Source organism: Schistocerca cancellata, chromosome 6 (assembly GCF_023864275.1).
Source record: "Schistocerca cancellata isolate TAMUIC-IGC-003103 chromosome 6, iqSchCanc2.1, whole genome shotgun sequence".
Classification (NCBI taxonomy): domain Eukaryota; kingdom Metazoa; phylum Arthropoda; class Insecta; order Orthoptera; family Acrididae; genus Schistocerca; species Schistocerca cancellata.
The window spans coordinates 226729233-227010595 of NC_064631.1; the positions used below are offsets into that span (position 1 = coordinate 226729233).

The 281363-nt window shown below is 40.5% G+C and overlaps 2 protein-coding genes across 3 annotated transcripts; one reads left to right on the forward strand and one right to left on the reverse strand.

The window, feature by feature from the left end:
- Positions 1-21761: 21761 nt before the first annotated feature.
- On the reverse strand, positions 21762-93873 carry LOC126088123 (cytoplasmic tRNA 2-thiolation protein 2-A). Its single transcript, XM_049906228.1, has 9 exons — positions 93604-93873; positions 72345-72419; positions 72065-72264; positions 59391-59640; positions 59130-59265; positions 49962-50093; positions 37033-37191; positions 24608-24916; positions 21762-24379 (listed from the first exon to the last, which is right to left on the reverse strand). The coding sequence occupies exons 1-9, from the start codon at positions 93666-93668 to the stop codon at positions 24281-24283; spliced, it is 1425 nt and encodes a 474-aa protein (XP_049762185.1). The 5' UTR covers positions 93669-93873; the 3' UTR covers positions 21762-24280.
- A 275-nt stretch (positions 93874-94148) lies between these two features.
- On the forward strand, positions 94149-243120 carry LOC126088122 (bromodomain-containing protein 7). 2 transcript variants are annotated; one of them, XM_049906226.1, is made up of 11 exons: positions 94149-94336; positions 127199-127506; positions 134141-134321; positions 135231-135490; positions 159278-159603; positions 187768-187882; positions 195222-195405; positions 211447-211582; positions 228444-228730; positions 229710-229886; positions 240608-243120. In XM_049906226.1, the coding sequence occupies exons 1-11, from the start codon at positions 94282-94284 to the stop codon at positions 241066-241068; spliced, it is 2490 nt and encodes an 829-aa protein (XP_049762183.1). In that variant the 5' UTR covers positions 94149-94281; the 3' UTR covers positions 241069-243120. The 2 variants fall into 2 exon arrangements, with proteins under 2 accessions (XP_049762183.1, XP_049762184.1); XM_049906227.1 differs by lacking the exon at positions 94149-94336 and adding an exon at positions 122248-122467.
- Positions 243121-281363: the final 38243 nt, after the last annotated feature.

Sequence of the window (281363 nt, forward strand, 5' to 3'; positions counted from 1 at the left end):
CACAAGCAGACATATTTAAATATGTCTGCTTGTGTCTGTATATGTGTGGATGGATATGTGTGTGTGTGCGAGTGTATACCCGTCCTTTTTTCCCCCTAAGGTAAGTCTTTCCGCTCCCGGGACTGGAATGACTCCTTACCCTCTCCCTTAAAACCCACATCCTTTCGTCTTTCCCTCTCCTTCCCTCTTTCCTGATGAGGCAACAGTTTGTTGCGAAAGCTTGAATTTTGTGTGTATGTTTGTGTTCGTTTGTGTGTCTGTCGACCTGCCAGCACTTTCATTTGGTAAGTCACATCATCCTTGTTTTTAGGTGTATATATATATATATATAAAGGGGGAACTGTGCAACAATGTCCAAGGTCTGGGTAACCAAGTTGAGTTGTGGGTCGTAATGGTCCACGGTACAACAAAAATGCATGACCAGTACTTCTGCTGGAGAGAAATGGAATCCATGGGAAAGTGTCCAAGTGGAGGCTCTTAAGATGGCAGCTCAGAGTTGATGTTCAGCCAAGGCTACTGAGTGGATGCTGTACCAGATGCAAAAGTCGTTGGCATATAGCATGGGGCTGACTAGCAATCCACCAGAGGTCATTAGCTAATTGATGGTAATGAGTAAGTGTGTGACACTCAGTGCAGAACCCTGTGAAGTGCTGTCCTCTTGGACCCGTGGAGAGCTAAGTGAAGTACCAACTGCAACCCAGAACAAAAAGGGATAAAAATCGACAAATAAGAATCTGTAGGGAGATTCAAAAGCTCTATAACGTAGTGTAAATAAAATGTGATGACACCAAGCAGTGCTGTTTTCCTTATGTAAGTCAAAGAAGACTGGTGATAGTATTTTAAAAAGGCCTGTTGGATTCTTGTTTCCAACCTAAAAGGTTGTAGATTGTGGATCAGCCACCCTAGTAACATCAGTGGGAGGGAAAAGGCCATAAGATTTGAGAATTCAGGATAATCTGCAGGCTACCATCCTTTCAACCAGTTTGCAAAGCATATTGGCGAGGCTAATTGGTCAGCAGCTATTGAGACACACTGGGTTTTTGCCTGATGATTTAATGATGGCCCAGCAATACCACCGTGTCACTAAAAAGGAAAGACACCTTAAAGCCAAATATGGTTGAACACCCATCAATTATGAACTGAATCAGGGCCTGAAGCCATATCGTGAGATGAGGCAAGAGCCTGAAGTAGTTCCCTGTTAGTAAATGCTTCATTCTATAGTTTGGCTTGGTGGGGGCTGCAAAATAAGAGGATGTCTTCAACTTGTCATTTCTGCTTTAGAAAGGTAGTATAAGAAGAGGACACTGATGCTGTTTGAAAGTGGGCAGAAAAGTACAAAGCTTGGCCCAAAAGTGGGAGGAAGAAGCATGTGTTCAAAAGGAGGAGGCATAGAACTCCAAGCATTCCTTCTTAGTGCATTTAATTAGATAGCGAACCTTAGCTCAAAGTCACATACAAGTGAGGAGGGTCACCTGTGGAGGATAATGCTTGAGACATTACATCATACAACTGGTAGTTGGCTCTTCGAAGCACCCACCATGGAAGTTGGTCCATCTGGTGGTGGCAAGGAAGTGGTGGTCTCTTTCACAGGGATCATCATGTAATAACTAATGTAGCAAGGCCATGAGACTGGGGGAAGAGACTGTTAGGTCAACAGCTGAAAAGGTGCCGTAGGCGACACTGCATGGGGTAGAAGTACCATAACTGAGGAAATAAGGATCATGCTTGATAAGGAGCTGGTTAGTCAGACAGCCCCTACCAGATGAAGAGGTACTCCCTCACAGGGAATGATGCTTACTGAAATCCCCAAGCTGGAGAAAAGGGTCAAAGTTGTTGAATTAATGTGATCAACCCAGCACAAGTAAGTGGCCTGCCTGGTGGTAAATAAATGTTACAAATTGTGACTGCTAAGTTTGTTTTCAGTTGCACCACTATTGCTTCCAACATGGTACAAAGGGAAATCCACTCATGTATGACATATGTGTGAACCAGTGTATAGACCCCTCCAAATGTACTCTTGGGTCGAGAATAGTTTCAACAAAATGCACAACAACCACAGAGTGTTGGAGAATGGTCATCAGTAAAGCATGTTCCTTGTACAGCAAAGCAAATTGCAGTAGTTCTGTAATTCCAGCAGGTGACAGTAACGTACATTACTTTTCCACTGAATAATCACATTACGTGTGACCGTTTAGGTGTGAAGAGGCCAAGAGAAACAGTTACACTCCAACATCACTGCCTGGGGGTGGATAGTGGTAGTCCAGGTGGGAGTAGGAAGTGAACATGTTGGAGAAGTTTTTGAGGTGGCATTGTGCATACTGCTCTAGTTCCTGGAAGGCAAAAGTTTCAGTGTGTAAGATGGGTTCCAGAAATTTGAAATTGAACAACAGCAGACTTTTACAGATGGGGAGGAGGTATTGCAAGGAGGTTTGGGCCTGATTGACATGGTTTTGCCGAACTATGTTGATGAGAGTTAAGGACTGGCACAGTCCAAACAGATGAAGGTCATTGTGAAAGGAGGGGTTGCAGCTGGAGAAGGATAATTTGACAGTAAGGCCATTTGGGGGGTTCCATGAGCCAAGCAACAATGCAGGAACAGTATGTGGGACTGGATTTTGGCTAAGGATAAGGAATTTTTTCTTTATTGATGCAGATGAAAGATGGAAAGCGTCTATGGTGGAGGATAAAAACGTGTAAAAATATTTAAATAATGTAGAAATATGCACAAAAGAATGCACAAAAATACACCAAAATATTTGGGAAAATCACAAAAATAGCGGAATGCATGAAGTAAGGGGAAACAAGATGAAACCTGAGGGAGAACTCCAATAGGGAAAGGTGACGACAAACTGCAATAGACGTGGGTGGATACATATAAAGAAGAGGGACAGGAGATGTATCTAAATCAGGTGAAATTAGTATGTGTGGATTGTGATAAGAGAGGAGATAGAGTGAGTGCTGTAGAGGGGTTGGTAGGATGAGGTAAAAGCTCATGTGTCACATGAAGGTACGGAAAGTAACACGCGAGAGTGATGCAAGAAGAGTGATCATTTTGAAAGTCTAGGATTAATGATATCAGCAGGAGTAATGTGGGACATGGGATGCTGCACCAACGATCAGTGCAGTCTTGTAATCATGCGTTGTGTGTGGACAAGACGGTTGTTGCAGTGTAGCTTAGAAGTATACGCGTGCATTGTAGTTGGAAGGTGATAGAACACATTAAAGAAGAGAAAGAAAAGAATGAGCATTGAGTATAGTAGTGTTAGAACACAGGAAAACAGTACTGGGTTATGGGAAGGAAGAAAAGCCATAAGGTAAAATCAAACAATGGAAAATCCAGGATGGAATAAAGACAATACTATGAAAAGGATAGATTACTACTCGCCATATAACACACATTCATGCAAATGCAGCTCACACACACATGGCCACTGTCTGTGGCTACTGAAACCACATGTGAGCAACTGCACATGATGGGAGAAGCAATCTGGATGGCATGGGTAAGGGTAAGGGTAAGGGTAAGGAGGCGGCTGGGGCAAGAGGAGAAGGGAGAGCAGGGTATGAGTGGGGGACAGTAAAGTGCTGCTTCTGGAAGCATACAGGGATGAAGTGGAGGGAGTTTAGGGCAGCTAGGTGCAATTAAGAGGTAAGATGGAGAGAAGAGGGAGGGAGGGGGGTTGGAAAAGGAGAGAAATAAAAAGACTGCAAGTGTCCTTGTGGAATAGAAGGCTGTGTAATGTTGGAGGGACAACAGGGAAGGGGATAGGTGAGTGAAGGATAATTACTAACAAAGATTTGAGACCAGGAGGGTTATAGGAGCATAGGATATGTTGCAGGGAGACCCCGTCTGCACAATTCAGAAAAGCTGGTGTTGGTAGAAAGAATCCAGATGGCACAGGCTGTGAAGCATTCATTAAAATAAAGAATGTTTGTGTTGGGAAGTGTACTCAGTAACTAGGTGGTCCAGTTGTTTCTTGGCCATAGTTTGTCAGTGGCCACTCATGCCAACAGACAGCTTATTGATTATCGTGGCCATGTAGAACAAAGCACAGTGGTTGCAACATAGCTTGTAGATCACTTGACTGGTTTCCAAGGTAGCCCTGCCTTTGATGAGGTACATGGCACTTGAGACTGGATTGGAGTAGGTGGTGGTGGTAGGATGATGGGACAGGTCTTGCATTTAGGACTATTACGGGGATATGAGGCAAGAGGCAAAAAGCAGGGGCAGTATAAGGATGGCAGAGGATTATGTAAGTTTGGTGGGCAGCAGAATACCACTGTAGGAGGGGTGAGGCGGATAGTGGATAGGACATTCCTCATTTCAGGGCACAATGAGAGGCACTCGAAACCCTGGCAGAGAATGTGATCCAGTTGCTCCATTCCTGGGTGGTACTGTGTCACAAGTGGAATGTTTCTCTGTGGCTGGACAGTGGGTTTCAGAAGGTGGTGGGTGACTGGAGAGATAAGGCTTGGGAGATCTGTTTCTGTACAAGGTTGTGAGGATAGTTACTGTCTGTGAAGACCCTTGGTATATTTTGAGAGGGCTCGTCACTTCATATGTGACAGCCACTGGTGAATAGACTGCATGGAAGGGGCTTCTTGGTATGGAATGGGTGGCAGCTGTCAAAGAGGAGGTTTGACATAAGCAGAAGTACTAATAAAGCAATCTTTTGAGTGGAGTCAGCATTGAGGAAGGTAGCTTATTGGGTTGAGGAGGACCAGATGAAATGAATGGGACACATGATGTTGAAGTTCTGGAGAAATGTGGACAGGGTGTCCTCACCTTCAGTCCAGATCACGAAGATGTCGTCAGTGAATCTGAACCAAGTGAGGGATTTGGGCGGTTAAGAAGTTTTGCTCTAGATGATCCACAAATAGGTTGGCATAAGATGGTGCCATGTGGGTGCCCATTGCCGTACTCCAGATTTGATTGTAGGTGATGTCTTCAGAGGAGAAGTAATTGTGGGAGAGGATGTAGTTTGTTATGTTGACCAGGAAGGAGGTTCTAGGTTTGGAATCTGTCTGCCATTGGGAAACATAGTGTTCAATAGCAGCTAGGCCATGGGCATTATGAATGTTAGTGTAAAGGGACATGGCATTAACAGTGATAAGCAGGGCACCTTGTGGTAAGGGAACTGGAACTGCAGAGAGTCAGTTATGGAAATGGATGGTTTCTTTTATAAATATTGCACAGAAACAGATCTCCTATGCCATATCTCTCCAGTCGCCCACTGAGTCTCACTGTCCAACCACAGAGAAGCATTCCCCTCGTGACTTATTACCCCACCCAAGACAGGTGCAACTGAATCAGCCACAAGCATCACGTATCCCATCAAAGGCACGGCTACCTGTGAAACCAGTCATGTGATCCATAAGCTAAACTGCAACAACTCTGCTTCATTCTATGGGAGCATTAAAACCAACAAGCTGTCTGTCAGCATAAATGGCCACTGATAAACTGTGGCCAAGAAACAGCTGGCTAGTCTAGTTGCCGAGGATGCTGCCCAACACAATGTTCTTCATTTTAATGATTGCTTCACAGCCTGTGCCTTCAGAATCCTACTTACCAACACCAGCTTTTCTGAACTGTGTAGGTGGGTAGTCTCCTGGCTATATATCCCACATTCCTGTAACCCTTCTGGCCTCAGCCTTCATTAGTTGTTGTCTTTCATCCACCTATTCCTTTCCTTGTTCCCACCCCAACACTACACAGCCTTCTATTCCACAAGTACACCCACAGTATTTTTAATTCTCTGCCTTTCCAACCCCCCTCCCCACCCTTCGTCTAACCTCACGAATGCCCCTAGCTGCCCTACTCTCGCTCCATTTCATCCCTGTATGCTCCCACGAGCAGCACTTCACTGTCCCCCAACGTACCCTGCTCCTCCCTGCCCCAGCCTCTCCCTTACCATTACCCCCACAACCCACAATGCTTGTCCCATCATGCGCAGTTGCTCACAGCTTGCCCTCTGCAAATGGTTCAAATGGCTCTGAGCACTATGGGACTTAACTGCTGAGGTCATCAGTCCCCTAGAACTTAGAACTACTTAAACCTAACTAACCTAAGGACATCACACACATCCTTGCCCGAGGCAGGATTCAAACCTGCAACCGTAGCGGCCGTGCGGGTCCAGACTGTAGCACCTAGAACTGCTCGGCCACTCCGGCCGGCTGCCCTCTGCAGCCAGAGGCAGGGGCCAAGTGTATATGAGCTCCATTTGCATGAATTCGTGGGTGTGTGTTGTCCGTTTCACAAGGCCTTCTGGTCAACAGCTTACATATTTAGTAGTCTTTTTATTGTTCCTGTCTTCAACTCAACATCTCTGTTATATGGTGGGTAGCAATCTATTCTTTTCATAATATTGCAATTATTCCACACTGGATTTTTCCTTTGTTTGAACATTTGTATAAGATTATTTAACAATTGTGAATGGATATCAGATGACCATTTACCACTTTTGCACACTTTCTTGTATATTGGTACAGAAAAGAATCTTTTACAAAGTCCGTATGGAAGGGGCTTTTTGCTATGGAATGGGTGGTAGCTGTCAACGTGGAGGTATTGCTGGTGGTTGGTAGGTCTGGTATGAATGGATGCACTAATGTAGACATCTTTGAGCTGGAGGTCAACATTGAGGAAGGTGGACTGCTGGATTGAGGGGGACCAAGTGAAGCAAATGGAGGAGAACGTGTTGAGGTTCTGGAGGAATGTGGATAAAGTGACCTAACCCTCAGTCCAGATCACAGCAATGTCATCAATGGATTTCAACCAGGTGAGTGGTTTGAGTTTTTAGTGGTTAGGAGGGATCATGAATGAATTTCAACCAGGTGAGTGGTTTGAGATTTTGAGTGGTTAGGAGGGATTCCTCTAGGCGGCCTATGAATAGGTTGGCATAGCATGGCGTTGTTCGAGTGCCCATTGCCATGCCCCACATTTGTTTCTAGGTGATGCCTTCAAAGGAGACTGCATGGTATGGCTCACATGTAGCACAGTAAATATTATAATTGAATATATAAAAAACCTACTCTGAAAGTTTGCACATTATTTTTTCAAACATTGGTTGTTTCTGTTGAAGTAAATATTGTGATCCAAACTCCCAACAGTGTCACCGCTGTCTACATGCAAGCACAAACAATAATCCAACAATATGATAAAAATAATCATGTAGGTAATGTCTAGATACGGCCAGCCCTGTTTTTTGAAAGATGCCATCTTGCAGCTTGCTGGCACTACCAAGGTCAACATAATGTACAGGGCTATTACAAACGATTGAAGCGATTTCATAAATTCACTGTAGCTCCATTCATTGACATATGGTCACGACACACTACAGATACGTAGAAAAACTCATAAAGTTTTGTTCGGCTGAAGCCGCACTTTAGGTTTCAGCCGCCAGAGCACTCGAGAGCGCAGTGAGACAAAATCGCGACAGGAGCCGAGAAAGCGTATGTCGTGCTTGAAATGCACTCACATCAGTCAGTCATAACAGTGCAACGACACTTCAGGACGAAGTTCAACAAAGTTCCACCAACTGCTAACTCCATTCGGCGATGGTATGTGCAGTTTAAAGCTTCTGGATGCCTCTGTAAGGGGAAATCAACGGGTCGGCCCGCAGTGAGCGAAGAAACGGTTGAACACGTGCGGGCAAGTTTCACGCGTAGCCCGCGGAAGTCGACGAATAAAGCAAGCAGGGAGCTAAACGTACCACAGCCGACGGTTTGGAAAATCTTACGGAAAAGGCTAAAGCAGAAGCCTTACCGTTTACAATTGCTACAAGTCCTGACACCCGATGACAAAGTCAAACGCTTTGAATTTTCGGCGCAGTTGCAACAGCTCATGGAAGAGGATGCGTTCAGTGCGAAACTTGTTTTCAGTGATGAAGCAACATTTTTTCTTAATGGTGAAGTGAACAGACACAATGTGCGAATCTGGGCGGTAGAGAATCCTCACGCATTCGTGCAGCAAATTCGCAATTCACCAAAAGTTAACGTGTTTTGTGCAATCTCACGGTTTAAAGTTTACGGCCCCTTTTTCTTCTGCGAAAAAAACGTTACAGGACATGAGTGTCTGGAGATGCTGGAAAATTGGCTCATGCCACAACTGGAGACCGACAGCGCCGACTTCATCTTTCAACAGGATGGTGCTCCACCGCACTTCCATCATGATGTTCAGCATTTCTTAAACAGGAGATTGGAAAACCGATGGATCGGTCGTGGTGGAGATCATGATCAGCAATTCATGTCATGGCCTCCACGCTCTCCTGACTTAACCCCATGCGATTTCTTTCTGTGGGGTTATGTGAAAGATTCAGTGTTTAAACCTCCTCTACCAAGAAACGTGCCAGAACTGCGAGCTCGCATCAACGATGCTTCGGAACTCATTGATGGGGACATGCTGCGCCGAGTGTGGGAAGAACTTGATTATCGGCTTAATGTCCGCCAAATCACTAAAGGGGCACATATCGAACATTTGTGAATGCCTAAAAAAACTTTTTGAGTTTTTGTATGTGTGTGCAAAGCATTGTGAAAATATCTCAAATAATAAAGTTATTGTAGAGCTGTGGAATCGCTTCAATCATTTGTAATAACCCTGTACTTGGTGTAAGGGGATAACATGTGTAGGCACTACCGATGCTGAATGTCACTAACTTGTGCACTACTGCCACAGAACAAGAAACTATAGACATTTCTAACTAAAGCATGCATCTGCAAAACAGAATGAATGCTGTCAAGTAGAAGAATTTATAACACTGCTTATGGTAGCTCCATCTTAGAATTACTTTTCCTCTGTTAATCACGTTGTGTATGCACGAGCAGTGTTTAGCAATGGGACTTTATCTGGCAAAGACACTTGCTAACATTTTCCTACATAATTTTGAAAACAAAAATTTTTCAATACTCATACTCAACAGAATCATAACACACACTATTATTACAATGTGGATGACACATGGATCCTGTTCAAGGGATAAAAGAGATGGAGTAGATTAACTATTTTACATTTGAACAGTAGCCATAAAAAATCTCACTTATACAACTGAATATGAACAGAATAAGAAAATGAGTTTTGGTGACACTAAGGGAAATTTGACATACCAATAATAAAAGTGCCTGGATGGAGAAACGCATAGAATAAGGTAAAGCAATGACTCAAAAATGTAACAGACTACAATGTTCACTCTAGCTGTTAAGCACTAGCTCTTTTTCTAGCAAAAGGAGATGGTGTATACTTTTGCTAGAAAAAGAGCCAGTGTGAATCATGTTTTCTGTTATGTGTTTCTGTGTTGCACGCGTCAATTCACTATAGATACTTGACATATTTTACATGAGAAATTGTGTAGAATACACGATGACGATAAAATATAATGTGGCCTTATCAAAGATATGTAACAATAAAGAAAAAAACATATTTCGTCATTTCATCATATTGGAGTCCTGTACCTGATAAGACGAAATACCATATTCAAAAGCCTCACATCCATCAGGCATCATGTCACAAAATATTCTCATAACACAAATTTGCCACCCTCTTGAACAATGATCTAATTTTTCCCCAAATTCAGTGGCTACAAGCCCGAATTTTGTTAACTGTGACAAGACGATTAGAAGTTCTGGAATGAGATCTAGGGAAATTGTGCTTTTTTTCACCCACAGCAGGGATGTAAAGCAGATCTGCCAATATGTATGTCAGTTTTACATACTGCAAACAATAATACACTATTAATATTCTAGACGAATTTGAAGTATTTGCATAACTGAGGTTTCCTGGCAGGATGCTTAATGGAAAAACAGAATTATGCAATAGACAATATATTGTAAACTTTGATAGTCTCTGTGAAAACAGCTAGTACACACTTTGGATTTTTTCACTCATTTTCTCAGATTCCACATTTACCTACAATGTACACACGTCACAATGTTTCTTTTTTCGGTACTGAGCCATGGAAAAAATTGCTGTTTTGAAGAGCGCGTCGCAGCACGCAGTGTAAAGCAGTCGCCCTCCGTTTCTAGCAGTGGCGCCGCTGTGGCAATCGTAGCTTTGGTGTCTCCCTCTGGTGGGAAAGGGGAAAAGTTGCCTGTTCACGTGCATTTAAGGGACACTATGAGCTCGGCAGTCGGTCAGTCTGAGTCGGTCAGTCTTTCAGTCTCGGCAAGTCTGGTCAGTTGGTCAGCCGGGTCAGTGTGGGGCAGTCAGTGTCTGTCTGTCGTCCGGAGTGCTAGTATGTGTTAGGCCGCCAGTCTGCTCGAGTTTGTTCAGGCAATGTCATTGGCAGTTGGATCGATCAGTTGGTCGGTTGCACACTGGGACACAAGAAGACTTGTCTGTCTTGAGCGTCGGTGCATGTGAGGTCGCCAAGTCAGTCCAGTGGACCGCGCCGTATAGCAAGGGGTAGTGGCTTCGCGGCCAACACGAGAGCAACAGGAGTCAACCTACAACATCGGTCTGGCCAGCATGAGCTGCGACGCTGTGAGATTGCGTCGGTTGAAGCGGCAGGCAGCGGACGGTTTGGGAGAACATTTTGGGCATGCTGTGCCAGGTCTTCGCCAGACATCGCAGTTTATTAAAAGTTAAGTGACTCGTGATATGTTGTTTCATTTACTTGTTAAATTCTACTTGTGTTCTTGGTCAGTCTCTCATCCCCACTACCCCTCGCCGTATAGCGAGGGGTAGTGGCTTCGCGGCCAACACGAGAACAACAGGAGTCAACCTACGACATCGGTCTGGCTGGTGTGAGCTGCGACGCTGTGAGATTACGTCGGTTGAAGCGGCGGGCAGCGGACGGTTTGGGAGAACGTTTTGGGCATGCTGTGCCAGGTCTTCGCCAGACATCGCAGTTTATTAAAAGTTAAGTGACTCGTGATGTGTTGTTTCATTTACTTGTTAAATTCTACTTGTGTTCTTGGTCAGTCTATTGTTTAATTGTGGACTTTGTTGCACATAAGGTATATTTTTGTGCAAGGTGTATACTCTCCGGGACAACTGGGAAAAACCTGGGAATTTTTTCATCTGGAAGAAAACTGAGAAAAACCCAGGAATTTTTCGTTGTTGTATTATTTTTCAGTTAAATTTTCTTAGTTTTGATTGGTAAGAACTGATATTCTAACTAAGTATTTTACTTTAGCCCGTTACTGCAATATAATACTGCAGCAATAAAACATAAACGAGGGAAAAAATAAATAAAACTCAAGTTGCAAAGGAAATGCGCCATTCACCGCAACGAAATGCAGTGCACACACAATCATCTGCCAGCAGCAAAATGTGTCAAAGGCTTTAGGACAAAGACTGTGCAATACTACATAACAACAAACTGCTTTCGATGGGCAGGACGTCACAACAGTTAACATTACGTTCGTTTGAGCAGTTGGCAGCGGGCTTTTGCGCATGCACAGTCGAGCCGCATATGAGCAGTACCATCTCCCGCTTCTGGCTACTTGAAGTGTGGCTGTTAGCTGCATCCAAGGTAACTAGACACAAGCTGATCAGCAGTAGCAACAAGCAGCCAGATGCTACTCGGAAACATTTTTCTGGCGCACACAAGCTACCAGATTTGCGCATGCGCAGAGCAGTCTGAGTTGTGGGATGAGGGATAGTCTCCAAGTGAACCGTGTTTACATTTGTTTAGTGATTTTGCTGTTTCCTCCTAGTTTACAAATCTCAAGGACAAAACGGATTTCTGTGGCTGGAAGCTGTAAAGTGAATTAAAATATTCACATAATTATGGAAGACTAAAGTATGTTATTACTTTGTTTTCTGATTTTATTTTATTTCTCGGTTTTTGGCAGTTGGTTATTAATTGCCTTGCAGAGCAATCAAGTTATTTTTGTCAATTTAAAAAAAAAAAAAAAAAAGGCTTTAATTAATCATTTCTGCAGAGGCAGTCAATTTATTTGGAACACTACTGGCTAGTGTCAACTGTTTGCGGAATTTCAAGTGTATGTTGTTATCTTTTGGGACATTTAGCCGTATCGTAGGTGCAACCACAACGGCGGGGTATCTGTTGAGAGTCCAGACAAGCGTGTGGTTCCTGAAGAAGGGCAGCAGCTTTTTCAGTAGTTGCAGGGGCAACAGTCTGGATAATTGACTGATCTGGCCATGTAACACTAACATAACGGCCTTGCTGTGCTGATACTGCGAACGGCTGAAAGCAAGGGTAAACTACAGCCGTAATGTTTCCCGAGGGCATGCAGCTTTACTGTATGATTAAATGATGATGGCGTCCTCTTGGGTAAAATATTCCAGAAGTAAAATAGTCCCCCGATCTCCGGGTGGGGACTACTCAGGAGGATGTTGTTATCAGGAGAAAGAAAACTGGCATTCTACGGATCGGAGCGTGGAATGTCAGATCCCTTAATCGGGCAGGTAGGTTAGAAAATTTAAAAAGGGAAATGGATAGGTTAAAGTTAGATATAGTGGGAATTAGCGAAGTTCGGTGGCAGGAGGAACAAGACATTTGGTCAGGTGAATACAGGATTATAAACAAAAAATCAAATATGGGTACTGCAGGAGTAGGTTTAATAATGAATAAAAAAATAGGAGTGCGGGTAAGCTACTACCAACAGCATAGTGAACGCATTATTGTGGCCAAGATAGACACGAATCCCATGCCTACTACAGTAGTACAAGTTTATATGCCAACTAGTTCTGCAGATGACAAAGAAATTGAAGAAATGTATGATGAGATAAAAGAAATTACTCAGATGGTGAAGGGAGATGAAAATTTAATAGTCATGGGTGACTGGAATTCGATAGTAGGAAAAGGGAGAGAAGGTCAATATGGATTGGAGGCAAGAAGTAAAAGAGGAAGCTGCCTGGTAGAATTTTGCACAGAGCATAACTTAATCATAGCTAACACTTAGTTCAAGAATCATAAAAGAAGGTTGTATACATGGAAGAAGCCTGGAGATACTGACAAGTTTCAGATAGATTATATAATGGTAAGACAGAGATTTAGGAACCAGGTTTTAAATTGTAAGACATTTCCAGGGGCAGATGTGGACTCTGACCACAATCTATTGGTTATGAACTGTAGATTAAAACTGAAGAAACAGCAGAAAGGTGGAAATTTAAGGAGATGGGATCTGGATAAACTGAAAGAACCAGAGGTTGTACAGAGTTTCAGGGACAGCATAAGGGAACAATTGACAGGAATGGGGGAAAGAAATACAGTAGAAGAAGAATGGGTAGCTTTGAGGGACGAAGTAGTGAAGGCAGCAGAGGATCAAGTAGGTAAAAAGACAAGGGCTAGTAGAAATCCTTGGGTAACAGAAGAAATATTGAATTTAATTGATGAAAGGAGAAAATATAAAAATGCAGTAAATGAAGCAGGCAAAAAGGAATACAAACGTCTCAAAAATGAGATCGACAGGAAGTGCAAAATGGCTAAGCAGGCATGGCTAGAGGACAAATGTAAGGATGTAGAGGCTTATCTGACTAGGGGTAAGATAGATATTGCCTACAGGAAAATTAAAGAGACCTTTGGAGAAAAGAGAACAACCTGCATGAATATCAAGAGCTCAGATGTAAACCCAGTTCTAAGCAAAGAAGGGAAAGCAGAAAGGTGGAAGGAGTGTATAGAGGGTCTATAAAGGGCGATGTACTTGAGAGCAATATTATGGAAATGGAAGAGGATGTAGATGAAGATGAAATGGGAGATATGATACTGCGTGAAGAGTTTGACAGAGCACTGAAAGACCTAACTTGAAACAAGGCCCCGGTAGTAGACAACATTCCATTAGAACTACTGACAGCCTTGGGAGAGCCAGTCCTGACAAAACTCTACCATCTGGTGAGAAAAATATATGAGACAGGCGAAATACCCTCAGACGTCAAGAAGAATATAGTAATTCCAATCCCAAAGAAAGCAGGTGTTGACAGATGTGAAAATTACCAAACTATCCGTTTAACACGTCACGGCTGCAAAATACTAAACAGATGAATGGAAAAACTGGTAGAAGCCGACCTCGGTTTGGATTCTGTAGAAATGTTGGAAGACGTGAGGCAATACTGACCCTATGGCTTATCTTACAAGCTAGATTAAGAAAAGGCAAACCTACGTTTCTAGCATTTGTAGACTTAAAGAAATCTTTTGACAATGTTGACTGTAATACTCTCTTTCAAATTCTGAAGGTGGCAGGGGTTAAATACAGGGAGCGAAAGGCTATTTACAATTTGTACCGAAACCAGATGGCAGTTATAAGAGTCGAGGGGCATGAAAGGGAAGTAGTGGTTGGGAAGGGAGTGAGACAGGGTTGTAGCCTCTCCCCGATGTTTGTTATTCAATCTGTATATTGAGCAAGCAGTAAAGGAAACAAAAGAAAAATTCGGCGTAGGTATTAAAATCCATGGAGAAGAAATAAAAACTTTGAGGTTTGCCGATGACATTGTAATTCTGTCAGAGACAGCAAAGGACTTGGAAGAACAGTTGAACGGGATGGACAGTGTCTTGAAAGGAGGATATAAGATGAACATCAACAAAAGCAAAACGAGGATAATGGAATATAGTCGAGTTAACCTGGGTGATGCTGAGAGAATTAGATTAGGAAATGAGACTCTTAAAGTAGTAAAGGAGTTTTGCTATTTGGGGAGCAAAATAACTGATGATGGTCGAAGTAGAGAGGATATAAAATGTAGACTGGCAATGGCAAGGAAAGCGTTTCTGAAGAAGAGAAATTTGTTAACATCGAGTATAGATTTAAGTGTCAGGAAGTCGTTTCTGAAAGTATTTGTATGGAGTGTAGCCATGTATGGAAGTGAAATATGGACGATAAATAGTTTGGACAAGAAGAGAATAGAAGCTTTCGAAATGTGGTGCTACAGGAGAATGCTGAAAATTAGATGGGTAGATCATATAACATATGAGGCGGTATTGAACAGAATTGGGGAGAAGAGGAGTTTGTGGCACAACTGGACTAGAAGAAGGGATTGGTGGTAGGACATGTTCTGAGGCATCAAGGGATCACCAGTTTAGTATTGGAGGGCAGCATGGAGGGTAAAAATCTGGGAGATGAAGCAGCTTGCACAAGATAGAGTAGCATGGAGAGCTGCATCAAACCAGTATCAGGACTGAAGAGCACAACAACAACAACAATAATGCAGTACTGGTATTCCAAGAAAATTTGCATTCCGAAAACCACACTGAAAAGTTTAATATTAGCTTGGGGCCTACTTCTTTGAGAATATGGGCATACCAATGTGCTCTTTAGGTCGAATTATGCATTTTAGTTTGGTTTACAAAATTCCGATGGTCTCTGAGTATCCTGTGATGTCCTGCCATTCCTCTATGTCAGCATGCTGGATATCATTCTGAAGAGTTTGCTAATCAGGGACTAAAGCTGCAACGTCTGACTCGTCAGATTCTAGGAGTTCTTGCTCCTGGTTTAGGCTAGGCAACTTTCTTCCATGATTTTTATGGTGGTTTTATTAAGTTCTTCCCAGGCTTCAGCAACTGTTTGAATTGCATCTTTCATGTTGAGGCTTTTAAAAGGATCACAATCCTCTTCTGTGTTCTCTAAATGTTTCCTCCTGTAACGTTGTTGTAACCACTCAGTAACGCGCTGGTCAATTGGTTGGAATATTGGAGTCACTTGGGGTTCCAGTGGGGAGTTGGGAGGGTGGGGCGAATTAAATTGCATGTGGTGACAGGTTTTTTGATTTCAAATATTTTTTAACAACAGATGCATCAAAAAACCATTCTTTAAACAAATTACCATTCATCTACGCAATTTTTTGAGCTATGTAATGGACAGGAAGTGCTGATGTGTTTATATTTTTGCAAGTTCCTCATTTCTTAGATTTGCCGATTACAAAATATGCCAATTTATAGTCACCAGTTGCATTGCTGCGTGTTGCAATGGTCAGCTTGCTAGTTTGGTGCCTATGACTGTTTCATTCTTTGAGATAATGTGGTTTTTGAGAGAACATTTTACAGTTTAGCCCAGTCTCATCAATGTTGTAAAATTATTCCGCTAACAGATTATTTTCTGTCACTTTTTTTCCAATTTTTTAACGAACTCCCTACTTGCATCATCAGCAGCAAAAAGTTTTTCACTTGAAATAGCAACTTGCCTAGTGCTGTGACTATTCTCCACTGGTGAAGGCAACCTTCACTTCCTTGGAATCTGTCTTCTTCTCTCTTCCCCCCACCCCCCTCCTCAGTTTTTAATGCAACTAAATAGCTTCCTCTTTTACCATAGTGCCTGAACAGGGGGCCCTTATGTCTTTTCTGAAAAAGCAAAGCCACATAATGTCTGGTTTTCTTCAATGCTTTTCTTGTTTATAAAGCATTTTTACCATCTACAGTTAACAAAAGGCTTCAGGAACCTTTTTGGTTCTTTTCGTAGTCTTTAATGGTTGTCACTCCAACATCCGTTTCAGAGCCTAAATTAGTAACTGCCTCACCTCTCTCAAGTCTTCACAGAACACTTAGTTTCTGTTTGACTGTGGACAAAACTTATTTCCTTTACCAATTTGTAGCAATTTTTAGTCTTTCAGAATCCCTTATGCTCCTTAATCACAACTTACACTTTAATCTTGAAGCTAAAGAGGAATACAGTAATAAACTTAAAAAGGCATAAATATAGCAGAAGATTAAAGAGTACTGTAGTCTTGTCAACTGAGCATACATGAGCAGCTCGACACAGATGGACACCAGTCGTGACAAGTGTAAAATCGATTGATAATGCTGACATGCTATTTGGTGCATAGTACAGACAGATGGTTGGACACATGGCAGGATAATATTAGGGGTCAGTTAATCAAAATTCAGATAATCGAGGTTCTATTTTAGTAAGTACACATGTATAGCCATGTTCGTATAGGCTGTCATGAAATTCCCCAACCATAGTGCTCACTTATGTTGTTCTCCTTACATCAAGTACATTACGTTAACCTTGGTAGTACCAGTATGTTGGGCTGTTGCTCTTGTACAACAAGTTTGGCTGTTTCTAGACATTACTGCACGATTAGTTTCCTCGTGGTGTTCGATCACTCATGCTTGCAAACAGGCAGCAGTGACACTGTGGATGATTCATGTCATGGTATTTACTTTGCTACAAGTCAGCCATTACATGCAGTCTCATCACTTTGTAAGAGATTGCTTTCTGTACCAACATGCAAGAAGATGTTCCAAAGAGGTAAAAGGTTGTCCGATATTCAGACGCAATTGGTAAGTAAAGTTATATAAATGTTTCAAACAATGGAAAATTCATGATGGAATCTAACAATATAATGAAAAGGATAATTGCTGCTCTCACCATGTAACAGAGATGCTGAGATGCAGAAAGGCACAACAAAAAGGCTGTGAGAACATTAGCTTTCAGCCAACAAGATCTCTGTCAAGAATAGACCATACACACACACACACACACACACACACACACACATGACCACAGTCTCTGGCAGCTGGAGCCAGACTGCATGTAGCAGTGCACCATGGGAGAGGCAACTGGGTGGGGGCAAGGAAGGAGGCTGGGGCAGGGAGAGCAAGGGATAGCAGGGTAAGGGTGAGATATGGTAAAGTGCTGCTGGGACCGTGCAGGAGCGAGATGGAGAGTAGGGCAATTAGGTGCAGTCGGGAGGTTACACGGAGGGACGGGGTTAGCGGAAAAGGAAAGAAGTAAAAAGACTGGGAGTGATGGTGGAATAGAGGGCTGTGTAGTGCTGGAATGGAAATAGGGAAGGGAGTAGATGGGTAAGGACAATGACTGATGAAAGGTGATGCCAGAAGGGTTATGGAATCGTAGGCTATATTGCAGGGGGAGTCTATACCTTTGCAGTTCAGAGGAGCTGGCATTGGTGGGAAGGATCCAGAGGGCATAGGCGGTGAAGCAGTCATTGAAATTAGGAATGTCGTGTTGGGCGGCATGCTCAGCGACAGGGTGGTCTGCTTGTTTCTTGGCCATTCATGTGGACAGACAGCTTGTCAGTTGTTATGCCCACAAAGAATGCAGCACAGTGGTTGCAGCTTAGCTCGTAGATCACAGGTAGCCCTGCCTTTGATGGGATAGGGATGTTTGTGACTGGGCTGGAGTAGGTGGTAGTGGGAGAATGTATGAGACTAGTCTTGCATCTAAGTCTATTACAGGGATGCGAACCATGAGGCAAGGGGTTGGCAGCAGGGGTTGTATAGTGATGGACGAGGATATTGTGCAGGTTCGGTGGGTGGTGGAATACCACTGTTGGAAGGAATGGAAGGATAGTGGGTGGGCATTACTCATTCAGGATATGGCAAGAGGTAGTCGAAACCCTGGCAGAGAATGTAATTCAGTTGCTCCAGTCATGGGTGGTACTGAGGGGAATTCTCCCCTGTGACCGGACAGTGGGATTTTGGTAGGTGATGCGGGACTGGAAAGATAAGGCACATGAGATCTGTTGAGATCTGTTTTTGTACAAGGTTGGGAGGGTAATTATGATCTGTAAAGGCCTCAGTGAGACCCTCAGTACATTTCGAGAGCCACTCATCACTACAGAGCCAATGGCTACAGGTGGCTAAGCTGTGTGGAAGAGACTTCTTGTGTGGCAGCTGTCAAAGTGGAGATTTTGCTGGTGGTCGGTAGGTTTGATATGGACAGAGGTACTGACATAGACATCTTTGAGATAGAGGTCAACATCGAGGAAGGTGGCTTGATGGGTTGAGTAGGATCAGGTGAAGCAAATTGGGGAGACGGTGTTGAGGTTCTGGAGGAATGTGGGTAAGGTGTCCTCACCATCAATCCAGATTATGAAGATGTCATCAATGAATCTGAACCAGATGAGGAGTTTGGGATTCTGGGTGTTTAGGAAGGATTCCTCAGGATGGCAAAGATTGGCACAGGATGGTGCCATATGGGTGCCCACAGCCATACCCCGGATTTGTTTGCAGGTAATGCCTTCAAAGGATAAGTAATTGTGGGTGAGTAAATAGTTGGTCATGGTCAGTAGGAAGGAGGTGGGTGGTTTGGAACCTGCTGAGCATTGGGAAAGGTAGTGTTCAACAGTGGTAAGGCCAAGGGCATTAGGGATGTTAGTGTAAAGGGACATGGCATCTATAGTGACAAGAGCAGGGCACTGTATGGTAAAGGGACAGGAACTGTGGAGAGTCAGTGCAGGAAATGGCTGGTATCTTTTATACAGGAGGATAGGTTCCAGGTAGTTGAAGGTGGTGGTCTACGAGAGAAGAGATTCTCTCTGTGGGGCCACAGTAACCAGCTGCAATGGAATGTCCTGGGTGCTTGGGTTTATGGACTTTAGGAAGCATGTAGAAGGTTGTAGTGCGGGGTGTGGTAGGGGTAAGGAGAGAAGAGTTAAGTTTAACACTGTTAACTTTACCTATAATGTCTCTCACATGCTCCTCATACTTAAGAAAAAGGTTCATATTATATTTCAAGATTTAGGGCCCTCGCTGGTTTTAATTTGTTTGTGGGTTTAATTTATCCTTGTCTTACTTACCTGTCGTGGGGTTTCCCAACAGGCTGCAACAAGACATTATAAAGATGGTGCATTTTAAGACCCTTCAAATATATATGCTGTAATGTGTACTGGGAATTGACAAAGTTTCCACTCTTTTGATTTATTATTAATGTTATGAGATGTCTGTCTCTTATTAAAAAGGACAACTGATGCCCAAAACTGGTCCAGCATAAAAGTTCCAATAAATAACAGAAAACACATGCCAGCAATTTCTATCGACATTTAAGTGTGAAAAATGACTTTTGTAGCCGTACGAAATCCAAGCTCGAAAAAATGAACAAGATTATATGGTATACATTGAGCATTAATTCATAAGGCAGAGACCTAAACTATAACAATAGTGAAAGAACATGCTATTACCATATTGTTCAAGTAAATGTTTGGCCAATTTCCTGCTTATATCTCAGATATAAAGCACAAGCTACTACACCACAGTGCTATTTTAAAATACCCATGGAGATTCATAACACATACATAAAAAAGAAACACGTCAATCAGTTACCAGAAGTTTCCAACAAATCTTACAAGTTTTCAACATAACTGGCCTATGTGATACAATCATCAATGCAGTATTCCTAATCTTGCCACACACACTCTGAAATGTCATGTTGGTGAATATTAACTGCATTTACAATACTTCCTTGCAGTTAATACACATTTTGTGGTATTTCTTGATGCAATCTTGACAGAGAGAGAGAGAGAGGGGGGGGGGGAAGGGGGGGAGACAGAGAGAGGGGGGAGAGGGAGAGGGAGGGGGAGAGGGAGAGGGAGAGAGAGAGAGAGAGAGAGAGAGAGAGAGAGAGAGAGAGAGAGAAGAAGAAGAAGAAGGAGGTGTTAGTAGAACAAAAAGCAGTGATGAAGATCATGACAGTCAGGGTGGGAAACATGTCCTATCCAACATCTCGCAGCACATCCTTCATTCCCATAATCCTCCTGCAGTTGAAGTACTGTGTATTCATCTGGCAAAATGTAATTGTAATTGTACAGTGTGTGTGTGTGTGTGTGTGTGTGTGTGTGTGTGTGTGTGTGTGTGTGTATTCCTTCTAGCTTGTAAAAGCTTTCCAGTTTTCTGTGTCATTTATTAGCCTGTCGATGACCCAGGGCGTCATTTACGTTCTGCCAGAACTTCCAATAATCATACTTAACTAATTTTGTACTATGGTGAGCATTACAGGAATCCAAATACAAAGGTGGCAGCTAACCGTCATGTCATAAATGAAACTGTCACATTATTCCAGTAATTGTTGGATCCATTCCAGGTGCATGTTTCTTGCACAGCACAAGAATGAAATTTCGTTGATTCTCTTGTACTACTTATGAATTGTTTTGATTCTACATATTTATGCATGGTATTGGGCACACATTTAACAAATTCAAATACAGACAATGCACACTGTCTTCTCCCATATCCACCATCATCTGAGATGACTGGCTCATTGTGCTGCAGTCTGTAACTATGCCACTGCAACAATTACAATCAAAACTTGGATAACTTCACTTCCACTTGTGCATATTTTTTCCTGTTCTCTCTCACCCCCCCCCCCCCCCTTTTTTTCACAGCCTCTGATACCTGGAGGTATTTATGACCCCATACAGAAATTTAAAAAAAATGATTACATGAATCAAGTCAAATGAGGTTACAAATCCCTCCTCATCTAACTATGAGGAGCTGTTATGAAAATTGATACAAATCCCAAATACATAATGAGTAAACACACTTCAAATAATTAATGTGACCACCCTCAGTCCACTATGAGACAGCCACAATTTTTGGAGCTTAGTCCTAAATTTTTCAAAGGTAATTCTGGACACCTATTTGTCCTGAGTTTAATTATTACGAAATGCTTTATACTGAGTTAGATATTAATTTCATCTCTGTTGACATATTTTATTATTAGTTGGTGAAACTGTTTGAGAAAGAGGTTCTACTCTTACCAGAATACCCATTTGCATTGCAATAGCCAATCTTCTTTGTTTTGGTGTCACCAATACTGTGTATGTTGGTTACAATGCACAAAGCTGGTTTCCACTACTGTGACATCTGTGCGCGCAAAATTATATCAGATTTGTATTATGTGCTACTTAGTGTTACACTGTATTACACTGGTTAAGTTTAGTTGTTTTTCTTTACAATAGCAATACTTCCTGGCAAGAATGACCTCACTGAAGTGCAAGTGTTCTTTCAATGAACAATTTCAAAAAGAATCTCCATTCATCAAGGAAATTATTTCTTAGGACTCAAAAGGAAAAAATCATATGTAACATTTGCCCTTCTAGAGGGTGTCCAGGAAGTAGGGACGGATATTAAACGCTGTACAACATACAAAATTTATTGAAAATGTAATTTTTTTTACAAACACATTAAGTAACTACTCTCATTTATGTATGAAAAATTATATTCTCAATATGACCACCAAGGCTGTGCGGCAATGAGCAATGCATTCATTGTTGAAGTTCTCAATGACACATTAACAAGCATCTGATGAGATGCCATTAATAACTCTTCTAATTTCATCCTTCAATTGGTGTATTGTTAGCAGTTTGTTCACGTCCACTATTGATTTCATAAAAACCCACAAAAAAAAGTAACAAGGCGTAATATCACATGATCTGTCAGGCCATTCCTGGTTGCAAAGGGATAGTTCTTTGAGGAAACTTTTTATTAAGCAGAGCAATTGTTTCACAGGATGTGTGACATGTCACACCATATTATTGAAATCAAAATTCTTCATTTTCATCAATAAGAGAGAAAAACCAATCACAAAGCAAGTTTCGGTAATGGTCACTATTCACAGTGATGGCAACTCCCTCATCATTAAAAAGTACGGGCCGATCACTGCTCCTGTCCAGAACCTACAGCACACAGTCATGCATTGTGGATGCATCTCATCTTCCACAGTCACTTGCAGATTTTTGATTCCCCAAATTCTGCACTTCTACTTATTGACGTTACCACTGAGATGGAAGTGTGCCTCATCTGAGAAAATTATTTTTTTTGTGAAGTTCTCATTCTCTGCTTGTTGAGCCAAGGCCCTTGAGCAAATTGATGTTTCTTTCCGTGATCTGCAAGCTTCAACTCTTGTGTAAGTCAAATATTGTAAGCATGCATTTTCAGATCATTTGAAAGGATTTCATACAGTAAACTTGGTGATAAATTCAATTGTTGAGTTCGTCAGCAAACAGATTTCCTGGGGCTTAAGGTCATGTTATCACACACAACAGCAATGTCTTCTTGTGTTCGAACAAAATGCAGTCATCCTGTTTTCTTAACATTTGAAACAGACCCCATGGTCTCAAACTTCCGGATCAACTTCCAAGTTGTTGATTCGGTTACAGCAGCATTACATCCAAGTGTCACAAGCAATTCACAAACAGCTGCCATGGAACTTTCATTGTTTTTGTAATAACGTTTTTTCACTTAGATACGTTGGTCAGTTATCATCTGCTCCATGACGAAAATAAACATCAGGCAACAATGGTCACCACACAAAGGCTATCAGGCTACTAATTAGAAGGATGGCAGATAACAAACATGAAAAAAACCATGGCTACCTCATATGACGAAATGGCGCAAAATTCAAATTCGTCCCTGCTTCCCAGGCACCCATTAGTTTCTCAATAAGTCACAGTGAACATCGTTATATACGACTCCACTTACAAAATGACAAACATAAAACAAAATCTTTGCAGCAGTGTCTACTGCAACTTTAAATTAAGAAAAAATGGTCTAGGATAAAAAGTTGTTGGACTGTGTGCAGATAATGTTAATTGCAATTTTTGAGGTGCTGTAAAAGAAGCTCAGAACAATGTTTTTTATCATACTACAAGTGCAACTCGGTCATGGACTGATATGGGTTGGGTGTGCTGCTACTTTATTGCATAGTACTGTTCAAGCAGCTACTGATATTTTGCCAGTAGGTGTATAGATGGTATTTTCCAAAATATTTCTGTATTAAAAAACATACACTTTGAGAGATGAAACTCTGAAGGACTTGAGTAGCTATGTGGAAACAGATTTTGCAATAAATTTGGGTTATGCCCAAAAAAAGGTGGTTAGCCCTACTTCCTGCTATTGAGTCAGTCATTAAAATGTTTAATCATCATAATCATACTTCCAATTTGAAAAGAAATGCCCACTGTTCATTTGAAGCTTTCAGAGCCTCTTTTCTGAAGGATGGTTATACTTTGTTCACAGCCAGGCTTCACCGATTCATGAAGCAGTGAAAATTGTTGAAGTATAGACAGTCACTCTACTAAAGTGGTTAATTATGTTAGTAAGTCTGTTTCTAGCAGAGGTAAAAAGATTTCATAGTGCAGTAATATTTTTCTACTTAACTGCTCTAGCCTACTTAAAAAACGTGGACTGAAGAACGTTTCCAGAACTTGGAATCCTACAGTTGGTTACGGTAAATCAAATACATTTATGGGATCATTTGAAAGAACTTCTCTAGTGATCAAAACTGTCCCACGTGTTCAGTTTGCAGAAATTGAAATATATGATGAGTATGCCTTTGTCAAACAGTTCGTAACTGATGAGCAAATCAGTGAATGGACTGCTAATAACACTTTGCCAACTCAAAAATGTGCCTCGCTCTCAAATTTACTCAAGTTACTGGAGCTTCTCTTCTGCCTTCCTAGCACTAAAGGTATTTTCCCATGTGAATAGTATATAGCTCAGTTAGCAAACACAGCATGCTATAGAAACTATGAAAGCAATGATAGAATCCATCATCACCACTAACTGTATACAGCACAAGTGACAAATGACTTTGTGCCTTGGTTTTATTCACAGAAGTATAACAGAGATGAATAAAAGCTATATAAAACTCTGTGTCATAATAAAAAATCTGCAATTTCCTTTCTCATATTTCTGAAACTAAGCTGATTTCGGATCTTAGTTTGGACTTCTTGTGGTAGAACCTCTACAGAGCCCTGTAAAAATAAAAAATAAAATAAAAGGGAGGGATAAGATTATTAGGCACTCACTTTACAGAAATACTGCATACCAGTACTTCAACTGAAAAAATAATTAAATTGCAGTAGAAATAACTTGAACATAAGAAAAAAGAAAAGAAAGATGTAACAGAGAGGAAAATGCTACTACAAGACATAAAATATGCACACAGATATGTAAAGAGAATATGCCAAAGTAATACTTACTAGTTCTTTCAAAATAATTCGACAGCTATAGCAAAAGCATTTTTCAGCATCAGAAATACATATTTTCATGTCAGGACTACACTTTTGCTGACAATCACAACCATCTGTGAACGAACTGCAGTCCACTTTATCGGCACTTTCTAACTGACATTCTTCTTTTATTTCACTTGGGAAATTGTTTTTCACTGAATAAGAGTCACTCATAATGCTGTCAGCACTGAATCCTGAAGGTCCTAGATGGGAAGCTAGACGTGAAAATTCAGTAGCTTGAAGAGAAGATGATTTCATATTTCTGTCATCTAGTGGTGCCTGGAAAAAAAAAAAAATAATTTTTTCTGTTAATCAGAAGTTAGTAACATAACACAATGCATACGACCCACCCATGCTTAAATATGAAGCTGTGTTCACACTGGCCACGCAATGCCAAGCACAAATGTGGCACACAGCTGCGCATAACAGCACAGAAATGCACAGACTGAAGCAGTGTTCGTATATGCACAGCAATGTTCCAGTGTGTGCACAGGTGTACGTTCTATGTTGTTGAAGTGGTTGAAGTGGTGGTGGTGGTCTAGTTTGACAAAAAATTGGAGACAAATCAAAAGTGTTGCTTTCAGAGTTGTTCACCATAAGGGGAAAGGGGGGGGGGGACTTAGAGAACATCATTGATGGGTGACACCAGAATCAAAAAGTCGAAAGCTATGTTGGGAAATTAAGCTTTTACGTGATTTTTGTATCAGAAGTGATCAGTAGGATGCCAATTATAAGATTTGGTGATGACAGGCTATCCTAAGTGAAAGCAGAGAACACTTACAGGACATACTGAAAGAAATGAATCAGTCCTTGAAAATGGAGTTGTAGCTCCAAATCACATTGTGCAAAAATTAGTAAAAAAAATTAGTGTATCTTAAAACAGTATATTATTAATTAATACATCTCTAACATAGAAGTTACAGTCTTGGACAGCCCGCAGAATTTACACACTTCCTGTTGGTACACTCCAGCTCAGTAGCGAGAAACTCTGTGCAAACAGAGTGTGCATAAACAAACATTCATTTGATGTATCGGCACTGCACAGAACTTGTTCACTGTTGTGCAGTGTGGCACAGTTTGCCATCAAGGCTGGATGCACCATGCTGCACCAAAAGCATTTTCTTCATTGAACTCGGTGCTTCGGTGCTGTGCATCTGACATGCATGCAGCTTGAGGATCAAACAGTGTGCCCACCAACTCACCAACTGCAGTTACAAAGTGAAACATAGTTCACCTGTATAATCTAGTGTGAAATGATCCAAAAATAACTTATACAACATGTTGGGCCTTCATCATTTGCTGCAATTTTCAGAAGTCTTGAGCAAGTTTTTCTCAGAAAGTACCCATCAGTTCACTGAGAACAGGCCGTAGCAAGTTTTAAAGGCATAATTAAAGGGTTTCAATTAAGACGCCTCCCATCATTCGTGCAGCATTGTGCTTCAAATGAGAGTCTGATACATCAGTAAGAGCCTGATACAAGTCAGTCAGTTGTAAGGCTCTTTCCAAATGACTCTCCACTGAGGAAGTGAAGTTTTCCAAGATAATTGTGTAAAAAGATGATGGTCATATGGCCATGCTCCTCTTTTTCTGAACAAAAAGGGGGGAGGGGGGGACCAGGGGGCATTGCTGAGATATTAGTAGCAGAGTGTCTGTGCCTCTGCTTCCACCACCACCTCAAGAATCAATCATTCAACCATTCCTCATAATATATCCAATTGCTTCTATATATAATTTCTGTTCCAAAAACTTGTGTGGGCATTGTCTTTAATGGTCATCCTCCTCTAACAGTACTTTCTTTTTTTTCTTCTTCTTTTTATAGAAATGACCGATAGCTTGTATACTATCGATTCTTGTGATATGTGGTTTATTCATCTCATTACATACAATTTTCAAATCTTTTAATTTGATGTACAGGAGACATGTCAAGGTTTACTAAAGAAACTTTTTTCACTTTTTTAAGAGAAAGACAAAACTTTACATTATATTTTTCATTTCTAAGTTACAGCTACACATGTACATAAAGTAATACATGTAATACAATCCCTGTGTTCAGACTGTGAAGCTGTCCTCATTGAATTCATTGACAGAATAATAACACTTTTCCACCAGAAGAGTAAAGAGCAATCTTTTCACTGAACCAAGCTCCATTTTAAATATATTACTGCCTTTTATTTTATTGAAAATTTTTAACCCCATATACTCTGGCTTGATTTTTATATAGGAACACCACCATCTCATACATGTAAAGTGAGGGGATATATAGTATTTTTAAATTTTTTAACAATGGTCGACAGGATTCCCTTTTTTTTTTTTTTTTTTTGCAACACACATTTCTAATTACTTTCTTTTGTAATACTAGGAGCCTGACATTTGCTGTATTTCCCCAGAAGATTATGCCATAACAAATAACTGACTCAAAGTAGTAGTGATAAACTATCTTTCTGGTATCCAGGTATGTGGCACCTGACAAAATACACATTGAAAATGCCAAGTTGTTCAGTTTATTTGCTAAGTAATCTATGTGTACCTTCCAATTTAAATTTTGTCAAGATTTAGGACTAAGAACTTCACGTGGTTTGATTCTGTGATATCCTGATCATTGCAAGTTATCTTTATTTCAGTCGTTTCAACTGATTTAGCTTCAAATTGCATCATTTTGGTTTTAGTTACATTTAGTTTTAGTCCATTTTGATAGAACTAAGATTCAAGTTTTTCTAAAGTATTTTTGGCTTTTTCTGGAATATTTACAGATACCTCATTTTCAATTAGAACTGATGTATCATCAGCCAATAATACTGAATGAACATCAATAGCAAGTGGTAGGTCATTTACGTAAGAAAGAAACAGATATGGACCCAATATCAAACCTTGTGGGGGGGCTCTGTGGGGGAACTATTTTCCAGTCTGAGGAATAATTGGTTCCATTTGAAGTTAAAATTACTCTTTGTTTCCTACCTGACAGGTAAGAGCTAAACCATTTTAAAGCAGTGTCCCTGACTCCATACATCTGTAATTTGTGGAGGAGTAATGCATGGTTCACTGAATCGAAAGCTTTAGTTAGATCACAGAATATTCCTGTGACCTTTCTACCTTTATCTAATGGGGAGCATATTTTTTGGATAAACTCATTTATATCATTCACAGTGCTTTTACCCTGTTGGAATCCGAACTGGTTTTTAAAAAATACATCATTTACAGTAAGAAATTTACTAATTTGTTTTGCTGCAATCTTTTCAAGCACTTTAGAGAAGACCGGCAAGAGAGAGATAGGGTGGTAATTCCCCAAATCTTCTGTCGATCCTTCCTTGAATAGAGGTTTGATCACAGCATATTTCAATACATTTGGAAAGCATCCCTGTTCAAAAGATTGATTTATAATAGTTGACAGTGGTTGAGAAATAATATCGTACACATACTTGATTACAGATGTTGTTATTTCATCCCACCCACATGAGGTTTTGCTTTTTAGAGACTATATTTCCTTTTCCATATCCCTTTGGGTGATTTTTTCAAATTGTTTAAAAGATGTGTTCTAGCTGTTTTCCAAATTTGTGATGCCCTGACAGAATGTCATCTCCACATCGGATCTTATGACATCTGAACAGGGTTTACTATAATTTCATTTTCATTGCTAATTTTCAAAATCTCAGGAATTTTTACTTTGGCTCCTAATTCCGACCAAACAATTGACCACACTGCTTTTGTTTTATTTCTGTGTTCTCATATGAATTTATTATTTGCCATTTTTTTAGCTGCCACTACAACTTTCCTAAATACAGCTTTATACTGTTTGACATAAGTAACAACATCCGAATTTCTGTTTGATTTTAACTCATTGTGGAGCTCTCTCTTTCTGGCACTAGAAATTTTTATTCCTGTTGTAATCCATTTGAGTTTACCATTTACCTTCTTTTGCTTATATCTACAAGGAAATGATTCATTAAATACCTCTACGAAACAATTTAAGAATTTGTCATAGTTTATCGAGCTTGAACTATTGTGGTCTACAGGCCAGCTTATTGTACTTAATTTACTGTGGAATAAATCCATTTTACTTTTACTGAGATCCCTTTTTATATACACTTCTGGAGGCTTTAGGTTATTTGCTTTTGGGAGCTCAATAAACAGAGCTGAGTTATCTGAAATACCCCAATCTAAGCAGTATTTGCGCTTATTTCCACCGTCAAATTTGTAGTTAGTAATAATATTGTCAATGCAGGTCACTGATCTGCTGTTTTCCCCAGTGCCTTCAGAAAAATTTAGCTTGAAACCAGATTTCTGAATTAAGTCACAAAATTTTGTGGAATCATTGCTTTCAACTAAGACATTTAAGTTGAAGTCTGCTGCTATAACAATTTTTTTCTTACTTTCTTTATGGAGTTTTTCTAGGAGGCATTCGAATTTGGCTAAAAACACTTTTGTTACAGCACATCCAGTAATTCTGTAGATTGCTATAACCAGTGTGTTCAGATCACTTAGGTCTACAGAGAAACTTTCAAACACGCTCTCTTCATTTAAATAATTAAAATTATCTCTTACTGTATAACTTACAGAAGAATTGACAAGAATGCAGGAGCCTCCACGAGATTTGCTTATTCTACAAAAGCTAGCAGCTACCTTAAAATTATTAATACTATTTGATACTTTTATGCTATCTTCTGTTAACCAGTGTTCGTTTAGGCAGATTATTTTAAAATTTATGGATTCTGAAAGCAGAATTTTTAGTTTGTCGATTTTTGAGTATTTACGATTTGGTAGTTCTGCCCCTCAGCCATTTATATTCCAGTACATCAACAGATCATTTTGGCTTTTAGTTATTTCACGTACATCCTTTGTTTGGTACCTAAACATTTTATTTTCAGTTGAGTTTTTTCTTTGTCACCCCTGTCAGAATGAGTTAGTTTCCCTTGCTTCTTAGGATTTTACACCCGTCTATGAGTGTTTCACTAAGGTTCACAGGGCCTAATCTATTCAAGTGCAGGCCATCTTTTCCCATACACTTATAGTTTAAGAACTTGTTTGGGTCAATAATACTGCACTGAGTCTGTTGCACTGTTCCTTAATGCTGGTATTTATCCTGTTGATGTAAGAATCACTTACCGATCTTCGGTGAATAATTCCACTAATTACCAGCCTGGATGTTGGGTATACAGTTTTCGCCGATCTAATCAGATTCTGTGTTTCATTCATGATTTCTTCCTCACTGTTACTGTGGATGGAGTTTGTGCCCACGTGGAATAAGACACCTCTGTAATCGTCGGTACTTAAAGTTTTGTTACCAGTTTCGCCCAGGCTTCTTTTCATAGACAATACATTCTTAAAATGTTCGTTGAGTTGATGCAATCGAATTCCAGATCAAAAATTGTATAGGTGAACATAATATCAGCTGTCTAACTGAATGAATTTCATATGATTTTGTATGTGATGTGTTATGCTTCGGACTAAAATGTATAAAGAGAAATTAATTTGTTACAATCGATATGCACCAATGGTTAAAATTACTCTTCTTTTAAAAACATCTGAAATCACGAAAATATCTGGCATATTTAAAATTCATATTATTAATTGTCCAATCTAACACTAATTATTAAATTTATGTCTGGACTAATATATAAAATAATGATATAATTTAGCGAAGATTCTTCTTGTGTCAAGAAAGTTTGTAAACTCTTTTGCTTTGTAAAATCTTTGGAATATGGTGAGTACCGCAGAATATTAGGTAGTGGTGGGCATGCCTCTGACAGAATCAGACACGTTTTTGATTGTGTCACCAATAATGTACTCTTTGGTGTGATAGAAACGAAAACTGTAAAGTGGGTGTGACTTAGAAGAATGGGATGAAATAAAAAGATATTCATAGCAACAGGCAAATCTTCGTCAGTTATTTAGTCATCAAGAACCCACAATGTAATTACAGACTCAAGAATGTATCCCTTGACACAACAACAACAAGAAGAGAAAATCAAGATAAGTAAAACGTTCTTCTTTTGTAAATCTTACAACTCTAAGCTTTCTAAACTTTTCGCACAGACACAGAACTTTAATAGTGATATTTGGGAAGCTAAGATTAGAATACGATACAACAAGTACTTGTCAAAGGTAAAGGGGTACAATGGTAAATGTATAAAAAAGTTACAGTTTCTCTCCCTCTTTCTCTGTTCACTCATATCTATGGCATAAGTATTTACTGACAAATTTCTGTATATTTTCTGTCTTGTATACTTATTAATTCAATGTTATGTTCTGTTGTCACTAAAATATTTCAACAGCAGGTCACACAGCCATGAAATATAAGGCAGAAGTGTTACAGACAACTAAAAATTTCACAACACTGTTATAATGTTTGTGATAAATACCCATGGTGGACATCTGTTAATTTTTGTTCCACTTCTCACTGGCTACATTTTCCCTATAGTTCAGGGCACTTACCATACTTATATAACAGTAATAAAGAATTCTGAGTTGCTGAAGGAATTTTTACAATACTGAGAAACAAAAGAAATGAACATGTAATTCTCGGCTGTTGTGTTAATTGTTCTTAATACTAAAATAATAATAACTGGAATATTTGTGGCAGTAACAATGTTTTCCCAGACATGGGAACAAAAGAATGGTACAGCACTTTGACACTGAAAGCTGTGCCACTTATTTGCTTTTTTTATTTACAAATACGGCGTCATTATAATCTTATCTGTAAAAGTAAGCTAAGGCAACAATCTTGGTGGGCGAAGTAAGCTATCTAGTAAGATACACTGATGAGCCAAAACATTATGACCACCTGTTTAATAGTATGTTGATCCATCCCTGGACTAAAATACAGCAGCGATTGTGCACAGCATGGATTTAACAAGCCCTTTGCAGGTTTCCAGAGGTATATAGCACCAGACTCCTACACACAGTTCACACAATTCCTGTAAATTACAGGCTCGGGGTTTGTGGGCACGAAGCTGGCACTCGATAGTATCCCATATGTCCTCCATGGGATTCAGAACAAGTGAACTTGGTAGCCAAGACATCAATGTGAGTTCACTATCATACTCCTCAAATCACAGGGGGAGTCATTCAGTTAGAAGGAGCCATCATCACTGCAGAAGATGTTAAGTATGAAGAGATGTAGATGGTCCATAATGATGATAATGACATTCACAACTGTCATGGTGTCTTTGACTACCATTACAAGTACCACAGAAGCCCAAGTGAATGTCCCCCATGGGATAACAAAATGCTCCCCATCGGTCTGTGTCCGTGGTGCAGTCTCAAGCACCCATACATGACAGTTTATCCAGGCATGGCTATCAACCTGGTTTAACATTAAACATGACAAGATGACACATTTATATTAATCCATGGTCTGCTCTCAATGACCCCATGCCTACTGCAGTTGAATGTTGTTGGGCCAACATATGAACACGTAGGGTTCATATATTGTCCAGTCGTATGTTCAGCAACGTGCACCGAGTACTGTGCTCCGAAGTATCTCTGCCTGCAGTAGCAATGTACTCTGTCGTCAGATCTGCCACAGATTACCACCTATCCTTTTTACAGAATGGACAAGCCATGAACCTCCATGTTCTCCAATGTGATGTAGATGTCCAACACCTTATCATCTACTCATGGTTTCACTGTTCTTCCGCCACTTTCAATAAGTGTTCATGAATTTAGCATGCAAACAGCTCACCACTTATTTATTTCCGAGCTGCTCTTCCCTAGGTACTGGGCCACAGCAATCTGTACCTCGTCAATGTGTGGATTTCCCACTCATCCTTGGTTCACTTCACATGCCCTCAACACCAACAGATGGCATTCAATCTCGCAGTGGGCAGTGGTTATAATGTTTTGGCTCATAAGTGTAGAATCTAAGAGAAGTGGTCAGAAAAGGCAGCACTGTGCCTGTAAGCTGACGGACCATAGGAGGTTGTGGTGGATCGTAAACAGGTACGTTCAGAGCAGTGCAGCTACCAGCAACCTTGCAGCTAGCATGGGCAGTTGCAAGAAGGGTGTGAAAATTCACAAAGGCTGTAACATAGAAATCAGAAAGCACTATAAAATACACATCATCATCAGCCAAACTAGAATAGCCAAGGAGCAAGTCAAAAGCAAGGCAGTGAGAAGTATTCAGGTTGGTGGTGAGATACTGAATGGCGTGTGATGTATAGTTTCATACTATACAGTGACTGTCAGGCTGCTGTGCTCATGTACTTAATGGCATTACTCGGAGACATCATGTGATGACTTGTCCTGGTGCAAGTGTAATTTACTGAGCAAGGAAATATCTGCATTGCACAATATTAAAGGAAGCTGGTTTCTGCAAGAAAATGCTATGGCTGCCATGCACAAACTTAAGTTTTTACTCTGTTTACCAGTGTAGCGCAGTATGTAGAGATTTGTGTCACTTTTTGTTTTTCTTAACTTAGTTTAGATTAGTTATTAGCCCTACAATGTTTCTATTTACATATTCGAAGTTCTTTAATTAGTGAATTATATTCTGATTAAAAAAACTTTGTCACTGATGTTTCAGTGAGTCTACTGGAAGAGGCCAGCTGCTATCCAATTGTAGTTCTTTCTTGAGCAACACGTGCTAGCTGTGTAGCCTGTTTTGTAAGTGATTGCAGTGCCATGTGTACTGTGCCTGGCTGCATGTGACTTTGTCAAGGATGGGGAAGGAAATCAGCTATTCCTTTTCAAAGGAACCGTACCGGCATATGCCTGGAGCGATTTACGGAAATCACAGAAAACACAAATTAGCATGGCTAGACATGGGTTTGAACCATCGTCCTCCCAAATGTGAGTGCAGTGTGCTAACCCCATGTGACCTGTTTGAGAGGAGACTGTGGACTACATGCATTCAGACAGGCAAGTGTTGTGTTATGTTTGCAGGCAACATATTAATTGCTTTTAAAATTTTGTTAGTATTATTATTTTCATTCCTGTATTTTAAGACATGTACTACATAATAATGGGATTTGTGATAAGGTGTATACTATAATTTGTTTGCTCTTAATACATTTAGTAAAAATATAAATACTGCCCTGGATGCTTTCCTATCTCCAAACTCTGCACGCATTGTGTCACCCAATTTAACAGGTCCACTGTGTAAGAGTGGGACATTTTGTTCATGCTATTCTGATATATCTGGATAAGGAGAGTTGGGGGCACATATTATTGTTATTTAGTATTGTTATAAAACATACATAATGCAGAAATTGCTTGTACTGTTACTGATGACACCTATGCATAGTCATTATTTATTGTGGTCAAAGGAGGCTTGCAAATATGAAAATTTCATGTCTGCTAGAGTAGTGTAACTAAATCACTGGCATAAACATATAGTCGGAAGACAGCTTGGACAATTTAACAGAGCAATATACAAGAAAACACACTACTTGACAAAAAAACACAGTGAAGCACCCACAAGACATGGTTTGATGTCAAGGTGACTTTGTATATATACCCACCATTGACGGATTTGTAAATGTTTAAAGTTCTCTGTGACACATAATGGCCACCAGATTGCATTAGTGCTGTTACCATGCCTGTTAGGGTATATAAGGGACAGGAACAGCGACAGATGTAGAGTGATCACAGTGAAAGACACTGAGATGCAACAGACACATGTGACACAGTGCTATCAGCACCAGATAGAGTTTGGAAGAGACCTCATTGTGGTTCACCATTTGGCCAGCTGGTTGAATCAAACAATATCCAAATTTGTGAGGCATTTGGATGTGACAGTGGCCCAATGTTTTACATGGAAATGTGACAGCAGGTACGCTTGTCGTCAAGGTTCTAGTTGGTCAAGTCTGCCAACACAAGAGAGCACCATCATATTGTGCACCCAGCACATTATAACCCCTTCACATTTGTGCCTGGCATCCAGGGACAAGTAGTGGACTCACTGCAACATTACGTGCCATCCTGCAGCGTTGGTCGGAGATTTGCAGCAGCCACACTAGGGAATTACTGTCCCCTGCTCAGGCCGCTGTTAGCAACACAAGATAAAAGTCTATGTTTAGATTGGTGCCATGGCTGGGAAGCACAGACTGCTGATGAATGGCATCACAATGTGTTCAGTGTGAATCACAGTTCTCCATTACCCCAGATAATCATCATCGGCAAGGACGGCAGCAATGTGGATAGGGATTCCATTCTTCCAATGTTTCTGAGATGCACATTAGTGTCGCTGCTGGTGCCATGGTGTGGGGAGCCATTGGGTATTGCGAGTGTGGTTTGAAAAGTTCTTGGAATCACCATGAGAGGTCAGCACTAGTGCAATGAGTTGTTCACATGATATTCATGGGACTGTTGCCTATAAACATGAGTCACATCAGTACTCTTGGAAGTGAGGTGTGGCGGTGACGTGGCTCTGCTGTTGTTCCGCATAGTGATTTACGAAGATGGAGAGAGAGAGAGAGAGAGAAAAGAATCGAGATTCGAGAAGTGATTAAATACTTCATAAAGGAAGGTATGAAAGAAAAAGGACATTCATGTTGATTTCCAGAATACACAGGGGGACTCTGCTCCTTCATATTCAACTGTTGCAAAGCGGACAAATGAATTTAAATTTGGCCGGGAGAGCTTAGATGATGATCTGCACAGTGGTCGGCCAAGATGTCACTACTCCAGAAATCATTGCAAAAGTGCACAAAATGGTCATGGATGATCGCCGATTGAAAGTGCATGAAATTGTTCATGCTTGCCAGATGTCATCAGAAAGAGTATATCATATTTGAACTGAAGAATTAGAAATGAAAAAATCATCTGCAAGATGGGTGCCGCGACTCTTGACGCTGGATCGAAAACTTGCCATCACCACAGCAAAATTACACAAACTAAGGTATGAATTGTTGCCACACCCACCTTATCCACCTGATATGACTCTGTCAGACTTCCATCTCTTCCCAAAACTGAAAATTTTAGTTGGTGGACGAAGAGTCATTTCAAACAAAGAATTGATAGCTGGAGCTGACAACTATTTTGCAGACCTAGAGGAAACTCATTTTTGAGATGGGATCAAGGCACTGGTGCATTGTTGGACCAAGTGCATTAATCTACAAGGAGACTACATTGAAAAATAAAAAAAGTTTCAGTGATATAAGTACTTTTTTTCTATTCCGGTCCGAGAACTTTTCAAACCACCCTTGTACTTCAGGTCATAGCTTGTAGTAATTGATGGAACTCCGATAAAAAAATGGCATGCAATGTACTTTCTGTGTCCTCACGTGTTACCTCTCACATGACAGTATCTTGGTACCAGTTCTCAACAGGACAAGGCTCATCCATGCACAGTACATACCTCCATGAACTGACTGCATGATGCTGAGGTACTCTCATGCACAGTATGATGCCCAGATTTGTTCCCATTAGAACACGTGTAGACCAGCTCGGTTAACTCCACCTCAGTACCAGTGTATCAAGGACCAGTTACAACAGTTGTGAAGCCAGATTGCCTCAGGAGGTGGCTTTATGACATCCCAGTGCATGCAAGGCCAGAGGGGATGCAATGTCATACTGATAAGTGGGCTCATACTGCCAAGTTCTTTGTAAATTTGATTTGATTTTGTTATCACTAAAGTAATAGCCCATACCCTTCCAAGCGATGAAGTTCCATTTCATTTCCTCCTCCCCTTCTACCGTCTTCACTTTTTTGCCTGGCAGTGTATTTTTTTCAGAGGGGACGATTAATGACTCCCTGCACATTTATCACAGGTAATTTGCAAAACTGAAAAGTTTAGCACTGTGTTCAGTGTTTGCTGACAATAGAAAAAAAAGAAACTACTATGAGAGCTTTAGGAATTGCTCCGGAAGCATCTAACCAAGGTCCACTGAGTCATATCATTAGTATAACATCATGGCCAATGAATTTCCCATAGCTGAATCCTACTGAAAATCAACAGAATTTACTTGAAACCCATATTACAAATGGCCAGCATCTGCCATGACTGTTACTGTGCAGCAAATTGAACCTTTTGAGGATGGAGAATTTGTCACTCAGAAACTCACTGATAATCTCGTTAAATCTGTGCTACATAGCTACACTGGACTCTTTGCACCTTGGAGTTACTTCCCACCATACAGCTGTCTGATGTTTTTAGGAGCTTTGTCAATTGTGCTATAATTGTCCTCTAATTACTTGAGTCGCAAACTACTGCTCCTGTAAATGACACTATAGCTGAAAGTACACCTTCCTATGTGCACAATGTGAAGGCTCTCTCATCCTCCAATTGTTTTACCAGTATGTTCTAGCATTGTGTGAATTTATTTCTTCTGATTCATCCATAGTAAACACATACTTCAAATAATTCCTCCTCTTGTAAAGACGCACATTCAGTGTTTCAGTGCCTAATAACAACACACTTTAAGTAAATTCAAACTCTCAGAAAATATAATTTCTATACCTCACAGAGGGAACACGTCTCATTTGAAAGCTTGATGTCCCTTGGCATACTAAGCTTTTCTCCAGTACGAAACACTACAGATGCAGTAGATGGATAGTCCTGCTGAAGCTCCATTACAAATTTTTCAGTTAGCTTCTGAATGCTCTGGTTGGAGCTAACCTAAAACAGTATATATAAAAATCATCTGTAAGACAACTGAGAAACCCAAGTGAAACAAATGCAAACACATATTTCTGCTGTCTTTAAATAAACAATATATAGTGAAATAACACTACATACATCAGAAAAGTATGATTTTGAAAAAACTGCAATCCCAGCACAAAGTTAAATTTGGATAGCTTTCAGGGTGACAGAGTAATAATTGAAACAATGGGAAGATCGTGAAAAATAAACAGTGTGAAGCACCATACTGATTACAGTTCTTTATTTTATGATAGTCCTGTAAAATACGTGAATACCAAGTAAATAGAATACTGAATGCTTAGCAGCTTTCAAATGTAGCACAAATGCTTGGTAGCTACAATCAAATACTGCTGATCTTGCTGACAACAAGTATTGTCTGAACAACAAAATGTGACTGAATTTTGAAAAACATGGGAAGCTGAGTAAGGACAATTTTCTTCCCAATTTCAGTTGATGTAAGCTGGCCAGTCTAAAAAAAAGCAATTTATTCTACTCTGATACACACAACAAGGCAGCTTCACATACCAGATAATTCACCGAGAGATATTTTGCCAATAAGTTCTCAACAAAGTTTTCTGTACTCACAGTTTTCCTCACATGGGAAAGTCCTCCCATTGCACCTCACTCAGATTTGTGCTAAGATGGCCCAGTGGATAGCCTGAAAAAACTGGACACAGATCAAGCATAAAAACAGGAAGAAGGTGGACTGAACTGCGAAGAAAGAAAGAAAATAAACAAATAAATAATAAAAAAAGCGAAGTAGAAACAGTGAATGGTCCAATCACACAAAGTGCAATAAAGACCAGCCTGCAACAACAACAGTGTCGTGAGTTAGTGATCATGGTGTTGGACTGCCAAGCAGGTGAGCTGAGTTCAAAACTCCCTAGTGCGATTCCTTCCTTCCTTTTTTTCACAGCATTATGAACTGTCCATCTGGTCATTGAAAGGTTTGTGCTCTTTCTGTAGCCTTGGCAGTTGTCATTCTATACACTGGTTATAGAATATGAGTCACATGGTAAGAATACATTACCATCGCAAGTAAATGTGATGAATAGTCTGGTACCGCGTGCTGTGGAATTTGAATCCCTGCCAGACATCACGGATGTCGAAGACCCCTAGAGGTCTCTGCACCATGTGACGGCGCGCACCTTCAGGCCCGCATTTAGTGTGAGGGCGCCACAGTGAAACACGTGGTTCCAGCAGCCAATAGTGTCACCCCTATAGAGTATTTAAGCACCTGCCTCTCGCTCAGCCAGCAAGTCTAATCGTTGCGTGAGTCTTGACATCTCGCCTTGACAACAGACAGCGTGTCTACCGTTCTTTGTTTTTATTACTAGTGGATGTCTTGGATTCATTCGGTTGTCTCTGTCACTCTGTTGCTTCTTGCGTGTTGTCGTTGTACTGTCTCTCTCCATCGTCCGTCGTCGTTTTGTGTCTGTCCTTTCCGTTTGTTTGTTTGTTCGCGGGCCACTCTCCGTTTGGTCCCGCCATGTTTTCTCGGTCACCCTGTGACTGTTCCGGTCGTGGTTACAACAGGTTACAACATCTTTGGCGACGAGGTAAACGGCAGTAGTTGCTTACATGGAGGCAAAGTTGGTCTGTCTTCTGGAGCAACAGCAGCTCCAGTTAGACATCTTACAGCTCCAGTTAGACATCTTACAACAGTCGCTGCAGTTGCTAACGGACAAAGTTGATGCTCGGGACGCGTTACCACAACAGCTTCCGAGTCCTCGTATATCCGGTACTTTCCCACATCCACCATCATTTCCACCGTTTAATGAGGCTAAAGAGGACTGGGAAACCTATTTACATCAGCTGAAACAACATTTCACGGCGTTTCAAGTCACGGACAACTCCTTACAGCGGTCCTTGTTTTTGTCTTGGGCTTCCCCAGACATGTTCTTTCTTCTCCGCAAGTTCGCACCACTGTCTGATCCTGTGGCTCTCTCTTTCCAGGAGATATGCCTTTTGCTGATAAACTATTATCCCCAACGCCACCATGTGGTTGCCTCTCAGCTAGAGTTCCACCAGTACCATAAACAGCCTGATCAGTCGTATCATTCCTGGGTCATGGACTTGCAGGGTCTCATCCGTCAAAGCGATTTTATGTGCACCAATCAGCAGCGCAAGGCTTCGTATGTGGACTCCCTGATCTGGGATGTGGTGGTTCAGCTGGCTCCCGATCCTGAGGTCTGGACTGCGGCATTGAAACTCGACAATCCCTGCTTGGAAGAGATTCGCCGCATTGCGCACTCCTTTGAAATTGCTCAAGTGGCTAACGAGCGTCTTATGGCGCGACCGCAGGTGGCGGCGATTGGGGTGTCATGGGGAGTCCGCCCTCGCGACGTCGACGTGGCCCGACCGACAGAGGCAGGCGCTGTCAGGACTCCTCGTTGTCTGACGTCTCTATGGCATCAGCGCCTCCGGTCACCCCTCGCCGCCGGTCGCTTTGCCCACTTCCATCTTGCCCAGTGCTTTACTGCGCATTCACGGGCTGATTGTCCCCACTGCTGGAAAACGTGAACGCTGTGTAACAAGGAGTGCCACATCCGATCAGTTTGTCGTAGTCACTCAACTCGCTCCAGTCCTGCCCCTCCAGGGCCTCAAGATACAGTCCATGCTCTGCAATTGGTTGTCCCACAGGATGACCCGTCAGCGTGGAAGCTTTTCCTCCCGCTCTGCCTTTTCACTGAGGATGTCAGTTTTCAGGTCAACACTGGGGTCACCATCTCCCGGATTAATATGGCGACATATATCCGGCTGGACTCTCCTGAGTTGTGACCTCCCTCTCGCTGTTTGGTCGCCTACGGAGACGGTACCATTCCCCTTTGTGGGCAGTTCGTCACCCAGGTGACGTACAAGCGTGTTCCCTGGTTCCTTACCCTCTTTGTTGTCGACCATCTGTCAGCTTCAAATATTTTTGGCCTGGATGCGTTTCAACTGTTTGGCTTTTCAATTTCCGACGAAGTTAGGGTCGTTTCTGCGGCTGTTCCTTTTCAGGACTTGGACGATCTATGCTCCGCTTTTGCGTCATTTGCAAAGTATCTCGGATGTGCTTCAGGTTTGCAGGCGCACATCACCCTTCGGCCGGATGCAGAGCCTCGCTTTTTCCGGGGCCGGCGTCTTTCGATGGCCTTATAGCTGGCAGTCAAGTAGGAACTTGATCGGCTCCAGGCTGCTGGCGTTCTGGAGCCTGTAACTTACAGTGCCTGGGCAACGCCATTGGTGGTCATATGGAAACCCAATGGGTCCCTTCGGCTGTGTGGGGACTTTGGTGCTACAGTCAATGCTCAGTCCCTTGTTGACACTTACCCCATCCCCCGACAGGAAGACCTTCTCACCAAGCTTGCCGGCGGAGAGTATTTTTCAAAGAACGACCTGGCTGGGGCATACCACCAGTTGCCCTTGGATGTCGAATCTCAGAACATCATGGTTATCAACATGCCTTTCGGATTGTATAAGAACAAGTGCCTTCCCTTTGGTGTCTATTCAGTGCAGGTCGTTTTCCAGCGATTCCTGGAGCAGCTTACACAGCCTATCCCCGCCTGTGTGAATTATCTGGATGACATCTTGGTCACCGGGTGTTCCCTCCAGGAACATATGCAAAACCTCAGCGCCTTATTTCACGCTCTGCTATACGCCACTGGCTTAGCAAAGACGGCATTCGCCCTTCGGGTCATAATGTCGCGGCCATTGAGGCCCTTCCTCGTCCCAAGGACTTATCTGAGCTCCAGGTGTTTTTGGGCAAGGTTACTTATTACTTAAAGTTCTTGCCCCAGGCTGCCTCTGTTGCTAAACCCCTCAATCACTTGTGCCGCAAAGGGGTACCTATTGATTGGACTCCTGCCTGTAACCAGGCTTTTCTCCATTTAAAGGCGATGCTGAAGCCCGCCCCTTGCCTTACTTCCCTTCTTTCCAGACCACTCCAGGGTTGTGGCGGCTGATGCGTAGGCATGTGGCATTGGGGCCGTCCTCGCACACCAGGATGCCGATGGCTCCGAACAGCCGATTGCTTATGCCTCTAAGACATTGACCCCAGCACAACGGAACTACTCCCAGATTGAAAAGGAGGTCCTGGCTATCATGTTCGCCGTCAAAAAATTTCACACCTATCTCTTTGGGGGAAAGTTCACCCTCCTGATGAACCATAAACCCTTAATTACACTTTTTGGACCCCACTCTCACCTTCGGGAGCGGACGGCTCAACGTCTCCAAAGCTGGGCATTGTTTTCACATAATTACGCTTACACTATCCGGTATAAGCCCACTGCCCACCATGATAATGCAGATGCTTTGTCACGTCACCCAGCAGGCCCTGATCCTGCCTTTGACCAACAGAAGGTCCTCTGCTTTCACATCGATTCCGCCTGCTGGGATGCGCTGGACGGTCTGCCTCTTATGGCTGCTCACATTGCTGAGACCACTCCCCGTGACCCTGTCTTGCAGCAGGTTCTCCACTACGTAGTCCCCGGATGGCCCTCCTATGTTATTCGTCGGATGCAGTCCGATTTCAGCCCCTGTCACCACCTGTCCCACAGGCTCCCCGTGGTCGATGATGTCCTTCTGTTGGTCACGGAGTCGGATGCCCATCGGGTGGTCATCACTCCGGCATTGCGGCTTCAGATACTCAGTTTGTTACACTGCGGGCACTGGGGTATGTCCCATATGAAAGTTTCGGCTCACTGGCGCGTGTATTGGCCCGGCATCGACAGCGATATTGAGCATCTGGTCCGTGGGTGCAATGTCTGTGCGCGTCACCAAGCAAGCTGCCCCTTCGTCGTTTGCAACCTGGCCTGTGCCTCGCCGGCCCTGGGATCGCATCCATATTGATTTTGCAGGCCCGTTTTTGGGGTCCATGTGGTTACTCATCATTGATACCTACTCCAAATACCCATATGTTGTCCGCTTGGCATCCACCACCAGGGAGGCTACACTCACGGCCCTGGCTCAGGTTCTCACCATTGAGGGCCTGCCACACACGTTGGTCTCCGATAATGGACACCAATTCATGGCGTCCTCCTTCCACGACTTCTGTCAGGACATATCCGTAGCCCCCCTTTGTCCAATGGCGCCGCGGAAGGGCTTGTCCACACATTTAAACACCAGTTGACAAAGGCGGTCGACACATCTCCAACCACATCAGCCCTCACCCTGTTTCTGAGCACCTATCACACTATGCCAATTGACGAACGCAGTCCGGCAGAGCTCCTTCATGGGCGACAGCCGCGTGGTGGTGGTGGTGGTGGTGGTGGTGGTGGTGGTGGTGGTGGTGGTTAGTGTTTAACGTCCCGTCGACAACGAGGTCATTAGAGACAGAGCGCAAGCTCGGGTTAGGGAAGGATTGGGAAGGAAATCAGCCGTGCCCTTTCAAAGAAACCATCCTGGCATTTGCCTGAAACGATTTAGGGAAATCACGGAAAACCTAAATCAGGATTTTGTTTTTGGTTTTAGGGCGCAAAACTTCTATGGTCATTAGCGCCCAGCCCGTGACTTAAGACAGTAAAAAACCGAAATTGAAAACCAGCAGCAATGGGAACAAAGTCATAAAATTAGAGAAACTAAAAATAGAAGGAATGCTTAAAAATCCACTACAGAAAGGGGGTGGTTGTCCCCAAAAAAAGCTTCAAATGACTGACGTCATTTCACTGTCACTAATAAACTGGAGAACGCGGTCGGCTGAGCGTGTGTCATCTGCTAAAATCGACGATAGATCAGGCGATAGCTGTAGATGGGAGCGCAACGGATTAAAATAGGGGCATTCAATTAAAAGGTGTCTTACCGTCCACAGCTGAAAGCAGTGGGGACAGAGTGGGGGAGGATCGCCGCTTAAAAGATGTCGATGGCTAAAAAGACAGTGCCCTATCCGGAGTCTAGCTAAAATTACCTCCTCCCGACGACGTGTTCGGGAGGAAGAGGTCCAAGTGCAAGGAAGGGCTTTCACTTCCCGCAATTTATTACGGGAAAGTGTTGACCAATGCGCATGCCATAAATGAGCAACTTTGCGACATAAACCGCTCCGTAGATCGGTGAAGGGAAGCGACTGAATAGCTGGCCGAGGAAGAGAGACTGCAGCCTTGGCCGCTATATCGGCCGCCTCATTCCCACAGATACCAGCGTGTCCCGGGAGCCAGAGGAACGCCACCGAGACGCCCCCCCAGGTGGAGCAAGCGCAGACAGTCCTGAATCCGGTGGACCAGAGGGTGCACAGGGTAAAGAGCTTGGAGACTGAGGAGAGAGCTGAGAGAATCTGAGCAGATAACGTACTGTATCCGCTGATGGCGGCGGATGTAGTGGACAGCCTGGAGAACAGCGTAAAGCTCCGCAGTATAAACCGAACACTGGTCAGGAAGCCGAAAGCGATTTGGGGTGTCGCCAACAATATAGGCACTCCCTACACCTAACGATGTTTTCGAGCCGTCGGTGTAAATAAATGTGGCGTCCGTCATTTGTGCACATAGAGCAGCAAATGCCCGACGATAAACAAGTGAAGGGGTACCATCCTTGGGAAATTGACAAAGGTCACGGAGCAGGCAGATCCGGGGACGGAGCCAAGGTGGTGCTGTACCCCAAGTTGTCAAGAAGGTTTTAGGAAAGCGGAAGGAAAGAGAATGGAGCAGTTGACGGAAGCGGACTCCCGGGGGTAGTAGGGAGGAGGAGCGGCCTGCATACCCTACATCAAAGGAGGCGTCGAAAAAAAGGTCATGGGCTGGATTAGCAGGCATGGAAGACAGATGGCTAGTATAACGACTCAGGAGGACTGCTCGCCGATTGGACAGCAGAGGTTCAGCAGTCTCAGCATAAAGGCTTTCCACAGGGCTAGTGTAAAAAGCTCCAGACACTAAACGTAATCCACGGTGGTGGATAGAGTCGAGACGCCGAAGAATAGACGGCCGAGCAGAGGAGTAGACTATGCTTCCATAATCCAATTTTGAGCGCACTAAGGCGCAATAGAGGCGGAGAAGGACCACTCGGTCCGCTCCCCAGGAGGTACCATTCAGGACACGGAGGGTGTTAAGCGATCGCAGACAGCGAGCCGAAAGATAGGAAACTTGGGAGGACCAGCACAGTTTTCCGTCAAACATAAGACCCAAGAATTTAGCGACGTCTGAAAACGGAAGGTTGATAGGACCTAGATGTAAGGAGGGCGGAAGAAACTCCTTACGTCGCCAAAAATTGACACAAACGGTCTTACTGGGTGAGAAACGGAAGCCAGTTTCGATGCTCCACGAGTGGAGGCGATCGAGACATCCTTGAAGACGTTGTTCAAGAAGGCTGGTCCGTTGAGAGCTGTAGTAGATCGCAAAATCGTCCACAAAGAGGGAGCCCGAGACATCAGGAAGGAGACAATCCATAATTGGATTTATGGCGATGGCAAACAGTACAACACTCAGCACGGATCCCTGGGGTACCCCGTTTTCTTGGGAGAGAGTACGGGAGAGAGTAGTGTTCACCCGCACCCTAAAAGTGCGCTCTGCCATAAATTCGCGAAGAAAAAGGGGCAGCCGGCCTCGAAAGCCCCAAGAGAACAGTGTGCGGAGGATGCCTGTCCTCCAACAGGTATCGTATGCTCTCTCCAGATCGAAAAATATTGCTACCGTTTGGCGTTTCCGGAGAAAATTGTTCATGGTATAAGTGGAGAGAGCAACAAGATGGTCAACTGCAGAACGATGCTTCCGAAATCCGCATTGGGCTGGTGTTAAAAGACTGCGGGATTCCAGCCACCAAGCTAAACGGTAATTCACCATACGCTCCAAAACCTTACAGACACTACTCGTGAGAGAAATGGGGCGATAGCTAGAGGGGAGATGTTTGTCATTTCCAGGTTTCGGAACAGGAACGACAACAGCTTCCCGCCACCGTCTGGGAAAGGTACTGTCAGTCCAAATTCGATTATAAAGGCGAAGGAGGTAACGCAGACTATGGGTTGATAAATGCAGCAACATTTGGACATGGATACCATCCGGTCCTGGGGCGGAGGAGCGGGAAGAAGAGAGGGCATGTTGGAGTTCCCGCATGGAGAAAACAGTATTGTAGCTTTCGTGATTTTGAGAGGAGAAAGCAAGATGTCGCACTTCCGCTGCACGTTTCTTCGGGAGAAATGCTGGCGAGTAATTTGAAGAGCTCGAAATCTCAGCAAAGTGCTGACCCAACGAGTTAGAAATTGCGACGGGGTCCACTAAGGTATCATGCGCGACAGTGAGCCCAGAGACCGGGGAGAAACTAGGCGCGCCTGAGAACCGTCGAAGCCGACTCCAAACTTCCGAGGAGGGAGTGAAGGTGTTAAATGAGCTAATAAAGAATTTCCAGCTTGCCTTCTTGCTATCGCGGATGACGCGACGGCATCGCGCACGGAGCTGCTTATAGCGGATACAGTTGGCCAAAGTAGGATGGTGACGGAAAATGCGAAGAGCACGTCGCCGCTCACGTATTGCGTCACGGCATGCCTCGTTCCACCAAGGAACTGGGGGGCGCCGGGGCAATTCGGAGGTGCGTGGTATTGAATGTTCCGCAGCTGTAAGAATAACGTCGGTAATATGTGTGACCTCATCGTCGACGCTGGGAAAGCGATGGTCATCGAATGTCGCTAGAGACGAAAAAAGTGTCCAATCGGCTTGGGCAAATTTCCAGCGTCGCAAGCGCATATATGGCAGTGGAGGCTGCAGTCTAAGGACACATGGAAAGTGGTCACTCGAGTGTGTATCATCAAGGGCGAACCATTTGAAGCGCCGAGCTAGCGGAACAGTACCGACCGCAAGGTCCAAATGAGATAAATTTGTCGTGGAGGCAGACAAAAATGTGGGGACCCCAGTGTTGAGGCAAACTAGATCCGCTTGGTGGAAGACGTCTAGCAATAGAGAGCCACGTGGACAAGGATGTGGAGATCCCCAAAGCGGGTGGTGGGCATTGAAGTCCCCAACCAGCAAATAGGGGGGTGGAAGCTGACCAAGAAGATGAAGGAGATCAGCTAGTGCCATTGATGTGGACGATGGAATGTATACAGTACAAAGAGAGAACGTGTATCCGGAAAGGGAAAGACGGACGGCGACAGCTTGGAAGGAACTGTTTAAGGGGATTGGGTGATAATGGAGAGTATCATGGAGAAGAATCATGAGTCCTCCATGGGCTGGAGTGCCTTCAACAGAGGGGAGGTCATATCGGACGGACTGAAAATGAGGGAGAACAAAGCGGTCATAGGGACGCAGCTTTGTTTCCTGAAGACAGAAGATGACCGGCGAGTAGGATCGTAAGAGGACCGACAATTCATCCCGATTGGCTCGAATGCCGCGGATATTCCAGTGGATAATGGACATAGGGTGAACAGAAAATGGAGGAATGTGACCAAGGGTGCTGTCAACTCAACGACTGCTCAGAGCTTGCGACCGACAGCATGGAATGGCATTCAGCCGAAGGCAGAAGATCCTGATCCATAGGTTGGTCAGGAGCAGCCCCTGCCACCAGCGATCGCCGGTTGACCGGCCACCAGCAGTGTGCCTCGGCGACACAGAAGACGGCCGAGGGCGATTTCCGCCAGGTGGTGCTGTAGATGGGACACGCCTTGGCGGAGAAGGAGAGGAACTGGGTTTCTTTGTAGCCTTCTTGGAAGTATGATGTTTAGATGAAGGAGGAACCGATGGTTGTGAAGTTGCGGTACGTACAAACTCTTCACGAGTATGCTCTTTTTTCGAAGACTTGGCGTCTGGCTTTTGGGCTCGAGATTTAGCAGAACCCGACGAAGGGTGAGCCATAGAGTGGGCAGGCGAAAGTGGTGAGGTTGAACGAGCGATCTTTGCGCTGGCCGATCTGACGACCGTGGCACTAAAGGTGAGGTCACAAGTCTGCGTGGCCGCCTCCTTTGTTGGCCGAGGAGAAGCAAGGACAGTGCTGTATTTTCCTGTCTGAGGCACGGTGGGCTTGCGACTGGCGAATAATTTTCGAGCAGCAAAGGTTGACACCTTTTCCTTCACTCTTATTTCCTGGATGAGCTTTTCGTCCTTAAAAACGGGGCAATCTCAAGAAAAAGCAGCGTGGTCACCCATACAGTTGATGCAGCGAGGGGATGGAGGTGGACAAGCACCCTCATGGGCATCCTTGCCACACGTAACACATTTGGCCGGATTGGAACAGGACTGGCTGGTGTGATTGAACCGCTGACACCGATAGCAACGCGTAGGGTTTGGGACATAAGGGCGAACGGAAATTATCTCATAGCCTGCTTTGATTTTCGATGGGAGTTGAACTTTGTCAAATGTCAAGAAGACAGTGCGGGTTGGAATGATGTTCGTGTCAACCCTTTTCGTAACTCTATGAACAGCCGTTACGCCCTGGTCAGACAGGTAGTGCTGAATTTCTTTGTCAGACAAACCATCGAGGGAGCGTGTATAAACGACTCCACGTGAGGAATTTAAGGTACTGTGCGGTTCCACCCGGACAGGGAAGGTGTGGAGCAGAGAAGTACGCAGCAATTTTTGTGCCTGGAGGGCACTGTGTGTTTCTAACAACAGGGTGCCATTCCGTAATCTGGAACAAGACTTTACAGGACCTGCAATTGCGTCGACACCTTTCTGAATAATGAAAGGGTTGACCGTGGAGAAGTCGTGACCTTCATCAGACCGAGAAACAACAAGGAACTGTGGCAACGATGGAAGAATCGTCTGTGGCTGAGACTCAGTATACTTACGTTTGTGAGCAGACATAGTGGAAGGTGAGGAAACCATTGCGGAAGAATCCCCCATGATTACCGGCGTCTCCGATGGCGCGCTCCTCCCTTGTGGGGGCCCTCTCTGAGGGCACTCCCGCCTTAGGTGATTGTTCACACCTCAGGTCACACCTCCCGACAAACGGACGGAGGGACCAATCGGCACTTTCGGAAGGTATCAGCTCGGGTAATCACCCCTCCCTGGGCCTGGCCGTTACCAGGGGGTACGTACGTGTCCTACCTGTCTACCCGGGGCGGGTAATTACGCGTTACCCCGTCACCGGCTACGCACAAAAGGCATGGGTCGGCCTTCAGACACGCACAGGGAGGAAGAAAGAGAAAGGGAAAGGAAAGAAGAGAAGTCTCAAATGCCGCAGCGGAGAAAAGGGAAAGAGAAGAGGTAAGGAAAAGAGAAGGACAAAGGAAGGAAGAAGACATAAAAGCAAGGAAGGCGAAGAATGCAGTACATTTATGAGCGTCCGTCTCCGGACGTAGGCACAAACCATACTCCCAGATGGGGAGAAAGGGAAGTAAAGAGCCAGAGGTGAGGAGAGGAGGGGCGAAGATAGGGATGGGGGAGGATGCGGAAAGGGAAGGTATGGAGCCCGGAAAGGAAGGAAGGCCACATTAGCTCGGGGTCCCGTGCTCGCTACGCACGTATCCACAAAAGAGTTGTGGACCCCCTGGGGGGGCCTAAATCAGGATGGCTGGAGACGGGATTGAACCGTCGTCCTCCCAAATGCGAGTCCAGTGTGCTAACCACTGCGCCACCTCGTGCGGTCGACAGCCGCGGACCCTGCTCCATTTGCTGACACCATCGCCCTCCCGCCCCCACTCCTGGCCCTCACAGCGGTATGCTCCTGGCACAGCCGTGTGGGCCCGCGAGTATGGGCGCAAGGCAGGTTGGACACCCGCCATGGTCGCTGCGGCCCATGGGCGGCGTGTGCGTCGGTGCAGACCTTGAAAGGGTTGGAGCGCTGCCATCATAATCAGCTCTGCTCGCGTGCCCCCCCCAGGACTCGGGCCGCCGCCTTTTCCCCTACCTCCTTCGGGTGCGGATGTGGTCCTTGAGTCACCGTCCCTGCCCCTGGTTGCCATCTCCCTGCGGGCCTGCTGCCGGCCCTCTCTGCCCCCCCCCCCCCCCCTGCCCACAGGTAGATCGGCGGCTGTAACCGCTTAACCACACCACAATTCCATTTCTCTTCGCGAATACTCTATATTGCACTTCTTCTCTTGACCCCTTCATTGTTACCTCCCCCCCCCCCCTCCCTCACCTTCTTACTGTTTCCATGCTTGATGTGTGTTCTGTTTCTGAAGGGCTGTCCACTGGGCCCTCTTACCACTAAATCTGATGGGGGTGCGAGGGGAGTTTCCCCTGTTAGTAAGTAGAACTGTACACAAGATACATACACATCCAACATACATGTCCAAGTTCTGTATAAAATTTTTCACCAATTGTACTGTGCTGTTCACTTTCTGTGATGTCTCTTAAGATAAATACTCACATTAACCACTGCTCATTTTCATACATGATTCTGCATTTGCACACCAAACGGCTGAGCTGTGTATTGCCCCAATAGTAAGTATTCAACATTGCAAAAACCACTATTGTACTTATTTAGACATTTATTATTCATGAACTGATGTATGTGAGATCTGTACTTTCTGAACACTAGAACAGAGAATAACTCTGATAAGCAAACATTCTGATGCTACTTAATTTTAAAAATTCCATATTTTCCGTGGCACTGAAAATTAAAGATTATCAACGACACAGAGAAGCTTGTATATTATACAACATGTCTATACTAACATGAGACAAGTTAGTTAATCAAATTTCATATTAAGATGGGACCCAAACAGATCACAAAAAATCAAAAATCATTCCAAATGGCACTTGGAGCAGCAATAACAGCAACTGGAAACAATATTCATTTGACATGTGAACTGAAGCTGAAACAGGAATGAAAACAAATAAAAGTGTATCACTGTCTTCATTCCGTAACTGTTCCTCCAGTCCCCCCCCCCCCCCCCCAATTTCAGTTCTTACCTTTGTAACAATTGATGGTATATGAACTCCACTGACTTTGTTGAAAACATTGTAAAAGATAATTTCCTTCTTCATGAAATCACGCATGGGGCGAAGTATTAACAGATTGTTATCAGTATCATCGCAAAATCCCTAGATACAAAAAAAACAAAATTGTAAAAGAAATGTAAAAAATTTTCTCCTACACTAGCATTTTAAGACATAAATTTATTAAAATAATATAATTAAAATTAATTATTTGAAAATGAGTAATGGTATAGGATGAAACCATATTCAAAAGACGATAAGATGATTTAATGGCCACCCAGAAAATTTGCTACATCTAACAGCACTGGTGTGTGTGTGTGTGTGTGTGTGTGTGTGTGTGTGTGTGTGTGTGGGCACACGCGCGCGCTTGCCTTGTGCAGGTAACTGCCTCAAGAAAATGTGGGGATGCTCATTAAAATAACAACTTCTGAGGATGCAGACAGTAGTGACGCAATGATCCATGATGCAATTACGTACAATATGCCAGACAGTAGGATTCATGAACAAATTCTCAAACATTCTAAACCTACTTTGTAAAAAGTATTGCATATTATTGAACATCAGCACTCGTGTGATAGTGCCATGGAAAACTTTGATGAAGCTCCCATTTGCAGTCTAATACAAAGTGACCGCGTGCAAGCAGGCCACAATGCCACAGTGAGAGTAAACAAGTGTTAATGCACGTATCTGCTGTGAAATCATGTCCTCGCTGCTATTCCATGCATAAAAGACAAAACTATACTTCGCAGAACGTGACTTGCTTTGCCAAGCCAAGTCATGTACAGTCTATATGCTTGCAGCAGAAAACCAACTCCATCCACATTTGCTCTCGTAAGTGCAGAGCACCTTCTCACTCAGTGAATGTAGTTTTTTCTGAACCAGCAATCAGTACTAGTAATAACCAAACTCAAGATGCGCCTTCACTCTGCCCAAGTGCTGTGCAACGACAATCAATCAAACTGTTTGTGACCTTCATCACTGCCAGACGCTTTGTGCGACTTCAGTTAGACACTGGCATTTCCACTACATTGCTTAATCATGCCACTTATGAACAGTTAGGCTCACAATAGTTGACAAAATCTTGCATGCAACTTACTGCATATAATGGGCAGGACATTCCAGAGCTTCATACATGTAGTCTGCCTGTCACATTCCTGCCTCACACCAGAACAGTGACCTGTACAATTTTGCATTCGCATGACAAAATATTTTTGGGTTCCATTTTTTTGGTCTTTGTATTCAGGACAATGTTCTTTCTGTTTCTACTTGCAACCCAAAAGACAGTGTAACTTGATTGACTGAAGAGTTTCCTGATTTATATTCTGAAGGAATTGGCAGAACAAATAATTTTGTGCCACATGTTACAATGAAGGACAATGGCGCAACCTGTCCCTCAGGGCACTTAGAGATAAAGTTGCAAGTGAACTTAAAGACTGACGAGTAAATGACGTTATTGCTCCTATCCAGACTGGTCAATGGGCTTCTCCCTTAGTAATCTTACTAAAGCCTTCTGGAAGGCTTTGTCTTTGTATTGACTATAAATCCTCTGTGAATCCACAAACAATAATTGATACTATCCATTGCCTCACCCTGAGGAATTAAGGGACAGGCTTGGTTCAGGCAGCTATTTTTCAAAAACTGACTTATGCAATGCATATTTGCAAATTCTGCTACATGAGGAGTCTCAGAAAGTGTTTGTGGTCAACACACATTTACTACTGTTCAAATTTTTGCACTTACTCTTTGGCAGCACTTTCGCACCTGCCATAATCCAATGCTACTTAGAACAGCTTACTGCAAACGTTCCACTCTGTTCAGATTACTTGGATGATGTTGTGGTGTCAGGACATACACCGGAGGAATGTATCGGTAACCTCTGTGCGCTTTTTCAAGTGCTACAAGTTGCAGGTTTGAAGTATCGCCTGGACAAATGTACCTTTTTTCAGTCTGAACTTAGGCCATGTTCTTAATATCAATGGTGTTCATCCACTTGAAAAAACACCTGCTGGTCCACTTGAAAAAACACCTGCTGGCTATCCAGGACCTCCCTGCCCCACAGAATGTGATGGAATTGCAGTCAGTTTGTGACTCCGTTACATACCTTGCTCTGGAAGAATGTGCGTTTTGCTTGGACCAAAGACTGTCAGTATGCTTTCCAGAAACTTAAAAATGCTTTGTTGAGTGAAAGATGCCTTGCTCATTTTGATCCCGCTTAAGCCTGTGGCTTTGACAGTGGATGCTTCTTCATACACAATGTGATCAAAAGTATCCGGACACCTGGCTGAAAATGACTTACAAGTTTGCGGCGCCCTCCATCGGTAATGCTGGAATTCAATATGGTGCTGGCCCACCCTTACCCTTGATGACAGCTTCCACTCTTGCAGGCATAAGTTCAGTCAGGTGCTGAAAGGTTTCTTGGGGAATGGCAGCCCATTCTTCAAGAAGTGCTGCACTGAGGAGAGGTATCGATGTCGGTCACTGAGGCCTGGCATGAAGTCGGCATTCCAAAACATCCCAAAGGTGTTCTATAGGATTCAGGTTAGGCCTCTGTGCAGGCCAATCCATTACAGGGACATTATCGTGTGTAAACACTCCACCACAGGCCGTGCATTATGAACAAGTGCTCGATTGTGTTGAAAGATGCAATCACCATCCTCGAATTGCTCTTCAAGAGTGGGAAGCAAGAAGGTGCTTAAAATATCAATGTAGGCCTTTGCTGAGATAGTGCCATGCAAAACAAGGGGTGCAAGCCCCCTCCATGAAAAACAAGACCACATCATAACACTACAGTCTCCAAATTTTAGTGCTGGCACTTCACACATTGGCAGATGACATTCACTGGGCATTCGCCATACCAACACCCTGCCATGGGATCACTACACTGTGTACTGTGATTTGTCACTCCACACATAAGTTTTCTCACCTCCCGCCTAACTATCATAGTACTTGCAGTGGATCATGATGCAGTCTGGAATTCCTGTGTGATGGTCTGGATAGATGTCTGCCTATTACATATTGCAACCCTCTTCAACTGTCAGCGGTCTCTGTCAGTCAACAGATGAGATTGGCCTGTACGCTTTTGTGCTGTATGTGTCCCTTAACGTTTCCACTTCACTATCACATCGGAAACAGTGGACCTAGGGATTTTTAGGAGTATGGAACTCCCATGTACAGACTATGACAGAAGTGATAGCCAATCACCTGACCACATTCAAAATCCGTGAGTTCCGCGGAGCACCCCATTCTGCTCTTCCATGATGTCTAATGACTACTGAGGTCGCTGATATGGAGTACCTGCCAGTAGATGGCAGCACAATGCACCTAATATGAAAAACATATGTTTAGGGGAGTGTCCGGATACTTTTGATCACATAGTGTAAGGAATTAAAGGTGTGCTCTTGCACAGATTTGGTTCACAGGACAGGCCAATTGTTATTATCTATGGTGTGACAAAGTTTCACCATATCTGTTTGGTCCGAAGTTTTACCTAATGATGGACCATAAGCCACTTCAATATTTGTATCATCCATCCTACCATGTTCCGCTACACATGGCTCAGATACTGCAATGTTGGCCTTTGTAACTGTCACAGTATCAGTAGAAAATATCGTACCAGCCCATGTCGAAGCATGCAAATCTTGATGTCCTTTCTTGCCTTACTGTTGGTCCTGGATCTGAATTCGATGCTACTGCTGCTCTCATTGTCAGATCGATGTGCAGGACACTGAACTTCAAGGATTTCTCCTCTGTGCTATAGGAAAATAGCACAGGTCGCAGAAGCAGACCCTGATTTGAACCTTTGTTGCACTACATCCATAATGCTTGGGCCTTGTTTAGTGAAAAACATTCAGAATTTTTCTATGTGTTGATATTTTGCTCCCGGCACAGCCTCTCTGTCCAGCACAGTGTGATTTTATTGCAACACAACTATGAACAATAGCATGAACTTATTTCTAAAGTGTTGCAAAAATGTTGTGATTGCTCCACCAAGGGCAGTAGGGAATTGTACGCACCAAACAATTGCTGTACCTCTTCCTTGCAACCTACCGTTCCCAACCCCAGGACAGTCTGTCACCAGCGGAGCTTCTACATAGTCAGTGCCACCACACACTGCTCCAGATGCTGCACCCACCAAAGTGCACGGCACCTCACATGCTCTGCAAGTATTGCTTTGTGCCTAATGACTCTATTCATTTCAGGGTTTTTTTATCGCGCCAGGCTCTGGAGGAGAGGAACGAATCTTCAAAATTTGGGTGCTTGCACATACTTAATTTAAGGTCCTGCTGTGTTGCTGCATCACCATCAGAACCAGATTTGCACTTGTTGAGTACAAGATTCTTCTGCATATTTTCTTTTACTAGATTTGCATCTTACTGGGATCTTGCAGCAGGTACAGCTGCCCCCAGGTGCCCCTTTGGCACCGCCTGCAGAACCAATGGAACTGCACCCATCTCCTGCAGAACCAATGGAATTGCACACATCACCTTAGCCACTGCAGCATCTCAACTCCCCAGCACTCATCCCGGCACCTGCCATAGTCAACATTGCCATCACCGCCCTTTTTGTTTTTTGTCAGACTGGCTCTGGAATACGGTGGGCATCTTTCCGGGGGTTTTCCAACCGACATTCCCCTCGGAGCACAGGACGGAAGTCAGTGCGTGGCTGGGGGCTTGGCTTCAGTCCCTGCTGCGACTCCCACCTCCTCACGCCACCCTGCTTCCTGACTCCCCCCCCCCCCCTCCCAATTGTTATAAGATGGCTCCCTATAAGACAACGGTGTGCCATTTTGGACGGGGGGGGGGGGGGGGCTGTCGGCAGTCCTAAGGCATCAACTGCACACGGACCGGTGCAGCACTGCAAAATGGCACCAAGAAGGTGCTACCACGTGAGCCAATGGAAAGAGTGGGCAGCACCGCACCTTGGGGAAGACAATGTTCAGGACCCTCTGTCTATGCTGACTTAACCAGCTGCCCATCGCTGGTTGTGCCCCAGTTCAGTTGAACACTTTGAGAGCCTCAGTAATGAGTGTTAGGAAGATGATACTTAGCTTGGGTTCTGCGAGCAGTAATAGTAATTGCTTGTAGGAGGCACAAGCAGCAGTTCAAGTTAAGTTATATTTATTTTCTTTTTAGAAATAAAGTATTGTAATCATTTGAAAGTTTAATGTACAGATCATTTTGGATTCCTGTTACAGGCCATTGCAATTTCTCTCTTTCCTTGTTTGAGCAATGCTGACTCTCACCATAGTCAATACAACAAAGACAAATATGCATTAAAAAAGAACAACTGTATGTATTATTTGAAACTGGCAGCATTAATTAGGAAAATATAATAGAGCTGATAAAATCAAGAGAAAGAGGGATAGTTGTTTCTGATAATAAAAGAAATATGTTAGAAATTATTGTATTCGAGTAAAATAAAAATAAAAAATAGATGCTTTAGTGTAGGAAGTCCAGGAAGAATAAGGAATAACATGAAAGAAAAGCTTGACTTAAAATGAAAGAAAAGAATACATGTGTCAAAACTGACATAAAACTCAATAAATACCACATAAATACAACCTAGTAAGTAGCATCAGCTGACTCATACAAAATTACAAAAGGTGTCAGAAACATTAGTCTCACTGACAAAAGAAATGACAAGTTTGAAGGCAAAGGTCCTATTGCTTGCACTGAGCTGAGACACAAGGAGAGACTGCACAACAGAATGAGATGTAAATCAATTATGTAAAAAATTATTTTACTTGAAATACAGTCAATACTACAATTTTTAACCTAATTAATCAAGTCATGCACAGGCATTTGCTTCATCACTTATGTCATTTATTACAAGCAGCATCTATTCTCCAGGTGGCAATTACACATGATGTGCTTCCAGCAACTGCTGCAGTAGTATACAAACCCAATAATAATAAGTATCTAGTAGGTGACAACACCGTGGATGGTGGATACATGGAAAACAGATCAGATCAGATATAAACAAAATACATCATTTAAGTCTAAAATTATTCAGTTATAATATCAAATAAAATCAGGAATATAATTGGTAGACAGAACAAATGGCAAGTTGAATTTTGGGAGAAAAGCGTGGGGGTGGGAGAAAACATACAGTTCAGGTAAATATGGAAAGCAACAGAGTGCGGTAAAAATGTAAATAGTAGATGAGACAAACAGAAGGTGTAAAACATAAATGGGATAAATAAGTAACATATGATGAATAATAAGACAATGGCAATAATGATGCAAGGAATGACTATGGCTGCAGTGAAAAAAACAGGAAACAGAATGAAGGATACTAAAAGAAGTGCAAAACAAATAAACACTAGTGGCGTTCAGTTGCAATCTGGAGAAACTGTGATGAACTGAACGAGAAAAATCAAGAAGGCATACAAAACGCACAGACATAGGTTTGCTAAAATACACAACACAGCAGTACGGGTGCCATCAGCATGTCTTTAAACTGTCCATTTCTATAAGTAAGTTTTATCTGAGGAACTGGTAGTTAATGGCATGGAAAGTGGAGGAAGAAGAGGTAAGGAAATAACATGTTGTTGGTGGTACACAATTAAAAGCATCCATAGCGAATGTGAACCCAGGAAAAATCATTCCCTAAGGTAAGTTACAAGACGCTTACACAAAGAAGGCAAAGATAGGAGGAATACACAGTAGTGTACAAAAAGAATAGCAGAATTAAAAAGAACCACTAACAAGGAAAACTCTCAATTGCAATCCCCCTCAGATTTAGTGGTAAGAGGGCCCAGTGGACAGACTGTCAAAAACTGAACATTGATTAGGCATGAAAATAGGAAGAAGGTGTACTGGACTATGAAAAAAAGGGGAAAATAGAAACAGTGAACGGTCCAAGCAAAATAAGTGCAAAACAGAGCAGCCTTGAATATAAATGGCATTGTGGTTAAGCGGTTATGGTGTTGGACTGCTGTGTAGGTGAGCCATGTTCAAACCTCTCTCGGGCCAATATTTTCTCTCTCTCTCTCTTTTCTTTTCTTTTTGTTTTTCAAATTTGTAGCTGTGTTTTGGTGTAATGTCTGTCTGCAACAGCAAGATGCAAGGTAGGGACCTTTAATGCCAGATGATTCTACTACTCTATCAGGCAGCTGAAAGCAAGTAACTTTTGAATGGGAACCACAAACGTTTGATGACAAGGCAACAAGTCAGACGAATCCTCCACCAGAAAACACGTCTGGTGTTTCATACATGGAATTAGTGACAGTATGTGTGTCATATGATAGGAATCTCTTATAAATGCACCTAATTTGTACAACTGGTAAGCAAGTGAGACATGCCACCTTACCAGATATAGGTGTTTGTATGAATGTGAATGATGAAAACATAATAGTTTGTCACATAAGCTGCAATAAATAAAGGCAACAATTTCTGTGTGTTCTGTCAAAACATATGTTTTTAACATTTTGAAGTTGTGCTCCATTTTGAAAGTATTGAATCTTGAGTTCTTTTGTTGTAACATAGTTCCCACACATTTGTTTGTTGTTTTCATTTCTGTGAGACGTGTATGTGGCATCTCGCCTGCTCTCACTATTCATAACATTTTCTTGTGACAGTAACGTATTCTCACCAGGTGACTCACATTCTGTAACCAGTGTGAAACTGCCATACAGAAAGAGAACAAACATTTCAATGATCAGACAGACAGTTCACAATGTTGTGTTTTTTTTTTTTTTTTTTTTTTGTGGTTTTAGGGCGCAGAACTTCTATGGTCATTAGCGCCCAGACAATGTTGTGTGTGTGATATATTTCCCACAATATTGTGAACTGTCCATTCGGTCACTGAAATGTTTGTTCTCTTTCTGTAGTCTTGGCAGTTGCCATATTATACACTGGTTATAGAATGTGAGTCATGTGGTATACATGGCATGAGGGAGTTTTGCACAGAGCTTGCCCATTTGGGAGTCCAACACCATGACCACTTACCCATGATGCCACTGCTCGTTCGGGCTGCTATTTATTACACTTCTTGTTCTTCGACCATTCACTGTTTCTATTTTGCTTTTATTTTTTTGTTTTACAGTTCAGTACATCTTCTCCCTGTTTTCATGCCTGATTGGTGTTCAGTTTTTGACGGGCAATCCACTGGGCCCTATTACCACTAAATCTGAGGGGGCTGCATTGGGGAATTTCCCATATAAGATACATGGAAGCTGATCTGGTGCAAGTATTCTAGGAATATGTAGCGGTGTTTTCATTAAAACTGTGGATTTATGCTGAAAGTAAGAGGCCATGTACCCTCGTTCAGTAAACATTGCCCCATTTTCCTTGTGAAGAGAAATGCTGAAGAGTGAAAATATATAGCAAAGAAGTAATGAGAAGTTTGCAGCATTCATGTAGCTGCTTCAAGAGCCCATTGCATACAGGCAATAAAAAAAGGCAGATGACTACAAATCAAATGATTGACACTCTAGCAACAGAGAAAGAGAATCATATTATTCCAACAAGATCAGCCAGAAAATATGTAAAACTTGTTCCATAAGTTTTTATAAAATGAACAACTTAACCTGCTGTAATTTCACAGTTACTGACCAGTATGTTTTACATAGGAAACATTAGTGCATTATTCCATGATGTTTGATGTTATCAGCTTAAGCATAGTCATTTGATTTTAACGGGTGTATTTTGGCATTCACGTAGCTGGTACAACATGTATTATAACACAAATGACTAAAATAGGTAACAAGCTACACAGATGATATTCTACGGAAGAACAGACAAAATATTGCACACATGTAAAATATGAGCATACAGTTAAAAAAAGGTGGAGGGGAAGATTACAAGGACACAGATGTTATTTCTCTGAGTGGCATGACTGTTGTGTAATTTGAAGGAAAGGCACCACCATAATTGTGAATATAAATATTATTTTCAAATGAAATAACACACACAATGATATTTTCACTCTGCAGTAGAGGGTAAGGTATAATGAAAGTTTCTGACAGATAAAAACTCTGTTGTGGCAGACCAGACCTTAAACAGTTAACTTTTCTCTTTGTGTGCAACCTTAGATATACCCAGAGAGAGAGACAGAGAGAGAGAGAGAGAGAGAGAGAGAGAGAATGGAATTTCATTTATCATTATTCAAAATCCATAATTAGTAGAATTGAGCACTTACAACATCAAGAGGTAAATGAACACCTCTCCCCAACGACACATTGGTCAATAAAGTTGTGGCTAATCCTGTTGCAGTATCTGCAACGAATATTTTTGAGCAGTTCAAAGACTTTGCTGCTCTACGGAGTATCTTAAATCTGAAATAAAACATCAACATCCCATGATAACTATCAATTACAAACAAAGATATGCGTAATATTTGCAACATTTTAAAGGTGTAAGCATATAATAAGGTACATCTAATACAGCATTGCACAATTACCTTAAAATTTTCAAAAGCTCTTCTTTTGAAGTTAAACTTTTTACTTGATTGAACAACTTATGGAGTCTTTCTTCATTCTCAACAGAAAGTGACATTTCTGTACCAAGTTTACAGCAATTCAGTTCTTGAGTATTAAAAAATGCTTCCAAAGAAGTCATATATGTAGGTAACCTATATGTGTCCAAACTTCTGTTGATAGCATCAGATATATTTTTTCGTTCATCCCGTGATAGACCTAATATGCAGCCCTCTGTATGAACATTGAAACACAATTGTCTACATAATGTTCAAAACAATGTAAACTTTTTCACAACTTATTATTAGTCATAAAATTGTTTCTGTTTGTACACTAATATACTAAAAACCAAAACTATGTAATTCTTCCAGTAACACAGAGAGAATATCCATCTACTATAACATCATGTAGCAGGATTCCTTACACTATGATGCTGAAATCTCCCCTGCTTATCTTTTGCAACAGATAAATGTGATGTGTGCTTTAAATTAATATCGTGTTAAAAGCAAGTGATAATTGGAGTAGCTGTCTGCAGATACGGGGGTGCTATTTTTTATTTTATTTTATTTATTTATTTTATCCCAACCTCTGATAGATGAAATTGAAACCACAGTGAACAATCCTTGTAGCTCTGCACAGATGTGTTATATGCATTTACACATTGACTAAGAATCAGTTTCCTAAAAGTGTAGAACAGTGAACAGAGAGATGTAAGTATAATCTGTCTATATCTGCTTCTGCATTAGTACTATTAGCAGCTCATATATCTATTCCACTTAATGTTAATGCACTTTGTGGAAAAGCAACACCCTCCAGGCACATATGTGCACGGTGTCACTAATGATTCATATGGCAAACTGCAGAAAGATCAGTATAACTTTGTGAAACACCCTACAGTTGCTTTTTGCGATGTAATGGTGATAGAGAGAATGAGGACTTACAAGCTCACTCTTCATTTTGCAGATCTATGAAGGAGAGAAGAGCATGAACACAATCCAGTGACCTACCTTTGCTCACATATGTACCTTCTACCTCATCCTCCACAACCACAACCACAACCATCACCATCACCACCACCACAACCACAACTCCTCCACTCTCTTACACTGCAAGAACACAATTTATCCCTTAATGCAGCTCTACTGCACTTAGATGTGTTACACATATGTAGTATTTGTTCTTAAACCACTTCATTTAACAATAAACATTAATCTTATATCATTAAATGCTATTTTTAATTATCTGTGATTTTTCCACCCCTTGCAATATGAAAACTGTTAGTCCTACAGAAAAAATTAATAGGATTGTTTTAATAGAAAATGTAATGTAGTTTGATTTTGTACTGGGAAACATTTTCACTAGAAACCACTGTTTTCGAGTTATTAAAGAAGAACATAAAAAAGTTAACTTTAAATGTCCCTCCCCCTCCCTCGGCCACATACTCACTCCCCACCGGTTAAGATTTTTAGCATACTATTCATGGAATTGTTCCTACTGCTGTACAAAAACTTGTGACTTCATGATTTTTTCCCCCTATTTGACCTTTTTTTGTATTTGCTGACTGGGCTATCTAGGACAGGATAGTATAGAATGAAAGTTGCAAAGTATGTTAGTGATCCTGTCTGCAGGTCAGTCTAATGACAGAGATTTCTATGTGAAAAGCAGGCAAAATGGAGTTCTTTGGTTCACTTTCCACATGCTGGTTGGCGTCACTTCAATTTATTACACATTCAAATGTATAAGAGCTTCACAGATGGTGCCTCATCCAGTGTGGGCCCACTGACACCTACTTAAACTACAAGTTATTTTTATATGTTTGAAACTGCATAATATGATATGGGGTTAATCTGTTTACTGTGGGTCAGTTGTAATCCTTTTGCTATTACTCTCCAGTAACTGTCTAGTGTAGATGTGTTGGGGCTCTTTGTGAGTATACTCGTGTCTTCAGCAATATCACAGGTTTTTTTTTTTTTTTAACAGTCCTCCAACATCCCTCGTAAATCATATACATACATCAATAACAGGAGTGTGTCCAGTGCAAAACTTCGCAGAACGTCATACTTAATGTTTCCCTATTGAAAATCTAGTTTTATTCCTGTGATATAATTGGTTTTTGTGATACTATGTTTTCTATTGTTAAGATATGACTCCATGCATACACAGATAATGTGTTTAATGCCATAATATTTTAATTTTCTTTGTAAAATTTTATGAAATTTGGAAATTTTTGGTAAATTCCTATGGGACCAAACTGCTAAGGTCATCAGTCCCTAAGCTTACACACTACTTAATCTAACTTGAACTAACTTACACTAACGACAACACATACACCCTTGCCCGAGGGAGGACTCAAACCTCCAATGGGGGAGGCGCACGGACCGTGGCAAGATGCCTCAGACTGCGCGGCAAAATTTTGTAAACTATACAATTAGAGGCCTTGGCAAATCACAGAAAATGTCAGCACAATAATTTTCCTTGTTTACATCTACCAGAACTGAACTCATTTCATTATATACTGCTTTCTCCACGTAGAACCTTTATAGAAGCAAGCCAAACTAAATTACTGTTCATATTTTCAGAAATATTGGTTCATTATCCATCTGTAAGTTACACTCTCAAACATTTTTGAGGACATGGAAGAGTGAGAGATGGACTAATGATTAGAGATCACTTGCTTACCTCCACTTTCATAAATATGTGTTACTATTACATATCTCAGTCTTTCAGCAAATACATGTCCTCTTCCATTTCCATAATGTTGCCCTCAAGTACCCTCTTTATACTCCTTCCACCTTTCTGCTTTCCCTTCTTTGCTCAGAACTGATTTTCCATCCGAGCTCTAGATATTCATACAAGAGATTCTCTTTTCTCCAAAGGTCTCTTTAATTTTCCTGTAAGCAGTATCTATCTTACCCCTAGTGATATATGCCAATACGTCCTTACATTTGTCCTCTAGCCATCCCTGCTTCGCCATTTTGCATTTCCTGTTGATCTCATTTTTGAGATGTTTGTATTCCTTTTTGCCTGCTTCATTTACTGCATTTTTATATTTTCTCCTTTCATCAATTAAATTCAATATCTCTTCTGTTACCCAAGGATTTCTTCTAGGACTTGTCTTTTTACCTACTTGATCCTCTGCTGCCTTAAATGTTTCATCTCTCAAAGCTACCCATTCTTCTTCTACTGTATTTCTTTCCCCTGTTCCTGTCAGTTGTTCCCTGATGCTCTCTCTGAAACACTCTACAACCTCCGGTTCCTTCAGTTTATCCAAGTCCCATCTCCTTAAATTCCTACCTTTTTGCAGTTTCTTCAGTTTTAATTTACAGTTCACAACCAATAAATTGTGGTCAGAGTCCACATCTGCACCTGGAAATGTCTTACAATTTAAAATATGGTTCCTAAATCTCTGTCTTACCATTGTATAATCTATCTGAAACCTTCCAGTGTCTCCAGGACTCTTCCCTGTATACAACCTTTTTTCATGATTCGTAAACCACGTGTTAGCTATGATTAAGTTATGCTCTGTGCAAAATTCTACCAGGTGGCGTCCTCTTTCATCCTTACCCCCACTCCATATTCACCTACTACTTTTCCTTCTCTCTCTTTTCCTACTATCGAGTTCCAGTCCCCCATGACTATTAAATTTTCGTCCCCCTTCACTATCTGAATAATTTCTTTAATCTCAACATACATTTCTTCAATCTCTTCGTCACCTGTGGAGCTAGTTGTCATATAAACTTGTACTACTGTGGTAGGCATGGGCTTCGTGTCTATCTTGGCTACAATAATGCGTTCACTATGCTGTTCGTAATAGCTGACCCAAGCTCCAATTTTTTTATTCATGATTAAACCTACTCCTGCATTACCCCTATTTGATTTTGTATTTATAACCCTGTATTCACCTGACTGGAAGTCTTGTTCCTCCTGCCACTGAATTTCACCAATTCCCAATATATCTAATGTAAAACTATCCATTTCCCTTTTCAAATTTTCTAACCTACCAGCCCCGATTAAGGGCTCTGACATTCCACGCTCTCACCCATAGAATGCCAGTTTTCTTTCTCCTGATAACGACATCCACCTGAGTAGTCCCCATCGGGAGATATGAATGGGGGACTATTTTACCTCCAGAATACTTTACCCATGAGGACGCCATCATCATACCATACCATACCATACAGTAAAACTGCATGCCCTCTGGAAAAACTACGACTGTAGTTTCCTCTTGCTTTCAGCCATTCACAGTACCAGCACAGCAAGGCCGTTTTCGTTAATGTTACCAGGCCAGATCAATCAATAATGCAGACTGTTGCCCCTGTAACTACTGAAAAGGCTGCTGCCCCTCTTCAGGAACCATATGTTTGTCTGGCCTCTCAACAGACATCCCTCCATTGTGGTTGCACCTACGGTATGGCTATCTATATTGCTCGGGCACAGAAGCCTCCCTACCAACGGCAAGGTCCATGATTCAAGGAGGGGCGGGGGGGTTAACCCATCCCTACACCAAAGGAAAACTGGATTCAAAGTGTTGTTTAACACAGAAATTCATTTTTATATGTCCATGTTGTTACAATTCTGAACAAAGTGCCAGCAACTGGACAGAATTTTCAGCATCATTACATACTTGAGATTCTCAGAGCAATTTCAGCTGAAGATATAACTACAAATAGCTTTTTGATATCAGTGTAGTTAAAAATTGACACATTATGGGCATTTCTTTGAACTGTGGTTTGGACATGCCCGAATTATAGAAAAATGTATAGTTTGTACAGGTACAAAGCGCCAGCAGTAGTAAAACAGCCTTCATATGTAAAACACTAACCATATGTATTATTTCTTAGTCTCTATCCTTTTTTTTTCAACACATACTAATTGTAGGTTCTTTAACAGGCAGATGCTGCATACAGATTTTGTGCTAAAATTTACTATTTGTGGAAAACTTTAACATAAAAGAGTCTTCTAACTTTCAGAGGAAAAGTGCATCATGGATGCACAGCTTCATACCTATATTTTATGAAGCTAACTTATTAATCATGTGTAAGAGACACTTTTTATATTATCTCATTACAAATACCGTTTTACTATTTTTAAAGCACTTATTAACTGGATAATTTGTGTACAGCATTGTCACAGGTAATAACCGTGAACACAGCGGAAGCCCATTAACTCTGCCTGTTGTATAAGTTGACTTTTCTAAATGAATATCCTTTCTGAAACAATGAGCATATTTGTCACTGTCACCTATTGCTACTGCAGCCTATCATGCATACATAAAGTAAGAAGTTGCAGTTAGAGGTTCTTGTGGCTTTAGTGATATACAACCAATAAGTGAACACTATGTCCTAACCTACACACTTCGCATTTATTTACTTCTTTATATATTCATATTTCTCATAAAACTTCCATTCAAATAAGTGTAAATGTAGATATTACAGACAAAAGTTAGAAATTACAAGCAATAATGCATGGAAATGTATATACAAGAAGGTATCATAAATTAATGATTACTATTTCATGTTGTTCGGTTCATTTTTAAAGTTTTTCTTTTCATTCTCACAACTGCCCTCAACCCAACGACTACACTTATTTCGAATACTACCATTATTTAAAACTATAAAAGTATGAAAGTTCCACACAAGTCCCCTAGGGGTTGGGTTGTTTGGGGAAGGAGACCAGACAGCGAGGTCATCGATCTCATCGGATTAGGGAAGGAAGTCGGGCGTGCCCTTTCAAAGGAACCATCCCGGCATTTGCCTGGAGTGATTTACGGAAATCACGGAAAACCTAAATCAGGACGGCCGGACGCGGGATTGAACCGCCGTCCTCCCAAATGCGAGTCCAGTGTCTAACAAAAGTCCCCAAGCACACGATAATTTCAGAGATGTGTAAATTCTCAGCACTGTAAATGGTTCAAAACACTTAGATTTATATCTTGAAGATATCACTTGAAAGAACTTTATCTACATTCACATGAAACAGGTATTACTCATGCTTGGGTTTGTTATCAACTCACACACACGTAGATATTGGTTGGTGAGAGGGGCGCTCCTTTGAAGTCAACTCTTGGGGGGTTCTGGGAGAGGCAGGGATGTGTGAGGATGTGGCAAAGGAACTCTGTTTGCAAACTACGTTTGGGAGGGGTGTCTGTCTGTGAAGGTACTCGTGAGAATCTGCAGCGTACTGAACAAGAGACTTCTTGTCATTCCCGATATGCTGTCTCTGGGTGGCAGGCTGTACGGGAGGGAGTTTTTGATGTGGAAAGGATGTCAGCCATTGATATGCTGATATTGTTAGTGATTGTGGATTTGATATTGACAGAGGCATGGCTGGAGCCATCTAAGAGGTGAAGGTCAACATTCAGGAAGGTGGCAGGTTGGGTTGAGGAGGACCAGGTGAAGCAGACAGGAGAGAAGGTGTTGAAGTTGTGCAGGAATGAGGATAGGATGTTCATCTTGTGGGTAATCCACGAGGAAATCCTTGTTTTACAATTGCATCTAGAACAACGACCCTTCGAGATGATGAGAGAAGAAGATTGGAACTTCTGCAATAATACTGAAAAACAGTTTCATTTGTTTATTTTGACTTTTAGCTTGACCAAGAATTAAGTTCAGTTGGTGTGCATAACAATGCACATAATATGTGAAATGATACTGTTCTCTTACATTTGTTCAGACCCCTGCACGTTGGCTGTACGTGTTGTAAGCACTATCATAACTTAGTAAAGTTACTTTTTCTTTCTGTTCTTGGACATTAGTTGGGATTTTTTAATACAAGCTGCTGAGGAGGAAGCATGATTACCAGATGGATTTAAAAATGTTAAAAATCTTTCAAAAAGCTCTCCAGTAGGTAACAGATACAAAATAATACAACTAACTGAAATTTAGAAAATACACCAGAAGTTTCACCTGCTGTCACAGATGATTTTAGAAATTCTAATGGAATGTTATCTGTCCCTTCTGCCTTATTTGATCTTAAGACTCCCATAGCTCTGTTAAATTCTGACTAACAGTGGATCCCCTATCTCTTCCTCTATTCCCCATCATGTGATCAGACAAGTCCCCCCCTCCTGCAAAGACCTTCAGTGTACTCTTTCCATCTATCTACTCTCTCCTCTGCATTTCAAAATGGAATCCCAACTGCACTCTTAATGTTACTACCCTTGTTTTTGATTTCACTACATGTTGTTTTGACTTTCCTGTACACTGAGTCAGCCCTTCCGGTAATCATTTCTTTTTCAATTTCTTCACGTTTTTCTCGCAGCCAATTTACCTTAGCTTCCCCATACCTCCAGTTTATTTCATTCATAATATTTCCATATTCCTGATTTTCCCTGATTATTTTTGTACTTCTTTTTTTTTCACTGATCAACTGCAGTATTTCTTCCATTACACATGGTTTCTTCATAGTTACCTTCTTTGAACCTATGTTTTTCTTTCCAACTTCTGTGACTCGCCATTTTAGAGACGTCCACTCCTCTTCAACTGAAATGCCTACTGGGCTTCTTATTATCACAGTATCTAGAACCTCAGAGAACTTTCAGCATATCTCTTCATTCCTTAATACTTTCGTATCCCACTTCTTTCTGCGCTGATTCTTCCTGATTAGTCACTTAAACTTCAGCCCACGCTTCACCATTGGCTCATAGTAAATGAAAATAAAACAAAATATGTGGTAACATCACACTCTGAGACCAGAAGAACCCTTTAAGAGACAAATATAAATGGGAAAAGTTTCAAAGAAGTGTCCTCTTTTAGTTGCTTGGCAGCATTAATATCAGATGATAACACAATTGGAAAGACTGTAAGGGAAAGTATACAACTAGGGAACACAGCTTACTTTGCACATTTACAACTCTTCAGAAACAGCCTCGTTACAAGAACAACAAAACTTCTGAAACATAACTCCCTAGTTTACCCTGTTGTCACATATGGGTCAGAGGTAAGGACACTGACAGATGATAACACCTTAAGAATCTTTGATTTTAGAGTAATACATAAAATTTATGGCCCAAGGATGGAGGAAGAAGTCTAGAGGATATGCTACAACACCGAGCTACAAGCATTAATGCAAGGAAGGTATATTGTAAAATTTGTCCAATCACAACCAATACAATGACTTGGACATATGAAGAGAATGGTGTAGGAAAGAATAAAACGAAACTGGTAAAAGATATGATCCATGTTGCTAGATGGAAAGGGAGACCGAGAAGAAAGTCGATTGATGATGTGATAGAAGAGCTAACCCGCATGGGAGTCTGGGAATGGAAAAGAGTTGCAAAATACCAAGAAGCATGGAGGAAAATAGTTGAAGAAGCCAAGGTTCACCAAGGGCTGTAGTGCTACAGAAGAAGAAGAAGAAGAAGAAGAAGAAGAAGAAGAAGAAATGACTGCTTTGGAATGTCAGGAACAACAACGTCAATCAATGCACACACATTGTAAGTTTGGCAAAGGTAATGTGCTGTTTCCTCAACAATGAATATTGAGATGGTGTTCAAAATGGCTGTCACCACATTCAATACAGCCATACCTATTCGGGCGCACTTTACCAAGCACATCACACATCCAACGAACCTCATCAGACACGGCACGTCACCCAATGACAAGTGTTTCATCATCAGGAACTGATGTCATTTCTACAAGGCTTCTGATATGCTTCAACAGAAATACAAAATGAAGGGGTGTCAAATCAGGGAGGTGAGGAGGCCACACAATTGGATGTCCTCTTCTGGGCCAACACATGGATATGGGACATTGAGTATGTCACTTACTTGCGAAGAAAAGTGTGCTATATCTAACTACATACATATAAGATGATGCATGTGATGTAGTAAAGCCTCTAATCGTTTCGGAAGCACCTGTTCAATGAAGATCTCATATCTCACTCAATTCCCACGTCTGATTATGTATGTTAAGTAATAAAGCCTTGGAAGAACTTGTTCAATGAAGACCTTGAATTTGATTCCATTTAAACACAATTACAGTTCATTTGGTCCATGATTAACTGACTCGGACAGTGAGATGGAGTTATCACAACTGTCTGAAATCAATTCATACTTGCTGCCTGCCCTGCCAATGGCACTGCGAGTTGCAAGTGGGTGCCACAAGACAAATGCTGGAAAGAAGACTTGTCCTTGAAGTGATCACCGTGTCACATGGCGGGATCCTGTGGCCGACTTGCCTGATATTATTGGGTGCTCTGCTAGGAATGCCAGCTGTTGTTGCTGCTCCATATGATCCACAAATTATGCTGGCTACCATGTGATGACAATTATTGCCTCAGATGCATGCTACTCTTGGACTGTGTGACTTCTTGTTCACTGTATGGGTATCCAGGGAACGCGCAATAAAGAGTGTTAGTTAGTTAAGTGTAAACTCAACAGTCTAATCACATGACTGTTGTTAATACTGGCTCAAGACATTAACGGTATGACAACAAATGGAATGATCTTGAGTGACAGGCAGTTAATGTATACATAAACAGCAGATTATCTTAGCTGAACTCATGGTACATATGCATTGATTGTCCTTGTTGTTTCTGATATGCAAAAGCTTTCACTAGCTAATGATTACTTCCAAAACAATAAGTTCCTGTTCTAAAGTTGTATTTCAACATCACTATCAGTCCTTCAATCTGTGCGTAACCTTTTGAATCACCCAGCATACGACCATCAAAGTGATGAGATACATTACAGAACAATTAGAACCTACTCTCTTCACTGTTTTAGTACATAATTAAGAAACAAATTTGTTGCTGGTGATTAAAATTCTTCTGGGTATAATGTCACATCATTGCTAAAAACTAACATTAATAAACTAAAACTGACGTTTCGGCCGAATTGCAACGGCCTTCCTCAGGGGCACAACTGGTTTTGCATGGGGATAGGTGCTGATATTTATTACAGACTATCGATGTCTGACGTCACTGTTGTAAAACTTTTAATTGGCCCTCTAATATGATTGGCCAGTCATGACGTAGGGGAAGATGGAAGGAAAGAGGCTATTTGTGGATGTCCATGACGTCAACCATTGGTAGCTGTCCGCCAATCAGCGTTTGGCTTCTGGTCGGCAAGTTTTCCTCCTGGTGTGTGCGGAAGTGGACTGACAGTTGCTCTACAGCTGTTTGTGCAGATACGTTTGTGTCCCGTGTAGCTTCTGCCCCGCGAGCGCTCGCAGCTCGTTGGACTGGGATGGCCGGCAGCCAGGACGCCGGGAGTTTGTAGCCATCTTCTCTGATGATGTTGTCAGGCTACTTAATAATTTTGATCGCCTCCCATATTTTGCATTCTCGCATCCATGATTCTCCACGATTCTTTCTCCAGTACTCGGGCTTCCTGGAACCTGATAGGTTGTCCACTATCGCCAATTTATTATGTTTTGTAATCATACATAGCGTTCGTGTTCTGCTACTTGTAAGCTGACAAGTTTCCCTCTTTCTCCTATGTAGGCAGCTCCGCACTCACACTGTAGTTCGTAAACAACTGCAGTGTTAAGATTGTTGACTACATCCTTGGTGGAACCTATCATTTCGTGGATCATGTGACTGCTTCGAAAAATCGGTTTGAAACCTCGGCGGCGGAGGACGTCGCCTAGCCGTTAACTGACGCCTTTTACATATGGTAAGTGTACCAGTGGAAGCTTCTCTTCTTTGCCTTCTTCTCATGTTCTGCTCCCTTTGGTTTTAACTACCTTACTTATGATGTTGTCATCATAACCGTTGGCACTAAACGTGTGTTGTAACTCCTTTAATTCTGCTTTGATGTTATTTTCATTGCTTACCCGGTAGGCTCAGGCAGTTAACGTATGCAGAACAGAATACTTTTGAGCTGGGTGGTGGTGGCTCTCCGCATGCAGGTACCGATTAGTGTGCGTTGGTTTCTGGTACATTTTGGGTCCCAGTTTACCTTTGGCCGCTCTGTATACTTCCACATCCAGAAATGGCAAGGTACCATTGTTTTCAGTCTCATGTGTGAACTTTATATTTTTGTGCAGGCTACTTAAGTGCTGGAGGAAGTTTCCCAATTCTGCTTCACCATGAGGCCAGATAACGAATGTGTTGTCCACATATCGTAGCCAACAACTGGAACGTAATGGAGCAGAAGCTAGGGCTGTTTGCTCAAAGGCTTCCATGAGTATGTCCGCAGCTACAGGGGAGAGGGGGGAACCCATTGCCACTCCATCTAACAGTTCGTAATATTTTCCCCACCAGGTGAAGTACATAGATGACAGGCATAAGCGCACCAAATCGCAGATATCTGGTGGGATCTGATCCTGTAGAATGCGCATAGTCTCCTCAATAGGTACATTAGTGAAGGGAGACTTGATGTCAAAACTGACCGTAATGTCTGATGGCTTTATTCGCTGTTCCCTAATCAGTTGTATGAAGTGGGAAGAGTCTTGTGTGTCACAAGACGGCATAACTTAGGTGCCAGATCTTTCGCAACATAATACATAGGTAAATCTATTCCGTTCTCTATGGGCCTCAGCGGATAACCCTCCTTATGGAGCTTAGGTACTCTGTAAATTCTAGGAGGAACAGGCACCTTGGTGATTAGTCTCTTGGCTGTGTAAGGATCAATTCTCAAGTCCTTTACGAGGGCCTTCGTATTTCTGCCTATCCTTGCTGTCGGGTCACTCCTTAGTACTCTGTAAATGAGATTGCGTAGCAGTTCGTCAATCTTCTTTTCATATTCAGAAATGTCCATCAGAACCGTAGCGTTTCCTTTTGTCCGCATGTAGGACCACAATATCCTTATATCCTTGTTATTTCTGAGCTGCTTTATGGCCTGTCTTTCTTCATGTGTGATATTGGCTCTGGGTGGTTTTGCTGTTTGTAAAATTCTTACAGTTTCCTGTCTTATCTTTTCTGCTTCGACACCTGGTACTTGGTGGAGAATCTTTGTGAGCGTAACTGCGAAATTTAACCCTGTGGACAGAACTGACGTCGCTGCCTCATTGATGGTCTGTGATGAGATGTTAACCACAGTACGAGCTGTATCCAGACTTAGCTGTGAGTGGTGTTCGTTTCCCGTTAGCTCCTCAAATTTCTTTTTCTGTCGACTGCTGACCAAATCCTCCTCCATGCAGGCCTGGTTGTGGGTTATTCAGTCGATGTTATCTGAGTCCTTTGCTGATAACGCAGTGGACAGCCATAAATTCATGCTGTACATCCATGAATAGCCTCTTTCCTTCCATCTTCCCTTATGTCATGACTAGCCAATCATATTAGAGGGCCAATTAAAAATTTTACAACAGTGACATCAGACATCGATAGTCTGTAATAAATAGAAGCGCCTATCCCCATGAAAAACCAATTGTGCCCCTGAGGAAGGCCGTTGCAATTCGGCCGTAACATCGGTTTTAGTTTATTTTTGTTAGTTTTTATCAATGATGCGGTATAATACGCAGAAGAATTTTAATCATTATGACACCGGCCACGGAAGCCTATGTTCTTATAAATTTGTTGCTGCGTTATATTATCTACATTCTGTTTATTGTATACTACTTTAGAATTAACTTGTTCATATCAATGTACAAAATGACTAAAGAATGAACACATGTTATTGATATTATTATTACTTGTGAATAATATTTATCTTCTACACAAATGTCCAGTATGTGCCTCCATAAAATGAACTACTGTTAACAACATGCCTACTTACCATCGACATACAAAATAATGGGATTAAAACAGAGTCGTTTGTGATTTCCTTCATTTAAGCCAACTGACACCAAATGAACAAGTGCAGCTGAAGCTTCACTGCCAGAAAAAGCTATCATTACATTATCACCTGCTCTAATGATCTTTGATTTCCCAAGAGTTGCTCTGAATTTATGAGTTGCTGCTTGCACAAAACAGAGTCTGAAACAGAACAAGACAAATAATTTGTACAATGCATCAAAAACTAATAAATTCAAAGAAACTATAGGTTAGATAAATACCTGCAATAGGGATGTTTCTTTCGAAGAACTACCTCTGCACGATTTTCATTACATTTTCTACAGATGTTACTGACACTGTAAATGGGATAAAGGATTATAAGCAAGCAAAATTTTTAATCAATGAAATAATCACAAACATCAATTGATCTATTTGTACATAAATTTTTCCTGCATATCTTCCTGCCATCAAAATTATGTTAAAATTCATGCAGCTTTTCACTATTACAATACAATTGCACAGAACTTGAGAGTAACATTCTCTTAAATGGAATCATTAGTATGCAGATGCACTGTAATAAATAGATTTGAGATAGGCATGCACAGAATCTCAGTTTTGAGGGGCATCTTGATGCGCAGTTCCTCTTTGAACTATGGACGTACAGTAAAAAGTTTTTGGTTTTGCCTGGATCAGTAGTCTTCTGCATAGCCATACGAATATGTCATACTGCATCTATGTTACAGTATATTAAGCAAGATTTGAATAACAAAAACAGTTGGTACCCAGGCGAGTTGAGCTATTGCAAAAGATTTTAATTGGGCTGAAATTAATGCTAATCTAATAGCACCATTTGTACGCATACCTTTCAGATTTTACATGCAATAAACATGTTTTTCTGGGAGGTTTATGATGCGGGCCATATCTATACTTTGGACTTATATACTTTGGATTTGTATAGATTGGTTCAAATTTTGCACAATGGTACATAAATGGACCGTATCAAAATGTTTTTTTTTTTTTTCATCCAATAATTTTTTTGTGTGTTGAGATACAATAGTTTAAAGTCATGCTAAACGTACCACGTAAAATTAATTCTTAAGTAAATTTAACGTGCAGAAACACTTTAAAGTGATTCAAATAAATAAAAGATTCACTCTTAACATAAAATTGAAAACTCACTTCAAAAATCAGGCTTCAGTTGGATTTAACATGCAAAAGACAGGTTTGCTGTGAGTTTTTTTAAGCACTCCATTTCTATGTTTCAAACTTGTGTGAATCAGTTCAAATTTTGTAAGATGGTAGATAAATAGTTATAATTAATGGTCACCCTGTTGTTTTGTGAAAGCTTTATTCATTGTCATGATATAAGCAAAGTGGTTCAAAAGGCAATAAAAATACCTATACCAGATTAGTTGTCACCCTAGTCAACTAAAACGTACAACAGTTGCCAAGCTATGGCAGTCTAATATCAAAATTATGGTAGAGTGAATGTTGGGAATCAGAATGAAAAAAAGCTCCTATCATAGAACTCAAACAGACAAATATGTCATGGGCACAGTTACGGATGTAAAACAAGGAAACTAGCTTTTTGACTTAGCTATAAGCTTCAAATATATTTAAATGAAAATATCTTGACATATTCATTCTTTTTTACAAGTTAACCCTGCTTGGTTGGTAGGCTGCTTGGTTGGTAGGGTGATTAAGGGGACCAAACTATGAGGTCATCAGTCCATTTTTCCTTCAGACAGACAGATCACAGATAGCCTACTGCGCAAAACCCAGGGTAGAAAACCCCAAGGTCTATGAAAGGTCAACAAAGGCGAGGTAAGTAACCCTTCTTCCCCAGCTCAGTGAGCTCTCTTAGATACAAGGTACATCTGCATCTTATAATTTATAGGCTAAAATCTCTGAGCTTGTGCTCAAAATCCAGAACATTCGTCAGATATAGTCTATAGAGTCGAAATACATTGGTTACCCAGTACGACAAAAATTCAAAATGATTCAATCTGCTACGAAAGTGCTTGTGACAATATCCTGGCATATGCATGGTGTGTTATTGGTGGAATTTGCTGAAAACGGGACCTCTCTGAGTGCTGCAACCTACATTAAAACTGTGGTTAAGTTGAGTCACACCCTTCGTGACAAACACCATAACATTAATGTTCTTTATGACAATGCTTGCCCCCATGTTGCTGCTCTAGTTCATGAGAAAATCCATTATGGGAGAAATGTATTGAGAATGTTGGTGACTATGTAGAAAAGTAGGTAAAAGCTGTAAGTTCATTTGTGGTTTTTTTTCTGTTACCTTCTTAACCTTTTGATAGTAAGATTATTGTATGTTACTTTCCAGTCTTCCCTTGTACAATTCAGCTGCCTCTTCTGCATATCTCACTTAGAAATCATGAAAACGATACAAGAGGGATTAGCGGACATATTGAGGGGTACAACAGTCATTTTGCTCTCGCCCCACACACAAATGTAATAGCAGATTATGACTAATATTAGCATGTGTACTGTACAGTGGATTGGGTGGCATATATACACATACATTATATGAACATGCCAAATCCAAAAGATATTGAGAGAGGGGCTGGGGGACTTGCTTTAGGAATAACACCTTTTTATGTGCATTAAGAGAAAGACTCATCTTGTGCCTGTTAATATTTTGTTTCATAAGTATGTGTACAGGAGAAAGACAACGATCTGACAATCTTACTGTTAAGAGTAACATTGGCTACCAACCAACTATAGCCTTCTGCCCTCAACTAGTCCTCGAGTGACGGTACAGATCCATCTGTCCCTAAACCAAGATTTTGAGGAGTGAACTATCACATTTGAATGAAATAATTCAACATCACATTTGAATGAAATAATTTTATAAGGATTTCTGTTTCTGTTTCCACATGCTGAATTGTACAGGGGAAGACTCTACCCTTAATAGATCACCATCTTCACTACACATACAGGCTTCTAGTTCTAACAAACAACATGGTACAAGCCAAAGACCCTCAATGAATCATGCTCACCACTAGACCAATACACCAATAGACAAATAGGTAGATAGTAGATACACTTTTTTCTGTGGATCCACAGTGAAGACATCTTCAAGGATGTCGAAAAAAGGAAGATCCTTACAAATGGGATTTGCGTAATGTACAATGCCACACTGCAAAGAATATATTTATGTTTTGTGTTGTTCACTAGACCTATTGTTGTGTCCTTTATAAGGGACAGTCACTCATTTAGGGGCACCATAGGAAATAAAATATGCAGATGGTAGGAGATGGAGATTAGTATCTGTCAACTCTCTCCATTTGCACAAAATCACTCAGTACTGGGCAAAGTGAATGGCTATGCCTTCATCTTAAATGGTCATTATTTTGTGTTTTACTGTATATGGTGCATTTGTTGGTCATCAACAGACTTCAGAGCTCTCCCACATTCTCCAATATTGAGATAATGCTATCGACCAATCAGAACATCTGAAACAAGATAATGTCACGGACAGAGGAAGAAGGTTTAACAGCCAGCAATAATAACCCAGAAAGTGCAAAGAATGGTAACGGACCTTAAACAGTTTAGTTATGGAGATCTAAAGGGAATGGGGAGCAGCTATGTGCAAAAACTAAGAAGAAAAACAAAATTCAGAAAGCATTATATACCGAAGAGTGTGAGAAACAACAACGAATTTACAGGAACACCAAACAGAAATACAAATAACTACACCTTAACAATAATGTATGTGGAACACTATAAACTACTGATAGAAAATATAATCACACGTGTCCACTATGGCAAGAGGAGATAGTGACATGATAAGAACTTGTAAGAATTCAATAGAACTATTAATGGGGGCCATGGTTCTAGACAACAACTGTAAAGATGACACAGAATAACAAAAACAGCCAATAGGAAAGATAAAGTTGCTCTACAATAATGTATATGTACTAATTCATTTTCCTGAAGAAGTCCATTCTAATGTTGAAGAAGACTAAGGGCCTTATGGAATAAACTCCACAATTCTGCAGGCTATACATCAAATGCATTCTTCAAGAAAAAATACCAAATGTTTGAGAGGCAGGGGAAAATGGACAAATACTCAATTGTATTTGATACAAATACTCAAAAGCAGTGCAGGCATATCGGTCAATATGTCTCATAAATGGAATGGAAAACAATCAGGAAAAATGTTTCTGTTGCCAATTATAAACACACACAGAAGTCTTGCAGGTGTAAACCCTAACCAGTATGGGTTTAAGAGCTGTAAATCAATGGAGGATGCCACAAAAAGCAAGTGATGTGAGTAGCATTGCTAGATGGGAAGCTGTCAAATAGCAGAAATTTTTCAGTAAAAGAAGTGGAGAAAAGCTAAAAAACTAAAAAACACCAGATATCTGGGGCTGCTGTTAGCCAAGAGATAATACTTGTCCTCCCACACTCAAAATGAACTATGCAAAAATGGACATCACATAATGAACAATGGGAACTGTACAAGGAACAAAGGAAAACATGAAACAGTTTGTAACAATTAAACAGGAAATAAAAGTGTGGATCCTACAGTAATGGTCATATTTCCAGGATATGCAACAGCAGAAAGACATGTTTACAGTTTATTCTGAAATGTAAAGGGGAGGCTTAGTTTAAGATACATGAAATCGTCAGAGGGAATGATGTACTACTTGACACAGAACATATCTCAGCTATCTGTAAAGGATGCAGCAATCCATGTGAGTATAGTTGTAAAGGAGCACCAGGTCATGTGACATGGAAGTGCAAGAGGCAGTCAGCAGTGACAGATGATAAAAGGAAATTCTTCTAGGATAAAACAGTGTTTATAACACTTCGAGAAGAAAGGCTGCTGCACATCGGCAAAATCTCATGAAAGTGTTGTTATAGTTGATGCTATTGGTAGGTGGGGATACACTACACATGGCCTGCACCTAAATAGGAAGAGAAAAGATAATTTAGCTTCTCTATTAGCAGGTGCTGTAAAGGGGGGCACAGTCAAACAAGGGATGACCCTGTGGTTAATGGGACCAGGTAGACATTTCTTTAGGTTAAAGCCAAAGTCCAGACAGATAACAACCAAAAAAAAGCAGAATAAAAGAAGCTTCATGTATAGTCAATAGGGATACAGCTAATGGTAGTATCAATTTACTTCATCAAAATATCAGGGGTATAATTAATGAAGTAGATGAGCTGTCAGTGTGTTTCAATGACCACAAAAATAAGAATGAGATTGATATCCTTTGTCTGTCTGAACACCATGAAACTGCGGGGATGGAAAGTGTCAGTATAAATGGGTATAATTTAGTGTCTTACATTTGCAAATCTAGCGTGGATAGAGAAGGAGCTGCCATTTACACAAAAGAAGGGTATAAATATAAAACTGTACAAATAAGCAAGTTTTGTGTCAATCAGCACTTTGAAGTTTGTGGATGTGAACTACAGCTAGATAATGTAGTGTTGATATTATCAACAGTGTACGGGTCCCCATTAGGATATTGGGAGCTATTCATAAAAAGGTTTGCTCCATATTATGCTGTCTACCAGACAAAAAGAAGAAATTATTAATCTGTGGTGATTTCAATGTAAATTTTCTAAGCAACTGTGATGCTCAGAGTATTAACAGTATTTTCGTTGTGCCTGTCTGCAACTCAATGTGTCCTTTACAATGAGTGACACTGTAGGGAAAGTGAACTAGAAGTGTTATTAATGACATATAACTTAGAATCAGTGATCAATTTCCCCACATGAATAGCTCAAGACAGTAGCACTATAATAGATAATGTATTTGTACAGGTTCCCTTTGATAAATGGATTATCAGACCATGACATACAATTGATTAACTTACAAAATTTAACTTCAGAGGAAGTTTAAGAAATGTTAATTGGGGAGATGTATAGAATGAGCCAAATGTTAATGATAAATGCAACAATTCTTGATAAATTTATATCTCTTTTTGAACGATGTTGCCCAAAAAAATTACTAAATGTAACACCAAACAGTTTAGAAAGAAACCTTGGACTGCTAAGGTATTAAAGTGTCTACAGAAAGAAAAAGAAATAATCCTAAACACCTCACCTGGTTCAGATTCACTGATGACATCTTTGCGATTTGGACTGAGGGTGAGGACACCCTATCCACATTCCTCCACAACCTCAACAACTTCCCCATTTGCTTCACCTGGTCCTACTCAATCCAAGAAGCCACCTTCCTAGATGTTGACCTTCACCTTAAAGATGGCTAAATCAGTACCTCTGCCCATATCAAACCTAAAAACCACCAGCAATACCACCACTTTGACAGCTGCAACCTGTTCCATACTAAGAAGTCCCTTCCATACAGCCTACCCAACAGTTGTTGTCACATGTGCAGTGACGGGCAGTCCCTCTTGAAATATACCGAGGGTCTCACTGAAGCCTTCACAAACTGTAATTATCCTTCCAACCTTGTGCAGAAATAAATTTCCCATGCTTTATCTTTCCAGTCTCCCACCACCTCACGAAGTCCCACTGTTCGGCCACAGAGCATTCCTCTCGTAACTCGGTACCACACAGCACTGGAACAACTGAATTACATTCTCTGCCAGGGTTTCGACTGCCTCTCATCAAGCCCTGAAATGAGAAATGACCTGCCTACTGTCCTTCCCCCTCCTCCCACAGTGGTATTCCACCGTACACCAAACCTACACAATATACTCGTACATCACTGCCAACCCCTGCTCCCAACCCCTTACCTCATGACTCATACCCATGTAACAGACCTAGATGCAAGACCTGTCCTCTACATCCTCCCACCACCACACCTACTCTAGTCCAGTCACAAACATCACCTATCCCATCAAAGGCAGGACTACCTGTGAAACCAGTCATGTGATATACAAGCTAAGCTGCAACCACTGTGCTGCATTCTATGTGGGCAGGACAACTAACACGCTGTCTGTCCGCATGAATGGACACCGACAAATTGTGGCCAAGAAACAAGTGGACCACCCTGTTGCTGAGGACGCTGCCAAACATGACATCCTTCATTTCAGCGACTGCTTCACAGCCTGTGCCATATGGATCCTTCCCACCAATATCAGCTTTTCTCAAATGCAAAGGTGGGAACTTTCCCTGCAATACATCCAACGTTCCCATAACCCTCCTAGCCATAACCTTCGTTGTCCACCCCCACCCAGCCCCCTATCTGTTCCCATTCCAGCACTACACAGTCCTCATTCCTCCATCGCACCTAATCTTTTTACTTCTCTCCTTTTCTGCTACCCCCCCCCCCCCTTCCCCACCTTTCTGTCGCCCTCTGTCTAACCTCCCAACTGCACATAGCTGCCCTACCCTCTTTCCACCTCGTCCTTGCGCACTCCCCAACAGCATGTCACTGTCCGCCACACCTACCCTATTGTGCCTTCCCCTCCCCAACCCAGCCTCCTCCTTACCCCCATACAGTCCCCATTCCCATCAAGCACTGGTGCTGCTGTTCGCAAAGTGGCCTCAGCTGCCTGAGACTGCAGTTGTGTGTGTGAGCTGCATTTGCGTGAGTGTGTATGTGTGTTTCTGTCATCTAATTTTGAGAAATGCCTTACTGGCCGGAAACTATATTTGTGACAGACTTTTTGTTGTGCCTATCTGTGACAGCATCTCTGCTACATGGTGAGTAGCAACTTTTCTTTTCATAATATTTTTACATTCCATCCTAGATTTTCCATAGTTCGAAACCAAAAGAAAACTGTATGAGACAGCAAGAATTAGTAAAGACTCAGAAGTAATTTTACACTACAAAAATTATTGTAATATATTGAGAAAAGTTGTCAGAAAATCAAAAATATCTATGTTAGAGTTGAAATTAACAATTCGCGCAATCAAATCAAATCAATACAGAATGTTGTTAGAAGGGAGACAGGAAAAGTTGCCACTGGGGTACGTAGTATTACTATTAAAGAGAATGAGAGCATCTTACCAACAGTACATAATCAGCTAATGTATTTAACAACCATTTCTTAAGTGTAGGTGTAAAAACCCCCCATGAACCATGGACCTTGCCGTTGGTGGGGAGGCTTGCGTGCCTCAGCGATACAGATAGCCATACCGTAGGTACAACCACAACGGAGGGGTATCTGTTGAGAGGCCAGACAAATGTGTGGTTCCTGAAGAGGGGCAGCAGCCTTTTCAGTAGTTGCAAGGGCAACAGTCTGGATGATTGACTGATCTGGCCTTGTAACAATAACCAAAACGGCCTTACTGTGCTGGTACTGCGAACGGCTGAAAGCAAGGGGAAACTACGGCCGTAATTTTTCCCGGGGGCATGCAGCTTTACTGTATGATTAAATGATGATGGCATCCTCTTGGGTAAAATATTCCGGAGGTAAAATAGTCCCCCATTCGGATCTCCGGGCGGGGACTACTCAAGAGGATGTCGTTATCAGGAGAAAGAAAACTGGCGTTCTACGGATCGGAGCGTGGAATGTCAGATCCCTTAATCAGGCAGGTAGGTTAGAAAATTTAAAAAGGGAAATGGATAGGTTAAAGTTAGATATAGTGGGAATTAGTGAAGTTCGGTGGCAGGAGGAACAAGACTTCTGGTCAGGTGACTACAGGGTTATAAACACAAAATCAAATAGGGGTAATGCAGGAGTAGGTTTAATAATGAATAGGAAAATAGGAATGCGGGTAAGCTACTACAAACAGCATAGTGAACGCATTATTGTGGCCAAGATAGATACGAAGCCCACACCTACTACAGTAGTACAAGTTTATATGCCAACTAGCTCTGCAGATGACGAAGAAATTGAAGAAATGTATGATGAAATAAAAGAAATTATTCAGATAGTGAAGGGAGACGAAAATTTAATAGTCATGGGTGACTGGAATTCGAGTGTAGTAAAACGGAGAGAAGGAAACGTTGTAGGTGAATATGGATTGGGGCTAAGAAATGAAAGAGGAAGCCGCCTGGTAGAATTTTGCACAGAGCACAACTTAATCATAGCTAACACTTGGTTTAAGAATCATGATAGAAGGTTGTATACATGGAAGAAGCCTGGAGATACTGACAAGTTTCAGATAGATTATATAATGGTAAGACAGAGATTTAGGAACCAGGTTTTAAATTGTAAGACATTTGCAGGGGCAGATGTGGACTCTGACCACAATCTATTGGTTATGACCTGTAGATTAAAACTGAAGAAACTGCAAAAAGGTGGGAATTTAAGGAGATGGGACCTGGATAAACTGAAAGAACCAGAGGTTGTACAGAGTTTCAGGGAGAGCATAAGGGAACAATTGACAGGAATGGGGGAAAGAAATACAGTAGAAGAAGAATGGGTAGCTTTGAGGGACGAAGTAGTGAAGGCAGCAGAGGATCAAGTAGATAAAAAGACGAGGGCTAGTAGAAATCCTTGGGTAACAGAAGAAATATTGAATTTAATTGATGAAAGGAGAAAATATAAAAATGCAGTAAATGAAGCAGGCAAAAAGGAATACAAACGTCTCAAAAATGAGATTGATAGGAAGTGCAAAATGGCTAAGCAGGGATGGCTAGAGGACAAATGTAAGGATGTAGAGGCTTATCTGACTAGGGGTAAGATAGATACTGCCCACAGGAAAATTAAAGAGACCTTTGGAGATAAGAGAACCACTTGTATGAACATCAAGAGCTCAGATGGAAACCCAGTTCTAAGCAAAGAAGGGAAAGCAGAAAGGTGGAAGGAGTATATAGAAGGTCTATACAAGGGCGATGTACCTGAGGACAATATTATGGAAATGGAAGAGGATGTAGATAAGGATGAAATGGGAGATACGATACTGCGTGAAGAGTTTGACAGAGCACTGAAAGACCTGAGTCGAAACAAGGCCCCCGGAGTAGACAACATTCCATTGGAACTACTGACGGCCTTGGGAGAGCCAGTCCTGACAAAACTCTACCATCTGGTGAGCAAGGTGTATGAAACGGGCGAAATACCCTCAGACTTCAAGAAGAATATAATAATTCCAATCCCAAAGAAAGCAGGTGTTGACAGATGTGAAAATTACCGAACAATCAGTTTAATAAGCCACAGTTGCAAAATACTAACACGAATTCTTTACAGACGAATGGAAAAACTAGTAGAAGCCGACCTCGGGGAAGATCAGTTTGGATTCCGTAGAAATACTGGAACACGTGAGGCAATACTGACCTTACGACTTATCTTAGAAGAAAGATTAAGGAAAGGTAAACCTACATTTCTAGCATTTGTAGACTTAGAGAAAGCTTTTGACAACGTTGACTGGAATACTCTCTTTCAAATTCTAAAGGTGGCAGGGGTAAAATACAGGGAGCGAAAGGCTATCTACAATTTGTACAGAAAGCAGATGGAAGTTATAAGAGTCGAGGGACATGAAAGGGAGGCAGTGGTTGGGAAGGGAGTAAGACAGGGTTGTAGCCTCTCCCCGATGTTATTCAATCTGTATATTGAGCAAGCAGTAAAGGAAACAAAAGAAAAATTCGGCGTAGGTATTAAAATCCATGGAGAAGAAATAAAAACTTTGAGGTTCGCCGATGACATTGTAATTCTGTCAGAGACAGCAAAGGACTTGGAAGAGCAGTTGAACGGAATGGATGGTGTCTTGAAGGGAGGATATAAGATGAACATCAACAAAAGCAAAACGAGGATAATGGAATGTAGTCAAATTAAGTCGGGTGATGTTGAGGGTATTAGATTAGGAAATGAGACACTTAAAGTAGTAAAGGAGTTTTGCTATTTGGGGAGCAAAATAACTGATGATGGTCGAAGTAGAGAGGATATAAAATGTAGACTGGCAATGGCAAGGAAAGCATTTCTGAAGAAGAGAAATTTGTTAACATCGAGTATAGATTTAAGTGTCAGGTAGTCATTTCTGAAAGTATTTGTATGGAGTGTAGCCATGTATGGAAGTGAGACATGGACGATAACTAGTTTGGACAAGAAGAGAATAGAAGCTTTCGAAATGTGGTGCTACAGAAGAATGCTGAAGATTAGATGGGTAGATCACATAACTAATGAGGAAGTATTGAATAGGATTGGGGAGAAGAGAAGTTTGTGGCACAACTTGACCAGAAGAAGGGATCGGTTGGTAGGACATGTTCTGAGGCATGAAGGGATCACCAATTTAGTATTGGAGGGCAGCGTGGAGGGTAAAAATCGTAGGGGGAGACCAAGAGATGAATATACTAAGCAGATTCAGAAGGATGTAGGTTGCAGTAGGTACTGGGAGATGAAGAAGCTTGCACAGGATAGAGTAGCATGGAGAGCTGCATCAAACCAGTCTCGGGACTGAAGACCACAACAACAACAACAACAACAACAACAGGTGTAAAAATTTGATGAGAATAGTTCAAAAGAAAAAGCCAAGCAGTATGTGGAAGACTCAGCTTTGAGAGGTCTTAGATTTATTTTCATTAGTTTACTCACGCTGAGTATGAAGTGGCAATCTGTATTTGCTTTCTTAGGAGAAGAAAAACTTCTTAGCCAAGATCGCAATAAAACACTGGTTTCGGTAAACTAAGTTACCAAAATCAGATCTTCGTACAAGTTATTATAAACATCTCATGCCAGATGCACTACCCCATGCAGTCTGAGGCACCTTGCCAAGGTTCGAGTCCTCCCTCAGGCATGGGTGTAAGTTGGCGTAAGTTGGTTTAAGTTAGATTAAGCCTAGGGACGGATGACCTTAGCAGTTTGGTCCCATAGGAACTAACTCAAGGTATTTTCCCACGCAGTTTAAAATATGTCAGTGTTAAGCCTCTCTACAAAATAGGAGACAGCACAGATGTCAATAATTACTAGCCAGTATTCTCGCTTACACCATTTTCAAAAATTGTTGAGAAAGTTATGTACTCGAGTAGTTAGCCATCTCAACAGTAATGGGATACTTAGTAAATCACAGTTCGGATTTCAAAAATGCTTTTCCACTGAGACAGCAATATACAATTTCACTGCCCACATAATAGAGTCTTTAAATAGGAAAATGTCACCAATAGGAATTTTCTGAGACTAATCCAAAGCACTTAATTGTGTGAACTATGACTTTATGTTACAGAAATTACAATATATGGTAGAAATGGAACAGCATATGAGCAGTTTAAGCCATATTTACAGAACAGGAAGCAAAAAGTTTCTTTATACGGTTTAAGTAATTTAAGGAAATTGGCTACTTCATCTAACTGGGATGAAATTACTTTATGTGTTCCACAGGGTTTGATCATGGATCCCCTTCTGTTCTTGATATATGTGAATGACCTCCCTTCTTATCTGAAACAAGAAGCTATACTGACAGCCTCATAACAAAGTTACTAAGTAATAACATTTGTTCTCAACAATATGGACCAGTTTAAAAACAACAGTGACATTCTTGATTATAATACCAGAAGAAAGAAATGCTTACACTATCCTCTACTTAACCTATCTTCGGCACAGAAGGGGGTAAAATATGCTGCTCTAAAACTTCCCAATACATTTCCAGATGAAATAAAATGTCCAACAGACAGCAGTAATAGTTCCAAAAATAAATTGAAATCATATCTCCTTGACAACTCCTTCTATATCACAGATGAATTCTTGAGGGGTGTAAGGCTAGTTCGCGTCCCTAGTAGAATACTACACGTGCACCCTGAAAAGCATCTAATTATAGATGTGAACAAAAAGAACTAGCACTAACTGGCAGCCAGACAATCATATTGATCTCCTGGCTATTTAATAGCACATCCTAATCACAATGGCACAGAGGAAACCCATCGGTCATTCTCATGGCCTGCTGACAAAAAATTGGACCTTGCCTCAGGATTTACCAGCTAAATATAGAAGGAATAAGCAGAGCAAAGAGAGATGTCCTGCAAAAGGTTATAAACGATAATGACATTGACATTGCTGCCATTCAGAAAACACACACAGAAAAAGAGGAACAACTAAGAAAAAGAGGTAAAAATATAAGACTACGACTTAGTTGGTGCCATATATCACCATGCTTACGGTGTGGCAACTTAAGTGAGATCTAATATCGAAAATGTTCAATTGCATTCAACATCTACCAACAACAACATATATGAAGTGGTTATTCAAATCGGAGGGTACACCATAAGTAACACATACAAACCTCCTGCAGTCTCATGCCCTCCACAAGTCCTACCACTACTGCAACATCCATCTGTCTATGAAGGCGACTACAACAGTCATCACACCCAATGGAAATACAAAGAGAATGATGACAATGGTGAGGCAGTTGCAAACTGGGCAGATGAAAACAACACGTACCTTGTACTTGACATAAAGCATAGAGATTCCTTCTATTCAGCAGCATGGAGATGAGGATATAACTTGGATTCATGACCACAGACAAGGGAAACATACGGCTGAGAATCTCTCTTAATATTCTACCAGACTTCCCATAAAACGAAAACCCAAAGGAATCTGAAAAGAGAATTAAAGGGCAGGGTGAAGAAACAAAACTTAAAGGCTTGCCAATGACAATGTATTGTGTCAGAGATGGCAAAGGACTGGGAAGAGTGGTTGAATGGAAAAGAGGTTATACAATGGATATCAAGAACAGTGAAACAAAGGTAAAGCAGTGATTCAAATTAAATCGATGGTGATGGAATTTGATTAGGAAATGAGACACTAAAACTAGTTTGAGTTATGTCATTTGGATAGCAAAATAACTGACAATGGTCAATTCAGGGAGCTTATAAAATGCAGACTGGCAAAAGTAAGAAAAGTGTATCTGTTAAAACTGAATATACATTTAAGCATTAAGAAGGCTTTTCCGAAGGCAATTGTACGAAGCATAAATTTGTATGTATGTAATATTCAGTTCAGAGGAGAAGAGAATAGACACTTTTACAATATGGCATTATAGATGCAAAAGCAAGAAAAGTGTATCTGTTAAAACTGAATATACATTTAAGCATTAAGAAGGCTTTTCCGAAGGCAATTGTACGGAGCATAAATTTGTATGTAAGTAATATTCAGTTCAGAGGAGAAGAGAATAGACACTTTTACAATATGGCATTATAGATGAATGCATTGAGTAACTAATGAGGAGGTACTGCACAGAAATGAGAAGAAATGTGCTTTATGCTACAACTTGACAGGACATGACATTGCCTGAGGCATTAAGGAATAGCTGGAATAGTTAATTTGATGATGGAAGTTCTAACCAGTCTTTGGAATGAAGACTACAACAACTGCTAATGATTAATATACCCCAATCCTTTCGCACCTGCCTCCCCTTGACATGGGATACTGCAGGCTTCCCAACACATCAAACCAACAACCAGTATTTTATACCAATACAGTTGTCGAAGGACACTCTCTCTCTCACTCTCTCTCTCTCTCTCTCTCTCTTCTTGTCGAGTTAATAGTAATTTATAAACTCTCACACAGCAAGTCATTTACACACCTTTCTCTGAAAAATTTTAATGCCCTAATAAACAGTGAAGACGACATTTTGTGGTGAGAAACCATAATAACCATAATCACCATCATTCAGTTTGCTATTATAATCTTTATATTGTTGTTGTTGTTGTGGTCTTCAGCCCTGAGACTGGTTTGATGCAGCTCTCCATGCTACTCTATCCTGTGCAAGCTTCTTCATCTCCCAGTACCTACTGCAACCTACATCCTTCTGAATCTGCTTAGTGTATTCATCTCTTGGTCTCCCTCTACGATTTTTACCCTCCATGCTGCCCTCCAATGCTAAAATTGTGATCCCTCGATGCCTCAGAACATGTCCTACCAACCGATCCCTTCTTCTAGTCAAGTTGTGCCACAAACTTCTCTTCTCCCCAATCCTATTCAATACCTCCTCATTAGTTATGTGATCTACCCACCTTATCTTCAGCATTCTTCTGTAGCACCACATTTCGAAAGCTTCTATTCTCTTCTTGTCCAAACTAGTTATCGTCCATGTCTCACTTCCATACATGGCTATACTCCATACAAATACTTTCAGAAACGACTTCCTGACACCTAAATCTATATTCGATGTTAACAAATTTCTCTTCTTGAGAAACGCTTTCCTTGCCATTGCCAGTCTACATTTTATATCCTCTCTACTTCGACCATCATCGGTTATTTTACTCCCTAAATAGCAAAACTCCTTTACTACTTTAAGTGTCTCATTTCCTAATCTAATTCCCTCAGCATCACCTGACTTAATTTGACTACATTCCATTATCCTCGTTTTGCTTTCGTTGATGTTCATCTTATATCCTCCTTTCAAGACACTGTCCATTCCGTTCAACTGCTCTTCCAAGTCCTTTGCTGTCTCTGACAGAATTACAATGTCATCGGCGAACCTCAAAGTTTTTACTTCTTCTCCATGAATTTTAATACCTACTCCGAATTTTTCTTTTGTTTCCTTTACTGCTTGCTCAATATACAGATTGAATAACATCGGGGAGAGGCTACAACCCTGTCTCACTCCTTTCCCAACCACTGCTTCCCTTTCATGCCCCTCGACTCTTATAACTGCCATCTGGTTTCTGTACAAATTGTAAATAGCCTTTCGCTCCCTGTATTTTACCCCTGCCACCTTCAGAATTTGAAAGAGAGTATTCCAGTCAACATTGTCAAAAGCTTTCTCTAAGTCTACAAATGCTAGAAACGTAGGTTTGCCTTTTCTTAATCTTTCTTCTAAGATAAGTCGTAAGGTCAGTATTGCCTCACGTGTTCCAACATTTCTACGGAATCCAAACTGATCTTCCCCAAGGTCGGCTTCTACCAGTTTTTCCATTCGTCTGTAAAGAATTCGCGTTAGTATTTTGCAGCTGTGACTTATTAAACTGATTGTTCGGTACTTTTCACATCTGTCAACACCTGCTTTCTTTGGGATTGGAATTATTATATTCTTCTTGAAGTCTGAGGGTATTTCGCCTGTCTCATACATCGTGCTCACCAGATGTTAGAGTTTTGTCATGACGGGCTCTCCCGAGGCCATCAGTAGTTCTAATGGGATGTTGTCTACTCCCGGGGCCTTGTTTTGACTCAGGTCTTTCAGTGCTCTGTCAAACTCTTCACGCAGTATCTTATCTCCCATTTCATCTTCATCTACATCCTCTTCCATTTCCATAATATTGTCCTCAAGTACATCGCCCTTGTATAAACCCTCTATATACTCCTTCCACCTTTCTGCTTTCCCTTCTTTGCTTAGAACTGGGTTGCCATCTGAGCTCTTGATATTCATACAAGTGGTTCTCTTCTCTCCAAAGGTCTCTTTAATTTTCCTGTAGGCAGTATCTATCTTACCCCTAGTGAGACAAGCCTCTACATCCTTACATTTGTCCTCTAGCCATCCCTGCTTAGCCATTTTGCACTTCCTGTCGATTTCATTTTTGAGACGTTTGTATTCCTTTTTGCCTGCTTCATTTACTGCATTTTTATATTTTCTCCTTTCATCAATTAAATTCAATATTTCTTCTGTTACCCAAGGATTTCTACTAGCCCTCGTCTTTTTATCTACTTGATCCTCTGCTGCCTTCACTACTTCATCCCTCAGAGTTACCCATTCTTCTTCTACTGTATTTCTTTCCCCCATTCTTGTCAATTGTTCCCTAATGCTCTCCCTGAAACTCTCTACAACCTCTGGTTCTTTCAGTTTATCCAGGTCCCATCTCCTTAAATTCCCACCTTTTTGCAGTTTCTTCAGTTTCAATCTGCAGTTCATAACCAATAGATTGTGGTCAGAATCTACATCTGCCCCAGGAAATGTCTTACAATTTAAAACCTGGTTCCTAAATCTCTGTCTTACCATTATATAATCTATCTGAAACCTGTCAGTATCTCCAGGCTTCTTCCATGTATACAGCCTCCTTTCATGATTCTTGAACCAAGTGTTAGCTATGATTAAGTTATGCTCTGTGCAAAATTCTACAAGGCGGCTTCCTCTTTCATTCCTTCCCCCCAATCCATATTCACCTACTATGTTTCCTTCTCTCCCTTTTCCTACTGACGAATTCCAGTCACCCATGACTATTAAATTTTCATCTCCCTTCACTACCTGAATAATTTCTTTTATCTCGTCATACATTTCTTCTATTTCTTCATCATCTGCAGAGCTAGTTGGCATATAAATTTGTACTACTGTAGTAGGCATGGGCTTTGTGTCTATCTTGGCAACAATAATGCGTTCACTATGCTGTTTGTAGTAGCTTACCCGCACTCCTATTTTTTTATTCATTATTAAACCTACTCCTGCATTACCCCTATTTGATTTTTGTGTTTATAACCCTGTATTCACCTGACCAAAAGTCTTGTTCCTCCTGCCACCGAACTTCACTAATTCCCACTATATCTAACTTTAACCTATCCACTCCCTTTTTAAATTTTCTAACCTACCTGCCCGATTAAGGGATCTGACATTCCACGCTCCGATCCGTAGAACGCCAGTTTTCTTTCTCCTGATAACGACGTCCTCCTGAGTAGTCCCCGCCCGGAGATCCGAATGGGGGACTATTTTACCTCCGGAATATTTTACCCAAGAGGACGCCATCATCATTTAATCATACAGTAGAGCTGCATGTCCTCGGGAAAAATTACGGCTGTAGTTTCCCCTTGCTTTCAGCCGTTCGCAGTACCAGCACAGCAAGGCCGTTTTGGTTAATGTTACAAGGCCAGATCAGTCAATCATCCAGACTGTTGCCCCTGCAACTACTGAAAAGGCTGCTGCCCCTCTTCAGGAACCACATGTTTGTCTGGCCTCTCAACAGATACCCCTCCGTTGTGGTTGCACCTACGGTACGGCCATCTGTATCGCTGAGGCACGCAAGCCTCCCCACCAACGGCAAGGTCCATGGTTCATGGGGGGAGGAATCTTTATATATTTCATACTAAATTCTCTATCCATTGGCAGGCTAGAGACAATTTGTCACACCTGTAACAGTTTACAGCCTACTGCCATCTAACAGTCACAGAGTAGAATGAAGAAGGATGAGTGGAAAGAACTGGTCATGTCCTTTCCAGATGGAATTACTACTCTGTGGTTGTACAAGAATTCCAACTTAACAACTTCAGAGTAAAAGTCCAATGTGCTGCCTTTGCTCGGTTTTCTAAAATTAAAAGAATGAGATTGAATATTGAGCAGATTGCTTTTCACCAGCACTGGAGGACATAACACTGAAAGCAGAGAGCATCTCACCGGCTAAAGGAAACCTCACAAGCAGTGCAGGACAGCTCACCAGCAGGGGTGAAGGAACCTTCAAGGCAGTGGAAGACATTGCTGGAGCTCAGAGAACAGCAGTAGTAGGAGACCCTTTGCTGGCAGCTGTATAGTCAGCCTCACGAGTAAAATGCAGCCAAAAGGAAGAGCTGCAAGGGACAGAAAACCCATACCACTTAAGGACTTTTGGTATCTCACCTCTAAACAGCATCTGCTATGACACGGCAAAGTGTGAGTACATCTGTCACCAGTCTCTATTCCAGAGGTTTTCATATTTTAAGCTATGATATCCAGAGTCTGAGAAATGGATCTTTTGAACCTGAAGTTGCTGTTAAGGATAACAATACTGACTGTATGTGTATCATGGAGCACTGCTGCTGGGATTTAGAATTGCATTTTGTTAATATTAAACATTACAAGTTTGCTAGACAGTTTTGTAGGAAGAATGTCAAAGTGGTGGGGTTCATATTTTCCTATGTTTCTAATGTTGAGTATAAAAGGAGAAGTGAGGCAGCAGCTTTGAGTATCAAGAAACATTCTGAAGCTCCTGTTCAACTGCATGGGGACCTGGGTAACATGATAATTACAGCAGTTTACAGAGCACATAGTGGTGACATAGACACGTTCACTAATTGGAGTCTCCACTGGACATTATGTTTACTGAAAAAGCCACTATAATAACCTGTGCAGACTTCAATATAGACTTTATGCATGGATCTGCATCTATGAAGCTGTTTCTTAGTGTGCTGCATAGCTTTAACATGTTTCCTCTTACAAATAGCCCCACAAAAATAACAAATAGAACAGAAAACACTATAGACAATATGCTTTCAAATATTGGTACCACATAGATAGACACAAATTATTAATACTGATTTACCTAAGGCTATCTGATCATAATGCCCTCATCCTTACAATGCCAGCTTTATCTGTAAATGAGAGGAATGCATTTTTTTCTTACAAAAGAAATTTTTCTGCAGAAAATTGTGGTAGTTTTGTTGGTACTCTCAATACTGAATCCTGGTCAGAAATGCTTTCACAGTCAAGTGCTAACAATGCTTATGTCCAATTCTGAAATGTATTTTCCTGCAAAATTGATAGCTAAATCACACTGGATCACTAAATACAGTTCCTGGAATACATCAGATTTTAAGATTGCCAGATTTCTTGTTGTACTTTAAAAATGTTCAGTTCTCAAATGAAAAAATCCACAGATCACTAATTTATAAAATATGCATAGACTTATAGGAAAATATGTCAACAAGTAATTGCCAAGGCAGGAGAGATACATGAAACACAGGAAATTACTCTAATAAATGCTGATGATACAATATTGACAAAAAGACCTGCCTAATTACATAAATGAGTACTTTATAGATGCTTCCCTCAACACTTAGCTTAAATCACAAATATGAATAAACTTTGGTTTTTCACAGCTTGAGGTTAGTTCCAACTAATAGGCACACATTAGTAAATGTGAGAAAAGCCTCAAATGCAAGATGCTAGTATAGATGATGTTCCAGTATGACACATAATCCACATTACTTCACAAATTCTAAAGCCATCGGCTCACATTATTAATTTATCATTCACTGAGGATGAGTTCCCCGAAAGATCAAATGTATTGACAGCGATACATCTATTCAATTGTGGAAATAGGCATAAAGTTGAAAATTAGGCCTTTACAAATGTCTGCTTGTGTCTGTGTATATGCGGATGGATATGTGTGTGTGTGCGAGTGTATACCTGTCCTTTTTTCCCCCTAAGGTAAGTCTTTCCGCTCCCGGGATTGGAATGACTCCTTACCCTCTCCCTTGAAACCCAAATCCTTTTGTCTTTCCCTCTCCTTCCCTCTTTCCTGACGGGGCAACCGTTGGTTGCGAAAGCTAGAATTTTGTGTGTATGTTTGTGTGTCTATCGACCTGCCAGCGCTTTTGATTGGTAAGTCACATCATCTTATATATATATATATATATATATATATATATATATATATATATATATATATATATATATATATATATATATTTATTCCACGTGGGAAAAATATGATGATATATCCTCTTAACAGTTGTTTTACAAGAATAAAAGTTTCATCAAGTTTGCAGAAATTAGAGAATTTCCTACCTCATAACAGGGGCCAGGTCTACTTTCGGTAACACCCGTAACACTACTTTTTTTATTAATAACCAGAAGAACAATAAAACAATTCCAGTATCAACATTTCTAACATGAAATATAATGTAAGCCTTAAAAGTTTTCAACATTAAATTCAATAAATATTTTTCCTTACATTATTTTTCCTGATTTTAAGGTGTGTACATGTAACACCCATAACTATGTAATTCCCCATCGGCTGATAGACCATATTCTGAGACATCAAGGGATCACCAGTTTAGTGTGTGTGTGTGTGTGTGTGTGTGTGTGTGTGTGTGTGTACACATGCGAACCACCTAGGTGCCATTCTTTATAATGCACTGCCAACATCTATGAGAAGGACATGGAAACGGTTTTTAGATCAGGGTTAAAATCATTTGCTGTTGAATAAGTTAGCTAATAAGATTATTAGACCCTCATTCATTGTTGGGTTCTTTTGATTCTGTTAACTGATGCACCACTGCTGCTGTGTTTGTCTTTGCAAAGAACGTTTCTGCTGTTGGTTTTCTGATTCAAATGCAGTGTGATAAACCTCTGCTGAGAAGGGATCTGGTGCTAGCATAATTGTGATGGTTAAAGTATCGGCAGGTTTTCTGGGTGTTTATGCTTTATGCTTTTTGGCAATGTTACATAATATGCTAGTGTGTTTTATTTTTTGATTGGTATTTTAAATCAAAGTTTCATGTTTCACCTACATCAATAACTGACTTAATGTGCCTTTTGTACTTTTCTGCAATGTTATGTAATTTGTGCATGAGTTTTCACTATTCAGTAGTGTTTTTACTTTCAGAATTTATTTTTCATTTATTTACTTATTGTGCATATCGTGCGCACAGTGTAAGCGATATATTTTGTGACTGCCCTATCAATCACGTACCGACTCCTCGCCCGGCTATCCTGGCTATCCTGGCTTGGATTTTCCTTCGTTTCCCCTTTGTCGCTAAGACGAATGATGGGATGACTACTTTGAATAGCTCATTTCCTGCGCTATTCTCATCTAATCATATTTTTGTTAATATTTTAGATGTATATATTATTTCTGTTGTTTCTGAGATGTCCGATATTATCGTAGCAAATGATTTGTGGACGAATGAATGAATAAAATAAATAAATAATCTAACAAGTCTTCCGCTCTCAATCTTAATACAAGAAGCTTGAGACATTTTTCTTGATGTCACTAACTGGATTGCAATTCATCATAAACACTACAGTACGTACGGTGATTTGGTCTTCGGCTGCATGTAAGAATTCTCTCCCACATCTTCATCACCCACAGTGCACATTGTCAAACAAAACACCTTCGAGGTACACTTAACACGCGGTCAAAAGTAAATGTTAATACACTTGACAACACGTATACAAACAACATTAACTTTTTATTTGCACCACGCAAATCTACACATTCAACATGTAAACACAACATATATCATAACCTAGCTGCCTCGGATAATCACCGATGAAGATGTTGCACTTTGATCGGTAATTGCAGCTATTCTGAAAGATATCTCAGTTATTCTCACAGTGTCACCAACAACATGATGGCAAAAAGCGGATTGTTTCAAGTGAAAAAGAAAGTCTATTGAAGCAATAACACTGCAAGGCTGCTTCTTGACATATTTTTGTTTACTAGACCGAGCTATGTCTTTTGTAACTGCATTTAAAGGTAAGTGTGATATCTAATTTACGATATATGTTGTTGAAACACACGTTAAGCGCTGCTAATGATGTGTTACCAACGACGCTCAAACATTTAGTCAATTTATTATCTTTGTATGCATGTGTTTGTGAATTTGCGAGCGTTGGTCAGGTTTTTGTGATAATGGTTCGCTAATTTTGTAAAACTACATACTTCTGCCATAATTATTTTGTTGGCTGTCGACGGTGGCGTTATTTATTATGGGTTCGAAGAAACACAAGAAACATAAATCGGAAAAACGGGAGCGTTATGAAGGTAATAGAGTGTACACAAACAAGCCCGCGTATTTTGTTGCTGTCAGATGTTGCATTCTGTGGATTGTTTTCTGTTAGACTACTGGTGCACTATCTTGCCTTTGAGTATTTTGCATGCGTAGTATTGACATTGTTTTCGTACGTAGCCGATAGTGTGGTATTGATTAAATCCAAAACTGATTGAAGTGGTATGACCCTACCAATGCTGAGACTGTAGACGAATGGCTTCGAACGTCAAATCTCCATGACATTTTAGTTCAAGCTACGATTATAACCAGGCTGATTTTTAGAACAGCAGATTTAATTTTCTTAGTGCTAATAAATGTGGGCAACTTATTGAAGGTCATCGGCAGCAAAACTATGGACTGTGTGGTTTTTAATGAAATCAGAGTAAACATGATTGTATTGCATTTTCGACAGGAGTGAGGATAACGAGACTAGTAAAGCAGTGCGTTGTCACGTTGACGGTATTGATGTGCAAGGGAAAGTGGGTGCATCTTGATACCATCGTTTCATATGTAAAGGTGCTATCTGTTGGTGTAGCAGCTAAGTGTTGCCGCAGATAAATGCTTGGAAAACTGCCTTTAACGTAATATCCCGATATTAAGTGTTTTGTTGCTCTAGAGCGATATAATTATTCTGCGTATTGTAATTTGTAATGCGCACTACTGTTATTGTTGTAATCGTGAACTGAAGATAGTAACTTAATGGCCAAAAAAGGTATGTAACCAACAGCAGTATGACATAATGTGCATATTTTACTAGGAAAATGATTGTGTATTAGTAAATATTTAAAAACAGCAGTGTTTCACTTTTGCATGGCGGGAAACTTTTTGTGTGCGTTTATTCAGCCCCTCGCCTCTTGATTCTAATGTAACAGCATTAGCTATACTGCGCGTGTATTGCAATATTTACAAATAATCAAGGACACTGCAAAATCCTACAGCAGAATATTAGCGACAGAAATATCCTTGATAGCCTACTCGCTTTTGAACGGAACTGTAGTCAGGTAACAATGAACCTACAAAGAGTCTTTGATCCTGAACTGTATATAGTCATTTAATAAATAGAATAAAAGGCCAACTTATTTTTAATCCATCAGTCTTTGTACTCTACACTTAATATAACTTGCATAAAATAACTTTGTGTTTGACATGTTACTTAATCTTTTTTTTTCTGAGGGAGGGGGTGGGGGCATTGTAGCCAGAGATACTTGTGAGATCTTACACACAATAGGCCTATGTTTCATATCCAGTTTTGACAAAACACTGGAAGGAAATTGTTAATGGTGTGTAAAGAACCAAGTATTATTAGTTCATATTCATACAGGCCCACTTGGTGCAGAGTGCTTGATTATTACAAAATGCACCTGTGTTTTGAATACACATCTGTAATTGAACGGCACATTTCCCTTGTATGTTTAACCAAACATATAGTAACCCATAATAGTTCCGTATCGTACTGTACCAGTTGTTCTTCAAGTGATTTATGGTCTGTGATGAGCAGTACCAGCTGTCCTACAAGAGTAGATAAGTTTTTATAAATTTTCTGCAGGTATCCTGTCAATTTGTTACTCATCCGTAACAGTGTTATGTTTCTCTTTTTTAGACATTTTTATTACAAATATGTTAATAAGAATTAGATTGTCCTAGACAAATTCAGGCCTGATCTTGTGTCCAAGACTGTGGATGTTACCTTCCCAAATCCACACATACTCCACAGGCCACCATATGGTATGTGGCAGAGGGTACACTGTACCACACTAGCTATTTCCTTTCCTGTTTCACTTGCAAATAGAGCAAGGGAAAAACAGTTGGCTATATGCCTGTGTACAAGCTCTAATCTGTCTAATTTCATCTTATGTGGCCCTTATGTGAAATGTATAATGGCGCCAGTAGAATCATTCTGCACTCAGCCGCAAATGCTGGTTCTCTAAATTTTCTCAGAAGTGTTGCTCAAAAAGAACTTCGCCTTCCCTCATGCGATTTCCATTGGAGGTCCTGAAGCCTCTCCTTAATGCTTGTATGTTAGTCGAACTTACCGGTAGCAAATGTAGCAGATTTCCTCTGCATTGCTTCATTGTCTTCTTTTAAGCTGACCTAGCGTGGATCCCAAACACTCAAACGGTACTTGACAATGGGCCACGTTGGTGTCCTGTAAGCAGTCTCCTTTCCAAGTGAACCACACTTCCCTAAAATTCTCCCAATATACTAAGTCGACCATTCATCTTCACTACTACAATCCTTATGGCCTCAGTGCATTTCATATTGCTTCACAACTTTATGCCTAGATATTTAATTGGCTTGACTGTGTCAAGCACACATTACTAATGCTGTAACCAAATGTTAAGAGTTCATTTTTCCTACTTTCCCACATTAAGTTAAATTTTGCTATATTTAGAGCTAGTTGCCATTCATCACACTAACTAGAAATTTTGTATGCTTCCTCTTGTATCCTACAGTTACTCAATGGTGACACTTTCCCATCCACCACAGCATCACCAGCAAACAGCTGCAGACTGCTGCTTAGCCCGTCTGTCAGATCATTTACATATATAGAAAATAACAGCAGTCCTATCTCGCTTCCCAGGGGTGTGACAATAGCCTTGTCTCTGATGAACACTTGCCATCGAGGTCAACATATTCAAGCCACTCACATATCTGGGAAACTTTCCATATGCTTATATCTTCATTATCATTTGGCAGTTTGGCACTGCCTGTTGCCCATTGTCCATTGTTCCCAGGATATCATGAGCGGAGGGCAAGCTGAGTTTCGCACAAGTCACACTTTCTAAAAACTGCACTGATTTGTGGACGGAAGCTTTTCACTGTCAAGCAAATTTGTTGTATTTGAACTGCGAATATGTAATTTTATAGGTCCATTCTTGTAACCTTCTTTATATACAAGAGTCACCTACCCTTTTTTCCGACTGCTTGGGACATTGCTTTGGGTGAGATATTTGCTATAAATGCAAGCCAAGTTAGGGGCCAGTGCTGCAGATTACACTTTATAAAACTGAATTGTGATTCTTTCAGGACCTGCCAACTTATTTGCTTTCAACTATTTCAGTTGTTTCTCCAACCACAGATACTTCTTACTATATCCTCCTTACAGGAGTCGGTAGGATGGTGAAATGACTGTATGTTTGTGCGATTCTCTTGCATGAACAATTTCTTATGTGCAAAATTTTTAGCTTTGGCTTTCCCTATTCCGTCTTCTACTGTCACACAAGACTGGTTACGAGTGACTGGATGGGAGTCTTAGACCCATTTGCAATTTCACCTAGGACCAGAATTTTCTTGGTAAAATCTGTTGGTAAGTTATGACGATGGTAATTGTAAGTTTCATGCATTGATCTATTTACAGACGCACGAATTTCTATTAACTTTTGCCTGTTGGCATTTCACACCCATTTTTGAACCGAGAGTGCAACAACTTTTGCTTCCTCTGCATTTTTCTAATTTCATTGTTAAGTGACTCATAGGCATGTATTTTTACTGCATATTGTGCCCCACCTCCATTTTTCTTCTCACCTCATATTGTGGTTTCCTTGCGAGATCCAACTGCTGATATTACGTAAATCCTACTTCATGTGCACCATTGTTGTATTTGTCCAAACCATAATAACTCAACACAAAGTTAGTTACTTATTTATTTTTTGCTGTTAAACTGTGGTGATTTCATTTCAAATCATACAGGTCATGGCAACACATGTTCATGAATTTCTCTGGGGGGGGGGGGGAGAATAAATAAATATATATATATATAATAGAGGGAAACATTCCACATGGGAAAAATATATTTAAAAAGAAAGATGATGAGACTTACCAAACAAAAGCGCTGGCAGGTCGATAGACACACAAACATACACACAAAATTCTAGCTTTCGCAACCAACGGTTGCCTCGTCAGGAAAGAGGGAAGGAGAAGAAAAGACAAAAGGATATGGGTTTTAAGGGAGAGGGTAAGGAGTCATTCCAATCCCGGGAGCGGAAAGACTTACCTTAGGGGGAAAAAAGGACAGGTATACACTCACACACACACACACACACACACACACACACACATATCCATCCACACATACACTATATATATATATATATATATATATATATATATTTTTTTTTTTTTTGAGACTTACCAAACAAAAGCGCTGGCAGGTCGATAGACACACAAACAAACACAAACATACACACAAAATCTAGCTTTCGCAACCAATGGTTGCCTCGTCAGGAAAGAGGGAAGGAGAGGGAAAGACAAAAGGATTTGGGTTTTAAGGGAGAGGGTAAGGAGTCATTCCAATCCCGGGAGCGGAAAGACTTACCTTAGGGGGAAAAAAGGACAGGTATACACTCGCACACGCATATATTTTTCCCACGTGGAATGTTTCCCTCTATTATATATATATATATATATATACCTAAAAAGAAAGATGATGAGACTTACCAAGCAAAAGCGCTGGCAGGTTGATAGACACACAAACAAACACAAACATACACACAAAATTCAAGCTTTCGCAACAAACGGTTGCTTCGTCAGGAAAGAGGGAAGTGTCTGTGTATATGCGGACGGATATGTGTGTGTGTGCGAGTGTATACCTGTCCTTTTTTCCCCCTAAGGTAAGTCTTTCCGCTCCCGGGATTGGAATGACTCCTTACCCTCTCCCTTAAAACCCACATCCTTTCGTCTTTCCCTCTCCTTCCCTCTTTCCTGACGAAGCAACCGTTTGTTGCGAAAGCTTGAATTTTGTGTGTATGTTTGTGTTTGTTTGTGTGTCTATCGACCTGCCAGCGCTTTTGTTTGGTAAGTCTCATCATCTAGCTTAATTTTGTAAAGGGTACGGCCCTTTAAAAAATGTGTATTTTGTAAATAACTCTTTGAAACAGCAGAGGGGGATATATATATATATATATATATATATATATATATATATATATATATATATATATTTAAAAACAAAGATGATGTGACTTACCAAATGAAAGTGCTGGCAGGTCGACAGACACACAAACAAACACAAACATACACACAAAATCCAAGCTTTCGCAACCAACGGTTGCCTCGTCAGGAAAGAGGGAAGGAGAAGGAAAGACAAAAGGATATGGGTTTTAAGGGAGAGGGTAAGGAGTCATTCCAATCCCGGGAGCGGAAAGACTTACCTTAGGGGGAAAAAAGGACAGGTATACACTCGCACACACACACATATCCATCCACACATACACATACACAAGCAGACACTTGTAAAGGCAAAGAGTTTGGCAGAGACTGCCAAACTCTTTGCCTTTACAAGTGTCTGCTTGTGTCTGTGTATGTGTGGATGGATATGTGTGTGTGTGCGAGTGTATACCTGTCCTTTTTTCCCCCTAAGGTAAGTCTTTCCGCTCCCGGGATTGGAATGACTCCTTACCCTCTCCCTTAAAACCCATATCCTTTTGTCTTTCCTTCTCCTTCCCTCTTTCCTGACGAGGCAACCGTTGGTTGCGAAAGCTTGGATTTTGTGTGTATGTTTGTGTTTGTTTGTGTGTCTGTCGACCTGCCAGCACTTTCATTTGGTAAGTCACATCATCTTTGTTTTTAAATATATTTTTCCTTCGTGGAATGTTTCCTTCTATTATAATATATATATATATATATATATATATATATATATATATATATATATATATATATACCCGCACACATATGGGCTTCCTTTAACTTACATGTTTAAAATGAGGATACAAAATTTAAGTTAATTTTGTCGCTTTTTTAATTTTTTTCGTTATTTGGAAAGTCACGGAATGCCATCTTTTCTGTCATACTACCAGATACTACTGATGTAATTATAAACATTATCTTATCAGCTCCAGCTATCTGTATTATGTAAATATTTATTACTAAAACTGTAAGTTGCATTTTGATGAGATTTTAAAAATTATTTACTCAAAAACCCCCATCCAAAAACTTTAGAGAATTATACAAAATATTGTTTGGTTAATATGTTAGTAGTCAATGCAAACATAATGGGCACTATTTTTCTGTGTAAAGTGTTAAAAAATTTTCAAATTCTGCGTATTTCCCATCACTGAATTTCTATTGTAAAATATACTTGTTGGCAACACTGTTTCCAGCACTCTGCTGTTTATAATAAACGAGTGAGAACTTGCACATAAAACATTCTGCATTGAGTTGTGTGTTTGGTTTGAACTTTTTGTTAGATACAATGTCAGTGAGGAAATACAATACTGAATGAAGTGTGTGAACTATGAAGAAAAACACAAGAAACTGGTGCTTAAGAAAAATGAAAAACACTTCACAGTTGTTAGAAATCTGTCAGCGTAATGCAGAAATATCTTGTCCTCAATTAACGATATTAGCATCACATCCTTTGTGCAGGAATTGTTACTCTCACTACAAAAAGAAATTTAGTGACACTCTACCTGAATGATCCTCATCAGCTGAATGTGAAACTGATGAAGACAGTGCAGATGTTTATATTCCTGATGCATTGAATGTTAGCATTTCTGCTATAGCCCCTCCTTTAATCCCCTTAAATGCCCAGAAAAGGTAAGAAACACAAGAATACAGTGTGTAAAAAGAAAAGTGGAAGAAATTGAAATTTACACAAGCAACATCTTCAAAGCTTTGTGAAGTGTATAATATAGAAGCGCTTGGTGCAGAACCTGAAGATAGTGATAAGTGCACGAAGTTTGATGTGTGGCTTCAAGACCTAAATACTGCTATCTCAGCAGCCAGCTATACTGAGAAGGTACAGTAAAATAAAGAATGAGAAAGGTATTTGGGCACACCCTGTTGCTTACTGTAGGCATCTGTTTCAAGATGATACACTTATTATTGCTCTGTAATATTACCTAAGTGATGACAAAGCTTGCAGCAAGCAAAGTCCTAACAAGTCTAATGTTATCTCTGTTAGTGAAAATGGTGAAAAAGGTAAAATGGTACATGAAAAGATCAATAAGAGAAGCATATCTCCCAATGAAAAAGGAGAACCCGAATTTAAAAATTGGTCTCACAAAATTCTACTCCATTGACCAAAATGGGTAAAATGAACTTGTTTGTTTCACCATAAGCAGTGTCACAGGAAAGAAGGAAACAGAGCTGGACCTGAGTCTTTCTTGTATATATTGAGAGCTGCAAGATAAATGTTGGTTGCGGGAGTGTGCAATGTGCCTTGGTGCTGTTGAAGCATTACTCCTACAGGATACTGACAGTGACATACCCTATGCATTTTGGGAGGAAGGAGAGTTGGTGAACAAGACAGTAGAGCCAGACAAGTTTTTTGACAGAGGTTAAGCATTGGATCGTGAAAGGAGTAGCTCATATCATATCTGGAGGATTGAGAGACAGGCCATAGCATAAGTAAAATCAGCCACATCCCAGAATACTGACACATTAGTTCCTCATTTTAACTTTGCTGGGAACTGGTCAGTTGCTTCACAGAACAAAATTCAAAGTTACCACTCGCATGCATCACAGATATCAATATTCACTTGCGTTGCTCACTTTCTTAGAACATCACACTATTTTGTTGTTGTCAGTGATTATCTCGTTCATGACAGTGGGCTTGCATGCTATGCTGTCAGCATGATAATTGATGACCGCATCTAGAGACCATGCATTTCCTAAACATGTGTGTGACTGATAGTGCAGCACCTCATTTTAAACACCACTTTCAACTGTATGAGCTTGGTCAACATTGCAGCACAGGGTATTTTCAGTAACAGGTCAAGGAAAAAGTGCATGTGACGGGGTTGGAGGTCTCTGTAAATATCTTGTAACAAGATTTAATATCCAGCATTAAGCTGTTGATGCTATAAGAGATGCTACTGGATTTTTACGCCAACATTAATAACAAACATGAAACTCTTAATTCTAAATAAAAGTGTGTTAAGGGAATTCTGTTTAAAAAAGAGACAAGAGTGGTTTGCTATGAAGCCTGTGCTAGGCATTCAATCAAGTCTCTACTGGGTTGCATCCTGGAGTGGCACATACATTTGCAAGAATGGTTCTCCATGAAACTTGGTACTGTGTGTGAAATGCAGAGGCTGCAGTATACATTAGAAGACTTTGTAGTGAGCCACTTCATTTCTTCTATGCATAACGATCAGTGGTGGGTGCAAGATATAACCGTCTCCTTTCTGGCACCTCATGGTCCTGCTAATGCTTTCAAATGGCCGTAATCAAAAGATCAGTGTGCAGTTCCCATTTCCCAAGTACTGTTCTTGTTGGATCATCCTTGTTTATGTTCAAAAGTAAGCTCAGCTATACAAGTTAAATGAGAAACAGATGGGAAAAAACTCTTTTTAACTGTGCAGTGTTGATTGTTATGTTGTAGATAGTTTTAATTCATGGAAAGTCATGAAAAAGTAAAATCATGACAGAAGACAATAATAATTTGTGAATAATATCTTAAAAAGAAAAATAGGTATAAATATTTTATAAATCTCGTTTTTGTTGTAAAATTATGAATTGTTTTCCATTCACTTATAATCGTGTAGAGTAGTTATTTTGATTCAGAAATACCAGTGTTGCATGTCATTTAATTAAAATTGGGAATCAATTTCATTATTCAAGTGTCCATGATTTTTTGGCCTTGACAGTAGAGTTAGATCAACCTAAAAAAATTCCTCACATTTTGTGCAGACAAGTATTGCCCACTCTGATTGTACATTTCCGAAGAACAATATCAGTCTGGTTAGCTGGGTGGTAATGTGTTTGCCTACAACACAGTAGGCCCAGGTTCAATTCCCGGCTGGGATGGAGATTTTCTCCGCCCATGGACTGGGTGTTGTGTTGCCCTCATAATCCTTTCATCATCATCATCATCATCATCATCATCAACAGCAACCAACGCACAAGTTGTCCAGTGTGGCATCCCCTGAAATAAGATTTGCAACCCCACAGCAGGAATTCCTGCAAGGAGCCTCCTGGCCAACAATGCCACAATAAACAACTAATGTATCATGAAACTTGTAGAACATTTAGGATGAGGGTTTTGGAGAAAAATAATTACTGAATAACCAAAAAGTTTTAGATTCTTTCTCTTTACATACGAATTTTTTCACAGTTTAAAAATGTCATAGCTGACACTTAACAGTCCTTCCACTTTATTATATAAAATGTAATAGTCAGCAAAGCAGTTGCACATAATTTTTTTAAAAACCACTTTAACCAGGTTGTGATAGTTCTAAGACTGCCCTCATCAGAATGGTAAAAGTTACATGAAATCACATAACAACTTCAAAATTTCAGCAACAATGCTCGTCAAATGACAAGTCCATATTCCACGAGTCAGGAATAAAAATCATAATAAAAAAAGACAGACAGTTATTACAGAATGATAAAACCATGGTTGCAAGTGGGGGCACAAGTTAACTGCTGTAGCTGGCTGAGACTGGCACGTACACAGTGTAAGAGGCATCAGACTATAGCAGTTAACTTGTGTTGCCACTTGCAACCATGGTTTTATCGTTTTGTGATAACTGTCATTTTTATCACCATTTTTATTATCATTTTTATTCTTGACTCATGGCACACAAACATGTCATTTATGCTGAAATTTTAAAGTTATGTGATTTCATGTAACTTTTACCATTCTGATGAAAACAGTCTTGGAACTATTGAAATCTGGTTAATGTGTTTTTTAAAAAAAATATGTGTGCAACCGGTTGGCTGGCTATTACATTTCATATAATTGCATATATGGTTTCTGAACTCACAGCCACAAAATGTTTAAAAACTTCCTCTTTATCTGTTCTCAAGACAGTTAACGTCCTGTGACTATTCATATTTTCAAAACATAATTTTGAATTTTACAAATTTTTATAGTTTATTTTTCCAAAAAAGGGAAAAATAGAAAAAGAAAAAACCCAGAAGTGTGTGTGTGTGTGTGTGTGTGTGTGTGTGTGTGTGTTAATCATGTCTCATACTACTGGGAACAAAAATTTATTGAAAATAAATTGAAATCTCTATCACTCACTTGATGTTTCTTTATTACAATTTTTTGATTTTCTCTTTTGTTATGGCGTTTTCACAAGTACTCTCATTTAGAGATGTCTGTAGTTTTTTAAGAAATCATCACAAAATCAAAATATTGTAGTTTTGGAGAGGTTTCATGTGGAACTTTAACATACATTTTTTTCAGTAAACTTTAAAATAGTGATGTGGCACATTCACTCTTGACCTGTATGCAGAAATACTGTTTACATTTGTAATCAGTTATCAATTGAGATGGATTATTGGTTATCACGAAGGAGCAAGGTTCAAATCACCATCTAGTGATCCAGATTTAGGTCTTCCATGCTTTCACTAAGTAGTTCAAGGCAAATTCCAAAATGATTCAAAAGTATATGTCACACTCCCTTCCCTATTCTCACCCTTTCTAAGTCTGTTGACCATCTTTAAGGACTATGTTGGTGATGGAACATTGAACCTAATCTTTTTCCTCCTGTTTGTATTTAATTATAGAGAGCAAACAATGGAACAATGTTTATGTAGTATTGTCCTCTACCACTGTTCCTTGTTTCATTTGTGCAGAGCACCAGTGGCACACTATTGATAATAAGTTGGGGAAAGTGTTTACATTACTTCTAAGAAAAACTTTAAACATACAAGACTTAAATGTCAACCAGGCCAATTCATCAGTAGCCTCCAATCTTTTAGTAGTGAATTGAGTTACTTCTGGCTGCTCAAATGTGGCTGCCAGAGTTAGTGGGTGACAGTGCTTTCTTCCTGCAATACAATTCTAGAAAGAAACATTAGGTTTTGTGTATGCTTTTCTTTTCCCATAGGTTCTAATTGACGAAATTAAAGGTTGCAGCTCCACCAGCTTAACTTGACCCATGAAATCATCAAGATGAAGTACACCTCTGTTTCAGACTTTTACAATGTGGCAACCATTTTGTCACTTACTACACATGTGAACAAACAGATATAATATTAAAATTTATTTAATTGCTGTAATAATGTAATACTAACAGGACAACTGTGGAAATTTGTGGTTTTTGGGTGGGGACAAACTTAAATTTACTACTATGATCCTAATAATGAAAACATAACCAAAACAAATATTAACCCAAAGATCAAGCAAACTAAATCCTCAACAGTCAACAAAACAACAATAAGGGGGAAAAACTGAAAAAAAACTGGTATTCAAATTCCACTTGACCTATCCAGCTCAAATGAAGTCCATTGGACCACAAATCTACTCATAGCTTCATAACCTGATACTGGAAATTTCATGTAACCAATATAGCACAAACGAAGTCCACAATACCATGGACCCACACATAGATCCAAAACCCAGTGATGAAAATGTCATGAGGCCACATAGCTCAAACGAAATCCATGATACCACAACTTAACAAGTCCCATTTCTTACACATTATTTGACCCATATAGCTAGAATGAAGTAAACACTAGCACAAAACCAAAACTGTTATACAGTGTGCAATGGATGTATGTTCAGATACTTTTATATGTGGTACCATAATATTTACACACATCATTACGTTAGTTGTTTTTTTCCTCTGCTTCAAACAGTATTCTCACAAATTTTACAACCTGATGTTTTTGGCATGAACATAACTGCACCACTAAGTGGGCTATGCCGGTCACTATAGACTAACCAGTTTACAACCGCACTTCAGCAACTGACCTACTGTTCAGGGGGAAATGATCATTAATAGCTTGCTCTTGTCAGATGTACTTGGAGGTAACACCCAACCTAAAAACATACAACTTGTAATCCCTACAATTATTAGTCTGCATATGCCATAAATACTGATGAAATTTAGTTCAATATGCCGTTCTCAGTCACCAGGAGAAATATCTGTACTTATACCTGTCACACCCTGCATAACTAATATCGAAAACTTTACCTGACCAATGTTGGTGAATCACATTCCAAAATACCTGCTAATCACAATACAACATAATTATCAACAACTAACAACACAAGCCAAAAATTAATAAAAAATTGCATTAACATCAATTTTGATTTACAAGAACCATACAATTATGCGTAAAAACTCTCATAGCTCACATACTTAAAAAAAATAGCAAAAATCATATGTCATCAGCACAGTCTCTCAAATGTCTGCCATGGGCTTCTCAAACCAAGACCACCCTGTGCTTAGAATGCCATATTTTGTCCTGCTGGCAAAACACACATTGTCTAAGATGCAGTAACTTTGGTCACTCTCATATGTTCTCTACAAATGTAACATTTAAAATATTCGAAAATTAAACAGAATAACTGTATGAATTTAGTTGCGGTCAACCTGTCGTCACTCATTGCGGCATGCAGAGACCTACTCGTGAACTTTGTTGTCATCCATAACCAACAAAAAAATTAAAATTTACAAATGTAAACAACACCACATTCACAATTTCAAATGTGAAAACCAATCTTAGTATCCATTTCTGCCAAAACCAAAATAATGTGCTAACAGACTGCCATTAACTCTTTCAGTATTATTCTTACAAACAGCACTCAGGAAGTTCAATGACTCACTACTAACATTAGACACAAACAATTTAAAAACATAAAAATCCGACTCTAGAGAGTGCCATCATATACTGCAATATGCCATCCACAAACACTATCAATTTCAAATACACAGCACCACCATGATGTCACACAACACTGTTACCTTTTGAGTCAAAGCAGATGGGTGTTACCAAAACTTCAGTTGACCCATTCTAATCGTACAAGCTCATGGGAAAGCCTTTGCTGAATTATGAACTGTATGATAAAACCAAAATTCCTCCCTCTTCTTTGTTCAATTGCACCATCACCTTGTCTATGTGACTACCTTTTCAACCTTACGTTGAACTGCAACCTTCTTTCTCTTTTACTCGTGTAATTTGTATTTTATCTTTTTTCACTGGAACAGTTTGAAAATAGCAGAATTATGAGCCATCATTTCAGTTTTCACAGAAGATAACAGCTGCTCATATCTCATAATTTCGAAGAAAATGAAATGGGACTTTTACTGCAGGCAGGTGAAATTGTCCATGGTCCTTCAGTGACAACACACATTGAGACCTGTGGAAGCTTGGATGAAATGTCCTAGAAAATAATTACACCACCTCCTTCATGCGAAGCACTACTAGGAACGATCTGCGATCATTGTCAGTTTGGCCAAAACTGAAAGATTATCATGGTATGTCCATTGGCTTTGCTGGTTGACAACAAAATACTACAATATATTCCAACCTAAGCCAGAGCCCGGTCTGTAACACATAATCTGGGTGACACCACAACAACAATAAATAAAATGTTGTCACCACTGGTCAAAACAGTATTACAGTGTTCAATACACTACCCTCATTTCAATAAATTATTGTGTCTCTGAATGCTGGTAGCTAATCCCCACACTTTTCTCCTCACTTGAAGGTTTTTTGACGTGCTGGTAACATTTTGTTATCTCTTATTCAGAATACCAAAGCTACCTTTGCTGTGTCGTCATTATGATTGGAAGCACATGTAATATAACAACTTATTAACACATGTTCATATATTTTGCAGAAATATCAGTGAACTGCAGAATAATTTTGAGGGGTTTGGCATTGACAGATGTAACCTTGATTGAGAACTCAATGTAAATGAGGTCTTACATTGAAATTGACACATGACATTACAAAGTACCCACATTGGCAGTAGGGAAGTGGTATTTTACTGCAGTTGCTTGAAAAGCAACAGCGTGCAGCATTAGTATTATGCTCATCTAATAAGTGTTTGATTGTGTTGGGATATTGAAATGTACAATTCAGAGTAATTGATTTCTCACACTCTTAACTGTGCCCTGCATAGTTTTCTGGGTACGTCTTCAAGTTGTGTTGCACACAGGTTTCAGTAATTGTTTATTTTACTCCAACTATTTCACAAAAATATTCTTACTTTATAATGACAATATTGCAACAGAAAAGTTATATATAGTTACAATAAATGGAAGCATAGAATAGTAGTGATGCCTCTTACACGTTACTATTCCTTTTGTTATTATTATTAGTGACTATTTTGTATAACTGAGCAAAGACTTCAAGTTAAAAATCAGATTTTAAGACCTTTCAAACGTTTGTTGATAGTTAATTTCTTTGTTTGTACATTGGTTTCCATAAATCAAGGAAAAATCACAAAAATGATGTCAACGAAAAAGCTTCATGATGAAACTTGGCTAAAGTGTAACAAACTTAAAACTTCATAAGTAAAGAAGACAATTTGTGTTTTGAAATCCATATAAAATGAACAGAGTGAAGGTTTCAATTGGGTACCGCACCATTGGGTGTCAACACAGAATATGATTATCATGAATATCAATGTAACATATCCAATTTAACACTCAACACCATTCTTCTTACAAAACTGCTCTCCGTCCAGCATAGGTTTGGAGGTGAATATTTTAGTCAACAAAATCCCATACAAATGCATCTCATAGAGGTCCTGTCTGTATATTCAATCCAGAACAACTTGGCTGAAAAATATGCTGAAAGCTCATGGATTCCCCTCCGTCCCCACCTCCAGTTAAAGATATATGTCTTTGGATTAAGCAGTGTTTGATCCATCATTATCTCTTTTAGAATGAAACCATAATCTTATTGCATCAAGATGAGAACATCCATTAGCAATAAGGCTGCCATTTCTAAAAGCCTGTGCAAGTACAGTTCTATGTGGAAAGACATGGAAACCCAACAAATTCAGCTATAAAGATGCGTTAATTTTCTCTTCACAGATATCTGGTTCTGAAAGCGAACTTCAACTCCTTGTCACAAAACAAAGATGATGTGACTTACCAAATGAAAGTGCTGGCAGGTCGACAGACACACAAGCGAACACAAACATACACACAAAATTCAAGCTTTCGCAACAAACTGTTGCCTCATCAGGAAAGAGGGAAGGAGAGGGAAAGATGAAAGGATGTGAGTTTTAACGGAGAGGGTAAGGAGTCATTCCAGTCCCGGGAGCGGAACGACTTACCTCAGGGGGAAAAAAGGACGGGTATACACTCGCGCACACACACACACATATCCATCCACACATATACAGACACAAGCAGACATATTTAAAGACAAAGAGTTTGGGCAGAGATGTCAGTCGAGGCAGAAGTGCAGAGGCAAAGATGTTGTTGAATGACAGGTGAGGTATGAGTGGCGGCAACTTTAAATTAGCGGAGATTGAGGCCTGGTGGATAATGGGAAGAGAGGATATATTGAAGAGCAAGTTCCCATCTCCGGAGTTCGGATAGGTTGGTGTTAGTGGGAAGTATCCAGATAACCCGGACGGTGTAACACTGCGCCAAGATGTGCTGGCCGTGCACCAAGGCATGTTTACCCACAGGGTGATCCTCATTACCAACAAACACTGTCTGCCTGTGTCCATTCATGCGAATGGACAGTTTGTTGCTGGTCATTCCCACAAAGAATGCATCACAGTGTAGGCAGGTCAGTTGGTAGATCACGTGGGTGCTTTCACACGTGGCTCTGCCTTTGATTGTGTACACCTTCCGGGTTACAGGACTGGAGTAGGTGGTGGTGGGAGGGTGCATGGGACAGGTTTTACACCGGGGGCGGTTACAAGCGTAGGAGCCAGAGGGTAGGGAAGGTGGTTTGGGGATTTCATAGGGATGAACTAAGAGGTTACGACCTGGAACTTCCCACCAACACCAACCTATCCGAACTCCGGAAATGGGAACTTGCTCTTCAATATATCCTCTCTTCCCGTTATCCACCAGGCCTCAATCTCCGCTAATTTAAAGTTGCTGCCACTCATACCTCACCTGTCATTCAACAACATCTTTGCCTCTGCACTTCTGCCTCGACAGACATCTCTGCCCAAACTCTTTGTCTTTAAATATGTCTGCTTGTGTCTGTATATGTGTGAATGGATATGTGTGTGTGTGTGTGTGTGTGTGCGAGTGTATACCCGTCCCTTTTTCCCCATAAGGTAAGTGCGAAAGCTTGAATTTTGTGTGTATGTTTGTGTTTGTTTGTGTGTCTGTTGACCTGCCAGCACTTTCATTTGGTAAGTCACATCACCTTTGTTTTTAGGTATATTTTTCCTTTGTGGAATGTTTCCTTCTATTATTCTCTCTCTCTCTCTCTCTCTCTCTCTCTATATATATATATATATATATATATATAATAGAGGGAAACATTCCACGTGGGAAAAATATATTTAAAAAGAAAGATGATGAGACTTACCACACAAAAGCGCTGGCAGGTCGATAGACACACAAACAAACACAAACATACACACAAACAACCGTTGGTTGCGAAAGCTAGATTTTTGTGTGTATGTTTGTGTTTGTTTGTGTGTCTATCGACCTGCCAGCGCTTTTGTGTGGTAAGTCTCATCATCTTTCTTTTTAAATATATATATATATATATATATATATATATATATATATATATATATATATATAATAGAGGGAAACATTCCACGTGGGAAAAATATATCTAAAAAGAAAGATGATGAGACTTACCAAACAAAAGCGCTGGCAGGTCGATAGACACACAAACATACACACAAAATTCTAGCTTTCGCAACCAACGGTTGCCTCACCAGGAAAAAGGGAAGGAGAGGGAAAGACGAAAGGATTTGGGTTTTAAGGGAGAGGGTAAGGAGTCATTCCAATCCCGGGAGCAGAAAGACTTAACTTATGGGGAAAAAAGGGCAGGTATACACTCGCGCACACACACACATATCCATCCGCATATACACAGACACAAGCAGACATTTGTAAAGGCAAAGAGTTTGGTGTTAGTGGGAAGTATCCAGATAATCCGGACGGTGTAACACTGTGCCAAGATGTGCTGGCCGTGCACCAAGGCATGTTTAGCCACAGGGTGATCCTCATTACCAACAAACACTGTCTGCCTGTGTCCATTCATGCGAATGGACAGTTTGTTGCTGGTCATTCCCACATAGAACGCTTCACAGTGTAGGCAGGTCAGTTGGTAAATCACGTGGGTGCTTTCACACGTGGCTCTGCCCATGATCGTGTACACCTTCCGGGTTACAGGACTGGAATAGGTGGTGGTGGGAGGGTGCATGGGACAGGTTTTACAGCGGGGGCGGTTACAGGGGTAGGGAAGGTAGTTTGGGGATTTCATAGGGATGAAATAAGAGGTTACGAAGGTTAGGTGGACGGCGGAAAGACACTCTTGGTGGAGTGGGGAGGTGTGGGAAGGTGTACACGATCAGGGGCAGAGCCACGTGTGAAAGCACCCACGTGATTTACCAACTGACCTGCCTACACTGTGAAGCGTTCTATGTGGGAATGACCAGCAACAAACTGTCCATTCGCATAAATGGACACAGGCAGACAGTGTTTGTTGGTAATGAGGATCACCCTGTGGCTAAACATGCCTTGGTGCACGGCCAGCACATCTTGGCACAGTGTTACACCGTCAGGGTTATCTGGATACTTCCCACTAACACCAACCTGTCAGAACTCCGGAGATGGGAACTTGCCCTTCAGCATATCCTCTCTTCTCACTATCCGCCAGGCCTCAATCTCCGCTAATTTCTAATTTCAATTTGCCGCCGCTCATACCTCACCTGTCTTTCAACATCATCTTTGCCTCTGTACTTCCGCCCCGACTGACATCTCTGCCCAAACTCTTTGCCTTTTCAAATGTCTGCTTGTGTCTGTGTATATGCGGATGGATATGTGTGTGTGTGTGCGCGAGTGTATACCTGTCCTTTTTTCCCCATAAGGTAAGTCTTTCCGCTCCCGGGATTGGAATGACTCCTTACCCTCTCCCTTAAAACCCATATCCTTTTGTCTTTCCCTCTCCTTCCCTCTTTCCTGACGAGGCAACCGTTGGTTGCGAAAGCTAAAATTTTGTGTGTATGTTTGTGTTTGTTTGTGTGTCTATCGACCTGCCAGCGCTTTTGTTTGGTGAGTCTCATCATCTTTCTTTTTTTATATATATATATATATATATATATATATATATATATATATATATATATATATATATATATATATATATAAAAGAAACATTCCACGTAGGAAAAATATACCTAAAAACAAAGATGATGTGACTTACTTTGTTTTTAGGTATATTTTTCCTACGTGGAATGTTTCCTTCTATTATAACCATATCATTAATTTGAACCCAACAATTACGTTTGTTATTGTCGCCTTTGCATTTCGAAATCTTTCCTGTCCTCTTATTTCTCTTTTTTCTCTTTATTTTGTCTTTCTGTTTTTATCAGTAGTCTCACTTTGTATTCACCTTCCCCTTTTACCGTAATCTACTATACAATTTTATCCCGCCTATATATGCTCAATAATACGTAATCCACTTCCAAACCATAACCAAAAATTGTGTTCGTTTGTGTGTCTGTTGACCTGCCAGCACTTTCATTTGGTAAGTCACATCATCTTTGTTTTTAGGCATATATATATATATATATATATATATATATATATATATATATATATATATATATATATATAAAATAGAAAGAAACATTCCACATGGGAAAAATATATTAAAAACCAAGATTCCATGACTTACCAAACAGGAAAGCGCTGGTAGATAGGCACAATAAAAAACCCACACACAAAATTTCGAGCTTTCGCAACCCCCGGTTGCTTCGTCAGGAAAGAGGGAAGGAGAGGGAAAGATTAAAGGATGTGGGTTTTAAGGGAGAGGGTAAGGAGTCATTCCAATCCCGGGAGCGGAAAGACTTACCTTAGGGGGAAAAAAGGACAGGTATACACTCGCACACACACACATATCCATCCACACATGCTAAGGTAAGTCTTTCCGCTCCCGGGATTGGAATGACTCCTTACCCTCTCCCTTAAAACTCACATCCTTTCATCTTTCCCTCTCCTTCCCTCTTTCCTGACGAAGCAACCGGGGGTTGCGAAATCTCGAAATTTTGTGTGTGTTTTTTATTGTGCCTATCTACCAGCGCTTTCCTGTTTGGTAAGTCATGGAATCTTGGTTTTTAATATATATATATATATATATATATATATATATATATAAAGAAAGATGATGAGACTTACCAAACAAAAGCGCTGGCAGGTCGATAGACACACAAACATACGCACAAAATCTAGCTTTCGCAACCAACGGTTGCCTCGTCAGGAAAGAGGGAAGGAGAAGGAAAGACAAAAGGATATGGGTTTTAAGGGAGAGGGTAAGGAGTCATTCCAATCCCGGGAGCGGAAAGACTTACCTTAGGGGGAAAAAAGGACAGGTATACACTCGCACACACACACATATCCATCCCCCCCCAGGGGGTCCACAACTCTTTTGTGGATACGTGCGTAGCGAGCACGGGACCCCGAGCTAATGTGGCCTTCCTTCCTTTCCGGGCTGCATACCTTCCCATTCCGCATCCTTCCCCATCCCTCCCTTCCGCCCCTCCTCCCCTCACCTCTGGCTCTTTCCTTCTCTTTCTCCCCATCTGGGAGTATGGTTTGTGCCTACGTCCGGAGACGGACGCCCGTAAATGTACTGCATTTCTTGCCTTCCTTGCTTTTATGTCTTCTTCCTTCCTTTGTCTTTCTCTGTCTTCTTCCTTCCTTTGTCCTTCTCTTTTCCTTACCTCTTCTCTTTCTCTTTTCTCCGCTGCGGCGTTTGAGACCTCTCTTCCTTCCTTTCCCTTTCTCTTTCTTCCTCCCTGTGCGTGTCTGAAGGCCGACCCACGCCTTCGTGCGTAGCCGGTGACGGGGTAACGCGTAATTCCCCGCCCCGGGTAGACAGGTAGGACACGTACGTACCCCCTGGTAACGGCCAGGCCCAGGGAGGGGTGATTACCCGAGCTGATACCTTCCGAAAATGCCGATTGGTCCCTCCGTCCGTTTGTCGGGAGGTGTGACCTGAGGTGTGAACAATCACCTAAGGCGGGAGTGCCCTCAGTGAGGGCCCCCACAAGGGAGGAGCGCGCCATCGGAGACGCCGGTAATCATGGGGGATTCTTCCGCAATGGTTTCCTCACCTTCCACTAAGTCTAGTCACAAACGTAAGCATACTGAGTCTCAGCCACAGACGATTCTTCCATCGTTGCCACAGTTCCTTGTTGTTTCTCGGTCTGATGAAGGTCACGACTTCTCCACGGTCAACCCTTTCATTATTCAGAAAGGAGTCGACGCAATAGCAGGTCCCGTAAAGTCTTGTTCCAGATTACGGAATGGCACCCTGTTGTTAGAAACACACAGTGCCCTCCAGTCACAAAAATTGCTGCGTACTTCTCTGCTCCACACCTTCCCTGTCCGGGTGGAACCGCACCGTACCTTGAATTCCTCGCGTGGAGTCGTTTATACACGCTCCCTCGATGGATTGTCTGACGAAGAAATTCAGCACTATCTGTCTGACCAGGGCGTAACGGCAGTTCATAGAGTAATGAAACGGGTTGACACGAACATCATTCCAACCCGCACTGTCTTCTTGACATTTGACACAGTTCAACTCCCATCGAAAATCAAAGCAGGCTATGAGATAATTTCCGTTCGCCCTTACGTCCCAAACCCTACGCGTTGCTATCGATGTCAGCGGTTCAATCACACCAGCCAGTCCTGTTCCAATCCAGCCAAATGTGTTACGTGTGGCACGGATGCCCATGAGGGTGCTTGTCCACCTCCATCCCCTCGCTGCATCAACTGTATGGGTGACCACGCTGCTTCCTCACGAGATTGCCCCGTTTTTAAGGATGAGAAGCTCATCCAGGAAATAAGGGTGAAGGAAAAGGTGTCGACCTTTGCTGCTCGAAAATTATTCGCCAGTCGCAAGCCCACCGTGCCTCAGACAGGAAAATACAGCACTGTCCTTGCTTCTCCTCGGCCAACAAAGGAGGCGGCCACGCAGACTTGCGACCTCACCTTTAGTACCACGGTCGTCAGATCGGCCAGCGCAAAGATCGCTCGTTCAACCTCACCACTTTCGCCTGCCCACTCTATGGCTCACCCTTCGTCGGGTTCTGCTACATCTCGAGCCCAAAAGTCGGACGCCAAGTCTTCGAAAAAAGAGCATACTCGTGAAGAGTTTTTACGGACCGTAGCTTCACAACCATCGGTTCCTCCTTCATCTAAACAACATTCTTCCAAGAAGGCTACAAAGAAACCCAGTTCCTCTCCTCCGCCAAGGCGTGCCCCCTCTACAGCACCACCTGGCGGAAATCGCCCTCGGCCATCTTCTGTGTCGCCGAGGCGCACTGCTGGTGGCCGGTCAACCGGCGATCGCTGGTGGCAGGGACTGCTCCTGACCAACTTATGGATCAGGATCTTCTGCCTTCGGCTGAATGCCATTCCATGCTGTCGGTTGCTAGCTCCGAGCAGTCTTTGAGTTGACAGCAACTTTGGTCACATTCCTCCATTCTCTTTTCACCCCATGTCCATTATCCACTGGAATATCCGCGGCATTCGAGCCAATCGGGATGAATTGTCGGTCCTCTTACGCTCCTACTCGCCGGTCATCTTCTGTCTTCAGGAAACAAAGCTGCGTCCCCATGACCGCTTTGTTCTCCCTCATTTTCAGTCTGTCCGATATGATCTCCCCTCTGTTGAAGGCTCTCCAGCCCATGGAGGACTCATGATTCTTCTCCGTGATACTCTCCATTATCACCCAATCCCCTTAAACACTTCCTTCCAAGCTGTCGCCGTCCGTCTTTCACTTTCCGGATACACGTTCTCTCTTTGTACTGTATACATTACATCGTCCACACCAATGGCACGAGCTGATCTCCTTCATCTTCTTGGTCAGCTTCCACCCCCCTATTTGCTGGTTGGGGACTTCAATGCCCACCACCCGCTTTGGGGATCTCCACACCCTTGTCCACGTGGCTCCGTATTGCTAGACGTCTTCCACCAAGCGGATCTAGTTTGCCTCAACACTGGGGTCCCCACATTTTTGTCTGCCTCCACGACAACCTTATCTCATTTGGACCTTGCGGTCGGTACTGTTCCGCTAGCTCGACGCTTCGAATGGTTCGCCCTTGATGATACACACTCGAGTGACCACTTTCCATGTGTCCTCAGACTGCAGCCTCAACTGCCATATATGCGCCCGCGACGCTGGAAGTATGCCCAAGCCGATTGGACACTTTTTTCGTCTCTCGCGACATTCGATGACCGTCGCTTTCCCAGCGTCGACGATGAGGTCACACATATTACCGACGTTATCCTTACAGCCGCGGAACGTTCAATACCACGCACCTCCGAATTGCCCCGGCGCCCCCCAGTTCCTTGGTGGAACGAGGCATGCCGTGACGCAATACGTGAGCGGCGACGTGCTCTTCGCATTTTCCGTCACCATCCTACTTTGGCCAACTGTATCCGCTATAAGCAGCTCCGTGCGCGATGCCGTCGCGTCATCCGCGATAGCAAGAAGGCAAGCTGGAAATTCTTTATTAGCTCATTTAACACCTTCACTCCCTCCTCGGAAGTTTGGAGTCGGCTTCGACGGTTCTCAGGCGCGCCTAGTTTCTCCCCGGTTTCTGGGCTCACTGTCGCGCATGATACCATAGTGGACCCCGTCGCAATTTCTAACTCGTTGGGTCAGCACTTTGCTGAGATTTCGAGCTCTTCAAATTACCCGCCAGCGTTTCTCCCGAAGAAACGTGCAGCGGAAGTGCGACCTCTTGCTTTCTCCTCCCAAAATCACGAAAGCTACAATACTGTTTTCTCCATGCGGGAACTCCAACATGCCCTCTCTTCTTCCCGCTCCTCCGCCCCAGGACCGGATGGTATCCATGTCCAAATGTTGCTGCATTTATCCACCCATAGTCTGCGTTACCTCCTTCGCCTTTATAATCGAATTTGGACCGGCAGCACCTTTCCCAGACGGTGGCGGGAAGCTATTGTCGTTCCCGTTCCGAAACCTGGAAAGGACAAACATCTCCCCTCTAGCTATCGCCCCATTTCTCTCACGAGTAGTGTCTGTAAGGTTTTGGAGCGTATGGTGAATTACCGTTTAGCTTGGTGGCTGGAATCCCGCAGTCTTTTAACACCAGCCCAATGCGGATTTCGGAAGCATCGTTCTGCAGTTGACCATCATGTCGCTCTCTCCACTTATATCATGAACAATTTTCTCCGGCAACGCCAAACGGTAGCAATATTTTTTGATCTGGAGAGAGCATACGATACCTGTTGGAGGACAGGCATCCTCCGCACACTGTTCTCTTGGGGCTTTCGAGGCCGGCTGCCCCTTTTTCTTCGCGAATTTATGGCAGAGCGCACTTTTCGGGTGCGGGTGAACACTACTCTCTCCCGTACTTTCTCCCAAGAAAACGGGGTACCCCAGGGATCCGTGCTGAGTGTTGTACTGTTTGCCATCGCCATAAATCCAATTATGGATTGTCTCCCTCCTGATGTCTCGGGCTCCCTCTTTGTGGACGATTTTGCGATCTACTACAGCTCTCAACGGACCAGCCTTCTTGAACGACGTCTTCAAGGATGTCTCGATCGCCTCCACTCGTGGAGCATCGAAACTGGCTTCCGTTTTTCACCCAGTAAGACCGTTTGTGTCAATTTTTGGCGACGTACGGAGTTTCTTCCGCCCTCCTTACATCTAGGTCCTGTCAACCTTCCGTTTTCAGACGTCGCTAAATTCTTGGGTCTTATGTTTGACAGAAAACTATGCTGGTCCTCCCACGTTTCCTATCTTTCGGCTCGCTGTCTGCGATCACTTAACACCCTCCGTGTCCTGAATGGTACCTCCTGGGGAGCGGACCGAGTGGTCCTTCTCCGCCTCTATCGCGCCTTAGTGCGCTCGAAATTGGATTATGGAAGCATAGTCTACTCCTCTGCTCGGCCGTCTATTCTTCGGCGTCTCGACTCTATCCACCACCGTGGATTACGTTTAGTGTCTGGAGCTTTTTACACTAGCCCTGTGGAAAGCCTTTATGCTGAGACTGCTGAACCTCCGCTGTCCAATCGGCGAGCAGTCCTCCTGAGTCGTTATGCTAGCCGTCTGTCTTCCATGCCTGCTAATCCAGCCCACGACCTTTTTTTCGACGCCTCCTTTGATGTAGGGTATGCAGGCCGCCCCTCCTCCCTACTACCCCCGGGAGTCCGCTTCCGTCAACTGCTCCATTCTCTTTCCTTCCGCTTTCCTAAAACCTTCCTGACAACTTGGGGTACAGCACCGCCTTGGCTCCGTCCCCGGATCTGCCTGCTCCGTGACCTTTGTCAATTTCCCAAAGATGGTACCCCTACACTTGTTTATCGTCGGGCATTTGCTGCTCTATGTGCAGAAATGACGGACGCCACATTTATTTACACCGACGGCTCGAAAACATCGTTAGGTGTAGGGAGTGCCTATATTGTTGGCGACACCCCAAATCGCTTTCGGCTTCCCGACCAGTGTTCGGTTTATACTGCGGAGCTTTACACTGTTCTCCAGGCTGTCCACTACATCCGCCGCCATCAGCGGATACAGCACGTTATCTGCTCAGATTCTCTCAGCTCTCTCCTCAGTCTCCAAGCTCTTTACCCTGTGCACCCTCTGGTCCACCGGATTCAGGACTGTCTGCGCTTGCTTCACCTGAGGGGCGTCTCGGTGGCGTTCCTCTGGCTCCCGGGACACGCTGGTATCTGTGGGAATGAGGCGGCCGATATAGCGGCCAAGGCCGCAGTCTCTCTTCCTCGGCCAGCTATTCAGTCGCTTCCCTTCACCGATCTTCGGAACGATTTATGTCGCCATGTTGCTCATTTATGGCATGCCCATTGGTCGGCACTTCCCTGTAATAAATTGCGGGAAGTGAAAGCCCTTCCTTGCGCTTGGACCTCTTCCTCCCGAACGCGTCGTCGGGAGGAGGTAATTTTAGCTAGACTCCGGATAGGGCATTGTCGTTTTAGCCATCGACATCTTTTAAGCGGCGATCCTCCCCCACTCTGTCCCCACTGCTCTCAGCTGTGGACGGTAAGACACCTTTTAATTGAATGCCCCTATTTTAATCCGTTACGCTCCCGTCTACAGCTATCGCCTGATCTATCGTCGATTTTAGCAGATGACACGCGCTCCGCCGACCGCGTTATACAGTTTATTAGTAACAGTGAAATGACGTCAGTCATTTGAAGCTTTTTTTGGGGACAATCACCCCCTTTCTGTAGTGGATTTTTAAGCAGTCTTCTATTTTTAGTTTCTCCAATTTTCTGACTTTGTTCCCATTGCTGCTGGTTTTAAATTTCGGTTTTTTACTGTCTTAAGTCACGGGCTGGGCGCTAATGACCATAGAAGTTTTGCGCCCTAAAACCACAACAAAAAAAAAAAAAAAAAAAAAAAAACATATCCATCCACACATGGATAGACACACAAACAAACACAAACATACACACAAAAATCAAAAGTAATCGCTGACAGCACGAAGGATGTCACGCGACTAGATATATATATTTTGGCCTGCCAACCCAAAGTTTGGTACAGATTTATTGATGACATCTTCATGATCTGGACTCACAGTGAAGAAGAACCAGAATTTCCTCTCCAACCTCAACTCCTTTGGTTCCATCAGATTCACCTGGTCCTACTCCAAATCCCATGCCACTTTCCTTGATGTAGACCTTCACCTGTCCAATGGCCAGCTTCACACGTCCGTCCACATCAAACCCACCAACAAGCAACAGTACCTCCATTACAACAGCTGCCACCCATTCCACATCAAACGGTCCCTTCCCTACAGCCTAGGTCTTCGTGGCAAACGAATCTGCTCCAGTCCGGAATCCCTGAAGCATTACACCAACAACCTGACAACAGCTTTCGCATCCTGCAACTACCCTCCCGACCTGGTACAGAAGCAAATAACCAGAGCCACTTCCTCATCCTCTCAAACCCAGAACCTTCCACAGAAGAACCACAAAAGTGCCCCACTTGTGACAGGATACTTTCCGGGACTGGATCAGATTCTGAATGTGGCTCTTCAGCAGGGATACGACTTCCTCAAATCCTGCCCTGAAATGAGATCCATCCTTCATGAAATCCTCCCCACTCCAACAAGAGTGTCTTTCCGCCGTCCACCTAACCTTCGTAACCTCTTAGTTCATCCCTATGAAATCCCAAACCACCTTCCCTACCCTCTGGCTCCTACGCTTGTAACCGCCCCCAGTGTAAAACCTGTCCCATGCACCCTCCCACCACCACCTACTCCAGTCCTGTAACCCGGAAGGTGTACACAATCAAAGGCAGAGCCACGTGTGAAAGCACCCACGTGATCTACCAACTGACCTGCCTACACTGTGATGCATTCTATGTGGGAATGACCAGCAACAAACTGTCCATTCGCATGAATGGACACAGGCAGACAGTGTTTGTTGGTAATGAGGATCACCCTGTGGCTAAACATGCCTTGGTGCACGGCCAGCACATCTTGGCGCAGTGTTACACCGTCCGGGTTATCTGGATACTTCCCACTAACACCAACCTATCCGAACTCCGGAGATGGGAACTTGCTCTTCAATATATCCTCTCTTCCCATTATCCACCAGGCCTCAATCTCCACTAATTTAAAGTTGCCGCCACTCATACCTCACCTGTCATTCAACAACATCTTTGCCTCTGCACTTCTGCCTCGACTGACATCTCTGCCCAAACTCTTTGTCTTTAAATATGTCTGCTTGTGTCTGTATATGTGTGGATGGATATGTGTGTGTGTGTGCGCGCGAGTGTATACCCGTCCTTTTTTCCCCCTGAGGTAAGTCTTTCCGCTCCCGGGACTGGAATGACTCCTTACCCTCTCCCTTAAAACCCACATCCTTTTGTCTTTCCCTCTCCTTCCCTCTTTCCTGATGAGGCAACAGTTTGTTGCGAAAGCTTGATTTTTGTGTGTATGTTTGTGTTCGTTTGTGTGTCTGTCGACCTGCCAGCACCTTCATTTGGTAAGTCACATCATCTTTGTTTCGTTTTAATAGTCCTTACTTATTCTGCAGTCCAATAAATATGCTGCCATACCCTGTGTAAATGCCCTTTATCGTAACAAGTGTTACACACGTGCCAAGTTGTCATTTAGGATTATTCTACACACAGTACTAAATGATATGATCTTCCAATGTCTAAAAAATGGACAGCTGCACTTAGAATGGAGTGTTGGTCCTGTTTCTTCCAATGTGTAACAGTAAATATTTGTAAGTAGCGTATGTTTAAGCTCTTGACCTTCTTGAGTGAACGTTGTGACTACCTAACTTATAATTAGAAATTATTGAGATAACTATGATCAGCAGAAAAATGAACATTTAATCCCCTGGCCATATCTATTTGAGTTCGATCTACCTCAATTCTGACAGTTTCCCATCACTTGAGTTCTTTCAATAAATGATACAACAATGTTATTAGACCATTGGCTACCTACCTGTCTGTTCTTATCCTCAAAACAGAGACTACTTACTCCCAGATACACTGCTGTGTACTGTGTCCATATGACAACCAATTTGTAGCACTTGGTGGTTATGTCCAACATCATAGCTTCTTAAAAACATACAGTTAGAACAACTTTACCACACAAACATAAGACATATCATTACAACATGTAAGTAGTAATTCACACACATTTAACAGTAATATTTATTGTCAAAATATTGAATATGTTAATTTCAAATTATTATAATTAACATGGATTGTGACATCTGATAGCCATGACATACTGCAAGAAAGTTTCCAGTTCAAAAGAAACGGTTTCCAGTTCATGTAGAATGATAATGAAAATTGCCAACCTGAAATTATTGCAGATGTCTTTTTCTGATTTTCCCTTATTTGTGAAAACTAATGTATGTTGCATCAAAATCAAAATTATATCTTCAGTCAAAGTGAGAAATATTGTATAGTTTCGCTGCCAGCAAACCTTTATAGTAACAGTGAATTTAGTAATAGTTGTCATATTATATTCAGGGATATGTTGTTCTTGCAGTGTACACATTTTATTATGAGTGTGTAGTTACGTGAAGAATGCATCGGAAAAATTTTTGCGGCGTTTTGTGTGGAACCAACATATGTTGCTTGACATAAATGCAGATACTGAATTGGAAGTATCTTCTGAGAACTATGCTGTTCATGAACATGATGTGCTGTTCATGCAGAGTGTTAAGTAACATTTATAAAGTATAAGTTGAAGAGCAGTCTAAATTTAAATTCTTCTGGCATCTATCAAAACATGACAGCAGCATCAGAGAAAAGAGGTACATATAGCAACAAAAAACTATAGTTTGATAAAAATAACTTGTGAATTTTGACAGTTTAGTGTCTGACTGGAGAGTTGCAGTTTTTCCAGCATATGTCAAATGTGCTACTTACAAGCCACTGATTATCAGCACAGTACACTACTGTTAACTGATGCGGCAACAGGGAGCATTGTAGCAACTAAACTGTTGGTGGTGTAGCAGAGGAAGCTGACATTTCATTGGTGTTGGTGGAGCAATGGTGTCACTTCTTTGTCTGTGAGCTAAACTTCAAAAGTCACAAGCTGTTTTAATCACACTACAAATATTAAATCCAGTCTTGCTCTTATGACTTCAGTCATATAAAACTGTGGATATTAATTTAAAAATATAGTAGAAGTTAAGTCAGTGGCAGGTCAATATAGTGGTTTATTAGGAATTTTTCTTTAGTTCTTCAGTATGACTACATGAAAACATTCATTGAATGGATACAGTGGCCTTGTGATAATTTTTATTAGTACATGTTTGAAGTTGTCATTTGTTTGAAATGTTATATTGATTTTTTAAAAAGCTTCTGCGCATTTCCTAATGAATGCTTGGCTTGGTGATGTTTTCTTACCCATGAATTTACCAGTTAAAATATTATGAATATCTTTAAAACTTGTATTTAGATGATAAAAGTTTCCTTTTTTTCTTTCATTGTAATGAAGATTGATTTTAAAATGATCCAAGTTATTAATTACCATTAAAGTTGGCTAAATCTTCAAGATAAGGTATTTTATTAGTTCCCATGTCTGTTATTATTTAAAATCAAGAGATTGAACTATCTGTAAACATTTAGAAATAAATATTTAGAGTGAACCTGATTTGAAGCAGTAAGATTGTTCATAAATGACGCATTTGATCAGCTCTATGTTTGGAAATACTAAATTTATAATTGAATAGTGTTTGATCTTAATTACAGTTAAAGGTCACTTTCAGTAATTGTTTTTCTGGCAACTTGCATTTTTCTTGAGTTCACTTAGTTTATCCAGCCCCTAAGAGCTGTTTAGTATATGCGAACTACTCTCTACTATTCATGGAAAATTAGAAATATTTATTGTTTTGGATTTAACTTCATTTTTATTCTGTACTTTAAGTATTATTTGCAGCTGTCCATCTGTTTCATTGAAGGAAAATTTTCCACGATACTCAGTCCTAACTGATGTCAAATTCTTGTTACTCATCTTTTTTAAAGATGAGAAATGCCCTATGTCACATTATTTTCCTAAGTCACTTGTGACAAAGGTACAATGGCCAGTAATAATTTCTTTCCTCATGGTTTTTGTCTAATTTGCAATCGAGACTAATTTCAACCCTTCTGGAACCATTTCATATTTCTCTGCTGTTGCCTCGTACTATGCAAGCACAGTTGTGTAACTGATTACAAGTTCTCAAACTGTTGCGGAGGCAGCAGAACATTGGGGACAACAGTTAAAATGGGAGCAAAGTGAACTTTTTTCCCTAGTCACAAGTGTGTAAAATAACAACATGCCTCAGGCAAAACATGATGCTGTTAAGTATATCTCAGGAAGGACAAAATGCTATTTCATTCAGCCATGGACTAGATATGACATATGAAACAATACACTGTCATGATACAGATCCAAATACCTAGCGAGCTGAGATGAGGTTTATATTATTTGGATTTTGCTTCAGTTTTATTATGAGAGTTTTAGGTGTAAGGAAATTAAATGATTATCTTGTGGCAATAGAACTTCAGGTCCTCTCTTCCACCCCACTCCTTTCTTCTCCACACAATCTCACAATATTAATAAAGTTCTCATCACCCAGGAACTCAATTTTTTTGGTGTTTCTTTCCCCATTCCGTCTCCAGTCTCTAACTGGTTGATGCAGCTTATCATATGTATTTGGTGTTACATTTTGGCTTGCATTCACCTTGTGATCTCAATTTTCGCTGATACCAATATCATGACCAACTTACTGAAGAATAGTGTGATTGTTTTTCGTTACCTGTGTGTAAGATTTCCAACCATTTCTATGATGTATCTTGTTAATTATCTTCTGAAACACAGTGCACTTTGTGCTGCTGGTGTGACTGTGTTAGATCATTTGTACCACAGCTTGTAGCAATATCTATGCTTCATACAATTTACGAGGGTGGTTCATTAAGTAATGCCCCACATTTTTTTCTCAGGACATATTTATTGTTAAGAGTCAGAATTTGGTGACAATATACATCAACATGTCTTGTCCATGTCCTTGTTGGTGCTTGTTGGCATGTTCTATGGCCATACGCCAACGTTGTGGAAGAACGTGTATTCCCTGCTGGTAAAAGCTCTTGTCCTGTAGGCATAGCCATGTTTTCACTGCATGACTGACACTCTCATCATTTTCCAAGTGTGTCCCCCATAGAGAATCTTTAAGCAGCCCAAAGATATGGAAGTCTGAGGGTGCCAGGTCTGGACTGTAGGGTGAATGAGTCCATGACGTCCAACCCAAATTACTGGCTCTGCCATCTGCCAGAACAGTTTGGAACTTCACCAGTGCACAGAACAAATATCAAATGTGAAGCATCAGCAAGGAAGTTTGTGTATGTGTATTAATGGCTCTTAAAAAAATAAAAAGGTGGGGCATTACTTATTGAACGACCCTCACAGTAATTTGGCCATTATTTACTTCTAGAAGACGAAATTCCAAATACTGTTGACATCCTAGTATTAAGAACTTTAACTTGGGGGGGGGGGGGGGGGGGGGAAATCTGGTGCTAAAGGTTGGAAAGATGTTGTAGATCATTCAGGTCCTGATTGAGGGTAGGCCCACCTGTTTTGTGGACAAAGGGAGACAGATTATTTCGCTTGTAAGGGATTTAGAATTCTTCTTCTTCTCCTCCTCCTCCTCCTCCTCCTCCTCCTCCTCCTTCTTGTACCTATCAATGAATGGATGCTAACAATCACATGATGCATCTGTATTCTATGAACAGCAGTATGTAGTAGTTAATCTGCTCTTGGTGATTAGCTTCATGTTATGTAACCAATATATTGTTCTTTTACCTTGATCTTCCCTTCTGTTGTCAGCTGTAGAACTTTATGTATGGTGTTGTGTAAGATGTGTCTTAGGTACGCAATTTTTCTTCTTTTAAAGGTTGTAAAGCTATCTAGCTGTTTGTGTATTTGTTGTAATACATTGGTATTAGTTATTCTCCTGTCAACATTCTATTGTAAGTTTGTTTAAAACCATAGTAAGTTAAGTACATTATTGTGTAAATATCAATAATTCATTTCTGAATGTAATCCTAATTGATTGCACTGTATTTGGTTTAGTAAAACTCCATTTTTTGTCCCCGTGAGCCATTAGAAACTATTGCATCATGGTGATACTGCATGGATCAGCTTTGGTAACTCTGAAATGTATGACATTTGTAGCTTATCTGTGTAAAACAGTTGTTTAGTGTGCCTGTTGCAATCCGTGTGGGCAGAGGTTTTGGCTGGTGTGTGCGTGCGTGTGTGTGTGTGTGTGTGTGTGTGTGTGTGTGTTGTATGCCTTTGGTCTCACAATATTAGTCATGGAGAAGCTATGTCCACAGCAAACTCTTTTATATCATTATCACATGCTGCCAGGTCATTTGCTGATCTGTCGTCAACCACAGTATGAAATGTGCTGTGAGTTGTAAGCATAACATAGGACCATTTCACAGTTGTAGAGAAAACTGGAGGAAAAACGAAACATTCTGTGGCATTATGATTGAGGTTGCTGATGTGTTACAACCCAGCAACAGCATTGTTATCTTGCCGAAGATGTCCAACCAACACAGTGTACATACATGTCATTGGTAGAGATGTCTTGGCAGTCTCTGGGTAATTGCTGCATGTAGCCTATTTCAGGGGGTTGCTTCTTGAGCTTGGCGACGTACCTGGTAAACTCCTGCAACGCAAAGATACTATGTGGCTCAACAAATGTAGTGTCACCAGGAACACTGTGGTAATGTTCTGTTCATGGAATGTAAGATTCTTGTCTTTGTGGCACTTTATAAAGGGGCTGATTAAGTGATGCTTGTGACATGGCAATGGTGGCACCATGTTAATAGCACATATACCACCGCAATTTTCTTACCAAGAGTTACTGTGATGGAAGCAGTCTATAAGTGTGTTGTCATGCATCAGTATGCATTCTTCTGTCCCGTAATTTGAGTGTCACAAGAAGTCTTGGTGAATGGCTTATCCCATGACCAATTTTCTGGTGTAAGTGAATCTTTTAGTTTATGGATATGAGTGTGGCAGACATATACCCTTGGCCCCCCTCCTCCTGTTTATCCTCTTCCACATCCTCATCGTATCTCATCTTGCCTTCCTCAGTTTCTTTTTGTGTGAGCTCTGGTTAGGTACCATTTGCAAGATTTTGTGACTCTTTCTGAAATGCAGACATCCAGTTTTCTGAATGTTTGAAGTAATGTTAACTTTAATCTTAATCAACTTTTGACTTTTATTTTGATTATATTTATGTTCTTAATGTCACATGATTTTGATCATGTTATGCTGTTTTGATCATCCTGTATTATTTTTATAAGACACTAGTTATGTTAAATAATATCATACGAAACACATGTATTTTGGTGTTATCCTTTTGTATTTGTAGTACAGGTGACCCTTCTTCAGTTTACAAATATATTTCAAATGAGCATGTATAAAACAGCTATATTTCCATGTTTGTTTGTAAACTTGTTTGCTATTCATTACTGTTTGGCTGTTGTAGAGAAGCAGTTTGGAGTTGACAAGCCCGCACTGAAATTGATCCTAAAGGTTAATAACGCATCAACACCTGAACATAGCAATGATGCTTCTGGCCCGGCTCTTGCTGTACCACAAACTTTAGGACATGCCGGCCCTGGTATGGGATCTGTACCTGCAGATGAAGAATCTCGACATTCAGCAGCATCTGTACAAATAAAGGAAGAGTCCTACATTGAAAAACAACACAAGAAAGCAAAAAAGAAAAAGAAGAAGAAGGAAAAGGACAAAGACAGGGAGAAGCATGAGAAAAAACATAAACATCACCATAAGGTAAAAGAACAACAGCTCATAATAGTTGGACATTGCAATTCTTCTTGTAGTACAAAATACACCATAAATGTTTTTAGGATACTCATATAGACAAGTAAAAATAACTTGTTGGAGATACATTTACTGCGAAGCTGTTATGTTCAGTGATACATGTTCATGTGTACTTGAAAACCATCTTAAGCATGTGGCACTGAATGGGATGATGCAGTGGTTAGCACATTGGACTCACACTCAGGAGGACAACAGCTCAAACCTGCTTCTGGCCATCATGTTTTGGGGTTTTTGTGATTTGCCTAAATTGCTCCAGACAAATGCCGGGATGGTTGCTTTGAAAGGGCATGGACAATTGTCTTCCCTGTCATTACAACGTTCCAAGCTTGTGCTCCATCTTTAATGATTTCAATTTTGACAGGATATTAAACCCTAATCTTGTAGGGCACTCCTAATACCACTATTGTTTCCCCCCGTACCCTATTCGATTTACAAGTGATGCATGAAAGGAATATGTTTTGATAGCCTCTTTTTGAACATTAACTCTTTCATGGCTGCGAAGGCCGAGCTCCCTGCCTGCCAAGCCCGTTAACGGGGGCCAATGTATTGTGCACGTGACTGCGGGGCAGCTGACTCAGCAAGACGACCACTGCAGGTAATGGTCACTGTAGGCTAATCGCATGTTCCAGCATTCATCGAACTGCTCTTCATAAAATCAGTACACTACAGTGATTGCAGTTTCTGATAACCATGGAAGAGAGCTTCAGAGCTAATCCAAGATTTCTGTTATAAGTTTATCTTGGACTGAGAAAAAGTTATTTTTTTAAAAAAAAGGATAAATTTTTATTTGTTATTGGAAAACTTTGTAACTTTTGATTTAAACTCCAAAAATGTTTACCCATACCTCATTAAAATTTCATTAACATTGAATTAACACATTTCAAGATACAGTATATAGTTTTAAAATAAGCACTTCCTACCGAAGACACCTGAAACTCGTACTGTCTTCTGCTCTGCACAGCAGCTGAGAAACCACATTTATGTATTTACTTATTTATTTATTTTGCAGTGTTTGCTTTTTGCTTCATATGATACATGATAATTCTGCCCTGTCAGATTATATATGTTTGTATCGTGTGCTTTGTAGATTAGGAAACCAGGTTATATTTACTTGGCCATCTGTGCTGTTTTTATTTCTATGCAGCAGCTAGTTTTGTTGAGAAACTGCACTGCTTTTGCTGCACTATTCACTTTTTGCAACAACTGATATGTCAGTTCTGTAGGACAATTCATGCCCTTTCAGATGATACACAGAGGGGTCCAAAAAAATGTCTCCACTGTTTAAAAGTCCATAACTTGCAAACTAATTGACAGAGTTGTCTCATTTTTCGTCAAAGTGTAGCTTAAAGTCCAACTTAAAGGTATCACTGCAGGTGTTCAAAATGGTCACCATTAACATCCACATACAAACTATGCCTCCAAACTGCAGCACAAACTGCTGACTGCAACGTGTTCAGTTGGATATTTGTACATGAATGTACGATGGATTCTCGAGGTTCATCCAATGTGTGTGGCTTTTGTCGATAAACGACGTCCTTTAGTGTTCCCCGCAGGTGAAAGTCCAGAGGAGTTAGGTCTGGGGAACATGGTGGATACTCCACAGCACCTCTACGGCCTATCCATCTTCCTGGTAGTTTTTCGTCGAAATACGCCCTAATATGATTTTGGTAGTGGGCTGGGGCACCATATTGTTGAAAGTAAACTCTTCCGTCTCCAGACAAGTCTCAGATGGCGGGTAAAATGGATGTCTAAAGCTTCTGAAGGTACACCTCACCGGTAACTGTGCCGTCAAAGAAGAATGGGCCAATCAAGCCCGGTAAGACAACCCACACCACACATTTACTCTGGCAAATACATGTCTTTGTCTACATGGACGTTCGGATTTTCGGTGGCCCGGTAGATGCAATTGTGGCGATTTACTGTACCATTGAGTTTGAACTGTGCCTCATCAGACCACACAATCATCTCTGCAAACTCTTCATCGTTGCGCATCATGTTAGTAAACCACTCGCAGTACTCCATCCTACGATCTGCGTCACCCTCATTCATTGCGTGTAGCAATCATGGGATGTAGCACTTCCACTTTGCTGTCTTCAAAATTCGATGAACACTTAAGCAACTCACTCCAGTTTCACAGGCACACTGTCTCTCAGACTTCTGTGGTGAACGACTGAATTGTTGTAAAACATGACGGGAGCTAGCAGAACTTGTTACTGTTACAGGTCGTCCAGATCATTGTTTGTGTACATCTTGAACACAGCCGGAACTACAAACTATTACACTACCAAAGATGAGACAACTCCGTCAATTAGTTTGCCAGTTATGAACTTTTAAACAGTGGATACATTTTTTTGGACCCCTCTGTATATTTGTATTGTGGTCTACTTTGTGAATTAGGAAATCAAATTTCATTTGTTCAGCAGTGCATGCCATTTGCAGTTCCACATGGCATCAGGTTTTGTTAAGATACTGAACGTAGGTTGGAGCACTATTTTTGCAACATCTGATATGTCAGATATGCAGTTCATGCCCTTTCAGATTATGTATGTTTGTGTCATGAAATTTATATATTACAAAATCAGATTTCATTTGCGCGTCCATGTGCACTGTTTTCTGTTCCACATGACGGGGTGTTACTGAGAAATGGCATGCATCTACTGCACTGTTCTTTCGCAACATCTGATAAGTCAGTTCATTAGGGTAAGTCATGCCCTTCAGGTTATATATGTTTGTTCTTCCATTGTGTGTTGGCGAGGAAATCAAATTGTACCTATTTGATCAGCTGATAAGCAGAAAGAAACAGGAGCAGGTGAAAGCTGTAGCGCTCTTCGCCATCACAAATAAGAGCTGATAATGACAGCATTCACAGAATTGTTGAAATATGGACAACAGCGAGTCACCATTCTAATATGCAAGTTTACCTGCTCACAAGCCCTGGCACACATAAATGCCCTTAGCTGTCAGACCTTCATATCTGCCAGATGTAAATGAATACTCATAGCCATCCAGTCGTTCCACCTGCTGGGCATACATATTAGCCTATAGGTGTCTGGGCATTGTAACTGCCAGGCGTACATATATGCTTGTGGTCTTGAAAGGGTTAATTTTCTAATTTTTTTCCTTTTTTGCTCATTGTACGAGATGTATGTGGAAGGAAGTAAGCAAGCTATTGCTGAGTCTTCCTGAGGTCCACTATTGGAATTTTAACAGTAAACAACTCTGATGCACGCCGTCTCTTGTAGTGCTTGCCACTGAAGTTTTATCATCTCCATAACACACTCACACTTTGTGAACAAACCCATAATAAATCATGCATATCTTTTCTCAATATGGTCCACTGCACATGTTCCTGCATGTTACTTCAGTATTCTGCAATTACGTTCCTATGTAGAGTAGTTCCTTATCTAACTGATTTCCTTCCACAGCCTTGTCCTACCTGAGCATTTTTTAACTTTTGTAAAAGTCCTCATTATTGCCAGGCCATTAAAATTTAATTAGTTTCACAATAGAATATCAACAACCAGTCTCTCAGAGCTTCATATGTATTCCACTAGATCATTTATATACAGGATGTTCCAGCACAGTGGATACAAAGTTTTAGGAAAGATAAGAGTGCACCTAGATGCTATAAAATCACATAACTGTGCGTGGTTGGAAGTGCTTTCCTGGTGCGATAGTGATGACGCAAAACAAAAGAAGGGAAGTACAAACAGGGTCAGAAAACATGTTTATTATGCTTAGTACAGGTAAAATGGTGGGACAGCTTTGGCTGGTGTATGCAGTAGATGGTGATATGTACACTGCAACATCAGATGACACAGCACATTTATGGTTGTCGGGACTGCATTCACTGTGAAACTTCATTTTGCCTGCCAACAGAGTGAAAGTAGGATGGCATGTTACATGGATGTGGAGCTCACTGATATGAATCTGAAATGTAGGACTGCCAATTGCAGTGAGTGAGGTGCACTGTGACTGTATGTCCAGATCATTCAGCGAGGGGACACAACAGTGTGAGTGAACAATAACAATGGTAGCAATGAGGAGATTATGCTGGGGGTAATGCAGAACAATCCCAGTCCCAGTAAGCGAGCTATCACCAGATGTGTCGAGATTTCCCCCAGCAGTGTCATGCAGATCCTGCTTGACAATTCCATGCACCCATGTCACTCCCAGAATGTGCAGTTAATGGACAAAGACAGACAGTTTTGTTCCACAGTAGCCTTTGCATGGCTATATTCACAATCTGCACAACGGATCCCCATTTTGCAGCCACCGTTTTGTTCTCTGATGAGTCGGTTCTCTTATGGGAGGGAATGTTCGTCTTGTGTAACACCTATGTGTGCTCAGAGGAAAACCCACATGCAACAAGAACACTTGCAGCTCAGAGATGGTTTTCAGTTAATGTATGGCCACATTGTTGGACTGTACTTGCTGCCCCAACATTTGACAGTTGCAGCGTATCTCAACTTTCTTCAGCAAGTATTGCCGCAGCTATTGGTCGAAGCGCATGTACCTGCTGCAATGTGTTCTGCCATATGGTTTCAGTATCATCACCCCCCCCCCCCCTCTTCATATTGTTCTGCCATATGGTTTCATCATCGTGCCCCTTCTCCCCCTTTCACGTTACAGCCTTTGATGTATGTACCTGAATACAACTTATTGACAACAATGGATTGGGCGGGGTGATCCAGGGCTTGCCCAGCGACATTACCTTCTCTTGACTACTTTCTCTGGTGATAGGTCAGGACACTTATGTACAGAACACCTGTTAATAATGCTGAGAAACTAATTGTATACATCAGGAAATAGGCAAAGAGTGATGCAGATCTGATAAATGATGTGGGGTGCCAGTAATTAAAAACAAAGACTGTTTTATTGACATCTTTTGACAAGACAACAGTGAGTAACTTTCTCTTCTGGGTGCCAAAACATTTTGTTGATTGCCACCTACATACGAGAAATGAACATTGTGACAGAATAAGTAAAGTTGGAGATCATGGGGAAAGATTTAGGTGTTTGTTTTTCCCACATATTATTTGAGAGTGGACCGATAAAGAAATAGTCCGAAAGTGGTTCTATTAACACTCTGCCAAACAATTAAGCATTAATAATATTATGAAAAGGAAAGTTGCCACTCACCATACAGCAGAGATGCTGAGACACACACACACACACACACACACACACACACACACACACACACACGACCGCAGTCTCAGGCAACTGATGCCACACTCAGTTGCCTTAGACTGCAGTTGTGTGTGTGTGTGTGTGTGTGTGTGTGTCATCTATTTTTGATGAAGATCTTACTGGTAGAAAGCTTTATTTGTGACAGTCTTTATGTTGTGCCTATCTGCGAATCAGCATCTTCACTATATGTGATTGGCAACTTTCCTTTTCATAATATTGTTACATTCCATCCTGGATTTCCATTGTTTGACTTAAGCGTTAATTTTACAATTATCCTGAAGATGATATACACAATATAAAATCCCGTCTGAGGCCTGTGATCATTTTTTATGTTAATAATTTGCAACCAGTGCTGTACAATCACAATAAAGACATGAGATGCTCAATTGACTCTTTTTATTAGAACATGTTATGCGTTTCGGGATTACACTCATCTTCAGACAACACAAACTTCAACTCCTTCCTAACCAACCATGTGTACAGCCTTGACTTTTTCTTTGAGTTGTCAAGGCTGTATGCCTGGTTGGTTAGGAAGGAGTTGAAGTTTGTGACGTCTGAAGGTGGGTGTAATACTGAAATGCGGAACATGTTCTAATAAAAGAGTCAATTGAACATCTCATGACTTTATTGCGATTGTACAGCATTGGTTGCCAATTATTATCCTGAAGAAATAGAAGAAGAACCTGTGGCTTTTCCCAGTTGTTTGGAATCCTTCAATTCTGCACCAACATATGAGAAACTGGTGGTAGAAGGAGTCAGTTTCTTTTGTGTAAGAAGTATAAAATTGTACAGGCTTCTGTTAGATACAGTTTGCTTTGCCATGTTGAGCAGTTTTAATTGACACTCTGCTCTGCAGTCAATTATCTTGATATCCATCATTTTGATATGCATACATTGATCTTCCACACTGTAACAATTTCAGATCCTTCTCTGTGTCAATTTCACTTATGATCAATGTGGTACCATGTAGATGACTTTGACCTTCCTTTCTTTCTTTCCAGATCAGTAGACAAAATTTAACTTCAAATTCACGAATGCCTGTCACATTATTCTAACATTCCTTCTGGCTTTGGCTATTGTTAATATTATACTATTCTAGAAACTGTGTACCATCAGGTGATAGATACTAGTATTCTAGTACTTAACAGCAGGTACAGATAAAGAAAGAAAACCTGCAGTCAAGTTTTAAATTTGACAACTTGACATGACATCTCATATGTGACCATCAGTTGATTCTCATATACAAATTTTGTTGAGAATATTATTGTTATTGTCTCTATTTTCAGTGATTTATCATTATTGTAAGCTATCAGTTATGATGGTATATGTTGGCCATCAAATTTCTCATTTCATTGTGTTTAATTGTAAATGAATTAATTTATGTCCATAGGAGAAACGTAAAAGACCCCGTGATGAGTCTAGTCAAGAGGATGTCAGTATGGGTGAGGAGTCTCTTTCAGAACCTCCATCAAATAAGAGGACGTTATTGGAAGGCAATGTACCTATTCCAAAATCCATTGGTGAAGTTCAACATTCAGGTCAGGGGTTGGGAAGTGAGCAATCTGGACAAGGTACTAATGAAAAAAAAAATGCAATATTATTCTATTATTCAGCACTACTTACAGTTTTCCATTATGGTATTGAGAAATGCAAAAATTCAAATGTGTTTTCTAGTTTTTTTTTAATTGTGGGTGAAAGTATTTTTCAAATTTTTGGAAAGGCATTGCTTGAAATTTGGTTGTTAGACCTTCATATTGTGCTTTATGATGCTCACCGAGCTGTTACTTCAGAGATTACCTTTGACATTCACTGGTGTAGGACTGACACATTGGGTTAGCAACTTTAAATTTTAAGTCTAAGATAAATTCTGAGTAATTTTTTTTACATACAGTGATTATTGAACATAAAATGTCAAACATGAGCCAGTACAAAATCTCTACAGTCCCTTTCATGTTAAGCACCAGAAGGCACTATAATGGAACAGAAAATGGGTAGGAAATGTAATAGATTGGAGTAAAAGTTATTCAGAGTGGTGTGTGTGTGTGGTGTGTGTGTGTGTGTGTGTGTGTGTGTGTGTGTGTGTGGAGGGAGGGGGGGGGGCATATAACATATAAATTAATTATGAAAACATTCTTCCCATTTGATATCTACCCCTACAGTATTTTAATTTGTACACTTTACCTTTAGCTTGATACAGAGTAACTAGAGGATTTTCAAAGGTTCGGGATTCTATATTTTCACAAGACTCATTCCACACCATTTCGATAAGAGAGTCATTCAAAAGATCTAAGGAACATATAACTAAGAAACTAACTAAGGAGTAAACAGTGTTTAATGTACTGTGGGTATTTTATTTACTAGAAACTTCTGGTGTTTCAGGTAGTCTTCTATTTTCCTTATAGAAGTTGCCTTTAAAAAAGCCTTTGCAAGTAGTTTGCTGTCAAAGCTAAAAATTGGTTATATCATTTTTCTATTTCCAGTTAGGATACAGACACCTGCTGTGTCCCGGGAACCCAGATCTTGCGTTCTGCGACAGAGGCAGGAGAGAAGTGCATTACAGAAGTTACTCGATTATCTGCTTAAAGGCCTTGAGAAGAGAGATCCTCAACAGTTTTTTGCATGGCCTGTCACAGATCATATTGCTCCTGGTTATTCCCAGATAATTCAGAATCCAATGGATTTCAGTACAATGAAACAGAAAATAGATGACAATCTATACTCTACACTTCATGAGTTCATCGTAAGTATTCTTTTTTAAATGCAGCAGTTATTCACATAAAAACATTATGTGCTAATTACTAATTGTGTAAATTTTCTTTGGTCCTGGGTCCACAGTTGTTACTATTTTTTTTTTTTTTTTTTTTTTGAATGGTCTGTTGATGTGCTAAGCTGCTCTGAATTAAAGAAACATTATAATTATATGGTAGTTTAAAAAAATAATAGATTTAAAATCAGCAGAGATTTTACAGAACTTAATTCATATAGCTGAAGATGCATCAGATTTGTTGCTACAGTAAAACCTGAATTAACAAACCCACTTTTAGCAAAATCTGTTTAACAAATATTGCTATTGGTCCTGGCAAAACTTCCATAAGAGCAATGCTGTTCCTCCTTGCTTTTAATGAACCCCACTTCGAGAAAAAGTCTGTATTTAAGGAATAAACAAGAAACATTGTGTAGATTAAAATCCAATTTTACGCAGTTCCCGACATAATGGAGGTTTCTTTCAGTTTCACACAGACTGTATGCTTTGTTGTGTTTTGTTGTGCAGTAAATAGTAATTGATTCAGTCAGTCAAAATCTACTGAGATAATAGTCAGTAACTCGACTTCCCTTGCAGCAGTGCCGGCAGGTGCATTGAACAAATCAGAAATAGATTGCTGCTCAGTCTAGTATGCAACCTGTGGCATGTGATCTGATGTCACTGTAACTCAGCATATGAACTGCAAAAACTTTTTTATTGAAACATCAAAGTTATTAATTGTACTTTTATGGAGTTACGGCCTGCGAACATAGAAAGCTTACAATTCTGCAAAAGCTGACAATTGCTTGCACTCTCAATGGTAGTCGTAACCCAAAACTTCTCGACATGCAAAAGACAAAAAATTAGTGCCGCCTATGTGTGCAGCTTACTCAAAAACAAAGAAGCATTCGTAACTGCTGAAACGAAGTATTGCTGTATATCCATCAAGAAGAACATTCATATGTACGCATTTGATGATATTGAAAATATTCTGTTAAAGCGATTTCAAGGAATGAGACGTGGCAGCATTCCTAGAAGCATAAACACACTGCAAGAGAAAACTAGTGAAATTGCCCTTAACGTCGGTGTTGAAAATTTCAGTACATTGAATGGCTGGTTGTATCATTTTATGAAACATCATTGTAGTAACTCTCATGTTATTACACCACCTCCACTACAGCCATGGCACTCGTCTCGTTCAAGTAGTGCACCATTCAGCTGCTCCAGACATTTGCACCAGATGCCGCTGACCATGGACAGTACCTCAGTCACCTGCAGCAGGAAGCTGGTGGTCCCTGGCAGGCAAATACTCTATATATTGTCTTGCACCAGTCTTGGCCAGTCTCCTTTGTACAAGTCACTAAAGAATTACGTACTGTCTTTGTTCTGCTGTCACACCGTGACTCAAATAAAGATTGTTGGTTTCTTATTGTCTTCTGAATTAGACCACAATTGTCGACAAGTAGAATTGTGTGTGCTCAACTTCAGTGACTGTTTTTTCTTTTAACTTCTGTATGGAACTTGTCCTTCAATATGTTCTCAACTAGCAACAACTTATTATGACAACTTTGGAAAAAAATGGGCTACGTTGTCTGTTCAGGATCCACTGTCTCCGGTGAGTCCACTGCCATTTCTGCCGTACGACAACTGCTAAAGATTGGGAAGCCTATGGAAAACAGCTCCACCAGCAATGAATTCCTTCTCACATGTATCAGTTATTGTGACATTTGGGACCCTTGCAGGAATGGCTACAATTTTCTGTGATGAAATGTGTAATTTGTTGTCTTCGTATATGCATCTGTGTTATTGCCGTTCACGTAGAGCCTTCCCAGTGCCACTAGCAACATCAGTCATATTGACCTTGGGTGGAGGAGCTGCGGGATCTAAGCCGTTAAGTGTCGCTTTATTGCTAAAAACTATAGAATCTTATGCGGACTGACTCCATGGTTCACAACACAACCATCCATCTCATACCTGACAAGGAAGTTTATCAGAGGTCCCTTCAATGCAAAGATATGTCCTTGGATGAAGGGTTAAACATTACTCAAAGACTTGAGGTCTCCCACACAGATGTTCACCAAATTGAGGTCACCTGCACAGCGGGTCACCAAATTGAAGCATGGGGGAATGTCGCCATCATTGTAGTGAACCACCGTGGCAAATAGCAACAGGTTTACCAAATGAAGAGGAAATAAATTCCATGCAAACCAGGAAACCTGATCGTGGTGGACAAACCTGGTCGCAGACGCAACGACAAGGACAACATGCAGCACTTCCATTCTGCCCCTCTTGCTTTGTGCAGCATGAGAGATCGGCATGCCCAGGCAGTGGGCAACATGTCACAGGTATCACAAAAAAGGCAACATTGAGTCAGTTTGTCATTCTCAGCTTTCCTCTAAACAAATGGACGTGGACATTCATTCTGTTTCAGTTTTGTCCATAGGTCAGAATAAGCCTTTTATTGAAGTGTGTGTGCTGCATAAAATATTATCATTGCAAGTGGTCATCAAACCAGCTGTTTAACTCCTCAGCTCTCAAACATGCACGTGGCTGGGCTCCCCATCGTTGGCTCCTGTCAACTGCTGTCTGTTAAACTACAGTAAACAGCATGTTCCTGTTCTTGGTTAATTTATGGATGCAACAGCTTATAAATCTGTTGTCCGTCCTATCACATATTTGGGTGTTAATCACCTGCATACTGAGAATTTGTTTGTAATAGATGCTTTTGTTGATTTGGAATTTTCTATTACTAATTCTAACCTCTTGTGTTGATTCAAATTCCTTATCAAGCCATGGATTCATTGTGTTCTGAATTTTCGGATTTGTTTCCTGAAGGTTTAGGGCTTGCGACCAATTTCACGGCACATATCACACTGAAACCTTCAGCTCGGCCGCATTTTTTCAATGCGCAGGTCTGATCCGACTTTGTGGCAACTTTAGAGTTACCATAAATGTTCAGTTTGTTGTTGACACATACACTCTGCGTCAACTTGGTGAGTTACTTGTGAAATTGGCCAGGTGCTAATTCTTTTCCGAGGTTGACTTGTCTTACCTGATTGTTCCCTTAGGATGACGCCTCAGAACAAATGCTTGTTGCGATTGTGCCTTTTGGTCCTTATCAGTATTAGTGTTTAATGTTTGGGGTGACTAGTGCCCGGCTACATTACATAGCTTTTTAGAACAATTTGTGGCTGATGTTCCGTGCTGCATTAACTGTCATGATTATGTTGTTGTCACTGGTATTGTAACAGTAAAACACTTATGTAACCTGTGTCCTCTCGTACACCACAAGGCTTAAGTGTAATCTTAGTAAGTCACAGTGTTTTTCAACCCTCTATTGAGTATCTCGATTATGAACTTTCCCAGCAGGGTGTTCAATCCATGGAACAGTTTTGCCTCGTCCATTCAATTTGTGGGAATGGCAGGCATTTCTTGGTAAGGCAGTTTACTATCACTGGTTTCTCATGGGTGCAGCCACTCTGGTTCACTCTCTGCACCAGTTGCTTCGTTCAAATGTTCCTGTCAGGTGATTGTCAACTTGTGAGAACTCAGAAATAATTTACACTCCGTGCCTTGCCTTGCATTGTTCCAAACTGGTAAACATTTAGCCTTGGCCACCGATGCGTCCCAGCCAGTGGTTCTGGCCCGTATTCATGCAGATGGCTCTGACCGACCTATGGCTTTTATGTTCAAAATGCTCAGTGCAGCTCAGCAGCAGTATTCCCAGTTGAAAAAAAAAGGCTCTTGTGATTTTTTATGAATGACTTTAAAGCCAGTACCGCCATTAGACTGTTGTTTATTTACAGTGTTACATTTACACTTACACAATCATGATTTCAGCTTCAAAGTGCCATTATGAAATGTTTTCTGAAAGCAAGTTAGACAGTACAAGTGAAATACATAACAAGTGATGTAAGCGTGTAACAATCAATTATTTGTAATGCTTACTTACAAGCGTTATAAATTGCCTAGGAAGGCATACTGTCATATTAAAATACACTATTGGACACAATGTCTAAGAGTTGATATTTCTGGCAGAGCTTACTGCTTTGTTTCATTACAGAGTACACCATCTTGACTGAATGACAGTTGGGTAAGTGTCAAATTGTCTTGGTCAAAGAAATTCCTGTTACAAGCAGGTGACCTTTTTTTAGTCTCTGGACTCTTACAGTACCTGTTTATCTTAGTATGCAATGAAGTTGCTTGCTCATAAACATAAACAGTAACAAACCTCTCGATAATATTCGCTGCATCCATAAATATAAAAGCCCAGCTAGACAATGCGTTGTTTAAAGTACATTTTAGTAGGTAAATATACAGCTTTGTATGTGAAATTAACACATGGCCAACTCTAAGTTGTGTATTTTGTCTCATTTCAGAATTAATAAATACAGTGCAATTACTTATTCTACTAACTCATTAATTAACCAGTGAAGATTGAAGTTATATTTATGATGTAAGTATCATCATGTATGTAAATCCTGTTACATGTGTTGGGATATTACTTAGGATTAAGTGCAAGTAACAGAGGTGTGTGAAATATTTATGTACATTTAAGCATTTAACCACATAAAAGAATCAAAAGATTTTGTATTGAATAGTACATTTAAATTTAATTTAATATAAAGAGTAGGGATATCCTAGTATTTGTTAATGGTTGATGAGATACAATTACAAACATGAGTGCATTGTGGTATTGATACATATTTCTGTAATCTTAGTGCTATAAATCTTATTTACATGTTACTGTAGTGACATGTTATTTATATGACGTAAAGATGACATAGTAATGTTAATAACTCAATCAGCTACCACATATGAAAGCCCCAAGTGTGTTAATTCCTATTTCTTAGCAACAAAGATGAATGCAACATTATTGATCATAGTTACTTCTTAGAGAGGTAATAAACAAATTAGAAGTTACACAAGGACTAAAATACTATAAATCATTCATTGTCGACTGTAGGTATGTGGAATGTTAAGTGTAAGGGGGGGGGCTAAAAGGATGGAGGAGGGGTTATAAGATGACTTTTATAGTGGGATGTGGGCATGGCAATACAGGGAGCGAAAGGCTATTTACAATTTGTACAGAAACCAGATGTCGAGGGACATGAAAGGGAAGCAGTGGTTGGAAAGGGAGTGAGACACGGTTGTAGCCTCTCCCCGATGCTATTCAATCTGTATATTGAGCAAGCAGTAAAGGAAACAAAAGAAAAGTTTGGAGTAGGTATTAAAATCCATGGAGAAGAAATAAAATCTTTGAGGTTTGCCGATGACATTGTAATTCTGTCAGAGACAGCAAAGGACTTGGGTGTGCAGTTGAACGGAACGGACAGTGTCTTGAAAAGAGAGTATAAGATGAACATCAACGAAAGCAAAACGAGGATAATGGAATGTAGTCGAATTAAGTCGGGTGATGCTGAGGGAATTAGATTAGGAAATGAGACACTTAAAGTAGAAAAGGAGTTTTGCTATTTGGGAAGCAAAATAACTGATGATGGTCGAAGTAGAGAGGATATAAAATGTAGACTGGCAATGGCAAGGAAAGCGTTTCTGAAGAAGAGAAATTTTTTAACATCGAGTATTGATTTAAGTGTCAGGAAGTCGTTTCTGAAAGTATTTGTATGGAGTGTAGCCATGTATGGAAGTGAAACATGGACGATAAATAGTTTAGACAAGAAGAGAATAGAAGCTTTCGAAATGTGGTGCTACAGAAGAATGCTGAAGATTAGGTGGGTAGATCACATAACTAATGAGGAGGTATTTAATAGAATTGGGGAGAAGAGGAGTTTGTGGCACAACTTGACCAGAAGAAGGGATCGGTTGGTATACATGTTCTGAGGCATCAAGGGATCACCAATTTGGTACTGGAGAGCAGCGTGGAGGTTAAAAATCGTAGAGGGAGACCAAGAGATGAATACACTAAGCAGATTCAGAAGGATGTAGGCTGCAGTAGGTGCTGGGAGATGAAGAAGCTTGCACAGGATAGAGTAGCAGGGAGAGCTGCATCAAACCAGTCTCAGGACTGAAGACCACAACAACAACGTGGGCATGGTGGGGGACAAAACGGTAACTGGGCACTTTTAAATTTTAAATCTAGGACCAAATATAGCATATGTTAGGGCATTATGTGGGAATGATGTGTCCAAAGTGAAGGTATGGCTTAAGTGTGTATCAATATATTCTCTGTCTGGATTCCATGTATCCTAGTAGTTTATGTATTACGTAGTTGTGATACTAAAATTTACTCCATAAATTTAATAAAATAAAACGTTTTATTGAGACTTACTCAGTTTGTCCTTTGGTTAGTGATAGAAGGTCGGGGTGAGGTAGGAAGAGGGATATTAATTCATCATAAAAGTTGTATGTCTCAGAGGGAGGAAGGGGTTTAGTGAATCAGTGGTTGGCAATAATCCCTGATGGGGGTTATGGGCATGTTAACAATACATCCAGGGAAAGGGGGGGGGGGAGGGCGTGCTGAAGTAGAGGAATCATGCATAACAATGTTTGTAATTGTATCTCATCAACCATTAACAAATCCTAGGATATCCCTTCTCTTTATATTATGTTAAATTTAAATGTGCTATTCAACATGAAATCTTTTGATTCTTTTATGTGGTTAAATGCTTTTATGTACATGACATGCTTCACATACCTCTGGTATTTGCACTTGTTCCTAAGTAATGTTCCAACACGTATAACAGGATTTACATACCTGATGACACGTACATCATAAATATCACTTCAGACCTCACTGGTTAATTAATGAGTTAGTAGAATAAATAATTGCACTGTATTTACTAATTCTGTATTAAGACAAAATACACAACTTAGAGTTGGCCATGTGTCAATTTCACATACAAAGCTGTATATTTACCTACTAAAATGTACTTTAAACAACGTCAATGACTAACTGGGCTTTTATATTTATGGATGCAGCAAATATTATCGAGAGGTTTGTTACTGTTTATGTTTATGAGCATGCAACTTCATTGTATACTAAGATAAACAGGTTCTGCAAAGATGTACCAACTACCAAAGAAAATAAATTGCTCCGAACCTTTCCTAACCTACCAGACACTGAGTCCAAAGACTAAAAAAAAAGGTCACCTGCTTGTAACAGGAATTTCTTTGACCAAGACAATTTGATACTTAGCCAACTGTCATTCAGTGAAGATGGTGCACTCTGTAATGAAACAAAGCAGTAGGCTTTGCCAGAAATATCGACTCTTAGACATTGTGTCTAATAGTGTATTTTAATACGACAGTATGCCACCTTAGGCAATTTATAACACTTGTAAGTAAGCATTACAAATATGGATTGTTACACGCTTATATCACTTGTTACGTATTTCACTGATACTGTCTAACTTGCTTTCAGAAAACACTTGATAATGGCATTTTGAAGCCGAAATCATGATTGTGTAAGTGTAAATGTAACACTGTAAATAAACAACAGTGTTATGGCGGTACTGACTTCAAAGAAATATATTATGACTGTTGCCCCACATTATGAAAAAATTATTTTATGAATCAGAATACCTCATGTATTCGTATATAATATTGTCATGTAGAAGAAGGTGTAATTAGATGAATGACAAACACTAACTTCACTTAACGAAGATATATTCAGCACTTGCACATACAAGAGCGCGAAGCGAACTGCCTCCGGCCAGAACACATACAGTGTATATACAGCTACAGAACATTCCAGGTCAGTGATTCTTGACATTTGTGGATACTTCTAGAATATACTCAAACTGAATATAGAAATTAAAATTGTACAGTCCAGGTGAGTTTTGAACTCACGAACCTCCATGCAACAGTTTAGTATCATAACCGCTACACCATGGTGCTAATCAGCTTCTTCTGCGACATTGCTCCCTCCTTAAGAGAACAGCGTCTTGGTGTTACATCTTCCTAGTCCGGGAACAAGTCATCGATCCTGCATACTCCGACTCCTGATGACTGATTCTCACCCTGGTGGTGATCTTCTGAGAGCTTCTTTTGCCACTACGCTCTTCGTCACCTTTTCACTTGTTGCCTGTCACTGGAGCTTCGAATTTACCCTGGGTGGCAGGATCCTTGGAGGGCTTTATTCGAAGGACGTGGACCGTATATCTGAACTTTCATCGTCTTGCGTCAGGGTCGAAATCTTCAACTTCATAAGTAACATCAGACAACTGTCTTACAACCTTATATGGTCCAAAGTATTGCCTGAGGAGCTTCTCAAAGAGACCAACCTTCCGAACAGGAGTGAAGATCCAGACAAGGTCAGCGGACTGGTACACAACAGGGCTGTGGCTCGCATCATACCTTCGGCGATCGTTTTTTTGAGTCTGTAGCGTGCAAAGTTGAGCTAACTGCCGAGCTTCCTCAGCTCTGGTTAACACCTAGCGGATGTAGTCATCATCCACGTCATCAGGATGTAACGGAAACACAGTGTCCATGGTCGTAGTCGCCTCATGCCCATGCACCAGGAAAAATGGCATAAATCCTGTGTTGTCTTGTTTGGCAATGTTGTAGGCAAATGCCACAAAATGTAGCACCTCATCCCAGTTCCTCTGCTCGACATCGACGAACATTGATAGCATGTCGGCCAAGAAGGCGTTCAGCAAGCCCGTTAGTTTGCGGATGGTACGTATTCATCATGTGATGAGTAATGTTCCACTGACGTTTTATCTTTGTCACAAGATTAGATTGAAAAACTTCCCTTGATCTGTAATTAACGGCCTTGGGGCAGCGTGTTTTAATACAGTGTCTTCCACGTTGACTTTGGCTACTTCAGATGCTTTGGCTGTTTTCATGGCTTTTGTAATGGCATAGCATATCAATTAATAAGTGCAAACAATAATCCATCTATTGCCAATAGCAGATGTTGAAAATCATCCGAGGAGGTCAATCCCAACACGATGGAAAGGCTGGTGGAATTGGTATGAGTCGGCCAGGTAGTTTCTGAGGAACTGTCTTTCTCCTCTGGCACTCTACAGTGCGGCACATAGCGACGGACACTCCTACACAAAACCTGACCAGTAAAATCTCTTGCAGATTATATCATAGGTCTTAATAAATCCTAAATGTCCAGCCTCAGATGTGTCATGGAATTTTTGTAAAACATCTAAGCACACGTGTTTAGGAATCACTGGTAGCCACCTCTTTCCAAACAGATCAAAGTTTTTCTTGCAAAGTAATCCATTAACTACCTTAAATTGTCCTTTCACATCCTTTGACCAATTTAAGGCAAGCATAATTTGAGATAACTTGGCGTCCTTCTTCTGCTTAGCAGAGAGATCCTGGAGTGCAGCGAGACACTATCTTCATCAAAGTCTTGTTGGTCTTGTGCAGGGATTCTTGAGAGAGAGAATCGGCATCTTCGTGTTTTCTTCCACTTTTGTGCACTATGGTAATGTCATACTCTTGAAGACGTAGTGTCCACCTGGCGAGTCGTCCTGTTGAATGCTTAAGACCCATCAACCAACAAAGTGAATGATGGTCTGCAACAACTGTGAATGTCCTTCCATAGAGATACTGTTGAAATTTGCACGTGGCGCAGATCACAGCAAGACATTCTCTTTGTGTAGTTGAGTAGTTTCTCTTGACTTTTGTAAGTGTCGTAGAAGCATAGGCTATAACCTCTTTTCCGTCCAAAATTTGCACCAGAACAGCACTGATCCCATACCCACGGGCATCTGTGTGTAGTTCTGTAGGTGCTCACACCTCATACAGACGAAGTACAGGGTCAGTCGTCAGAGCTTTTTGCAGCACATCGAAAGAATCTCGTTGAGCACCACCCCAGATAAATTTAGAATCAGCTTTTAACCACTCTTGGAGTGCCCTGACTTTGATACAAAAGGACGGTAATAAGAACATAATCTGAGGTAGCTTCTCACATCTCCAGTACTTTTAGGAATAGGGAATTCCGTTATAGATCTCACCTTTTCTGGGTCTGGCCTCACACCTTCGTTTGACACAAGGTGTCCGAGTATTTTTATTTCTTTTGCTCCATAGAGAGACTTTCTTGGATTAAGTTTCAGTCCGCCTTGTTGGAGACACTTAAGAACGGCCCTCAGTCATTTTATATGTTCATCAGATGTCTCTGAAAACACTATACTGTCATCTAAATAATAAAGTCACATTCTCTACTTCGGGTGCCTTAGAAGATCATCCATCATCTGTTCAAAAGTTGCTGGTGCATTACACAAACCAAATGGCATTAGCCTAAGCTCATACAGGCCCTCAGGGTGATGAATGCTGCTTTCTCACGATCAGCCTCATCTACTTCAATTTGTCAGTATCCTGAGTACATGTCCATGGTTGAGAAAAACTTAGCCCCCTTCAGACAATCTAGTGTATTGTCAAATCGTGGAAGAGGACAAACATCCTTTTTAGTTATCTTATTAAGCTTCCTGTAGTCAACACAAAAGTGCCAACTGCCATCCTTCTTCCTGGTTACAACCATGGGCTCTGCGAAGGCTGAATGATGTCATTCTTCATCATTTTCTCTACCGTACCTCATCACGAATTATTTGACGTTCCATTGCCGACACGATATGCTCTCTGGCTTATTGGTTGATGGTCTCCGGTGCTAATTCAGTGCATCACCGTCAGTTGCTCTTCACCTGTGGACTGAAGCATTCAGAAAACTCTTGAAGAATGGCAAGTAATTTCTTCTGTTGTTCCTTAGTGAGATCTGGTGACAGTCTAGCTAGAAGATCTTGTCTTGTAGTGGTAGCACTAATTTCGCCCGCAGACTCAGCATGGGAAGTTTCTATGACACTCAGCTGTTTTTCAGTTAACGGCTCAGCGTTTGTTATGCACATGCATCTTGGAAGGATCTGTGGTTCCCGGCAACAGTTAACTATCCACAATTCACTGCTCTTCTTAAACAAGACATCAGAGGCGAGGATGACCAAGTTATTCTTCAGTGGTATGCTTCTCTTACATTCCAGTACAGGATCCATGGGTTCATGCATGGCACAGTTACCTTTCTAGCACTGACTGCAGGAATGATCACTTCATCCAGCACACATAGTCTCCACACACTCATATGTGCATCTTCCTGTCCACGATATCTCATCTCATCTAGCATAATCTTTGAGCGATCACAATCTATAATTGCCTGAGAAGCTTTCAAAAAGTCCCATCCGAGAATGATGTCATGACTACACTGTTATAAGATGATGAAATCTAAGGGCTGTGTATGGCCATTTATACACACACGAATGGTACATCTTCCTGTAGGTTTTACATATTTCCCATTAGCCACCTTCAGCTGAGATGTTTTGTTGTCGACGAATATGGTTTTCTGCAACTGGCGATGGTACTTCTCTGAAATGACTGAATGTGATGCTCCAGAGTCCACAAGAGCTTTGGCTGGTCAGCCATCCATAAGGATATTGATGTAGTTTCTTATCATTTTTGTAATGATCAACGGCGGAGGATTTTTCTCTTCAGCAGCCTCACCTCCAAGGAATGTCGCACTTTAGTTTTTGAGGTTTTGGCAGCTGGAGCTTCTAAACAACGATGGAGACCTTGATTGGCACGTTGGGTAGCATCCTCTCCAGCAGATAGCTTGCGGCGATGGTGACCTACGTCATCCTGCACCCACATCTTCTTGTTCATCTTCATTGTTCTGGAGTTGGCGTCGGCTAAGATCGGTCTGCTGTCTTCTGGTGTGGGCGTCATCAAATATCCACTACCTTTCTTAACAATAGTGCACCACATGTCCTGGTCATCCGCAGTGGAAACATACTGGTTGGTTATCCTGGGTCCTCCAGATGTCAGTCTTCCTTGGTGCCCAAACAGGTTCCTAATGCAGCATTGTAGGAACCCTTTGTTGGGCACTGACATCTCAAGGCAGTCCACCATACCAGTGCCTCTAATGTTGGCATAGCCGTTCCCTGTGGGCAGCATGCTGCCCACACCATGCCCACTCACCTTCCTGATTTGATCTCCTGCTGGCTGTCTAGCCACTTATGGGCACCTTCTACACCAATAAGGGCACCTCCTCCACTGAGTTGGCACTGGCTTTCCTGCTGCCCCCTGCCGACCCCTTCGACATTGTCTCTGGGCATCGCAGCTCCTAGCCTCCGCCACCATATCTGACGCCACCACGTCCACTGCCTATAAGGAGGGAGAGTCTTCTGCCTGCTCTCCAGGAGGGAAAGGAAGACATGCATGCCCACACACACTAATGCTGCTCCTAAAGCACATTCACATGGTGGAGAGCTGTTCATGTCCAGCACAATAGCATACAACACCTTGGACATATAAACCATCAAAGCATTGCAGAAGAGCCAGCATGTGGGCACTCTTCCCCTCAAGGAGGGAGGAGTGTAGTCTTATACATTACTACACCTCTGCAACTATGGGTGTGGCGCACGCCTCATTCAAGTAGCTCAATGTTCAGCAGCTTGAGGCATTCCATCGGAGGTTGCCGACCATGGACAGTGCCTCATTCACCTGCGGCTGGAAGACAGTGGCCCCTCGCAGGGAGATACCATTTACATTGTCCTGTACCAGATCTGGCCTGTCTCCATTGTACAAGTTACTAAAGGATTAGGTTCTGTCTTTGTTATGCTGTCACACCGTGACTCAAAGGTTGATAGTTTCTTATAGCCATGTTTCTTATTGTGTATGGATTTAGAATAGGCATAATATGTCATTTCAAACTGTAAGAGGAAACGTAAGGCTGTGCTCATAGAAAGTGTAAACTACTGGAAGAACATTGCATTACCATAACTGATATAGGATTACTAGCCCAGAGACATTTTCAATTTTGGTGAAACTGATGTCTTTTTATAATTTATTTCCTGCAAAATCATATTCCATGAAGAGAGAAAACTGCCACAGAGAGAAAAAAAAAAGGGTAAAGAAAATAAGACGACACTGTTGTGTGTTAATAATGATGGAAGTGAAAGTTTCCCTCAACTAATAATAGGAAATTTTAAAATTCCCATGTGTTTGAAAAACATAAAAACCTAGTTTGCACTTACAACAGCAGTGCCTGGATGATGTCAGAAACCTTTACAATATTTTTCAGGCATTTAAATGCCAAAATGGGTGTAGCAGGCATGAAACTTCTTTCTTATTGCCTGATGCTTTGTACATTTCAAGGAAACCTATCTGAATGTAAATGTTGAGTTCCTTCCTCCGAACTGCACAAATTATGTGCTGTAATTGGAATTGGGCATAAAATACTCTATTGAAGCCAAATACATAGTAGCAGTGCAGTTAGGAAGATGTCAATTTTATACACTATGTGATCAAAAGTATTCGGACACCTGGCTGAAAAGGGCTTAAAATTTCGTGGCACCCTCCATTGGTAATGCTGGAATTCAATATGGCCCACCCATAGCCTTGATGACAGCTTCCACTCTCAATCAGGTGCTGGAAGGTTTCTTAGGGAATGGCAGCCCATTCTTAACTGTGTGCTGCACTGAGGAGAGGTATCTATTTTGGTTGGTGAGGCCTGGCTCGAAGTCGGCGTTCCGAAACATCCCAAAGATGTTCTATAGGATTCAGGTCAGGACTGTGTGCAGGTCAGTCCATTACAGGGATGTTATTGTCGTGTAACCGCTCCACCACAGGCTGTGCATTATGAACAATTGCTCGATCGTGTTGAAAGATGCAGTCGCCATCCCCGAATTGCTTTTCAATGGTGGGAAGCAAGAAGATGCTTAATACCTCAATGTAGACCTGTACTGTGATTAGTGCCACACAAAACAACATGGGGAGCAAGCCCCTTCCATGAAAAACACGACCACATCATAAGACAACCGCCTCCGAATTTTACTGTTGGCACTATACACACTAGCAGATGACGTTTACCGGGCATTCGCCATACCCATACCCTGCCATCAGATCACCACATTGCGCACTGTGATTCGTCACTCCACACTACGTTTTTCCACTGTTCAGTTGTCCAATATTTATGCTCCTTACATCAAAAGAGGTGTCATTTGGCATTTACTAGCATGATGTGTGGCTTATGAGCAAAAGCTTGACCTTCAGTCCAAGTTTTCTCAGCTTCCGCTTAACTGTCATAGTATTTGCAGTGGATCCTGATGCGGTTTGGAATTCTTGTGTGATGGTCTGGATAGAAGTCTTGCATATTACACATTACGACCCTCTTCAACTGTCAGCGGTCTCTGTCAGTCACCAGATGAGGTCGGCCTGTACGCTTCTGTGCTGCTCATGTCCCTTCACGTTTCCACTTCACTATCACATCGGACACAGTGGACCTAGGGATGTTCAGGAGTGTGGAAATCTTGGATACAGACTTATGACACAAGTGACACCCAATCACCTGACCACGTTTGAAGTCTGTGAGTTCCACGGAGTGCCCCATTCTGCTCCCTCGCGATGTCTAATGACTACTGAGGTCACTGATATGGAGTACCTAGCAGTAGGTGGCAGCACAATGCACCTGATATGAAAAACGAATGATTTTGGGGTGTCCAGATACTTTTGATCACATAGTGTAGCTTGAGAAGAATGAAATGATGAGACTTAGCTGTCTACAGGCTATGTATGTATTTGTTGCTGCCTGGAATTCTGTGACACAACAGACTGTATTACACACACTGTTTCACGAAGACTGGCTGTGGTGCATCAGTTGGTGTTGGAGATGCCACTGTTTCAGAAGATGAGTGAAGAGGCTCTCTATTATTTCAAAAAAATACGACATTCCAGAACTTCATTGTGATGATAACATCGTGAATTCATACACAAGGTTATACGAAATCATTGTGAAAGAACATTGAAGTTCTAATTTATATCAACCAACTTCTTTCACTAAAGTATGCTCGAAGAATGAAACAAATGATCCTTCTAGAATTTTTTTAAATAACTGAGGGATCTGTTCTAATGTGAAGGCTATGTGTTTATGTATTTAAATTTGTAGCACAGCATATTGATAATTTTGTAATGACATCACCTAAATGTACTTGAATTATGGTTCTGGTCACTCCTTCCATGTACTCTGTCAAAGCCCCCAATTTAATTTCCCCCTGTTCAGATACAATCTTATGATTTTTCCCCCCTTCACAGAAGTATGTGACATCAATATGTTTTTGTGACATTGTGAAATACAACGGAATCATTTTCAAAAGAAATAAACAGTTCAAATCTTGTTTTGATAGGTTTTATCTTTTATCTTTACAAATTTTATATAATTCACAATAACTGAAAATGAAAAACGTAATTTTTACCATTTCAAGTTTTGCTTTGGTTTTTGGTTTTATATGTGGAGAGAACCAATTTATACTGCAAGATGATATTTGTCAGAAAAACATTGAAAGCATAAAAATTTGGGGCACAAGCAACGTGCAAAATGCCGTAGTCACATCTTTAGTGTGAATATCTTTAGGAAAAGCAGTCTTGTTAAGTTGCTAATTACATTGTGATCTAGTGTTAAATTTGTGGCGAAACACACATATCAAATTAGATCCTTGAAATCTGAAATCAGCAGCTGATTATGGATCAAGGCCCGTATTTTAATTATATTCTTCAACTTGTGATTTCCTGTTGCTGTGCATTGAGAATCCGGTACTTCTGCAGTCAGGATTTGTAGTTCTTTGCCTGTCTGTAAAAGTATATGTTGCAGAGTTGACAGGACGGCATACGCTTTGGTGAAGTTACTTTTAATGAACAATCTATTTCTTTCAGTTTCAACTGCTGTTAGATTTGTATTGTTTTGAAGTGTGTTTTTTATGTCAGTAATGCCATCGTATTTAAAATATTGATGCCATGTACTTGCACCAAAAAAAAAGTAAAAAACATGAGATAGGATTTGAACACAGGGCGCAAAAATTCAGTACTGCAATCTTAGCCACTGCACTATAAGCTCGCTCCTTTCTTTTTTCTGCATGCTTTGATCATCATTTACTTGGAACTATTGTGTGTTGGCACCTAAGGCAAAATGGGTACCCCATTATTTTCTACATCCTTTTATTTTGCAAATTTTCAACTTTGTCAGAGAGCTACCTTCCTCATGTAAGTATTTATTGTCCTCTACTGAAATAGAAAATAGTGGCTCATCGAAAAAAGTCAGGTGCAGTCATGATGATGAAAGTATGTTTCGGTTGTAATTGGTGCAGCCTTGCTTTCTTTCACTCCTCATTGAAGAATTCAAGTAAATTAAACCAGGAAGTAACCTGTGCACTCCATGCTAACTGTGTAGATCAATAAATTGTCTTTCCAGTGTATTTTAGTTGCATCAAAAATTGAACTGGCTGTTAAAAGAAACTTTATGTGAAGAAAACAATTATCATTACTTCAGATATGTACGTACAGACTTCAGAAAGTAAGTTACAGTTCACCCCACACTAAGACCATTGTGCAAGAACAGTAATGTATTGTTAGAAGAGAGTACTTTTTCGGACTTCCTACAGAGGCAGTTGTCCTGTGATATTGATGACAACTGGAAACATATTCCAAAATTGAAGTACATGGGATAATAAGATTTCAAATTTCTAAATTGCACATAGAGTCACTGTTAAATTCTGGTGGTATATGGATCAAATGCAGTGTGTGTTCAGCTGTAGCGGAATGGTGTCTACAGTTTGGCCAAGGACGCACAGATGTGGGACATGCTGGTTGGAAACTCAAGATCGTGCACCATGTGATTTCCATCCTTTCAGCAAGTTGAAAGAACATATGGGAGGGAAAGTGCTTTTCCAACAATGGGGATGTTCACACAGCAGTTCTCGAATTGCTTTGTTACCAAGGAGCAGATTTCTATCGTCGAGGTATTGAACAGTTGTAGAATGCTCTGATCATTGTTTACAGAGACTTCATGACTTTATTGAAAAATAGTGATATGTATGTGTGTCACTTTGACATATAGTGCAGTATTCAACAAAAGTTATTTGACTCACCATAACAATGTGTAACTTAATCTTTGAAATCCCCACCTAGTGTCACTTTTAATTAACTGAAAATTCTCAATTACAGTATAACTCAACTTTTTCAGTCCCGGAATTAATGTTTTCCTATCGTTCACGACATTTTTTTATCAGTCCCGTCAAATTTCCTATGCCCACAGTGTTAATTTGCACCTGTTTTTTTGTTGGCACATTTATAATTTTCCTGCAGTTTATGCATTACGAAAAAATGTTTACGGAGAAGAAAATTAAGCTGGCATGATGTTGGCTGTCAAGTAGCATTTGTTTACAAATATTACATGGTTAAGTTTCTTGACACCAGGGCACTCTACTCAGTGGATTTGAACCGGTAAAGGTGTAAAAGTTGGAACAATTCATGCCATATCTCCCACCATTTCCAAGCTCTACTTGGTGTGGTGGCTGATATGAGTAGCTAGGTTCGTTTGAATGAAGATGTCATGAAAAATCACAACCATTTCCAAACTATCTCTACTGCACAAACACAGTTTCATGATTGTTGTGATCATCGTGACACCTTTGTCGAACCATATTTAACGTGTTTCGGCATATGGCCACTTGGAGCACTAATTGACAGTGTCATTCAATTTTCGTTGATCAAATGTTTTTAGTTTAAACACAGTGCCAGGTACATATTTTATTCATGCTGAGCAAAATGTGTTTCGAGAATTTATTCTCGTTGTCAAGTGCAATATTTACGTATGTATTTTTTGTGATGTTACACAAACAAACAATGTGAGTGCTAATTTGCGTGTATGTGTAGTTTTGTACATAATAGATGAGGCACAGTACTTGATAACCTCAAAAAGGTGACTGCAGTGCAAGAGACGCAGAATAACACATATTCAATCACCATAAAAAATACATATTTTACATATTTGCAGTTGACAACAAGAGAGAATTCTCGAAAAGTGTCATGCTAACCATGAAAAAATACGTAACAAGTGCAGTATTCATTATTTCAATAATGAATGACAGCTGCAGGCTTTCAAAACCATTGATTATGACTATGAAATTGAGTCAAATGTTCCTACTTCCCAGACAGTTATCAGTTCCAGTTACATCAGCGATTTTTATTCGATAATAAACCTTCATTAGATAACAAACAAGTCTCTGACAAGTCTTTTGATGCCTGTTATGTACATATATCATACATAAACTGCAAGAGGGTATCCTATACTTAACTTTCACAACTTAAAACTTTATTTCCCACATTAAACATTTTCCCACGTCCCTTGAAAAGTGTAAAAGTGAGGTTTCACTGTATATATACGGATGAGCCAAAACAATATTATCTCAGCCCACCATGAGATTGAATGCACCTGGTGGCATTGTGGGAACTTGGACAGTAAGGGAAGTATGTGTAAGGAGAGCAGATATTAATGGGCAGTCATTCTAGCGACAATACAGGCCGCTGACATACGCGCCTTGAGCAGCAGGTGGTTTGTTTTCAGTTGTTTCTGTTAGTTTCAAAGTGTTTGTGCCCTTCAACCTGAGGAGGAGTGTGCTGCCAACTCATTTGGGCTAAATTGTATCATCCCTCAGTCTGTATCCCAATTCCATTGATAAACTGTGTCAGGAATCAACTCATAGACTGCATCTGTAGCCTGATATTTTCAATTATGGATTGTACGGTAATAGAACAGACTTAAGAGGTTACATGTGCAAGAAACAAATTCATAGACATAGCAGTGGTCTTCTTGATTCTTCAACAGTATACTTGGTCATCTATGTATCACTGCTTTTTGTATTTTTGAAGATTGATAGATATCAACTTATGGATTTTCAGTCATCAGATTCAAAGGAAAAGCAGCTGCCATCATCTTATTATGGAAAGATGTTCCTCTTTGAAACTGCAAGTTACACTGCTCACCACATGCTCACAAATAGTAGTAATGCAAGTTATATTATGAACAGTGCCATTCCCTTTAGTATTGGCATATTGTCCATCTAGAAATGCAATAACTGGTAGCAGTTACTTCTGTAAAATATCTAGGAGTATGCGTGCGGAACGATTTGAAGTGGAATGATCACATAAAATTAATTGTTGGTAAGGCGGATACCAGTTTGGGATTCATTGGGAGAGTCCTTAGAAAATGTAGTCCATCAACAAAGGAGGTGGCTTACAAAACACTCGTTCGACCTATATTTGGGTATTGCTCATCAGTGTGGGATCTGTACCAGATCGGGTTGACGGAGGAGATAGAGAAGATCCAAAGAAGAGCAGCGCGTTTCATCACAGGGTTATTTGGTAACCGTGATAGCGTTACGGAGATGTTTAGCAAGCTCAAGTGGCAGACTCTGCAAGAGAGGCGCTCTGCATCGCGGTGTAGCTTGCTGTCCAGGTTTCGAGAGGGTGCGTTTCTGGATGAGGTATTGAATATATTGCTTCCCCCTACTTATGCCTCCTGAGGAGATCACGAATCTAAAATTAGAGAGATTCGAGCGTGCACGGAGGCTTTCAGACAGTCGTTCTTACCGCGAACCATACGCGACTGGAACAGAAAAGGGAGGTAATGACAGTGGCACGTAAAGTGCCCTCCGCCACACACCGTTGGGTGGCTTGCGGAGTATAAATGTAGATGTAGATGTAGATGAAGTAGCATGGAAAGCTCTGTTGTCACAGCTGGTAGTGTATGATGATTTCAGCAAAACTGGGGAGAACAGAGGGAGACAGGTTGGGACAATGTGTATCTAATGTAATAGAGAGTGTTCAATTATGTGAGAGCATCCTGAAAAATAATGCCTCCAAATTTTTTTATTTGAAATCTGTTAAAGCTTTTGAAGTAAAACAAATATTATTAACAGTCTACATATGTTTACTTACTCTTCATGTCTACTTATTTATTTCTCAACATAATCACTCTGGCGATGAACAGATTCCTCCCACTGAGAGACCAGTTCGTTGATACCGTCACTATAGAATCATTGACATTGTTGATGGATTCACAACCTTGGCCCTGTTTGCATCACCTTATCAAAATCGAAGTGAAGTCTTTGAAGGTATTCTTTAAGTTTTGGAAACAAGAAAATTGGATGACAAACTCTTTAGAACTCTAAACTCAATTGTAGCATGTCGTTTCCCACAAGCCGACATAGCTATTTTACACACAGCCATATTACGCACTACAATTCGGAGCCCTCTAGTGACAGAGGATGCAAATATATACAGGGTGGTCCATTGATCATGACCGGTCCAAATATCACTTGAAATAAGTGTCAAACGAAAAAACTACAAAGAATGAAACTTGTCTAGCTTGAAGGGGGAAACCAGATGGCGCTGTGGTTGGCCCGCTAGATGGCGTTGCCATAGGTCAAACTGTATTTTTAAAAATAGGAACCCCCATTTTTTTAATTACATATTCGTGTAGTACATCAGGAAATATGAATGTTTTAGTTGGACCATTTTTTTTGCTTTGTGATAGATGGCTCTGTAATAGTTGCAAACATATGACTCACAATTTTAGACGAACAGTTGGTAAAAGGTAGGTTTTTTAAATTAAAATACAGAATGTAGGTACTTCAATAAAATTCTTCAGGGTATCAGACCGCATTGTCATAATTTAAAATGCGCCAACATTTCGGCCAGCGTTGCAGCTAGCCTTCATCAGGGCCTTACGTAAGGCCCTGATGAAGGCTAGCTGCAACGCTGGCCGAAATGTTGGCGCATTTTAAATTATGACAATGCGGTCTGATACCCTGAAGAATTTTATTGAAGATGACAACGGCCGCGGAAGCCTACGCTTACAGAATGTAGGTACGTTTGAACATTTTATTTCGGTTGTTCCAATGTGATACATGTACCTCTGTGAGCTTATCATTTCTAAGAACGCATGCTGTTACAGCGTGATTACCTGTAAATACCACATTAATGCATTAAATGCTCAAAATGATGCCCATCAACCTCAGTGCATTTGGCAGTACGTGTAACGACATTCGTCTCAACAGCAAGTAGTTCACTTTCCGTAATGTTCGCACATGCATTGACAATGCGCTGGCGCATGTTGCCCCAGGCGTTGTCGGTGGATCATGATAGCAAATGTCCTTAAACTTTCCTCACAGAAAGAAATCCGGGGACGTCAGATCCGGTGAACGTGCGGGCCACGGTATGGTGCTTCGACGATCAATCCACCTGTCATGAAATATGCTATTCAATACCGCTTCAACCGCATGCGAGCTATGTGCAGGACATCCATCATGTTGGAAGTACATCGCCATTCTGTCATGCAGTGAAACATCTTGTAGTAACATCGGTAGAACATTAGGTAGGAAATCAGCATACATTGCACCACTTAGATTGCCATCGATAAAATGGGGGCCAATTATCCTTCCTCCCATAATGCCGCACCATACATTAACCCGCCAAGATCGCTGATGTTCCACTTTGGTTTACGTTACCGCTGTTGGTGAATAACACTTCGTCGCTAAATAGAATGCGTGCATAAAATCTGTCTCGTCCCGTAATTTCTCTTGTGCCCAGTGGCAGAACTGTACACAACGTTCAAAGTCGTCACCATGCAATTTCTGGTGCATAGAAATATGGTACGGGTGCAATCGATGTTGATGTAGCATTCTCAACACCAACGTTTTTGAGATTCCCGATTCTCGTTCAGTTTGTCCGCTACTGATGTGCGGGTGAGCCGCAACAGCAGCTAAAACACCTACTTGGGCATCATCATGTGTTGTAGGTTGTGGTTGACGTTTCACATGTGGCTGAACACTTCCTGTTTCCTTAAATAACGTAATTAACCCCCGAACGGTCCGAACACTTGGATGATGTCGTCCAGGATACCAAGCAGCATACATAGCACACGCCCGTTGGGCATGTTGATAACAATAGCCATACATCAACGCGATATTGACCTTTTTCGCAATTGGTAAATGGTCCATTTTAACATGGGTAATGTATCACGAAGCAAATACCATCCGCACTGCCGGAATGTTACGTGATACCACGTACTTTTGTGACTATTACAGCGCCATCTGTCACAAAGCGAAAAAAGTGGTCCAACTAAAACATTCATATTTCTTTATGTACTACACAAATATGTAATAAAAAATGGGGGTCCTTATTTTAAAAAAACACAGTTGATATCCGTTTGACCTATGGCAGCCCATCTAGTGGGCCAACCATAGTGCCATCTGGTTTCCCCCTTCAAGCTAGATAAATTTTCGTTCTTTGTAGGTTTTTCGTTTGATACTTATTTTGTGAGATATTTGGCCCGGACACTATCAATGGACTACCCTGTAGACATGTAGAATAAAGATGTAGAACATTAATTATGTTTGTTTTATGTATAAAGCCCTAACAATTTTCATGTAAAAATTTGGATGCATTACTTTTTAGCATAAATATAATTATTAATGCTATACAAAGTCAGATTGTTAATGTCTTGAACATAGTTTATTGTTTTGCTTCTTGAGTGTGCTGCTTCTCTCAAGACGCAGGACTGAATTCTCACATAAAGGAGTGAGCTGCAAAATTTTATTCTATTCTGATTTTGTATTAAGCAAAATGACTTCATGATCTTGATGTACCATACACAGAGGACTGCACCTCCTCACGTGCATCCCTCCACTCATTTAAGAATCCTGCCATTATATTCTATGTACATTATTGATTTATATATGCTGTACACAGCACATAAAACTGACTGGCTGTTTCGTGAAGATGATGAATCTGAAGATTAAGTTAAGAATGAATGTGGAGATCAATGTGAAAATAAGTGTGACGGTGGACTGCATTAAAAGATATTAGAAAGATGATATATTTATCAACTGAAATTGTCAAAACTCAATGTGACCTAGTGTAGCTTGTAATGAAGTAGGTCATGTAATAAACATAATTTTTTAATTTTACTAGGCATTTTTTAAAATGTTTCTTTCCTTGTTTGGTTGATCTGTGTTTTGTTTTATTAAATAGGTAGGGTAGAACAGTCACAGTAATTCAAAGTAGTAATTTTTTGTGTGTGTGTATTGAAATTCTGATGTGTGATACTAATTGATGTAACATATTTTACGTATTTCAAGTACTTTTTCTAAAGGAATCTCAGAAATTAAAGTAATGTTGGTATTATAAAACAGGTAGATTGTTACTCACCGTATAGTGGAGATGCTGAATCACAGACAGGCACAACAGAGAATGCTAACAAATTACGCTTTTGGCCAGAAAGCCTTTTTCTACATTAGACAAATAAGACACACGTTCTCACAAATGCAACTCACACTCATAATGACCACTGTTAGTGACAGCTCAGGCCAGACTGTGAACCGCAGTGCGTGATCGGAGAAGCCGTGTGGGGGATGGGGATAAGGAGGAGGCTGGGACGGGGAGGGAAAGGGATAGCAGGGTATGGGTGGGGGAGGGTAAGTGCTGCTTGTTGGAGTATACAGGGACGAGGTGGGGAGAGGGTAGGGCAGCTAGGTGCAGTCAGGAGGTTAGACCGAGGGAGGGCGGAGAGGGTGAGGAAAAGGCCTTGTCTTCTTTACTGCGCCCCCTCCTCCGCCCTCTGTGTAACCTTCAGACTGCACCTAACGGTCCTACCCTCTCCCCACCTCGACCCTGTACGCTCCCACAATCTGCACTTTACCATCCCCCACTCCTACTCTGCTATCCCTCCCCCTCCCCACCACAGCCTCCTTGTTAGCCCCACCACCCAGATTGTTTCTCTCATTGAATGTGTGTGTTATTTGTCTAAAGCAGAAAAAGGTGTTTTAGCCAAAAGCATAACTTGTTAGCAATCTTTTTCTTGTGCCTGCCTGCGACTCAGCATCTCCACTATATGGTGAGTAGTAGTCTATATTTTTCATAATATTGTCATTACCCCATCCTGGATTTTCCATTGTTTGAAATTAAAGTAATAATCTCCTTTATTTGCAGGAGGACTTCAAACTAATGTGCAATAATGCCATGGTTTACAACCACCCAGATACTATATATTATAAAGCTGCAAAAAAATTATTGCATGTTGGTGTAAAAATGATGAGCCCTGATAAGTTAAAGCCTCTTAGAAGTGTCCTGGTTTATATGTCGGAGCTGTCTCGAGAAGAACTTGGTTTTGATCTGGGCTTTGATGAATCTTCTATATCTGCATGTGCACAAAATACAACATTAGAAAGCAGTGAAAATGGAATTTGTGTGAATGATGACGACTCAGATGCCAGTAAAGAAAATAAACGTAAAATGAAGGAAAATAACAGGCCATTGTGAGTATTCCTTTGGATCATTTTTTTCTATAAAGGTGTAACAACCTGGATATAAGTTTTTTTGTGTCTCCTTACGTTGTGACATGTCAGAGGTTAGGCTTAATGCAGAATATCCATTCAGCGTAATGTAATCACAATGGTCATTATATATTTGTAGCATAAAATTAATTATGTAGTTCAAACTGACCTTCCATTTGACATAACAAGCTCTGATATTGTAAAGTTAATGGTAAAGTATCATTAAACTGCAACTACACTGAAGAGCCAAAGAAACTGCTACACCTGCCTAATATCGTGTAGGGCCACTGCAAGCACGCAGAAGTACCGCAACATGACGTGGCATAGACTTGACACACCATGGATCCTGCAGGGCTGGCCATAAATCTGTAAGAGTACAAGGGAGTGAAGATTTCTTCTGAACAGCATGTTGCAAGCCATCTCTGATATGCTCAGTAATGTTCATGTCTGGGGAGTTGGGTGGCCAGCGAAAATGTTTAAACTCAGAAGAGTGTTCCTGGAGCCACTCTGTATCAATTCTGGATGTGTGGGGTGTCGCATTGTCCTGCTGGAATTGCCCAAGTCCGTCTGAATGCACAATGGACATGAACGGATGCAGGTGATCAGACAGGACTCTTATGTAGGTATCGCCTCTCATTTCTAGATGTATCAGGGGTTCCATATCATTCCACTGCACACGCTCCACACCATTAAAGTGCCTCCACTAGCTTGAACAGTCCCCTGCTATCTCTGCACCCATGCACATCCATACCCATACACATCCGTCCGCTTGACACAGCTTGAAATGAGACTCGTTTGACCAGGCAACATATTTCCAGTCATAAACAGTCCAATGTTGGGTTGACGAGCCCAGGCGAGGCGTAAAGATTTGTGTAGTGCAGTCACCAATGGCACACAAGTTGGCTTTCGGCCGATATCAATGACGTTTTCTCGAATGGTTCGCAAACTGAGACTTGTTGATGGCCTGGCATTGAAAACTGCAGCAATTTGCAGAAGTGTTGCACTTGCGTCACGTTGAATGATTCTCTTCAGTCATTGTTGGTCCCGTTATTGCATGATCTTTTTCTGGCCGTTGTGATGTCAGAGATTTGATGTTTTACTGGATTCCGGATATTCACAGTACACTCCCCATTTCATTGCTACCTCAGAGATGCTGTGTCACATCGCTTGTGTGCCGACTATAACGCCACGTTCAAACTCACTTTAATCTTGATAAACTGCCATTGTAGCAGCAGTAATCGAACTAACAACTGCACCAGACACTTGTTGTCTTACATAGGCTTTGCCGACCACAGTGCCGTATTCTGCCTGTTTTCTTATCTGTGTATTTGAATACGCATGCCTATACCAGTTTCTTTGGTGCTTCAGCGTGTATTAAGATACACAGCCATCGAACACGAAACTGAACTTCAGTGTAGTTACTTCCAGAATGAAATTTGAAAGTGACAAGTTCTAAATTAACTAACTATGGGAAGCAGTAGTCCCTATCTTTATATCAATACCAGATCTCTTTCATTGGCTAAACATCAACATACCAATAAAATGACAGAATTAGTTCAAAATTTCTATCCAAATCAATCGTGAAGTGGTAACAAATAGGAACATTTCTTTTACTAAGGCAATCAAGATAATACTGCTGTTGTTTGTGACTCTCATTGTTTAATTTTAATTCAGGGTGTATACGACCTGGGACAACCGGGAGATCCGGGAATATTTGCATCCGGGAGAAAACCGGGAAAAACCCGGGATATTTTTAGAATTCCGGGAATTTTTCATTGTTTTAGTTTTCAGTTAAATTTTTGTAATTTTGACTTGTAAGAACCGATACTCTAACAAAGGATATTACTGTATCCCGCTAGTGCAGAATAATACTTCAACAATATAACATAAACGAGAGAAAAAAACGAAAATAACTTAAATTGCAAAGGAAATGCGCCATATACAACAACGACACACAGTGCTCATGCAAGTGTCTGCCAACACCAAAATGTGTCAAAGGCTTTAGGAAGATTATGCAGTGCTTCATAACAACAAATTGCCTCCAATGAGCGTGAAGTCGCAACTGTTTACATTCCATTTGTTTTAGCAGTTATGCGCGGGCTCATGCTCATGCACAGTTGTCACGTTTGAGTAGTAGATTCTTCCGCTTCTGGCTACAGGCATGTGGCTGTTGGCTGTGCAGGCAGTCACAGCAAGCAGCTAGATGCTACCAGGGAAAGGGGGCGCCAAATTCATGTTCTTGAGGAAAAAAACTTGTTTCACAAAGCGCCTAGCATCCAGGGCATGTTTGTCTATCAATTATTCATATGATTTTGAAACGCTTCCCTGTTGGTTTATGAACATTTTTGAACACATTTTAAGTTGATTTCTGAATGAATCATAAGTTGACTTTTGAATGAATGCGTGGATAGCGTACGTGATCTCTCTGTCAGGAGAATCCTCGTTGCATCTAGAAATAAACTTTCCGCAGACAAAAGGGGACGGGGCTATATGAGCTTGAGGGAGTAAAACCGAACGGATGAATACCAATCGCTGTCTGATTATGTGGTTGATTGGGTTTGCGAATGATCAGCATTGTTATAATTACTAGCGAAATCCATAGATTCAGATTACCAGAATGGAAATAAACGACTGACAGGAATAACAGGTGAGCAAGATTACGTATTATCTTCTCGGTGTATCCAAGAAAATGAAATTTTGACAGAAAAGTTTTGGCCAGATCGCTACACTTGTGAGGACCAGTAGTACAGTCCCCGGCTAGCAGCCGCGTAAGTTCTATTCTGGAAGTAACGTGGAAAACATGTTGTTCGAACACATAATAACACCTAACCAGAAAATAATCGTGAGATAACTAAACTTGTGATTCTGGCAAGGTTAGTGAATTTAATCGGCGAACAAATTTTGACAGTGGCAGCAATAGCTACAGAATTGGTGGTGACAAGATTGTTTGTTAGAACGAGGAAGGAGAAGAAATGGGGACATCACACAAATTATGGAAGAATAAGACGATTTCAAATTTATATAAAAATTTTGTAATACTACTTTTCGATCTCAAGCTTGAGAAGCTGGCGCGTATGAATGAAATGTGAAACTATTTCCTAACACAAAGCTTTTTGCTTGTAGTAGGCCTAATACACATTTGATATTGGTACTTCGTGGATTATATTCTGTCGTGTTATAAAATTGGTCATTTGTGCCAAAACAGTCTCTCTTATTTGGTGTGTTACAAAATTGCTGCGGTATTAGAAAGGCCTATTTTGTTTTATCCAGCAGACTGTGATAAAATAGACGTTATCAGATCGAGAAACCACACCAGTATTATTTGTATTAACAGCTTTTTCAGTATTAGATAGCGACATTTCGATTTTTCATGTGGCAAAACGTTTGACGAACTTTGATGAGGTAATAGATTCTTTCGCAGAAAGGAAAGCACGCCATGTAAAGCTTTAGCAAGATTAGAGAGAGAAAAAAATGCTAGGAGTGAAGGTTTGACGAAATGTGTAACTTCTTGATTATCTCTTGTCAGTATTGGTTTTATATATCCTTTATTTAATTTTATATCACACAAAACAGCAAGTTATTAACTAATAGGCAATAAAGAGTTCAGATTTTCTGAAGAGTTCTTGTCCTCTCGATTACAAATAATCCCATCCGCTATTAATTGCGAGATTTTTTAAAAGGGGGGCAGTCTGTCAAACCGGCCGACTGGCAGCAGGAGAAGCACCATAGGACATTTCAATTTCCATTCTCCTGAATATAATTTGGACGTGCGGCAGAAAAATGCTATATGAAGAGGCGTGGCACTGCATTTTGGCATACTTAAGGCCAAATAATATGTCTTACATTTCCTCGAATATAATGTTTTATGTTTCAGACTTTCAGAAAGATGTGCGCTACAAGATGAACATATTTTGAAAATTCAATTTTTTTTTTTTTTTTTTTAGTGTTGACCCGGTTCGCAAATGTCATAGATCCGGGGCTGATGCGCAGAGCAGTCTTGAGTTATAGTGCATAGTCTCCATGTGACCCGTGTTTACATTTAGTGATTTTGCTGTTTCCCCTTCGTTTACTCTCGTCAAATGAAAACAATACGGATATCTGTGACCAGGAGCTATAGTAAATTAAAACACATTCACATAATTACGGAAGGCTGAAATATGTCATTAGTTCAGATTTTATTTTATTTCCACCTTTCTGACAGTCAAGCATTAATCGCCTTGTGGAACAATGAAGTTATTTTTGTCTGTTTGCTATAGAAATTTGACTTTTGTTAACCTTTTCCGCAGAGGCAGTCAATGTATTTGAAACAAAATGTTTAATTCGACAGTACTGGCTAGTTTCAACTGTTCGCTGCATTTCAAGTGCACATTTTCATTTTCTAGCATGTATGGCATTATGCCACAATAAAGAACCAAACATGATATAATACAGTAGTGGTGCTCCAAGAAAATTTACATCCCGAAAACCATACTGAAAAGCTTAACAACAGGTCGAGGTCTACTTCATTGGGAATCTGGTCTTACGAATGTGCCCTTTAAGTATGCACTTTAAATGTGCATATTTAATTCTATGATTCATGAAATTCGGATGCTCTTGCAGTATCCTCTGATGTCTTGTTTCTTTTATGACATAATGTATGATCATTCAATCTTTTACACGTATGTACATACAGGCTTCCTACGTCATGATAGCTACCAAAGCGCGGTGTTGCCTGTTATCTGAGCTCTCTGGCAACTGCTGAAACAAACCTATTTCTAACAGGTCGCGGGAAAATATTGCGAGTAGTGGTTTGAAAACTGTTACTTTCAAAGTAAATATCCTTTTACGTAAGTTGAACTACGTGCGAGAATGTACCATGAATTTATTAAATCACGAGCGTTTGACTCTCATTTAAAAATCAACTCTTTGGTGACGAGCCATTTAGAAGAATTTCGAACCCTGAAGATCAGACATTTATGTCATTATTAAAAATTTTACTGGCAAATTTGTGTGATATTTCTTAAAGTGTAACACACGCAAAAAAGATCAATAGTACATGCGGAAGCTTAGCTTCTCTTGCAGCTTGAGACCAATATTATATGTGAAAGCTTTGCTTTTCTTGTAGCAATACTATGTATATTAATTTAAACTATTAACTTTCCCTGTTTGTGTGTGTTCGTGCTACTTAATAATGATGTTGCTGTTGTCTGAATACATCACGTGTCCTTTGCTCTGAATATTCGCTGTCATCGGCTGGCGAGATGACGTGACATGAGCTACGAATGGCTTACAAAAGCGCATCAAAATCTCGATTTCAATGATTCGGAAAGTAACATGTGGTGTTTGGTGGAATTCCAATGTATACTTTTGTAATGCGAAAATACACAGCGTACATGTTGCTGCACATCAAAGATATTTCCAAAACGTGTCTTTTTCCCTGAGTTTCGTTTTCTAAAGTGCCGGGAAATTGTACGCCCGTGTATAAAACCTTAACCATTCAAAGGATTGATAAACGTAAATATACTGTCACCCGGTAGAAAGTGAATTTTTAACCGGGAAAAATCCGGGACATTTTTTTCCTTGTCCACGTATACACCCTGTAATTGCATACTAACTAGCAAAGCTAATTTTTACACTAGTTGTAACATAGAAATTGCATATTGTGTCACTTTAGACAAAAAGTTTCAAAGGAAACTTGTGACCATATTGGCACTAAATGGAAAAACACTAGCCTGGATCACAAAATACTTGTATTTATTATCGTATGACATGTTTTCGGACTCTTTCATCAGATCTGTGGCACAAAATGTAAGATATAAGACAAAACATTAAAAAATAATTTGCAATAACATAGCAACAGTGAAAACATACCTGCTGAAATCAAAAATGTTCAAATGTGTGTGAAATCTTATGGGACTTAACTGCTAAGGTCATCAGTCCCTAAGCTTACACACTACTTAACCTAAATTATCCTATGGACAAATACACACACCCATGCCCAAGGGAAGACTCGAACCTCCGCCGGGACCAGCCGCTCAGTCCGTGACTGCAGCGCCTTAGACTGCTCGGCTAAGCCCACGCGGCACTGAAATCAGTACAGAGTATTTTGCCACATACTACTCCATAACACTATCAGTGCCCAACTGATATCGACAGTTTGACTGTGTGCAACATTAGTTGCCACATGAAAATCGTTTTTGCTAAACCATTCCTGGGACACGATCACGTTTTTCAAGATATTGCAAATATCCCTCACAAATGTGTTTCTTAAACAGAACTCTCGTTTATTAAGTGTGAAAAAAGGAAAAAGAAAATTCAGTCCTCAGTTATTACAAATACTCTTTCACAACTGTATTTTTCAGAAGGGGGGGGGGGGGGGGGCTAAAAATTACCTTATAAAGGAAGTGATGAATTATCTTTCCATATAACAGTTCAGAAATGCCGTACAGCACCTATTCAGTTTATTGTGTCTTCAAAATGCCCAAAGGAGTCCTTGCCTCAGCTCAGCATGGCTTTTCATGCCGTCCAGATCATTGCTTTCCCACCACTTTAAATTTGGCCTTCCATCACTGTCATCATGGAGTGTGCTTCAGTATGGTTTCTTAGCCTCCATGTTCTTCCATCCGAGACAGCTTACTTTTCGAAATTCTGAAGTAGCTGTAGTCAAGTACCCTTTATTTCGTACCACCGCAGTTATTTGAAGCTGACTCATTTTGACGATGGCTAAATACTGATTGACTGCTCTCCCCGTGCCTGCAAGACAAAATATGGCAAAAACATTAGTAATCTCCTAGCTCGTAGTAGAAGCTCCATTGAAAACAAAAATGATGTCATTTCCTCAGGTATCGATCAGGTTGTGCAGAGATTGCACTAGAAAATTGTTGAGGCTTTTGTGTTCACCTGATGACGTATTGCCTATTGATGTCTATCTTAAGGTTCATCCACTGATGTTTGTTTAAAGATTTTTCTGACATTTCCCCAGCACAAGTGGCTAGCATTGTCAAAGGTTCACCTTCTATTGCTGTCAGGACATCGTTAAAAATGCGTTGGCCAAAGAACCCAAATAGAAGCCATTAGAGATTACGTGATTACAATAATTACATAGTTTTTTCCATGTTGACCAACTTTTGTTCATGTATTTAGTAAATCTCTTTCTTTGTTTGCTAATTTTTTTCTTTCTTTAATGATCATTTGTCTGTTTCCAGCAAGCAAACCCCGCCCTCCCCCCTCCTCTCCAGTGTTAAGTTGATTTATATTTTGTTTGATTATATTTTTTCGTTGTTTCACAGTCTGGTTTCAATTTTGGCTATTCGTTTCCAGACCATGTAGTTTTTCACAGCAACATTCTTGATGAATTCCTCACTGAGTTGGTGCCTTGTCATATTTGTCAGTCTTGAGCTTGAGACTGACAAATCTGACACAGTAAGAATTTCGTGAAGGACTTATTCATTCACTTCCGTTGTTGAAAGGGCTTCTCCTCCTGTTCTGCAATAATTTTTTCCTCCTTGATAGACCAGTTTGTCTTATTTGACGATCTTTTTTACATCGTCATTGATTTTTTTCATATTTTTTGTACTGAAAAATCTTTTTGTTTTACCCATTTGGTGATCCCTCTCTCTGTTTGCCAACATTTTTCTCCATTTGGCTATCTTTTTTCTGTATTGTATGACCTTTTTGCTTTATCTTGTCACTGTTTTCCTTCATTTGATGATCTTTTTTCTGTGGTGATCTTTTTATTGTTTAGTTAGCTCTTATTATTGTGTAGCAATCCACTTTGTTGTTGCACTGTCTTCTCTCTATGTTAGGCACTCATTTTCCACATGCTTAACAATAACTGTTCCTTTTTGGCTATTGCTTTCTATATCTGTCTCAGCAATACATGGACGTTAGATATGCAGAGACACAAAAACATCGATAGAACTTGAGACTGGTAATTGCTGATTCAAGTCCCGTTCAGTCCCCTTTCCCCACCCCCAAAACTCTCTACCGCCCACCCTATGTTCAGTTTAATACCTATGTCATGTTAAGTCATCAGATGTATGCTTGTTAACACATATATAATTGTCATTTTTATGAAACATGCAAGTTGTCTTATTTGCAATTACATATGACAAACAAAAATCCAGTTTTCATTGCAAATATAAATTCTTTATCTTTTATAACAGTTTTTTTTAATTAAAAAGAAAACATTAGCTAATAATTGTTTATTTTCATGTATTTTACACTTTATGGAAATGCTCGTAGAACATGCTCCACTGCTTAAAAATTAGTGTCACCTGGGAATCAACACAGGCCCCCCACATGGCAGAGGAGTATTTTATCACAAAGCTGTGGTACCTGTCATAAAGTCGGACTAATTTTTGTTTATTAAAGACACTCGGCAAACATTGTCAATTTTGTTAAAGTTTTTCATAGAGTTGGCAGAGTTCTGAACTTCTTATACCAGAAGTATAAAAAATACAAAGAGCAGATTGCCATGGTCTCCTTGTCCGTGCAGTTCCCCTTGAAGACAGTCATAAACTTGAATGTACACCACGTAAAGGAGCTGTCCAGCCTGTTACTCAGATATCTCAAAAGTGGTGTCCCTCTCCCAAAAATACCTTCTATAACACCACCACTAACCCCCCCCCCCCCCCAACACCCCCTCCTAGCCATCAAACCAAGCTAAGCTCCCCCTCCTAGTAGATCTCCTATAGAAGCACAAGCCTAAGCCTTATCAAACACCTCACAACCTTGGTCCCCTTTCAGTCCTCAACCTCTAATCCAGATCCCTCTCCGATACTGAGTCATATGTTCTTTTCAAAGGCCTGCCTTCAACACCACACCCAAATTCGAACACACGATTCCAGTGAAATATCTTCTCTCATTCACACATAACATCAACTGGAAATACCACTTCACCACTCATCCCCGCCCGCAATCAACAGAGCACTATCTAGAGCATTTCCAGCCCAAATCCCAGAGGGAACCTTCTCCTCTTTCCCCAGCCAGGCGTTCCAGGAATTTCTCACTTCGAGCATAGTTTCTCAGTCTTTCATGAAGAACATCACAAAACTGCAAATCTTATTTGCATTGAATCCTTAGCTATCCATGATCAGAAGCCAGACCACTCTATCATCATCCTCTGTGTGCACAAGATGCTGATTACTGTAGTACTTCACTGTGAGGAGAATGTGGCATGGGCAGGGTGTATACACCCTGAGAAATACAGGAAAAATGTGTGAATTTTTTCATCTGAGCACAATTCAGAAAATTTTTTGGATTTCAGGAATTTTTCATTGTTTTATTTTTTAGTTAAATTTTTGTAATCTAGACTGGTAGGGACTGATACTCTAACAAAGAATTTTACTTTAGCCTGCTACTGCAGTGATAAAACTTAAACAAGAGAATAACACCAAAATAAAACTTCAGTTGCAAAGAAAATGTGCCATTTGCAACAACAAAACACAGTGCACACACAAGCATCTGCTGACAGCAAAATGTATCAAAGCTTCAGGACAAAGACTATGCAATACTTCGTAACAACTAACTGCTCTGGATGAGCATGATGTCACAACTGTTTATGATTTCTAACAGGCTGCCAGAAGATATTGTGAATAGTAGTTTGAGAAATGTTACTTTCAAAGCAAATTTCCTGTTATGCAAGATACAATGTTATGTATGAGAATGTACAATGAATTTTTTAAATCACAGTGTTTGACTCTTATTCAACACACAACAATTTGAGGACCAACCACTTAGAAAAATTTTGGGCCCAGAAGACCAGCCATTTATGCTGCTATTTAAAATTTTACTGGCATATTTGTGTTTGATATATCTTAAAAGATAACACATACTAAGAAGGACCCAGCTTCAGGGTTAGTTTTTCATATTTATTTTAACTCTTTTATAGATTAGAAATTATGCAATAACATTGGCAAAAAGTATAATTATTCTTGAAAAAAGTGTGAGGTGAGTTCTTGAGCAATATCACTCTGTAATTGGCTTTTCTACAGAAAAGTCAAAGCTCAATGGAACGTGTATCCAGCCATGTAACCCACGAAATGTTCGGTTCACAACAGTAAAATTTATAATTGTGCTTGCCAGAAATATTGAGCTGCTGCAATTTTAAGCTGTGCTCTTAGGATCCCGCCTAACCACACCCTCAGAAAAAATTTTGACAACCAGTATTATATGTGAAGGCTTTGCTTTTCTTGTAGCGATACTTATTAATTTGAACCATTAACTTTTCCTATTTGGGTGTTCGTGTTACTTAACAATGATACTGCTATTGGCTCACTGCATCGAGTGTCCTATGCTCTGAATATCTGCTGTCATTGGCTGGTAAGATAATGACGTGAGCTGTTATTGGCTGACAAAAGTGCATTACACAGCACAGTTGTAATTTCAGTGCTTTCAAAACTACCATGCTGTATTTGGTGGAATTTATACTTCCGTAATACATGTTGCCACGCTTCATGGATCTTTCTGAAACATGTTGTTTTTTTGCTGGGTTTCATTTCCTAAAGTGTTGAGAAGTTCTTCACTATTGTATAAAACTTTTGTCATTCAAAGGATTGATAAGTTTTACAGCTCTGAGAGATAAAGTACATTGTCACTTAACACGAAAAAATGTTCTTTCACCCAGGGTGTAGTGTGTTTTCACCGGCGAAATTGGAAAAAAACTGGTATCCCCCCCCCCACACGTATGCACCCTGGACAAGATCATCATCAGGTCTTGCACTGCTTAGCATAAAAGAATTGTTCCTTCCATCCAGACTGAGTGACGGAAAATCCTGATAACCAGAAGTCCATCACAAGGACTCACAACTGTTTCCATAGAACTCCACACCCGTCCTGATCCACAGTTCCTAACTCCTTCACAAAATACACAAATACAAATAGTAGTTGGCTTTGAAGCCCCCCACCAAACACATTTCAACCCAAATTAATCAGCACTTCCAACCCACTACACAAAGCCTGTCATCCTACATAAGACATTAATCATTCCTGGAACATCTCAGGTCCATTCTCACCCTTCTCCTACTTGGAACCCTTCTTGTCATCCTTGATGTGATCTCGCTTTACACAACCATCCCTCATACACATGACCTTCAGCCCTAGAACAATACCTCAATAAATGGCCACCTAAAGGGCTTCGAGAAATCTCATTTATCACCACCCTACCTACTTCATCCTGCCTGTTAATATTTCATATTTGAGGGCCAGATTGATAAGCAAATCATGGGACTGCTACTCTTTTATGCCAACCTTTTCATGGGCTACATGGAGGGGACATTATTCAAGACCAATAATATGGATTCTACGACTAGATTTATTGATGACATCTTTTTTGTCTAGACTTGTTATGAAGAACAACTCCTCTAATTCCTGCAACAACTTAACAGTTTTTGTCAACTCAAATTTACCAGGTCCTTTTCCACATCCAAAGTCTCCCTTCCCTACTGCCCAGTCATCCATGCCAAACATATCTGCCCAACCACCAGATCCTTCATCTACACCAACTTCTCCATGCTTTCCACCTGCCCTCCCACTACTACCTACTCCAGCCACACCACTGGTAAATCCTACCTTATCGAAGACATTAGCAACTTGTAAAATCAATCGTGTTATTTATCAACTGACTTGTGTTCGCTGCAAAGTGTTTTATGTAGCCACAGCGTAACCAGCACAAAATGGTTGAGCACATTAATTGGCATTGAAGAACTGTCTGCGTAGGGGAGACCTAGTACCCATTTGCTATGTGTGCTTTTGTGTGTGTGTGTGTGTGTGTGTGTGTGTGTGAGAGAGAGAGAGAGAGAGAGAGAGAGAGAGAGAGAGAGAGGAATGGCTTTCTCTTTTCTATCCTAATTCTTAATTGGGCTATCCACTTTCCTTTACCCTAATCGATTATTATTTCTTAATGTTTTCTTAGTATCTCTTCACTGTGCTTGTTAGAATGTCACCTCTGACCTACTCTATTTGATACCTCCCTCTTCATGTTTATCTGGCTAAGCCTTGCCCTCACTAGAGGTGCATCCCTTTCATCCACAGATCTGAGTGACCTTCTTTTCTTCCTTTTTAACCATCCCCAAACTACCCCTCTCTCCTCCCTGAGGAAGGAATAATTAGTTCCGAAAGCTAGATAGTGTGTCACTTTTACTTCTAAATGTGTCTTATTGGCTGTGCTACCCATTTTGCTTCCTGGAGTTAAGTATTAGTCTGTTACTCTTCCTCATAATTTACATAGTTAAGATACAATTTCATGACCAGTTAAGTTTTGTTACACAACTGTAAGAGTATTTCTTCTATAGTATAGAAACAGTCCCTTCAGATGTAATTAGTACCAGCAGTACCAAACATAATGTAATGTGTACAGTCACCAAAAAAAGTTTACATATGTTATCATTAAACAAGAATAGATACTGTCACATATAAAGGGTGATCCATTGATCTTGACCGGGCCAGATATCTCTCAAAATAAGCATCAAACGAAAAACCTACAAAGAACGAAAATCGTCTAGCTTGAAGGGGGGAACCAGATGGCGCTATGGTTGGCCCGCTAGATGGCGCTGCCATAGGTCAAACGGATATCAGCTGTGTTTTTTTAAATAGGAACTCCCATTTTTTATTACATATTCGTGTAGTATGAAAAGAAATATGAATGTTTTAGTTGGACCACTTTTTTCGCTTTGTGATAGATGGCGCTGTAATAGTCACAAAAGTACGTCGTATCATGTAACATTCCGCCAGTGCAGACGGTATTTGCTTCGTGATACATTACCCGTGTTAAAATGGATCGTTTACCAATTGTGGAAAAGGTCGATATCATGTTGATGTATGGCTATTGTAATCAACATGCCCAACAGGCGTGTGCCATGTATGCTGCTCGGTATCCTGAACGACATCATCCAAGTGTCCGGACTGTTCGCCGGATAGTTATATTATTTAAGGAAACAGGAAGTGTTCAGCCACATGTGAAATGTCAACCATGACCTGCAACAAATGATGATGCTCAAGTAGGTGTTTTAGCTGCTGTTGTGGATAATCCACACATCAGTAGCAGACAAATTGTGCGAGAATCAGGAATCTCAAAAACGTTGGTGTTGAGAACGCTACATCAACATCGATTGCACCCGTACCCTATTTCTATGCACCAGGAATTGCATGGCGACAACTTTGAACGTCGTGCACAGTACTGCCACTGGGCACAAGAGAAATTACGGGATGAAGACAGATTTTTTGCATGCGTTCTACTTAGCCACGAAGTGTCATTCACCAACACCGGCAACGTAAACTGGCATAATATGCACTATTGGGCAACGGAAAATCCATGATGGCTGCGACGAGTGGAACATCAGCGACCTTGGCGGGTTAATGTATGGTGCGGCATTATGGGAGGAAGGATAATTGGCCCCCATTTTATCGATGGCAATCTAAATGGTGCAATGTATGCTGATTTCCTTCGTAATGTTCTACCGATGTTACTACAAGATGTTTCACTAAATGACAGAGTGGCGATGTACTTCCAACATGATGGATGTCCAGCACATAGCTCGCGTGCGGTTGAAGCAGTATTGAATAGCGTATTTCATGACAGGTGGATTGATCGTCAAAGCACCATATCATAGCCCACGCGTTTACCGGATCTGACGTCTCCGGATTTCCTTCTGTGGGGAAGTTGAAGGATATTTGCTATCATGATCCACCGACAACGCCTGACAACATACATCAGTGCATTGTCAATTCATGTGCAAACATCACGGAGGGCGAACTACTCGCTGTTGGGAGGAATGTTGTTACACATATTGCCAAATGCATTGAGGTTGATGGACATCATTTTGAGCAGATATTGCATTAACGTGGTGTTTACAGGTAATCACGTGGTAACAGCATGCGTTCTCAGAAATGATAAGCTCACAAAGGTACATGTATCACATTGGAACAACCGAAATGAAATGTTCAAACGTACCTACATTCTGTATTTTAATTTAGAAAACCTACCTGTTAACAACTGTTCATCTACAGTTGTGAGCCATATGTTTGTGACTATTACAGCGCCATCTATCACTAAGCGAAAAATGTGGTCCAACTAAAAACATTCATATTTCTTTATGTACTACACGAATATGAAATAAAAATGCGGGTTCCTCTTTAAAAAAAACGCAGTTGATATCCGTTTGACCAATGGCAGCGCCATCTAGCAGGCCAACCATAGCGCCATCTGGTTTCCCCCGTCAAGCTAGACAAGTTTCATTCTTTGTAGTTTTTTCGTTTGACGCTTATTTCGTGAGATATTTGGCCCGGTCACAATCAATGGACCACCGTGTATATATGTCTCTCTAATTTTTCTAGATTATAGTGAGTGTACAGTAGATCTTTATTTAAATTTAAGAAAAAAAAGAAAATCTCCCAGATGTGTGCATTTGCCACAAATAACCAACTGTTTACAGCAGTAAGCTTCTTTGAAACTTATAACATGCATCTGAATGTTAGCTTACTAAATGTTTTTTTTTAACAACAGTCAATTACCCAGTTACGAGTGTACAGATAAACTGGTGAGATTTATTAGAATACAATTATTTAAATACATTTATGCTTCCATTTTATACATCTGCATGGTCCAACTACTTTGCAAAATTGGTTTGAGTGCCGTTGCTCTGTATGGGTTTATGGAATCAGGCTGTTAACCCTTTACCTGCTACAGATGTGTTGTCTACATTCTGTGCTGAGTGCAAATTTCTTATGACTGTACTGTTCACCAGATACTGCTACCTGTGCTAAGAGCCAACCCTCAGGCCACTATGAAATACTTACAGTCCAATTTTAAGAAAACTATTAAATAAAAAAAATTGATTTGTGGACCTCATACAGTCTGATATCTTTGTTCAATAAAGGACTGAATTTCTTCTCATAATTCAGCATCAATTTCAGTAAAACATTGCATAAAATTTTAAAAAGATTGCAGAGGTAAAAACACATTGTGTTAACTTTGTGTGTGATTGCTCTTAGCTCTTACACTGCTGTGTATGAAATGTACATAAGGTATAAAAATTTTATTCAAAGTTGGAAGCAGTACAATATCTCATTTCGTTCCAGAGTTATTGATTTTTATAGCTGATGGACAGTCCCACGATGTGTGCATTTTTGTCACTGCATATCATGAATCGTGGTCGTAACAATCGTCATAGCTCATAAACAGTTCAAAATATCAAAATAAGGTTTTTTTCCAAATAATAGCATGCAAAGAGGCACAGATCCTGTTTGATAAGTAGTTGAAACTTTTTTATTGACCATTATACGGAAAGTAACTTACCCGCAGCAGTGAGAAATCAGCGGAATGGGATGCATAAACATATTCTCAACACGGGCAGTGTCAGAGCATGAAGAGTTAACTCATCCACAGCAGTTAAAGGGTTAATAGCCACCTCCTCCCTCACCACAGAGTGATAAAGGCTCATTCCCCACAAGACAAAATTGCTGCTGTCTTACAGATGCACAGATTTTACTTACGTATCTGCACAAATGTGTGATTTTATAGGATCCTATTACATACAGTTGTGTTATGTAAAGTACTGTTCAGTTTGGATTGCCCCTCATGAAACCATGGAAACACCTCACTATGACATTGTTCATTGTGTTCACTAGTCTTGAAAGGAGAGATCCCCTATACATTGTTGCAGTTTAGGATTCCAGGTATCGCACACTACAGCTATTCATCCTGGTGGCCCCTAATATGCACATAATTGATGAAATAAAATTTCAGTATTTCTTGTGATTGGTTAGAGCCTTGAAATCCATATCCATACAAATTATAAAAACGTGTGTGTGTGTGTGTGTGTGTGTGTGTGTGTGTGTGTGTGTTCGTTCCATATCTCCTAAAACCACTGGACCGTTTTCAACCATACTTGGTATAAACATCCCTTACTGTCAGACAGCAATTGCTGTGGTGGTAAGAACCACCCATCTGTCATAGTTCGGGATGTGACATCATAAACACTCAGATACTTGGAAAAAATGCAATGTCATATATGAAATTTTAATACATTTATTTTGTGTTGCTAACACCCTCCTACAGTCGAGTCAACTTAAGGAAAACCCTGACACGTGGCAGCACTTTTGATAGCTCAACATTTTTGACAGCTTTCAGCTGCAAAACTTAAACTGCTGTAAGCAAAAACAGTTGCCATCTATAGAACTATGAAAAGATGTAGCCCAGACACATTTGCAAAATCGCGTTGTAGATACGCAAAGCAGCTCCATACCGAGTATTCTGCAGGAGTACATATAAGCTTTTGTTTCTAATAGGAAAGTGGCAAAATGAATATCCAGGTAATAATGTGTTTGTCAGCTAGTTATCAATAATTTCAAAGCGGTCCCATAGCATAGCATTTATTTGGCTGGTCTGCTGAAGGTTCTGGTTTTGACAAAGACGAAAAAAAGTAAATTTCACTTTATGGGAATCAGAACAACCATCTTCAGCACATAAGACAAATAACTTAATCTCTGCATTATGGTGCCACTTTCAAGTTATTAATAATTTAAAGGCTCTAATCAATCACAAGAAATTGAAAAATTTTGTTTTCTTGATTACTCATAAATGAGGGACCACCAAGGTGAATGGCTACAGTCCAGTGCCTTGTACTCAAATCCTGCAGATATCTCCTGGTTAGAATGTAAACTTTCAATGTTGCAGTCTGCAGAATTCATGTACATGATAGGTGTAACCAGCTTTTGCATGGAAGTTGATTCACAGAGCTTTATGATATGCAGTTTGTGAAGTAATGCAGTACCAGCAACTGGAATTATTTCTTTAAAGAAAGTAATTTTTATATAACATTACGAGCTGCTAATGAATAAAATGTTCAAATGTGTGTGAATTCTTAAGGGACCAAACTGCTGAGGTCATCGGTTCCTAAACTTGCACACTTCTTAAACTAACTTATACTAAGAACAACACATGTACCCATGCCCAAGGGAGGACTTGAACCTCCGGCGGCAGGGGCCGCGCAGTCCGTGACATCACGCCTCAAACTTCACAGCCACTCTGCACGGCTGATAATGAATAAACTGAACTTTTATTTACTACTAGTTTCAATTTATTTATACAACCTTGTATAGCTCAAAGCAAAATCACTGTTTCAGCCATTCTTGTTGCTTCATCTGCTCAAAGTACGCAGATCTTCATCAGTTGATAAAACATTATACTGTTTTACAACTCAAGGAGGGTGTCGGTGTTTTCATTGTGTTCAGAGATATTTACTATTAAACCACCCTAATTCCAACATTGAACCGTGCATCTTCCAGTTCATACCACCATCCAAACTTGAACCTCCCCCCCCCCCCCCCCCGCCCCCCTCCCCCCACATAACCACCCACTTATCACGTTCCAGGAATCCCTTACTTCCAACTTAGCCTCACCATCCTTCCTAAGAACACCAACCTTTTAGTAGAAGAAAGAACAGCCATACACAATCACAAAACAAATCCTGATCTAACCGTGCTAGCTGCAGACAAAGGTTCCACCAGTGTTGTTAAGAATCGCAGTGACTACTTGTTAGAAGACCTGCTCCAATTATCTGACCCCTCCATGTATAAACTTTGCCAGAGTGATCCCATCTTATAAGTCCAACACAACACCCAATCCCTGCTTAAAGACTTAGGCCCTTCCCTAAACTTGCACACTTCTTAAACTAACTTATACTAAGAACAACACATGCACCCATGCCCAAGGGAGGACTTGAACCTCCGGCGGGAGGGGCCGTGCAGTCTCCCCTGAATCCACTTCCCTCCTCACTCCTATGACACTCCACGCACCCACTTTCTACATGCTGCCCAAAATCTACAAATCCAACAATCCTGGATGCCCCATTGTGGCTGGTTATTGTACCCCCAACTGACAAAATTTTGTCCCTCATTGACCAACACCTGAAACCAATTGCCCATAATTAAGCCTTAAACATCAAAAACACCAACCTCTTTCTTCACCGACTCTTCATCGTTCCCACCCCTTTACCTCCTGGATCCCCCATTCGTCCGCACTGTTGACGCCTCCTCCCTATACACCAACATCCCTCATGCCCATAGTCTTAGCACTATTGAACACTGCCAAATGGTTCAAATGGCTCTGAGCACTATGGGACTTAACTTCTGAGGTCATCAGTCCCCTAGAACTTAGAACTACGTAAACCTAACTAACCTAAGGACATCACACACATCCATGCCCGAGGCAGGATTCGAACCTGCGACCGTAGCGGTCACGCGGTTCCAGACTGAAGCGCTTTTAACCGCTTGGCCACACCGGCCGGTTGAACACTGCCTATCCCAACATCCTTCAAACTCGAAACCCACTACCTCAGTCCTCAGACACCTCACTAACTTTATCCTAATCCTCAACTACTTCTCCTTTGAAGGCAAGGTAAATCCGTGGCACAGCCATGGGCATCCACTTGACACCCTCCCATGCCAAAATTTTTGTATGCCATTTAGAGGACAGCTTCCTAGCCTCCCAAAACACCAAACCCCTCATCTGGTTCATGTTAATTGGTGATCTATTTGTGATCTAGACTCAGGGCCAAGACACCCTATGTTTGCTCCTTCACAACCTTAACACCTTCTCTCACATCTGCTTCACGTGGTCCTCCTCGTCACAGCATGCCACCTTCCTGTATGTTGACCACCTCCTTTCTGGTGGTTGCATCCGCACCTCTGTCCACATTAAACCCACCAACCACCAACAATACCTGCATTTTGTGACAGTTGTCATCCCTTTCGTACCCAACAATGCCTCCCATACAGCCTAACCACCCAGGGGCAGTGTATCTGCAGTGACAAAAACTTACTTGTTCAGTATGCTGAGGATTTGACCAAGGCCTTCAAAGACAGGCACTACCTCCACACGTTTGCTAACAGATCTCCCATGCCATTTCCCCTCATGCCCCCAGTTCTCACACCATCCCCAAGGACAAGCCACAAAGTGTGTCCCCTTCGTCACACAGTACCACCATGGACTGGAACAACTGAACCACAACCTTCGTCAGGCCTTTGATTACCTGTCATCACGTCCCGAAGTGAGGGACATCCTACCCAAGATACTTCTCACCTCTCTTAAAGTGATGTCACTCCCAATCCCAATTCCTTTCCAAATGGATCATATAGCTGTGGAAGACCCAGATGCAAAACCTGCACAGTCCACCCACCCAGCACTTCCTATTCCAGTCCTGTTCAAATGGTTCATATGGCTCTGAGCACTGTTGGACTTAACTTCTGAGGTCATCAGTCCCCTAGAACTTAAACCTAACTAACCTAAGGACATCACATGCCCGAGGCAGGACTCGAACCTGCGACCATAGCGGTCACGCGGCTCCAGACTGTAGCGCCTAGAACCGCTGGGCCACTCCTGCCGGCTTCCAGTCCTGTCACTGGTTTATTCTACCCCATCAGGGGCCTGGCCACCTATAAAAGCAGCCATGTGATTTACCACCTGTACTGCAATCATTTCACAGTTTTTATATGGGTATCAATGCACGTGAGCAACATAATAAAACCTGAAATCAGGTTAATGAACTAGAGGAACCAACTTGGAGTGCTGAGGTAGGGAGGAGCTCGTACAGAAGAAACCAGAGTAAAAATAAAACCATAATGGGTAGAAAAAAAGATGAAGAAATGCAAACAGCAGAAACAACAGCGTGGCTATATATCAGTAACTTAAAGAGAACCACCACAACTGATACAGTAGTGAAATACCTCAACAAGAACGAAATACAGGGACAACTAGAATGTGAAGAACTGCACACACTGGACAACAAAAAAGCTTTCAAAGTAGGCATTTTGTTTGAAAATCTACAAATCACACAAGTACCAGAATTCTGGCCTGAAAACATAAAAGTACATCCCAAAACGATCAATGGAAGAGGGAGCAGAGCTCAACTAAACTAAGAAGAAAACTACAAGAGCAAGAAATAAAAGCAGTCTTGTGGAATACAGAGGGAATAAAAAGTGCTCTTAACCTAACACCAACAGACATACTGCAAAACTCGAATCTTGCAATCTATCAGGAGCCTTCCTGATAGACAACTGGCAATATAAAGATTTCTACAATTTTCACCTAATGGCAAAGAAGGGAGAAAGAGGACGACCCATGGGAGGAATATCTATCCTACTGAAACTCTGGATGACCCCAATCAAAAACATGATAAAACAAGAAAATAGTATGCTAGTAAAAACAGCAAACATAAATATAATTGCAGCTTATTTTAAACCACACACAAATGCTGTAGAAATAATTGATGAAATAGTTACACTCATCAAACAATGTGACAGCAAACCCACCACTGTTTAGGCGATCTCAACTGCAGAATAGACACAGAGAACTATAAAACAAGACTAGTCATTGGAACCCTAGAAGAAGATGGTTTCACCCTACTGAATGATAGACAGATACCTACATATATATGCCACAATGGGAAAAGCACCATTGATATCACATTAAAAAGATAGGAAGTATTCAATCAATATGGCATGACTCCATCACTCCTATACGAAAGCACATTCCAATGAAGATAAAAATAAATAACGCCACGTCACGTCACCGCCAGCAAGAACGACCCACCAAATCAAACAAAGAAAAATAGATAAAGAAAAATTAACAAACCAGCAAGAACAAATAACACAAATAGAAACTTTAATAGAGGAAGGAGACCTTGAAAAAGCAACACACAGAATAGAAGACCACCTAAAAAATTCAGTGATACAACCAAACCCAAAAACAAGGATGGCATAAAGATGGTTCAATGCTGAATGCTACAGCAAAAGGAACACTGTTCTAAGAACACTCCACGGATTAAGAAACCAGCACAACAAGGAAACATGCAAACTATACGCAGAAGAGAGGAGAATCTACAAAAAACTAATAGAAGAGAAGAAAAAAGAATACATAGAAAGAGAGGCAAAAAGAGAAGCGGATGAAACAGAGAAAGACCCATACATAGCAGCAAGACCAAGAAGACTGGCTCATACACCAAATATAGACATGAAGGAATGGGAAGACAACTTCAGTAAGATACTGAACAAACGAGGAATCAAAGCATCCCGAAAGAAGGAGAAACAACATCAACAAAGGAAAAAGACATTGTACAGGAACCTCTAAATGAAGAAGGAGACACTCGATAATAAAAGTTCTCTACAAAGGTATAGGAGACCCAATGGACACAAACAAGTACAGAGGCATAGCCCTGGAAAATACTCAGTTCAATATGTTCTCAAAGATAATTACACAAAAAATCAAAGCCTGTGTGGACAGTCACCTCCCAGAACGACATATGGGCTTCAGATCCGGAAGATCAACACTTACAGCAGTCAGGCTTCTTCTAAACAACATCGACGAAGCGCTACAAAAGACACAAATGTTCTACACAGTGTTCATAGACTTTACCAAAGGCTTTGACCTACTGGAAAGGTATATCATAGTCCAAAAACTGGAAAACACAATGGGAGAAGATAGCGTATGGGCAAGAATAATCAAGTCAATCCTTGAATACAACTTGATCACAATATCAGGCACCCTCTCTTTTTCGAACCTCATTCAGCAATCGAACGGAGTCTTACAGGGTGACCCAATGAGCCCTTTGCTGTACATTCTCGCCACTGCGAATTGGAGAAAATGAAGATGATGCATACATACGAGGTGCGACAATAAAGTAATGAGACTGATTTTCTTTGCAAGATGTGGCAACCCTGCAGGCTTGCATAGGCACAATATCTTTGACCTTGGTCTATAAGCTGCTGCTAGTCCAAGCAGCACATCGATGCAACTGCTCAGTCATGAGTTGTGCTGTAATAAGTTAACATGTGTTTGTGTCTCTCGTCATGGAAATGGAACCGCATAATATTGCACAACGGTATGCCATTTCTTTTTGCGTTAAATTGAGTGAAAACGCGACGACAACTTACGGTAAGCTTCAGAAGGCTTTTGGAGAGGAGGTTATGTCAAGAGCTGAAGTTTTTCATTGGCATAAAATGTTTAGTGAAGGCAGAACGAATGTTGAAGATGAAGACCACAGTGGACGACCATCAACCTCACGGGTAGATGTTAACTTGGCCAGGGAGCGTGAACTCGTACGACCTGATCGAAGATTATCTGTGAAAATGATCACAGAAGAACTGAACATCAATCGACAAACAGTTCGTCTTATAATAACTGAAGATCTAGGTATGAGAAAGATTTGTGCAAAAATGGTCCCCAAAAATTTCACACCACAACAGCAAGAAACATGAAAAAATGTGACAGCCAATCTGTTAGAGTGAATGGAAATCAATCCAGAATTGTTGAGCCGTGTTGTCGCTGATGATGAAAGTTGGTTTTTTTCAGTACAATCCAGAGACAAAACGCCAAAGTTCGCAATGTTGCTCAAAGGGATCACCCAGATAAAAAAAAAAGCTTGCGTGTCAAAGTCAAAAGTGAAATGCATGCTTAGGTGCTTCTTTGATTCCAAGGGAATTGTTCATAAAGAGTGGGTGCCTCCTGGACAAACAGTTAACCAATATTACTACAGAGAAATTTTAGAAAGACTTCGTAAAAAGAGTTCTTCGTGTCCGTGCCATTATTGCTGATAATTGGATTCTGCATCACGATAATGCACCATCCCATACTGCTCTGTCAGTGCAGCAATTTTTAACCTCAAAACAAATTTCAGTACTACCACAGCCACCTTATTCACCAACTATCACTCCGTGCAACTTTTATTTCTATTTCCAAGTGTCAAAACAGCGGTCAAGGAACACCATTTTCAAACAACACAAGATGTCCAAAAAAGCTGTGACAAGGGTCTTGGAGGATATTACAGAAGATGAGTTCCAGAAATGTTACCATCAATGGCAGAAGCGCTGGAAAAGTGTGTGCAATCAGAAGGGAACTATTTTGAAGGAGACAACACTAAACTTGACTAAAACGGTAAGCAACTTTTTTTTCCCCCACATCAATCTCATTACTTTATTGTCTCACCTCATATATGCATATGCTGATGACATAGCCGAAGGTTCAATATACAGAAGCCGCAGAAAATCATTGAGAAAAATAGACAAGTGCTCAAACTACACATAAACATAACAAAGGCAGAAATGGTGATTTTCAGAAAAGGAGGCGGAAATCAACATCAGAGGACAAAAAATAAAAATCTCATCAGACTCTAAGTACCTAGGGGTGACATTGCAACCAACAGCCCAAGCAATAAAAGCAATACAGGACATCAAAAACATCCACCTACTCAGTCTAGAAACAGCCATGAAATTATTCAACGCAATAATCCTGACAATCCTGGCCTATGGGATGGAGGTTATACGGGACCACCTGACCGAAAAAAATCTAGAAACACTAGAAAAGGTAAAATCGACTTACCTAAAAAGAGCACTAGGTGTCTCAAAGACAACAAGATCTAGACTAGTGTACCTGCTAGCGAGAGAGACATTCCTAATCGAAGACATCAAACTTCGATATATGATGCCACACACTAGAGCTTCCAGAAATCAACTGAGATTATGAAGGATAAACAAAAAGTATGGCCGGAGTTCTGTGGCACCGAAGCAATGATGAACCGCTCATGGACAACACCAAACTTCGAACTGCCACATGTTGTAACTAGATTTTATATTCACGGCTTTCATCATCTAATTTGCAAAAACAAAACTTATCACGACCCAACCACAATGTGTGTGTGAACTGTGTAACGAAGCCTGTGAACAATTTCACATAGAATTGTGCAGTAAAAGAGTGAAATCTATAATTGGATATGCAAAAATGTAAAATGTTAAGCAAAGTAACTGTATGTGGCTATTTGCCAGCAATTTTATTAAATAAAAATAAAAAAAAATTGGTATGGCTACCAACCAGCTGTCCACAGGATAGAACTATCCTGTGGCGTAACGTGCGACTGAACGTAACACACTTGATATCAGTGGCTGCTTCACTAACTGAGCCATCTGGAGCCTTCCCACCAACACGAGCTTTTCTGAACTGCACAGATGGGAGTTATCGTTACATCACATTGCCCGCTCCCATAATTGTCTCGGTCTCGACCTACAGTAACATACTGTCCCCACACCGTCCATCCAACAGTTTACATCGCTTCTATACTATCATCTTCTCCTCATTCTCAACTGCCACCCTGTTTATTGGCCGCGCTCTGCAGATGTATTCGCCCATCTTTCCCGGCTCCTCGCCTTCTTTGCTTCTTTTTTCCCCACCTCCCTGCCCCACAACCTCCAGACATTGCACCTGTCTGCATGCTAGCGCCTACACATTCCACCAATAGTGTTCGTCTCTCTGCCCGACCATTCGCTACTATCCCTCCCCCATCCATGCCTCGTCCAGATTACTGCTTGCATCCCACGTGATAATTGCATTCCGGCCTGAGATGCTGGAGCTGGTGGTCATGTGTGCATGAGGTGTACTTGCTTGTGAGTATGAATGGTGTGTGTGTGTGTGTGTGTGTGTGTGTGTGTGTGTGTGTGTGTGTGTTTTACTGATCAAGGCTGTGGCCAAGAGCTTTACGTAAGTGTCTGTTAATTGTGCCTGTCTGATTCTGTATGGTAAGTAGCAATCTGTGTTTTCCTACAGTGTGTACACTTGATTAACATATTTGCTAGTATTCTGTATTTTATAGAAAACCACAGGCGGATATGATATTTTTCTACATGTCAAAAGTTTTTTTTGCTGCAATGAACATTTTTGGCAAGATAAAATTGTGTGCCAAATCAAGAGTTGAACCTAGGTCCCTGCCTTGTGTGAGCAGTTGTGCTACCTATCCAAGTCTCGTGGTCTGGCTCAAAGTTTCATCTTGTCATTTGGTCCTCTCCATACATTCCAGACTCCACAGAGGCTCTGCTGCAAGTGACTCGTTACAATTTTGAATCAGCCTGTGTGCATTAACAGTTGGCACTAGGAATTGTGCGTTCACAGTGAAATGTAGGGACAAAGAGGCAAGTCACCAGTCTGGTACACAGTTTTAACTTTTCCCAAAAATTCAAACTTCAGACTAACTGTATTACACCCACTCGTGATCTGTGTACATAGGTCTTGGTAGTGCTTGTATTGTAATGTTAATGTTCATGTATATAAATGAAACACAATAATAACAAAGGATATATTGAATCAGAATAGCTACTGTGACGAATCTCTTTATTTTCCAAGCAGTTTTCAGTGATAACGAGCCTTCATGAGGGTGAGCAACAACAAAAAAAGTGATCAGTCAATGCAGCTTTTGGTAGTGCACTATGACTTAAATGCTGTGAAATACCACCTACTGAAAATACAGTGATAATGTTTTCAATAATTTCTGTACATTAATTGTTTTTAAAGAGGTAGTGTGTACTAATATTCCTGAATAGTGCTAATGAATAATTTTTTTTTAAGATTGTAGCTTCATGTTTCTTATACACAAAAACTAAAATGAAAGGAGTAGCCTCTCCTGGGGAAAGAATATTTTTGTGAAACTAAGGCATAAGACCTGTTTTATAGAAAAATATGTTTTAATATATCGATAAACACGCCAATTTGTGAGATTAATACGTGACACATAATAATTTGCTATAGAATAGACACAGATTATCCTTCCAAACTAAATAATGTATTACAGCACTAATTCTATGTAAGAAAAGAGTTTATTATTCATGAGAAAGTAAATTGGTGACAAACTAAAATTGGGGAAGGCATCTACTAACCTGTAGTTGATAACTGTTTAACTTTTTTTATTAATGAAAAACATCCTCTAATCCATGGCATTACAGACAGACATATGAAAACAGCTTTTAAAGCTCAAAATAATAAGTTACAAAATTTTGAAGATCTGCAATAATAAAATACCGAGTATACTCTTGCATTAGGCTTTGACTAAAATATCCTGAAACTTGAAGTCATTCTTTAGTTTCTGTGTAGCTGTGAAGTCAACCATGTACTTTACAATGTTTTACTGTGAACATAAATCTTGGAGGAGCTGGTTGGAGCACAGCATACATATTTCACTAATACCACTGGCATGCACTTGCCACTCAACTGACGAATTGCCGCCATGTTCAGTCTCTAATGAAGTAACATCACATTTTTCTTCACTTTCTGAGTTACTACATTCAGTTTCAAACTCAGGATCAATATAGCTGTCTTTTTTGAAAGCATTGCCTAAAGAGCAATACAGGAGAGAGAGTAAAAGCATGCTTACGGTCGTTGAGTAGCCAAAGCTGCCCACAGTAAAGATGATATCTAGTGGCAACCACCTCAACCAAAACACAACAGACAGGCTACAAATGTAGTACCAGATGCTCCCTAGTGGATGAACACTTAACTATGAGTGCTGAAACTGATAAAAGCAGGTTTTTATTTTTTCGAAGGTCTGTTTGTTTGTTGCCCGACTATAATCAGGATTTTACGTTCCTGTCAAAATAATAAAAATCAGACAGCTTGGGGTTTTATGTGAAGGGGTTTAATGTGAGACACATACATACACATGTATAACACCAAAGAGAAATAACTAAAGCTACAGCTCTGTTTCTAGTATAAGCAGCTCAGTAACTAATTACATCTCTGTGCTGTTACATATATCTATGTACCACACACAAATCAGCTACACACAGATTGCTTTTTGTTTATTGTTTCTATCATGGAGTTTCCATCATTGTTGAAGTTAAAATATTTTGTTGAACTTGGGGTAAACTAGGATCATCCCTTTTGTTAGTGAACTATATTGTTCCATTTGAATCATCTGAATGTTGCTCTAAGGTATCAAGATGCCAATTCTACCTTCTCTTCCTTCAGTCTGTGTGTACAAGTAATTGCAATTTTGTGATCCTGTAGATTATCCCGGCGTGTTACGTGGTTATGCTCTTCACAGGTATGCTGTCGGATGTGATCGTCTTCACTGCACGATATTTCAGTGATCCATCTGGCCGCCATCTTCAGGTGTGAATGCTGAGTACACAGTCATGCTGAAACTGAATGACAGCATTCAGTTCTGGCATCATTGTGTACTCCAATTGCACCTGAAGATGGCAGCCAGATGGATCTCCAAAATATTGTGTAGTGAAGACAATCATATCCGGCAGCATACCCTTGAAGAGCATAATCAGTTGCAATTTTGCTAGTTTTTAAAGTAATGTGCAGAAGCACTTACAACAAATTAAACTCCATACATTGCTTCCACCTGCATGCCACCTCAGTTTGTCTTTGTTCCAGTTCAGAACACACACATCAGGTCATGCTCCAACATGGAAAATGTAAGGAGGTAAATATCATGTGATCAGCAGTCTGGCCTTTTATCAACTGTAATCGTGTATGAGCAGTACACAGTTCAGAATTCGCGTGAATAGTACAGTGTTCAGAATTCAAACCAGTTGTTACTTAGGCTTTCATAAATCCTATACTGCATTAGATTGCCATTGGCTTTTTTCCTTTCCCACTAGTTTGCATTCTGACTAATGTTTCATATTGCCATTGACCTCTTTTTTAAATAACAAATCATTCTTTTTGCAGACAATTTTGACCATGTTATGCTGTGTACTTCCAAATTGTTGGACATAGAAATTGCATCAATATTTAGATCAAATTTCAATCATTTGAGTATTATGCTGTAAATTGTAAATCTCTGGCACTTGCAGTTATCCATCATTAAATCCACTAAAGATCTAATTAGGAAGTTGCTTGTAGAAAGCTACCATAAAGTTGAAATTCATAACAGCACTTCTGTTAGTAAATTAATTTATTACAAATAAAATACTAAGGGACTGGTTGACAACCAAACTTGATCTCTCTTTTTTTTTCCAGGCATAAGTAATATATGGAAATCTTGACAAAGCTCTCATATTCTTTACTCTGAGCATCAGTTAATCAAAATGTGCACCAAAGAATAAAAGTTTGGTTCCTTTCACAGCTCATCACAATGTCATTTCTGAAATTTTCTTTATTCCATTGTAGTTATTTAATTTACTTCATGCAATTTTTCTGTGAAAAATCATTTCCTGTAACGAAATTATGAAATGCCTTATTTTCTTGGAATAGGCAAACCACCTTCCATATTGTCACCACTGTAGCAGATATTGTTGAAGGCATTTTGTCAATAATTAATGCTCCAACCTTTCTTCTTTAACTGCTACACCAAAAACAAGGAAATAATCATGTCATGTGTCACAATTTACTCATTCCAGGAACAAATTTGAAGCAATTCCAGATGATATGACACCTGAAGAAATTCTGGAACAAGCGCAGAAGGCAGCCCAGGCCGCTGCTGATAGGCTGTCAATGAAACGAGTAAATACAAAAGTAAGAGAAAATTTTCAATCTCCATCATTTCGTTTTTATATTGTGTTAGGGTAATCAAATGCCCAAGATAGTAATGTGTACAGTTTTGACTCTTGTAATATATTTTCCCCAATATTGTATCAGGTTGTCTCTTGTGTCTGTCTAAGGTAATTCTGCAGTGAAACACAACCACAGATTGGTTTTCCTTAATAATAATAATAATAATAATAATAATAATAATAATTAAAAAAAACAGTGTAGGATTATTTGATCTCTTATAGAAGTATCGGTATACCTGACTATAAGACAGCCCTCTCTTCATATATGTATTTTTAAGATGCTCCTAGAGAAATTTTAATTTTTAACGTATTGTGACAAAGTTTTTTATCAAAAGTATCTTAAGATCTGCCTAAAATTGTAGTACAGGTAGTGTTTTCTTGGAGAGATTTTTCATTATATGCATTGGGAAATTGCTGAGCTAGTGTTGTTCAGCATCGTAACATTAGCTCCACCCACTTCATCATCACTATCATGTGCCAGCTTGTACTTGCTTTGAATTCCATAATGCACTCAGTTGGAAGACTGCTCTTAATCTCCAGCACCTTCATTCATATAATTTCTTGTTTAGTTGGGGAATTAAGTGCCATTCTTTTGGAAGTACTGAACAACCTGTTGCTCCAGTTTATGAAGCTTTCTGTGGTTAGGGAAGTGCCTTTCCACATTTGGGATCCCACAAGGGTTGTCTGGAGTTCTTTCTCGATGGAATTAATTCTTTGGCCTATGTGGGATTTTGATGTGGAATTTTTTTCCAGTTGTTTGTATGTTCATTTGCCTATTCTCCTTTCATGTTGGTTTCTCTGATTTTACTTGTGTCGATTTTTTATACATAAGCTTTTTCTGACATATGAACTTCGGTCCAAAGTTCACTTTGAGTTTTGTTAAATAGTGGTCCAGGCCAATGTTTGCTCCTCTGCAGATTTGAACTTCATGGATTCCTCACTGCAGAGGGTAGGAAATGGCTATGTGATCAATCTGATATTCATTTATTTCCTTTATGGAGGACATCAAGTTTTTTCGGAAGTTTTCTCAAACGTTTGACTTGATTTTTAAATTGTTTTGTTGGTATGGTTCAATGAGTCTTGCGCCATTTTTGTTCGTGGATCTGTGTGCTGGTATCCTGATTTTACTTTCATTGCCAGTTTCTGCATGGAAGTCACATGGCAGAATTTTGCCTCTTGGGACTTTTACCATCACTTTCTCGAGATTGACCCAGAACTTTTTGGTGTTCACTAGGTCTCTTCTGTATGTTTGTGAGTGCAAGGACATAGATCAAACATGTACTTCTTGTTGGCACATTGTAAGCACATAGACATGAGGCACTTGTTTATGGAGAGACTTCTCCGATTGAGCTGACTATATTTTTATGTACCGCAAAGGTGATTTTCAAATTCTTCAAGATCCAATAGGTACCGTAGTCCATTGGACCGCCATCAGTGAATAGTATTCTTGGAGGCTTAATATCAGGATTTTTTGTTGCTCTAACACTGACACTACAGTACATAATTTTACAGATTGAATTATATTGTTGGTGATGAAGCTGCCAGTGTATGTGTGAATTCTAGATGGAAGTTTGCCAGAGAAGTGTGCTTTGATGACTGTCCAGGCCCTCCAAAAGCCAAGTGCTCAGTTGCTGTCTGTCAACAGGTGGATAAGTTACCACCTGGGATGATGCTATCTTTTTGTGATTGTCCAGTACCTTAGAGCCAAGCATTGTTGGTTCCTGGAGCTAAGAGGCATCCATACCCACTGGGTGAAAAGTCGCTGACTGGGATGTTGGTGGTTTCCTCTGCAGATACAAAAGGTTTGTGGTCATGCCCACATATTGTATTTATCCGAGTATAGGATGACCCTGAATATAAGACGACATCCAATTCCCCTCCCTCTCCCCCCAATGCACGCACACATTCTGCTGCTCGACTCGCTGTGGCTCATTTTTTTACTGTCTCTCACCTACGCCACTAGCCGGCAGGTAAGGGTTGACAAGTGAAGCAAGTTGGCAGCTGTGTTGGACCTCTTCATCGACGCAATGTGGAGCAACTGCGCCTGCAAACAACAGCCGAAGTGTATTCAGAAGAATATGCAGTGCTGCAAGTGCCAGCAAATGGGGCACATTGCGAGTGTTTGCAAGAATTCCGTCGCGTACTTGAAGTGCGCAGCAGTGCACGACACTCATAATTGCCACAAGCCACGAGGGGTGGCTTGCAGGTGCGCAAACTGCGGCTGCTCACACAACACAGACTCGCATAGCTGCGGCTACCTCAAGGAGTTCTGCTGCCAGCACATCGCAACATGTCTTGCGGCGGTGTCTGGTGCCAAGACGGCCGCCCCACACCTCCACTCTGGCGAAGGGTGCGAGCTGCGCCATCTCGAAGCTGCCACTGATGGTGCAATGGCCGGCTTCCAAGCCACCTTTGCAGAAAAGGGCTGCACTCAAGGATGAGCTCACAGCTGTCCATCGCCGGCTCCAGCAGCTGCGCAAGGAGCTACGGGTTCTCAAGAAGAAGGTGCCTGTCCCTGCCTCCCCTGTGAGGAGCCCGGTGGGGGTGGACGCCGCCACACAGATGGCCATCGCCTCGCTCCCTGCAGAAATGCAGGAGGTGGTGCCCCTGGAGATGGATGTCGAGACGTCCGCTCTGCCTCCTCCTGTGCCGGAGAAATGATGCTGTCTGCTTCCTCTCATGACGAGGTAGAGGCATCAGAGGAGGAAGAGCTGCCCCTGTGTCTGCCACTCCCAGGTGAGCGCATTGTGCAGCCCTTCCTCAAGAAGATTGCGGTGTCCATAAAAGATGGATTGTACCCACATTAGGACAATCCTTATCATTTCATGCCGCCGGACAAGCACAAGCCTCTCCTTCCCATCATCGGTACGACCTTCACCACACCCGTGGCCTGTAGCACGAGGTGGTGTCTCAGAAGGAGCTGCACCTGATTAACACCCACCCTGTCTTCACCCTCGTGACTGGTAACTTGTCTACCAAGTTGTGGAGAAGTTGCTGAAGGAGGAGTGATGCTCTGGCAGAAGACAGCCTGCCACTGTAGATCTCACAGCAGTAGCACGATGACAGTTCCCACGAGAGGCTATTACTACCATCAGAGAGGGCAACGGAGCTCCTTTGACTCCAGACTCGATTGACAGTCCGTGACCTAGTGAGACCCCCCCCCCCCCTCCTCCGCCTCTGTCTGCCCACCCCTTTGTTTTTAAGAGGCTCCTTTAGGAAAAAAATTTTAACATCTGTTTTACTAACACAAAGCATCTGCCAAAACGTTAACATTATACCTGTTCCAAACTTATGCAAGCCACCTCTGCAGCAAAAGGGCTGCACTCAAGGACAAGCTTGCAGCTCATGTACATTTTGATAATACTAGGAGAAATAAAATAAACAAAAAGAAATGATTTACATTAATTTTTGGACTGTTTTCTTTTCTACCTATTTTGCTTACTAACCTCATAGTTTGTGGTCTCACTATTTTTAATCATCAACAGCATTGTCGTCATAACAGCACAGCTGCAAAATTTGTATCTTTGTTGTCACAAATATTTGGCTGTTTCTTCCCAACTATGTTGCTATTTCTCCAGAATGCGTATTGGATTTCTATCCTGACAGCAAATGGATTCAGGCAAACTGCACTTTAAATGTGGTAGATGTTCATAAAGAGCCAAAGTATGTGGTATAGATTCCCATGGTTGCCAACATGAAATTTGCTGCTCGCTCACCACTCTTCTTCTCGCAGTCATCCTGGCTGTCAGCCAAGCAAGTGTCACTGTTCCTTTCCAACCCTTCCGTAGTGCCGAGCGTGAGCAACTGTGAAAAACAGACTGCAATATCTGCTAGTGTGTTAATCATATGTAACACCACCAACTAATACATAAATAAAAATGTGCAATTATGATTCAGTCCTATTATTGAAATTTTGCTCGTCCCGAGATATAGTGACATCTGTCACTGCTATCTTTAATAAGAGTCTTGCCACTGTAATTTATTCTCATGATGACAATTAGTGAGTCATTTTAATGTGATGTATTTCCTACCTTAGACATTTATTTCTGTATTAATTTTCCTTGTTGTTTCAATTGAATGTCACCATCATGTTCCAAAGCTGATAACACTATTACCCAGTATTCTAATACGTGAGCAGCGATCAAATTTTTTCCACTTAGTAAATCATTACAGTCTCTCATAACCAGATAAAATACTGGTCTGGGTTCTGATTCAGATAATGTTTTTTGAAGGACAACATTTCCAATTTTGAATGTCACCTTCACTTAAAAAGCGGCATTTAAGTTTGTATATGGTATCCATACATGTAAGAGAACATTTACTGCAAACCAGTTCAAATAAAACAAAAGTTTGTAAGGGGATAGAATTTAATGCTAATTCCCCCAGTGGTCCACAAAATTGTCAAATTTTAATCAGAGCAATAGACTATTCTAGCGGCTAGTTCAGAGTTTCTTGTGTATCTCTTTGCACTAGTGCCACCCGAGTCAGTGTCATGTGATTGTTCGAGCAACATGGATACTGTATCAAGTGCTTCGCTGTATCAGGAAATATTGAGTCTGTTGGAATGCAAGTATCATTTGCTGAGCACTGTCCTTACAGTTTTTTCAAAATAAATCTGCATGTGATCTCAGTAGCAAAAGCTTCATTTTTAAATGAGAAATTTCGTGTGGTGCAGTCCCCCAACAATCGGTCTTTCCCTCTCATCCTGTCTGGTAAGTCACCACTGACTTTTCTGAACTCTACCCATTTTCCTAAACGTTGCCAGTCTTTTTCCTTCACCCATCTTCTTTCTCCTTCAACCCTCCTGTCGGGAGAAGGAGCCACTGGTCCCAAATGGATGCAAACTGTAATAGATTTTGTATGAGGTGGAATCTAAAATTTTCGGGAGTGCTGCTGCCATCTGGAATGTTTTTGAGTGGCATGCTCGGTTGAGGGCCAGCTGTACAGACGTCAAAGATAATGCTCACACTGGAAGGCCCATTAGCCACAGTTCGCCAGACATTGTTGCCAAACTTCAACAGTTGGTTTGTGCTGATCGACGTCGAACTATTCAAGACCTTGCGGATGAAGTGGGATTGGTTATGGGACATGTCAACAAATGTTGACTGATGAATTGGGCGTGCATCGTGTCACTGCAAAATTTGTGCCAAAGCACTTGACGGCTGATCAGAAGGCACAGCGTGTTGAAGTGTGCACGGACCCTCGTCAGACTGCGTCTGATAATTCAACTTTCATGTCACGGGTTGTTGCCAGCGACGAGAGCTGGATTTACGGTTATGACCCAGAGACAAAGCAACAACCATCCCAGTGGAAGAGCCCAGGCTCTCCAAGACCCAAAAAAGCAAGACAGGTGAAGAGCATGATCATAGTTTTCTTTGATACCAATAGAATTGTGCACAAAGAATTCATCCCACCCAACCAAACAGTGAATTCCGCGGACTACTGTGACATTTTGTGATGGCTCTGTGAAAACATGCGCCGGCGACGGCCCGAACTTTGGCGTCAAGGGAACTGGCTGCTGCATCAAAACAATGCACCCTGTCACACGTCCTTGCTCACCAGGACCTTTTTGGCAAAAAACAACATGGCGGTTGTACTCCACCTACCGTACTCACCAGACTTTGCACCTTGCGACTTCACACTATTTCCAAAACTGAAACATAAGTTGAAAGACCGTCGGTTCGACACACTAGAGAGGATTCAAGAAGCATCGCTGGTGGTGATAAACACCCTCAAGAACAGGACTTCCAGAAAATGTTTGACCAGTGGCAGAAGCACTGGGACCGGTGTGTACATGCGGATGGGTGATGGTGACCATTAGTCTAAAGGTAAGGTTTTCAACAGATGGCAGCACTAGGCCCAAAAATTTTGGATTGCACCTTGTATGTGTGTGCCACTTAGTGAGTAGTTTTTTAATCCATCCAATTACTTCTTTATTATATGGATATAATAGAGGGAAACATTCCACGTGGGAAAAATATATCTAAAAACAAAGATGATGTGACTTACCAAACGAAAGCACTGGCAGGTCGATAGACACGCAAACAAACATACACACAAAATTCAAGCTTTCGCAACCAACGCTTGCTTCATCAGGAAAGAGGGAAGGAGAGGGAAAGACGAAAGGATGTGGGTTTTAAGGGAGAGGGTAAGGAGTCATTCCAATCCCGGGAGCGGAAAGACTTACCTTAGGAGGAAAAAAAAGGCAAATGCCTTTACAAATGTCTGCTTGTGTATGTGCGGTTGGATATGGGTGTGTGCGCGAGTGTATACCTGTCCTTTTTTTCCCCCTAAGGTAAATCTTTCCGCTCCCGGGATTGGAATGACTCCTTACCCTCTCCCTTAAAACCCACATCCTTTCGTCTTTCCCTCTCCTTCCCTCTTTCCTGATGAAGCAACCGTTGGTTGCGAAAGCTTGAATTTTGTGTGTATGTTTGTGTTTGTTTGTGTGTCTATTGACCTGCCAGCAATTACTTCTTTATTTTGATATCTTCTGTAATCATAATTTTTATGACATCTGTTTTAGAACTATTATTGCAACCTAACTGTACAGTGACGTGCAATCTAACTGGGTCCTTGTTGTCGTGCACCAAAAATGATCTGCAGTTTACAATAACAGTTACTAAACATACCACTCCATAAGTGAAATTTTATGATGTCCAAATGGACAACAAATGAATACATTGCTAAACTAAAGAAAACAAGTAATTTGGCAGTCTCTGAATTTAGAAGATAGTACCTTTCTTTTATATGCACCATTTGCACAAACGCATTGGATAAACATACTATGAAAGTGTCTTCAAACACCTCAGAGATCTGAACACACTTACAGGAGTGCACTGGCAGGGAGGAACCCACAGTCGTGACATCGTAAAAAATTCAAAAATTAAAATGTACCTCGTAAGTCATAACATCCTTCAGTTATCTTTATTTTGAGGTTACAAATTCTTTTTAGCACGCAAATTAAGTTACTGGTAAAACATGTCTCTCGTCATATTGGATATCATCATCATCAGTAAGTACCACTGTACTTGCCTGTATATGAGCAGCATAGATAAGTAAAGAGCAGCTGAATAATATATCTAGCTAAGCAGTATAGCCCCTCCCTATCTCCCTCCCTCCCTCCACCCCCTGCCAAAAAGAAAGGTGATAATTTTATGGGAGGGGGGGGGGGGGGGGGCACAGTTACAATGTTCTCAAGGAAAAGTTAAGTTGACAACTTTCTTTTAGAAGCCAAAACTTCAGTTCTACACTTAGTTTACACGGTTGTGGCCTTATTAAAGTGAAAACTTTACTTTTAGATGGGCTTCTTAAGACAGAACAAGGATGGTAGTACTTCTCTCGCCATCCTGGTTCCAAATGATGGCATAGCTCCAGGCACAAATGAACGCCCAATTTCATTGGGCATGCTATCAGGGAAATTATCTCATGGCACAGGACAGCTTCAAGGATTTAGAGAAGATCGACGTAACATAGCTAAAGGAGGTAACTATGTGTGATGTATTTATTTTGATTGTAGACTGTACAAATTAATTGTCATTGTTTATGTCTCAAATTGCACATTTTTCTGTCTTGCTTAAAGTTGTAGCTACGTGTTTATTACAGTAGTTTACTGTTATTTTATATGAATGTCTGTAACTGAATGTGAGCATTAAATAGTTTTTAATTAATTGTTTTTGAGGTTTATGTTGAACAGAGAGCAGTAAAGAGAGACATATTCTTAAACAGTGATGACAGCAGATTGGCAACATGAGAAAGTAGGAAAGAGCTAATGGTACAATTAATTTATTGTTGCTCTTCTCTCTAAAAAATACATAGTTTGTTGTAGTTTTCATGTTTTATTAAAGACAGGAATTGGTGTTATACTGATAAGCATATACTGGCTTGTGAAAACTAACTGACTTTATGGTTTGATTTTGCAAAGCTTTTGTCTTCAGTACCCGACTAGATAATAAGGTAAGTTATGAAATAAAGAGACTGTCAAATATAACAATAGCAATTGTGCTGTAATTATAGGAAGTTGGAGAAATGGATTTAAAGTATGAGCCAGGTCCCTTGCAGAATTATGGAAGAAAAGATGTGAGATTACATAGCAGGCAAAGTAGCCTAAGAGGAGAGTGATGAATTGAGAGAAAGAGATGAAACACAGGAAAGTGACATAACCTGGTGCAGGAAGTTTTGATAAAATTTGTGTCAGTAGCAGGAAATTAAAAAAAAAAAAAAAAAAAAAGCACTCTGTCATCAGGCCACGAGTGGCCTACCAGGACCATCCGATCGCCGTGTCATCCTCATTGGAGGATGCAGATACTAGGGGCGTGGGATCAGCACACCGCTCTCCCGGTCGTTATGATGGTATTCTTGACCGAAGCCGCTACTATTCGGTCGAGTAGCTCCTCAATTGGCATCGCGAGGCTGAGTGCACCCCGAAATATGGCAACAGCGCATGGCGGCTTGGATGGTTACTCATCCCAGTGCTGACCACACCCAACAGCGCTTAACTTCAGTGATCTCACGGGAACCAGTGTATCCACTGCGGCAAGGCCATGTCAGTAGCAGGAAATGGAAAAATAAATTAATTGAACAAAGATAACATTAATTCAAAACAATTTTATTTGTAGGGAAATAAAGAATAAAGGGAATTCAATCATGAAGTGAAGTGTCACATGTTGGTAAGGTCTTTCACTGCAATCATGAAGTTATTTTGTTGTGTTTTACAGTAGTGTGTGACGGCTGTTTTAGTTCTCTTTTTATTCATATAAATGTGTGTGTCTAGCAAATCAGTGTCTATGCAGACTGCCCATAATTTGCTAACTTCAGTAGAATTCTCTATTTCTGATTACTTGTATATAAGAAAACCACCCGTTTGTAGTATACCAGTCAACAGAAACAAAATTTTAAATAATAGTTGGAATAGTGAGCTTCTGCTTAACAGACCATTTATATTTTTCAAAGTACAAAAATTTCTAGGTGCTTGCATGTCTTTACATTACAGTGAAGTCACTAAAATGATACAGCAACTGGCATGAGGAAACATCATATTTGAGATGTTATAATGCACTCAAGAATATGCAATTCAGAGATAAAATAATTAACTGACAAAATTACCAGCTCTGGAATTTTTAAATTAAACCAGTAGCTGAAGATTTGAAATGATCTTGCTTACCTCACAGTCATAGTTTTCATTTCATGAAAGAGTTCTGGCAATCTTATGTCGTGTTTTTGTTGGTTGTTGTTGTTGTTGTTGTGGTGGTGGTGGTGGTCATCATCCAAAGACTAGTTTAATGCAGGTTGCCATGCTCGTCTATCCTGTTTAAGTCTCTTCACCTCTGAATAACTACTGCATCCTATTTTGATGTGAACTTGCTTGCTGTAGTGTATACAGGGTGTATATGATCCATGACGACTGGGAGATCCAGGAAAAGCTCGGGAATTTTCTCATCCGAGGGAAAAACGAGAAAAGCCTGGGAATTTTTCATTGTTTTAGTTTTCAGTTAAATTTTTTTAATGTTGACTGCTAGGAACCAATACTCTAACAAAGAATATTACTGTGTCATGCTACTGCAGAATAATACTGCAGCAATAAAACATGAATGAGAGGGGAAAAAAATCGAAAGTAAAACTTAAGTTGCCAAGGAAATGCGCCATATATAACAACAAAACACAGTGCTTATACAAGCATATGCCAACAGCAAACTGTGTCAAAGGCTTTAGGAAGACTATGCAATGCTTTTATAACAACAAATTGCCACCAATGACCATGACGTCACAACTGTTTACATTAGATTTGTTTGAGCAGTTGTGAGCAAGCACATGCCCAGTTTCGTTGCATATGAGTAGTACCTTTTCTGGTTTCTGGCTACAGAAATGTGACTATTAGCTGTTTAAGCAGTAGCAGCAAACAGCCTGATGCTACCCAGTAAAATTTGACTGGTGCGCCCAAGCTGCCAGATTCACACATGCGCGGGGGCAAACTGGGTTATCTGCCCCGGGTGCAATTTCAGGGGGAGTGGAGGGGGGAGTGCCAAATTCATATTCTTGAGTGAAAAAACCTTGTTTCACAAAGAGCATAGCATCCAGCGCACGTTGGTCTATTGATTATTCATATGATTTTGAAACGTGTCCCTGTTGGTTTTTGAACACATTCTAAGGTGATTTCTGAATGAATCATAAGTTGACTTTTGAATGCGACATAGTGTACTTGATGTCTCTGCCAGGGGAATCCCCGTCGCATCTAGAAAAACTTTTCTGCAGACAAAAGGGGACTGGGCTATATGAGCTGAATGGAATAAAGTCAAATGGGTGAAGGTCAAACGCTGTTATGTGGATGATTGGGTTTTCGAATGATCAGCATTGTTATAACTACTAGTGAAATCTATAGGTTCATACTACCAGAGTGGAAATAAATGACTAACAGGGAAGAAAGATTACGTATTGTCTTCTTGGTGTATCCAGTAAAGTGAAATTTTGACACAAGATTTTTGGCTAGATTGCTACATTAGTAAGGGCCAGTTGTACAGTCCCCGGCTAGAAGCCACTTAAGTTCTATTGTGGCAGTAGCACGGAAAATGCATTGTACGAACAATTAATAACGCCTAACCGGAGAATAATCGTGGGATAACTAAACTGGTGATTGTGGCAGGGTGGGTGTAGTTAATGAGAATAAGTTCTGACAATGGCAGGAATAGTTACAGAATTAGTGATGACAAGCTTGTTTGTGCGAATGAGGAAGGAGAAGAAGTTGGGACATCACACAAATTATGGAAGAATATAACGATTCCAAATTTATATAAAAGTTTTGTACTACTTCTTTTTGTTCTCATGCTTGAGCAGCTGAACCATATGAATCAAATGTGAAACTATTTCCTAACGTAAAGCTTTTTGCTTGTAGTAGGCCTAATAGGCATTTGATATTGGTAATTCATGAATTATATTCTGTCATGTTATAAAAATGGCCATTTGTGCCAAACCAACCTCGTTTATTCGATATGTGTTAAAATTGCTGCAATATTAGGCAAGTCTATTTTGTTTCATCTAGCAGACAGTGACAAAATAGACATAATCAGATTGAGAAACCACACAGTCTTGGATACTATTTGTATTAACAGCTTACGCAGTATTAGACAACAACATTTCAATTTTTTATGTAGCAAAACGTTTGACGAACTTCGATGAGGTAATAGATTCTGTCGCAGAAAGGAAAGCAAGGCATGGAAATCTGTAGCAAGATTAGAAATAAAAAATGCTAGGATGTAAGGATTGAAGAAATGTGTACTGTCTTGCTTGTCTCTTGTCTTTACTGGTTTTGTGTATCCTATATTTAATTTTATGTCACACATTATTAGCTAAAATGCAAAAAAAAGCACAAATTTTCTGAAAAGTTCTTGTTCTCCCGGTTACAAATAATCCCACTCAGTATTAACTGCGAGGTTTTTTTAAAAAAGAAACGGGGGTGGGGGGGGGGGGGGGGTCTGGATGTCAAACCGACAAGGAGCAAGAGAGGCACCATGGGACATTTTAATATCCACTGTCCTGAATGTGATAGAAGGATGGTATGTGAAGAGGTGTGGCGCTGAACTTCGGCACACTTAAGGCCAAATAACATGCCTTACATTTCCTCGAACATGTATGTTTTATGTATCAGACTCTTCAGAAAGATGTGCGCTACAAAATGAACATATTTCTTAAAAGTCGATATTTTAAAAACTTTTGACATCCTACCTCAAATGCTTTGGACTTGGGGATGGGGTTCGGAAATATCGTAGATCCAGGGCTGATGCACAGAGCAGACTGAGTTTTTAGTGGGGAGTGGGTAGTCTCCATGTGACCCGTGTTGACATTTAGTGATTTTGCTGTTTCCTCTTTGTTTATTGCTCTCATATCAAATAAAAACAAAACGGATTTCTGTGGCCGGGAGCTATTAAGTGAATTAAAATACATTCACATAATTACAGGAGGCTAAAACATGTTATTAGTTGCAGATTGTTTTTTATTTCCACCTTTCTGACAGTTGAGCATTAATCGCCTTGTGGAACACTAAAGTTATTTTATCTGTTTGCTAAATAAACGTGGCTTTTATTAATCTTTTCTGCTGAGGCAGTGTTTAATTCCACACTAGTGGCTAGTTTCAACTGTTCGCTGCCTTTCAAGTGCACATTTTCATCTTCCAGTGTGTATGCCATAATAAAGAACCAAACACGTGATAATACGATACTGGTATTCCAAGAAAATATAAACTCGAATCTGGACATACGTATGTACACTTTAAGCCAAATTATGTATTTTATTATAGTTCACGAAATTCAGGTGTTTTTTTATGACATTATGAAAGATCTTTTAATGGTTTACACATATGAATATACGAGCTTCCTGCATCATCGTAGCTGCACAAGCACGGTGATGCCTGTTGCTGACACTGTCTGGCGACTGCTGAAACAAACCTATTTCTAACAGGTCGCAGGAAAATATTGACAATCGTTACTTTCAAAGTAAATTTCCTTTCACGCAAGATGAACCATGTGCGAGAATGTACGATGAATTTCTTAAATCACAGAATGTATGTTTGTTGTGTTAAGAACGGCATCAGGCCATCCACAAGGAATTGTTTCTCAAAACAGGTATTTTTGACAATTGTATGTATGCAGAAAGTACCAAGTTTCATCTCAGACAAGAAAAACATTAACAAGTAAAGAACTTGCTAGCAGCTGAAAGTAGTTGCACATGTTTTGCAACATTATTTCATTTACTCGTTTTTGAAACTCTTGCTAGGTATGGGCTCTTAAGTTACCAATTTCTGCTGCACTCTAATGTGATATTTACAAACATAGCATGACTTCATTCCAGTGTATAGAATTACCATTGTCACAGAAAAATGTCTTTAACATTATAGAAACATTAATATTAAACGCCAGTCAGTGATGCATGATAGGTAACTACAGTGACAGGAATTCAAGAGCGAAGTTTCAGCCCCTCTGTTGGTTTTCTTTAATTATAAGCAGTGGATTCCCCTTTATTGCAAGCAGTGGAATGTGAAGTCATATTTATTTGATAAACTTCCTTTAGACTCTGCTTTTTGAGGCTTATGGAAGCCCATAAGGAGTCATACTCCATAGAAGCCGAGCTGCTACATGGAGCTAATAGGCATTCCAAGACACACTGCACTCCATGTTTTAAAAATTCAGTATCAGTGGTTCTAAAAATATTGACTCATTATTTAAATGTGAGTGGAAAATATTCTAAATGCATTTTAATAATTTAAATCTACAATACCTTATTGAAAAATATATTTAATGTATCTATCAGGGCGGCTCTGCTTCAGAGCCTTTAATTCTGGTGACTGTTGCCGACCCATGTGCCTTGTTTTGACATAGGTCTTTCAGTACTCTGTCAAATTATTCTCTCAGTATTACATTTCTGCGAATAGAATATTTGCTGTCACCCTGGGGGTGCCCACCTGCTGACTTCCACATTTCCTTCATCTTCATTTTATTATTGGCGGTACAAAAGCTGTCCATTATGTTTTTAGCCTTCTTGCCTTTTCCCTTATGAATTTCCCAGCTAGATCAGAAAACATTCTTGGCAGATACCTCTACTTGGTAGATGCATCACTGTGGGATCGAGGGACTGATGACCTAGTTGTCTGGTCCCCAATGCTGCAGAATAATATTGCAGCAATAAAATAAATGAGAGAAAAACACCAATATAAAACTTAAGAAAATGCACCATTTACAACAACTAAACACAGTACGCACACAAGCATTCGCCAACAGCAAAATGTGTCGAAGGCTGTAGGACAAAGACTACAAAATACTTCATAACGACAGGCTGCTTTCGATGAGCGTGGTATCACACCTGTGACACCAATAGGTTCATCTGAGCAGTTGCCAGTGGGCTCATGCACATGCACAGAGCTGGAGTCACATATGAGCAGTGCCTTCTACTTCTCGCTGCTTAAAGTGTGGCTATTAGATGTTTAAGCAGTAGCTGCTAGCAGACAGATGCCATCCAGAAAAAATTTTCTGGCACATCCAAGCTGCCAGATTTGTGCATGCGCAGAGCAGTGACAGCTGTTGTGGGGAGTAGTTTCCACATGACCCATGTTTACATTTGATGACTGCTATTTTCTCTTGATTTACAGCTCTCATGTCAAATGAAACAAAATAGATTTGTGTGACTGAGAGCTATCGAATGAATTTCAAGACATTCAAATAATTGTGGACAACTAAAGTGTGTTAGTAATTTCAGTTTTTGATTTTATTATATTTCCACATTATTGGCCATCAAGCATTAATTGCATAGCAGAAGAATGAAGTATTTTTGTTGATTTGCTAGAGAAATTTGGCTTTTATTAATCATTTCCACAGAGGCAGTCAATTTATTTGAAATGAAATGTTTCATTCCTCACTATTAGCAGGTTTGAACTCTTTTCTGAATTTCAAGTGCACTTTTTCATCACATGGCCTGTATGGCATTGTTGTTGTTGTTGTGGCCTTCGGTCCAGAGACTGGTTTGATGCAGCTCTCCATGCTACTCTATCCTGTGCAAGCTGCTTCATCTCCCAGTACCTACTGCAACCTACATCTTTCTGAATCTGTTTAGTGTATTCATCTCTTGGTCTCCCTCTACGATTTTTACCCTCCACTCTGCCCTCCAATACTAAATTGGTGATCCCTTGATGCCTCAGAATATGCCCTACTAACCGATCCCTTCTTCTAGTCAAGTTGTGCCACAAATTGCTTCTGTCTCCAATTCTATTCAATACCTCCTCATTAGTTATGTGATCTATCCATCTAATCTTCAGTATTCTTCTGTAGCACCACATTTCGAAAGCTTCTATTCTCTTCTTGTCTAAACTATTTATCGACCACGTTTCAGTTCTATTCATGGCTACACTCCGTACAAATACGTTCAGAAATGACTTCCTGACACTTAAATCAATACTCGATGTTAAAAAATTTCTCTTCTTCAGAAACGCTTTCCTTGCCATTGCCAGTGTACATTTTATATCCTCTCTACTTCGACCATCATCAGTTATTTTGCTCCCCAAATAACAAAACTCATTTACTACTTTATCGTCTCATTTCCTAATGTAATTCCCGCAGCATCACCCGATTTAATTCGACTACATTCCATCATCCTCGTTTTGCTTTTGTTGATGTTCATCTTATACAGGTTGAATAATATCGGGGATAGGCTACAACTCCCTTCCCAACCACTGCTTCCCTTTCATGTCCCTCAACTCTTATAACTGCCATCTGGTTTCTGTACTAACTGTAAATAGCCTTTTGCTCCTTGTATTTACCCCTGCCACCTACAGAACTTGAAAGGGAGTATTCCAGTCAACATTGTCAAAAGCTTTCTCTAAGTCTACAAATGCTAGAAACGTAGGTTTGCCTTTCCTTAATCTATTTCCTAAGACAAGTCTTGGGGTCAGTATTGCCTCACATGTTCCAGCATTTCTACTGAATCCAAACTGATCTTCCCTGAGGTCGGCTTCTACCAGTTTTTCCATTCGTCTGTAAAGAATTCGTGTTATTATTTTGCAGCCGTGGCTTATTAAACTGATATTTCGGTAACTTTCACATCTGTGGACACCTGCTTTCTTTGGGATTGGAATTTTTATATTCTTCTTGTAGTCTGAGGGTGTTTCGCCTGTCTCATACATCTTGCTCACTAGATGGTAGAGTTTTGTTATGCATGGCTCTCCCAAGGCTGTCAGTAGTTCTAATGGAATGTTGTCTACTCCCGGGGCCTTGTTTCGACTTAGGTCTTTCAGTGCTCTGTCAAACTCTTCACGCAGTATCATATCTCCTATTTCATCTTCATCTACATTTTCTTCCATTTCTATAATAATGTCCTCAAGAACATCGGTCTTGTATAGACCCTCTGTATACTCCTTCCACCTTTTTGCTTTCCCTTCTTTGCTTAGAACTGGGTTTCCATCTGAGCTCTTGATATTCGTGTTAGTTGTTCTCATTTCTCCAAAGGTCTCTTTAATTTTCCTGTAGGGAGTATCTATCTTGCCCCTAGTGATATGCACCTCTACATCCTTCCTTACATTTGTCCTCTAGCCTTCCATATGGCATTATGCTGCAATAAAGAACCAAACATGAGATAATACAGTTTGATGCTCCAAGAAAACTGACTTCCCAGAAACCACACTGAAAAGCTTAAGCAGACACTTACATATCTGCCTTCCATGAAAATTAACATTTTTAACATTTATCTGGTACCTCCTCTAGGCTCTGGTTGCAGAAAAATATTCCAAATGGTGGTTTGAGAACTTTAAAGTAAATTTCCTTTTACACAAAATGAATTATGTTACACGTGAGAATGTGCAATGAATTTCTTAAATCACTGAACATTTGACGCTCATTCAAAACTTCACACCTTAAGCACCAGCCGCTTAGAAAAATTTAGAGCCCAGGAAACCATACATTTATGCCATCATTTAAAATTTTACTGGCACATTTGTGTTTGATATATCTTAATGGGCAACACACATGTGAAAAGACCAATAATGTATGTGAAAGCTTAGCTTTCCTTGTGGCTATACAATATGCATATTAATTTAAACCATGAACTCTTCCTATTTATGTGTTTGTGCTACTTAATATTGATATTGCTATTTTATAAGTACATCATGTGTCCTCTGCTCTGAATATCTGCCGCCATTTGCTGATGAAATAACATGACATGAGCTATGATTGACTGACACAAATGCATCATAATTTCAATTTCAGGGTTTAGGAAACTAATTTTATCTGTTTCATGGAATTCATATTTAACGAAAATAAGCGGTGTACATGTTGCTGTGCATCAAAGATCTTTCCAAAAAGCATTTTTCCTTTTTTTCTCCTGGGTTTCATTTACAAAAGTGCCTGGAAGCTCTATGCTGATATGTAAAACCTTTACCATTCAAAGGATTGACAAGTTTTGCAGTTCCAAGGGAAATTATATTGTTACTTAACACAGACAAAGTGTATTTCTCACCCAGGAAAAGTGTATTTCTAACTGGGAAATCAAAACTCTGGATTGTTGATAATGTGCACCACTCCTCTGTTCTCCCCCCGTCTACTTGAATTCAAGTGTTAGCTTAGCAGTTGAAATTCATGTGTGTTGGAGGATCGCTGCTGGCTGTATTTACCTCTACAAGTTGCGGTTCACTCTGAGCCTCAAACAGTTTCTTGTAGAACAAGTCTTCATGTATTATGAGGCTCGACCTCTTCTTGCCCTCAGCGTCAGGTTTTGGAAGCCTCATAACATCTCACAAGCTGTGCATCATGAACACAGGCACTACCTCTCATTTCTGTGATGCAACTGGGCCATCCTCAGCCATCAACCTCTCTTTCTGTTCTCCTGCCCTCATGGACGCTGTTCAGTGGGAAGTCACTGATGACCCCCCTTACAGTGACCACATCCCACTCCGGATTCACCTACTGGACAGACCTGTCCCTGAAGGGATCCAGCCATGTTGGATGATCAACAGAGCTGACTAGACATTATTGAGACAGCTGGCTGTGTTTGAATGCTGCGACCATTACGTATGTGATCCACCGTGCCACTGACTTTTCCATCCCGACATCCTCTAGTCATCTCTTAAGACAACCTGTCACTTATTGGACTGATGAGTACCATTCAGTAATCTGAGTCTGGCTTTGCGATGGTTCAAGTGCCGCCCAATGGCGAAAAACCTCACAACCTTTCGAGTGGTGAGGACCAAGGCTCAACACGTCATTAAGGAGAGCAAGAAAAGGTCATAGCAAATGTTACTGGCCTATATCAACTCTTCCACTGTTTTACAAAAGTACAGAAAGCCATCAGGAGGATTTCCAGTAAACACAGTTGTTTACCTGTAGCAGCAGTTGGTTGGTTGTTTGGGGGAAGAGACCAAACTGCGAGGTTATTGGTCTCATAGCATTAGGCAAGGATGGGGAAGAAAGTTGGCTGTGCCCTTTCAAAGGAACCATCCTGGCATTTGCCTGGAGCGATTTAGGGAAATCACGGAAAACCTAAATCAGGATGGCCGGACGCAGCAGTGCTAAAACAAGGGTGTCTCCAAACCACACTCTGATACATCAGCCAGCCAGTGGCAGAGCATTTTTCAATGGCTACTGCCAAAATTCCAGCCAGGATCCAGCAGTATGCTGCTAATGCGTGACTGTGGAGAGGGTCCAATTGGACTTCAGATCTAATAATTCAAAGTCTTACAGTTGCGCCCTTTGTCCAAATGGGAGCTGCAATGTTTGATGCCAATGATACTGCACATGGTCACAATCAGATCCGTTACAATGTGCTCCGACATTTGCAAGTTGTGTCAAAGAAAATCTTCCTTGAATGTTTTAATTTCATATGGCAGACAGGCCCCTTTCCCAGCTTGTTGAGAGAGGCTATTTTGATACCTCTCCTCAAACCAGAAAAGGCCTGAACATATCTCAATAATTACTGAAGTGTCACCTTAATGAGCTGTGTAGGAAGGACCTAGGAATGAATGGTTAACCGTCATCTAGTCTGGATGTTAGCTGGCAACTCCTTAACTGCTCTTTGTGTGGATTCAGGAGATTTCGATCTGCTGTTGGCAACCTGACACTTTTAGAGGTGTATATCCAGCAGGGTTTCCTATGTCACTGTCTCAGTATCTTTCATATCAGTAAGGCATTTAGGGAAATCACGGAAAACCTAAATCAGGATGGCCGGACGCAGCAGTGCTAAAACAAGGGTGTCTCCAAACCACACTCTGATACATCAGCCAGCCAGTGGCAGAGCATTTTTCAATGGCTACTGCCAAAATTCCAGCCAGGATCCAGCAGTATGCTGCTAATGCGTGACTGTGGAGAGGGTCCAATTGGACTTCAGATCTAATAATTCAAAGTCTTACAGTTGCGCCCTTTGTCCAAATGGGAGCTGCAATGTTTGATGCCAATGATACTGCACATGGTCACAATCAGATCCGTTACAATGTGCTCCGACATTTGCAAGTTGTGTCAAAGAAAATCTTCCTTGAATGTTTTAATTTCATATGGCAGACAGGCCCCTTTCCCAGCTTGTTGAGAGAGGCTATTTTGATACCTCTCCTCAAACCAGAAAAGGCCTGAACATATCTCAATAATTACTGAAGTGTCACCTTAATGAGCTGTGTAGGAAGGACCTAGGAATGAATGGTTAACCGTCATCTAGTCTGGATGTTAGCTGGCAACTCCTTAACTGCTCTTTGTGTGGATTCAGGAGATTTCGATCTGCTGTTGGCAACCTGACACTTTTAGAGGTGTATATCCAGCAGGGTTTCCTATGTCACTGTCTCAGTATCTTTCATATCAGTAAGGCATTCGACACTACTTGGAGACACATTATTCTAGGGCAGCTCCACCAGTGGGGCTTTCGTGGCCACCTCCCCTTCTTCGTATGATTCTTCCTACCGAAGCATTTTTTAGGTCCCAAGTTGCTGACATACTGGCAGATCATTTTGAACAGGAGAATGGCGTTCCTCAAGGCAGTGTTTTAAGTGTTACCCTCTTTGCCATATCAGTAAGCAGCACCACATTAATGGTAAGAAGTCCTGTACAATACACCTTATTTGTGGATGATTTTGCAGTTTTCTGTTTCTCCTGCAGTATTGCAACAGTGACTCATGAGTCACAACTTACAGTACTGAGGATAATGGAGTGGGCTGAAAAGACAAGTGTTCATTTTTCTGCAGATAAGTGTACGTGTGTGGGGTGGGAGGGGGGGTTCTCATATTTTTAGTTTACCTGTCTTGCATATGAGGGACACCATTCTACATTTTAAAGACTCTTTGGGGTTTCTGGGCCTCATTTTTTACTCCAAACTGTCTTGGTTACCACACCTTAAGGCCCAGAAGGTGCAGAGTTTCATATAGTGCCTTAGCCCCAGATCTTGGGGAGCTGACAGGGTGTGTGCGCTCCAGTTTTATAGGGCCTTCATGCAGTCGCAGCTAGATGACGCGTGCACAGTGTATGGATCAGTGAGGTCTGAAGATCATTGATACTGTCCACCATGAGGGGATTAGGCTGACCACGGGTGCTTACAGGACCCCCCTCCCCCCCTATGTCCAGTCTGTGTTGAGCCTGAGGTATCGCTACTCACTATCTAGGATATGTCAGGTATGTAAGATCCTCACTCCTCCAAATTCACCAGCCTACCAAAATGTTGTTCATCCATCTCTGGAAAGCCTTTTCTTCCATCATACATAAGCAACAGGGCTGTTTGGGATCCACATGCAGTTTCTTGGTACAGAGGAAGTACAACCCGAAATCAAGGGTTTTAACCATGTGCCACCATGGTTACTGCAAGGACCTGGAGTCATTTAGATTTACTGCAGTTGAGGAGAGGTTTCACTCCTGCATATATCTTTAACACATTTATTTTATGAAATCTTAACTGAGCACCACCACTCTGCAGCTGTGTTTATGGATGGGTCTAAACGGGAGGGGGGGGGGGGGGACTCTGTTGGTTGCACTGTCATTTTCCTTGATTGTGCCCAATTGCCTCAAGACTTTACTGTCTTCGATGTGGAAGTATACATGATCTTGTGGGCACTAGAGCAGATGCAATGTGTTTGGAGTGCTACATTCCTTGCCTGTTATGACTCCCTGAGTGTATCTCTCTCTACAATGCTTGTACTGAGCAGATAAAGTAGTCCATAATATCCAGGACCCTCATCAGTCTACAAAGTCCATGATACAGCTGGGGATACTTCCTTCCATCTCTGCAGGCGGAATGAGGTCCTTCTTACTTGTCTTCCCATAGGTTACAGCCCTATGACACATGGCTCTTGCTCTGGCGAGAAGCAGCCTCCAATGTGTGGCACTTGTGGTGTGCAGATCACAGTGTGCCATGTTTACTAGACAGTGCTTTATATTCGGACCAAAGGGCAGCAGCTCATTTGCTGATAGACTTGCCCACTTTTTAAATTGGGAATCGAATGAATGTGGTACGACTTTTAAGATTTTGTGAATTGTCCGACTTGTTCCCTAAAATTTTATGGCAGTGTTTTTAATGTGTTATCAGGCTGGCTGGCTCATCCATGTTTTTTAAACGATTTGCCAGCCGCATATTCCTGTGAATCTATTTTAGTTTTCCTCTTGTCTTGCTGAGATTTTTTTTAAGGACATCAGGACAATTTTAACCCTTTTTCCGTGATGTGAGCTAATATGATTGTGCGGGTGATTATAGTGGAGATTGAGTGGGAGTTTATTTCAGATTGATTTTAATCTTTTCTTGCTTTTTAACCACATTCAGTTCAACTTATTTCATGTGGGTGCTGATAACCTCATCATTGAGTGCCGCTAATCCACAATCGCACATACAATAAGAATTTATGAGTTACTTCGGTCACTATATAAACCACCTTAGCCATCTGTAACATATTTCACCATCACTCTGAAGAAGCTGAATTAAACAGTATACGATTAATACAAGGTATCCTTCGCAAAAACATGTATGGTGAGGTGGTATCAGAGCAAACAAAGTTGTGATAAGACAAAGTGTTTTGTCACAAAGAAGATAAAAAAAATAATAAACAGAAAGAGTTGTGAATAATATGTCCATATACTTTTCTTGCTAACATCGTTGTAAGTAATTGAATATAACAACAGACAGAAGTTCTGACTTTAAATTCAGAACTGAGACCAGCAGTTTGAATTGATGTTGTAGATATGTACTAATGATAAATCATTGTTGTGCCAAGTGCAGTCAGTGTCACAGTAGATTCTTGTTTTGTTACAGATAATTTGTTTTCAGTCATTGAGTTTCCTAATGAACTTCAAATCTCAGAGGACCGTGTTCAGTATCTGTACAGTGTGTTTTGTCATTAGTCTTGCATTAACAGCAAAGCTAAATCTTATTTGCCTATAGCAAACAAATGTGTGTTAGTTTCAGTGTAACATAATCAAAGGTCATCAGTTAGTGACATGGTTTAGTATGTCATTGTGATGATTCAAAAGATGATACAGTGTAGTGGTCCTGTGAACCTTACAACAGGGAGGGCAAACACTATAATTGGTTCTTGGGGATAGATCTGTCTAGCCGTCACATTGTTACAAAGAAAGTGGATTTTGAAATGTTGTGTTACTCATGCTGAAGTACTGCCTGCTGCCTGACATACAGTCATTGTAAGATTACCAAGTGAGGTGGTGCAGGAGTTAAAACACTGGAATAGTATTCAGTAGGAATGAAGGCCAAATCTCCATCGGGCCACTCGGATTCAGATTTATGTAAGCTTCTTAAAATGCCTAAGGAAAATATCATGATGGTTTCCAAGGACATGACTTCTTTTTCTTCTTCAGTAGCTCTACAGCCCTTGGTGAGCCTTGGCTTCTTCAACAATCTTCCTCCACACTTCTCGGTTATTTGCTGCTCTTTTCCACCCCCGGACTCCCATATTGCTGATATCCATTATTACCTCATCGATCCATCTTCTTCTAGGTCTCCCTTTTCGCCTATCTGAATGGATCCTACCTTTCATCATTTTCTTTGGAATTCTATCCTCTGCCATTCTCTCCAAGTGTCCTAGCCATCATATTCGCTGTGATTTCACAAATTTTACTATGTCCCTGCCTTGTATTAACTCTTGTAATTTGGCATTGTAGCGTGTTCTCCAACCTTCTTCCTCCCTTATTGGCCCATAGATTTTGCGTAGTATTTTCCGCTCAATGCTTCTTAGAACATTTTTATCGTGATCTGTCAATGTCCATACCTCTGAGCCGTATGTGATAACTGGGCGGACTAGGGAATTATATATTAGCAGTTTAGTTTTTCTTGTAACAAGGCTATTTTTGAAAAGCTGCATATTTGCAAAGTAAGCTCTGTTTCCTGCTTGTATTCTTTCCCTTATAGCTTTTCCAATACTGTTATCATTTGTTATTAGGGCTCCCAAGTAGTTAAAAGGGGACACTCCATTGAAGCATTTCCCATTGATTTTTAGGTTTTTAGGGGTTCTTCTGGTAAGGACATGACTACCCTTATCCAATACCTGTTAGTGCATCTCCAGTAACCTCATCCCAGTAGGACATTAATCATCCTTCCTTCCCCTCATTGTTAGCTGTACAGAGGATGTGTGTGACAAGTCTCGGTCTTAAGAATTTTACAAAGATAAACTTCACTGGGCTATAGGAAAAGAAAAGTGGTAACCAGTACTAAAAGGTAAACTATTACAGATTCAAGACTGTCACTCCACAGATGATTCTGTTCTTGTGTTCTTTCTCTCACATTATAAGCACAGAGTTGAAAGGAATAAATTAGAGAGGCAATGCAACATGTACAGAAACCTACAAGGTCTTATTCTTACTGTGCAGCATCCATGAACAAGAAGTGGTGCAAATAATGGTTGCATTAGCTGCTTCCAACACATTGTATTTTGATTATTTACGGAATATGAATATAGAAGGATCACTGTCTTACTCTTGCATTAAGACTGCATTTCATGGCATTTTAGTGAGGACTGCAGACAGTTTTATAGGTACAATGAAGTCATTAATATTCACTACTAATATTTTTTCTTCTTCTTTGCAGTTAAACCTTTGTATTATGGAGCTTTCGGATCATATGCACCATCTTACGATTCTACTTTTGCTAATTTGACAAAAGAAGAGACAGAACTTATTTACCAAACGTATGGAGATGAAACTGCAGTGCAGTATGCAGAGAGGTATGTTTGATGCCCAATTTTCACACTCTTCAATGATGTCCATTACTCATCTGATAGTAGAGCTGTCATAAGTTGGCTAAACTCAGGGAGTGGTGATCACAATAGATAGCAGGGAGATCGCTGAGAAGGCATCATATGTGGTTTAGCGAGGCCTGTCCAGGAGGCAGCCAGACAATCAGGAGTGATCATGGTCACCTGCTGTTTGAGTAGTGAGTGCTCACGGTAAAATGTGGATGTCAGACATCATTATAAATAAATAATAATAATAACAATAATAATATTAGATAAATAAATAATAATAATAATATTAGAGGATAGTGCAAACTGTGCAGTGTTTTCAGGAGAATGACAATATGTTAAGTTTGCCATAGTTTTAAATGCAAGCATATACCTGTATATTTAACTGCACAATGCATAAAGTGCAGAGTAGCTCTTTGAAAATTGACAAAAGATAATATTATGGCTGGATTAAGAACTTCAAAGTGAAGGTCAAACACACCAGTATCGATTTCTAACACGTCTAGCTACAGTTGGGCCTTATAGATTCCAGTGTGACAATCATTTGTGTGGTAAGTTTCGTGGTAAAGTACGCCTTGTAGACTCATATAAAAATTTTCTTCAATGTAAATTTCCATAACTTCACAGGTTGCCATCTACGATTTTTTTTTTTTTTTTATGTTTGGACATACATATTTGTGGAGCAACTTTTCTCTACAGTAATGAGAATTAAATTTACTTGCAGAAGCTCACTGACAGACTTCAAAATCTGTGAATAAAATAGTTACAAAATACAATTTAATGTCAATTTATACTTTATCCGAAAACGACATTCATTATAAGGTTGCACCAGTCATAACAAATACATTTTGTACCTAGTTGCCCCTTCTTCTTTGTCTCGGCAATTAAAACAAGTATGTTTCATTTCATTGTCATTCTTCATCAGTGCAACAGTTTTAGAAAATAAGTTTCCATGAAAGGCATTAACCAGCTACAGTGAAGCGATACATCACCACAGAACTATTCACGGCTGTGGAATAGTCTCATTGAAAACAGTTTCTTGTGCTGAGCTGCTGTATTCTGATTCCTCTTCCATTTCTCGCCGTGAACTGGCCATGTCACAATTGCCAGAGATAACTCTTACTTTCTCTGTCTATCACAGTCAGTGTGTAATACTTTTTCAAAATAGTCCTCCAGTATTCTACAGCACATATATATAACTGAATGAGATTGTTAGTGTAGCTGTATCAATATATTCTGTGTTGGGTTAAAATGATATTTAGTGTTAATGCTGTGTGGTTCATTCACTTTTGAGGTGCAGCCAAGTTACGACACCTCCGATATTATTACATTTATTTACTTATTTATTTGTTTGCTTATTCCTGCCCCCCTCCTCAGAACTGGAAACAAATAGAAATATGTGGTTTGTTTTAAAATATGCATACACTTTTTGTGAATTACCTGAATGTGTGGTGTCTGTTCTTTCTGACGTGTCTGAAAGAATAGACAAATTGAAGGTGGAGGGGGGGGGGGGGGGAGAAAGAAAAGGAAAGGGAAGGAACTAATAGTATCAAGTGCATCAGGACTTTATGCTGAATCAGTGGCGACGAGTGAAAATGTGTGCCAGATTGTACTTCAAACCTGGTATCTCCTGCTTACGAGGCAGTTGTATTAACAACTGCACCATCCAGACACAGTTTTTATCGCAAATGCACAACTATTTTGGAACTCCCCAAACGAATCACCTTCCCACCTAGGGCCACCTATCCAGACCTGTCCAAAAGAATAGACACCCTGCAGTCGTATAATTGATTTTCCTTGTGGAACAATAAATCCACAACCTTCAGTCTGGGCGCACAGTTCGTTTGACCTTCAGTGGGGACGTAAAATTATCGAGCATGGAGGTCATGAATGGAGGCTACGGATTGTTGCACTAGGTGGGAGTGTGAGTCAGCTGGGGAGTGTGCCAAGATGGCCCATGCATTTGTGATAAACAGTATGTCCAGATGATGTAGTGGTTAATGTAAATGCTTTGTAAGCAGGAGTTCCCAGGTTCAAATCTCGATCTTGCAAGCATTTTCACTCGTCACTACTGATTCCTCACAAAGTCCTGATGCAGCTGATACCATTAGTGCTTCCCCTCCCCCTCCCCCTCCCCTAAACATTTAGTTACATAACTTGTTGGTGAATGTGTGAAAGAAATGGCAGCGCTGTACAGCACACAAACCCTAGTAGCTGTGGCAAGAGTGAGGACTGTTTTTGATACTTAAAATGACGATATTTTCATTATAGAAACACTGTGTAGTCATTTGTTTCCTCTATTTACATGGTGTGAAAAATCATCATCAGTTGAGTGAGGTGTGTGGTGGGGATGTCTTGAATGTGTGTAATGTGCATTCATGGGTGCAACTGTTCAAAGAAGGCAACAAACCAAGACAATCTCACGCTGGAGCCAGCCCACAAGACTTGTTACACAACCTTGGTTGGCTGCCAGGTCACTTGTAACTCTGCAACTTTATCAATCCATCATCTCAGTCGCTTATTGTCTTCCACTTTTGTTTCGGTTTCATTCAGTACAGAAAATATTTCATAACATATGTGAATGCATTGCTCACATTCTGCTTGTGTTTTGCTTGCAGCTGCAGTATTGGGTGGAGTAGCTGATTCCATATTTGTTTTTGATCCACACAAAATGGAAACTTGTTTCATTATGTAGTGTTCTGCGAACATATGTTCCTGCCTAGGAATCCTTGTGTGACCTTGGCATGTAAATGTATTGTTTGTACTCTATTGTCATTGCATCTGTTTTACGTTATTTCTCGCGTTTAATGGAGAAGTCCATGTTAGCAATATTTGACGGAACTGGTATTCAGCTTTACTTCATCTTGTCACAGAATGAGTATGTATTTCTGGTTTGAAAGGTGTTGCTTCTTCCCACTGTTAAGCTTTGTAGTATTAGCGACAAAGTATATAGTTATTGTGCAAGGTACTATTATGCAGCAAAAATGTTCTACATCAATGGGTATCTTTGTAAGTGGGATTGTGTGGTATAGTTTGAACCTACTTCCACCATACTGAATGCTACTGGATTTAGTGAACTGTCGTTACACAGCATTAACTAGTAGATCCAGTGATGAAAGTGAGAGGATGTGTGGTGTTTGCTTTTAAATTTTTGTCGTTATGAAAGGATGATTGTAGAACATTGATTTCTGCTAATTTGTGTTGTTTCAGTACTTGTTAATATGTGTTAACACATTTACGTAACTACTGTTGCATCTTTAGCATTTGCAAGGAAGAATGCCTAGTCTTTAAGAATACAAAGCATACTCAGTGACAAGAAGTAGCACCATTCAAAGCAGAAATATGTAATCATCCTGTAACAAGATCTAATAGAACTGAATGCCGATTCTGTCAGAAATTGCTCACATGGATTTCTCCATTAAATGCAGTAAAGTAAGAAAAACAGCTATAAACTAAAAGGAAATAGAACAGGGACAGTATACTTGCAAGAGAGTTCTAAAATGTAATGCCTCCAATTTTTTATGTCAAAATTCTTAAAGCTTTTTAAATAAAACAAACATTATTAACATTCTACATCTTTATTCTTCATGTTTACACATTAATTTCTCAACTTGGTCACCCTACCAACAAACACATTCCTCCCAACAAGAAATAAGGTTGTTGATACCGTCAGTGTTGAATGTTTGACTTATTTGATGGAGCCTCAACCTCACTACTGCTTACATGACTTCATCACTATCAGGGTGAGATTCTCAAAGTTGTGCTTTAAGTTTTGGAAACAAACGAAAATTGGATGGGGCCAAGTTGGAACTGTATGTTGTCTTGCATTGTCATGCTGAAGGGAAATGAGCTCCATGTCTGGATGAACTCTTCAGATTTATACTTCTCATTTTCTGAGAGTTTTTTCACATGCCAACATAGTTAAAAAGTAATTGGATAGATAAAATCTACTCACCGAGAAGCGGCAGGAGAAAAAACATACTAAAAATGGTTTCAGGCATGCAAGCTTTTGAAGCCAGTGGCTGTTTCTTCTGGCAGAAGGGTAAGGAAGAGGGGTGGAGGAAAAGGACTGTAGGAGTTAGGAAAAGGGGCAGAGTTCGGAAAGATCACCGAGAACGACAGATTGGGGCAGACTTATTGGACTGGATTGAAGGAAAAACTGATTGTTGAGACTACATCAGACAAGATTTGAAAACCTGAGAGCTTAAGGTGGAAGACAGAATAATATGTAAGAAAGAAATTACTGCTATAAAATCATAAACGAGTTAATGCGAGTGAAAATTAAGAGAATTGTATGTAATAGTGGTGGTGGGGGGGGGGGGGGGGGCAGTGAAATGAAAGGTGTTGAAACTAAAACAGAGTGAAGAAATGCTGAGATGGGAGAAATTGTTGTAAATCTAAGCCAGGTGGGTGGCAAGAACCAAGAACACATAATAGCGCTTGTTTCCACCTGAAAAGTTCTGGGAGACTAGTGTCTGGCATAAGAATCCATGTGGTGTGTGTGGTGAAACAGGCACCAAGGTCACAACTGTCATGTTGTAGAACATGCTCTATAACAGGATATTGTGTGTTGCTGATATACACCTTCTGCCTATGCCCACTTGTCCTAACTGACAACTTGGTAGTAGTCATGCTGATGTAAAAGGCTGAACAGTGTTTGCAGAATAGCTAGTGTATGAAGTGTTGTTTCTCAGGTGGCTCTCTGTGTGATAGTATATGTTTTGCCAGATACAGGGCTGGTATAGGTGATTGTAGGAGGGTGCATAGGGCAAGTTTTGCAGCAGGGATTGTCACTGGGGTAGGTGCCGTAGGTTAGGGAGACGGCGGCAGTGGGAGCATAAGGTCTACAATTACATTGCAGAGATTGACAGAAAGATAAATAGTTATTCAAGATGTGGTGGGCAAAATCTGAGACAGAATGGATCTCATCTCTGGGCATGGTTTTAGGAAGTCGTGGACTTGTCGAAGTAACTGATTAATACATTGAAGACAAGGATAATACTGAGTGATACGACTTGTGCTCCAAAGTAGTTTTTTTTTCTGAGGGATCAACCATACCAGGATTGGATGTGATGGCCTGGAAATCTGCTTTCGCTAGGCTGGTGGGTAATTGAGTGCTACCCACTCCGTCCGTAAAATCACTTCTGTATATAAAGAACAACAGCGGCCCTATCACACTTCCCTCGTAAACTCCTGATAATACCCTTGCCTCTGATGAACACTCGCCGTACAGGACAGCATTCTGGGTTCTATTATTTAAGAAGACTTTAAGCCACTCACGTATCGGAACTTATTCTATATGCTCTTCAGTGGGACACCGTATCAAATCTTTCCGGAAATCTAGAAATATGGAGTCCGCCTATTGCCCTTCATCCATATTTCTCAGTATAACATGAGGAAAGGACAAGCTGAGTTTTGCACGAGTGATGCTTTCTAAAACCATGTTGATTCGTGGACATAAGCTTCTCAGTCTCAAGAAAGTTTATTATATTCGAACTGAGAATATGTTAACGGATTCTGCAGCAAACAGAAATTAGGGATATTGGTCTGTAATTTTGTGGGTCTGTTCTTTTACCCTTCTTATATGGTGGCATCACCTGTGCTTTTTTTCTAGTTGCTTGGGCGAGAGATTCACGATAAAAGCAAGCTAATTAAGGAGTCAATGCTGTAGAGTACTCTTTGTAAAATCGAATTGGGATTCCCTCCGGACCTGGAGTTTTATTTGCTTTCAAATCTTTCAGTGGTTTCTCTACGCCGGGTATGCTTATTACTATGTTGTCCTTATGGGAGTCTGTCTGATAGTCAGATGATGGTATGTTTGTATGATTCTCCTGTGTGAACGATTTCTTGAACATAAAATTTAAAACTTCGGCTTTCGTTTTGCTATGTTCAACTGCCTCACCAGACTGGTCAACAAGGGACTGGACGGAAGCCTTAGGCCCACTTGTCGATTTTAATCCGACCAGAATTTTCTCAGGTTCTCTGCCAGATCTTTTGCTAAAGTGTGACAGTGGTAGTTGTTGGATGCTTTGTGCATAGCTGTTTTCACAGACCACAAATCTCTACTAACCTTCACTTTTCGTTATTTATGCTTTCTGTTTGAACTAAGAGTGCAACAGCCTCTACTTCCTCAGCATCTGCCGAATTTTGTTATTAAACCATAGTAGGTCTTTTCCATTGTTTATCCACTTACTAGGCACATAACTCTCCAGACCACAATTTACCACTTAAACTTTGCCAATAATTCCTCTACATCCATCTTAACAGTAACTAAATGATGCCAATTCACTGTCTAAGTGAGATGTTAATAACTGTTCTATCTTGCAGAGACAGTCTCCTAGTCTTCTTGACTGACTTATTAACTTTTGTTGTCGTAGATGCTTTTAATGACTTCATGCTCGCTAATCCCCGTTTCTTTGCTGACATTATCGATAAGGTCCAGTGTATTTGTAGCTACAAGTTCTAAGATGTTTCCATAGTGTGTGAGCTGCTGAAGTAGCCATTCAAGACAATTTTCAGAAAATGTATTCAAAAGTATTTTGCATGACTGTTATCTGTACCGCAGCAATGAATCCATAGACATCCCAATGAGCACTCAGCAGGTTAAAGTCGCCGCCAACATGACTGCTTATATAAGCGCTATTGACTGTAGACTTTCTTTGAATTACTCTAGAACTGTCACAGCACAATTGGGTGACTGGTAAATGCATTCAGCAATTAACTTGGTTTCATCTACACTTGTTATGTGCGGCCAAATGACCTCACTGTCACGCTCAACTACGACCTCAATAGAGATCACATTTTTGTCAACCACTATGAACACTCCCTGTCCTATGGCCTCTAATCTATCTTTCTGATATACTTCCCATTACTTGTTAAATATGTCTGCACTTTCCACGTTCTCTTTCCAGCTACCGGTCCCAAGAATAATATGAGCACGAGAACTTTCCTGGAGGGCAGTAAATTCAGGAACTTCATTATGAATACTTCGAAAGTTTATTAATAAAATTGTGACAGTAGAAGTTCTGTATTCTGAACTCGGTTTGACTTCCCTTGCTGCATATTGACTGGCGAGTGTTCACCAGAGCACCTCAAATTACTGCCTAGCCTTAAAAAACCCGCATGTGCACTCCACTCAGCTACCCTAGTAGCTTCTTCCTTTATGTAGTGCACCCCTGACCTATCAAGGGGAGTCCTACAAATCTTCAACCGAGACCATCAGAGTCGAAGAAGCCTTTGGTTGACACCCCCCACTCGGCTCCAAACCAAAGGACCCAGATCAACTCTGGGAATGATGAAAATTGCGAGCTCTGCTTGCACCCAGCACGCGAGGCCAGCAGTCTTTACCGCCAGGGCCTGTATGAACTGAGGATCACCTCAGAAACCACGTGACAGGCACGTTTGATGCCGACATGAGCCACAAGCTGCAGACGGCTGCACCCTGCATGCTTGATAGCCCCAGGCAAGACTGCTTCCACATCTCGGATGAGGCCCTTCGGCAGACGTACCAAGTGCATATTGGCTTTCTTTCCTGTCCTGAATGCTATCTGCTTAAGGGGTTCCACAATGTGCCCGACATTGGAGCTCCCGATAACTAGTAAACCCCTCTTGCCGTGTGCCCGCTCAGAGCATGCTGAAAACCACCTGTCCACTTACAGGGTGTGTGTGCGAGGCCAGGCAGCCAGCGTCCACGATGGCCCTCCGCCTTGTGCGACGTGAACGCGTTACCACCCACGGCTCACCCTGCTGTGAGGGCTGATCCACAACATTGGGTGCACTAGGAGGTGCCTTGGAGGCAGAGCACTTGGCAAAAACAAATGATACACGTGAGATGTCCCCTGAGATGCACGAGATTCTCCACCGTGCTACACCCCGAGGCAGCAGCCTGAAGGTGACTGACCTTAGCCAAAAGTACATTCAACTATTCACAAACTGTGATCGGCTCCTCCTGTGTCCACACACAGTGTGCACACATCCTAGCCATCCTATGAAGACCAACTGAAGAAGTTAACTATAAAAGCAGATAATCGTAGATATGTAACTTGCTACCCTCCTGATGTGTCACCAATGGATGTGGATGCACAGGGTGTATACGACCTGGGACAATCGGGAGATCCGGAAAAACCCGGGAATTTTTTCATCCGGGAGAAAACCAGGAAAAACCCGGGAATTTTTTAGAATTCCGGGAATTTTTCATTTTTTAGTTTTTAGTTAAATTTTTGTAACTTTGACTGGTAAGAACCAATACTCTAACAAAGAATATTACTGTATCTCGCTACTGCAGAATAATACTGCATCAACAAAACACGAACAAGAGAAGAAAAAAAAACGAAAATAAAAATTAAGTTGCAAACGAAATGCACCATATACAAGAACATAACACAGTGCTCATACAAGCGTCTGCCAACAGCAAAATGTGTCAAAGGCTTTAGGAAGACTATGCAATGTTTCATAACAACAAATTGCCTCCGATGAGCGTGACGTCACAAATGTTTACATTAAATTCGTTGTAGCGGTTGCGAGTGAGCTTATGAGCATGTGCAGTTGAGTCGCGTATGAGTAGTACCTTCTCCCGCTTCTGGCTACAGAAGTGTGGCAGTTAGCTGTAGAAGCAATAGCAGCAAACAGCCAGATGCTATCCGGAAAAATTTTAGTGGTGCACCTAAGCTGGCAGATTCACGTATGCGCAACAGGCCCGGAACCAGGGGACAGGGGCAAACTGGGATATCTGCTCCGGGCGGCAGTTTCAGGAGGGGGGGGGGTTGCCAAATTCATATTATTGAAAAAAAGACCTTGTTTCACAAAGCACCAAGCATCCAGCGCACGTTGGTGTATCAATTACTCATATGATTTTGAACGCATCCCTGTTGGCTTTTCAACATTTTTGATCAAATTCTAAGTTGATTTCTCAATGAACCGTAAGTTGATTTTTAAATGCATGCGTAGTGTACGTGATGTCTCTGCCAGGGGAATCCTCGTTGCATCTAGTAATAAACTTTCTTGCAAACAAAAGGGGACGGGTCAATACGAGCTGAACGAATAAAGCCGAAAGGATGAATGACAATCGCTGTTTATGTGGTTGACTGGGTTCGCAAGTGATAAGCGCTGTTATAATTCCTAGCGAATTCCATAGATTCAGACTACCGAAGTGGAAATAAACAACTAACAGGAATAACAGGCAGCAAAGATTACGTATTGTCTTCCCCGGGTATCCAAGGAAATGAAATTTTGACAGAAAATTTTTGGCCAGACCGCTACACTACTAAGGGACAGTTATACAATCCCCGGCTAGCAGCTGTTAAAATTATATTCTGGGAGTAGCGCGGAAAACGCGTTGTACGTACACGTAATAACGCCTAAACTGAGAATAAATGCGGGATAACTAAACCGTCAATTGTGGCAGGGTTAGTGAGTTAACCAGAGAATAAATGTTGACACTGGCAGCAATAGTTACAGAATTGGTGATGACAAGATCGTTTGTTAGAACGAGGAAGGAGAAGAAATGGGGAGTCACACAAATTACGGAAGAATATGACGATTCCAAATTTATATAAAAATTTTGTGCTACTACTTTTCGATCTCATGCTTCAGAAGCTAGAGAGTATGAATGAAATGTGAAACATTTCCTAACATAAAACTTTTTGCTTGTAGTGGGCCTAATAGACATCTGTATTGGTACTTCATGAATTATATTCTGTCATGTTATAAAAATGACCATTTGTGCCAAAACAGTCTCGTTTATTTGGTGTATGTAACAATTGCTGTAATATTAGGCAGACCTATTTCATTTTATCTAGCAGACAGTGACAAAATACACATAATCAGATCGAGAAACCACACCAGTCTTGGGTGCTATTTGTATTAACAGCTTTTCTAGTATTACACGACGACATTTCGTTTTTTCATATAGCAAAATGTTGACGAACTTTGGTGAGGTAATAGATTCTTTCCCAGAAAGGAAAGTACGCCATATAAAGCTGTGGCAAGATTAGAGAGGAAAAAAAGCTAGGACTTAGGACTGAAGAAATGTGTACTGTCTTGCTTGTCTCTTAACTTTACTCGTTTTATGTATCATATATTTAATTTTGTGCCACACAAAACAGCAAGTTATTAGCTAATAGACAGTAAAGACTGCAAATTTTCTGAAGAGTTCTTGTTCTGCCGGTTACAAATAATCCCATCCAGAATTAAATGCGAGATTTTTTTAAGAGAGGCAGGATGTCAGACCGACCAACTGGGAGCAGGAGAGGCACCACAGGACATTTTAATTTTCACTGTCCTGAATATAGTTTGATAGCACGCATTACAAAATATTACACGTTTGAATTCCACAGAGCGTAATACAGAGACATGCGATGGAAGAATGCTGTGTGAAGAGGCTTGGCACTGCACTTCGGCAAACTTTAAGACCAAATAACATGTCTTACATTCCCTCGAACATATATGTTTTATGTATGAGACTCTTCAGAAAGATGTGCGCTACAAAATAAAGATATTTTTTAATAGTAGATTTTTTTAAATTTTTGGCATCCTACCTTGAACGCTCAAGGGAGTGCGAGTGCAACTATCTAATATTGTCCCGGTTCGGAAATATTGTAGATCAGGACCTGAAGCACAAAGCAGTCTGAGTTGTAGTGGGGAGGTGGTAGCCTCCACGTGACCCTTGTTTACATTAAGTGATTTTGTTGTTTCCTCTTTGTTTATTGCTCTCATGTCAGATGAAAACAAAACAGATTTCTGTGGCCAGGAGATATCAAGTGAATTAAAATACATTCACATAATTACGGAAGGCTAAAATATATTATTAGTTTCAGATTTTATTTTGTTTCCACCTTTCTGACAGTCAAGCATTAATTGCCTTGCAGAACAATGAAGTTATTTTTGTCGGTTTGTTAAAGAAATTTGACTTTTATTAATATTTTCAGCTGAGGCCAATTTATTTGAAACGAAGTGTTTAATTCCACACTATTGGCTAGTTTCAACTGTTCACTGCATTTCAAGTTCACGTTTTCATCTTCTAGCACGTATGGTATTATGCCATAATCAAGAACCAAACATGAGATAATACGGTACTGGTACTCCAAAAAAATTTACATCTGAATCTGGACAAACAAATGTGCACTTTAAACCGAATTATGCATTTTAGTATGGTTCATAAAATTCCCATGCTCCTGGAGTATCCTCTAATGTCTTGTTTCTTTTATGACATAATGTAAGATCTTTTAATGTTTTACACGTACGAATGTACGGGCTTCCTGTGTCATCGTAGCTGCGCAAGTGCGGCGATGCTTGTCATCTGATGCAAGTGTTGAAACGCGGGAAAATATTCCAAATGGTCGTTTGAAAAGCGTTATTTTCAAGTAAAGTAAATTTCCTTTTACACAAGATGAATTCTGTGCGTGACTGTCCAATGAATTTCGTAAATCACAGAGCGTCTGACTCTCATTCAAAAATCAAATCTTTGAGGACGACCATTTAGAATATTTTCGAGCCCAGAAGATCAAGACATTTATGTCGTTTTTAAAAATTTTAATGGCAGATTTGTGTGATGTATCTTAAATGTAACATGCGCAAAAAAGATCAACATTGTGTGTGAAAGCTTAGCTTCTCTTGCAGCTTGTTAATCTTAGATACCAACGTTATATGTGAAAGCTTTTCTTTTCTTGTAGCAACACTTATGTATAGTAATTTAAAGCATTACCTTTTCCTATTTGTGTGTTCGCGCTACTTAAGTGTTGTTGCTATTGGCTGACTGCATCACGTGTCCTATGCTCTGAATATTCACCATCATCGGTAGGCGAGATCACTTGACATGAGCTAAGACTGGCTTACAACAGCAAATCGCAATCTCGATTTCAATCCTTTGGAAAGTAACATGCAGTGTTTGGTGGAATTAGAATTTATACTTTCATTACACGAAAATATGCAGTGTACATGTTGCTGCACATCAGACATCATTCCAAAACGTGTTTTATCCCCTGAGTTTCGTTTTCTAAAGTGCCGGGAAATTCTACGCTGATGTATAAAATCACAACCATTGAAAGGATTGATAAGTTTTACAGTTCCGAGGAACTGTTACTTAACACGGAAAAGTGTATTTTCATTCGGGAGAAAGTGTATTTTCAACCGGGAAATCCGGGAATTTTTTTTCCTCGTCCACATATACACCCTGATGCATTAATAAGCTACATAGCTGGCTTTTCAGTGAGCAACTATTGCACTACAGACTGAATGAATTTACACTACAAAAATGCAAGATTAAACCTCGTAAACAGAGAAACACACACGAAATTTAATCAAAATACTACATGGAAACACAGAAAAACATAAACACTTAACTTACCGATCTGTAAACATATATCAGCCGAGAGTGGGAGCCTGAATACAATTCAGATCCCTCTTGTAGCAAAGGGTTTTAACTTCTGTCAGCAAAGCAGGAAAGTCAACTGATTAATGTACATGGTATACCTAAACTGGTAATCAGAACAGAATAAAAAAAATCGGAGGCATCACTTTCCAGCATACCCTCATACAACAAAATCATTTGAGCTGTTCACACACAGATTTGTAAGCAGGAACATACATACACAAGCCCATAGAACACTAAACACTATGTGGTTGAAATCAGCTTCTGTTTTATATGAAACAAATACAAATGTGGAATCATTTGCTCCAAACGGTATTACAGATACATGCCAAAATAAAGCAGCGTACAAGCAACTTACTCACAATGCAGTTCAAAGAGCACAATACACACAAGAAGTTGTGATAATGAACACAGGGCAATGAAGCCAGCTTCTATACCATGTCAATTCAGATGATACTAAGGTTCTGACGTATGCTAGAGCACAGTTATTTCTACTTAATAATAATCACGTAGTTAGTATTGCAGTATTGGATTTTACCTGTAAATAATTTTATAGTCAGAAGGCAACCACCATGTCATCTACAGAATTTTACATGGTGACATGCAGCTTACAGAAGTTAATATTAGCTTTTATTGAGATATCTTGACTATATTACTTTGCAAGGTCTCTAAAACTTTTCAGTTTCCAGGCGCACACTTTACTACTAGACTACTAGGTGCACCCATAAACATAAGCGGAAAATATTGTCTTGTGAATCACACTTTCAAATTAAAAATGTGGGGTTTTACACCATATTTTCTCATGTTGAAATTCACTGCCAGGCCACTTAGAGTGCTGCTGCTGTTCTCTTTTTCTGTATTGTGACGTGGGCCTTGCACTTCTTATGCTTTGGTGTTCTATGCTCCAGCCAGGCTGACGACATGGTCGAGCAAGTGGAGAAAGTTGTTTTGGAGGATTACTGAATGGGTGTGGGACACATCAGCCTCAAAGTTGGCATTTCTGTGGGATGTGTTCACACAGTCCTGCATGAAGGTGTGAAAATGAGAAAGTGTCCTGTAGGTCATTGCTGCGAATGCTGACAGGTGATCACAAGGCTTTCATGTGGCATGTTGCCAGGCAATGTTGAGGTGTGATGATGGCATGAGTAGTACTTCATTGCCATCAATTGTGACAATGGATGAGACATGCATGCCATTTTTCAATCCTGAAACGAAGCACCAGGTAACTTAGTGGAAGCACACACACTCACTGCCTCCAAAACAATTTTGGGTAAGCGCCAGTGCTTGGAAAAATGATAGTGGTCATGTTCTGGGACAGCGGTGGCATAATCCTTAATCTTTGCATTTCAAAGGCCACTATGGTAATAGGCGCATCCTACCAAGATATTTTGGAAGGACAGGCTCCTTACAGCATTGCATGAAAAATGCTTGGAAAAGACAGCACATTGTGCAAGTGTGACACTGCTGTTTCTCTTAGTGATGACAACTTTGAAGTGATCTCTCGTGCTCCCTACTCACCTGACCAGGTTCCTTGTGCCTTTTATCAGTTTCCAACAATGAAAGACACTCGCTGTGGTCACACGTTCACTAACCGTGCCACTATTGCAGCAGCGATATTTCCAGTGTTCAAACCAGACTCCCAAAGAAGCATTTAAAACAACCATGGAATCATTAAATCAAAATTGTGAAAAATGTGTATGGCTGCTGGAAAATTATACCTAGAAGTGACACTATATCCACAGTTTTGGTGTGACATTTTTGTGAGAGAAAAAAAATCTGAAATATTGTAATTGGAATGCAACTTGTACTGTTTAACTTATTTCTTCTCAACAACACTATCAAATATGCTATTTCTCTGTTTTTGCTTCGGCACTCTGTGTGTAGTATATTTTTTTAAAGTTATATACCAGTCTTGTATTGCTTTTTATGATTTTTTGTTTGAATATGGGCTTGTAAGCAGAAAACTGTTCCACTGAATAACTTAATACTGTAGAATGTACACAGTTTGTGTTTTACATCTATAAATGTGACGTTGTTCTACGAAGTATTTAGGGGAGAAGCTGAAACTACATCTATGTACGTACCCTACAAAGTGCTGTGAAACACATGGTAGAGGGTACTTAAGACAGTATCACATCTTGGGGTTTTTTTCCCATTCCAATCACAGTTGGAGCACAGAAAGTATTGACAGCTTAAAGCCTCTGTATGTGCTATAATTTGTCTAATCTTGCCTTCGCATATCTTATGGGATTAAAAAATGTACAGGAATTGCTGGTAATTGGTGTATGATATCTGATTTCACGGATAGTTCTGCGTCGGGATCTGTACTCATCCTATTGGTTGTATTCCACCCACAATTTTTCGTGATTGTAATAATAACAAGAATAATAAGCAAGCACCTGTCGACCCCCACACCTATGGCAGTGCTCCATGCCTAATTTGACACTGCTTTACTGTATATCCTAGCAGCCTGAGCTGTGCAGTATCTAAGCTGTGAAGTGGTAATATTGCATGACACACAGTCAATACTGCAAACAATCATGTGTGGAGGGTCTCCCGCTGTATGCATTTCCACAATAAATGTCAATTAAGTACAAGAACAGAAACAGGGCCTACAGTGTATTTATCTTATCTCATCTCATTTATACCTGTCAGTTCGTTATCTGCCATTTCAGTCATGACTCATGATGACGATTATTCGCTCATATTTATGATTAATAATATTATTCCTTTTCCAGTTTCCTCGTTCATCAAAGCATCTCTTGTCAAATACTTTTTCATGTGACCTACCACTTTCCTCCTCTATTCTAATAATAGTAATAATAATAATAATTTTTTTAAAAAAATAAAAAAATCACACATTTTCTTCAGTCTTTTCTTTCTTTACAAGATTCCAAATCAATTCTGTGGTGTTTAATTCTGGATGGTGTGGTGGCAATAAAAATTAAGTAAATCTAGTTTCTTCCAAAATTTTGGCAGTGAAATAAACAGAGTAGGTCAGTGCTAAATAACTAATGTCAAAAACTCAGTTTTCATTAGATCTTGCTCATAATGTGTGCGATTACTGGCTAGCCGTGGCATTATTCCTCTTTTCTAGCAAACTATATGAATGTGGTTTATTTTCATAGTTCTTGTGTGGCTAGGAGCATTATCAGAAATGACTGTTCTTCTAGGCTGTAATCCTGAAATAAACTGCATCTTTATGTGTGTTCTGAAATTTTTAAAATCCTTGTTTGGATGATAGTTCGAATTTTTGCTGTTTGAGAAGAGCTCAAGGGACAAAATTATATGTTGGCCATTACTTCTGTTTGTCAATTCTCTTCACACATTGTAATTTTACCAATATTTGTTCAGTCTGTAATTTGTATGAAAACACATTGTTACAATCTTCTGGCTGCTTTAATTGTGATGCTTCCTTAATGTTATGGGCGCTTTCTGCTGCTATGTCCTCTTTGTTCACATGATTTCTTGTCTGTTCTGCCACCTTGGAAAACAAAAACCCATAGACAAGAACTGTTTTTCTCAGAGCGTCTTTTCTATCCTTGAAGCTTTGCGAGTAGGGCTGTGAAGTTTTCATGAAGTTTGTATTTCCTTGTGTTGGTCTTACTGCTGCGGAAATTGCTACCTAATAATACATATCCCTATCGTAAGTGGAATATTTATTGTGTGCCCTTTGCTTCTTCTTTTATGGGGTAAATACTTGAATCCCACCCTGCCCCGCATTGTGTCCCTTCTATAATTAGCATGCAATCGACTTCTTCCAGTTTAACATTTTCTTGTGCATATCATCAGCACTGTCACTCTTTCCACCTTCATGCCATCAATAACAGCAGGCTTTCATACCTGTCCAAGAAGACATTTTCCATACTCACTTCCCACGCTTGCACTATGAGATGACAAAGCCCACTACTTTGAACTGGAACGTGGTTGTGCTTAGTCATGTAATCAGCTTAGTTCACACTTTGACTGGATGAATAGTTCACTTTATCGAGTAATAGTAGTACTTGATGTAGTTGTATTCGTTAGTAAAGCTCATTACGTGGGTTGCTATTTTTTTCACAGCTTTCACTCTCTGCCTGCCTGTTATTTTACTACCGAGCGAGGTAGCCCAGTGGTAAGACACGACTCGTATTCAGGATGACAGTGGTTCAAATGCCCTTTGGGCTGTCTAGATTTAGATTTTCCATGGTTTCCTCAAATAACGTAAAGCAAATGCCTGGGTGGTTCCTTTGAAAAGGATGTGGTCAAATTCCGCTCCCAACTTAAAGCTTGAGTTTTGTCTCTAATGGCCTTGTTGTTGACAGGACACTAAACTCAGTATTTTCCTTCCCTGTTCTTTTCCTTTGTTTCCTTGTTTGATTTTTACTCATTTTTGTTACTTTATTTATTTGTTGCATAGGATCACAGTGACCTGTGCTCTATGATTAAGCATTCACAAGTGGATATTAAATGATGATATCTTTATTTATTTTTCAGCATTTTGGATTTTGCTAAGGATAACGATTATACCCTCACAATGGTAGACAATCTTCTGGACCTTTTGACTAGTGGGGAACATAGCAAAACAAAAAAGATTTTGGAGGAAAGGCGAAAGTTACGTGAAGAGGAGGAGAAAATAAAGCAGATGTTAGAAGGCAAAGGAAATTATTCCAATGTAGTAAATAATGAAAATGTGCCGCCTTTAAAGGAGAAAAAAGTGGATATGAACCAGCTTAAGACAATAAAGGATTTTGGTTTAGATACTTGTTTTCTTGACGTATTAGGTGAGTATACTGTGTTTCTATTACGTTGTTGTTGTGGTCTTCAGTTCTGAGACTGGTTTGATGCAGCTCTCCATGCTACTCTATCCTGTGCAAGCTTCTTCATCTCCCAGTACCTACTACAACCTACATCTTTCTGAATCTGCTTAGTGTATTCATCTCTTGGTCTCCCTCTACGATTTTTACCCTCCATGCTGCCCTCCAATACTAAACTGGTGATCCCGCGATGTCTCAGAACATGTCCTACCAACCGATCCCTTCTTCTAGTCAAGTTGTGCCACAAGCTCCTCTTCTCCCCAATTCTATTCAGTACCTCCTCATTAGTTATGTGATCATCCCATCTAATCTTCAGCATTCTTCTGTAGCACCACATTTTGAAAGCTTCCATTCTCTTCTTGTCTAAGCTATTTATTGTCCACGTTTCACTTCCATACATGGCTACACTCCATACAAATACTTTCAGAAACGACTTCCTGACACTTAAATCAATACTCGATGTTAACAAATTTCTCTTCTTAAGAAACACTTTCCTTGCCATTGCCAGTCTACATTTTATATCCTCTCTACTTCGACCATCATCAGTTATTTTGCTCCCCAAATGGCAAAACTCCTTTACTACTTTAAGTGTCTCATTTCCTAATCTAATTCCCTCAGCATCACCCGACTTAATTCGACTACATTCCATTATCCTCATTTTGCTTTTGTTGATGTTCATCTTATACCCTCCTTTCAAGACACTGTTCATTCCGTTCAACTGCTCTTCCAAGTCCTTTGCTGTCTCTGACAGAATTACAATGTCATCAGCAAACCGCAAAGTTTTTATTTCTTCTCCATGGATTTTAATACCTACTCCGAACTTTTCTTTTGTTTCCTTTATTGCTTGCTCAATATACAGATTGAATAATTGATTCTATTACGTAGTTTATATTAAATAATGAAAAATTTCATTTCTACATTACATTTCCATGAAATTTCCTTTCAGAGAAGTCATTTTATCCCAGTGAGCAAAAAGCCGGTGATGAAGCAATGCAGTCCCAGTTAGAACAAACTTCATCTCTCATTCAGAAGCTGCAACAAGTTCAGAATGACAGGTTGAGTCTTCCTCCACCTATGCATTTATCACAAGTACCACATGCTTCAGATGGAGAAGTTCATCTAGGTATGTATTTTTACACTTCTCTCTCTCTCTCTCTCTCTCTCTCTCTCTCTCTCACACACACACACACACACACACACACACACACACACACACAATGAAACCAGGAGTCTCGTCTCCAGACAACCTCTTGGGTTTACTTTTTCTGGTTGTAGATTATTCATTCAAAGCTATGTAAGTGGAGGCTCAATGCATCGGCATCACTGGTGTGTTTTTTTATCAGAATAAGACATCAAATACAATTCAGTTAGTTGAACCAGGCATAATTTTAAAACTCCACAAATCCAGGTGTTCTGTGGACCCAGGTCCACTGTTACTGATGTCATTACGAAGTGAACTATTCTAAAAGCACTAAACCCATTATCTGCATGGCCTAAGTAATTAATGATAGTGTCAACTGAACTCCAAAGAATACTGTACAAAGTAGTCGTCAGATCATTTGTCATTTGGTGCAGTGGACTTTCACTGCAGGTCAGGTACAGATGACAATGACTGAACAATCCGCTGAGAGCCAATAGGACTCAGCTGCCCTAAAGCTACTGAACACATCATCATCATGAGGTTAAACTTGGTGAGGATAATCCTTATGTTCTCAGTGATCTGTGGGGTAGTGGAAGATCTTTTAAAATGGTGTGGAGGTAATATCTAGGTGTGTGTTGTTGTTGTTGTTGTTGTTGTTGTTGTTGTTGGGTTTTTTTAAGGGGGGGGACAACAATCTTGGTTGGGCTCAAGAGTTTTGCATTTGGTTAAAAAAAAAATGAGCACAGATGTCCATGTGAAAGCTTTAAGCAGTTGTCAATGGGTTGAAATATATTTACTTTTCACTTGATGGTGATCCTGTCTGCGAAGCAAGGATCTGTTATCTGGGATCATTATACTGTTCTTAGTAGAAAAAAAGCAGTTGTATTTAATGGACTAGATTGTTTACTTCCAACCATCTCTTTGATGAATTAGACCGGTGTTCATCGAACTTTTTTGCTCAAGAGCCAATGCTGACATTGTTGGCTGGCATCTCGGGATACATATTTGTCAGTGTTATTATTGATTGGTAACTTACATAAATTAGTATGTTATGAGCATCCAATACACTAGCTACAGTGAGGGTGTGATAAGTTGACTCCCAGCCCCACAGCACTGATTGTTAAAAGTCAGCACTATTCAAAACACTTCTTGTCCACCATTGGCTGCTTCAGATCTCTGTGACGTTCAGCAACCCCAACATTCTGACACCGTAATGCCTGATGGAGTGTTATTATGTCCTGGGAGCAGATGATTAATTGATCAATTATAGTAATTGTACTTATATTTAAATGCATTATGCAATATGCGACATGATCACAAAAGTTTACTATATACTTTGAATTTCATTTTTCTTCTACTTGCTGTGTTATGTTACAACAGCCTTAATTTGATTTCATATTCCTTTCTACACATATGTACTGCATTTGAACATGATCGTCTCTATATTGCCCATTCACGATTCCATGTTACTTGCGCTTGAAATGTGTACCATATCAGCTGATCGATACGAAGCACACACGGCCAGGTGTTGTTAGAAATGGACGGAAAAAAAAATCAAACAGCCCCTTTCTCATATCCTATAATTCCGCAGTAGCTGCGGAATTGTTTCCCTTGTTTCACAGGGGAAGACTGCACTGTAGTTCCTTCTCTAGATTGTCGCACAGATGACAAAATGGTAGATATCGAAATAGACGACAGAGGGATAGAGAAACAATTAAAATCGCTCAAAAGAGGAAAGGCCTCTGGACCTGATGGGATACCAGTTCGATTTTACACAGAGTACGCGAAGGAACTTGCCCCCCTTCTTGCAGCGGTGTACCGTAGGTCTCTAGAAGAGCATAGCATTCCAAAGGATTGGAAAAGGGCACAGGTCATCCGCGTTTTCAAGAAGGACGTCAAACAGATGTGCAGAACTATAGACCTATATCTCTAACGTCGATCAGTTGTAGAATTTTGGAACACGTATTGTGTTAGAGTATAATGACTTTTCTGGAGACTAGAAATCTACTCTGTAAGAATCAGCGTGGGTTTCGAAAAAGACAGTCATGTGAAACCCAGCTCGCGCTATTCGTCCACGAGACTCAGAGGGCCATAGACATGGGTTCACAGGTAGATGCCGTGTTTCTTGACTTCCGCAAGGCGTTCGATACAGTTCCCCACAGTCGTTTAATGAACAAAGTAAGAGCATATGGACTAACAGACCAATTGTGTGATTGGATTGAGGAGTTCCTGGATAACAGGACGCAGCATATCATTCTCAATGGAGAGAAGTCTTCCGAAGTGAGAGTGATTTCAGGTGTGCCGCAGGGGAGTGTCATAGGACCGTTGCTATTCACAATATACATAAATGACCTGGTGGATGACATCAGAAGTTCACTGAGGCTTTTTGCAGATGATGTTGTGGTGTATCGAGAGGTTGTAACAATGGAAAATTGTACTGAAATGCAGGAGGATCTGCAGCGAATTGATGCATGGTGCAGGGAATGGCAATTGAATCTCAATGTAGACAAGTGTAATGTGCTGCGAATACACAGAAAGATAGATCCTTTATCACTTAGCTACAAAATAGCAGGTCAGCAGCTGGAAGCAGTTAATACCATAAATTATCTGGGAGTACGCATTAGGAGTGATTTAAAATGGAATGATCATATAAAGTTGATCGTCGGTAAAGCAGATGCCAGACTGAGATTCATTGGAAGAATCCTAAGGAAATGCAATCCGAAAACTAAGGAAGTAGGTTACAGTATGCTTGTTCGCCCACTGCTTGAATACTGCTCAGCAGTGTGGAATCCGTACCAGATAGGGTTGATAGAAGATATAGAGAAGATCCAACAGAGAGCAGCGCGCTTCGTTACAGGATCACTTAGTAATCGCGAAAGTGTTACGGAGATGATAGATAAACTCCAGTGGAAGACTCTGCAGGAGAGACGCTCAGTAGCTCGGTACGGGCTTGTGTTAAAGTTTAGAGAACATACCTTCACCGAAGAGTCAAGCAGTATATTGCTCCCGCCTATGTATATCTCGTGAAGAGACCATGAGGATAAAATCAGAGAGATTAGAGCCCACACAGAGGCATACCGACAATCCTTCTTTCCACGAACAATACGAGACTGGAATAGAAGGGAGAACCGATAGAGGTACTCAAGGTACCCTCCGCCACGCACCGTCGGGTGGCTTGCAGAGTATGGATGTAGAAGTAGATGTAGATGTAGCTATTGTACTTATCCTTCTGCTCCTGAGGCAAGGAAAATAATTAATGTGTGTGTAAATATTTTTTATTTGTTACTATTTGTGAGCAGCAAAACTACACTCCTTCAAAGCTCTTATCTTTAGATGAAGTTTTCTAGATTCAGCTGCTGTTACTTACTAGATGCATCCATATATGTTATAAAAGTGGATGTATGTGTATATGTTCGTATGTATGTATGTATGTTCCGCATCTACACCTATGCCAGTGGGTCGATTTCATCCAAACTTGGTGCATGTATCGCATGCTGTCTTGAAAGAACCACTGGATAAAAACCACCATCTGCCTGATATGAGCTCACATATATTGAGCTGCATGGAAACAAAACTGCAAGGTGAACTTCTAGAGGAGTACAGGTGTTATACAAGGTGGGGCAAATAAAAGTGGGCTGGAGGACAGAGTTCCAAGGTACAAAGAAACACAACAGAGGAAAGAAAATACTATACTAACCAGACTGTAGCAGATGTTTAAAGTGACCACAATTTATCTCTTGGCACTTCTGGGCCCTGGTTAGCAAGGTGATGATGGCTGCCAGCTGCAGTGGCTGAGCGGTTCTAGGCACTTCAGTCTGGAACCGCGCAACCACTGTGGTCGCAGGTTCGAATCCTGCCTCAGGCATGGATGTGTGTGATGTCCTTAGGTTAGTTAGGTTTAAGTAGTTATAAGTTCTAGGGGACTGATGACCTCAGATGTTAACTCCCATAGTGCTTAGAGCCATTTAAAGCTTTTTTTTTTATGATGGCTGATCGAAGCTTGACTGCTGGAATTGCTGCAGTCTCGTCCTAAATGTTCTGCTGTAGTTCTTGAAGACTATGAGGGTTTTTGCGATACACCTTAGACTTGAGGGCTACCCACACAAAGCAATCAGCTCAGGTGACATAGGTGGCCAGCTAGGGCAGTGATCAGACTGACCTCTACCAACAACTCTGTCAGGCATGAAGATGTGTAAATGTGCCCCAAGATTCAGTCGGCTGTAGGGGCAGTTGCTCCATCCTGTTGGAAATAACCATAGGCCTTTTCTTCCTCCATTAATTCTGCTGCAAGTAGTTTCAAAATGTTGGCTATATGGTGTGGGCCACTTTTATTTGCCCCACCCTTTATCTGTTCAAATATGTTTGAAATACATTAGATTGCAGTGAAATATATGTGACATGTGAGTATGTGAGCAAGGCCATGGGCAAAGACCTTCTCCTAAATCCCTGGATCGATTTCAACCAAATTTTGTGCACTTGTTACTTACTATCTGGAAAAACATACTTTGGAGTTAAAAACCAGCAACCATAATTGGGATGGGAGTGATAACATGGAGAGACAAGGGGCCAGGAGGAGATGGACAAAGAGTGGGAAGGAGGAGATGGGCATAGATAGGCGGGAGGAGGAGGTGGACTGAGGGGGGATGAAGGGGAATTGAACAGAGAGGAGATGAAGGGGAACTGGACAGAAAGACTGGGACACTCAAATGCTTAGGACGGGTGGTATGGACAGAGCATCGAGTGACATTATACTGAGTGCACTATCCGAAAATTACCTCGAGCAATTAAACAGAGAACTGACTCGTGGAGATAACATCTTGGACCTACTGATAGCAAACAGACCAGAACTTTTCGACTCTGTAAGCGCAGAACAAGGGAATCAGTGATCATAAGGCCGTTGCAGCATCCCCGAATATGGGAGTAAATAGGAATGTAAAAAAGGGGAAGAAGGTTTATCTGTTTAGCAAGAGTAATAGAAGGCAGATTTCAGACTACCTAACAGATCAATACGAAAATTTCTGTTCTGACACTGACAATGTTGAGTGTTTATGGAAAAAGTTCAAGGCAATCGTAAAAGACGCAGTCAATACCTTCGCTGCGCAGTGCCGATGGTACTGTTACCGACGATTGTGCTGCTAAAGCAGAGTTATTGAATGCAGTTTTCCGAAATTCTTTCACCAGGGAAGACGAATGGAATATTCCAGAATTTATAACACGAACAGCTGCTAGCATGAGTTTCTTAGAAGTAGATACCTTAGGGGTTGCAAAGCAACTAAAATCGCTTGATATGGGCAAGTCTTCAGGTCCAGATTGTATACCGATTAGGTTCCTTTCAGATTACGCTGATACAATAGCTCCCTACTTAGCAATCATATACAACCGCTCGCTCACCGATAGATCTGTACCTACAGATTGGAAAATTGCGCAGGTCGCACCAGTGTTTAAGAAGGGTAGTAGGAGTGATCCATCGAACTACAGACCTATATCATTGACGTCGGTTTGCAGTAGGGTTTTGGAGCATATACTGTATTCAAACATTATGAATCACCTCGAAGGGAACGATCTATTGATACGTAATCAGCATGGTTTCAGAAAACATCGTTCTTGTGCAACGCAGCCAGCTCTTCATTCACACCAAGTAATGGCCGCTATTGACAGGTGATCTCAAGTTGATTCCGTATTTCTAGATTTCCGGAAAGCTTTTGACACCGTTCCTCACAAGCGACTTCTAATCAAGCTGTGGGCCTATGGGGTATCGTCTCAGTTGTGCGACTGGATTCGTGATTTCCTGTGAGGAAGGTCATGTTGTCTTAGTAATAGACAGTGAATCATCGAGTAAAACTGAAGTGATATCAGGTGTTCCCCAGGGAAGCGTCCTGGGACCTCTGCTGTTCCTGATCTATATAAATGACCTGAGTGTCAATCTGAGCAGTTCTCTTAGGTTGTTTGCAGATGATGCTGTAATTTACCATCTAGTACGGTCATCCGAAGACCAGTATCAGTTGCAAAGCGATTTAGAAAAGATTGCTGTATGGTGTGGCACGTGGCAGTTGACGCTAAATAACGAAAAGTGTGAGGTGATCCACATGAGTTCCAAAAGAAATCCGTTGGAATTCGATTACTCAATAAATAGTACAATTCTCAAGGCTGTCAATTCAACTAAGTACCTGGGTGTTAAAATTACGAACAACTTCAGTTGGAAAGACCACATAGATAATATTGTGGGGAAGGCGAACCAAAGGTTGCGTTTCATTGGCAGGACACTTAGAAGATGCAACAAGTCCACTAAAGAGACAGCTTACACTAGACTCGTTCGTCCTCTGTTTGAATATTGCTGCGCGGTGTGGGATCCTTACCAGGTGGGATTGACGGAGGACATCGAAACGGTGCAAAAAAGGCAGCTCGTTTTGTATTATCACGTAATTGGGGAGAGAGTGTGGCGGATATGATACGCGAGTTGGGATGGAAGTCATTAAAGCAAAGACATTTTTCTACGCGGCGAGATCTATTTACGAAATTTCAGTCGCCAACTTTCTCTTCCGAATGCGAAAATATTTTGTTGGGCCCAACCTACATAGGTAGGAATGATCATCAAAATAAAATAAGAGAAATCAGAGCTCGAACAGAAAGGTTTAGGTGTTTGTTTTTCCCGCGCGCTGTTCGGGAGTGGAATTGTAGAGAGATAGTATGATCGTGGTTTGATGAACCCTCTGCCAAGCACTTAAATGTGAATTGCAGAGTAATCATGTAGATGTAGAAATGCGTTTCAGACAGGTACGTGCTGAGTAAAACTGTGAGGGACGGGAAAAACCCACCATGGTTCAACAACAAAGTTAGGAAACTACTGTGAAAGCAAAGAGAGCTTCATTGCAAGTTTAAATGCAGCCAAATCCTCTCAAACAGAAGCTAAACGATGTCAAAGTTAGCGTAAGGAGGGCTATGTGTGAAGCGTTCAGTGAATTCGAAAGTAAAATTCTATTTACCGACTTGACAGTAAATCCTAGGAAGTTCTGGTCTTACGTTAAATCAGTAAGTGTCTCGAAACAGCATATCCAGACACTCTGAGATGATGATGGCATTGAAACTGAGGATGACATGCGTAAAGCTGAAATACTAAACACCTTTTTCCAAAGCTGTTTCACAGAGGAAGACCGCACTGCAGTTCCTTCTCTAAATCCTCGCACAAACAAAAAAATGGCTGACATCAAAATAAGTGTCCAAGGAATAGAAAATCAACAGAAATTACTCAACAGAGGAAAGTCCACTGGACCTGACGGGATACAAATTCGATTCTACACAGAGTATGCGAAAGAACTTGGCCCCCTTCTAACAGCCGTGTACCGCAAGTCTCTAGAGGAACGGAAGGTTCCAAATGACTGGAAAAGAGCACAGGTAGTCCCAGTCTTCAAGAAGGGTTGTCGAGCAGATGCGCAAAACTGTAGACCTATATCTCTGACGTCGATCTGTAGTAGAATTTTAGAACATGTTTTTTGCTCGCGTATCATGTCGTTTTTGAAAACCTAGAATCTGCTCTGTAGGAATCAACATGGATTCCAGAAACAGTGATCGTGTGAGACCCAACTCGCTTTATTTGTTCACGAGACCCAGAAAATATTAGATACAGGCTCCCAGGTAGATGCTATTTTCCTTGACTTCCGGAAGGCATTCGCACAGTTCCGCACAGTTGCCTGATAAACAAAGTAAGAGCCTACGGAATATCAGACCAGCTGTGTGGCTGGATTGAAGAGTTTTTAGCAAACAGAACACAGCATGTTGTTATCAATGGAGAGATGTCTACAGACATTAAAGTAACCTCTGGCGTGCCACAGTGGAGTGTTATGGGACCATTGCTTTTCACAATATATATAAATGACCTAATAGATAGTGTCGGAAGTTCCATGTGGCTTTTCGTGGATGATGCTGTAGTATACAGAGAAGTTGCAGCGAAATGCAGGAAGATCTGCAGTGGATAGGCACTTAGTGCAGGGAGTGGCAACTGACACTTAACATAGACAAATGTAATGTATTGCGAATGCATAGAAAGAAGGATCCTTTATTGTATGATTATATGATAGCGGAACAAACACTGGTAGCAGTTACTTCTGTAAAATATCTTGGAGTATGCGTGCGGAATGATCATATAAAATTAATTGTTGGTAAGGCGGATAAAATTAATTGTTGGTAAGGCGGGTGCCAGGTTGAGATTCATTGGGAGAGTCCTTAGAAAATGTAGTCCATCAACAAAGGAGGTGGCTTACAAAACACTCATTCAACCTATACTTGAGTATTGCTCATCAGTGTGGGTTCGGTACCAGGTTGGGTTGACAGAGGAGATAGAGAAGATCCCAAGAAGAGCGGTGCGTTTCGTCACAGGGTTATTTGGTAAGCGTGATAGCGTTACGGAGATGTTTAGCAAACTCAAGTGGCAGACTCTGCAAGAGAGGCGCTCTGCATCGCGGTGTAGCTTGCTGTCCGGGTTTCGAGAGGGTGTGTTTCTGGATGAGGTATCAAATATATTGCCCCCCTACTTATACCTCCCGATGAGATCACGAATGTAAAATTAGAGAGATTCGAGCACGCACGGAGGCTTTCCGGCAGTCGTTCTTCCCACCAACCATACGCGACAGGAACAGGAAAGGGAGGTAATGACAGTGGCACGTAAAGTGCCCTCCGCCACACACCGTTGGGTGGCTTGCGGAGTATAAATGTAGATGCAGATGTAGAAAGGGAAGAGGGAGTGATGAGCAGAGAGGGGGAGAAGGTGGTGAACAATGAGAGAGAGGAGAATGAGATCGACAGGGAGAGGGGTAGAAGGAGACGGACAGAGAGAGGAGGGAGTAGGAGATAGAGTGTATGAGAGGAGTAAGAGAGGAACTCATAGAAATTTGGAGTAAGTACATACTCTGGCAATTCTGAGTACTCAGCTAATAGTGTTACACTGAGAACCATGGGCTGTGCGAATATTTGATTTGGGCTGCAGTTTGACACCATTGAATTAGAGCATTGATTGGGAATGAGCCCTATGTTCTATTAATTACACTGCATGTTTGGAATGAACAAAAATGGCGCTGCAGAGCCGTTCAGTTGTGTGTTTGTGTGTGTGTGTGAAGTAATAATTACAAATACTAAAAATGCAAATCATCATAGCTGTATCTCTGTAGTACTATATGCTTCGACTCCTACAGCCTCCGTGAGTATTCAGCTCATGATGGGATCTTTGAAAAACTGTGTGTGAATGAATAATGGAACAAAAATCTCCATAACAGTAGCTGAAAGGGACAGTAAATTAAAATCATTTGCTTTTACATGAATGCTTTATCTATGCAGAGATTGGTTATCCTGGACAAAACGTTCAAGTTCAGGTCACATTGAATAGATGCTCTTAACTATTTCTCATAACATTTTGATTATTTTCATCCCAGCATTAAGTTTACGATAGATATAGAGAGTAATGGAAGCCCTCATATATTGATAAAACTCCAGGACATTGTGCTTACAGTAAACTCAGAAATAAGAACCAGTACCTCCATGCACTGTTTGAATATGCCAACTGAGCAAAATTAGAGCTCTCCTTGGGTGTCTTAATAATGATTTGAGGTCGAGGAATCCTGATGTATATAAGATACTGTATCAGTATGGGCAAGCTTATATTGGTTAGACAGAACATTGCTGCTACAACCTGATAAATCCACCATAGTGGAGATAGTTAATATGTCCCTTTATTAGGTTGGTGGATAGTAATAATCAGTTTAATGTAGATGAGAGCGTTACGTAAAACATTTAATCTGCATTAACCTGCATCAAAACAAAATGCAACCTGGCTTGGCTGAATGAAGTTTTTATGGCAATTTAAAATAATGGTAAGTCATTCTAGCCAGTGGTTACCACATGATAGTGCTGTATGTATACATTACATTAGAGGCAAACTTAAAGCTTTTGGTTCTTAGAAGATTGCTCTCTAATATTAAAATCACTCCAATAAGATTAAATAATAGCACATCATATGAAGATGATGGTCAGTGTACATTAACAGACACTTCTGCTCCAGTTTGTTAGGTTGTAGGTTACAGTCATTGACAAGTAGTGTCCAATATTAAAAGCACCTGCTCCGGTTTGTTGCCAACAAAAACTACCAATTTTAATGGAGAGTACTTTCCCAGGAATTCCACAATCATGTTCCCTTTAAAATGATTCAGTGAGGTAACGAACTGAAAGACTGATTTTTTAATCGTACCACACCATAAATACATAGAGAGAAAATGTCAAATATATGAGTATACTTGTTTTAGGAACGAAATGTTTGCTTTGCCTTAGTGAGTAATGATGGGTGTTGCTCATATTCTAACGGATGAAAATAACTTCCTTGGTTAGTATAACTATGTGAATCAAATGGAAGTCAGTGATTTCTCTGCAATAGATTTAGTCACCGAATAGCTTTCAGCTTCACACACACACACACACACACACACACACACACACACTGTTCATATTAAAATACCACATATCTTACTATTATACATTATCGCAGTCTATAAATTAACCTCACAACAATCATATTTTATATTTGGTAATAAATGTGCAATTTAGATACACACAACAATTTTATTTTAGTTATTCCATGTTCTTAGTTACTTTCACAACAAATTATTTTCTAATAATACACTATGGCTATTTTAACCACATTTATTTTGATTGTATTTCAGCGGATAGAATAACAGAAAGTCTTAAGGATATGGCTAAAAAGTTGCCACCTGCTTCAGTTGCTCCCGTTCCATCTATAAGGAAGGCAATGGGAATTTTGCCAAGTGAAATTGTTCCTCCAAACATAAACTTTGAAAAGTTACCTATGGCTGTCAGAAGTCAGCAGGCAGTGAATCAGACCAGTGCAGTTATGATGGACGTTGATAATGTTGTACAGAGTGCATTAACCCAAACAAGTGGCAGTGAGATGCCAGTAATACTTAGTGAACCCTTAGCAAGTGGACATGTAATAGACGTTGGTGTGGAAGGCACTTCATCACATGCAGAGCATAATGAAGCATCTGTCAGCCTTGTGCCAGATTTAGAATCAGAACTGAGGGAATTTTTAGAAAGTGAACCTGCCCTTAGTAACTCTCCCCTTCATGACGACAAAACAATAGAAGAGATTCTTTCAGAATCATGATATAATGCTCTCCCGTGGGATATTTTTGATGACAGCTTACAATTTGATGATAAGAATGTCATTTGAATTCCATATATTTTATAAATTACACTTTATTTAAAATATGACAGAGATTTGTTGTTTATAGTATATGAAATACATACATCAAGTTTTATGATTTTAGATAATTTATTTTAACTGTAAAACTCAATTGTAAGTTGAGTTTGTTGTAAAATATTAAAACACTTAACAGACTGTTTATATATATAAAAATCCTTATTTTTTACATTGTAATGGAAAGTCTTAACATACAAGCCAAATGTCAGTACTTACTCAGTGTTTGTAACAAACTGTGTCAGGCATTGCAAAAAACTGTGATATCCAATAGAATGAAGTGTCAGTGCTGTTAAATCTTTTTGGAATAATTATTGGAGAAGAATGATGGCCTACTGTAAGTATGGTACACTTGAAAGAATCAAATGTTAAGTTCCTGTAAGAGGACAGGAATATGGTGCTTGGTGTTATCCTTAACTTCATGTAAAAAAAATCATTATTGAATTAGACCCAATCCTAATGCTCCCACCAAATGCACTGTTGTACATGTTGTTAATGTGTAAATACATTTAAGGTATCATAGTAATGGGGAAAGTTGAATTCTACTACAATAATGGCTGTCGCCAGAAATGTCCTATTCTCCAGTCACCAAACCCCATATATCGGCAACTATAGACATTAACTTCCATCTGCTGTGATGAAGAGCTTCCCCATTATAAAATATTTTATTGTTATTCAACAATATTTTTGTATAATCACAGCTTCTCATAGTGAAGGCAGTATGCCAATCAGTCACATATATAACCCATCACCCCCTCCCCCCCCCCCCCCCAAAAAAAAAAAAAAAGAAAAAAGAAAACATCTTGTTTCAAATAGTATACAGTTACTTCGGTGTAATTCTCTCATCTCTCCCTCCCTCTCTGTAGTTTCCCCTGTATAGTTTAGAAATATTGTGAGATAAATTATTACTGCTGATATTAAACGTCCTTAATTTTCAGTAAGAATGAATTCCACATAAACTATAAAATTCTTTCTTAAAAATGTGGATTCATTGGATGTTGAGTGATCATTTCACCTGTTTGCAGGTGTGTACATTACACCAAATTTAAATTTGAACATTATTATATTAAAAAACTGTCAGCTTGTGATAAAACAAGCTTGCAAATTTTTATGGACACTGGATCAATCATTTTTGCATCATAGCTGTTTCATGTGTAAAGTGTGTTCACATTAGCTCTAGTTCATGTCTGTTCAAAACGTCACTTGAAATATCGTTAAATAAGATGTTTTGACTGTGTGACATGTAGGAGATTGTGCCAAATGTTGTTCTGGCTTATTCTGATTTAGTTCTGTTGTACTAAAAATTAAAAATGTAATTTGCTCAATGTCACTTTTCTTAATACAACTTTTCAAGTATATAGCAAAAATCATATTGTAGCATACAAAATGAGTGTCAGTAGAAAAAAACTCTCATTGAACTGTAAGTTTCTGTAACAATGTTATAAGTGTCACCTTAAGAATAACAATAGCACTTCCAGAATTTTGAGAGCAATTTTAAGAAATATATTGTATGAATGTATTAAGTTGTTGTTTAACTTCTTATTCTATAAATGATGTATGTGATATATCAAAATGGTGTGGAACACATCAATTTTACAAAATCTGCTTGTACATAACTTGAATGTAAGTATGGCTGTATGTTAGTTGTACACAGATACCTACATAAATACTTTGAGAAATTTTTGAAGTTTAATAATAGTCAAAAGCTAAACTATCCTTTCACTTCCATTATATGTACAGTTGAATTGAAGTTGGAATTGCATATATAGAGTAGTAGGAGTTGTTAAGTAGAATTTTTTTTATGAAACATCAAATTTTTTTGTACATCACATTTTGTGTCTCAGTGAATTGATGGAGATAATTAAGACAAATTTTGTTAGGTGAATATTTAGAATGTGTAACTGTTAACAATCTCTTTCAAACAATGATGTAGATGTTTATGAAAAGATTAAACCCAGACTTGTGTGTGTCATATGGAAAAATTATGCCAAATGTTGCACCACAATGCACTAACCCATAAAATTAGGCAAGATAAGTTATTGATCGCCATGTTACACAGTAAGCACTGAAGTTGGATTGTTCGATGGGAATGACACAGTGCTTTTTTTTTTTTTTTCCCTCCAGTGCCGCATATAACAATATCGAACTTTTCGATTTAATTACTAAATTCTGTTTATACACTATGTGGCCTCAAAGTCTATGAATACCCCACTTGAACATGCTGTATGTGGCATCAGGTTATACATCCAAGAGCATAAAAATGTAGGTTCAGTGTGTCAGTATCAGAGAAAGGTTTCCTGCCAGAAAAAAAAAAAAAAGAAAAAACCATTAGCGAGAATTAAGTTGAAACACTGACAAATTTTGGAAGAGTTGAATATGGCCTGATCCACTGTTAACAATCTTGCTCAAAACTGTAAAACTCAGGGAACCACTAAATATAATTATCATTCACACATAATTGACTTTTATGAGGAGAAGTATGAAGTATTCTGGCGCCGTCTCCGGCAGCTCAATCAGTGGTCCATTCTGGTCCAAGCTACTGGAGATGGCAGTGTGTGTGAGGTGTGCTTGCTTCATTGAATGAATGTGTGTGTGTTTCCATTTGTGACGAAGACTTGTGGCCAAAAGACAATGTGTAAGTATCTTTCAGGTGTGACCGTCTGCAACGTGTTGTCTGTATAGTAAGTGGCAATGTATCTCTTCCTTACATTGTTGTATTCCAACCTCAAGTTTCCATTTTTTAGAATGAGTATATTTTATCCTGACAGATGCCTAATGAATAATAATTAACTGAGTAGGTTTAGGAAACTAAAATTTTATTGGGTATAGGATGATGAATAGAGAATTTTTCCAGGTCTAAATTGATGGCAGGGCAGTTGTAAGTGCAATGAAAACACATTAGATACCAAGCCTTTTGACTGCGAAATAGTTTGAAATTATACTTTTTCTATTAGGATCTAATGCTTCTCCACAAAGCCAGAACTATTGCTTCATGACTCAAAGAAATTAAAGTGAATTTTTTGAACATTCTGCCGAGAGCTCAAATCTTAAACAAATTTGATGCAGTGTATAGTGTCGTTGCATGTCTGACTGTTTTGCACAAAATTGTGTGAACAACACTCATTGTTCTCTAGAAAAAATGAAAAATTCCACATTCAGTCTGTCAGAAATTTTATATTAGACTTACCTAAAACAAAGATTTTAAATGTGGTGCTACATGCTAGTAATTGTGTGGTTGTTATCTACAGATTGAACAGAGGTGAGTGTCCAGAGATTTTTTAAACCACATGATATACAGGGTGTCCCAGGAGGAATGATCAATACATCTCACCTACATTTATAATCTCTGAACTGATTACCATGCCAATTAATGGCAGATGTGCACATTTAATGTGGAATCGGAATCACACTGCTTTTGGCCTTGTTCACATACACAGGCTAGAACTTGGTAAGTAATATTAAAAAGATACTAGAGCCATCTATGATGTAAACCCAAAACTTTTGATCTGTACACTTGCTGTCTAAAATAGTAAGTATTTACTATGGCAGTATGAGTGAGAAAAGACAACGATTCATTGTGCCATGGAGCTGTTGAGATCTATATTGCCATGTAAACAAGAATATTTAACCTATTATAGAATAATTATTAGGTGGCTGATGGGAGTGACTGAATCAATTTAAATTCAACAACATAAACTTACATTTATAACTTTCTGGCCTGTGCCAGTGTGAGCTAACAGACAATACTGTGTTTGGTGTTTCTGTGTCTATAAAAGGAGAAGTGGGACAGACAAGAGTTGCTTGCTGAGATGTTGCGTCTCATCGACAAGGGAACGATCCAATGTGACAAGTTGAAACCTAGCATGAAACTTTTCCCATAGGAAGAGTATGCTGAAAGACATGCACAGTCCAAATTTTAGCTTCTAAGATGTTCTGCGTATTTTTTTTTTTTTTTTTTTTTTTATGTTTTTAGTTTATTCATTTTTGCTGCACATAGAACCGCTTGTAACAGCAGTTTGTACAGTCCTTCCTGCATGGTATGGTAAATAAGCAGTTTCAACTGTGATGGCAGTCTAACGCTACGTCCAAAGTGCACACACTCGTGTCTTAAGCACTTAAACTATGCCACAAATGTCTCTAATCGTTCATTTTTTGAATAACTTGCAGTTCACATCAACAGGTAAACTGTTGCAGATATAATTGTTACGCTAGTGACTAGTAGAGGAACGAAAATTGAGACAGTGTATGCTATACATTACAGAAAACATCCATCAAGTGGGACTTGAATTGGTTGACATCAAATATTTCATAACTGTTCCTGTTGCACAGTTCTTACGATAATTTTTGAATAATTTATGTTGTACTAACAATAAAACAGTTCCTTATTTATTTGTTGTAGCCATCACAAAGTTGGAAGTGTCTGCTGGATGACAAAAACGAGTATTTTCCTTACAGCAGGTAAAAGAAACATTAATGCATGCAGGCACTGCGCAGTCTTTACTAGTTTCATTTAGACAGAATTGGAATGAGTAAAAAGTGGTTGTGGCTGTTGTTCTACATATTGTGTTGTCAGCCAGACATATTTGGATCAGATTTGTAAAATCTGTTGATGCAAACTGACAGTGCAAATGTGACTGAAGTCAAATAATACTGTTCTGCTGATAAACCTGAAATGACAAAGAACTATCAGAAATCATACTGTGCAACAAAAATACTTTCCAGGTGGAATCCAAATTATATTAAAAGTCTTTTTGTCATCCTAAAGATGGAGATGTCAGTATGCCCAGGCCAAGAGTCCTACAGAATCAATTAATTATTTTCTGCAAATAGTAAGACGTTTTTGGATGTAACATTGAAAATTAAGACATATAATACTGCAGAAGCAGTAATCCACTGATACTTAACAGTATTGTACACAAATGTGTCATAGAAATCATGAACTGGACAAGTGATTCTGTCCTTCTTCATTTGACATGATTAAACGTGATTTGCATGAAACCTGGGATGACAAGAAGCTTCATCTTCACATTAGCTATAAAGTTCACTACAATATTACCTATTAGTAACATCTCCTCTACACTTTTATTTGAGATAAACTTGATAATTGTGCAGTTTCCTTTCCATGTAATTTCCTGAATCTGTTTAACCAGGTTGTAGAAGTCTGGAAATCAGCGATATTCATCTCACTTGCAATTCAGAGCCCCCAGACTCGTAGATCTTCCTTGGTAACGGTGCATTGACTCCCATGAGTAGTTCTTAATCTTTTGAATAGTTTTTTTCACACATTTGCAAGTTTCATTTTGTAATTCATGTAAATCTTTCTTCCATTTATCAAACAGTGAAAAATCCAGGATGGAATGTAAGAATATTATGAAAAAGAAAGTTGCTACTCACATTGTAGCGGAGATGCTGAGTCGCAGGTAGGCACAAATAAAAGATTGCCACAATATAAGCTTTCGGCCAACAAGGCCTTTGTCGAAAATACATCACACGCCAACCCAAACGCAACTCTCTCTCTCTCTCTCTCTCTCTCTCTCTCTCTCTCTCTCACACACACACACACACACACGACTGCAGCCTCTGGCAGCTGAAGCCACACTGCGAGTAGCAGCAGCAGTGCATGATGGGAATGGCAACTGAATGAGGGTAAGGAAGTGGCTGGGATGGGGAGGCAGGGGTATAGCAGGGTAGGGACAGGGGACAGTGCTGAAATGCTGTGTGCAGCACAAAGTGGAGGGGGGGTAGGGCAGATAGTTGCAGTTGGGAGGTTAGACAGAGGGCTGGGAAGAGGTGGAGGGGGAAGGAGAGCACAAAAGGAAAGAAGTAAAAGGACTGCGAGCATTGGTGGATGAGGGCTGTTTAGTGCTGGAACGGAAACAGGGAAGGGGCTGGATGGGTGAAAAAAATGATTAACGAAGGTTGAGGCCAGGAGGGTTAAGGAAATGTAGGATATATTGCAGGGAGTGTTCCCAACTGCACAATCTTGAAAAGTTGGTGTTGGTGGTAAGGATCCATATGGCACAGGCTGTAAAGCAGTCATTGAAATGAAAGATGTCATGTTGGCCAGTGTTCTCAACAATAGGGTGGTCCACTTGTTTTTTTGAGCACAGTTTGTCAGTGGCCATTCATGCGGATAGAAAGCTTGTTGGTTGTCATACCCACATAGAATGCAGCACAGTGGTTGCAGTTAAGCTTGTAGATTACATGGCCTTGCCGCTGTTGAACACTACCTTTCTCAATGCCCGACAGATTCCAAGCCAACAACCTCCTTAACTAGCTGCCATGGCCAACTATATCCTCACCCACAATTACCCACAACCTCACAAAGTCCCACTGTTCGGCCACAGAGGAGCATTACCCTCATAACTCAGTACCACCCAGGACTGGAGCAACTGAATTACATTCTCAGTCAGTACGTGAACCACCTCTTGCTGTGCCCTGAAATGAGAAATGTCCTGCACACTATCCTTCCAACACCTCCCACATTGGTATTCCGCCGCCGTCCACCGAACCTGCACAATAAACTCGTCCACCTCTACACGACACCTTACCTCATGGATTATATCCCTGTAGTAGATGTAGATGCAAGACCTGTCCCATACATCCTCCCACCACCACCTACTCCAGACTGGTTATAAACATCACCTATCCCATCAAAGGCAGGGTTGCCTGTGAAACCAGTCGTGTCATCTATAAGCTAACCATTGTGCTGCATTCTGTGTAGGCATGACAGCCAATGAGCTGTCTGTCCGCATAATGGCCACCAGAAACTGTGGCCAAGAAACAAGTGGACGACCCTGTTGCAGAGCACGCTGCCCAACACGACATTCTTTATTTCAGTGACTGCTTCACAGCCTGTGCCATGTGGATCCTTACAAACAACACCAGCGTTTTTTAATTGCGCAGTTGGGAACTCTCCCTGCAATATATCCTACGAAGCACTGCACAGCCATCATTCCGCCATTACACCCAGTCTTTTTACTTCTTTCCTTTTCTGATATCCCTCCACCTCTCCCCTACCATCTGTTTAACCTCCCATCTGCACCTAGCTGGCCTGCCCTCTCTCCACCTCATCCTTGTGCGCTCCTCAACAGCACTTCACTGTCCCCCGCCCTGCTATCCCTCCCCGCCCCTGCCCCATTGCTCACTGCTTAAGTTTAAGGATTTTCTCCTTCCTTTGTTTAAACAAAAAATTACAGCCCTCTCATTGTCAGTGAAAGCTATTTCTGTATACATTTTATTTTGGCTTGGAAGGTACTCCATTTTTGTTCTTGTCTTTAATTAGCACAATCATCATCCAAACCATTCCCGTTTCTTCCAATGTTTCTACAATTTCAAATGTTGATGTCATTCGAATGAATGTCCATGAAATTAACATACACTCCTGGAAATGGAAAAAAGAACACATTGACACCGGTGTGTCAGACCCACCATACTTGCTCCGGACACTGCGAGAAGGCTGTACAAGCAATGATCACACGCACGGCACAGCGGACACACCAGGAACCGCGGTGTTGGCCGTCGAATGGCGCTAGCTGCGCAGCATTTGTGCACCGCCGCCGTCAGTGTCAGCCAGTTTGCCGTGGCATACGGAGCTCCATCGCAGTCTTTAACACTGGTAGCATGCCGCGACAGCGTGGACGTGAACCGTATGTGCAGTTGACGGACTTTGAGCGATGGCGTATAGTGGGCATGCGGGAGGCCGGGTGGACGTACCGCCGAATTGCTCAACACGTGGGGCGTGAGGTCTCCACAGTACATCGATGTTGTCGCCAGTGGTCGGCGGAAGGTGCACGTGCCTGTCGACCTGGGACTGGACTGCAGCGACGCACGGATGCACGCCAAGACCGTAGGATCCTACGCAGTGCCGTAGGGGACCGCACCGCCACTTCCCAGCAAATTAGGGACACTGTTGCTCCTGGGGTATCGGCAAGGACCATTCGCAACCGTCTCCATGAAGCTGGGCTACGGTCCCGCACACCGTTAGGCCGTGTTCCGCTCACGCCCCAACATCGTGCAGCCCGCCTCCAGTGGTGTCGCGACAGGCGTGAATGGAGGGACGAATGGAGACGTGTCGTCTTCAGCGATGAGAGTCGCTTCTGGCTTGGTGCCAATGATGGTCGTATGCGTGTTTGGCGCCGTGCAGGTGAGCGCCACAATCAGGACTGCATACGGCCGAGGCACACAGGGCCAACACCCGGCATCATGGTGTGGGGAGCGATCTCCTACACTGGCCGTACACCACTGGTGATCGTCGAGGGGACACTGAATAGTGCACGGTACATCCAAACCGTCATCGAACCCATCGTTCTACCATTCCTAGACCGGCAAGGGAACTTGCTGTTCCAACAGGACAATGCACGTCCGCATGTATCCCGTGCCACCCAACGTGCTCTAGAAGGTGTAAGTCAACTACCCTGGCCAGCAAGATCTCCGGATCTGTCCCCCATTGAGCATGTTTGGGACTGGATGAAGCATCGTCTCACGCGGTCTGCACGTCCAGCACGAACGCTGGTCCAACTGAGGCGCCAGGTGGAAATGGCATGGCAAACCGTTCCACAGGACTACATCCAGCATCTCTACGATCGTCTCCATGGGAGAATATCAGCCTGCATTGCTGCGAAAGGTGGATATACACTGTACTAGTGCCGACATTGTGCATGCTCTGTTGCCTGTGTCTATGTGCCTGTGGTTCTGTCAGTGTGATCATGTGATGTATCTGACCCCAGGAATGTGTCAATAAAGTTTCCCCTTCCTGGGACAATGAATTCACGGTGTTCTTATTTCAATTTCCAGGAGTGTATAAGTAATACACATGCAGGTCTTAAGGAGAAGTAGGTGGTTTCAGTTGGATACCACATTCTTCATATTTCATCTTTGCAATGTTGAAAACATTAATTGGACTCTACATTACTGTGAAACTCTGGAACCTGCACAGAGACAGATGACACTATTAGCAAGCATATATGAAGAAATCACAAAACAATTAATTTAATAATTTACATAATTAACATTATTATAATGTTGTTCTACCAAGAACCGACGGAAGATTCTGTTAATACAATTAATTTAGTTTTATATTTGTTGTCAACATTTAGTGATACCACAAAGGCATTCTTGAAGATAATAAATAAATTGTAAATTAGAGAAAATAATAACTGTAAACAATTCATATGCTGGCAAGAATAGTGACACAACTGAAAAAGTGCAATATTTGAGAAAGCCTGACTTAAAAATTAATTCAATAAAACTTATAGTGAAATAAAATAAGCTTCCTTTAAAATTCAAGTAAGTAGTGTTGGCAGTAAATTCCATTATATTATTATGATCATATTGTGCCGTGTTATCTGTTTACCATCTACGAAGCATATGTGCCCAACATGTTGCCCATGTGTTGTCTGCTACAGTTACAGCATGGGTGTACATTTCTCCAGCTGCTTGATGAGCTATGAATTTGTAAACTCTCAACACTTTTTAAATACTTGCAGTTTGTCTTAGCAGTTAAAATTTTGACATTGTGTTTGTTCCAGTGTATTCTTCCTGCATAAAAACTTTCAGGGGATTGTTTTGGCATGTCAGATTGGACCATTCCCTTGTGAGTTTGAAATCATCTACTAATATGTTTGCTTCTGTAAATACTGTGTTGTGTGCAAGTTACAGTTGGTAACAACCAGAATGCATTCAGTACCAGTCAAAATATTCTGCTTTCTGTTAATTCAATTTTTCCTATTAGCTTCTGCTCTCCCCCCCCCCCCCCCTCCCCCCTCCCACTGACAGTTTTCTTACAATGCATGTTGGCAGCTTACAGACTAGCAACATTGTCCCAGTGTTGTGGGTTGAGTAATTGTCTTGGATGGACTAGATGAATTGCAGATGCCAATAAAATGTAGAGGGAAGAGCTTGGTGAAGTAGGAGGTGCAGAGTAAACTCATCCTGGTAGAAGCAGTGGTGGTAGCATACAGCTCAAAGGAGGGGAGGATAGAATAGGGACAGTCACTGAGAAAAATTTGAATGATGTTCCATAATGCTATAAACCTAAATAAAACGAAGGAAGAGGGGCAGAGAGAGATGGGGGTGGGGGCAGCAGGAAATGGTAATGGTGTAAGATAGATGTCAGTTTGAGACTGTTGGGGGCAGAGGCCAGGAGTACTGCAGGAACATAGGATTAACTGAAGGGACAGTTTGCCTGCAGAACAATTAACAGAATTTTCTGTTGACAGAAGCATTAGGATAGTGTGGATCATGAAGTGATTGTTCAGCAGCCTAAGAAATGTTGAACTGTTCTGTTATAGATGAATAGATGGTAAATTTGAGTTGCCTGTATGGTGTGAATCACCAAGTGGTCAAATATCTGAAACTAATAATAGTCAGTAATAAATGCACTATACGAAATAAAATAATTTGCATATGGCTTGATTGACAAGTGAATTTGTTCGAGCAAAATGGAAGAATGTAAGAGCCTGCTACAGCAAACACCGAAAAGTCATAAATGGAGGCACAGGTTGAGCCGAGAAGTATCAGAATTGCCCACCGGCAGGTTATATGTAGTTTCTCCCTGACATGCGTCATACATCATCAAATGTTGAAAAATCAGAGGAACTATTTCCTGACATTGAGGATCAAAAGAAGCAGCATAATTTGAATTCGTAATGTCAGTTCATCCGGCGAACAAGCTAAAATAAATTGAGATGTAGCTGCAGCCACAAATCACCAACACACCACAGACAGTCACAGGAGAGAGAAGCACGAGTTCAACCATATGGCAACTTATTTTTTAGTGATGTACTCATTCAATACACTCCCAGCTCAAAGACAAACTCACTTAACGATGCAGCTGGCACATTATTTGGAGGGTTTGCACTTACTTATTTACTTACACCTTGGTGCTACAGCTCACATATGGCCTTGGCCTCCTGGACAATCTTCGCCCACTCTTCTGTGTTGGCTGCTTGACTCTCCATCTTCAAACTCCCATTCTTCTCAAGTCATCCTCCACATTGTCTAGCCATCTAGTCCTTGGTCTGTCCCTTCCCCAGTGTCCACCTGGTTTTCCTTTGAAAACTTTCTTGACAGTGGTGCTCTCCACCATTCTTTCTACATGTACCAACCAGTGTAGTCTATTACCCTTTACTTCTACCACAATATCTGGGTTGCTATACAACTCTCTACTCTCCTTATTATTTCTAAACCGCCAAAACCCCCCTATCATTCACTGGTGCAAAGATTTTCCGAAGTATTTTCCTTTCCCATCTCTGCAACAACTCATCATTTTGCGTCGTGTCCAAGTCTCCGAACCATACATCACCACACCTATAATCCTGTCCATATTTCTTTCATATTGTTATTCTCAGTTACCAGTGACCCAAGATATTTAAAGCTCCCAAAATGTTCTTGTTCTTTCCCATTCAAAGTCTTGCTTCTTTCTCCTTTGTTATACCTTTTCCTGTATGTGAACATATACTTGGTCTTTGACTGATTGTCAGCCCCATCCCCACTCCATATTTTTCTAATTTTTCAAGCTTTTCTTCCAGATCATGTTTCTTCCTGGATAATAAATCAATATCATCTGCATATGCATGATCCTGCATCACTCTATTAAACAGTGTTCTGCCAGGGTTGCTGATTTGTGTCTTTCGCTTTACTCTTCCAAGGCGACATTAAACAGAATAGTGGAGAGCACCCTGTCGCAATCCTTTGTTAACTTCAAATGCCTTTGATAAAGTGCCCACAACCTTTACTTTGTGTACTGTTCTTCTAAAAGCATTTGAACCAGTCATATCAGTTTATTGGGTACTCCTGCCTCTTGCATTCCAGTGTTGATACTATCATAAGCTTGCTATATTAAACAATGAAACCACACGTATCCCCCGCAGACCTTGCTTCACCCAGCTCAGTGGTGTCACAGTATAGTGCTAGTACTAAATCGTATAATGAATTACAGTTTCGGAAACGGGAATCTTCCAAACTCTTTTGTAGCGCTAGAAAAATGTATGCGAAGGCAAAAGTTTGTTTTAGTGCACGCAACTGGTAATTGACCTGCAACTGAGTAATATTTTTCAGTTTATATTTTAATTATATAGTTGCATGTTTCATCAGTATTACTATATTTGAAAATGTGTAGTTACAGTAAATAATAAAGTAAATGGTTTCTACCATAAATAATTTTGTATCATAATGTTCTACAAAGCAATGTGAAGAGAATCAATTAACATGATAAATAAAAATGAGCTTGCCTCAGACAAATTGACAAGTATTTGCTCTGAACCTGTGGACTTTCTTTAGTTCGTTTCAGCTTTTGAGATTTTCGGTTAAATGAGTTTGTATAACGTTGTCAGTTGCTCATGAGACATTCAAAAGTAACTGTAGAAACGGTCTTCGCAACACCACAGTTCCTTGTAAAGTCGGTGGACTTCCCCGTCATCTTGCCATTTGATGTTAATTTAATATTTCAACTTTCTTTGTTCCCTCAAAGTTAGTGAGAATAAAGTTGGTCATCTTGAGAACTGCCACTCCTGTTTACTGGACAGCAGCTGTCTCACTCGTAACGAATGCTATTCGAAAACTGGATCAGCGCTTCCTGCCTGCCCTCTAGTTGACCACAGCTTACCGCAGTGGGTGACTGTGTTCTGAGTGCTCGGGCAGCCCGTTCCCTTTTTGACAGCCTTACTCTCCACGTGATTGTGTTGCCTGAGAGTATTTGCCTGTGACATGTTGTGCAATTCTTCATCCCTACATGGTTATGTTATTGTAACTTGAGGTGAATTGGTACAGAAAGTGAAATTTTTACTGAAAATTAATATCAAAATATTGTACTATAATTTTGAAATTTTAAATACAGCATCTCTAGTCCTTCCTACAGCAATGTGTTACATGAATGAAAATGCTGTACCATAACCCTGCTTCAAATTTTGATCTGCATATTTTGAACAATAGTTGCATTTGAAACATGGGGTGAGGTGAATTGGAACATGTGAAACACATCTAACAAGCTTTTTACTAAGAAAAATGCATTTATACTACCTCAACTTTGTATTAATTATTGCCAATTAATATTTTTATATTAGCGACCAGCTTTATTAACCATTAAATCTCTGAGCTTACAAATGCTTTTCTAAGACAATGATGTTACAAAAAACAAACCATATCATTCATTACTTAATACAACACTTTACATTACATGATGTCAATGCCTTCAAGAGTTTTAAATTTCATTCTAACTCTGAAATCAGTTCCTTGCACCTTCATCGCAACTTGTGCTTTTGACACCACACACGTCTAAAACATCAGGGAAAAAAAAGTATTCTTGTTTCTCATTAATTTTCTTCCTCATGAAATTAACTTGAATGTCGTCATGCAGCTCCATAGCCTCAATCCTTCCTACATATAATTTTGAATGGTTAGTATCAGTAACAGGAAACTTAACCAAGACAAAATCATTTTTGACCAGTGTCATTGGAGGTGCCTCAGAAGGTCCAGGTCCATATTCCTCTTCAGTTGTCTCAGATATAGTGTCTTGCTCCAAAACTTTGGGATCATCAGCTTCCTTCTCCTTGCTGTCCTTTCCAATATCATCTGAAATTTCTGTCTGTGACATGACACTTTTCCCAGGGAGAACTTCCAGTTTTCTACCACGAGCTTTTTTTGGGTTGGGAATTAACAAATCCATAACGAACATCTTTCAAGTGTTCCACAAAGACATTTGGTCACCTGTTTCATTTTCCAAACTACTAACAGGTAAGAGAGAGAGAGAACTTTTCCTGGACCAGAAGCACGAAATCCTGCAATAACATTGTCTCGAATTTTCTCATCCATGTAGTGAAATGTCGCCTTCAATGTCTTAGGGAAGTCGCTTTTTGGAAGAACACCCCTATTGACTTTCTTCCAATCAGTCAAAGCTTTTCGCCAAGCTATCTTCATTGGGCGAAAGAATGCCATGTCTAGAGGCTGGCAGATGTGTGTTGCATTTGGCGGGAGCAACACAAACTTAATATTCTCCTTCTCACATTGGGAGACTACAAACAAGGAAATGTGGCTTGAGACATTGTCTCCTATCAGAACTTTGAACCCCTCAAGCCTTCTAAGGTACGGCAAAGCTGTTGTCTGAAACCAATATTCAGATATACTGAGGTCAAACCATCCACTTTGGTTTCTGTTGTAGGCTGTACCATTCACTCCACCTTCAGTCCAGGTTGGATACAGATGAGTGGCCTTGTAAACTACATAAGGTGGCAGAAGATGTCCATCTCCTGCAGCAGCTATCATTACAGATGTGCCTGTTTTGGATGAGTCTATGATTCTATGAGGATGCTTACATCCCCTCTTGACCAACACACTGATAGCACCAGGATCTTTGGAGAAGTTGGTCTCATCGTAGTTGGTTAGGTGGAACACCTCTCACAGTCTCCTCCAATTTTTCGAAATAGCGTGCTATGACACCTCTGTTCACTTGAGCTCTAGCGCTCTTTACATTTTCGCTCAAACGGACAGTAAGATTGTGGTGCCGTGAAAGCGGATTTTTCACCCACTATTGTCTTCAAACCTCTTTTCCATTCTTCCCCTTCGGTCCAAGTAGCTCTTTACAATATCCCTTATCTCACTTGTCGTTAATGGCTGACCCCATTCTGCACATTTAAATAATCCACTGACTAATGTCTTCTCTTCTTCTAAACTCAAAACAGTTTGTCCACCTATTTTCAAAGGATTTTTGTTATTTAATTTCCTTGAAAGTGTACTATGTGGTATACCATATTTTTTGGATGCATTCCCGAGTGATAATTTACATGCCTTGACATCACTGACAGCTTTCTGCAGGCTTGTCTTGCTGTATTTTTGATAGCCAGCTGGCCCAATCTTCATTTTGTATACCCGTGGCATGTTCCAATTCACCCTGAAAAAATATGATTTTCTACATTTATGCCTGCAGCTAACGAATAAGATAACCAAACCTAACCTAACTTTTCAAACATTATCACTGATAGTTGTTCTCCACATTCCAATCTCAGAGAACTGTATTACTATTACCAGAGTAGCTGTGCAACAGTTTGTTTCCATAGTTTTAGAAAAAAGGTAAAGTTTACACTTAAATACATTTTTTTTAATCATATACCTCTTTGACACATACAATTTTTATATCACTGGAACAACTAATATCTGTGGTGACTCTAGAGGGTGGCTTCCATTAGTTACACCAAAGTATCACTCCACAGCAAAGATGATTTGTTGAAATGGATACCGTGTTCCATTTCACCCCAGTAGTTCCAAATGACCCCAAGTGACGGTACCATCATACACAACAAAACATTTGACGTGGTTGTCAACAAGGTATGTAATTCGAGTCCTAATTAGCCATAATGAAGTTGGTGCTGTTGTATTTGTGATAACCAAAGTACAGTGAACTCTCAACTAACAGGCTCGTGACTCTCCAGCCTATTTAATTAATATCATAATAATACTTCTCCGTAACAAAGTGAGGATTAATTTATTGTGTCTACTGTACTTTTTCAAAGCTTTAGGAAGCAGGTGCTGGCTACAATGCTGCATTGCCTTTCAAAATGATTTAACATCTTTTGTGCTTCTAACATATTTTGTGCTTCTAACATATCTGGAGTCACAATTATAATATAGGATAAATCACGGGAACCACTCTTCAAAAAGCAATACTTAGAAGCCCACACAAACAACAATGGACAACGTGTGTTCATTGTTTCTTCTGTTGCATATCAGATTTTCATAGTGCTTTCGTTGTTAAATAGTTATTTCGTGTCGTCCTTTGTTTTTTAATTGACGAGTCCGAAGTGGGTGACAAATGCAAAAATTTTTGAGTATGGAACTCGGAAAATGTTAATAAAATAGGGTTTTAGAATAAAAAAGGGTGCATGTAATGGTGCTGGTGCAGTCGGAAGAGAAAATTATGAAACTCCAACCTATCCAGTTTCTTTGTTGTTCACCTTGACCTTTCACCACATTCGGCCGGATAGTCTGGAGTTTACTACCGTTTATGTTCAGTTTCGAACACTTTACATTGCAGATATTTTTCGCCTTAAGTTCACGGTAGTGGTACGTATTGACAATCAAGGTTAGTTTGAGCTGCATATCAAAAGCAAGCTGAAGAAAAAAAGACAGAGGTATAGTAAACTTTTACAGAAAATACTGGGACTGGACTCACATTTTAGTGGTAAATGTGAAAGGATCCATGTGGCTCTGAACATCAGGTGAAGCTGCGGCGCAGAACATTAACAGTGAACAGTGTAGCCCAGTAAGTGCAGACGAAATTTGAGCTATAAATGGCAAACAGAATGCAGGATTTCTAACTTTCGTAGTTCCGGAAGGATGTCAAGAATCTACATGCTCTAAAGCAGAGGATTTTCCTGTTCCCAGTAATGACCCATTATATTGGGGAAACAATGACCAGACACTGTATACTTGGTTAAAAAAGGCATTGAGCAAAACAAAAATGTTGATCTTTTTCTATCGCGTCACGCCGATGTGCCAACGGATCTCTGCGATTTTGCAGAAAATTTTTTTTTCAGAAGGTTTTGGTGAACGGGGAAATTATCAACATGAATATCTTGTATATTCTCCTAGGCAAGGACCATGGTTCTGTGCATGTTGTAAATTATTTGATGGTGCTCTCAGTTTGCAACACCTGGTGTTAGTGGTTGGATAGCTGAATATGAAAATCACAGAAACTGCATTTTAAAATTGAAAAACAAAGCAAGAGAGATGAATGGAACTGACAGATTGTTGCTCACCAAGCGTGAACATGGAAGTTACATAATGGAGAAGTGTGATAAGGAGAGTTGTTTCTGTTGTTAAGAAGCTGATTTCTAAGTGTCTAGTAGTTTTGTGGAGACGAGGAGGTGTCTGGCTCTGTGACAAATGGAAATTTTATGATTTGTCTGAAATTAACTGCAGAGTATGATTCATTTTTGGCTGACCATAGATAAGTTCGTTAACCCTGGAAAAGGATTTCCTTCAGACTTACCATCAGGAACTTATGAAGATTTAATACGTGTTATGGAGAGGTCACTGACCCAAAAAATATGTAACGAAGTGATTTCTTCTAAATATTTTTCAGTCATAGTAGGTTCTGCACCAGATATATCCCATAAGGACAATAATTGGATACATAAATGAAGATGGGCTCTCAGTTGAAAGATTCCTGTTTTTTGTAAAATGGGCAGGCCACAATGAATGAGAAGCTTTCTCAAACAGTTTTGAATTTTTTAGAACTACATGGACCAAAATTTGACAGCTGTAGAGGTCGGTCGTACGATTATGCTGCGCAACTGCGATTCAGTTTTTTGAGTTAATTCAAGGTTTATACAACTTCTTTTCGGATTCTGCAGGCAGATGAACACCCTGAAAACATTTTTTTATCCTGCAAGTATTACATTGAAGTCACTGTCACTGTCCACAGTGACGTGCATGTGATAATGCTTGTGAGAGTTTGAATGCATATTAGAAAGCTGTTTTTTCTGCTTTAAGGACAATAGCAGAAAGTGAGTGCGATACAGTTAGATGTGAAGCGAAGGTTTTCTTGGAAAATTAAGTAGTATTGAGGTAGCTTTCAAGACATCAGTGTGGGGTTGTATTCTGCATTAGTTTGACAAAGCAATGAAAAAACTGCAAGCTAGTGATGTGGACATTTTTACTCCTGTTAAAATGTGTGACATGCTTGCAATGTTTTTATCTAAGACTCAGGCATATTTTTCAATTCACAAGGATTCACCTGAAAAGAAACTTAAAGAGATCAGGAATTCAGAATCAGTTCCACCTCCTTTAGCTGATGAGAATCAAAGAAGGAAATGTGACATTAAATGCAAGAGATTCTTTGATGAATCACCTGACTCAGAGGACAAAGACAAATGTCCAGAAGAAGAAACAGGGTCAGAGTGTGTTGGGATCTGGAGAAGAATGCAAATGCCATATCCTGATATTACATCAACTTTTCAAAATGAGTTACAGAAGAGAGTTAATGTCTACAGAGATTATAACTCTTGAATATCACCAAACAAGAAGCTGTTCAGTTTTATGACACTGCAGAGAAACTTAGATCCATCTATAATTTTGACATCCAGCACCACTTGGTGAAGAATGCATAATTTTAAAAGCTATCAGTTGTCTGTGAAGAAAGAAGATGGTGACGGGTTGGCCTCTCGTCCATTTTTCTATAGAATGTTGGTTAAAAAATAAAAAAGGCCCTTTTTTGCTTGGCTGTAAATTTTGTTTAGATTCCCTGTTTTTATATTGTGTGTAGCAAGGGAACATTCAGTGTGGCCACCAAGTTTGTTTTAGCTAACAGGCACATCCTGTTTTGGAGACACTTCTTTTGCAACATACTCAGTAAATGATTACCTGATTCCTCATAGGGTCATTCCATGTCAGGTCAACCAGGGGCTCCAGCTCATAGTCTCAGATTTGACTGAAATTCAGTACACTAATTCTACCATGTGTGGAACACTCGTGTACAAAGTATTAGTTTCCCCTGCCAATTAGTTCCAGAATTATGACTTATGAAAGAAGGTGGCATGACCCAGAAATTGCAACCCGCATCTGGCACCCTATCTTCAGACCCAAATTAGGTCTTAATAACTTTGGAACTATTCCACACAGTCCAGTGAAATTTTTACAACCCAGTAACATCCATTTAGAGAACACATTCCATGAATCAAAACACCAACAACATATTTCTGAGAGAAAATAAAAAATTCCAAAATGTAATTTAAATAATGTAATACGTTAAAAGGTACATATTGCAGGTGCCCTCTATGCCAAATATAATTCACTCAAAAAGGGTATAGGGCCCAAATTTTTTGTGGTAAGCTTAATGTGGCCTAAACACACACAGAATTCATCATGCCCATATCAGTCACAAAAACTGAGTTACATGCACACAAAAATACAAAAATTAGAAAAATTACCTGAAAAACATGGATTTTCTAAGTGTGGTAGCACAAAAGGAACAAGTGGTATCCAAGCCAAATTTAACACACTGCATAAGTAGACTATAATGATATATATCTCAAAATTTCAGCATGTTATTGCGCGACATTTGTGTACAATGGAAGTTGACAGATGTATTTGGTGATGTGGCCATTGTTCCACAACACAATTTTGTAAAAACATATCGTAAACTGTTCTGCCTCTTCTTATCCTCTCCCATAATTGTTTAATCACTAAGCAACAACATATAGACAGATTAACCCAACCTATCATTAATGTTTACTGCACCTTAACTGCTAAAAACCAGTCGATTGTGCTTCGAACAGAAGTTCTCCCACACTTTAGTTACTGTACCCTGTACATTGAGTGGCAAATTGTACTGTCTTCCTGACACTGTGGTAGGAACTGGAACTGTCATAAGAATATGTTCAAAAGGAATCCAACATCTGACTGCCAAACGTGGCCAATGAAATGATCTTGCTGGTGCCATGAAGTTCACAAATACATCACCTTCTGCATCACAGCACTCTGCAACACATCCTAAGTACCATTTGTCATCATAAACAGCAATAACATAGCAACCTGGTTGTATGTTGCTGCTTTTTCTTCTGAATCCTGAGTCAGACACACTGTGAAGACACATGTTGTCCATGAATCTATAGTTATAACCGGACAGTCTGCTCATCTGCACATTGTCAGAGAGTGCTGGAGAGAAGTGATGATGGCTCCTTGTGCCTGCAACAGTCCACATCACTTAATGTGTTCTAGTCTGCTTTTTAGCAACTCTTCGACTGATTTCACCTCATCTTTCAAAACATATAATGATTGTATGCCAGAGATATTTTTCTGTACCCAGTTAAATAATTGAAGAGGTGTTAGAATGTGACCTTCTGTAGGGTGCTACGGACTAGCTCGTGATGCCATGCTTAATGGTAGCACCAATACCATCACATACATTTTTACCATGACTTGTTGCGAAAAAATTCCATTCTGCGTGAATCTGAAAATCATGGCAATGCATGCATAAATTTTTGAGATTTTTACAGTTTTTGTACTGACTAGCTGCCCATCACTGAAGTATTTCGCAAAATGTGTGTGAGGCAGCTTGTTTTTCACATATGTCATGACAGTGCGAATGTGGGCATGAACTGCAATGGCATCATGAATTAAACAGTCCCTAAAAACGCACAGGTTCATGACAGACACATTACCTGATTCACCTCTATAGTAAATCTCAAATGGCTGGAGAGTTGCTTGACTGTTGTTCCAGTGATATCCTTGGATGGCATCTTGAACTATAAATGCATACTTTTCAGAAAAGTCTAATATTACTATAATTTCATCTTGTTTCAAATTATCCTTAAAAAACTGGAGATAAGCTGATTGTGCTGTTGCTGTGAAGCTGTGTGTGGTCAGTTTGTCCGTTTTTTGACAACACATTTCAACAAAATCTTCCACTGTACTTTGCTTTGTTTCAAGACTTGTGTGATCCATGTGTGTCCATTGTTTGTAAGAAACAAGTTCATTGTCATCCATAAGGAGTTCACCATACAGTTTGTTATTCATGTGTTCTGCAAGATTTGCCTTACCAAGACACTTTTCACACCTGTGTATCATGCACTGGTAGGAACTGATGTCACACACTAGCTACTTCATTGCACCTTTTTAATTCAGACCAGAATCCTTTATAGCAGCAAACATCAGCTTAGCATTTTGATGGGTCTCACATACACAAACATTGTGTGTTCCCCTTGCACTTACAGGCACAACCCATTTTGGCTGGAGATGGAAAAAAGATGATAAACCTACTTTGGTATTGGGATACTTTTCCTTGAATTCTACAAATAGTTCTGATATGTTGCATAGCAACAGTATTTTTTGCATCTGTACATGTACATTTCCCATTTTCACCGTTACATAGTTTTTTTTTTTTTGCCAGGCGTTATTCGGCTGTAGTCATTATTTTCATAAAACTCTGACACTAGGACCTTTATTTCTGAACTCAATTGCTTACTCTGAGCCTGCTGAAGTTGTGGAAGCACTCCTTGGGTTGCTTTTATTTTTTTAGCTTGCTTTACCATATATGTAGAAACATTGAATTCCTTTGCAGTGTAGTCAGTAGACTAGCTGGAAGGTGCAAGGGTAAGAACAGCTACTTTTTTCTGGCATGTGGATATGGCACATTTTTCTTTCAAATCACGCACAATTTTGTCCAAATCAGAGCATTTCTGGCATGATTTCTGTTCCTTTGGAACAGATAGTTCTTCCTCTTCCACCATTAGTGTGTCAGCTGTTTTGTGTTTTAATTCCATTTGAGCTTCTTGTAGTTTTATTCTACCATAGCTGGGCCTGTCTCTTTTCCCAACTTTGTGTGTCTCGATGGGAGACAAACCAAGAGCAGTCACTGAAGTATTTAATTGCTCATCCGCTGTGGTTGTAGGTGGCTGATACTCTTCGTTACTGTCATGTAAATTATCAGAATATTTTTCATTTTTTAGTAGTGTAACACACCTGGAACATAACATTTGTCCTGGTTTCATGTTAAGTCCCATGCACTGATTCACTTTCAGTATTGATTTTATATCAATTTCTCTGAGGCTACACTTCACTGTCTTCTTATGAAACCAAAATGGATCAAAACTACTTCTTTGTAGGAAAGAATACTTATCCAGAAACACTTTCATATGATGATAACAAACACTAAAGTTTCCTGGAACTGTACTTCTTGTGCCCACAGGGTGTATCCCGGATCCCCATAGCAACAAATCTTGGTCCGATTCATTCAGATCATACAGTACAAAGTGAATGCGTTGTTTTATGACATTCAGATGCTTGTGCTCTACTAATACTGTAACTTGTTTGAACAAAAGCACCACTAGTACACTCTTCTGCCTCCATACTGATTTTCTACAACATTACTGACCAGTCTGAACTAGAAGCTTAAAAACATGAATAATCTGTAATTGTTGCTTGTTTGCTTAGTTATTCCTGCCTAACAATGACTCACTCTGTCCCTGAAAACTACCATTGTTTAACTTTCTGTTGCTTAATGGTTCCCAACAATTGCTGCAGCTTTATCTGAAACAAGCTGTCTGCATCATCACTGTTACTTGCTAAATCGTGTTAAAAGAAACATAACCAAATACATCCCTGTCAACTTTTATTGTACACAAATGCCTTGCAATAACAAGCTGAAATTTTGCCACATATTATATTATGGTCTACTTATGCAGTGTTTGAAATTTGGCTTGGCTATCACTTGTCCCTTTTGTGCTACCACACTTAAAAAATCCATGTTTTTCAGGTAATTTTTCAAATTTTTGTATTTTCGTGTTCATTTAACTCAGTTTTTGTGACTGATATGGGCAAGATGAGTTCTGTGTGTGTTTAGGCCACATTAAGCTTACCACAAAAAATTTATACCCTTTTTGAGTGAATTATATTTGGCATAGAGGGCACCTACAATATGTAGTTTTTAACATATTACATTTTTTAATCACATTTTGGAATTTTTTACTCTCCCTCAGAAATATGTTGTTGGTGTTTTGATTCATAGTGTGTTCCCTAAGTGGATGTTACTGGGTTGTAAAAATTTCACTGGACTGTGCAGAATAGTTCCAAAGTTATTAAGACCTGAAGTTGGATCTGAAGATAGATTGCCAAATGCGGGTTGCAATTTCCTGTTCACACTACCTTCTTTCACTCAGCGTGTTCGGTCAGAGGGTTAGCTGCCCCCTGTCCCTCTGTAATAAAAAAAACTGAGTTAATGGATCAACGACGAACTGAAGCGGGTGTCTTGCGACGTTCGCACTGAGCAGATACAACAAACGAAAATGGCAAAATGAGATTTAAAAAAAAAATAGCACAATGGCTGGCTGGGAATTGGAGAACCCGGGTTCGAATCTCGAAGAAACCTAGCAGATGTTCTTCTTTTTGTTTGTATTTTTCCATATCTCAATTGATAGGGATAGGAGGGTTAATAAGGTAAGTAAATCAATAAGGAATGATAATAATAAGATAGGCAAATAAATTCCTCAAACCTTATGGGATAGTAAACAACTAAAATGTTACTCCAGGTCACTTGACAATGGATCTTCCAGTCACTGTCCTCATTTCTCTTCGAACAACTATATGGATTGTACTTGTCATATAAACATTCGAAACAAATATACTCACGGCACCAAGAACATCTAATGAATGCAATCTTTAGACAGTTACACTGTTCCTTCTGAAGAGTCGGTGGAAAAAAAAACTTGGTTTACATTTAAAAATATGTCTATTTCGGGAATTAATTTTGGTGCTTACCATGCATACGATATCATTGCCTGAAAAATTGGTGCTGAAAGTTGGTTATGAATTATGCTGTGAATAATTATTGCATCCGTGCGGTTGTGCAATTCCCGCTGGGTTTCCAGAAGCACACTGCAATTCTGAAGCCTGGAAATAAAGTTTTTAACCTGGCGATAGAAATACACATCACAAGGCTGGCACACAGGTGTGTAGTTGGGCGGTGTGCACGTCGGCTGACCCTCGCCATCTATAAACATTGTATCATGTGTTGTAATATTAATTTGTCCACTCCAGGAATCCAATATTAGTGAAAACTTGTTATCAGAAACGTATGGTTTTAAAACGTTCTAGCCGGCCGGGGTGGCCGTGCGGTTCTAGGCGCTTCAGTCTGGAACCGCATGACTGCTACGGTCGCAGGTTCGAATCCTGCCTTGGGCATGGATGTGTGTGATGTCCTTAGGTTAGTTAGGTTTAAGTAGTTCTAAGTTCTAGGGGGCTGATGACCTCAGAAGTTAAGTCCCATAGTGCTCAGAGCCATTTGAGAGCCAAAACATCCTCAAGAAATGTTCTGTAAATCGCTTTCATCAGTTTTCCGGGTTTGGAGCAGGTAATGTAAACATTTTTCAACGAGTCGGTTAAACAATTGACCTCTTCTATAACCCGAGGACCAAATGTAACATTTGTTTCTTGTAAACACAGGAAAACCTTAGGCAACACTTTTCCAGAGGCTGTGATGGCATATTGCGCCATGTACAAATGTGTTAGTTTGTTTTTACTACCAACTGCGACAAGGGTTCATTTTCCTTCCTTATGCAATAATGTGCATCGAATGTTTACCCGATACTTGCATCCTGTTTGATCGGTGTTGATCGTGTAATCATGATTAAAACTGGCCATAAGTGACACCGTTTGCGTGCTGAAAAGAGCCACCACTTTCTGTATATCTTCTACATTTTGTACCTCCTTATAAGACACGTATTTTGACGAATTTTATACTCCAATTTGAAATTTTTTTGCCCAAGATAATGATGCAGCAAACGTAAAATCCTTGTTGGCTGTATATTGAAGCGCTGCACCTACAGCCACTCCTGAATAATTCTAGTTATTACATTCTCGTTACAACAACAAGATTCGACAAATCGGTCATACGTCCACTTATTTATCACCTGGTATTTGTCGTATCTTGTCCATCCTTTAACGATATCACTTTCACACAATTTCAAGTCCTTCTTCCTTTTCAGGGCTGTTGTTGCTCCATTCTTTTGCAAATTGGTTCAAATGGCTCTGAGCACTAAGCGACTTAACTTCTGAGGTCATCAGTTGCCTAGAACTTAGAACTAATTAAACCTAACTAACCTAAGGACATACACACATCCATGCCCAAGGCAGGATTCGAACCTGCAACGGTAGCGGTCGCTCGGCTCCAGATTGTAGTGCCCAGAACCGCACGGCCACTCCTACCAGGTACCTCCCCATCGCACCCCCCTCAGATTTAGTTATAAGTTGGCACAGTGGATAGGCCCTGAAAAACTGAACACAGATCAATCGAGAAAACAGGAAGAAGTTGTGTGGAACTATGAAAAAATAAGCAAAATATACAAACTGAGTAGTGCAGGCACAAGATAGGCAACATCATGGCTGATGTGAACTCTGGAGCACCGTGGTCCTGTGGTTAGCGTGAGCAGCTGCGGAACGAGAGGTCCTTGGTTCAAGTCTTCCCTCAAGTGAAAAGTTTACATTTTTTTTTAAAGTTATGGTCTGTTCATTCGTTCATTGACGTCTCTGTTCACTGTAATAAGTTTAGCATCTGTGTTTTGCGACCGCACCGCAAAACGGTGCGATTAGTAGACGAAAGGACGTGCCTCTCCAATGAGAACCGAAAACATTTGATCGCAAGGTCATAGGTCAACCGATTCCTTCGCAGGAAAACACATCTGATATATTCTATATGACAATGGTGCCGGCATGTGCGTCACATGACAGCAATAAGTTGTCGATCCACCTAACTTGTACCCTTGGCGAATGGGTAAAAAGATTCTTCTACCTTGCCTGATTTAGGTTTTCTTGTGGATGTGATAATCACTCCCGAAAAAGTGATGAAAACATAAGGGTTTGTCACATAAACTGCAACAAATGAATGCAACAGTTTCACAGTCGCACAGTTTTCCCTGTGCTCTGTCAGAACACGTTTTTAATGTTTTCAAATTTTTCCGTGTGTAGACCATCAAATCCTGCGTATGTCCAAGGAAATCTGAACATGTCCTGGAATATTGGAGAGCAAATTTGATTATGTGTGAGTGCCTGAACTTTGATAATTGTCTGAAAATAAAAAATTAAACTTTTCACTCGAGGGAAGACTTGAACCAAGGACCTCTGGTTCTGCAGCTGCTCACGCTAACCACGGGACCACGGCACTCCTGTGTACACACTAGCCATGATGTTGCCTATCTTGCACATGGACTACTCAGTTTGTATATTTTGCTTATTTTTTCATAGTTCCACATAACTTCTTCCTGTTTTCTCGATTGATCTGTGTTCAGTTTTTCAAGGCCTATCCACTGTGCCAACTTATAACTAAATCTGAGGGGGGTGCGATGGGGAGGTTCCCTTGTGAGCAGTCTTGGGAACCAGTGCTGCATCTAATTAAGAAGACACTCAACAAACATGATCTGGCAGCCAGAGTGGACAGAGCAACTACAATGATGCTACCACAGATGCTGATGCAATCACCTCTGCCGTTGCCAATGTGTGTGCTTGGGCACAGACCATAAAGTGAATGGCTTGCAGAGGGCGAGTGTGTAAGCTGACTGCACTCCAGCAGGAGCTCAGTCTGTCAACACACCTGATGATGACAACATGCATGAGAACATGCCTGATTATGGAAATATTGTGGCAATGGACTGTTTGATCAGAAATAGAAGGGCTACAGGAGTTTATGAAGTCTGTTAAAATCAAATCCAAATAGCCAGAAATAGCAGCATTGACTGTCATAGCCACTTGTAACAGCAGTTTGTACAGGCCTTCCTGCATGGCTTGCAAATTGGTGAATAAGCAAATGCAGCCATGGCAAGAGAATGTAGTGCTACATAGCTTGAAGTCCAAACAGTATGCATGCAGATTTTAAGCATTTTGTGGGGCGGCGGGTGGAATAATTGTTAATGTTACTATTATTTATTTAATGCTGTTGTTTGCCATTCTCAACACTGGCTCTCTAACTACAATATTGGCAACCAGAAAGTGATTAGCAAAACGTGAAGCCTGTAATTAGAATTCCTAGTGCCCACTTCATCTGAGAAATACATTTATAGCTACAGCTTATAGCTCTGAGGAATTAGGAGATTGTCTGGGATTCATAATCAAAAACCATTCTCTCTAAAATGTTCACTATATTCTGAAAGTCACAGACCAAAAAGAATCCATACAATCCAGCTACCAGAGCAGTTCAGAGTCTAATGCGCTGATGCAACTATAACTGTTCAAATTAAATGTTTAAGTGAATGCTCGCCATAATTTGATGATAATGTTCATCAAACGTCACGCTAATAATGGTAGAATGTCTGTCCTGCAGCGGCACGTGAAAATACGACATACGCAAACTAAAGATAGATCATTAACGTCATCCCAAAATTAACACTTCACTCAAAAACGATTTCATGGTTACGTGTATCCCGAGTAACTTATTACTGCATCAGAGGCTGTTTATATCAACGATACCGACTAGACGCGACTCCCGGCACAGGTGGTGCGCTAATCAGTGTCTGGAGAGAACTGGGCCTTCCTTTTTGTCGCACAGCGTTCTTACATATAAAGCCATGGTGCGGACGGCTAAGGGAACGCCTGATCAAATCTGCTCTTACGACTAGCCGCTGGGCTAGTAATGCACCACTTTAAGTTATCGAATAAATCATTGCTTCCTTTGCTGATGGCAGATGAAGCTTTCAATTTAATTGTGCAATCAGCACACAAGTAAGTAATCATAATAAAAGTCTGATGTGGCTAAGTCAAATATTTTGGGCGAGAGAATTAATTTAATTACACTACACACAGTAGATGAGCTCCATACTTGCTCTTTGGAGATACGCTATAGTTATAGTTTTATAGTTATTCGCAGGAGAGCTTCTGTAAAGTTTGGAAGGTAGGAGACGAGATACTGTCAGAAGTAAAGCTGTGAGTACCGGGCGTGAGTCGTGCTTCGGTAGCTCAGATGGTAGAGCACTTGCCCGCGAAAGGCAGAGGTCCTGAGTTCGAGTCTCGGTCGGGCACACAGTTTTAATCTGCCAGGAAGTTTCATATCAGCGCACACTACGCTGCAGAGTGAAAATCTCATTCTTATAGTTATTCTGTTGAAACTTCTCACATTTTTATGATTATAGTGGATCTCCCTTCTACTTAAATTTAAACATCCTAGCTTTATTTATTCGCCTACTTAATCTATCTTGCTTCCTTAATTTCTAAGACAAAAACCAGAAAACCATGAATTTCAACTAAAATTTTAATTTGTGAGATTAATTATTATGCAAAAGGAATCTAAATATAAATTTTTAAGTTTCTAGCTCTTTTCTGTTGCGCCAATGATTTTTACAGAAAAACATCCAAATTTTGAAAATGGTTAAAGTTATTGAACTGATATCCAACACATATTGATTTTGTATTACTCCTGACATGCTAGAAACGTTTCAGGTTATTTACTTCATTGTAAAGTATTGCGCAATATTTATGGCGTCAGAGCTAGTTACAGCGGACTAGGCTGGCACACAATGGAAAGACTTATGTGAATTTTATAAGGTGTGAGTATGCTGCTTCCCTACAACTTAAACCATACAAAACATCTCAAATCATTAATTTTTTGAATAACTTGCAGTTCATGTTGTCAGATAAACTATTACAGTTGTAATTGTTACACAAATGAACAGCAGAGGAAAGAAAACATTTCATGTCAACATATTAAAGTTTGTGTAGGACAGCTCTCATAATAATTTTTGAATAATGTTTATTTTACTGACAATGAAACAGGTCCATGATTATTTCCAGTTGCTGTTGCAAAAACGATGAACAGTCTTTCTCTTTTAATTTTTGGTCCTAATTTGTCTTGAGGTTCTTGAAGGCAGGTATAAAGCTGCAGAAGCCATGATACACTGATACTTATCACCAGCATAGTTGTATATGAATGTCTTAATATTCTCTGACTGCACATCCAACTTTGTCATCCTTTCACTCTTTGGAACCTAAAGCTAGTAATGTACATGTTTTCTTTGGGCTAGGAAGGTACTGTGTTTCTTTTCTGGACTTTAATTAGCACAACAATCATCGCTGGAATCACAATTTGTGGAATTGTTAGTTATTTTCTGTTTCTTCTAATGTTTTCATAATTTCTGATAAAATGCCAACATAATTTGAATGAATGGCTAGGATTTTAACTGATAAATAATAGGGGCCGCGCAATCCCTGACATGGCGCCTCTAACCGCGTGGCCACTCCGCACGGTTTCATTTTTGAAGGGTTGAAAACATTAACTGGATTCCATATTACTGTGAAACTCTGGAACCTACAGAAAGACAAATTCCATTAGCTAGCATAAATATGGAGAACAACCAAAGAAAATTAGTTCAGTTTTGTCTCCATTGTTAACAAATAGTGATACTGCAAAGCCAACTCCTAATTATTATGGCTGTAAAAAGAGTTGCAAATTCAAATGAATAGTAATTGCAAACACTAACATCAGGGAAGCTATCAATGGAAACTAAAATTCACTTTACAAATTATGATCACATTCTGATGTGTTATCTGTTTACCCCTGTGCCATCAACCAAGGCAATGCAGCAGTCATGCTCAGTCTCCCGCAGCTACAGCAGGGATATACATTCCTCCAGCCACCTGGCAAGCTATATATTTGTCAATTTTCAACTTAAATAAACAAAAATACTTGCTTTGCAGGTTAGCAACTAACATTTTTACATTGTGTTTCTTTCGGTGTACTCTTTCTGTATAACAAGTTTCAGGACTGCTTTTGGTTTGTTGGATGGACAGCTCCCTTGTCAGGCCAAGTGTGAAAGAGTACTAGGCTACAGAAAAGAAATTTATATGTTAGCAATCATCATAACATCACAAGTGAATAAGGAGAGCTCTGAGTCACCAGTCGCCTTGAGCAGCCACAACTCATAGTTAAGGATATGTCCACAGTGATAACTGAGTTCATCCAGAAAGGTCAGTTCAGTCCCATTGACAGAGAATCACGTTACACAATCATTACTGACAACCCACTGTAGAATACTCCTATCTAGCCACCAACAGGTCACAGCTTGACCAAGGAACAATATCAGCAAGTGCTGGTCATTATGTAGATAATTCAGAAAGATGAAGATAGTAACTGTTCCCGATAGAACAGATACCATTGATGACCATGCAGCTCCTCTAGAATAAATGATAATTAATGGAAACCATTGGGAGACACATTTTGAGCTGTCCCCATTGAGGTATATCAGCAACACCTCTCAGCAGCTGATGGTTTCCATTAATTATCATTAATTCAGAAAGGTCTGGAGAAGATGCTACAAGATGACATCATTTAGTCATCAGAAAGAACCTGCCTGTGATGAAGAAAGATGGCACACAGCATTTTTGTACTGATTATCTGGGACTGTGGAAAAAGGATTCCATAAATAGATGACACGGCGGTCTGTTTGAATGGAATGATATATTTCTCCACTACGGATATGCAGACCACCCATACCTTGTGGCTCCTGTGAACTCGAAGTTACACCATTTGCTCCCGCCATCTTTGAATGTATGATGGACAACCTACTTCATCATCTTAAATGGAGAACATGAATTTTGTTGTCCAGATGTCATCATTTTTTCAAAGACATTTGATTAGTATCCGAGCCAATTGACAACTGTATTGAGGTGTGTCCAAGAAAATGCTTCTTTGTCACCCAAGAAATAAACATCTTGGAAGTACGTAAATAATGGAAATGTAGCCTTGCTTGGTGAGAGAAGTAAGAGCCATGTCAGATTTTCTAACCCATTAACACATTTTTATGTAAGAGTCTTCCTCAGAATGTGCTCCTATTACAGTTTCTTCATGAATATCTTCAGTTGCAAGGCACTACAAAAACTTCTACAGGAAGACATCAAATTTCCTTAGACTAGGGAGCAAGAAATCTCTTTGTATCATTAAGAAGACACTGACAACTTCACCATCCTGGCACCTTTTGATGATAATGCCAAAGACAGAACTGCACACTGACACTAGTGGTTATGGGATATGTACACGTTTTAGTAGGATTGTTTAATCCTCCAGAAGGCAAGTCTGAAAAGAACTGTTCTATAACCAAAAAACATGTGCCTTGCATCTGTTCGGGCAGTCATTACATTCTGACCCTATTTATATGGCAAACCATTCACCATTGAGTGTGGCCACTATTCTTTGTACTTCTGATGTTGCTAAATGCTCTGTCAGGATTGTATTGTCCTGCATTCGGAAGGAAAGAATTAACGATCAAGTCTGAACATACTTTATTTAACTAAAATGCCTTCTTGGCATACACTAGTTTCCAAATGCAAGAACAACAAGAAGCACAACAATTCTTGTGGTGGCAAAAGCCAGCCAATACAATGAAAAGAAATAATAACCAAAATACTACTCTACACAATTACAAAGTGGCGTTACGCCCAACAGAATACAAATTTCTACTGAAGGCTACAGCAAGTGTCTACTAGGCTAGAGCTGGTGTAGGTATTGGCTGGAGTTGTCCTAGCTGAAGGTACACACTGCCGGTCTGACTCTGCTGGCGTGCTTATAACAATGACTCAGTGGAGTGCTGCACTTAAGTCACATTAGTTCCAATTGGTGGGTCTCTGGCACATGGTTTTTCATGAAGTAGTGCTGTGTTAGTGCAGAAAGTCTGTTGATGTTTACATCTATTGGTGATGTTTTGATCTGAGCTCTTGAAGGGAGGTCGGCAGCCCACCTTGCTTGTCTGTTATGTGGGCCATCTAACTGATAAAGGGCTGCTATGACAAGGATGCTTGACAAGATGGACGCTGAAATATCGGAAATCCATCATCACAATAGTACACAAAAAAGTGCAATCCACCACAACTACATTACCGCTCTGGTGATCTCCCAGTCATTACTGAACTAATGACACAGCAGCTGAACAAAGGAAACATCCAGCATTACTGAAGCCAACTGAGGTGTTATAGAAGGGAGGAGATGTCAAAGAATTCAGACTAACAGATGGTGGAACAAAGTATAAAAGAAATTGCAGCTCAGTGTGATGGAAATGGTTGCCAGCTATGCTGAAGTATTCTTCTGATGTTCTGACATCAAGTCATCTGAGATTTTGCGAGGAACATCAATAGAATCTGAAGCAGTTATCATTTCTCAGGTCTCTACCTACCACATAAATAAGTACTTTTTTTACCCCCAGAACATCTGATACCAATTCCTCCTGCAGTTTCTCCTTTCACTGGATTGGAATTGACCTCAAGTGGAAGTCTTCCAAATCAACAAATGGAAATAAATTACTAATATTGTGCATTGACTACCTTACCCACAACACTGTCATCAAGGTTGTGCAGACTGCTGAACTCCCAGGAATCATCAGGTTTCTTGTAGAAAACACAGTTTTGAAGCATGGAGTGCCATTTGTTATGATCCCTGATTGTCAAAAAGTGAAAGAGTTACTCTGGCCCACGCCAAATCCTACATCAGTCCTTAGACATTACCCATGAAGTCATGGATTATGATCCTACATTGAGGAGACAAATCCGTGTCCTTTGCATAAGGCACATGTTGATAATAGCAGCTTCCAGTACAAGGAATGTGAAGATATGCCTGATGATTGGGATGCCTCAAAAGGAATGACTTCCTTTAAATGTCACCGTAACCATGAGGCTGTGACAACAGGACCAAAACAAAAGGATATACTGTTAAATTACAAAAAGGACCACTGACTTGCTTAAGATCCAGGAAGCTGTAGTCCATTCCAAAATGTGTTGCTGCCTTGAAAGGAGGAGAGCAATGTTGCGTGGTGTAAATCATCCATTGTGGTGAAGCAGTTGCTGGCTGGCAGTTCCTACCTCTTGTTATTATGTATTATGTAAGATTTGTCCATTATCATAACAGGTACTTTATTCCAGATTCTACAGGACAGTGTGAAGTTTCTTTGGGATTGTGCAAGAGGATAAACATTTCTAACATGTTTGGAGTATGAGAAATAGCTCTCTTTCGCTCCCGTGTAGCATGCATAACGAAGATAGTGTCAAAGAAAGTCATCAGACTACCAGAGTATTATGGGATGCTCTATTAAAACTTCAGGAACACAGATTGCTCATCTTCACATGACAGCACAACAAAGCTAACTACAACAGTCATATCTTGACATGACATGTTTTGGTTGTAGTTGTTTTCAGAACTGAAAGATGACTCTGATAATTATCTTCCAAAAAGCTGAAAGATGGCTTCATCAGCTCATTGATTTGCTTAACTGCTTGAAAGAGGAACTCCCATGGTTCAGGATAGTCTCAATTGTTTAACATTCAGAACATGTGCTAAGTAGCTTTAAGGGTACTCAGAGAATTTCATGGTACAATTTTGTCTCGTGTGCACAGTGCATTCATGGCTGCATATTTCATGTTTAAAAAAAAAAAAAATTAAAAAAGTGAGTTTATTTGGCATGTCAATTGTGATGATGTATCAGGAAACACAGCACAGAAATTGGGGGAATCTTCTTCTGTAGACAAATAAATATATATTGTAATATAGCTACTGAGGTTATCCAAAATGTAAACATAAACTTTTAGTATCTTACTCTTGGTACTGTCCTTTAGCAATGTTGTGCAGAAAAGGCTGTTCATATGAATAACTTGAGTAGTTTTTGCCAATGACAAAGTGATTGTTCACCAGCTTTATGGCAGAAGCTGGCTATAGGGTTGGCCAGTCACCTTGTGCTGCACAAAATTTACAATTTGCAGTTACATAGAGGTACCAAAGCAGTATACTTATGACCTGACCTCAAGCAAGAACTGTGCAATAACTTTGTAAGTGTGTTAAGTTAAAAATATTATGAACATGATTAAAATTCACAGATATGGAAAATTTGAAACTAATATTATCTACATGTTTCAGCAATGATTAAGACCAGTTGGAACCGAACGGTAGAGGCTGCAGGCTGGAGGTGTCAAACTAAATATCAAAATCATTTACAAAGAATGAGTACAGTATGATGAGTACTAAAGAAAAAAAGAGTATTATGAGAAGGAAGGTTGCTCCTCACCAGATAGTGGAGATGCTGAGTCGCAGATAGGCACACACATGACTGCAGTCTCAGGCACATGAAACCACACTGCGAGCAGCAGCACCAGTGCATGATGGGAGTGGTGACTGGATGGGGATAAGGAGGCCTTACCACTAGAGAATACTACCTTTCCCAGTGCCTGACCAATTCCAAATCAACAACCTCCTTCCTAGTCTCCATAACCAACTATATCCTCACCCACAATTACTTCCTCCACTTCGACAACTGCCACCCGTTCCATACAAAAGAGCCCTTCCGTACAGTCTGGCCAGCCATGGTCATTGCACCTGCAGTGATGAAAAATCCTCTCCAAATATACCGAGAGTCTCACAGAAGCCTTCACTGACTGTAATCATCCTCCCAACCTTGCACAAAAGCAAATCTCCTGCTCCTTATCTTTCCAGTCTCCCACCACCTCCCAAAGTCCCACCATCTGACCACAGAGGAGCATTTCCCTCATAACTCAGTTCCACCCAGGAATGGAGCAACTGAATTACATTCTCTGCCAGGGTTTTGAATACCTCTCATCGTGCCCTGAAATGAGAAATGTCTTGCCCATTATCCTTCCCACCCCTCCCACAGTGGTATTCCTTCATCCACCGAACCTACGCAATATACTCGTCCATCCTTACACAACCCCTACTCCCAATCCCTTACCCCATGGCTCATACCCCTGTAATAGATCTAGATGCCAGACCTGTCCCATACTTCCTCCTACCACCACCTCCTCCAGTCCGGTCACTAACATTACCTATCTCATCAAAGGCAGGGCTACCTGTGAAACCAGTCATGTGGTCTACAAGCTAAGCTACAACCACTGTGCTGCATTCTATGTAGACATGACAACCAACAAGCTGTCTGCCCGCATATGAATGGCCACCAACAAACTGTGTCCAAGAAACAAGTGGACCACCCTGTTCCTGAACATGCTGCCAAAAATGATAGCCTTCATTACAATGACTGCTTCGCAGCCTGTGTCATATGGATCCTTCCCACACAACATCTGCTTTTCTGAATTGTGCGGGTGGGAACTTCCCCTGCAATGCATTCTATGTTCCCATAACCCTTCTGGTCTCAACCCTCATTAGTCACTGTCCTCACCCATCCAGCGCCTTACCTGTTCCAATTCCAGCACTACATAGCTGTCATTCCACCACCACACCCAGTTTTTTTATTTCTTTCCTTTTCCACCACTTCCCCCCTGCCCTCCATCTAACCTGCAGCAATTCACTGTCTGTCACCCCCACCATACTATCCCTCCCCATCCCAGCCTGTTCCTTACACCTACCCAGTTGCCACTCCCATCATGCACTGGTGCTGCTGCTCGTAGTGTGGTTTCAGTTGCCTGTGTGTGTGTGTGTGTGTGTGTGTGTGTGTGTGTGTGTGTGTGTGTGTGTGTTTGATGTCTGGAAGCTGTAATTGTGAGAGTCTTTTTGTTGTGCCTACCTGTGACTCAGCATCTCCACATATGAAATACATTTAAGGTAAAGTTGAAACAGTTCTTGTTTGCCCACTGTTTCTACTCTATCTCAGAATTCCTGGATCATCATAACAGGTAAACCTCATGTACCAAATACTGTTAATTATGTACTATGTCATTTCACACTGTAATTTAATTTGTGTTTATCATGTATTCTCTCTTACTAACCTCTGTTGTCAACTGTAAAAGCAAAGTATTGTGTCAGTTTGTCAATTGATCTTATTATGCACTGTGTGTTGACCATGTAGTCATAATGACTACTGTAATATTAAATTAATTATGTTTACCCTTGTCCTACATACGTACAAGCAATGTACTAAAATGATTCTTAGACTAAATAAATAAATTTCAAAACATCAGAGGAGTAAGGATTATATGAAGAAGGGAATGTATCATGCATGCAACATTTCTGGAGCTGTGTGAAGATGTACCTACAATTTATTGTGGCATTGCCTGGTTGAAGTGTCTGGGTGTCATACAGCCTTGCTGAAGTACAGTGGTTATTAATGATTTATAACATTTATCAAAAACTCTCTTGGTTGCTTCCCATATCTCCATGGAATTAGTGGACTGATCAAGCTAAGGGAACTTGTTGTTAACTCCTCTTGCTTTCTTTGATGGCTGAAATGCCTTTCTGGGTCATATTTATCAAGCATTATTATTATTATTATTATTATTATTATATTATTATTAATGCTACAGGTCCAGTTACATTAATGTGACCACTACCTGTGATGTCAATGTGCAATAACCATTCATATATGGTAGGCAGTAGACTAGTAGTGGAGGGTGTATAAAGCATATCCAGGGAACATGAGAAACAGTGTAGTCATTCTCGTAATGTGGAAATGGAGTGATTTAACTGTCGTCCAAAAGTGCATGATCATTAGCTTTCAGGCCAAGGGTGGAAGCATTTCTGAAATGGCTAAGTTTGTAAGCTGTTTACATGCCACAGTGGTTAAAGCATACTATGCATGTCAAAATGGCTCTATGCAAAAACTGGTGTCAAGGCAAATGTGGTGCACCGCGGGCTATAGATGACAGGGCTGAATGACTGCTATGGAGATGGGTACAAGCAAATAGATGTGCAATTATAATGTATCTTGGAACTCTTCCATTCGGTCCATGTTCACATACAAAAACAACAATATGGAAATTGTGAGTCCACCTTGATGCAAAACACTTTTATTATTTATTTATTCCCCTCCAGCACCAAATTCGCCATTGTCAGTGGGTTTTTAAAATCTTATTTATTATACATTACAGCATGATTTTATGACTGTTGTCACTGTTTGTGGTGTATTTTCTGTGTTTTTCTGTTGCCGGTTTTTTCTGCAGCCCTCACATCATCCGCATGTTCATTGGACAGCTTGCAGCTACTTTTATACACAGAAGAACATAGCTTTTGCACTTTCTTCATAATCCAATTAATGATTATGAGCTAAGTGTGAAAGTTATATTTTCTGTGTACTAAAGTAGCCGCAAGCAGTCGAGAGAACTTGCAGATGACATGAGGTATGCCGAAACACAAGGAAACAGAAAATACCAGTACACTGCAAACAGTGACAGCAGTCTTAAAATCATGTTGTAATGTATAATAAATAAGATTTAAAGAACCCACTGATGATAGTGATATTTGTTGCTGAAACTAGCTTGGGGAATAAATAAATAAATAAATAAATAAACAACAAAAGTGTTTTACATCAAGGCGGACTCACAATTTTCATACTGTTGTTTTAGATATGCATCTCTTGAGCAACTGACCACCCATATGAACCAAATGACTACCAACAGTGTCTCACCCATGACAATTTCAGGAACATTGCTGTGTATGGGACTCCACAGCAGATGCCTACTTCATGCACCAATGCCGACTGCCGTTCATCAGCAATGAAGGCTGTAATCTGCACATCAGTGCCACAACTGTATGTCCACTGAGTGGCGACAGGTAGCGTTTTCAGATGAATCACTTTTTATACTCCATTGGCAAAAAGGCCATGGTGTGTATGGCATGAACCGCCTGAAAGTAAAACTCTGAAACAATCATCAGAAGCGTCCAAGCTGGAGGGTGGGGCTTTAAGGTCTGGGGAATGTTAACATGGCATCCCCTGGGTAGTCTCATCATTCTGGAAGACACAACAGATCAACACAAGTATGCATTTATCCTTGGGAACCATATCCATCCCTACTTGCAATTTTTTTTTCCTCGGCAGAATGGCAACTACCAGCAGGAGAGTGCAACGTGTCACAAAGCTCACAATATACAAGCATTGTTTAAAGAGCATCAGGATGAGTTTAAGTACTCCACTGGCCACCAAAATCCTCAGATTTCAAACAAATTTAGAATCCATGGGACACCTCAATCAGGCTGTTTGTGCCATAGATCCTCAGTCAAGAAACCTGGCACAGCTGGCCATGGAAATGGAGTTGGCATGTGTCCACATCCCTGTTGGTACCTTCCAGAATCTCATTGACTATCTTCCCATTTGTTTCACAGTGGTCCACACTGCAAAAGGTGGCCATTCACATTTTTTTACAGGTTGCCACATTAATGTGACTGGACGGTGTATTATTAAACACACTAATTCAGTGAAAGATGAGTTTGTCCCTTCGAACAGGCAAACCTGAGAACGAACAGGCAGTCTCTAGATGAACTGTAGTGAGCAGACAGCATCACACAAACTGTGATTTTAGAAAAAATTTAACCATCTGAAGCTTTTTCCAAATCTTATCAGACACATTACCAGTGCTGAATATTGTGGATTAGTTGTGGGTAGAGAACATAACTTGTCATTTTCCTGAAGACACTGGTTTCTAGGAAGTCCTCAGGTGAGAACTAGCACTGCAGTATGTCCTTGGTTCTCACCACCCACCTGGCCTTCATTTATATTAATTCCTTCCATCTTAGCATTTCTCCACAGTAACTACTCCTTTCTTCATTCCATTTTAATTTTCTACATCTTACATTTTCTGACCTGTCTATTTTTCACTATCCCCCCTCCCACCCCTGTTACGTAAAATATACTTGTTTTTCATTCTTATTGACTCATGCATGATGTTTTAGCAATTATGTCTGTCTTGCATATTACCCTATCCTCCACCTTTAAGCTCTCAGGTTTTCAAATCTCATCCTATGCAGTCACCAACAGTCAGTCTTTCCTCCTCACCCTGTCCAGTAAGTCTCCCCTGGGAGCCAGGGTTCTGGGCGACTTTTCCAAACTGTACCTCTTTCCTAAACCTCTCCAGTCCTTTTCCTTCACCCCCCCCCCCCCTTTCCTTCCCCTTCAACTCTTCTGCTGGAAAGTGACAGGGAATGTAAGAAACAATTTGACAAACTTTGTTACCTCATTATAAATATGTTTAAGATCATTGTCCATTAAGTATTTAAGAAGGTCTGCAGGTTGTTAATATTTATGTTTATCAATGTAAATGTTTCCGTTTATCAATGTAGATGTTTCCTAACTCATTTTCCTGTAATTCTTTATGAAGAATAGGCCATTCAGTTTCATTGTTGGTAAATTTGATTTGAGATTTCCAGCCTGGTTCTTATCAAGTAACTCTATAAACTGAATATTCTAAAGACCTACAAAATGCTTTACCATTTGCACTATCATGTTATCTAAGAGCTCATAAGATAACATTTTAAAGTACTGGAAGTAACATTCTCTAACACTTATTTCACTGTGAAATTTCTTGTTACAGCTTTCAATACAAGAGGTCACAGTTTTTTCTGAACTCATATCCTTTAACAAACTGATGGTCTTCTTGACTTCTTGACTTCAATCTGTTTTCATAAAGGCAAAGCAGGAAAAGGGATTGAGTTTTATTAAGAATGCTAAGGAAGCCAGAAGCACTGTTGAATGATCCTGCATCCCAATCTTCATCATTGGTGGTGATATTTTGGAAATGTCATACAACTCTTAGTATTCAAGATATATTATCTGAACAGCTCATAAATTTAAATTCAAGCATGTCTGAGGCAGTATGAATCCTCTATTTTTAAGAGTTTTGTTCTCTTTGAGGTCTTGTTAAAAATGAATGAAATACTACAAGACTGTAAGTGAAGAGCCTACACTGTTTGTAATTTTTAAAACAATGTAACAGCACTAGATTAATTTTACAAGCACAACAGTGCAAAAATACAGCTCATTGACATTTTTGTATAAAAAGACTTTGGGCACCTCCATGTTTACCTACCATTACTGAGGCTCCATCATATGTGTGACACACTATTTTGTCATTAACTCCCCAGATATTAAGTGCATTGAGTACAATTTCTGATAAACTCTGAGCAGTTTTGTCATTATAAACATTTGAAAACCAATAAATCTTTCAATGGGACCATCTTCTACACAGAACTTGAGAATAATACTCATTTGTGACTTACAAGAAACTTTAGACTTTCATATGCTTGCACTCCAACAAACTCTGATGACATTTACTTTTATTTAATGCGATCATTAATTATAATCAGTTAACTCACTTTAAATTGTGCTTGATGTTCCTTTGAATCCAGAAGTGTTTTGCAGGTGATCATGAATAAATTGTTCACGCCTAGACAAAAGTTCCAGTACTTCGGAGTAATTGCTTTTGTTGTTGGAGCTTTCATCTTCAAAGTATCCTTTGACTGCAAGCTCTTGCTTCCACAATAAATAAACAGCATTAATAAGTCTCTCAATCATGAATCTATTTTGTTTCACAATCATATTACATTTTACCGTTAGAAGTTTGGCTTCTTCAAAAATTGAATGTTCAGTTTGTCCCTGATCCAACAACTGAAAACACTCTTGACTCTGAAGGTGCTTTCTCAAATTCTGGTGTTTCTCTGTCAAAATTTTTTGTCACACATACTCTGAAAGAAGCTGACATCCATTCTTTTTCAATATCAGACTCGCCAAACAACATACATGTCTAACAATACAATTTATTTGTTACAGAGCAATCTATAAGAAAAGGATACTTTTTATACCAACAAAATTGAAATTTTATGATTTGTTCCCACCAACTATTTTAATATCTAATTGTGGTATAAATTCCGCTTTCCAGGAGGGATGGAGCGCCTGGTCCCCAGCACGAATCTGCCCGACGGACTTGTGTCGAGGTCCGGTGATGGTTTTTAGGCAGTTTTCCATCTGCCACGGCGAATGTGGGCTGGTTCCCCTTATTCCGCCTCAGCTACACTACGC

What these genes read in the sequence shown, in the direction of transcription:
- LOC126088122 (XM_049906226.1), top strand. Translation starts at nt 94,282, where the DNA reads ATGGGTTCGAAGAAACACAAGAAACATAAATCGGAAAAACGGGAGCGT. An exon ending in AAAACGGGAGCGTTATGAAG is followed by an intron (nt 94,337 to 127,198) that starts GTAATAGAGTGT and finishes TGGCTGTTGTAG; the next exon opens with AGAAGCAGTTTGGAGTTGAC. An exon ending in CTACACTTCATGAGTTCATC is followed by an intron (nt 135,491 to 159,277) that starts GTAAGTATTCTT and finishes CTTTATTTGCAG; the next exon opens with GAGGACTTCAAACTAATGTG.
- LOC126088123 (XM_049906228.1), bottom strand. Translation starts at nt 93,668, where the DNA reads ATGTGCACTGTGGGTGATGAAGATGTGGGAGAGAATTCTTACATGCAG. An exon ending in CATTATTTTGTATGTCGATG is followed by an intron (nt 59,641 to 72,064) that starts GTAAGTAGGCAT and finishes ATGTTCATACAG; the next exon opens with AGGGCTGCATATTAGGTCTA. An exon ending in GAATTATTTTGAAAGAACTA is followed by an intron (nt 24,380 to 24,607) that starts GTAAGTATTACT and finishes TTATTTTTACAG; the next exon opens with GGCTCTGTAGAGGTTCTACC.